Consider the following 243,945-nt stretch of genomic DNA (forward strand, 5'->3'; position numbering starts at 1 on the left):
AATATCGGTTAGCACTGAACTGGTTGATAAAGCTTACAATTTATGAAATTCAACACGTACATAATGAGCAAAAACGAGAGCAATATGACATTTCCATGCACAACAAAACAACACAATCTTGTCATACTAATTACATAGAATAAACAGAAAACAGTCTAAAAAATATAATTCTTGCTTTGTACAGATCTATCAAGAAATTGATGATTCACTCTATTTAACAAAGAAAGAGAATGTGGTTTCTGGCCACGGCCATTGCTACACGGTGCGAGATTAAAATGACCAGCAGTTACATTTCTTGTACATCGCGAATACGAGTAAAATATGAATGAGCTGAATGGGTGGTTGAATCTAACAAGCCTATAAACACACAATGAAATGCTCTGCTGACGTAAATAGGCAAATGGTAATAAGCGATATTGGTGGAATAATTGGGCCGTGTGATCGTAAATCTTGGAATGAGACATAATTATAATTGCGCGTTCTTGGAGCCCAATAATCGGATTGAATACGGTTTTACACGCCCATCCCCACGCGTCGATGCAATACCTCAAGTGACTTACAATAAAAGCAAAATACATAAGTCGCAAAACTGAGGTGTCAGAGTACTTGCGGGCTAGAATTCAGCCGTTGCAACCAGATGCCAATTTAGAGCAGACACAATTTATGTGATCTTCCCATTACAGGTGTTTATCAAACATTACCCCAAGGCATTTGTAAGAACTTGTCTGATCCAATGGGATGTTATTTATATGTATGTTTAAACGTGTACTATCTACTATTTTGAAGCGTGACTGAAAAAAAATATATTTTGTTTTCTTTATGTTAATTGCTAATTTGTTAGCCAAGAACCAGTCGGAAATTCTATTTAACTCTAGATTTTTCTTATGACTAAGTTCTGCAATATTATCCGCAGTCTCTACAAGACATGTGCCGTTTGCGTACATCAATATTTCTGCACACTCTATAATTTGTTGCAGGTGATTTGCAGGTGATACAAAGAAAAAAAGAAGCGGACCTAATACGGAGCCTTGAGGGACTCCAGTAACAATATTTTGGTTGAAGAAGTTATGTTATTGGCTATCACGACCTGAAATCGATCGTGCATAAAACTTCATAAGAAGTCAAATACTTTGCCTCGAGACCCAGAATGTTTGTTTGTCCAATGAGATCCAATATGGTCGGGAATGGGTGGGTATGTCGCACGACCGGAGCAAATGGTTTTGCACATTCGCAGCAGAGGGCACATTCTCTTAAAGAAGCACGAAATTTAATCCGTAAAGCAATTATAGCTGGAGCTTTGAACAGCCATTGGAGAGCGAGTTTTATGCAGTCTGTTTGCATGCGCATATTTTTGTAAAGCAGAAAGGAAGGAGTGGGAGCGTATATAGGTGTGTGCACCTTGAGTCTGCGTGCATGTATACTTTTATTTGCGTGTGTGCACGTGTTTCTGTCTCAGCACTTGAATATGCATGCACACGAGTTCATTTTTGTGCGTATGTACCGGCGTGGGTGCGTGTAAATGTGAATGCAGGGGAACATGTGTCGTGTCGTGTGTGTGTGTGTGTGTGCGTGTGTGTGTGTGTGTGTGTGTGTGTGTGTGTGTGTGTGTGTGTGTGTGTGTGTCTGTGTGCGAGTGTGTTTGTGTGTGTGTGTGTGTGCGCGCGCTAGCTCGCGAGCGAGAATTTCGCCGTTTACACCTACTCTTTGGGATGACTGAGATATAGATTTTATTTAAACCCATATTTGAATCTGCGAGACAAGAATGAATGAGAATTCCTTTATAGAATTATCTCCATCTGAATGCGAATCAATGCAGAAATATAAAGCGCAGTTCCCTTCCACTCTGTGAAGAAGTATGACCAGCGAAGCTGTGGATCTGGTCCCCTTAATGGCGAATTACACCTCCCACGCGGGTCGGCCCCGCATTACACTATCTTCAGGATCAGACCACGGATGTGGAGTGCTTAAATCTTGCTCCACTTCCGCCGCGGGTGGGCCCAGTGTTTAGTTTGTTTATTTAATTTTATTTAGGGATGCTGCAGGCCTTAGATGGTCCAGGCAAGAGGGTAAAGGTACATACAAAAAAGAAGATACTATAGATTGACGAAGGAGTAGGAAAAGCTCCGGAAAGAATGTAATAGAAAGTCCAAATGTATGATGAGTAAAGCACCGAAATAATGCATATAGAATGGCAAATGCAAATTGAAACACTGTTTCATAAGCACAATTTCTAAACACTAGAAATGTAATAGAGAAGAAAAGGGCTGTATAATTCAAAATTATTACAACGCGCCAATCAATCAATACAGCATTACGATACAAATTGAAACAATATTTAATAACTTCACGATTTTCGGGATTTTGTTCTACACGCGAACGCGATAGTGGGGAAAGTAGCCGTCAATATCGCCGCCCCAGAATTCGTCACGATGGCACTGTCAGCATCGGCACGGCTCCGTGAGCAGCTACCAAGCTGTTGATTTTCGTTATCTTACTTCCCTCGGCGGCAGCGCATCGTGTTGATACCAGCGACGCGTCTAATGTGCATCATCATTGCGTCATGCATCGCTTGTGCGACCAAGGAAGCTTTCAGCGGCACACGTTCACTGCTGTATTTGCACTAAAACTTTAAGCTGCTTGCCTTCGAAAAAACAGCGTGAATAAAAATCAAAAGCAGACTGGCCATAAGCAACATGCTCACGGGGTCATACCATAAAGAAATTCAACAAGAGCGGACACTCCAATAGAGCCCTGCGGCCGAATAGCTTGAAGCGCGCCAAGCCGATGGTATAACACACTGCGATTTTCGTTTTGGGCGGGCGCGCTTTGAACACCAGTTGGTACACGCCACGCCTGCTCCGCTGATCGGCGCCGCGTTTTTTTTTTTTCTCGCTTCTACTTCTGAACCAAGTGCGGCCTTGGTGTGGAATCGTTTTATTATTTTGTACAAATTATTGCAAACGATCTTTACAAGCTGCCATCGAATCTGTGCCACGTGCAATTGTATTAGGTAAACGCAAGACGTCTTCTTAAATGATGAAATGTTTATTTTGCTCTATATGAATGCTGGTTCTGCGCTTTTTGTTCTTTCAGCCAAAGCCGTGGCACCAGTTAAGCAGCAGTAGTTCTCCTACGAAGCTCCATCGGGCAGCATCAGCTGAAAAAAGTAAATTACAAGGATTTGTAATTTTGGCGTATAAACCTAACAGGAATATCGGTGTAGAGGCGAAACGTGCATAACAGGAATACAGGGAGTAGAGGCGAAACGTGCTTGAGTGGTGAATGGGTGGCATTACAAAGACATTCACTTTTGCATAGATGCCGTAGAAAATAGACTCCTCCAAACATTATCATAAAATATAATGAAAAAATGTGATTTTCAAGCGCTACCCCCTTACCTGGTATTATTTCCTGCCCTTTAAGAGCACAAATGCACGGGCGATTGTGCGTTTGCCAAACAACCTGGCCTCAGCCGATGCAATAGGACGCTACATACACAGAGGTGGCTACAACACAGGCTCTTGATCATACCATGCTAGACGATCGAAGAATGTCTTCTACTACCGTTCAATAGAAAAGCGTGGACGCAAAGCCTGTTACCATTCGTTCAGAAGACGGAATTTCCAAGTTATTGGTTTTTGAGCTCCTCAGCGTTACCTTTCCTGCGTTCTGCCCGTACAAGCAACGTGCTCCTGTGTTATAACTCTTGGCAATCGCTCGTCGCGCCTTCAACAAGCGTCAGTTCCGAAAAAGGTATATGTTGTAGCGGGGCCATAAAAAGCGGCACAAACTTGTCCCACTAATATCAAGTACACGCCAAACTGTCACCATGACCGAGCTGCTTTTCGATAAATGCGTCACAACGCAGTCGTGGCACACGTATCTCAGAACCAAAATGTTGCGAAATTATTTGCAATAATGTTGGGGATCTGGGAAAACGTCACGAAGTTGTCCCAGTAATATGTAGTAGACGCAAAACCGTCACCATGGTCCAGCTGCTTTTCGTTTACTGCGTCTGCGGCGAGCGTGTCTAAAAACCATCAAAATAAGTTACAGTTATGCTGGGGCTCATAGAAAGCGTCGCAAACATCTCCCAGTAGCAGTCATTAACTCAAATTAACTGCGGCAGGGCGGCCGACCTGTTTTTAGCTAACTGCGTCACAAGGCTCCATTTTGTGCCGTAAGCTTAAGGATGCTTGAAATGCGTCGCAGACTGTCAAATAAAAGTTACCACCTTGCTGCTTGCCAACAATGCAGTGGTGTCGTATCTATGTGCGGAATGAACTCAAGAATACGCCGCGAGCTTAACAAGCCAGGCTACAACCAAAAGAGAGGGGTCGCCGAACAGGCGAACTCCACATCCGCAGCCGGCCTCGCTCACTTGGACGGCTTGTCTGATGCATGACGTATACAATGACGCGTGAGGCATCCCCCTAGCTTGTTGCTAGGTTACACAAGAAAGATAAGTCGCAAAGTATAAGTTCATTTCAACGGAAACCTTTTTAGTGTTAGCGGGAAACAGCAAAATAAAATAAAACGTTGTAAGTTCATTTCCCATTCATTTTTTTCCGATGATCGCGTCAACCAACGTAAAGGATTAACACTAGCCGTGACGTGTTTCCTGTTGCCAGTTTTCTCCCCGAGTTTCATGTTGAATTTCTTTCTCTAGGGCCATACTATTGGTGACAGCCTCACAAAAGGCCAGGTGCATCCAGGTTGACTTTACAGCTTGGCAAGGATTGACGAAGGGGTTAGTTGGCTCATTATCAGAGAAAGAACAGTGATTCAAGTTGTAAGCGCAGAGAGTGTCTGTGGTTCCTCCTTTGTGTCCCGTTGTAAAGCACTGTTCTTTCTGCGACTTTACAGGTGTTCTTTTTCTGCGTCAGCTGCGCTTTTCAAGAGCGTTTAAGTAGACAATATTTGCTCGCACAGTTCTTACAGAAGCACGTTAATTAAAGATTTCCTCTCTTGGCTTCATAATCTTCAGAACGGGTTCCAAACTGCTCATTTTATTTAGCCACCTAAGATCATTTACTTAAGGTTTAATTAACGTAGCTTTGTTAATTATTTACACAACTTCACAACTTACTCCGCATCCACAGCTTACCAATCTGAGCACTCGAATGGTAAAATGATGTCACCTATATTAGTGTTGGTTTATAAATTTTTTGTGCACTTCAAAGCAGCTGGTTTATTCATGGCGCTGTATTCTTCTCATAAAGCAAGTTTGAAAGCTTGGAGAGGTTTTCTCGCCGCAAATCATGTTCATTAGCTTAAGCACATGAACCCAACCGTGTACTTCTGCCTTTACAATGGACGATTTAACATTATACAAGTAGCAATTCAGCGCTACGGTACGTCACACCAAGTGTGCGAGAACATTGTTCGCGCTCCCAATTAGATTTCTGAGCGTGGGCGGCATGAGGCTCGCTGTCCTGGCGTCATCAAAAATAAAAACAACTGCCTAGAGTAAAGCATTTGATACATTTTACATTGGATGCATCGAATACGCTAAAACGAAACATGACATGACAAGGACTTTATTTGAGTCCTGAGGGACTGTGATCTTGGGGAGCTAAAACCGAAGGGTCCCGAAGATCAAGTCGGTGGCGCCGCCCACGATGGGACCGGGAGATGAAGTTCCCCCCGCAATGTCGTGGGCCCTCTGGACAGCCTGGACTTGAATGTGGAGATTGCTGCTCTTGAGAGATCCCTTTTATTGTTCTTTCGTTATGGGTGGAGAGGCGTTAAGGGCTGGTCACAACCAGAGCATGTGTTCAAAAGAGCATGAGTCATGACCACATTTGGGGCACGACTGTGAGTGGGCAGGATCTATCCTGTTAAGAGACGGAGGAGTGCGATAGGAACGGGTTTGCAGAAGTCTGAGTGTGCTAGCCTGAGGTTTGTTTAAAACAAAAAGTACTGAAATATTAAGATGAGAGTTTCTCTGCGTATATCTTGGCTGTCTATTGTTAAGATATAGAGAAAATTTGTGTGATTTTGTGACAATTATTGCTGGAATACGTACACTCATGTGAAATATGAGCTCCGACACAGTACAAGGGACGGAAATGGACTCTGGACTGGAGGGCTACATTGAACGACTGAATGCTGGTTTGATAAATACCAGTAATTGGAAAGTGTTTAGCTCTTGAATTTTTGTATGTCGGCGCCGCTGTTCAGTCTGGGGGCCCTTTTTACTAGGCGCACTATGTTTCAGCTGCTATTCAAAGCAACTGTACACAACTTTTTTTTTTTTGGGGGGGGGGGGTAGAGTTTTTTGAGCGTTTAATGACTGTTCCAAAGTTACAGGTAACCTCAAGACGGGTCCGCGTGTGTGTCTAATATCCAGTATGTTGTCATGCATTGAATAGTGAAAGAGCGTTATCTTATCAGATTGTGCGCGTGACCCGAGTACTAGCGGATGTTCTCCATCATATTTGAGGACCTGAGGTTGCGCTTCAATGTACGGATATTCCAATCTGATGAATCGATGCCTTGATCCGAAGGTCGGATTCAGAGGAAGCCTAACTTTGCGCGCTGCCATCGTGGTGCTTTGAGCGTTTTCCAGTGCAAGGTCACATGATAATGAGATATATTCATGACTCGCTCTTTTGGAAGTGCTTTGGTCTTCAAATCATTATAAGGTTGCCGTATAGACATGCTAGATCTTCATTAAGTGAATACTCGTAAACGGACTAGGACTCTTGTTGCGTGTGCATTTATACATTAAACGCAATAATTTCTTTATCATACCTTACGTTTTAATTTACGAGTTTATAAGAGAGAGTAAACTTATATTACCCTTAAACTTATATTACTTAAATTCATTTTTCTGCTGTGTTGGATTGCGCACTGATGATGTTATATAAGCATTTAATTCTTACTCAATTTGTTATTTTGTACGAACATGTGCACTTCAGAACAGAATTATTCTTCCTTATTTCTTTGTAATCTGCATCTTCACGTATTTTCATTAGTTACGTCTAATGTGTTTATATTTATTCGTAATCGTAAACCTTAGGTGACATGACGTCTCGTTTATTCACTTTCGATATATTATTTGTATTTTCCAGCTGTTTCTACCTTGGTTGCAAATCGTACGTTCTGCAATTTTGTACATGTACTAACAGGAGTTCCCATGACAGTTTTTACTTTAGGACATCCTTCTGTATTACACTTGCTTTGTAATTGTAATAATGTTTAATAATAAAATTATTGTCTAATAATAATAAAGTATGGATTGCGTGGTTACTTCTTGTCTTTCCTTCTCTCTTTACGTACTTTTGCTTTAGCGTCTGTCGGTTTTGAGGTGGCAAGACATGCTTTACGCTTGCAAAATGAAGTAGAAAGACCAAACTGAAATTATCGTCTGATTGTTCACAGGCGGTTTGCATTCCACTGCCCGGAATCTTATATCACCACCTTTATTTGCTCATTTTTGGCAATGCTGAAATAAACAGCTGCATTAAGCCTTGAGCACTCCTTTTCTTCTAATGATGGCACCGGCCATTTGCTTGTAATTGGAAGTACCAGCCCTGTCTTGCGCTATCTCATTCCATGTTGTACCCATGAATTTCGTAATTTTATCACCCCATCTAATCTTCTGCCGTTCTCAATCGCGCTTCTCTTCCGTTGGCACCCATTTGATGGACCACCGGTTATCTACTCTACACATTGAATGAGAGAGAGGAGGTTAATGATACGAAATGCTGAGAGGTCGGCCTGAGGTATATTCCTCTAGCCAGCTACTCGGCATTGGGGAAAGGGGAAGAGGGAAAGAAAGAGGGAAGAAAGAGGTGCATGATGGGTGACGATGACGATAGAAGGAAGATGTAGAACATATGGCAAGCAATTTGGCATGCTCAAAGTCTGCTAACCAGGCCCGTAATTTTAAAAAAGTTCAGTAATGCCTGGATGGCCTTGAAACTCGATTGAGCATCTGGCCAAGGGCCTAAAATAACGTCCTCCGACAACGGTGCGCTGTCGAGACGCGTAAGGTCGTTGTCCAACCTTTAACGCTCTTCCACGTACTTAGGGCAGTCACAAAGCACATGACCTATAGTCACAGTCACATTGCACACCTCACAGTGTGGAGACTCGGTGCGTCGCATGAGGTGCACGTATCCGCGCGTAAACGCTACCCCCAGCCTCAGTCTGTGCAGAAGACTGGCACAGCTGTGTTGAATTTTCGGTGGTAGCCTAAAATTCATGGTAGGGTCCAGTCTCTGGAGTCGTCGGTGGCGATTATGGCTTGCCTAACTGTATTTCGGTCTCTCGATGCACGCTAGAATATTGCCACCCCCGTTTACTCTGTAATCCGCAGTGCTGTATTCCTCTGTAAAATGTTGCGCCTATCCCTCGTTGCGTGGTTCTTAACTTCTCGAGCTTCTTTGTTGAGCTCCAAGATTCTGTGCCGTGTGTTAATTTCTGTATAATGCAATGATTGTACACTCTTCAACGACAGCGCTAAGCTCCCGTTCATGACTTGATAAAGCCTGCCCTATGTGCTCGAACCCGAGTTTAATTCTTATGTAAATTTCGTTCTCGTGATCAGGGTCCCTTGTAACTACCCCAGATAAACGTATTCCTGTACAAATTTTATAAGCTGACTGGCGATTTTGGGTTTTTGTTCGCTTGCCAGGCCATTCGACATTACCTTTGTCTTCTGCATGTTAATACTCAGCCCTACTGCGTCACTTTCTCAGAGCCCTCAACCATTTCTTGCAACTCATCCCAAGTGTTGCTGAATCAGGCACGTGGAAGGAATTTCAGTGCGGCAGGAAATAAATAGGGACTAAAACAAAATGGCCAAACTAAAAAGCTGCCATCCCGCTCGTAAAACGCGTGGCGTCGACTGTTCCGCTGTATCAGACAAGGGGACGCCACCACTGAGGGGCGAGAACGCGCAAGGAGAAACGAGTGCGAAGTGGGGGAGGGTGGCGGAGATTGCTCTACTTTTAATCATTAAGCGGTTTTACTGCGTGCGGCAAAGCAACGCATCCTATATGAAAGTTAGGTGGCGCTAAAAGGCTTCTCACCAGGCCGCATAGCAAGTTTTGTTTATACGCTGAAAGTTCTTACGTGTCCTCTATAGAGCGTTCTGTCGCAAAAAAAAAAATTCAGATAGGCTCAAATATAGCCGAGATAGAAATATTTCTGTGCCGCGAACCCATGATTTCAGGGGGGTGAGCTCCACTGCATAGCCAGACACCCTCTCCACTCGTACCGTCTAGCCACCGCAAGCGAAATTCCTTCCCTGCGTTCTCCCATACCGAACCTCGAGGATCGCTTGACGCATGCGTCACGGGCCCCGCCTTCATTTCTTTTCCTCCTCGCTTTATTTTTTTCGGCGCTGCGCACGAGTTGTCTGGTTTCGCGCAGCGCAGCATTTTGCGCGCTGTGTATAAGGACACATGAATAGCGGTACAATTCAGTCCTACAGGAATACTGAGAGAGAACAAGCGGATCGCAGAGCATGATGACGCGCTGCGACGTGGTAGAAAATGGTATAGTTTCGGTACCTGCGCACGTGACTGCACGACCGTGCGAACAAGCAGACAAAGCGGAAGTACATCTCTCTTGCTTCGGTACGAAGTAAAAAAAAAACACGCTGCCATTCCATTTGTGTTTTATTATTTCTCTAAACATGAATTCGTCAATTCAAGCAACAGATCACACAAATAACAGATGGTGCCTTGAATAATACTCAAAGTCACATGTCATCACGAGTGACGTCACACTGCGGACCAGAGTACGTAGGCGCAGGTAAGCGAGTACGTCACTGTCCGGCTTTGAGCGCAGCGGCCGAAAGGACAATGGAAAACGGCGTTCGGATTGAAATTTCAGACCTCTCCGCGGAGCGTCGCAATGTAATTCTTTGCAAACACGATCGTTAGCCGCACTGTATGCTCTGCGCTTGACAGCTCAAAATGTCCAAACCTGGTGAGGGGCCTTTTAAGACAAGCGGGAAAGGAGACAGGACGCGAAGCATCACGGAGGACGAAGGCAGATGGAGGCGCACTAAGTAGACCTCCCCTGGCAGTTGCTACGGGTTGCATGCGCGTACTGGAGATGCTGAGTTCGTCTCGTGGCGAGAGCGTAGCGCGCCCAAAGGTATGAGACGTACGCGCACCTAAACTCTGCCGCGCGGCAGAGAGCGAAGTGACCTTCGTGCTGTCTATCGCTTTGAAGCAAATTGAGCGGCAATAACGCAGCATGCACAAAGGTATGAGCCGTCGAAGCGCCTAGACGCTACCCCCAATGCAGACGCTTTCAAGATAGGGTGCGTGCTGCCTCGGAATACGCAGTTTCTGCAGGAATACAACACGGCCCCCTGCCCTCACCCCGAAGCCTATCGCGCGACGGCAGACGGCGGGCATCCTCTTCGCTTTCCTCCCTCGCATGTGCAAAATTGAGCCGCTATCGACGGCTCACCGTCACACGCTTTCACTCGCACGTACAGCATACGGCGCGCGGGGACGATGTAATCGCCTCTGCAGTTTATACGGAACACCGCGGCGGCGACGACGACGGTAGAAATGCACCTGGAATGTTCATATTGTTGCTATCGCAGTTATAGAGGAATGGCACCCATACGTTTCTGCGTAACCCGCGTTCACGATATCACTAATTGTTTATGCCTATACACAGCTGAGTTTCTACATTTAGTTTTTGAAAACGTATCAGCTAGTATAAAAAGAACACAAGCTTACTGGGTTAGTTTTGGCACGATAGCCTTAAGTACCGGCCTCGCAGAAAATCCGGCATCCCACGTTTGGGGTCGAACGTCGCATCGATAAGAAAGATTTTCGAATCCCGTATACCCAGGCCTTCCATACGATGCAAGCAATTGACTGAACTAATTGAATTTCGCAAGCTAAAATACGTAGAAAAAGCATAAACTACGACTTGCACACAACCTACAGACATAATAGCTCTCGAACTGTAATTTGTCTATACGATAAAACACAATTATGTTGCGCGAATACTCAAAGAAACCCCTTCACACACACAAACCGGCCACTGCGTCCGCGATTTTGCGCGTGCGGGCATGATGGGTGTCCTTGGGGCCACGGAGTGGCGCGCTCACTTCCTTGCATTAACTTCAGCTGGCACTCGCCTCTACCGCACCGCGGCCCACGCAAGAGGCTATGGTTCCACCACAAAGCTCGCATTCGGGCACAGCGTTCGCTGCAAGCGTTTCCAGGTAAGCATTACGGTTACATACGCTCCAGTTGCCGGGTAGCGTAAGAAGCAGTCAGGGATCTTTGAATGCTATCGCGTTCCCCTCTTAAAGGCGAAGTTGAGGCGTCCTCCAAATTTTTATTGTTCTTAATCGCAAGCCACAACAAATCGCATGAATTAAGAACGTATCAAGAGGTTCTGCTGTATTTGGTGGTACCCGCCGTGGTTGCTCAGTGGCTATGGTGTTGGGCTGCTGAGCACGAGGTCGCGGGATCGAATCCTGGCCATGGCGGCCGCATTTCGATGGGGGCGAAATGCGAAAACACCCGTGTACTTAGATTTAGGTGCACGTTAAAGAACCCCAGGTGGTCAAAATTTCCGGAGTCCTCCACTACGGCGTGCCTCATAATCAGAAAGTGGTTTTGGCACGTAAAACCCCAAATATTATTATTATTATTGTATTTGGTGGTGCGTTGAAGCGCAGTTTTTTTTTTGGCGCTTACTTCATTTGGTGCCCTTTAGCCGTCCGTGAAGGTTTACTGGCGTTTTTATATTCACATTCTACGTAAAACAAGCAGTGGACGTATTACTTTTACTTTTGATGGAGAGAATACCTGAAGGTGTTTCGCGCGTTCACAACGTTGTATGTCAAAGGCTGCGCCCAATCTTCGTCAGCTATGCACGACCGCAATGGAGAAAGCGCAGGAGCCAATCTACAACGCAGGCCAAACCAAAGCGCGCTGACGCCATGACATAAGCCTGAGCATTTCACACTGCGGTCGCATTTTCAATACACGTCAAAGAGACCGAACGACAAGAACAGAGGAAAAGAAACTTTCGGAATACAAAGAGTATATTGAAACTGCCATCTGCTTTTTTCACTGAAACGAGCAGATTCGTCTCGAGAGAAGGAAAAAACGAAAGTTGGCCAGCGCCCACAGTCGTGCACGAAATATTGGGGCACCGTCGATGATGCTTGAAAGGGAAGGCCAGCCATTTGGGACCTTCGATAGTAGAAGCAGACGGCGTTCTATTGAAAGGTGAGCGCGCGGTAACGTTGTTTCAACGGGGCGCCGATGGCGAGATCGACCAGTCGAGTTCCGTGGAGTCCGGCATGAAGGCCAGGCTGTAGTCCGAGCGGCGCTCGCTGGTCGAGCTGACGCTGACGGGAACCCTGAGCGGCAGCCTGGTCCGAGGCTTCGGGCGCGGCGGCGATTCGCTCACCACCCCGGGGTCCGATGCGCGGGCGCTGGGCTCCGGGTTCGCCGCCAGGAGGCGCCGAGGCCGCGGCATTGGTCGCAGCTGGGGTGAGCTGCGGCACACGCCTTCGTCGCCGCTGGGCCTGTCAAAATATTCACCGTTGCCGCTTTAGCGGATTATTCGCTAAGACTGGCACGTTTTGGTTGGAGGACAAAATATTTCCCCACTGCATCACCTACCCCACGGTCCAGTCACGACTCTCCCCATAAACCCAATACCACTATGCTTCTGCCGTCGTGGGTAATGCTACGGGTTTTTCCCGAAGTACAAACATTGTCCTCCTGAAGATGACGAAAAAGTGGCCCTTGTGGAAATTGTCAGCTATGGATTGATCAGCGTTACAAATAATTTTTAAATGTACCTGGGAAATAGTTTTCTGCGTAATTAGTGCTTCTTTCGCCCCACAATACGCCTTAAGTGAGCAGGATGTCAGATGTCAATGTTTGCGGATGTCAGATGAAACAGTTCCTAACCAATTTTAGGCGGATGTCCGCAAGTATCTAGTGGAAGTCTATAGGCTTTCTTAAATAAATGTTATATATAGGGCACGGTCACAGTGGGTGTACATCAGCCTAGCTGAGTACAGTGTCATCACTGTGCCTACAGAGGACCCACAGACGTAGTGTTCTCACTCGTGTGACTCCGGAAGGAGAACAGCGCATCATGTACTACGTGACCAATCTTAGAAGTCATCATGTACTGTAACGTCTAAACACGGCCAATTGCGTTAATTAAACGTTTGCTACGAGGCGAGTCCCACTCATCCATCAGCGCCCACTAAGAAGTAAAACGCAGCGTTGACCTCAACTACTGACGAGACCACAAAGGCACCTCCCCCCCCCCCCCTTACCTGAAAGCCTTAACTAATGACGAAAATGGCCAACGCCAAATGCTACCGAAGAAAGGCGCCCATTTGGATTACCAGGGTGCTATCCTGCCACATATTCTATACTATCGGTGGTGGGGGAGGGGGGGATACTTCGGAGGTTGAAATGTTGCGGAGCGTTGCGATAGCATGGGCGTGGTTCGCAACCGATTCGACACTTGTGATTGGCTGCGATAGAGTCATCAGATTCCCTAGCCGAGTCGCCTAGGTAAGACGACGGTAGTGAAAGCTGAGACTTTTCGTGCAGTGGGGCCGACGCGTCCTGATGTAAACTCGGACGCTTAACGTGCTCCTGCATGTAGTGAGCTTCCGTAACTGGACCCGTGCAACTACTGTGGAATAAACTCTTTTTCATTCATTCCTACGACTGGACGTATTCGTCGATGGGCTTGGAGGATTCCTTGCCCTAACACCACCACGAGCCGCAACAAAACGCAACAAAACGTACAGTTCTCAGCCATTGAAACGCGATGCTCAGAGCGCGCGCCTCTCCTAGGTTGCCTGAATGGTAGACCATTCAGGCACCCTAGTCTCTCGGCAGTTCTTGTGCCACTGGTGGGTGATGCGGAGACCGAGCTGGTGCATTTTTGTATCACATGAAAGCGAGAGTCTTTCTGATGCATCGTGACTGACGCCCACTCCCACCACCTCCCCAGGTGATTACCCAGAGGTCATCGGTTCCGTATTGCGCTGTAGGCGGACTTATCAAAAATGTATTGCGTCTGGTTTCCTTGAAGAGTTATAATAAAGGCAGCATCGATGTTTATCAAACATGGCGTGCATCGTCACATTAATTCACCCTCGCTCTGCGATCGGCTAGCCTGGTAAACTCAGATGATGGAGCGACCACCCCAGTAAGGCGTAGGTCCCGGGTTCGAGTCCCGGAACAGGCCGATTTTTTTTCTTCAACTGCGAGGCTTCTTTTCTGAGAAATGTATGGGTTTCATTTATAGCGTCGTGCTGCAATACGGGTGGATGCCAATTTTTCCCTTACATCGTAAATGAGCCACCATATACGTAGTAAATTTCAGACGCTCTCTGGCAGATTGTTTCTGTCCTCTAGGTAAAGTTATTAGTGAGAATAGTGGACTGATCTTGCTTGATGGGTAATAAAGGCAGCAACAACGTAGACTGCTCTTTCTTATTTCGCGCCTTTTCTAATTGCACATATTTCAGTTCCCAGAATAAGCAACTCTTTCGTACTCAGCACCCGTGTTAGTTTCCTTCCCGCAGTCCTGTTCATCGCGGTGTTTGCTCAGTGTGCCTACGTGAATAGCAGCTAAGTCTCACGTGGGGGGTCCCAGGGGGCCGCAGAGGGGCAGCTGTACTCACGCGTGGCTCCCGGTGGGCGTCCCTCTCCTCCTCCTCCTGCTCGCCATCAGGTAGGCCTGCGGGTGCTGCAGCCCCACCAGGTGGCGCAGGCGCAACGGCTCACGGTCCTCGCACGACGATCCGAGCGCCGTGGTGCTGCGAGTGACGAACACCTCCGAGGCGGCGGTGGCCGGCCGCTGGGGCGCCGGTGGCTCCTGCCCGATCTGCTGGCAGATGTACAGCGTCTCGTCCAGCGTCGACGTGCGGCCGAACGAGGCCGACCGCTCGCGCAGGTAGTGGGCATTGCCGGCCATCAGCACCTGTGCGGGGCACCCACACGCCGTGGCGTGTGCCGGTCGCCGTCGGTTTGTGTTTGCTTGTTTGTTGTGTGCCCGAAGTTAACCCTAACTTGGACTTTTCCGACTGTCTATAGCGCAAGTAGTCCAGGTTTTATTACATTATAAATTGACGTTCTGCCTCAAGGCCTCGACCAAGCGTTAATTCTGCATGTGGGCAAGTGTGAAGGAAGTAACTGCATGGGGCAGCTGTTCAGAGCAGGGCAACGGTGGCCATCGTTGGCATCGTCCCTGTGTCCACTGCAGAATGAAGGCCTCACGTAGCTATTTCCAATTGGCCATGTGCTATACGCCAGTAGAGTCCCAGAAAATATTTTAATTTCGTCAAGCCGCCTAATTCACTGACGTCCTCAAATAATCGGTATTTCCCAATTCATTTGCTGTAACAGACCACCGATTATCTGTTCTATGAATTGCATGGCCTGCACAACGTCACGTCTTCCTCTTAATCTCCCCTGTAATATCGGCTACCACTGTTTGCTCTACAATCTACACCACTGTCTTCCTGTCTCTTTGCGTTACGCCTATAATTTTTCGTTCCATGACTCACTGCGAGGTTTCCTGTAGCTTCTACTTTTCTTTATTATGCGATTTCAGCCCCACAAGATAATACCATTAACGTCATTTGTACACTTTACATAACTTTATTTTCAATAGCGATAATCTACCATGCATGGCTTCAAAGTACGTACAATATACATGGTTCGCTATTCCGCAAATTCGCACAGAACGCAAAGGCTTTAACCTCCCGGGTCCCACCAATGAAATATTTGTCCAATATATTGAACAACCAAACACAACGGACCACGGCTATTGAAACATATTTTTCCTCATGGACACGGCTTATCCGGCTGCTACTAGAACCCGTGCTGATATCTATTGACTATACGGCCAAAGTCGCTTTATTTCCCGCGTTTCCAGAAGAATTGAAAATGGCGGCACTGAGCGTGAGTGCCTTTTACGGCTGCCGCCTAAGAAATAAGTGAATTTATATTGTCGCGTATACCCTGCTGTAGTATACGCGCTGAATTAGGATCCAGGTGTTTGCACTTTACGAAACGTAAGCATCCCCGCGCAATGCCGAGACGAACCTCGTCGTCCTCTTCTTCAGTCCCCTTGCTGTGCCACATCATGTAACATTACCCCCTCTTCAAAAAAAAAAAAGATGGAAAACATACATAGGCTTGACGTGAGGGCGCCGAGATGACCTAGGACAAACACATAGGCTATAGTCACAATCACTGTGGTGTGCGATATTGTCACGTGGCAGTGACCGTAAAGAACACAGTAGCAATACTGTGAAAGATGAAACTAACTTTTATTGGGCGAACCTGTGCCCACGAAAACAGGCTAAGCTCAAAGAACGGCGACAGCGGCGAACACAGTTTCGGCTTTTATAGGTCAGTCGTCGAATGTTCCGGAGTAATCGCTGGGACCCGTGTGCCTTCCACAAAGTTCTACACCTATCGCGTCGCGCATACATGCAATTTGATTACACAAGGTTCGGCGACAACAGACAGCGGATAGAAGCATCGATAACATTCTAGAAACTTCCGATACATGTAGACGCACCCTGTGCAGAGCGCTAAAATTTCTTAGACGGTAAAAGCGCTCACCCGTAAAAGATAAACGAGTTCATGTGTCAATATACTCACAATGCACTGAAGGACGAGTAACAACAAAAACTAACCTAAGCGGCTGAAAACGTCGAATATTAGGAACTATAGTACGGTTTCAACCGCGCAACGTGCACAATCTGAGACTGCGGTTGTCGACGTCGGGGAGGCAGGTTTCCGTAAGGACGGACTTCGTAAATCACATTAATTCGCTGCAACACTTTACAAGCTCCGAAGTAGTGACTCAAAGGCTTCTCGGATAGTCCTTTTTGGCGCACGGGAGTGGAGACCAAAACTTGATCACCAGGTTGGAACTCGACTTGTCGACGGCGGAGATTGTAACGGTGCGCACCGATGCTCTGTTGTTTCTTTATGTGCACTCGGGCAAGCTGACGGGCTTCTTCCGCGCGTTGCACCAAAAATTCGACATCTTGGGCGAGGTCGATGATAAATTTTCTCGCACGGCAGCATTGCTTCTAACATAGTATACGCTTCACGGCCGTAAACGATGTAAAACGGCGTGAAACGTGTTGTTTCTTGCGTAGAAGTGTTATAGGCAAACGTTACGTAAGGGAGTATCTCGTCCCACGTCTTGTGCTGTACGTCAACGTACATACAGAGACAGCATGTCAGACATCGTTTTGTTCAGTCGTTCGGTCAAGCCGTTTGTCTTCGGATGATAGGCAGTTGCCTTTCGATTGGTCGTGCAGCTGAGTTTAAAAACGTCTTCAATGAGCTGCGCTTAAAGGCTTTGCCTCGGTCTGTGATGAGACGTGCGATGGGGCGCCATGCCGTAGGACGATGCTCTGTATGAAAAACTGGGCAATCACGGAACCTGTGCTTCGAGGCAGCGCCTTTGTCTCAGCATAGCGCGTTAAATAGTCTGTGGCGACAATTACCCACCTGTTGCCAGAAGATAACAGTGGAAACGGCCCCAGAAAAACCATGCCGACCTGGTCGAAAAGTTTGCCAGATGGGTCAATCGGATTCAGCAAATCTCGCAGGCTTCACAGCTGGCGACTTTCGGCGCTGGCATTCACGGCAGGCTTGGACGTACCGCTTAACACACTCGGCAAGTTTCGGCCAGTAGTAGGATTTGCGCACTCTATCAAGTGTTCGCGTAAAACCCAAATGACCAGACGGAGGCTCATCATGCGAACGAAGCTTCGGCACGGAGGTCTGCTGGAACGACCAAAAGGTAGGTCTTGTTGTTGGCAGCGGAGTTCTTCTTATACAAGACGCCATGTCGTAAACAAAAAGACGACAATCCTCGAGCGCCATTCAGGGGTATTGATGGGTTTCGTCCTTCCAGAAGTTCGAATATAGGCCGTAGTGCGTCGTCTGCGCGCTGCCGTGTGGACAAATCAGTAACGCTTACGGCCCCAGGAAAAGCGCCATCGTCCTCAATGTCTTGGTCGGTAGTGTCGATAGGGGCGCACGAAAGTGCGTCAGCGTCTTCGTGAATGCGGCCCGACTTGTACACGAGGGTCACGTCATACTTCTGCAAACGTAGACTCCATAGTGCCAGTCGTCCAGAAGGGTCCCGCAGTTTTGCAAGCCAGCATAACGAGTGATGATCGGTTACAACATTGAATGGGTGGCCGTAGAGGTAAGGTCGAAATTTGGCCAGCGCCCATACGATGGTAAGACACTCTTTCTTCGTGGTGGTATAGTTGGATCTGCACGCGATAGTGTGCGACTTGCGTAGGCGATCACTCTTTCAATACCTTCCTGCCGTTGTGCAAGCACCGCACCAAGACCAACGTTACTGGCGTCTGTATGAACTTCCGTGTCTGCCTCCTCGTGAACGTGGGCCATAACTGGTGCTGACACCAGACGCTGTCGAAGCTTGGTGCAATCAGTCTCTTGCTCTGAGGCCCAGACGACGATACATCGTTCCTCGTGAGACTAGTCGGTGGCTCCGCCATCTTCGAAAAATTTTCGATGAAACGCCGGTACTATGCACAAAGGCTCAGGAAGCGTCGGACACCTTTCTTGTCGGTCGGTGTTGGAAGCGTGGCTACAGCGGCAGTTTTCGCGGGATAGGGGTTACCGCCTTCCGCGCTGACCACGTGTCCCAAAAACATCAGTTCCTTGTAGCCGAAATGACACTTCTGAGGCTTAAGGATGAGGTTAGCCGATCGGATGCCTTCGAGAACTTGCCGCAGTCGTTTCAAGTGGTCGTCAAATGTCGCCGAAAAAACAATCACGTCGTCGAGGTAGACGAGGCAGCTTTGCCACTTCAGACCAGCGAGAACGGTGTCCATCAATCACTGGAAAGTTGCCGATGCCGAACAGAGACCGAAAGGAAGTACTCTCAATTCGCAAAGGCCATCTGGAGTGACGAAAGCAGTTTTTCGCGGTCTCGTTCACCTACCTCAATTTGCCAGTAACCACTCTTCAGATCGAGATACGAAAAATACTTAGCTCGCCGCAACCTTTCTAAAGAGTCATCGATACGTGGTAGTAGGTACACGTCCTTCTTGGTAATATCGTTGAAGCGTCGATAATCAACACAGAAACCAAGCGTTCCGTTTTTTTTTCTTCACCACAACGACTCGGGAGGACCACGGACTGTGCGAAGGCTGAATGAAACAATTATCTAGCATCTCCATGACATGGGCTTAAATTGCCTCACGTTCTTTCGGCGAGACACGATAAGGCTGTTGTTTGATGGGACGTGCGTCGGCGGATGTCGTTATTCGGTGCTTCGTGATTGGCGTTTGGCCCACCTTAGTAGACCGAGCGAAGCACGCGCGAAATTCGTTTAAGAGTTCCTGCAGTGCGCTCTTTTGATCGTCCATAAGGTCGGAGTTTACATCGACATCTCTGAGCGAACCGCCGTCTGTGTCCACTTCAGAAGCAAAGCACTCGACGATGTCCGTTGATGGTTCAGCGTAGGCGACGGCAGTGCCACGAAAAATGTGCCGATACTCAAAGGTAAAGTTGGTAACGAGGACCGCTGTCTGGTTTTCACGAAGTTCCACAAGGCTTCGCACAACACAAATACCTTGGGTCAGCAACAAGTAAATGTTGCCTTCTGCAATGGCTTCACCGTCTTGTAGTTCGTAGGACTTGATGGAACCATAACACTCGCACGCGGCGGTATCGTGATGCTGGCGTCCTAAACGCGAAGTGCGTATCTGTTTCCAATGGCGTCGGTCTATGTTGTTGCCCTTTGTGTCGAGAAAGTGATGCAGCGCTCGCGGAGGTCAATAATGGCGTCATATTCCCGGAGAAAGTCCATCCCAAGAATTAAATTGCGGGAACACTTTCGTAGAACCAGGCAAGTAGCGAGAAAAGCAGCACCGCGAATTTCTACTATGTCCGTTCATGGGCCAAGCGGTGTGACAACGTGGTCACCTGCCGTACGAACTGATGCCCCGTTCCAGGGAAACGTAACGTTTTTCAGAACGCTCGCCAGTTGGCCACTAAGAATAGAGTAATCAGCGCTGGTATCTACAAGCGAACTCACTTTTTTGCCGTCGATCAACACACGTATGTCCAGTGAAATCGTGTTCGCGGGAACAGGTTCTGAGTCATCGTGTTTTCGTTGTTGTGCGGTCGGCACGATACGAGGTCTTCAGCGCGTCGAGCATCAGCGGCACGCCTCGGGAGGTCGCTGAAGTCAATTTTCCCGGCGTGGACTTGGTGATCGCCCTTGCGTCGTCCTCGAGGTGGTATCGCGAGCAGGAAAATATCGCCGCGCTGAGGGTGAGCGTGACTGCCGCTGCGATGGGCCCTGCCTGCGCCACTGTTCGAGGAATTCTGCGCTGTCGGGAAGCCTTTGGCCGAACCTAGGTCGAGACGAATGGATAGAAAAACCCCGCAGTCCGAGTCGTTGGCAGGGGCACTCCCGATACACATGACCAGCTTCGCCGCAGTGGTAGCACAGCGGTCGTCGATCGGGTGCTCGCCAAACCTCTGAGTTACTCGCGGGTGTTCGAAGATAGTCGAAGTACGGTAGGGGAGTTGTTGGAGAGGCTTGCGCCGATTGCAACGCGACTGGGGACGCAACGTAAGCAGGTGCGAAAGCTTGGACGGGGCTCAGTAATGTTTCTGTCTAAGTCTTGCGCCGGAATTCACTTGGCAGAGGTGGCGCTTCACTGCTGGAAAGAGATGCCTGCTGTGCCTGCTGTACTTCGTTGCATACGACGCTGGCGAGGGAGCTGACTGGAGGTGGCGAGGTACCGTGGTGCTTCTGCAGCTCGTCGCGAACTACTGAGCGAATCAGCTCGCAAAGCAAGGCGACGTCGCACTCGAAGCCTACCGGCTTATCAGAAGTGCAGGCAGCATTTACTTGTCGGTTGTACATATTCGACCGTTGCTGAAGCGTCTTCTCCGTCGCGGTGGCTTCGGTGAGGAACTCCGCAACAGTCTTGGGCGTTCCGAATAAGACTGCCAAAGAGCTGTTCCTTTACGCCTCTCATCAGGTGACGCACCTTCCTCTCTTCCGACATACTCGGATCAGCGCGCTGAAAGAGACGCGTCATGTCCTCCACGTACATCGTGATGCTCTCGTGGGGCTTTTGAAAGCGTGGATTAAGGGCTCGCTCCGCTTTTTCCCATCGATCGGGGCTGGAGTAAGTCTCCAGTAGCTTGCGCTGGAACTCAGGCCGGGATGGCAGGGCACTTTCGCGGTTCATAAACCATGTGCGAGCACATCCTGGAGGCTGAAGTAGACGTTCCTGAGTTTGGTTTTGTTGTCCCACTCGTTAAACGCAGCCACGCGCTCGAACTCCGCCAGCCAGTCTTCCACGTCTTCAAATGTGTCGCCATGAAAAGCCGTCGGCACTTAGGGGTTCAGCAGCGTTAGGTAAGCCAGTGTCACCCTTTCCGTAGAAGTCGCAGTGCTCGCAGTAATCACTTTTTCCTGGAGGTTTCCACATTCTCGGGCGAGGCTTTGGATTCGCCGGCTTGTGCGGTGAAATGGAGTGAACTCCAATTGTGGGGAGAGGTTCTTGCTGCCCACTGGGGTCTCCTGCATAAGTTAAGTGTACACAGCAAGCTCCACGAAATTGTCGCGTATACCCTGCTGTAGTATACGCCCTGAATGAGAATCCGGGCGGTTGCACTGCACGAAACGTAAGCGTCGACGCGCGATGCCGAGACGAAGCTCGTTCTTGTCTTCTTCAGTGCCCTCGCTTGCCACACCATGTGGCAATATGTTTTTCGCATGTGATGAAGGATATTTAGTCCTTGGTTTGGGTTGGTAAGGAATCAAAGAACACCGAGAAACGCGTATTTTAGCTACGAATGCGGCAGTTTTCACCAGTGCACGATGTACTCTGCAATGTCCAATTTATGGGACATTGGGTCTCAACGACAACAAAAATATGACAGTACGCACATGTAGTCTGTTGGCGCTACTTTGCAAATAACAGATATTTGGCTGCAATTACCCGAAATAACGAACTGTCTCAACACAGTTGAGACAGTGCGTGCCTCGAAAACCCAACCCCGATAGCCTAAACATTTTGTGCTTGCGATGCCAAATGGCCTTATTTTGGATTTTGAAAAAAATGAAGTCCCCTTTGTACCAAGGAAGTTCTGGGATTGCAGAGTCAGCCGTGCTCAGGCTTGCAACCAATCTCGCTCCTGGAACACACCTCTTTTTTGATAGATATTTCATGGCTGGTCCGTTACTTGATAAATTAGCAGTGAAGGACACATCTGGTACCGGACCAGTGAAGAGCGATCGAATTCCGAAAGGTGCGAACCTGTCTAGTGAAAGTGAGCTTAACGTGAAGGAACGAGGAACATCAAATATGGTGTTGAGAGATGATGGGCAAGAAATTCTTCTTAGGTGGTACGACGACAAAGCCATAACCCTTTTGTCATCTGTTCTCGGAAAGTATCCTGATGACACGTGTCGCAGGTAGTCCAGCAAGGGGAAAAACATGTGAATCATTCTAGGCCAACTAATGTACTTTAGCAGGGAAGAAATTCGGGCGTGTTGGTGGGATACTTATAAACTAGGATACATAGCGCAAGAATGACACAGGGACAAGCAGGAACACATAGTTCAAAGGTGAACACGTGTGTTGGTTATATGAGCCCAGAGCTAATAAGCCGCCCTTGATGTACAGTTCTGCACACTCAAACCTCATAAAAAGACGTATCGTGCGCTCTTTCTTGTCATGCGCTCTCTCTAAGTCATGTGCTCACTTGCTGGATGAAGGCCTTAGTAAGCAGGTGGCTCGTCTGGAAGCAGCGAACTATCCGAGACATATCATTATCTCTGTTGCTGAAGGCCTGCATCATCGAAGGAAGCTAACTTCATGCATCAGCAATGAGCAGAGAGCGGATGATGAAAGAAAGAGGAAAGAAGAAATGGACAACCGAAAGGTGGCTGTAATTCTCTACTTTCATAAGGTTTCCCACAAGCTAAAAAAGGTTGGGCAACGTTCTGGTGTAGACGTTGTTTTTACAGCAACTAACAAACTCTTGAGGTTGAGTGTGTTGAGCTGTCCCATGAGGAAACGAAAGCCTGGTTGCGCTACCACGCACAAGGATCCTTTTGTTACCTGCACTCGCAACATGGTGTATAAAATTCCACTTTCGTGTGGGAAGTACTACGTGGGCCAGACGGGCAGATGTTTAAGCGTGCGTCTGGTGGAGCATAGTAATAAAGTGGAGAGCATCGCAATAGATGAGCATCTGGCTGCCAATTGTAGAAAATGTGATGCGAAGGCACCATGCTTCCCTCTCTTAAAACAAACTCTTGTCTATCGCCACAGGAAGAAGATTACGAGGAAATTGTCGAAGCACCTGAGATAGCCAGAGCAGGTGACGATTGCGTTAGCACGCCGTCTATTCTTTTATTTGCGCTCGTCCCGTGTTCTTGCTTGTCCCTGTGTTATTCTTGCGCTATGTATCCCAGTTTGCAAGTAATGCATGTTTGTACAACAAGAATATGAGAGCTGTCAACATGACCGATCGCATGATCAGCTATTATCAAATGAAGGCCTTATGGCCAAGACCTTATAGCCAAGAAATGGACCATAAGACGCGTTTTGCACTTGACGGACATGACCTTACGTAACTCATGGTTACGCTACAGAAGTATGCGCTACCAGCAAGAGCGACCCAGGGACACATTCCAGTTTTTTTTTTTATTTTCGCGTCTCTGTTGGAGAGGCTCTGGTCACTGAAGCACTGCAAATACCCACAGACAACGACAATGATTCATACTGGCAGCCACCCAAAAATCGATCAAAAAGAATCGATAATTTGCCACGACTTTCAGAAGCTCCGAACGCTGCTCGCAGCAGGATGGAAGATTGCAGCATGAAAACCAAGTTGTTGTTTTTTTTTTTGTGCACGAAGTGTCAGCTTTTGTATTGCATGCCAAAGGAGCAACGATACATTGAGAAAGCTCACTTCTCATACTCTAAGAGATCCGTAAGCTTGGATCTTGCTTGACATTGTTGATTTGTACTTTCATATTTGTGGCAGCCGCAAACAAAAGATGATCATTTTTGTTGCAAAATTCTTTATTTCAGTCACTGGCCCCAGCTACACTATTCCATCTGTTTACGGAAAAAAAGACCCCTTAGAGGCCCAATGTCCAATATATAGGACATTGTGCCAAGTTCAAACTACGCACCACACAGCAAAACTGCGTAAGGCTTTTCACCTATGCACCACAACAACGCATTTATGAAAGCTTAAGAGAAATCCGGGAACTTAAATTCACTCTGGGCCACGGTTAACGAAGATTCACTGAACGCCTACCAAAGTGATTTTGGGCACGTTCACGTCGGCTGCGTGATTTGTGCAAGTTGACAGCGGCTAAATACTCTTACACTTTACGGTTATCTGCAGCTGGTCTAATTTTCGCGCTTGAAATATTTTTATCACACGCCGATTTTAAAGAACCCGGTAAACTTTTGATCTCACTGTTACAAAAAAACTTGGGATGCACTAACTTTCCATTTTGCTAACGCTAGTAAACCGGCACAAGTGTCACGAATGTCATTGACAAGAATCTTATTCATCTTTATTCTAAGTTTAACGATATTCCCAGAAGTTCGCTTACCATTTGCCTAAAGGGAGCATTAAAAGCATTTAACAAATGCATTAATAGGATGATAAGATTCTGCCCCGCACTAACTGAGTCTTTCTCTTGGAAAGCAAGGCACGGAATCCACGGGATAAGCTTTACCCGCATCATCTGGGAGTGTCTGTCGTTCGCTTCGCAGAACGAGCTCTCCAACTTGGCAGTGGTGGCCCGGCTGACGCTGCTGCATGCCTCGGTCTGCACCGCCGATGACCGGCGGCCCATCTGCGTGTACGGCCGGAGCACTTGTGATCAGAGCGTAAATGAGGACCGCTTGTTGAACGTAGCAAAAGAAGGTCTTCGCTAGATCGTTCCTTATTTCTGTCAATGAGGATCGAAGTATGGGTCGGTGCTCAAGTTCGAAAAAAAAAGAGATGAACCAATCTCTACCAAAGCCTCTTATAAGCTGTTCAGTGATCAGTTATATTCTACAGCGCGTTCTTACGAAGATGACTAGACCTCCTATGAAATACTTATGCGGGAAGCGCATTAAGTTGCTGCACCGCGCTCAGAAACGTACGCTGTCTGTCTGGAATTTTATAGCGATTTTATATGGCAGTTTGAGAGCACATCCTGAGTGACCATATTTTTGGAGCAGGACCGCTCCCATAACTAGCGTGTCGGCCGTGTGCTTCAATACCTGATGGAAAGCAGCTGTGCAGCATGCATCAGTCCGCGAAGCAATCGAGGGCTCCAGTACCGGGACCGCGGGAATAAGATACAACTTCACACAGCACATCGAAAACTACTGAGCCAGTGTAGTATGGTTGCCCGCTGCGAATATGGCTATTGATAAGACTAGCCGAATTAATGCAAAGCGCGAACTATAACTCTCAAGTTGCAAGGTCAAAACTAAGGAGCGAAACATTTTTCTATTTTAACATCACAACCGGCTAGCTTTACTGTTCGTCATCGCCACACTCAATTACAGCCGCTCACTCTGTGACTTGACGCTGAATCCTTCCCGGCTTTCGGCCATTCTGCTACTGCTTACCACAGCGACCCATAAAATGGCAATTAAATTAGCCTTCGGTGCAAACGAGTGTGTCTGTGATGCAGCACTGTAATAACATGCGCCATCAAACACGTCATGGGAGCCCCGCCAAGATTCAGAAGTCAAGGCGCTGAGACACGCGTATTGTTTATTTATTTATTTATTTATTTATTTGTTTGTTTGTTTGTTTGTTTGTTTGTTTGTTTGTTTGTTTGTTTGTTTGTTTGTTTGTTTGTTTGTTTGTTTGTTTGTTTGTTTGTTTGTTTGTTTGTTTTGGTGGGGCGCGAGGGGAAGGCAGTTGGAGGAGTTGGAGGGGCTTTTCATTCTCAGTACAAAGGGAAAAAATAGAAATTGTGCTCATAAATACAGAAAGCTTTCTAGTTCTTGTTCACATTGCAATGAACAAGGCACAGCGCCAGCAGCGGTGCCTGATTTCCAACCGTTTAAAAAAAACGCATAGGTATATAAGTGGGCACCTAACCTAACCTAGCCTGACCTAACATAGATGAATGCTCGGCCTGTCCGACCTGGATTTCGGTAGCAGTGCTCCTGCCGCTCGAGTGCATCGGCGACGGAGTGACGAAGTCGCTTGAATCGCTGGCCGATGATGGCCGTACCTGCACGCTCTGTAAAAATAACAAAAAATAACCCTCGTAATGCAATAGAGTGAGAAATGTTCTGGTCTAGTAGCATCTCGAATGGTTTACGTCCTGTGTCTTTGCTGTTTAGATCGCAATAATGGGGCAGTATTATGCATAAAAGAAGAACAAAATAGATCTGGCTCCTTGTCACGACAAATTGACTTCAGGAGATACACTATACTTAACTGCAACAGTTTCCTTTTGATGGAGATCCTTTATTATATAATGATGTTATCTTTTAACATATGTCCGGTTATACGCGATTTAGAACGAATGCACATATAGTGCAGAGACAACTGGACGCTCTGGTTTGGCGGCTGTGCGCTGTGTAAAACATTTACGACAGCGAATTGCAACAGCCCCCGACCACTGTCGTTCTTTCCTTTTGCTTCTTTCTTGAGCACCTTTCGCTGCGACGTAAAAAACGTGGCGCCTTCCACGTTAAATGTCGAAGAAGGTGCTCTAGTTTAGAGCAGTGCGCATTCACCTACCTAGGAAACGATATTGCAAGCGTTTGGTAGAAGCCTACTAAGACTGACAACTGAGCGAGTTGCTATACGTTTGTGGTGGAAGAAACAGCGCGAAAATTAGGACAGGACCCAAACCCTTGCGGGATAATTTTGTCTTTTTTCCATGACCTAATTATCGCACTCTATTTTTTCATCATGATTTTTAGAAAGGCTTTCATTGAAGACAATTTAGAGTAGTCCGAGGGTAGCGGATGGTTAGTATAGGGTGTCCAGGTCTTTAGTATATAGCAAAAAAACAAGTCAGAAAGATCATATCAGCACTCCTTCGAGACTGTCGCTTATTGTCGCACTCCTTAGTGTCGCTTCCTGCTGGCGTTTTGGCGAAAGGATTTCTGAAATCATTCAAATAACGCTTCCGCCTTTCGTGAAACAGTCTGCATACCTGTGGAGTCCATGCATCCCCTGAGCATGCTGTGAGCACCGTGGCCTCCGATATCGTCCGGGTGACCTGCTCCTCCGAGACCCCCGTCGCCTGCAGGCTCATGGCGCTGTCCTCGTCGACGTTTACCTGAGCCGAGAAAGAGTGGCTTACCGCCTGCAGCGGCGCGTGACTACTGGTTTGCGACGACAGAAACGCGCAGCTGGGCTTTTCGGGTGACGCCATAGCGGACAAACACGACCATTTTTCGACAATATAGGTGGCACCTGAGCAGGCGCCAAAGTCTCATCGCCATTAAAAAGTTGAAATTGCGCGCTACACAGAAGACCGAAAAAAATAGAGAAATAATGAGCTTTAACAGCAAGGTCGGCTCAGTTGCCTAAACAAGTGTGAGGCTTCCTGGTGGGGATGGTAAAGTTAAAATTATATATATATATATATATATATATATATATATATATATATATATATATATATATATATATATATATATATATATATATATATATATATATATCAAAGGCAGAAAGGAAGAACACGTGCATAATCTCGCGGTCAATCCAGCCATATGCCCACGAACTCGGATGGAGAACTGAGAGTTCGCCGATCGTTGGCCTGATTCGGTAGCGCAGTCAGGGCCTCCAATGAGACAATTCCACGCATGACCAGGACCACCCCACAATAGCTGCCTGACTGCTGAGCGGGCACCACTGTTGCACTTCACTGGCGACGGCATCGCATTCGGCTCGGTCTCTGCCTCCTCCTCGTTGTCCAGGCGTTGCCCTTGATGACCTCGCGGTACTACACCGGAGCTGGGGCTGCGTCAATGTCGGCATGCCGGCCTCGCTTCCGCCCGCGCTCAAGTAAGGGCCTGTTCACGCTCGAGCCGCCCATCGGCGCAAGCCGCACCGCGCGCTTGCGGTCACGCGAAAGATTGCATGTGTCAAACACTTGTGCACGAATTTCGGTTTACAATGTGTAAGGTATACACTGTGTGGGCAGTGTAAACGTTAATTCATGCACAAGTGCTGGATACGTGCAATTTTTCGCGCAACCGCAAGCGTGCGGTGCGGCTTGCGGCGATGGGCGGCTCGAGCGTGAACAGGCCCTAAGACAAGGCGTATGCATGGTGTCTACTAAATTACTTAATAGATATTCCCTGAATTTTCCAGGTTTTCCCTGATAATTCCAATAAAAATTCCCTGAATTTTAAAGAAGAAGGTTTGAGAGTCGAACAGAGGCACAATTCACATAGACAATTCCTCTCACAAAACACTTTATTGCAGCGCCAAAGCGAGATTATGAGCGCATTTATTCACTTTAAAGCGTCAATTTCTTCCTGGAGAAGAGACGCCTCATTCTGTGCTTCAGTGATGAGCCTTTGCTTCTTTTGTTGGAGTTCCTTGATGCGGTTGGCCGCCCTTTTCCTGTTTTGTTCAGCCTCAGATGTATCCAGCCTGTCTTGCTTCTTTTTCTTGAGCTCCTCCTTCCACCGAATACTTGCGCCACGCACCATTTCCACCATACTGTCTGTAATGTCAACATTGGCTACACCCCCTGCTGCTGAAACTCCATCATACACTATTCTCTGCGCAATGAGAGATTCTTCGTGCAGGTTCTCTATGAGGCATTCTTTATTTACAGAAAAACCTCTTTCGACAGCAGCATTGCCATGGGACATGGTGAGGATGATCTTGACAAAGATAAGCAACTCCTTATGGTTCCGTGAGCACAGCTCAAGCCACAAGGTGTCCAGCCTCTGTGCCGTCCTATCAAAGTTCTTCAGAAGCAGCTGTGCAGAGCTCAGCGAACAGACTTGCACATAGGATCGGTGCGCCCGTTCTGCTTCTAAGCCGGTCAGCCACCGGTGCTCTGTGAGTATTTCCAGCGCAATCGCTAGTCGTTTTTTGCCAACCTCCACTGACAAGGCGCAGACTTGATCCAGGCAACTCACTCCTGTTGTTAGCCTGTATTTTAGAGGCGATCTCTCCATAATCTTCTGCGAGCACACCTTCAAAAAAGAAATGCATTCCTTCTTGAATGTAAGCAGTGCAAGTTGAGATGGTTTTGCAGCTTTTCGAAGTTCGCTATTGGCAGCAAAACCAACATCAAAACAGTTGACAAAAACGATGTTCTCGGGCTTCTCCAAGTCTATCTTAAGTAACTTGAACGGCGTGTCAGCGGCGCGCAAAATTTCTTGCTTAATGATCCTTCCCAACAGTGATCGTAGCACAGCCTCCAATGCTGCGGCAAGGAAGGGGACCATTGGTTCGTCCGTTTGAAATTCGGTCAGGAATGGCTTCAATTCCTCAGCAACTGATAGCATGAAAGCCAGTTTTGCCGGCGGCATCGTGTCAGCTACTAGCGTCTCAACTGTGGTGTAGCTGGTGCACTTCGGCTTGCTCTTGTCTTTATCTGAACACTCCACGTATTTTATTAAGTGTGGCAGTACTTGAAGAGCTCTTGAAATCACCATACTGTTTTCAAGCCATCTAACCGCACAGAATTTGAGCGGAAACGATGTGCTTGCTGTGATGCGAATGTAATCAGCGCGGCACGCTGGAACACACTTGAAACGGTTATAAATACTCCGCAGAAATACTACCAAGTTCCAGCCAGTTGCTGCATGGCCTGTTTTGAAGGCACCATGAACCACATGTAGGCCACAGCTTCCAATTTCCAGGATTTGTCGACTGTCGTGACAAGTGAGTTCTTCCTTAAGGGATCTAAGAAACTTTAAGTTTACATTGGGACCATCCATTGACACTTGCAATATCTTGTGCTTTATGTCCTCTGTGGCTTTCTTGAAAGCAAGTGTCAGGTCTTCAGAACAGGTGTGGCCGAGAAAACATGAAGTCAGGTATCGAGTTTTTACAGTAGCGTCAGCCGAATCGCACTATCTGACCAGCACATCCATTTGTTCTTTCTGCGCTACTTTGTTTAGTGATTCATCGAATGCTACAGCTATGTACGGTACTTCAGCAAGAGCTGATAGCAGCTTTTTCCGGAAGAATGGCGCGATGCCATTACAGATAGTATATCCGACTTTGTCTTTTCCTAATTGCATTTTCTTGGCAATTTCACAAGACTGGAACATCAACGGGAAGAGCGCCGCCGATGATGCCACGGAACGGAGGGATGCATGAGTCATTACAGCATTCATGCACCATACGATCTCAGCTTTCGCAACGTCTTTCTTCAACAGAAAACCACGTACCGTGATCTGTGCAGGCGCTGATGTAGCAGGAGGCATCGATGAGGGGTCTGCACTCTTCGCCCGCTCGTCGACGGTCATCGCGGTTGACAGGGCTGCACTGCTTGGCTTGAAGAACGAGAATACACGTGTCTGGGAGCCACTTTCCAGCGCCTACATGGCGTTCTTATGCTTTAGACTTGCAGCGTGGCTAGACACCGCGGTTTTTCCCATGTTGCTCAAGCGAAACGTCTTGCAGCACACTGCGCATTGTGCGCTATATACATAGCTCGCGAAGTCGGATAGCATAGCATATAGCTCGCGAAGTCGGATACGTTGGCGTTGGTCCAGTCAGCATTGAACGAGCACTTCGTCGACTGTGACATCGCCGATTTCGAGTGTCTTCAAAAGTAGCCTCACCGCAAAACAAAACTATCAGAATGCCGCCGCCATGACCAAAGCACAACATACACAAGTGCACCCACGAGCACGTCACATATTACCACAAAATAGAGAGATGGCGATACTCATCCGATAATGATGATGACAGTTGCCTCTTAGATCGCTTTCTGCTGATTGGTTACTAGCGCCACTTAGTGGCAATTAAACTGCGGAGAGCTACGATGCATGGAGTCGGGGATCTACGGCTCAATCTCGGAGGCCGTGTGTAAAAGCACCGTTGTTGCACACCGCCTCAGAGATCTGCGCGGTATTCCTGCCGGTTTGGGACGCTGTGTGCAGCAACGGCGCTTCTGCACGCGGCCTCCGAGATTGAGCCGTAGATCGTATTCATCGCTTTGTCGATCTCACCGGCCACATTCCCTGATTTGACCACGTTTTTTATAATTTCCCTGACAATTCCCTGAGTTTTCCAGACATATCGAGAATCCCTGATAATTCCCGGTTTTCCCGGTTTTCCCGGTTGTTAGACACCCTGACGGTATGCAAAAGCGCTTATCCGACTCGGCTCTCCTCCGTCCACACGTCTAGGGTGCGTTGATGCGCGCGCGCGCGCAGTCGCGTCGTGTGCACCGGCGCGCGTACGAATCGACGCACCTTGCAGACGATGATTAATGATTTATTGCCATGCCCCTCAAAACGTGGCGGTGACAAATGCTCACCTAGACTGCTTGAGCTAATCAGGTATGCTACACATGCTTTCCAGTCGAGCATTTTCCCTATGCATCTCCTTGATCGTTTAATGCGCTAGCATTCTTCATTCTCTGCTCAGTGGCTATGGTATTAGGCTGCTGGGCACGAGGTCGCGGGATCGAATCCCAGCCATGGCGGCCACATTTCGATGGGGGCGAAATGCGAAAACACCCGTGTACTTAGATTTAGGTGCGCGTTAAAGAACCCCAGGTGGTCGAAATTTCCAGACTCCTCCACTACGGCGTGCCTCATAATCAGAAAGTGGTGTTGGCACGTAAAAACCCCTAATTTAACCAAGCTAATGTTGTTTGTCGTCGCTTGGAGATACTCAGATTACATACTCGGAATATTGCGCCTGAAACAAAATTACTCTTAAATAATTAATGACGTTCTGAAATATTATAATTATACGAAAAGTGTGAATAAGAAAATTGTAGAACACCGCGAAAACCGGTTGCTTAATACGTGCCACATAAAAGTGTTTTTCCAAGCATGAACGGATTTCAAGGATACATGCAAAATTGCAGCACGACTGGCCGCTCGCGGCGCTTTGCGTGTATTCGCAGGTTTCTACGCTCGGAAGAACACTTTTATGCAGCACGTATTGAGCAACATAAAGCTGAATCGGGAGTTCTTCTACCGATAGAAACGCGTCTGTAATGTCCGTATATCGGCTATCGCAATAAAATAATGAGAATAAGCGACGGTATCAGAACGTTTATAACACGCCATGATATATTATTGCACTATATAGCACTGAAAAAAGCAACAGGTAAATATTGCGCGAGAAAAGCATTTGTTCGTCTGTTTTAGTATCGAGCACCTAAAATATTGGCCAGAACAGCCGGCCCACAGAAACACCAACCTAACTTTCTTGCGGGGGGAGGGGCAGAAATGAAACCAGAAGTACCCAAGAATTACAAAGGTACAACAGTTATATCGTCACAGAATAGGCAGGCGCCCGGCTTCTAGTTTTACGACTGCGTGTTTTTCAAACATTCACACTGTGCTTGTAGAAAATTTGTTTTGCTATCACGTTGAATGCGGCAGATAAGCGTAACTTTGTATTTGTAACCAAGTGAATAAAATATATTGACAGTGTGATCATATCTTACTGTATAGAGTACAAAAATTCTCTGATATAGATACTTACAGTGGAACGGGTAAAACTTAGTATAATTCCAATCATTCCTAACCAAAAAAGATAAAATAGTTCCATTATTTTTCAGTCCATTGAACATTTTTCTACACATTGCACCCTTATGCTATATGCTTGGCAAAGGGGTCCTAGCACTACGTGCACGTCTAGGCTGGCCAGCCAATTAAGTCTGTAGACCAAGGAACTTAGTTTCATGTGATTTCAACAGGCTTTTCACAGCGACCCTGCGGCGAGTGTTCGGGGAGTGTTTGGGGCGAAAAGCAGAAGGTGCCCGCACCTCGCGAGCCCTTGAGTTGCCGCCGACAGCCAGGAATGTGGGCGGCGCATCCGGTGGGCTGCGGACCTCAGGCGAATCGTCGCTCGAAGCCGGAATGTGCAAGCTCTGCAGAAAGCGCGCACGTCTGTCAAGCGAGTGTCTTGGCACCGATCGATGACGTTTTAAAAACCGAACGCGCGAATCAGTGATAGCGAAGTTCAGTTTGGCAGCTCATATATAGCCGGCGCTGCATTAAAATAATAGCAGAATGAGCAGACACTGCGAATCGGGCTCGGTAGATTGCACTCAGGGCAACAAACACAGCTCGGCGCTGGGACGAAAGGAAAGAGGTGGGAGTCCACGACACGAACGCTGTCTCACAACTTCCCCAGAATATTTGCGCGTGCAGAACGTGCCGCACATACACGTGCATACACAGTCTACCCAGAGTGTACCCGTGCATAAGCAAAAAGATGACGTGTACCAACAACGCCATGAAAACGCAAGTAAAATATCAGAAGCGGCACGTTGTCAAGCGACACACTCTGGCTATAGCTACTTAAAAACGTTGGTATGTTTCATATCATGCACGCTGTTAATTTTGTTGTTGTTGTTTTTGTTTCTGCACACGTATACAGTGTGGGTAGATTCGAATAAAATTTCAGTTGAGAGTCGGCGCTCGCGTGGTGCACTTCTTTCTTCCGTCATTCATCACAGGGTCGACTTTTTGTTTGTTGTTCGGAAAAAAAATGCGTGCCTTGTGAAGGTTAACGCCAATCAAGTAGGTGTGAGGAGACAGATTTAGGACGGAGTCAGGTAACTCGAGCTACGAGCATCGGTGATGGTAGATTGACCGTGCTTGTGACAATCCCTTGTCCTCAGCAGCCGAACGCTATATAACGTACTGAGCCGCCGTGGCGCGTTATATTAATTTGGAATTTTTCGCGAGAGCAGTGCATACAATTGTGCGCAAAACTGCTTTTGAATACTTGACCAGGGATTATGCTTGGGAACGATGTCAAAGTTACATATTGTCGTAGGGACAAACATGAATAATTTTTCATTATTCTTTCATACTCATAGCGTTGCAGAATATAAAATATAGGAGGGCATCAGGTAGTCGGCGACCTTAATGGGCCCTCCTTACCGATACATATACACAATATAAAAATGAAAAAGAACCTGAACTTCAACCCTCATAAAGAACGGACTCGAATATTGTCGAAGCAATGAAACTGCCACTAAGACAGGATAAAAATGGTTACTACTGACAGGAATGGATAAGTAACAGAAGCGAAAATCAATGAAGCACATCTTAAGAATGCTTATACAGTAAGTTCAATATTAAACAGGCATGCACAGGCTGTATATCAAACGCGAAATATAACTAGCGAGACAAGAAAGCATTAAACCAAACTAAGAAACACACATACACTGCCAAATGTTAAGGAGGAGTATAGCTAGTTACAAGAAACTTTTCAAGTTCTTTTTTAAAGGCTGTGCAGTGACAGAAGATCTTATAAAGAATCTTATGGTATTCAAAAACTAGATAACCAATGAGAACATACCGTTCGGTTAGAGTAATTTATTCGAATCTGTGGGAATATGAAGTTTTAGACGTTAGCAAGCCTAGTAATATATTTTTTCTATATACAGACAACGCTAGAATGCATGAAAAAAAGATCTGGTGAGTTTTAACTTTAAGGCCGGTCTTACAGCGGCGCTTTATTATTACACATTGCCAATCTAGATTTTTAAAAAGGTACATTCCCCGTCGAGCTAAACCACAGTAAGATAGCCCCAATGTTTAAAAAAAGGCGTCAATATAAAATCGGTAATTATAGTCTCATTTTATTCTTGACTTATTCAGTAAAGTACTTGAAAGGCTAATTTAAATGAGGCTGTCTAGCTCTCTACATAAATTTAAAGTGCTACAGCCAAAATAGTTTGGCTTTCGGCCAGAATGCGCTACTCATTTGGCAGTCATAACTTTTACTTAAAAAATGCTAACTAGAAATCGATCACGGTAATTACGTTGGCTCTAGCTTTGATTATTTCACCAAACCATATGACAACATTAACCATATTATTCTTTTTTTTTCAGAAATAGAGCTTTAAGAGATGATGGGATGAAGAGATGATGAACTATTTTAAGGACACCTCCACAATAGTAAACAAACTGTCAGCTCACCATGAGTCTTATGTAACACAAAAAGTCACTAACATAGGTGTACCTAAAAGCTCTGTTATTGGTCCAATTTTATTTTTAATTTATATTAACTATCTTCCTAACTGCCTCGCTTCTTCCACAGATTAGTTGCTATACGTCGACGATACAACGGTTCTTACTACTAAACCATCATTACACAATTTACTTTTAATCTAAATCGGGATCTCATAGCTTTATAATTCTCATGTAGGAGCAATGGATTTCTCATCAATGCCTCAAAAAGTAAAGTCGTGGTCTTTGGCTCTACATCAAAACGTACAAATCCTCTCAATATTCACCACCATTTTTATCAATTTTAACCGAGGAAGTTGTACTCGACAGTTTCATGAAATTTAATTTACATGTCTTACTATTGCGGCAAATATAATCATATGGTATCAGAATTGTCGCATCTATGCATTGCTGGAAGTTGAAGTTGACAGTTCCATGAAAGTTTATTACTGACTAATAGGGAAAATATTATCACATACTATTAGAATTTCACTGAGAGTAGGAAAACTTTTGTATTGCACACATTAATCGCAAGATATTACGCTTTCATTCAAGGTCATCTCAGCTACTGTATAACTTCTTGGCGATTAACCAATCGCTGTCATCTTGCACCTTCACTACTGATACATAACCAAGCTATCCGCATCATCACTCGTAGTCCACGCGACTGCGAAATCACACTATGGTATCAGCAGCTGAATATATCTTTAGAGAGTCTAATAAACAATAATAAATTTAATCTAATGTATCGAATCATTACAGGTCATAACATATTTCAGTTTATTCGCAGAGAATAGTTACTAAATATTTGCGCGACAATATTTGCTTCCACACAAACCTTTCTTTTGCCAAAAGTACGAATAAATTATGGCACCCATTCTGGTCCTTTATTACGCATCAAACTGTGGATTTCAATATCCTGCGATTTAAAAGTGTTCTGTTTATCACCATTCAGACGAAGCTTTTCATGTGTGACTTCTTCAACGTTGAACAAATAATTATTGACAGTTCCTGTTCTGGTTGACAATGTTCAACGTTTTACTAAAACTTCTCGAGTGACCCGAATGCCGAATTACTAAACTGCGTGAACAATTGACGTATTTAATATTTATCCTCATATTTCTTTATCTAAACATTATACAATGTTGTTTCATGCACTACTACATTCCCTTCTATTGTATATTTCGTGTGTGAACTTGTTTGCAGTTTTAGTACTCCTCGCTTATTTTTGTTTAGTATCTGTCTGCTCCCACTTGAATTCCTTAAAACGCGTAGTATGCGAAGTCCCACTACAGTGGCTTCACGTGGGGATATCTTCCTATATTTAATTTTGCCTAATTTACTCTCACAACACAGGGACAATAAACCTCAACCTCAATAAAGGAAAATTAGCGCGAACGTTATATTCACAACCCACAGCAGGTTCCCTCCACTAGAAAGTGAAGAAAAAAACATGCACGAAGTATGGACAGTAGCATACAAAGAAAACACCTGTTAAACGCGAATGAGGAAAATAGCTAACGAAAGCCAATACCTTACGCGCACTCTAATATTAGTTCCCAGGAATAATATTTCATTGATTGTGATGATAACGAACGCGACGCGTTGCTCGGGCCATTGAACAAGAGCGACAAGGAAGATCATTTTATTGTGTCGTTACATCGTGCATGTACTAATTACAGGCATCAAATGTGGAGCCCAAACGACACAAAATATTAAATGTCACTCAATAAATAAGCGTTACACTGCCTGTGAGAGCCCGAAAAAATGCAAAAGCTTGAAACCTTCTTATTTTCATGTCCATCTCTTCAACACGCTTCTCCTTTTAAAGCATATTTGTACGCCTTAGCGTCTTGTTTCATTTTTCCGTCTTTCTTTCTACCTGCTACACGCACCGTTTATCTAGAATCAAACTTGTTTGTTAATGGCGATGCTAGAGTGTTCCTTTTGCCGCGTAATTTTATTCAACCAATTATTCCTAATTGCAGATACGTTCTGTGCAGCTTGTATTTCGTCTTGAATTGCCTGTATTTCGATATGTGCACGTTTCTACTTTCATTTAATTGATTTGCGTATTCTGCCTACTAGCAAACGTGTTTGGCTCGCATTTGTACCTCACGGGGTACAGGCTACCTCAAGCCGAATCTCGGTCTTTTAAGAGGAAGCTTTAGCTCGGCGCTGCTTTCTGAATGCATGTGAAATGAGAAATCGTTTTTCTCAGCAACCACAGCATCAAAAGAGGTGAAGTTTGTTGTTTGAAAACAAAAAGTCAAAATCTAGTGACTGTTGAGGCGCATTTTAGACTTAGGCCGTCGACACTTTTTTCTTTTAATTGTCAAAAATCGCTAATTCTCAGAAGAAACTATCAAGTTTACAACTCTGCGACTCAGCAATAAAAAACGATATCACGATTTTGAAAACTGCACATTATAGTATACCTCAAGAGCACAAAATTAACGAATATATATTAACGGTGTATCGCTCCGTAATATACTGTTCTTCCTCGAGGATGGCTTTTGTAATGTCCTTGTAAACAGTAACAAATTCACGTAAGCTGTAAATTTATACAACGAATTTGTCCGCTTTCGATGCTGTACCGAATATCAACAGAGCGCGTAACAGAGCGACGATCCAGAGGGACAAATTTGTGAACTACGGGCTTGCTTTTTTTTTACCTTACAACTTTTAAAAAATTCTTGTTAGAGCATTCAGCCCTCAATAAAAATTTCGTTTGAACAGACAGACCAATTTACCTTTTTCGCTAACATGCAACAAATTTCATTAAACTCGGCCCAGAGGTTATCTCAGAAGAGCATTTCCGCATTTTTACACGTTTTTGAATGGGCAACGTTGCAGTTGAGCCCGAGCTGAAGCTTCCTCCTAACCGGTAACCCTAGGCAGCAATGGTGGTTGATGTCGAATAAAGGTTTATTCCATATTCGATCCCCCAGGGACGGCACAGCGCCCTCACCAAATGCGTGTCCGAGCACACCGATTCGGTCGGCGTGGCGGCCACCACGACCGTGGCCGGCATGTCCCAGCCCAGCGCCACGGTGTGACGGACCGACTCCTCGTAGCCCTCCGGGCCGCACAGCGGGCTTGTACTGCTCGACGCTGCAGGGGCCAGCAATGTGCGCCTGTCTGCACGAGCGATTCGACCAAGAGGAAAGCATCACGTTTCATAATACAAAATAGTGGCATCGTACAGTCACCGGAAGTCAGCAACGGCTCTCCGATCTCCGAATAACCGAAGAAAACCCAAGAGGTAGCACGTTGCTCGCCACTGACACCAATACATTCGAGCCAATGGCTTGCCGTGAACGCGAAAGGTGATCAGAATACAGAATCATATGAGAAATGCGATGTCCACTTTTACGGTGATATGACAGAGGTAAGCCTTGCACTACTACGCCTATACTTCTGAATACCGACGATTGTCTTTTAATGCGAAACATTCGTTGGCCACCTCCTAGTGTTTTTCGCGTGGTCGGTCGTCGGTGTAGCCTACGCGCCGCATGCGGTTGTGTTGTGAGCAGCTAGTTCCTACCGATGTCATACGCTATATCCTCGGTTATACCCTAAAGGGCGCGTTTAATTCAGCGTTGCACGTTATAAGCCAGGTTGCATTATGTAGTGTGAAGCATGCTTTGAGTAACATTCAGAATAAATGGCCAGAGTAAAATTGATTTCGAATAAAGACTGATGAATATGAAAGAAACTGAATCGGCAATGAGAGTGTCCGACTGTTTGTACTTGAAAAATATTGACTCACACTGGAGGAATAGCACCAGGAGATAATCTCCTGCATGGCGGTAATGGAAAAGAAACTGGCTATGAGTAACCACCTAAGAGTGTTAAAATGATATCAGGAAAGACACTATTTATGATAACCCAAATCAAAGCACCTTTCATAGCGAGATCAGGATACCGAAGTATGTGCAGTTACATTAAAAAAGGTACACCAAGGAAGAAGAAGCATGTGCTTGCTGTGGTAAAGCTATGAAAATGATGGAAAGTGTTTTATTACAATGTGAGGATGTCTATACAGCTGTCGCTTTAGGCTCCGCTGGCCTTGAAGCCCTTTGGTTTAGGGATAAGACGGGGAAAGTAAGCATGCCCGCCGCAGAGATTAGTAAAGAGCGATTGTAGGTTTGGTGACAGAAAAGTATGGAGACCATAACAACGGAGGCGTACACAAAAGAAAGTTCCCAGTAATCGTTCAAAAAGATTGATGCGGGAAACTTTTTTGTCCTTCAAAAAAATACGATATTCGATAGGTAGAACCTCAGGTAAAAATAAGAAAAAGAGCTTAGCTCTGGAGCCCACCGTACCGTTTCAAAGGGACGGTGGCGCACCAGACTTAGATCGGTGGCTAGATAGGTTCCTCTTTTGGGGCGCTTTAGGTCTCTTCAATAAAAAGTGCACGTCCTATTATGTATTCCGACCCCGGGTTCTCTATGGCAGCCGGATGCTTTAACCATAATTTCTGTATATGACAAAATATGTAGTAGTTAGGCAGTACTGCTTAACGAAGGAGTGCGAGTGCCTGGCCTTTCTGCGCCCTGCAGCTACGTATTTCATTTGCTAATTTGTGACAGATTTTGGGAAACTAATAAAGGGGAAATGAGACATCCACCTGATGGTAGAAATTGCTACAAAGGACACCCATACGGGTTCCTCGAAAGAAAAGCCTCGCAGTAGAAAAAAATTCGTCCTGGTCCGGGACTCAAACCCAGGACCATCGGCCTTCCGGGGCAGCCGCTCTGCCATCTGAGCTAATCATGTGGCTAGCAGATGGCAGGGCGAAGTCGAACTCATCAACAACTCGAAGCAAAGGCAAGAATTTGGCGTACTAGTTCTGCGGAAAACCGACAAGGTGGAGAGAAGTAATTAACATCTTTTCTTTAATAATTACTTCTGTCCACCTTGCGGATTTCCGCAGAACTATGACGCCAAACTCTTAGAAAATATTTTGCGAGTTCAATGCAAGAAGAAATTCAATATGCCTCGGCTCAATACACTAATGTTTTACAGAGACAGCGCTTGTCACACTGGTATACATGAAACCACTCGTCAGCTTCTTTTACACAGCAACACACGCCTTAAGTACAGTGCTAAAAACATGAACTATTCACTCAAAGTGAACTCGGGGTCACCCATCACGTTTAGTCTTGTCGTTTTGACCGCGGAAGACGTGCATGTTGGTCGATGACTCGACTGACATGACGCTTCAACATATAGCCCGCCGATTATAGTTGTGTACAGCAAGGCACAAGCTACGCTGAAGCTTAGAGAGACACTTTTTTTAATAGAAAATTCCCAGTTTAGCGACAAAACACCAACTAGGCGCGCGCAGATGCTGCTGCGGCAATCTATCGTGTCACGACGAGCTGAGTGCGGGATCTTCAAGGCAGAGTAAATCGGAAAAGGAAAGAGGATATAGTGGAGAAGAGAACAGAATATTTGCATATACACAACAGAATGGCTATAAGTTAAAAAAGCTACCCGATGGCTCAGAGAAAGGAAAGATAGAGAACGTTGCAAAGGCGCGAACAAGAGAGAGCGGCGTGTTTATTTCGAAGACATCATTTTGACGGACGCATCAAAGTCATCGAGATAAAGGCGAGTCATGGCTCCTGTGTATCTTTCTCTCTGGTTTCGAGGTACGTGCTTTTTCTCGCGTTATTATAGATACTGAATCGTAAGAGCGCACACCTGCACTTGCAGATACGGCGTCACCGTCTTCGTGCACCGACGACCCCTCCTCGGCCACCGGTTCGAGCGGGGCTTCACGACGCGATGTCTGCGACAGCATCGACAGCTGGCGTGCACGCTCTGACGACCGTGGGGTCACGTCCTTGCGATGCCGCAGCACCGCTCTAGCCGGCTCGCTCACTTCTGAAACAGCGCGATCGAGAAGTTCAGCGCGGGGATTACTTAAACTTATAAAAAGACATTGCAGAGAAGCACTGCATCAGCAGACAGATATTTTTTTTTTTTCACTCAAAATTTCGTGTGCAGTTACATCGAGGGAGGACACCGAAAATAATAGAGAAACGGGGAGGCCTGCAGAAGGCCATCTCGAATCATCCATCGCAAATACGCCTGAAACACAGAAAACCTCTCCTTGCAAACTGCCTAACCAATCTGAATAAAGCTTTTTTTTTCTGTGCTTCTGACAGAAAGCTAAATTCTACTGACTGTGGCAAGCAGAGTTGCGGTTTTTAGAGGCTCACGCTTTTCACATCAATTGTCGAAAATTGGAAAGGTGAAGAAAAAAAAGAAAATTGAAACACAAATTGCCACCTACATACTCTCGTTTCATCCATTACCTTCATCGCATGGCGCATGCATAGTCTAAACAACGCCACCGTTACACCGCTAACGTCCATATCTGGTGGTCTTGCCCCCCATTCACATACGTGCCTTGAAACTTCCCCGTCCAGAATACCTCGCCCCGTTCGTACCATTTTTCTATGGAACTGTCTCACTATCTGCTCAGCCCGCCCCCCCACCCCCTGATTTTCCAGGAAAGCGTGGCATTCCTTCGCCAGGGCCATCCTGGAGCGATGAGGCGCCGAACTAGGTGTTAGTAAGCTGGCTATTTGGCCGTGAGATCGAGCTTATGGGTAATAGCACCGTCGTCGCATTAGTGTGAACGGGCGATCGGCGGCGCGCATTGAGATCTACACATCGGCGCTTCGTTGCGAGCTATTCAGGCCGTATATTGTTTGGTAATAGAACGTGTTGACTGCAGTGAAGCGATAACATATTGCCCTCTAATGTCACATTTCTGCCCGACATGCACTAACGTTCCTACCATACGTGAAAGGAGCGCGAAGCGCTTTTTATGTTCCAGTACATCCATGCTGCCGCTTGTTCACGTTCTGCTTGCGTTCTGCGTATTCTGTTCGCGTTGCTGTTAGGCAACACAACTTGCTCCTATTCTAGCATTGGTTACAAAAATGCCTGCATTGCCGTACATTGAACTTAACGTAGAGAGTTACTGTCACTCTACTCCGCCCCCACCACCACTTGCACGCGTACAAAACTACATTTTACTTCTTTTTCAATTCTCTGTCAAATACAAGGTAGTTCATATGTGTTTAGTTAAACAAGATACGCCTTGTGACTTCCTGCACGTCTTTTTTTTCTATTTCTTTTTCACGATAGCAGTAAAAACATATCATTTTAGCATGATTACCTGCAAGAGAATGATGCGATAATTTTCAATTATATTAAAAGGCAACCTTATTTTCTTGTTTTCCTTAGTTGTGAGAATAATGGCCTCTGCCTTCCATCGACATACCAACACCACGATAAATAGTGCATTATACTGGCCGCCAGCAACTCTGTTTTGCGGCATCCTGTGTCCAGCGACTGCAATGTCAGACGACCCTCTTCTAACCGTGTATTTCAGTTTCCCTGTTGTAGCAGATAAGGAAAGACCCGAAGCTGAAAATTTACTAAATATCTCTGCTTATTGGTATGTCCACATAATTGAAGGGCGTCTCAGGAACCGCTAAGGATGGTCACGTAACCACTAAGCGACAGTCATGCATGCTATACCATACGCTAAAGATTGATTGCACCCTGTGACATAACATAAGATGGGTTTTTCTTTTTCTACTGCTGAGTGATCTCATGCCACCTCGCGTTCATGTTTGATGGTACTACAAATACTGCGGAACGATCAACAAACACATCGCTACAACGAATCGCTAAAGCGCTGCATTCATATGTCACAGCGATTTGCGTGAATCAACGCCAAACGCGTTTCTTTTTTTTCTTTTTTAGAGTTTGAATCACAAGGGGGCAATAAAGTTTCAATGCATTTGATGAAAGGAGGGCGTGACGATTAGACATCGTGCGCTCCATTCGTGCGGACAGCGATGTTATTCCACTGCGAATACAAGGACGCAATACTATATCAGTCTCTACAGCGTCAGAAAATGTATATATACTAGAATTTGCCAGTGCGCTGCAACGACGGAACAAACAGACTCTAAAGGATATGCACGCCGCGAGCGCGCGCATGCGGACAAGTAGCCGCCTATCTCCACACACTGTCGATCCACACTATCGTGGTTCAACCAGCATCCGCCGGGGGGCTACTCCGCTCGATCTCGCGGCCAACACCAAGCCATAGCCTTGTAACATGTATTGCCCTGCTATCAAGACTTTCTTAACCTGGAAAACGTATGCTCGGCTGTATACTAAACGTGTAACACTGTATGAATGTATGATTATATACGGTACGGCTCTATTTATTATGTTGCGCATATGAGGGGCAAAACTTTTGCGCCCCTCCTCAAAATGAATCGTGCGTGGTACTGGCAATATGTTTAAATATTATTACGATATTATCGGTAGATACCCGAGAGACGAGCCGCCGCGAGAACGACGACGAAGTGGGCTGTGCCCTTGGCGCGAGTGAATGTCGGCCTAGTGCCCTGGTGCTCTGGCTCCAGTCCAGTGTAAACAGCCTGTAAATAGCCTCTTTCGTCTGTGTCTTTTTACACGTAATATTTTATAAAAAGATTTATCCTTTCTCTGCCACCTTAGACGGTAAGTTGCTTCTCACGGCAGCCATCGTGTTATTCTAACGGGTCACAACTTATCTGGCTCTCTATTTCACGGCCTCTCAAACTCCATCGCTTCCTCCTAATCTCTACTGCAATATCACCTATCTGTATTCGCTTCTCAATGCACAATGCCGTCTCCTTGTCTTTTCACGTCTCTTTTCGACTTTGTTTATTAGGCCATTGGTCAGTGCTGGTACATATTTGCACCGCTTCCGTGACGCTAATATTCAAACCTATCATAGCACTGTTTCTTGCCGTCACTACTGAAGACAAGCAAGAGTTACTCCCGTCTTCTCCAACGATCCCCTACTTGAAGCTCTTCCGCCTTTCCACCGAGTTCATCACAGCGCTGCCCCTCGAGTTAGAAACACGCTACGCTACCCAATAACTGATGTGCAGTGTATTCCGGGCGCAGTATGCGCTTTTCTCACGGGGCGGCGCTGCCACTCACTTTCGGGCAAGGCCCCCGCATAAGTTTCAGGTAGCTCTTATTTTGTTGTAGCGCAAGCTGAACAAGGACAACAGAAAGGCACATTTGACACACACAGCGGCTGTGACGCTACCATCATCGGCTTCAAGGTAGCCCCAATCTCCCTTTCCCACTCCCCTCCTCCGCTAACCCTCCTCCTACATGGAGCGCCGCTAGCAACCCCAAAGGTTGCTAACATTTTGGGGTAAATTGGTGGTTAACAAAGAGCGATAAAATGAAAAATGTTAGGCGTAGCGTTAACAGACTGGAAGAGAGTGTGGATCAGAGAGCAAACGGAGATAGCCGATATTCTAGTTGGCCTTAGGAGAAAAAAAAATGTAGCTGGGCAGGCCACGTATTGCGTAGGATGAATAGCCCGTGAACCATTAAAGTTACAGAATGGGTGCCAAGAGAAGGGAAGCACAGTCGAAGACGGCAGAAAACTAGGTGGGGTGATGATATTGGAAAATTTGCAGGTGCAAGTTGGAATCAGCTACCGCGAGAATTGGGTAATTGGAGATCGTTGAGAATAGACCTTCGTCCTGCACTGGACTAAAAATAGACTAATGACGATGACGATGTTGATTATAATTAAGAGGGTGCTGACGATAATAATGATGGTATTGGCGTAAAGCATGCTAAAGAAGAAACTTGACAACATTTTGGGGGCGCTGGAGATAAGCGCGGGCATGTGTTTTCTCCGAACGAGGCTTCCATACGGAAGCCGAAACGTCTTAGATGCCTTTTAACCTATCCTTTTTGGGCAGCCTTTTCGCTACTTCATTCTTTCAGCGTGGAAACGCCACGTGACCCCGCTAAGTAAATCACGCACAGGCAGTGGAGGAAGCACGAGAGTATGAAAAGGACGGCGGCTCGATGAAGGGATCATCATCATCATCAGCCTGGCTACGCCCACTGCAGGGCAAGGGCCTCTCCCATACTTCTTCAACTACCCCGGTCATGTACTAATTGTGGCTATGTTGTCCCTGCAAACTTCTAAATCTCATCCGCCCACCTAATTTTTTTACCACCCCATGCTACACTTCCCTTCTCTTGGAATCCAGTCCGTAACCCTTACTGACCATCGGTTATCTTCCCTGCTCATTACATGCCCTGCCTTTACGTTTTAGGTGCCTTTACTTTGCAGTCGACGTGGAGTGTTTAGTGGACGAAAGTTTCTAGAATATGGGGCTTAGTATCGTCTCCATACGTGGTCATCTTGACCGAGCGGGCAGAAGACGCTGAGAATGGCAAACGCACCACGCAGGTCTGCTCCAGGCGTTCGAGCTGCCGACGACGCGACAGAGTGGGGGGTCTGCGTGACCGGCGTCGGGTACGACGGCGGCACGCTGCTGGTGGCGCCATCTGTCGCAGAAGTGCTGGCCTTAACCTGCACCAAACACATCGTGCAAAAAAAACATTTTTAGCGAACAGCTTAAGAAGAGTTATGCGCGTGCGTTTTGCCGCAGTCGTCTGAGATTGGTTGTGTATATCGAAACTATGGCTCTCTGTATGCCTGTTTTGTCAAATAAAGATGATTTTAGCGCTGCCTACAGTTTAGATTCCCAAGTACTGATACCAAGATTCCCAAGATTCCCAATACTGACAAATGAACACTACAAGAATGGACGTGGACACAGCGAAAAAAAACGAATACAGGCGCTCTCTTCAAGTTAAACGTGCAAAAGCGCGCTAGGGATAGGGCGCAAGCAAAGCAACAAGTACAACAAGCTCGGCGGTACCTTCAACTAACATTTATTAAAATACCAACAGAATATATACCAAGAAAATTTTAAAAATAACGTTTTCGAGCAGCCACAACAGGCAATTGTGGTTTTGTGCGATTCGGCAGCTACCGCCCCCCCCCCCTTTTTTTTGCGTGCGTCTGCAATGTACCGGGGTATTTTACGCGATAAAGGAAAGGACGGAACACTGATAGTACAGTGACCTCCTTCAAAATGACTTTCGATCGGTCATTTCTTGTGTGCGCTTTTCCTCATTACGGCTGACCTTAAGGGCAGGATGTATCCCTAAGTACCAGCAGCTGTCGTACCTCACATTGCTAAATATCTAGTGCGCGGCTATTAAGCGACGGGACAGCGGACAGCGCTCAATTACTGATTGCTGCGATAGCGAATAACGCTTCGTAGGAATTTCTCTTACGCACTAGTGTACTTAGAAAGTGTTCTCGTAACAGTGTTTGTGTTCACCTTTACCGAAACTTGTGGCATGAGGGAGTGAATACAATTTACATTGGCAGTGTGCTGTCGTTTTGCTTCCTTCGCTTGGCGCTGGCCTGCCGTAATCTACAGGGGTGAATATGCGGACGCCTCTCTCTCTCTCTCTCTCTCTCTCTCTCTCTCTCTCTCTCTCTCTCACCTCGGCCCGTTGGCGGCGCATCTGTCGCAGCCGGAGCATGGCCTTCAGGCGCAGCCGGTCCTTCAGCTCGCGCATGAACGAGTCGTCCACGCTGGACGCCGTCCTGCTCATCCTCGACGCGTCACCCAGCAGCACTCGGCTCTCGCTGTTCGCGGTCAAATAGGGTAATGAATGAATGAATCAATCAATCACTCAATCAAACAAACAAACAAAGAAAGAAATATTTATGAAGCGTAATTATTACAAATTAAGTATGTGCAGACCGAACCCCAGAACTCCACTTGTAGTTGTGTGAGGTGTCCGTAGATTAAGCAGAAAAAAATATTACGATACTACTATGATGAGCACGCAAAGCAGGTATTTAAATAAAAGGGTAATTCAAAACAGAACCTGTTAACAAAAACGTACAATAGAAGAGAGCAAATACACAATAACAATGAACGCTCTGACACTCTGGTGAATTGACAACAAGGCACGTGAAGCAATCGGGAAAGCCTCAAGAAAAAAATATCAGGATATCACAAACGACCACACGAAGCAGGTACATAAGTAAAACGGTAAATTACGATAGAACGTATTAAAAAATGCGTGTCATGTAAAACAGCAAAGAAGCAACAGCAACTAAAGCTCTAACTTTAGCAAGTTGCAAGAGCACATGTAAAGCAATCTGCGACATAAACAATTCGAGTAGAAATTTTCTACCGCACCTAAAGCGCTCATATTTTGCCAGCTTGGCACGGGATGTGCATTGTTCAGTTTTCAATGCACAATTTTACCTAGAGCTGGGAAATTTCATGTCATGGCCTCTTTAGCTGCGTGGAAAAGCAACGACCTCGAAGAGGCATATCCTCTCTCCCTCACTAGTCTGCTGTTGGATGCTTCATGATGCTATAGAATCTTTGATAATTTCGGACGCCGTGCGGTGATGATATGTCAAGCGGTGGCACGCCCATGTTTCTTTGTAATCTGTGCAGGCCTGCTGTCTTATCTGGCGCGCAAGGCGCTGCAGCAACAATGGACTCTCTCACCTGACTGATTAGACATATTCAGTACAGAGTGCGGTTGATGTAATCCCTTGGTTGGCGGAAGAATGTGTCAGAAGCGCGCATGCCGAGAGCGATAACTGTCATATTGTATTGTATTGGGTTTTATGGCGCATAAGCAACTCAGGCTATCATGCGCCAAACACACGGTATAATTTATTTCTAAAATTGGGTATCCTCAGCGAAAGTCATTGTCCGGGCAAGGACTCTGAGGAGCCCAACAAATCAAATGGAGGCCTCAGCCTTCTTCTCAGGACTGATAAAATGGGTGAGGTGCATTATAAGATGCGTGAAAAAACTGGGTAAGAATTTTTAGAATTAGTAGTTCTGTAATATATTATATTTCGTTTAGGATCGCTGCGTCTTTCAAAAAACTAAATGCAGATGAAGCTCCTATAAATGGGTTATCTCCTAAAAGTAGACTGGGATGGAAAGGAATGCGGTAATTGTAAAATACAGTAAAATATTTTTTCCTTAGCCGTTCGAGCTGTGTGCACGAGAATAAAATGTGATTTACAGTGAGTTCATCTCCACATTCCTCACATAAGGGTTTGTCTTCTTGTGTCAGTAGAAAGATATGTGTTAGGGGTGTGTGTCCGATGCGCACGCGGCATAAAATTACTTCTATAAAACGGTCCTGATGCCTGCATCAGGAACTGTCAACTGTCAGGCAATGCGCTTTTCGTGTGCATACGCGTTCTACGTCGAACATAATCAATGCACCACTTCAGTCAACCTTAGAAAGATATAATATCAGCCTTTGAGAAAAGGATATTCAACAATGCGTCACATCCGTGTCATCGATCGGGCTATCGAGAAGTCTGCGGATTACAACCGACCTCCCTGCATGCCCTTCACAAGCTGCGAGAAGACTTTCGATTCGGTAGACGTGCTGGCTGTCTATGAGGCACTGCGTAGTCAACGAGCGGGAGAATCGTACCTGAATATCTTAGAAAAAGCCTATGCAGATTCCACTGATGCCTGAATTCTTCACAAAGTCAAGAATACCTGTTAAGAAAGGCGTCTGAAATAGAGACGCTATCTCTCAAATTATCTTAAGCGCGTGCTTACAAGTATTCAATCTGTTTTATAGCAAAGAAATGGGTTTGAGAATCACCGGAAAAAATTGTAGCAAGCAGTGGTTGACAGAACGCACTGCCCTGTTCAGCGACGCTGAAGATAGCTTTGAGAACAAACAATTGAAGATCTTAACCGGCGAAGTATCCCAGTAGGTGTGAAAATTAATATGCAAGAAAGTAAGTTTAATAGCCAGGCAAGAGATAAAAACGCACTCCCAAGTCATGACGGGCACCTTGCTATTAGCTTTAAAATTGTGTCCAAATATCGTATTCTATACCGGGTACTCAAAATTAAGCTTTCTTGTTTTCTTAAAATTAGGCAATGGGAGGCATGCGAAGACTACTTGTGCGAATAAGTTATGTGGCTAGGGGGACACATAGTAAGAGCAGAATTATCGCGGTCATCAGCAGAATTACCGATAATTGAATAACTTTTTGCTGACTGCTGTAAGTGGGTATGTTTGCATTGAAAAGTTAGAGGCAGTCGTTTTTCTACACAATATCAGATGGAAGAATTCCTTTAGCGTGTCTGTGCTGCGAGATATCCGACTCCACATTCTAATTGTCGTTTACATGATTACGCATGCAAGAGAGTGAGCATCGGCGCAAAGCTCCTCCCTGGTGTGACGCGGCTGTTGCATGCTGCGTCACACCAGGGATTGCCATTCCCCTCTCGGCTGGGGAAATCAAGATATGAAAGAACGGTGTGCCATGCAGTTGTTGCTCTTGATTTCAATAAAACTTAAAATACTTGGAAATCAGCCGTCACTTCATTTGTGTAGCCCAGGTAAGGACCATGCCCGCTCGCCTAGTGACCATTGCGCACGCGCACTGCCCTCCGGCTTCTCCGCTCGCGCCATTGTCTCGGCATGGCAGCTGCCACCATCGTTACAGGCTGCGCGGTCGCGTGTTACGACAGTGGTACCGGGTTTCTCGATTTTTTTATTTCGCCAGCCGAGAGGGGAGGGTAGACAGTCATCGTCTTCGCCAATGCCTCCGCCTCGTTGTCAGACTAAACGCCGCACGCAACAGCCGCGTCACATCAGGGGGGAGCTTTGCGCCGGGCTTCACTCTCTCGCATGCGTAATCACGCGAAATACAATAAAAATTTTGAGTCCCATATCTCGGAGCACAGACACGCTAGAAGGGTTCTTCAACTGGTACTGTAGAAACACGACTGCCTTTAACATTTCAGTACAAACATACCCACATTCTGGAGTCAACAAAAAGTTAATTATTCAATTTAATACATTGGGCAGCTTACCGCGATAATTATCATCTCACTTCCCCCCGTCTCCCCCTCGCCAGATAACTTATTCGCACAGGCGGTCTTCGCGTGCCTCCCAGTGCCTGACTTTAAGAAATCCATAAAGCTTAATTTCGAACACCCAGTATACTAGCACCGACTTGTAGAGCGAAGTTCCAGGATATGGAGACATGTTCAGACGCTAAATACCGCGCCACGAGAAATAAAACAAAATATGACAGACCTAAAAGACACGAGTACAGCGGTATGGACTAGACATCAAACATGCGAAACTGGTTTTCTAGTTGACATTAAGAGAATAAAATGTATACCTGGGCGGGCTATGTAATGCGTCTGTCATGTCGCCGCTGATCTAATACAGTTACAGAATGGGTGCCAGAGGATGAGAGATGTGATGGCGGATGATTAGGTGGCGTGGTAAGATAAGTAAGTTCGCACACATATGTTGGAGTCTGCCGAGGCAAGGCTGGGGTAGATATCGCTAGTAGAGAGACCTTCGTCCTGCAGTGGACTTAAATCAGGCTGATGATGACGAAGGTGGTGGTGACCGTGATGGTATTGCATGAGGTGAGTACAGCCGCTCACCGTACTGAGACGCTCACGCCGTCAATGGCGCTCCCTGCCAACCAGGGCGGGACGGCGAACGAAACCGGCATGCCGTCGACGCATGCGCGGGCCGCAGGCGGGCTGCTCGGGCTCGGCGGCCTCATCGCTGCCACGCTCGGTTGATCCTGTGGCGTCGAGCTTCTGCAGCGTGGTGCGACAAATTCATTCCCATCAATGCGCGGCCCCTTTTTGTTGCGTTGTCGCCAGGTGCAGAGCGCTACATGTGTAGGCACTGTGTATCAGGTAGTTAGGACGATGAACTTAGTCAATCTTGTTAAGAAAAAAAAAAACGATCAGTTGAGGTATTCTTTGGGATTGGAAGTTTAGAAGCATTATGTATGCACATGTTTGGGCCATGTGAGCAACCCGCAAAGTCTCGCGGTGTCAGTACAGGAATATGCGCAACAAATAAATATATCAATTTATTAATTATTACTTCTTATACGAGCAACAAATAAAGGTTGGGCACTTCCAAATCGGATACACTTCGTGTTTATAGCACGAATCACTTCAAAATATTCAGGCGCGAGTAAATGAGCAGTCCACTGTAGTCCCTCACGCAGTGTCAGTTCGTTGTAATGTATGGGCGCCAATGGTTAGCATCGGCGAATTCTGAAAGCTCTCCGTTGTCAGCCATTGAGTTGACTGATTGACCATTTGCAGTGGCAAATATCCCTAAACAGGTAAACATTATGAGGCGACCACATTACTCGCCTCCTTCTTTGGGCGCTATTGACTGAAGGGCTAGACTCACTCACCGACGACTACTCGCCGCCGACTGCGGTGAAGGGACCGACTGCGGCGATGGTACCGGCTGCGGCGAAGGGACCGACTGCGGCGAAGGGACCGACCGGCTACCACTCGTGGGCGCCGCGCTGGCAGGTCGTGACGACGATGAGGGCCCGACCGGTGACCAGTCACCAGCTGGAGACTGCCGGTCTTCTTCCGACATAGGCTGCGCCACGTCTGGTACAGCAGACGCCCAGGAAAAATTGGTGCGTACTCCCATTCGAGTGACGGGACGGCATTTTCAAAAGAGCATTAACAAGCGGGAGAAAGCAATATGATGCATCGCATTCAACGTTGATTATGCGAGCATTGCGTCTACACCAGTGATCATGCTTGTCGTATGCGTTTAGTAGAATTTGATTCCCTCTACGTGTTGTAATACCTTCATTTACACTTTTGATTGAAGTTGAGAGTTTACAAATTAAGATCTACAATGTTCCTTGCAGAAGTTTTTTTTGCTTAGTTCTATTACTCTCAGTTTATGTAACGAGCTGCCTCGGTACTTTAACTGGCTGACGATTCACCTGCAGTAAATTATAATAATTGCGAGCGCATATATTTCACATGGGGTGAGGCGTCGTTTATGTTGATGAATCATGCGGAGGTAGATATATTTATTCTTCATGTGGCGGTTTATTTAACAAGTTGTCTGTCATTCCCCAAAGAAAAAAACACTATCGCACACAAGTTTGCGCTGCCCTTTGGAGAGAGCAATGGACAAGGTTATCGGTAGCCCCAAAATCATCATAAATGTACCCTAGGCCGGTGGCCATCTTTATTTCTTTTTATGAGGGTGTAGTCGGGCGACACAGGAACATATATACCGGACTCTACTTGAACGCAGCGCCTCAAGGTGTCTCCAGGAGCGTTGTTGCTGCAGTCTTCGTTGACCCACCAGTCTAATATCGTTAGGAAAAGACGTGCAATAGTTCCGAAAGGAGCCCAATAACGGTGACCGGCCTTCCTGGATGACGTGTTTCCCATTTCATTTCATTTATTTACTATCAGGGTTCTATAGGTGTTGCAGAGAGGAATGGAAAATAAAAAAAAGACTAAGAAAGGACCACATAATCACAGGCAGCAGACTGATTCGTCATGACCACGTCAGACGCGTCATGACCAGTGATGCTGCCAAAGGAGGCCGGAAGGCGATTCCAGTCTTGACTTGTTTGAGGAATGAAAACTTCGAAGTACACGTTGTTCTTACACTGTGGCACTCCGACCTTCATTTCGTGATCAGTGAGAGGTGACGTGTGGCTAGGATATGAACAAAAAAAAATACATTCTCGAATCGTTATTAGCGTTATGCATAGAATAGGCGCAGGAGGAAAACAGGACGTCTAGCAGCTAGGAGCGGTAGGCCACGTTTTGTGTTTCCTGCAAGAAACACTAGCTAAGCTAGAGCAATTAGCAATCTAGCAGAACGGTTTTGGACAGATTCTAATTATTGTGTTAGCGAGCTAGTGTAAGGGTCGCATACGGCTGAAGCGTACTCGAGCTTAGAACGAACGAGTGTTTTAATTAGTAATGCTTTAATGAGACGTGAGAAATGCGGAAACACCTACGAAGAAAACCAAGATAAATATTTGCTTTGTTAGGAACGTGCTGAATATGCTCATGCCACGAGATGTTATTACTTATATACATGCCTACATATTTATATATAGCTATCGACGAACTCAACGGGAGGTGTAGACGGGGGGTCAACCATTCAGATAGTAACTAGGAGATAAGGACTGGTTCATTTTACCAGAAACCGCATTGTTTTACATATTTGTTAGTATTCATTTTCATAAGCCACGTGTCGCACCCACAGGAAATCTTAAGGTCAGATTGAAGAATGGAAATGTCAGACTCATTAGAAATTGCCTGCTATATAACTCAAGCGTCAGCAAAGAGCTCTACATTACATGTAACAGAATGAGGTAGGTCGTTAATTATGACTAAGAAAAAAGAAGAGCTCTAGGGCAGACCCACGAGGTACACCTGATGTTACATGACATGGTTTAGAGGCACTATCATTAACTGACACATATTGACTTCTATTCGGCAATAAACATTCGATCCATTCAAGCAGGCCACAGTTAAGGTTAAGTGCGCGAAGTTTCAATATAAGTAGTAGGCGTGAGACGGTATCGAACGCCTTGGCGAAGACAAGAAAAATGCAGTCAATTACTGAGGATCTATCTAAAGCGGAGGAGAAATCATTAGTGAACGCGAGCAATGCAGTCTCAGTAGGATAATGTTTGCAAAAACCACGCTGTCGAAATGTAAAAAAAAAACTGCTAGGTTAAAGAAACTGACCAAGTTGTAGTAGATTATATGCTCAAGTAGCTTGCACAGAGTAGAAGTTGAGGAAATCGGCCGATAGTGTAAACGCTTACGAACGTCGCCCGACTTGTGTACTGGAAATGCCTTCGTAGCCTTCACGTCGTTCGGCAGCGTTGAACTCTAGAAAGACTTGGCTAAAACAAAACGCTGATGAAAACGTCTTGGCGCTCTTAAGAATTTTTTTTTTATTTATGAGCTCAACGCCTGCCGACGAGGAAAGTTTAGCAGTTCTAATCAATTTGCAAATGCCATTGACGTGTCGACAGCAATCGGCTCCATTTTATGGAACAAAAAGAAAGCGCGCACGGGGAAGTAACGGATTGCGTCTGTGAAAGAGATAGCGAAAACGCATTGTCAAAAACTATTGCTCAATACTCACAGGGGACAGGAATTACTTTCAGGGCTATTTCTCCAGTTTACGTACGTTGACGACATTTAAGGACATCTTAGGATTAGTTGTAAGCAAATAAGGTGCAGCTTAAGCTTCAGAAGAAAAAAAGAAGCTAAGCTTGGCTGAGTGAACGGCCACTTCATAATCCGAAGACACAGCAGAGTAATCTCATCGATCATATGTTGTGCAATGTTGATATCAATGTGCGGGCAGGTGTTTATGACACCACAATTGCTGATAATTGTCCAACATTTTTGTTTCGGCCTCGGGATTGTTTGCATTCTTTTCGCCAGACGCAGCACAAATATCCGACAAGGCTTAACTATCCACGTGTACGCAGCACCTTACTCACTACAAATTTTGATAACCTCTACAATGACAACGTTCACACGGAATGTCAAAACGTTATTGACTGCATTACAAATGCGATAGAAGAATCGCGGTACGCTTCACAACAGAGCTATGATTACGCCATATGCCCGTGGATGAATGAGTCCATACTTGCTCTACTAAAAAGGAAAGCCTACTAAAACATAAAAAACTAACAACTACTACAAAAGCAAGTTTAAATTTTTCCAAAACAAATCAGTTATGCTAATTCGAAAATCAAAGAAGGTCGATTATACGAACTTGATTAAACGACTAAATGGCAATGGGAGGCAAATATGGAAAATAGTAAGAGATGTTGTAGGATTAAAGGATAAACAGTATGTTCCTCCTGAAAATCCGTCCCCTCAGATTGCTAATGACTTCAATTATTATTTCTCAAAAATTGCTTTCAATATATCTAAGCAGTCTGTACTTTCAGTTCCTATAACCAGGATCCAGAGAAGCGTCGACAGTGATTTTTCGTTTGGTGAAATAACTCTTGAGGAAATAAAAATATCGTAGGCAAATTATCGGCTAATAAGGCATCCGGACTTGAAGGCATTCAAGTTAAGATATTGAAAAACAATACTGATGTCTTATGTGTGCCTCTTTGTCACGTGTTTAACCATGCGATAAATAGTAATGTTTACCCAAATATGCTGAAAGTGTCAAAGGTTATCCCTGTGTACAAAACTGGTAATCCGAACCATTCGAGTAGTTATAGAGCTATTTCAATTCTTAGTGTAGTTAACACACTATTCGAAAAGCTCATTGTGCTGCAGTTACATGCATTTCTTGTAAGCAATAACGTTATCTGCCCGCAGCAGCATGGCTTTGTTGCAGGTAGATCTGCATCAACCGCAGGCAGATCTGCATCAACACTTTCGCAATCGCTTAACTCTGCTCTTAATAATAGCATTGCTGTGTCAATCTTTCTTGATATAAGAAAGGCGTTCGAGACGATCTGTCACTCCATACTGTTAGTAAAAGTGGAATCTTATGGTATCGTTGGAAACGCGCTTCAATTCATCCACAGCTACTTTAAGGTACAAAGGCAACAAGTGGTAATTAACAAAAATCATTCTGTATTCACCCTTATCGTATGCGGTGTACCACAAGGCTCGGTTATAGGCCCTATTCTGTTTTCATTATACATAAATGATTTACCCGGCGCACTTATCCTGTCAAAAGTTTTGATGTACGCTGACGACCCCGCCTTAGTTTACTCAGGGGACTCCCTCTCGTCATTACAAGACACTATATCTGGTGAACTGCTAAAAGTAGCTAAATGGTTTTCAGAAAATAGACTAGCCCTAAATACTGATAAAATGAAGTATATCATATTTCACTCTAACAGGAAAATACTAGACTACAGTGAGTTCACTTTGACTCTAGCGAACCGAACTCTGGATTGTGTTGATTCATTTAAATATTTAGGTGTTACTTTAGACAGTCACTTGCACTAAAGAGAACAAATTAGCGTTGTCTGTAGAACACTCGCTTTCAGCTGTTACACACTGGCCCTTGCCCGGCAATATTTTCCTCGTGATTCGCTTCGTTGCATATACTTTTCTTTGTTTCATACCCACATGAGCTGTGGTTGTGAAATATGGGGCCTAACATATAAAACTTACTTAACACCTATAGTGCAGTTGCAAAAACACGCCCTAACAATAATAACATTTTCCTCTGTTCATCACCCAAGTAGTGTTCTGTTTACTGGCCTTCGTATTCTTTCTTTCACGGTGTTAAGAAATTATAAGATCACTTGTTTAGTTCACAAAATACTCAACACCAACTTTCCCTTACCCCACACCATATTTAACTTCCCACGTGCAAACACCAGGCAAGCAACTAACTTTAACGCAAACCTTCCTTATTGCAGCAATGTATAGGGTGAATGATTATTAGAGTTCTTTGGCGGTATAACTTGGAACACTGTGCCTGTTGAAATAAAAGTAACCAGAAATTTTGATCTCGTATGTAAACGCTTCTTCTTGTGTAGCCTTAAAAAAAGTACTTGTTCATGTAAATAATGTTCTTACTCATTGAGCAGGTATGTATTTGGTTGACCTGTATATGTACTTTTGTGTATTGGACCAGCTACTAGCCACATAGGCTATTGGTCCAACTATTTTTGCACACATTCCTTGACTTTATTAAATAAAGCTCACTTTTTGATTGATTGATTGATTGATTGATTGATTGATTGATTGATTGATTGATTGATTGATTGATTGATTGATTGATTGATTGATTGATTGATTGATTGAAGCAGATTCCTCATAGGTTTCCCTAGAAGGTTTGAACCGTCTAAAAATACGTTTATTTTTTTTTTTCTTCTTAATTAACCACTTCACAGGTATGTTAAACCGGGGAGCATTGTTAGCTCAAGTTAGTAAGCGGGTGGGAATGTACTTTTCAATTTAGCGTTTTAACCTTGTTCTGGAAAAGAAGCCAGTTTTCTGCAATATATCTTTCTGCTGGCCACCGCCTAGACACACTCGACGAGAACTTGAGGTTAAAGTAAGGCTGATCAGAGGAACGCCCACCGGCCAGTTTCCTTTTTCACGACACCTTCTCGTCGGTTGAACTAAACGAGCACTGACTTTATATTTTCGACTATTGTTTTCCTTAAATGATGATAGTCATAAGCATCAGATCCTCGTAAGTAATTTAACAGCCTGTATACAACCAGTTTCTGTTTCGTTTCCCATGTGACTGAGGTCGAGCCGAGGTCGAGCCGAGGTCGAGCCTAGCGTTCCGCTGGGCTCGCTCGGTGACCTCGTATACTGCTACTTGTTGTGAGGGCCGATGTAGCTGGATAGCGGAGCGCATGATCGAGCGTGCATGCATCAAAACGCCACAATGTCCTGTTCTCACGTGACCATATACTGTGTCATGACGTCACAATACAGTAGAAACGAAACATAAAGGGGCCGTATAAAATTCATTATAATAAATTATCTAATTATCTAGGGCGCTGCGAAGAATTGCAAGTGTATTTTGCTGAGGTTTACAGATACTTGATTTTCCGCGTGAAAGTGACATCACACGAGGTGCTCCAAAGAGAATCTTTCTTTTTTTCTTAGCTTAAACCCACTTAGCGTGACGACATCCATCAAGCCTCTATGATGGTGCCAGCAGACGTGCCTTTGCGATAGCCGGCTGACCAGCAAATTGAATTCAGCAGGCTGCATGCGTTACAGTTACTTCTATTTTTTTTTGTTTTTCTAGATGAGATCGACCGCACTTGAGCATGTCCACGTGCGTTAACGCGCGTACGCACACGCATACAGGGACATAATAAAATATTACACAGCTGGTGTCGGCAGAAAATTTGGAAACCGCTTTCTTGCGAATATAATGGCGATGTAAGGACAGCTAGGTAATTTCCTACTATAACAGCTATTTCGGTTGCATCAGTGTGTCATCCCAGCACAGCTCATCATTGGTCAGAGTAGAAAATATATGTCCCGCTAATATAGCATATCGGGACATCGGGATGTTTATGATGTTCGTCGCCCACGCTCATCGCTGGTCGTAGCGGTTAGCCAACGAGCACGCGAGCCAAGTATGAATTCAAATTGCCGGATGTACGGTATCACGTGCTGTTATGTCTTAAGGAGCGCCGACGATAGTATTTTGTCCTCACTTTAACGGGTAACTGTCAACGCAGTAAATACTGTTCCAAAAGCCAATAGAATCAACCCGTCAACTCTGCATAGTTATTCTCTAAGGCCAGTTCCGTACAGATGTGATTGCAAATGGAAGTGAACCTCTCAAAGCCCGCATTGTGAATGTCACGAGAACCTGGCCACGTCACGCTGTTTGGAAAGCTTTATGCATCACATCGATTACTAAGTCGCAAGGTGTCACAAGTCTGACGTCTACTCTGGCTGTCAATTCAAGCCAAGGTATCACCTGCGCTGACATTTCGTTTTCGGCAGTAATTATCCAAATGGTCACTTCGCAAAATAAGAAAAATAACAGTACGAATAAATGCCTGAATGACAACATAATTTGAGTTATTTCGTCTGCGGCCGAGACGGAGAGAGAGATGAGGACGCAAAAGGACAAAAGACAAAAGGGCAGGCCGCAGATAGCACTCGCCAAGAAAAAGATTGGGGATGATGATTGTATACAAATGAAAACGATGAGGTGCGTTAAAAGAGAGGGTTACGGACTGGGTTCCAAGGGAAGGGAAGCGTAGCAGGGGGTGGCAGAAACATAGGTGGGCGGATGAGATTAAGAAGTTTGCATGGACAACATGGCCACGATTAGTACATGACCGGGGTACTTGGAGAAGTATGGGAGAGGCCTTTGCCCTGCAGTGGGCGTAACCAGGCTGATGATGATATATATATATATATATATATATATATATATATATATATATATATATATATATATATATATATATATATATGTGTGTGTGTGTGTGTGTGTGTGTGTGTGTGTGTGTGTGTGTGTGTGTGTGTGTGTGTGTGTGTGTGTTGCGCTCTCAGTATGTATATTCATCACTCTGTTTTTTTTTCTACCTACAGACAACCTTCTTCACAACAGTGCTGATAGCGCGGCTAAGTCAGATAATTTCTCGCATTTTTCGTTACGAACTTCGACATTCTACCTACAGAAATATGAAAATCTATCTGAGGATATGAATCATTTATGAAATAATCGATTTTTACTAAATAATAAAAATCTGGAAAAAACACACCGCTGCAGTTTAGTGACTTTGGCGTTGCGCTTCTGAGCTCGAGGTCCGTTCGATCGCGGCTGCGAAAGCCCCGTTTTTAATTGGAGTGAAAATGCAAAAAATGCTCCTGCATTCACATTCAAGTACAAGTTAAGGTACCCCAGGTTGCCAAAAATTAATCCGAAGTCCTCACTACGACATGACCCATAATCAGATCGTGGTTTCAGCGCGTAAAAATTCCAGAACTTAATCAGTTAGTTTAGAACTCCAGAAGAACCAATAAAAAATTGTAGATATGACAAAGGATACTCTAAATAATAGTGATTTTGCTTGATGGATTTAGTTCGAAAAGCTCTCTTGAAATACCTTAAACTATCACTATTTTTACAATTTACACCATTTTTACATACTATAAATATTTTGGATCATGTCAACACTGCCTATATATAGCCTATATTTAGTTGTCGTTCTACATTGCGTACGTTCACTAGCCCTTTAATATGCTTAAGGTGCTCGTATTTTGTCACATGTACAAAGTACAACGGCTCTGTACCATTGATAGCATTCTCGCATCTTGCGTTTCTTCGAAATGGGAAACTCTTCGCACACTTGCATAAATATCAAAGCAGGAAATCTTGCGCAGACGCCACCAGAGAAATAGTCTTGTCACATGCTGCGCCGAATCACCCACGCTGCGGCAAATGACAGCTGCACAGACACAGCTGCAGGACTTCCGTTGCAGCCGAGCGGCGCTGACGCGAGCGCGGCTGGCATGACGTCACCGCGCCACAGCACGCAAAAAAAGCACCGCGCGACCTACAAATACTGTTTTTCACAGCGAGTTAGCGACCCTTTTCCGTATCGAAGATGTCTCCAGCCTCCTACCGTGGGCCGATCACGGAGAGAGTGCAGCTTAAAAATGTGGGCCGTTATGCGCTACTCGGACTCACTGGTTGCAACGACGTTCCGGATATATCGTGTTGCGCAAATATAAACACGCATACAATTGTGCCACGACAGGGATTCGAACAGAGGACCCCCAGCATAGCCAGCATCCCGATACTCTAAGCATTCCACCACGAGTGTTTTTTTTTTCTTCATTTCCGGACATTCGACAAATACATCAACATGAACTGCTACCATCACCTGACAACATGCACTTTCTCACCACTGCGCTCTTAGCTTGCGGTTGAGTTTACAGGACCTTTATTTTGACAGGAGCATCCATTGATACCAACAGTTCATCTTTATAACTTAATTTCGTAAACAATTCGCTTCGTTTATTGAAATTTTTTGTAAAGTAAGAGTCTACTGGCGGCAGATTTGTATCGCATTTCCTTACAACCATGCGGTTTCTCCAGATGTTGTGAAAGCCGAGGAGAAAGAGTATATCACGAGGTGTACTGTCGCGCCCTGTAGCTAGATAACGAATACCATTCTAGATAACGAACAAGGTCATTCTTTTTTAAAAGGTATTGGTGTAACGTCCCAAAAGAAGACAGTACTTCAATAATCTAGATACATGTTCGATATATTCTGGTTCCTTGCCAAATTTACAGTAAGTATCCCACGCTAATTACTCCCCTTTTTCTTCTAACCATGTTTTCACAGGGAAAGTATAGGTAGGTAGCCTAAAAACGATTTTTCTTTTACTCTTCCTTGATACCATCATTCGTTTCAAACGTTTTAGCACACCTTTCGGCTGGCCTTCACCGTACAATAACCGATACAATTCTGCGAGCACAGTGTCTATTAAATCCGAGCTTATCCGCTTATGTGCCACAGTACCATAACTAAATATTCGATGGAAAAATTGCGTTTTCCAAATATAATGGTAGCAACTTCACGTAGGAATTTGCTCGCTGCAAAGCACCCACCTTACCTTATTGAGACAACAAAGTAAGGCATTGTTCAATGGCACTTGAATAACTGTTCGCAAGAAAGCATTTGCCGTGTCTCTTAAGAACAAAAATCTATAAACCAGTTTTAAGAATAAGTTCAGTAACAAGTCCCTCTGATCTAACTTGCGAAACAGGTATTTTTTTTCTGATTGTTCGTTATACATTTGACTGTCGCACAAATATAGCGGGTGCTCTATGGAATTACTTAAAATTGGACCGGCAACAGTTCACGGCTATCATCAGACAGCATAGTTTGCTCACTAAAAAGATCCTGCAAAGGCCGCACGTGCGAGTATTGAGAGGTCACATCCAGCACACTTGCCTGGTTCCGCTTTCAATTCCTGCACTTTTCAATTCCATAAATATTTGGTTTGTCGATAAGTGCCTAACGGTACGCCAAGATAAATCCCAGGTGTGAGCGACTACTGCATACCCACAGAAACACGTAGCGCTGTTTGCCATGTCCAAGCAACATACCGACACACTCATTCAGGTTTACATTACTGTACGTCATGTCACCGAGCTCTCGCATAATTTTCATAGCAGTTTCAACCCTCCCTAGCACAAGGCAATGACAGCATCAAAGTAACCTATCAAACGCAATTTACACCCTTGTAGGCTGAAACCGCGCACATCCGGACTGCCATATATTTATTTTTTTTTACGTAAAGCCTCTAGATATATCGCGAACAAAAGAGGCGACAGGGGACACCCCTGGCGAGCACATGAAACATTTCAATTATTTCAGCTAGCTCATGGTTGATGACCAGCTTACGTGTACAATTACTATATGCCATTTTATTTCCCACTGGTATAACTGATCCGACTCGAACATAAGAATTGAAAACATGAGATTGTGACATACCCTGTCTAATGTCTTTCCTAAACCAATTGGCAACATAGCGACTTTACTCAAATCTATGTCACAAGTTTGAAGTATGCTGCGAGCTATATGGATATTAGTAAACATTGACACTTTATAATCTACGTTCGTCAGCGCAATGGGCCTGTAGCCTGTGACCTTGTTAAGCTAAATTTATTAGCGTCATCGCTTTTTGGAACCAAGACTGTATACGCCCTTTTAAAAAACGGTTGCAGAGGACCTGCTTGATGCGCTTCAACAACACGATCTAATACGACAGCTATCTGCAAGCAGGATGCTTTGTAAGAACCTACTAAAGTCGTCACGTCCTGGCGATTTTCCAGGGTTAAGGTCTTCTATGGTCATTTCAGTCTCCATCATTATCATCATCGTCATCATCATCATCATCATCATCATCTGCCTGGTTACGCCCACTGCAGGGCAACGGCCTCTCCCATACTTCTCCAACTACCCCGGTCATGTACTAATTGTGGCCATGTTGTCCCTGCAAACTTCTTAATCTCATCCGCCGACCTAACTTTCTGCCGCCCTTTGTTACGCTTCCCTTCCCTTGGAATCCATTCTGTAGCTCTTAATGACCATCGGTTATCTTCCCTCCTCATTACGTGTCGTGCGCATGCCCATTTCTTTTTCTTGATTTCTTGATATCATTAACTCGCGTTTGTTCCCTCACCCAATCTCCTCTTTTCTTATCCATTAACGTTACACCTATCATTCTTCTTTCCATGGCTCGTTGCGTCGTCCTCAATTTAAGTAGAACCCTTTTCGTAAGCCTCCAGGTTTCGGCCCCGTACGTGAGTACTGGTAAGACACAGCTGTTAAAAACTTTTCTCTTGAGAGAGAATGGCAGCCTGCTGTTCATGATCTGAGAATGCCTGCCAAACGCACCCCAGCTCATTGTTATTCTTCTGATTATTTCAGTCTCATGATCCGGATCCGCAGTCACTACCTGTCCTAAGTAGATGTATTCCCTTACCACTTCGAGTGCCTCACTACCTATCGTAGTGAGGCACTGGAAGTAGTAAGGTACGGGTGCAGCGGTTGCGTAGAGGAAGAACACCCGCCTCGCGTGCAAGAGGTCCGTGGTTCGAATCCCGGTGCTGGTAATTTTCCACCTAATTAAAAAAAATCCACGTGCTGATAAAATTGCATACACAAGCCTGGAGTGTGGCCTGATCCCGGTGACCAGAACCGGTAACGCACTTCCTCACCAGAGCAGGATTGGCCACCCTGGGGCGGTACTTGGCCACAACCTTCTATATGAACACAACAATCAAACAGTCTCCAATGTAGTGATAACTGCTGGCAATATTTCGTTCTTCTGCGTCTAATCTAGGTAGAGTGGTGAGAAAATGGTTCCCCATAACCAGACTTGCTCGGTATTCTACACTTGAACAGCTCTCCGAAATATCCCTTAAAAGCATTGTTGATTTCTTCTTCGCCTCTAGATATTTTCGCTTTCTATTACATCTCAGTTATCTTGATCCTCCTCCCATACCTTTGCTTTTTTCAGCTACCAAAGCATGCTTTGTTGGCATTTCATCAGCCAAGATCTTTTCCGTTCATGCACTAACAAGTGTGACACGGGATTTTTGCGTGTGGACAGCCTCGACTTTATTCTTTGTTTCTCTTATTTCTTCCATAAATACGCCTGGCGCCACGTTTCAGCATCCACCAAATTTTGCAGAATTTTTAAAGGTTATTTTCATCTTAGCACTCTTCAAAACGTATTTTTACTGGCCACTTTACGGCGTCCATCTTTACGATTTCTTTTAAGCTCTGCCATCGCTCACCCCATCCTTCTTCCCAGCTACTCTTTGGTTTAGCAATATCTGTTCGTACTTTTTAGAAATTGATCATCCTTTAAGAGTTTCGCGTTTAATTTACGCGCTTCTCCCCTTCATTCTAGGTCTTACGGTCACATTTTTTTCTATCGTGAAGGGTACCAAACAATCGTCGTTAAATGCTATGTCCAGCATCTTGTAATCATCACACAGTATGGCAACGTCTTGCAAAATATAGGCTCTGTCTAACCTTGCATGGTTACGGCATTGAAAACGACTATAACGACGATTTTTAGCTCCATTAGTGTAATGTGCAATGTCGTCCGACAAGTCTCTTCTTATGGCCCCCCCTCAGGAACACAACGCTCTTATCAGCCCCGTATCCATCACGTGAACGAACGTCCGAGTTCCAAAAACAGTTGAAATCTCCTAACGCCATCAAACATCTGTCTGTTTCATTGACTTCGGAATTCACGGAATATTCGTAATTTCACGTTGTTATTACAAAATCGCACAGCACGAATCATCCACTCTGACAGCTTATAACTGTTTCTTCTACTATACCTAACATGACTTAATAGGCACACAACAACCGGGCGTTGTGCCAACAGTTTAACGGTCACTAAACTGTACGACTATAACACCAGTCCGACCCTTACGCTCTATTTCAGTCTCCTGAATCGCCAAGAAGTTTAAATCTTCCTCCAACATTGCGCTTCATAGCTGACTCTGCCGGCATACCGCGGTAAGGAGTCTAAGAATAATAGTTCCCACGCGTAATGGAGCTAGCCACGTATCCATTTCAAATAGCAAGGGTAAAAATTTGGAGGATGCTTACGCTTCTCCTTTATAAGTGGAACATGATAGATTTCAAAGATCCCTGACTGCTGGCCGCACTTCCCGGCGACCGCATCTTTCTTACAGAAGCGCGGAGGCGAGCGCGGTGGTGCTGTTGCAAGGAAGCCGCACCAAAAGAGGAAAAAGGGTTTGTATTTAAGTTTCCGCGGAACAGAATTATGTTTTCTGCTATATTCGATTTAAACTCCGGCGCTGTCATGTGTGTAGGCTGCGGTTAGGTCGTACGTTACGATTTTTCTGGCTATTTTACTTTTAGGAATTCAATTAGTTCAGTAACGCCTCTGCGCCGCGCGGAGGGCCTGCGTGGTTGTGGTTCGGAATTGTTTTTCGCTTAGCGATGTCCGACACCAACATACGCGGGCTTCTTAACGCTCTCGCGTTAAAAACAAAGGGAAGACATTCAATTTGCAACTTTCACAAACCGAGCATCCCTGTCGGCAGGACAGCTTGAACGGGCGCCCGCGACACCAGTTGCGTTGGTCCTTGATGATGATGATGATGATGATGATGATGATGATGGCAGGAAATTACAATTCTGCAACCTTTGAGGAAGCACGGCGAAGCGTCGTAAGGGGAGAGGGAGTGGGAAGTGAAAGGGGACAGGAAGAGAAAGGATGAGTGGCCAGCGTTGCAGCGGCCACTCACAAGCTGGCGGTCTCCAGTTGCATCTGCAAACTCCAGCAGGTTGCACAACCCAGGTAGCTGAGGACGAACATGGAATAGCAGGTCAGTCTCTGCGGCCGTTCGAAGGCCGTGGCATGTGTAGGTGGTGGCGACTATGTAGAGTTCTTACGCCAAGGTGGGCAGGCACAAGGAGGTAATCCAGAATCTCGCGGTCACCGCGCCTCTTGTAGGCGTGACGTGGCTCGGCCCTTGACGTATAGCTGGGCCGTCGTTCATGTGCAGCCAGTCCGCAAGCGCAGGTGTGTGGAACGGTCCTTCATGGAGACGCCATCCGCCGGGTGCGGCTTCGAAGCCTTCCCACTAGCCTTCAAAAATAAGCGTCATTTCCTTCTATAGATCGCTATCATCATCGTCACTACCTACTCGGGAGTCCGAGGGGACGGAGGTCAGCTGACACTCTAGCCGACGTCTCGTGTAGTGCGAGGCCAGTGCCGCTCTGGTATAACCTGGACATCGTCGTGGTGGGTAGCTTTGGCGAATGTGTCCACATCCTTGTTACCGGCTATCCCAAAGTGTGAAGGCAGCCAGATGAAAGATAATGATTACGGTGATGGCAAGAGCTGTTAGCTCGGTAAACACCAGCAGCCCTGTTAAGTCCTGCCCGCTGTGGGTAATGGCCACTGCGTCTACTGCCCTTCTCGCGTGAGCGACGCTGACTTTAGCGCCGGGGCGTGCTCCCCTTTCTTGGCCCGGGTCGGGCGAACCACGTCCAATGCGGATCGAGGCGTTGAACACTGTCCACCGGCGTGTCCTCATCTGGTGCATCACCTCGCTCCCACTTCAAAGATGTGGCTGGCTCCTCAGCGGCTGTCTCATCAGGCGTCGCATATGGTAATGCGTCACGCCCATGATCCGCGTCTTCGGGCGCAGGCTGTGTCCTTACTTCAGTCCTTTTTCAAACGAAGCTTGTATTGGCTCACAAGTGACGTTGTAGTGGTCACTAAAAAACCCCAGTTGCTCCCAGAGCAGAGCAACTGCGGGCAAGGGCGGCTTGATGAGTTGACAGCTGCGTCGGCGCCGGAGCGTCAGTCATTAGCAAGCATTCCAGCTGCAGAGGCGCGCGCTCACGCCACCCGCGCGACCAATTAAAGCTGGTTCGCTTCCGCCGGGGAGGGAAAGGGCAGGAAAGGGTCTCGCGCGTGCTGCCCCGGCTTCAATTCCGTTTCGTTCGGTCTCGGAAAACGAATGGGACTGCCACGCGCTGTGCGTTCCCCCGAGGAATAGGCAGCCTTCCACGAGCGGCGGCGAGAACTCGCCCTTGAAAGAGCTCGCCGTCGGTGCGCTGATCCAGTCGTCAGAGCCGCCTAAGCCCAGGCAATCCGACAGCAACGAGAAGAGATCCAGAGCTGAGGGAGCGGGAGGCTGAAACAATCCGGCAACGTTACATACGGGTGACTTAACCGTGACGAAGGTCAGGTGCACACAAGATAAGCTTAGCTTGCCTCCATTCTTCTGCAGGGGAAGGGTTGGTCATTTTTTGTCTCTGGCTTCTTCTTTGCTGTCGTCCTCTGCCGAAGCGGGTGGCGTTGTCGCTTTTCCCGCGTCACTTTCTACTTGTTCAGCCTGCGCTTTCAAGGGCGCTGTCGGCTTCCCCATTACTTCGTTTTCCATCAATCGAAGACCCTCGTCGGCAGGTTGCCCACTGCCAGTAACTCGTGCATATGTACGCACACAATCTTCTCCCTCATGGCCGAATTTACGCACTTAGCACACCTTGACACTCTGCAGTCTCGTCTAATGTGTCCTTCGCATCCACAGCGAAGGGCAATTGGAGCTCTCCCGGGAACAACGACGTGCTCTGAGCCACCAAAGATATTAAATAAATGCGGCAGGGAGTCCGGTGTGAAGACCTCTCAGAGCGTCATTCGCACAGTACGCGTGGTGGACTCGGCTTGCTGGAAATGTCTCATGTTCCAATCCTCTTGTGGTCTTTCAGTTCACCACAATGGTTAAAAGTCGTCTTGCATGATTCTCTCGTAACGCAGGATGAAACACAGTACAGTTTGAGAGTGATGTCTTCCCGTGCAAGGTCATCAGTGGCAACATAACGCCTTTGACTTCCAAGTAACACGCTTTAACCAGCACTTCTTTTACCTCTGGGGTTCGTAGCTTGATCAGCCACACATGCGTAATTTGGAAGGGCCCTATATCGGTCCCATCTTTCAGCACATTAAGCTCTTGCAACAGGTAACGGAAATCTTCGAGGTGGTATGGCCTCCTTGCAGCCTCACAGCGCATAATCAAGCACGCCTTCATAGTTTCTCCTGATCGTGAAGTCACGTAGTACACAAACCGCTAACCTGCTGGGGCGATAGAAGACATTGTTACAACGGCCAGACGCGACCGCTGAAACCGCTCTTCCAGAGCTCGTCATCTTGTGCCCAGACGCTTTCGTATACAGAGGCGGAGCGTACCACGGGCGCATGCCTCAGCAAAGGCAATAGAACACAAGCATTCCCCGCATACAAGCCAGCGCATTGGCGTGCTTGGCGCGTTTGATTGCAATAGCAATTATATGAACACATCATAAGATATATCGCCGTCGTCGATATTTACCCGTAAATATACTGATTCCTTTAGTTTAAAGACCTTTTCTGGAGAACATTACTCACATTTTAACGGTACGCTCTTTACGTTACGCTTTTGTTTTGTGTCAGATTTTAAACGCCAGGTGGCGAAATATCTCTATGGCTGTTCGTGTTCCAGTCGCACAGACTGGTGCACAGAAGCAGCCGTATTCTATGACCTCAGGTCAGACAGCTTTCCTTACTGGAACGAATTCCAACACAGCCGTGCAGACCCTGCCAGTTTGTGCCATCGTTTTTCCACATGTAGTGGTCGTGGTAGAACCTGTCGGTGCGGGAATTCTTCAGCGAAGCACTGCGTTCCTCCCATCGTCCAAACATTCCACTGTGTGGTAATTGTCAGAACGCCAGCCGAGAAGTACCTGTGAAACTCTAATCGCACTGAAGGATTGCGATCCCGCATACCCATCAAGAACATTCAGTGGTCCGGACACAGGAACAACGTGCTGCTGCATCTTTGGCGCTCGCTTCAGCTCAATACCGGAGGCGCCATAGAGTTTCCTACCCCATACGCGACGCTAGGGGAATAGGAGGCCGAGGCTTAGCGACAACGCCGACAAGACCCTGAAGTTCAATAGCACGACGCGGACACACGTCGTAACAGCCGTGAGCATGTCGCAGTGCACGAGCACGAAGCCGACGCAAGGCGTCAACGTCAACAACCCGCCTCTGACCTGTACATGAGAGCATTGGCTAGCCCTGTAGGTCTAGCCAATGCTGCTGGTGGTCATCGAGTTCTTTCTTTCCATGTGTGTCTGCAAACGTCACGCACGCGTGTTTACTTAGCCAGATTCCGTTTCCTGCAATGCATTATGCCACTAAATATACGACGCTCACTACCTGTTATATTCTAACTTGTTGCTATCACAATCATTATTTCATCCTTATGGCGAAATTGTGATTCTTTAAATAACGAAATCAATGAAACTGTTTAGCAGCCGGATTCGAACAGAGAGAATCTAGCAAGAAGCCTGATACTGTGACCTTTACGCCACGGACGCATTTCCCCCATAACGGCATGCCTAATAATCGCATCATAGTGCTGACATGTTAAATCCCACAAATTACTGAAGTTTAATGAACACGTCCTTATACGTCAAAATGCAGGCCGATCCCGAAGACAGTGCCGTAAAAGAATTCGAGTGCAACGTTCCTAGTACTCCCCCAAGCCGACGAATCACGCGCTATAAGTATGGTGCGCAGTAACAGCTACACGGGCGCAAAGGGAATAGAAAACAAGCATTTCTCGCATACAAGCCAGCACATTGGCGCCCCGAGTTTGTTCAGGAAGACTGTCTTTCATTGACTTCAACCGCAAGTTGAGCCGCCTTCTAACTTTTTGTACAGTTGGTGCAGCATTGTTGTAGCCTTGTTGTGCAGCATTGTTGTTGTCTTAGTCACGTGTAGCCACACATTACTGTAAATTTGAATTTGCCTATTTTAAGTATTTCGGTTCACCATAATAAAAACGCTCTTTTTTACGCAACTTGCTTGTCCGTCTTTGGATTTCGAAAGCAAAGCTTTCTGTTCCTTTTACTGGCGTGTTCGTCAGCAGCATCAAGACGATGCTTTCTCACGAGGAGGTCATTGCCACGAGTGTACCGCTTTATAGTTTTTCCCAGTGACCAGTTTCCCCAAACTGTCATCACTATGGGGTCAACGCTACTGCGCGTAAGTCGCTCTCTGTGTCCGAAAAGTCGTTAACGTTGTCACCAATTCGATAGCAATGCAGGCTTGTGCGACGCCAAAAGGGCTGCACCGCCTCGAGTCTACGAGACCACCAGCACTCGCTCTGGAATATACGGTGGCGCATGTGTTATTACGAGAATGACTTGAGCGGGAAGATGTCGATTCGACATCCGTTGACCATGGTCTCATCTGCCGTCCTCCTATAAATATTGCTTTCATTTCAGGGTTACCCTAACAAAATTTCCAGGTCGTCTCGTTTATCGGGCACCTTTTAGTATAATGATGATTTCAATTTTTAATTTCATTTTTGCTTCACTGCTGCTGCTTCGCTCTGTTACACCATCACAACACTCAGCAATCCGCATAACGAATATGTAATGCAAAAGTTTATTTGGCAACGAAAAATAAATGAATTAAGAGTTTGTTCGAAACCAACTCCAATAACTAAAAGCCCAAATCAGTCACGCTTACAGAGCCGCCAACTCGGCCGCGCTAATGCTGGACTTCTGTTTAGCGACCTCTGCATCGGTATCCTTCAAACTGCTCCCGGTGGTTGTGGCGCGAGTGTACGGATGGTGATGCCCTTACACACGGCGATGGTCACGCCGCCCTTCTGAAGCGCGTCGCCGGTGCTGGCGCATCGGGGAGACGCCGGGCTCGGGATCGCTGCTCTCTTTGGTGCGACTGGCCCCGACGAAGGGCTGCCCGTGTGGTCATTGCCGTCACTTCGGTGCTCTTCCCGTGGTGCCTGCGAGCAGATGTGAAGCTTTTGAGAAGAAGAAAAAAAACATTCCGACCGACCTGGCGCTTGGTAGGGCGCACCAGAGGGGGCCATCACGTACGGTTTAAGTCCCACAACGTGCCCGACAGCAGAAGGCGGTCGCAGAGATGGCGCTAGCTAGACAACTGGTTCAATTTCGTATAACGTCGGTAACTTACCGTACCATCCTGTAAGGACCCTCGTAACGGGATAATAGCTTTTTGGAGATACAGATACGGCGGTAAGGAAGGCATAGTTGCACGGGGGAGCCTAGGGAGTAACAAACTTCTCTTTGGCGACGGTCATACAGGGATTTTTGGGATGCCTGGGACACTGTAAGCCGTTCACGAGCAATTTGGCGAGCTGTATCGACGCGCGCCGCGGCATAGCGAACGTACGTTTAGTGGATGAGATTTGAGCAGCGGGAAGTACCCAGAGGCGGTTCGCGTCCACGGAGAAGATAAAACAGCCAGTAGCCGGTGGTGTCACACCTGGACGAGTTATAGGGGAAGTAATATAAGGCAAAGTAACGGCCCAATCAACGTGGTCGGCGGGAACATACATTGGAAACATATCGGTGAAAGTTCGGTTCAGAGGCTTTTTGAGTCCGTTCGTTTGCTGGTGATAAGTGGTTGTGAATGTGTGGTGGGTATAGCATGAACGAAGAATGTCCTCAATGATGCAGGACAAAAAGTGCCGGGCTTGGTCGGTCAGAAGCTGTTGAGAGGAACCATGATGCAAGATGAGGTCACAAAGACGAAAGTCGGCGACATTCGTAGCGCAGCTGGTGGGAGGACGCGGGAAATGGCGTATCTCGTCGCGTGGTCAGTCGCGATGGCGACCCACTTGTTGCGTGATGTCGAGGTTGGAAAGGGACAAAGAAAGCCAAGCCCAACACGAAAGAACAGTTCGGCGGGGATGTCGATAGCACGAAGCAGACAGGCCGAAAGCACCAGTGGCCGTTTCCGGCATTCGCACTGGTCGCAGCTAGCGACATACCCTTGCACGGAGCGATAGAGACGAAGCCAGAAGAAACGGTGCTTGATGCGATCATAGATGCAGGTGACACCAAGGTAACCAGCAGTGGGCTCATCTTGAAACTGGTGTAGGACAGCTGACTACAGATGGGCATGCAATAATAGAAGGCGTTAACGGCCATCGGAATGCATAGTGTGGCAGTATAAGGTGCCGTCTTGAAGGCAGAACAAGTGGAGTAAAGGGTCGGGTGTGGCCGGGCTCAGACTGTCGATTACAGAATGTAAAGCCGGATCACAGCGTTCTTGGTCCCTTATGTTAAGGAGGTCCGAGATAGACAAAACATAGGTGTCGTTGTCCTGCTCGATGACGTCAGTGGAATCTACGGGATGCCGTGACCAGCAATCAGCATCTGGATGGAGCTGACCGGACTTGCGCACTACCGAAAACGAGTATTCTTGGAGACGGAGAGCCCAACGACTAAGGCGCCCCGTAGAGTATTGGCTTGATAATCATTTACGACGATAAACATGCAACCAAATAGTTTGGGACGAAATTTAGCCACAGTCCAGACAAGAGAAAGAAAGAGCAAGACACTATCGTTCTTTGATTGAGTAATATTTCTGCGGTGGGGACAGGAGCGGCTAGCGTGCACATTAACGCAGTCGTATCGGCACTGAAGCTGAACGAGGACGGCACCAATTCCATTGCCACTGGCACATGTGCGAACTTCTGTCGTTGGAGTGAAATCAAAAAGCACTAAAACAGGAGAAGTCGTGACGCCATCGATAAGTGCCGAAAAGGTAGCAGCTTGGGGCGAGCCCCATGTAAAAGCAACGTCTTATTTGAGGAAAGCAGTAAGGGCACCCACGATGCCGGCGAAATTAGGGATAAAACAGCGGAAATAGGAGCACAGTCAAATGAAGCTTCGTACATCTTTAGCCGAACAAGGCACGGGAACATTCTTCATGGCGTGAACTTCATCAGGATCAGGCTGGACACCCGCCGCGTTGTAGAGACGGCCGAATACAGTTATTTCACAGCATCCGAAACGACATTCTGAGTTGAGCTGCAGGCTGGCATTGCTTGAATACCTCGAGAATGGCGGAATGGCACTGAAGATGGCTATCAAATGTTAATGAAAAAAAAACGATGAAATCGTTAGGTAGCAAAAGGAGGTTAACCATATGAAGTTATGAAAAAGCGAATCCATAATTGGTCGAATGTGGCCGGCACATTGCAAAAGATCGAAAGGCATGTCTATAAAATGATAGAGGCCATCTGCAGTTACAAATGCGTTTTGTAGCGTGAGCTGCGCTGGCCGAGGTTGAGCAGTTTCGCGTGGCTCCTGGAGAGCCGGGCTGCGCATGCGCGAGGAACACTGACGTCACACGGCACACAGCTGGCGCATCGGAGCCGCCGCCGCCGCGCACGCCTCGCCGGTCTGCGCAGTCCAGAGGAATGACGTCATAGCCGCGGCAGACGCACTGGCGCCGGCGCGTGCCCACCTGTGCGCCTTCGTTGCGCAGCAGCCAAATCTGACGCTGCACTGGAGCCGCTTGGAAGCGCCTCTCATTTTGTGCGCATGCGCAGAGATATCACTGGGGGTGTACATATAGTGGGGCGTTTGCCAGTGTGGTATAGCCATGGAGAAGGAGAGCGAAATTGCTGCTGAGCGGCGCAGAAGAGCGGAGAAGCTTAAGTCATCGGATCCCGAAGTTGTTGCCTGGCAATTAGCGGTTGAGCGTAGGAAGAACGAACAGAAGAAGGCTAAACGTGCTGTGGAGATATCGAAGCAAAGGGAGGAACGTCTAGCACAGCGGCGTCGCCAGGAGATTGGGCGATGTGCCTCAGCTCACGCTACGTATATCCTGGCATAGCCGAGCTAAACCGCTGCTAATTTTTTTAGCGGTCCAGTGGATCAACAGCAATGCCACTAGCCCGAGCAAAGGTCAGTAGAGTACAAATATTGGGGACAGTGGAGACAGTCGAGTGCATGGTCTATACGGGACAAGGAATAAACGTGTTTGTTCGTTATCTTGCTGAGGTGTCGATAACCCACGCAAAATCGCCGCGTGTCGTACTTTTTTTTACGAGTACGACAGGGGATTCCCATGTAATAGACGACGGCTTCATGCTGTCCTTGGCCAGCATTTTGTCGACTTCTTTTTGAATTATGCCGTTTTCCGTGGCGTAAACGCAATAAGGGTGCTGGTGAATTGGTTGTGCATCGCGGATGTGGATGTTGTGATCAACAACCGTGGTCTGGCCTAATGGGCGATTTTAGAGGTCAGATATATCGCTAAAGTGGAGCAAGACCCGACGAATGTCTTCTGGTTGCGTAAACGGGAGCTGTTCAGATATTTGTTTTTCGAAATTGGCACATGGCGACGCAATGGCCGTGAGAGAGCCTGGATCATTCGAAGGACCGTCGGCGGATAACGGCTGTTTCACATGCTGCGACTGGAACGACGAAAATCGGTGCAGTCGCACGCGTCGCAACACGGTTTTTAGAGGGCCGATTTCACATGATTGCGATTTCAACAGTGCGACTGGTGCGACGCCCAGGGTTGCGTACTGCCAGGTTTCGTGGCACACGCTGCATAATTTTGATTGTAATGAATAAAACATTTACATTGTAATATTGTGGACTTTTCTTTATTAGGAGTAAGTAATATACGTGTTTTATTATTTTAAAACGTGTTGAAGTCAAGATTTCTTTTGAAGTGCGCATCGGCGGTTTCTGAAGTTCAGTGCGACATGGCGTACATAAACAGCTGTTCGCGGGTGGTTCACCGCTGTGTGCTGTCTCATCTGCCTTCTATGACCGTTTCCTTCTGCCTGAGCTACAACAATCTACAAAATGACCTGTCGACAAGTTGATATAGCTACCCTCACCGCATATGCAGTATTGGGAATTCGGCTGCCACGAAGTCGTCGTGTCAGCCCAACAAGATCCTCGCGCTACCCGTGCTCGGCGTCATCTTCTGGAGAAATGATGTTTGCACATTGCTCGTGATTGCGCATATGTGGTACCTGCTGCTAGCCATATCCTTGCGAAAAACGCAACAACAAGCACCAACCCGAAACCCCGCGTGTGCCCCTGAACGAAGCCGTAAATGATCTGTGTGATTACTGAACGTGGAATGAAAATTGTGATGTGAAATTCAACCTTAGCGCTAGCCTGGTTCGGCCATCGCCGTGCGTGTGCTATGAATATATATATATGGGAGTCCTCTCTAAATATTTCTAAAGGCGCAAAAGCCGAGGCATAAAATGTTTTGAGCAGTTACCGTCACTTTTGTAGAAACCTGTACGTTGTAACATAGCATTCTAAAAGAGACGCTTCTGGTCCACTTTGTTGTCCTGTGTCTCGCGCTTGTAGTGTGCTCTGAACTTCTAACAAGATCATATCAATACGCGCTATCCATAATACAGGCGCACTTGCCGTAGGGTTTTTCAGCTTTCTGCTGAGCCCCGCACGCCGCTCACGGTTAGCCTGTTTTGTGGAAATAATAATTATTATATTAATAATATTATTAGATATTATAATTTCTTCACTGAAATTTATAGCAATCATCCAGATTTCTTACGCTAGTCATGCATTTAACCTGTATTAGATCAACGTTGTTACGACATGCTTATGGGAGTCACTTCAAACTAGATTGCTCAGCCAGAGAAAGTACAAATGAAAGTCTCAATGTTTATTCCAATTTGGTATTCCCAAACAGATTATATTGGTAGAATTTTATGCCTACTTGCATTAACTGCAATTCAATGTTCAGAGCAAAAAAAAACTGATTCCTTTTCTTGTTGTCAAAAGGCTGTTTTAATTTCGATAGCAAGCTATAATTATTCATTTCGAAAGTGTTAAGCAATGACTGTATCTCTAAGCTTATCAATGCGCTTTTGTTCCACGAACACAATTAAGTTTTCTTTCTCCCTTTCGCTGGCAGCCATGAAATGAAACAGTTCACGTCATAAGTATCAGGATGCATACATTCTGGAGTTTGTCCTGAGCATTTGTCTGCATCCTATAGTCTGCATGTTTGAATCAAGTTCTGGTGTTGCAATCGCAGTGATCTACGCACACATTTATATTGGGACAAGCGAATTTATTGAACTTTGTTTTCAAATCTACAATGTGGCCATGCAGTAAAGACGACATTAATAAGCAAAGCATGAGCTGCAGATTCAGTGTACATGTTGGAATCTATGCGAAGTGAAGTTTTTGCCGAGTGGTGAATTAAATGCTGTTAAAGTAACTGCGATATATAAAATTTGTCCTATTTGCAACAATCCAACATGTCATCTTTAGCAAGGTTTGCTTGTGCACCGCAGAGGTCACAACCTTAATGTCTTGTAATCTTTATGCACTACACTGTTCACAAACTATACCGAAATGCAAACCGCAGTTAATGTACATGCATACTGCCAGACATCAACACAGTGACGCTTGTTGAGGAAGGAGTGGTGCAAGGTGTATACGGATGAATGAATGACAAGTGCTTATGTACTTATTTATTTATATAACTCGCCGGCTGCAAGGTTGGAGTATTAGGTGAGGGGGGATAAAAAAGTAGTTACAAAGGGCAGAAGGGCGCAACATTAAGAAAAAACCAGCATGACAAGCAGCACCTATACAATGCACCAACTAGCCCAACGCGTTTTACTGGCACAACATTATACAATGCTTAACAAACAATAACAGGAAAAATTACTGCCCATGCACTTTGTACAGATGTTAAACCAGCGAAGCTGAAAACTGCGGCCCCAATGTTTATTACTGGGTTAATTCCGACGGTTTATTCAAGTCTTTCTATATTATTGGTTACGTCTGTGTTTCTTAATGAGGTTACGCACACGTTTGGCTTGGGCTTATCGCATTGCTTATTTGGAATGCCACACATCGCGCTTCGCTTCGCAAGATCACCATCATGAAAAGTGCAATCAGTGGTTCATTGCGTTCATCCAGCGGGCCCATCAGAGTCTTTCTGTGTTATGTTACGCATTTGTGTTTTGTATTGCGTTCATCATAGTATTTATGAACCAGTTATGCACTGTAGTTACCAAGTGACCCACCAGGGCTGCACATTTCATTTAAATAAATACAGGGACACATTCTTGAACCTATTCCGAAGTCGGAGAGAGACTGCTGCACGCACGCTCTGCTGCGAGAGAGAAACGACGTCACTATCGGTGTAGCCAATGGCCCACCACACTTTTGCTGCGAGATAATATGACATCATGATCTTGTCTTAACCCCGTCCCCCTCTGTATCCCTTCCCTGCAATAATACGTGCATAAATGTATATGTTTCAAATGCATGCGCATTTCTATGTCTACCCAACAAGAAATTTCTCCGTCCGTCATGTAAAATGAATGCAATGGCTCGCACTCCTCTAAACAATGACTCATACCACCACACTAGGGTTTTTGTGATCGGACCACGAGTGTTCCGCCTAGGCATATACAGCTTCGCTGTAAGAAGAATGAACACCGTTCTGCTAGAGACCAAGACTATCATAAGAAGGACTAACAAATGAAAGTTTATTGAACACGCCGAGTAAATGCTGGTTGGCAAGCAATTAATCGAAGTTATACGAGAAGGAGAAGCAAGAACTGATGTGTTGCAGTACAGATTCCAACAGGAAGCGCATTCATCTCTGAAAGTGTAACAGAGGCCATGCTGACATAAGATTCTCCCAGCGTTTTTACGTCTATAGCTTCTATAATTTCTCTAGGTAGCCGATCTGCACACAATGCTAGCTACTTCCACTACAATGCACACTCTCGACATCCGCGCACATTATATATATATATATATATATATATATATATATATATATATATATATATATATATATATACGTTTGCGCGTGTGTGCGATTGTGTGTGTGCGTGCATAGATTTGCATGTCAAATCAGGGCCTTGGACGGCGCTTCGTTCTTGTGAGCTGTCTATTGTTGCGCTGTAGTTAATAATGAATACACGCCAACTCATCCAGTTTTCAGTTCGTATGTCGGGCTCATGAGCCCGCTTCTGTCTTGGACTATCTGCATGGCTATGTATCCTGTAATTTAGTTTCTTGGCCATGGTGCTTGCAAGTCTCGTGTCAATCTCCCGATTTTCCTGACAATCTTGTGTGACGTGCCTCTGGTGAATCCATGCATGCATGCAGGACGTTGTAGTCTGCAAATTTGCTCTGCAAGGCCTGCTTTGATTGCTTTCAGTTCAGCTTTTCACGTTGTGTGCAATTTAATTCTTGTAGTACATGCCATACTATTGTTGCACTGTTATTGCCACATCAGTGTACTATATGGGCCTGATGTTTGTTTCTATCTTCATGATCAGCAACCTATTCTGTGTGCTTGGCAGCTGCAGATAGTCTCCTGGCCTAACTGTTTATCCCCATATTCAGGTTCTCTTGAGGTTATGTTTCTGAAGTTGTCTTTGCATCTCATATGCTAGCTGGCTAGCATCTTGGCACCAGGTTCCGAGCTCTTGATGCAACGAATTTGTGCCGCAGGCCGCAACTCTACTATGTCCATGAACTTGTTCGTTTGCTCTTTCTCGTAGAGGTGTGTTCAAGCATGATAAAGTTGAAAAGACCTGCCTATACCCGCATGCATTTGCTCGATGAATTGCCTTTTTTGTGCGCTGTCAGTAATTCATAGCGTACAACACCTTGGACACAAGTACATCATCTGCGATTTTCCATAGTATCCACTCGTCCACTCCCTATTGTTTTGAAATTATTGTTTTAGCAGGTGTATAATTTGTGTCCGGGTATGGCATAATTGCTTCACCCACGTGCTGGCTCTGCCGTCTTGGTCTTGCGCTACCTGAGGACTCGGAGATGTTCACGTGCGGGTATATTTGCCCAGCTACGCGGATCATAGCGTGCACTGTGTGGTAGTTCCTGATTCTAGCTTTTTTTTTCTGACATAGATGTAAGCTGGCTTACCAAACAGCGAAAGGCCAGACAGGCCAAGAAAGTCTGCAGTGTTGTCGAGAGCTTGTTGCATCATTCTTGATTTGTGTATAAGATAGCTTTCCGATAGATTGCAGTACGACATAAACTGTAGTACTTCTTGTAGTAGGCCTGTGTTGTTGGTGTGGGTGGGCCAAATGTACCTCTAACTATCTTCTGGAATTTTCTGTCTTTCAAAACGTTACGGTTGAACTTAAGTGCAATACTACACATTTTTAGTGGCTCATCATTCCTCCAAATATAGTAGCATGGGATACTGTATTAAGAGCCTCATCACTCCCTTCATTCTTTCATAAGTGGCATTACATAATGCCTTGCAATAAAGTTTCTGCTGCTTATGGCCGACTCATATCTGCCAACAGGGACATCTCTTGAAAAAGGTTTTCTCCGTGCTGTGTGTATGACGTAGTATGAGCATTCATGTCCTGAGATTTATGCAACTCTAGAACCTGCTTCCTGAAAGAATACTTACTATGCCTGATCATGCTAATTTGTGCAGTCCTGTTGAGCAATACATATTGATGCAATGAATGTTTACCCATTCGAAGTATCAGGAAAGGTGCTTCTTTTGCAATTGTGCCCTTCGCTTTTGATTGGTGTTAGTAATGCTCATTAGATTTTGCATATGCATGTCCCCCTTATGCAATAGTCTGGAAGTTTAAGGGTTCAATAAACGATGATAAATAAATCGAAATGCAAGAGCTTTTTATTACCTGTGACTTCCAGCAAAATGCGATTGCTATGGCTGGCGATTCAAACCCTCGCCTTCTGTTAGCAGCAGAATGCTATAGCCACACTGACAGGCCAATAAATTGAACAATTTCGTTGCCTACAGATCTTTCTCTTGCCTGTATGTAGGTAAAAGTTGCAATAAGTGCGTCATTGTGAAAAATCTGTTCGCGGATCTTTGTTGAATAAACCGCATATTGTGTACAGTTGAAAGGCAGAAATTTCTTTTAAAATCCCGGGGCGATATGTTCTTGCAAGTAGCATGGTACTACATCACTTATAAAGGTGGTAATCACAGAGGATATCGTAATATGCGTTTAGACATTAGTGATAGTGATCGCAAACTTATTAGAAACTGGATGTTTCTACACACATAGCTGTGGACGTGCAATAATGGTTCATACTTAAAATATTCAAAGATTCACAAGTAGGGATGCAACTGACTGATTTCACAGCACAGTTTCGATTTAGTTTTCTTTAACGTGTCATCTTCTACTGTTTCATCTACAGAAGAACAGTCTGTCTGTCTGCCTGCTTTTCGCATTGTTGCACGAGTTCTACATGACTGTGCAGGAAGGTGCGTTGTCACTGTGCCACTATAGTGAGCCAATAATTTGCTAACTGCAAAGTTAATTACCGTTGAAAGCAAGGGTTAATACACGTGCAATAAGTATACAAAGACCACAACGTATTCAATCTTTATTGTTTCTGTGCAGAAAAAAATTCTCCAGAGAAGAGACGCAACTTAGCGTGCGTGAAATATTGCAAAATAAATTGACGCTGTTTATTCAGTCCACGGAGTTAATACTTACTTAGCAAATTCATACGACAGCCTGCACGTTTGACATGCCAAGTTTAATAAGTGAGTTAAGATAACCTTTCAAGATGCATCGGGAAATTCACGCTTGAAAACCGACAAGAATGCAACTAAACGGTCCCGCGTTCAGCCCAACGTTGAAACTTCGGGCACTTGGCTGTCTTGTCATTTGCCCTTGCCGAGGTTGAAATGACTTAAACTGCACCGTACGCGTGATTTTTGCGTGCTACTCAACGAAAGAAAATTTTAACGACCCTAAAAGGCCATGTCGTCTCGTGGGGATCGAGCACCTCGTAGTATTGGCAACTCGCAAAGGTGTGTATACGAAGCAAACATGAAAATGCACTACATTAGCTATGTAGCGTGTCAACGAACGAATAGAAATGGCAGAATAGAAACTACAGTACAAGTTTTTTATTCTCCCTTATTCGCACAGGCTCGAAATTGCCTGGGTTGATTTGGTTAAGACATTGCCTGCTGCTCCCTTGTTCTGTCCTTTGTTCACATTGGATTTTGGTGGAGGTGCTGCGGTCTGCCTCGCCCTGGATTTACGCAACAGAACTCTGCCGTTCGTCATGCCTGACGACGCTAGCCAGACATCCCATCCGATTTCACGGACCATCATATGTGTCGCTGCCCAGCTTCAGCGGTATCCTGGCATCTTCAGCGGTAGCGATGAAAAGACGTTGAAGATTGGCTGGGATCGTATGAAAGAGCGAGCACCACCAACAAATGCGATGATTACCTAAAGCCCAACAACGCGTTATATTTATCGGGCGTCGCCCAGCTGTGGCCTAAAAACCACGAAGTTGATCTCCGCGCGTGGGCTACCTAGAAAACCATAATCGAGGAAGTTTTCTGCCATCCTGGCGTGCGCAAGCTTCGCGTTGTTCAAAAAGCTGGTCGGGTCTCAGTTCCCTCCCCCCACTCCCCGGATACGTGAAAACTCTCCGCCTGTGACTGCGGCTAAATTCTCAGCTAGAATTTTTTTCATTTAATAGCCCTTTCGTCCACGATGTACGATACGTAGTGCAAGCTATGCAGCTACAATGACTCAACAGTGGTACCCCAAGTCTAACTTTGCACAAGAACGCACAGCGCCACGCGGAAGTTCGCAAAGCCCACCTGCGGCGTGACAGGAGGGCTGGTGACAACGGACAGGCCCCGGATGTATCGCGGCTTTGGCTGTATCGGTGTCATCGGCGCTTGCGGAATGGTGGCGGTGGACGGCACAGCCACCACGTGCGGCTCGGCTGGGACCCAGCTGTCGCGGTACACCCTGTCGGCCACGGAAGAGCGCAAAACAACGCTGTTAAGCGCCAGCGTGACGTCACACAGATGCGGTGGCGCTGAAATCAGTTGGGTGTACGCAAAAGACTTGAGCGCACAGTCGTGTTGACGTAATAGAACGACTACATTGCAATACATATCGTGCCGTGCTGCCCTGTAAACTGTAATAGTTACCTAATAATTGTGTGAGCATTTATTGCGAGCTCATGGCTATTGCTAATGCAGACAAGATTCCTAGTGTAATAGCACATTACATTTTGCTTTTCTTATTTGTCTTATATAGGTCTTAAATGCCAATAATGCATTGGGCCATTTGCGCCCATATTGGCACCATGCCTACTCGCCGCATGCCTAACATTAAGTGTTATGCTGTTCGTTGTATCACTGCCTGCATTGCGGGCTCTAGTCTATATTTATACGTACATTCATGACACGCCGCTCGTAAAGGGCAAAACGGAACTAATTTCATCACATCTTCGCTTTAGTGTCTAAAGACGCCGGCAGGGCCATTGCATAAGGGGTGCGCATATACACATTTGTTATACATAAATGAGGGATCTCACCACAAGTTCAATCCTGAATACTACCCTCTCCTCCCTTCAATTCATATACAATTCCGAAACGAATTCTGTCCAGGAAGTCAAATTATAGCAACCGTCACCCGCTTACTTGTCGCCGCCACGCCCCCGACCGCAGCCACCCTGCGGGAGATACTTCGCACCGACTTGTCATAATTTGGCGGTTCTTCTAGCCAATATTCGCAGCTATTTGCCGAAGAAAGACGCTGTTGAAGCCTTCCTAAATGATAGCAGTACAGATATAGCAATATTTACTGAGTCCTGGCTGACTTCTGATATCTCGAATGATGAGTTGCTACACGGTGTGCGATCTTTCACGGTGTATAGGTGCGACAGAGTGGGGCGGAGGGGTGGCGGTGTGCTTGTTTTCGTGAGGTCGAGTGTGCCCTCTTTCTGTGTCTTACCAATCAGTAATCATGAAATTGTTGCTCTGAAATTAACACTGCCTTCCAGTACAATCATTTTAATTGCATGCTATCGTGCCCCGGACGCCGACATTTCATTTGTTAACCATTTGTATTCAATTCTACTGGACCTTCAGGCCCGCTATCCCCGCGCGAGGTGCTTACTTTGCGGCGATTTCAACTTCCCTGACATTAACTGGCTCGACTTATCGGCGCACAGTGGCCAATCGAAAGAGTTTATTAATTTAGTTCTTACCTTTAATCTTACACAAATAGTTGACACGCCAACCCGCCAAAACAATACTCTTGACCTTGTTCTTGCTTCGAACCCTGAATCCATTCAGTCATTATCATGCATTCCCGGTTTCAGCGATCATTGCTCCTTATTATTCAAACTGTCCGTACCCATCCCTACTCGTCAACCATCAGTCAAATATATACGAGACTATAAGAAGGCTGACATTCAGAATATTATCATCGAGCTGGACAAGTTTTTTCATTACTTCCGCATGTCCTCCACTTCCAGAACAGTAAATGAAAATTGGCTTCTTTTCAAACAAAAATTGTTATCACTCGTTGACCGATATGTACCCCTTGTTTGCATTCGAGGCGATGCCAGCAGACCCTGGTTTTCTAATGCCCTCAGAAAACTGTCAAATAAAAAGAAACGACTCTTCCGAGCAGCAAAACATTCGGCTAGCGCTTTGCGTTGGGAAAAGTACTTCTGTTGTCTTCGCGATTACACAAAACTTTTGCGATGCTCAAAAAGAAAATTTTATCATCTGGATCTACAGGACATTATTCGCTCCAATCCAAAAAAATTCTGGAAAATTTTAACTCCCGCCATTACGTCATCACATAACATCTCATTGGTTAGCAATAACGGTTCTGAAGTTCTACCAGACAAACGCAGTGATGTAATGAATTCTTACTTTTCCTCAGTTTTTACTAATGAACCAACCTTAAGTATCCTTCCCCTATCTAAGTTTCCGTTTTCACAGATGCCGCCCGTTATCATCACTACACATGGTATCATAAAACTTATTGAAAGGCTCAAAGTTTCCAGCGCCCCTGGACCGGATAATATATCGTCTAAGATACTGAAATGCACCAAGGACATATCAAGCCAGTTTCTGCAAATAATATTCGTTCAATCGATTGCTACCGGCTCACTTCCAGACGACTGGAAGCTGAGCAAAGTAGTACCGGTTTTTAAAGCAGGTAACCGCTCTGATCCTTCTAACTACCGACCGATTTCACTAACATGCATTGCTTGCAAACTACTGGAGCATATAATATATTCACAAGTTGCATCTCACCTTGATTCCAACAGCTTCTTTTTTCCAAACCAGCACGGCTTCAGACCCGGTTACTCTTGCGAAACCCAACTTTTCCATTTCACAACCGATCTTCACCTAAATTTAGATTCCTCATTTCAGACGGACGTTGTATATCTCGACTTCTCGAAAGCTTTCGATCGTGTACCCCATGAGCGCCTTTTAGCCAAACTTTCATGCTTGTGTCTTGATCCGCTGATATTAACATGGATCCGTTGTTTTCTATCCAGTCGTTGTCAATTCACTGTCATCGATAATGTTCATTCGCCCACAACTGAAGTTCTTTCTGGTGTCCCGCAGGGCTCGGTGCTCGGCCCACTTTTGTTTTTAATCTTCATAAATGATCTTCCTTCCAGCATTTCGTCGAGCATTCGTCTTTTCGCAGATGACTGCGTCTTGTACCGCCGCATAACCACATCCAACGATCAGTTATTGCTTCAAAATGACTTGGACAGAATTGAAGACTGGTGTTCGACATGGCTAATGAAGCTGAATGTATCAAAGTGTAAATACATGCAGGTAACACGCAAGCGCACTAACCTCAGCTACGCATATTCGTTGTACTCAACCACCCTTTCTCAAGTTGAATCTTACCGTTATCTTGGAATTCACATCACCAGCAAACTCACCTGGTCCGAGCACATCACGAAGATTGCAGCTGATGCATCGAAATCACTTGGGTTTATCAGACGGCACCTCAGCTTCTCCCCTCCCTCTATTCGCAGTCTAGCTTACAAAACTTTCGTCCGAACCAAACTAGAATTTGGCTCCCCAATTTGGAATCCACATCAGGCTTACCTAATCGATAGCCTAGAAGCCATTCAAAACCGTGCAGCCCGATATATTTCATCCGATTATGACACTCACTCCAGCGTTACCAATATAAAATTATCGCTTGACATCGAGCCTCTGACACACAGACGACAAATCGCCCGTTTGGCATTATTTCATAAACTATACTTCTGTTTTCCTTCGCTTCGGGACTCTCTTCTGCTACCACCTCTCCGAACATCACGCCGTCTTTTCAACTCCATGAGCATTCTACGTCTGCACGGCTCCACTAACGCATTTAACAAGTCATTCCTGCCTCTTGCAATTGAAGAATGGAATTCATTACCAGATCATATAGTTATAGAACGCGATCCATTTAAGTTCCGGCAATTGCTGACATCCTATTTGAAAACATGATGTGGAAATTATTGTCTTCTGTTTGCCTCTGTTGCTATTTTTATATTTGTATATGCTTAAAGGGTTCTTGTACTTTTTTTCTGTATATACCCTGCTGATCACTGATTGTGACAATGTTTGCTAGTGACCTGCGTTTGTTGTGTTCAATGTTTCCCCCCCTTATGTAATGCCCCTTCCAGGGGTCTTTAAGGACGAATAAATGATGATGATGATGTTGCTCATCGTGTGTTAGAAATATGCTCGAAGTGGCTAATCGCTCAAAGTGGTGCCGATTTAAAACAGTACTTATTTGTCTTGGAATGCGTGCACCAATATTTTGCATTTGTCTTCAAATTGTGACGTTAATATAGTTCATATTATCCTCCATAGGTGCCGCGACAGTCGGCCCTCGGGTTTTCCCCACGGAGCTCGTTTTGAAACGTGTGGCCTATGGGTGGTTTTGTCATCGCTGCGCTTGACGGAGCTCTCTGCTCGCACCAGTCTTCTAAAACGCGTGTCCATTGAACTGGGAAAAGTAATATTGAGACGTCGCACTATTCGTGCAACGCTGCCCATCTTAGGTAATGCAGTGTTCCTTATTCGGGCCTACAAATCGAACAAACGGGTTTCAGAGCACAAAGCCTTTTTATGCGGAGTGATCATGTTTTAGTTTTAAGGAATATTTAAAAGTAGCCTGTTGTAGATAACATAATTCTAGTCCTTGATCTGGATTATTCCGAGAGGCGCACATTACTTGCACAACAAATCAAAACACATTCAACTAATTAAAGAACCCACTAATTACCTGTATATTTAATTACTCTATGGACATAATGCAATTTACGAATTTCAGCCGATGAAGTTGAAAGGCCCATCCAGTTAAAATGTATTTTCAGAATGACACCAGGTTGAAAATATGTGCTATCAAACTCGCCCTAAAATGCACTGTTCGACTTACTCTTTTTTAACAAAATCCTCTTTTATGCATTGAAGCATAAAAGTAACTGGAACGCCCATGAATTTCGTCCCACACTTTGGGAAATAATATATAAACTGGTGCAATTATGGAGATTCATTTCAACTCGATACGCCCTGCAGCTACAATTAGTAAATGACCATGTGTGTCGTAAGGTAATTGATACAGAAGCTAATTAGGGAATTAGGGAATTTTTCTCATTATTTAAATATTTGTTTCAACTTCTCGTGCTATCTGCCACGGTCGATGTTTAAAAATTCCGGGAAACTTAAAAAACTGACCTCTTCGCAGGTTCGTATGCAATAATAATAATAATAATAATAATAATAATAATAATAATAATATAACAGACGTGTTCGTCTCGGCAGCGTGGGCATGGCGTCTGGAAAAGGGCCACTCACACAAGGCAGCTACAGCCCCAAAAACCGACAGAGCGAGACACACGAACGTCAACTTCTTTCTCGGTGCTGGCACAGAACTGGCGGCGAAGTGCTCAGGTCCAACACTCCCCTCGTAGAAAGGAGCCAACTTGGCAACCCAGCGAGAAGACAGCACAGGCGGGTTGTAGCACGCGTTAAGCCGTGCGACATGAACTGTTTCGCCCCCTCGGAAATGATTGTCGGGAGCTGGCTCGACCGGTTCGATGACGTAGTTCACGGGCGACGTTTGCTTTAGGACTCTGTAAGGACCGTGGTGTTTGGACAAGAGCTTGGTAGAAAGGCCGAGAGTGGTGGATGGAATCCGTAGCCAAACCAGCGCTCCGGGGGGATAGTGGGCAGTAGATGCAGAGCCGTCATGGGGAGATTTTTGATTGACAACACTGGTCTTGCGTGGTAAACGAACGCGCCAGTTGACGGCATTCTTCCGCATAAGCAGCCGCTTCAGAAACGTCAGGTTGGTATGGCAGAATTGTGTCTATGCAGTATGATGGTTCACGTCCACAGAGAAGAAAAAAAGGTGAGAAACCAGCGGTAGCTTGGGTGGCCGAGTTATAAGCGTAGGTTAGGAATGGAAGTACCCGGTCCCAGTTCATGTGTTCGGCGAACACGTACATCGCCAGCATGTCCGCAAGGGTAGGGTGGGAACGTTCAGTCATGCCGTCAGTTTGAGGATGGCAGGCTGAGGCAGTGCGATGTACAATCTGACATTCCTTTATGGGGGCTTCGATGACGTTTTAGTGAAACACGCAGCCACGGCCGTTAGTAATTGCCGCGGTGGATCATGTCGCAAAATGACGAGATGACGAAACAAGTAAGCAACGTCTTTCCTAGTGGTGGTTGGCAGCGCAGATGATTCAGCATACTGTGTGAGGTGGTCAACGGCGACAATGACCCACCGGTTGCCGTCGGAAGTGTTCGGAAGGGGCCCAAAAAGGTCGACTCCAACGCGGTCAAACGGTCGGGCAGGTCAAGGGAATGGCTGTAAGGACCGGCGGTGCCGTGAAGAGGTGTCTTGCGGCGCTGACACGTAGGGCATGACCGAACATAGTGGCGAAAGTAGCGATACATGCCGCGTGCCGCGCCAGTAGTACCACAGGTGAAGACGGGAGTACGTTTTGAATGTGCCAGCGTGGCCACATTGGGGGTCATCGTGGAAAACGCTGCAAATATCCGAGCGCAGATGACGAGGAATAACAAGGAGCCACCTGCGGCCGTCGGTTAAGTAATTGCTATAGTACAACAAGCATTCGCGAACGGCAAAGCGTGGAGCTTGACGACGAAGGGTGCGTGAGGACGAGTCAGGCGAAGATCGAGATATATGGTCAAGCAGCGAAGCGATCCAGGGGCGTTTGCGCTGTTCCGCCGGCATGACGGTGATGGTAAGGGATGACTAATCGCAGGTGTAAGTTGTTGAGCAGACAGGCTCAGTAGGCAGTGGCGAACGGGAGAGGACGTCAGCGTCTGAGTGTTTTCGTCCCTAGCAATAAATGACGCGAATATCATATTCTGGAAGGCGTAAAGTCCAGCGAGCGAGGCGTCCGGTGGGATCTTTCAACGACGATAACCAACACAGGGCATTGTGGTCGGTGACAGTGTCAAACTGACGACCGCAAAGGTAAGTACGACATTAACCGATTGCCCAAACAATGGCCAAGCATTCTTTTTCCCTTACAGATTTAATTTGAATCTGCCTTTGTTAGTGTAAGGCTAGCATATGCCACAACATACTCGTCAAAGCCACGCTTGGGTTGGACGAGTACGGCACCAAGTCCAATACACAAGCGTCCGTGTGTATTTCAGTACGTACGGTAGGATCAAAGTGACGCAGTATTGGAGGGGCGTGAGGAGTCGCGAAGCTTTGTAAATGACTCATCACACTCGGAATTCCAAGTCGAGAGGTCAGTGCTGCCGGCAAGAAGCTGCATCAAGGATACGATAACACGAATACGATACAAACCGATGAAGCTACGATACCATATACAATATACGAATACGATACAAACCGATGAAGCTACGGAGCTCCTTTAGAGTACAGGGCTTGGGGTAATAGGCAACGGCACGAAGCATCGCAGGATCCGGTAAGATGCCTTCTTTCGAGACTACGTGGCGTAAGATCTAAGTCTACCGGCACAGAAAAGACATTTTTTCAAGTTTAGCTGTAATCCCGCGGCAGTGAGACACTCGAGAACTTGTTCAAGGCGAGTGATGTGAGAGGAAAACACTGCAGAAAATACTAGTGTATCGTCGAAATTGCACAGACAGGTCTGCCATTTGAATCCTCTGAGAATAGAGTCCATCGTCCTCTCGAAAGTTGCATGCGCGTTGCAAAGGCCGAGATGCATCACATTAAATTCATATAAACAGTCAGGGGTGACAAAAGCCGTTTTTGGGCATTCGGGTTCAGCCATGGGCACTTGCCAGTAACCGGAGCGCAGATCCAACGACGAGAAATATTTGGCTCCTTGAAGGCAATCCAGGACATCGTCAGTACGCGGTAGCGGATAGACATCTTTGTGTGTAATTTAGTTTAGGCGGCGGTAATCGACACAAAACCTGATCGAACCATACTTTTTACGCACAAACTCGACCGGAGAAATGCAGGGACTGTGGGATTCTTGAATCCCGCCATATTTCAGCATATCGTCGACGTGGTCGCTGATAATGTGGCGTTCGGTCGGTGATAGCCGGTAGGGACGCTGGCGCAGTGGAGCATGGTCACCAGTGTCAATACGGTGAACAACCGCAGACGTGCGCCCCAAGGAAGGTTGATCGAGGTCAAAAGACGCACTAAAACGTTGAAGTAGTTGAACGACTTGGCTGTGCTGGGCTTGAGTGAGGACGTTATCTGTGCTGTGCAACTAGATGTCTTGGTCACGTTCGGTGGGTGCGGTGCAGCAGTGACAGCAGCAAAAGACAGTAGTGCCACATCAAAGGATACCTTGGATGGGAAAATGGCATGAAAAATGTCCAGATGGCCGAGGCATTTGCCTTGTAATAAAGTTGAAGGGCAGGGAAATGGATTGCACGCGTAAACTGCACTACAATCATAGTAAGTTCGACGACGGCCAACATAAGTGCTAGGTTTTGGCGAAGGGCACAATCTTTAGACGGCGTAAAAAAAGCACTTGAATCAGTGATATAGCCACAGTGGATGGAATAAGGCGGCTGAGAACGGAGAAATTACGACCACTTTAGGAGACGGGCACGTATACGGTCTGCGATTATCGTACTGTACGGATACAGGGCCAGTTGTGCACGAGCGCAGTCGACTACAGCATGATGTTCGGAAACGAAGTCCCAGCCTAGGATAACATCATGCGACGCACGCGAGAGGACGACAAATTCGATGACATACGGCACGTCTTCAATCAAAACACGAGCGGTGCACACGGCCAAAGGCTTCACGTGCTGCGAACTCGCCGTCCGTAATGACAGGTCAGGAACCGGTGTCGTCCTTTATTCAGTTTGCGCCACAGTATACTATATTTATCACAGAAACGGCAGCTCCTGTGTCGACAAGAGCTTTAGTCGCGACGCCATCTATAAACACTGCGATTTCATTAGGGGGCAAAGTATGAGGCATTGAATATTTCGACACCGCACAGTTCTTGCCTCGGGTACTGCGGCTGTTAATTAGTTTTGCCTCGGCGGAGAATTGGACCACCGAAGCATGGGGGAAGTGGATCGGCGACGAGGTAAAGGCGACCGACATGGGATGAAGGTGGCACGACGTGAACAAGAGCCGAAAGGTTAGCGTCAACATGGCGTTCTGGTCGTTGAAGTGTGTATTCAAAGCGGGGTGCGACGTCACGATAATACCGAAATACACGGCGTCGACAGTGGCGCGCAACATGCCCAGCGATACCGCAAGCGTTGCAGACGGGGCGGTTATCCGAAGTGCGCCATGGGTTGTGAGGAGGCCGGGAGGTGGGTATGCTGGGACGTGGCGACGAGTAGAAGCTGGTAACTTGGCTGCTTAGCGCTGGCGGCGGTCGCGCATATGAGCGAATGATGGCTTCAGCGTGAGAGGCGCTGTAACGTGCGTTGGTGCCCCAGGGGGTGGCAGTGCCTCAGCGACTTCCGTCTGAATGACACAACGGAGCAGGTTGTCCATTGTGGTAGAGGTCTAGGAAACAGATGCCACAAGGGAGAGCTGGCGGGCCACTTCCCCGCGGATGTACTGCTGAATCTGCGGCAGCAGGGCGGAGTATTGAGCTCCAGTACGTGTGGTTTCCAAGGCTGAAATTTCAGCGGATTGCATAGTGGCTCGACGCGTGGAAAGGCGCTCCTTGCGCAGCTCATCAAAACTTTGCCCCAGTTCGATTACTTGGGTGATTGTCTGAGGGTTCTTGGCTACCAGCATACGGAAGGTGTCGTCGTCGATGCCTTTCAGGCATCGACGACGGTTTCCACCATTCTCGGTTTCCACCATTGGTTTCCACCATTCTCGGTTTCCACCATTGAAGCATTCACCCGCCTACAGAGGTCGATAACATGTTCAATATAGCTCGTGAAGATCCCACCATCTTGTTGAGCTCGGACACGCAGGCGGTGCTCAGCGCGAAGCTTGCGAACGGCTGGCCGACCGAAGAACGAAGTGAGGGTTTCCTTGAAAACCGACCAGGTCGTAAAATCGGCTTCGTGATTGTTAAACCATAAGCTGGTCACCTCAGTCAGGTAAAAGATGGCGTGAGTCAGCTTGGCAGCGTCATCCCATTTGTCATGAACGCTACAGCGTTCACACTCAGCCATGGCCAGTCTTCGACATCGCGATCGTCGGTACCGCTGAATGTCGGAGGGTCACGCTGATGAACCACACCAGCAAACATGGCAGGTGCGGGGGCGAGTACGGCTTGAGAGGTAGTGGCGTCCTCAGTCATTGCAGCGGGAGATGGTAAAGTACGGCTGCGGAGCTCCAGGACGTGGAAAGGGACTATACCCAGCACCTCCACCAAATGTAACAGGCGTGTTCGTCTCAGTAACTTGGGCACGGCGTCTGGAAAAGGGCCACTAACACAAGGCAGCCACAGCCCGAAAAACCGACAGAGTGCGACACACACAAACGTCAACTTCTTTCTCTCTGCTGGCACAGAACTGGCACCGAAGTGCTCCGGTACAACAACAACAACAACAACAACAATAATATTAATAATAATAATAATAATAATAATAATATGAAGAAGAAGAAATAAATCGAATTGTAGCTGTCAGTATGTAGCGCATTGGACTCACCGGTGGTAGAGGTAGGCTATGCCCAACACCGCTGTCAGGGAGAGCATGATGACGGGCGTCACTACAGCAGCCACGCGACCGTATCCGGGAGCTGCGTGAACGTGCGAGTATACAGGGCCATTCTCACGGACTGATATCCTGACGAGGGTAGAGGCTTCCACTGGTTGGTAATTCATGGTTGAAACAACGCACAGCATGAATGATGACAAGGACTGATAGAGACGACACAGACTGCGCTGTTTTGTATATCCTGTTTTGTTTTCGTGGACTGCAGCGCTTAATAAGCACCGTGCAATATAAAAAAAAACTAAGCCTAATTGACACAAGGCACGTCTGCATCTGCCGGCAGTTAATCCTTTGCTGAGATCTGAGCTCCGTTTGCCAGAAAAAATCACAGTAAATCTGAAAGACACGAGGCCACACGGCGTTGAAACTTTCACGGCAGCTACTTGTGACATACTAGATTGTGGCAACGGTTAGCAATGGATGGCTAATCGTTTTCTCTGAAACGACGAACCACACTTAACTAAGAAAAAAAATTTATTGAACCTGACAAATTTTACAAGCGTTCACGCGAGAGGAATTCCAATCCCGCAAGATTGTTGCGATATGAGCGGCTTCGCACCCAATGACCTCATTTTTTCGATCTTTTGGAAGCGAAATCTTTCCCAAATAAGAAAAAAGTGTGCTTTTTTTGCTGGCGGGTAACGTGAACCGCAATATCATGTAAGCTTAGGATTGATTGATTGATTGATTGATTGATTGATTGATTGATTGATTGATTGATTGATTGATTGATTGATTGATTGATTGATTGAGTGAGTGAGTGAGTGAGTGAGTGAGTGAGTGAGTGAGTGAGTGAGTGAGTGAGTGAGTGAGTGAGTGAGTGGCGAAGGTCTCTGTACCAATTTCGACGGTCAGTTGTTTGCTTTACTATGCGCCTCATTTTCAGTCCGTTTTTTTTTTATTTTATTTCATTCCATCTCCATCCGAATCTGCCTGCCGTAGCCAGTAATCCAGCTCGCGACTTCGCGCTCTGCAGCACAGCGCCATAGCCACCTATACAATGTAGCGTTGCAATCGTCGTATTTTAGACCCTTAATCCTCGAATGCCGCAATCTACCAGCGTACACTAAATTTAGCCGGCACATCACCCATAGACTACCATTTATTTTCAGTATAGCTAAATGAGCTTCCTCATTTAGTTCCCCAACGACGCCGAAGAAACGCACTCCGAATTTCGTATAACGCGCGAAAGTAGGCTCAAAATTAGGGTTGAGTAATTATTTCCTTAGGTTATAATTAAGCCAGACTCGTTAAACTTTCGCCACACATTGCACTTAAAGCACCATCCTTGGTCACTAAACGTAAACTCGGTATCACATCAAGGAAATAACAGGAGCATTCGGAGAAAAAGGCCGTTTAACGCTTTCGAAGACAATTTCTTTAATATTTTTTGTTTGCGTGGCCTGTGATTACTTGGCGCTCTTAAAGCTTCGCCCACACATCACCCAAAATATATTCCTTCGAAATGTCAGCTTTGTGACGCGTTGAGTTCGTTAAAGGCATCGGGCAAACTTCCTACGGGTGGCTCTTGGAACGTTATTCGCCTGTGATCGGCTGCGTGCTCTCGTCAAACAAGTGCTTTTGTTTCAAGGTCCTTTCCGAGCGTGTGAGGGTCAACGAGCGAGACTCACGTGCCAGACAGCGTCGGTCCTCGGTGAGCACGAAGGGCAGCGGGCAGTAGCAGAGGAAGTCGACGCACTCCACGTTCGGGTTGTCCCTGTTGCACTCGGCGTTGCTCACGCACGACTCGTACAGGGACTTGGCTGCACGACCGGCCAAGTATGGCTGTGAGCCTAAGTTTCTTGTCCTATATTATTAGTACAAAACATCTTTTACACCGTTCAGAACGCTTAAAGTCAATCAAATTCTGGGGTGTACGTGCAAAAAACCACGATGTCATTATACGCGGTAGCGGGAGACGTCGGATCAATTTTGAGAACCCGGGTTTCTTTAACGTGTACCGAAGTCTAAGTACAGGAGCGTTTCTTGCATATCGCCCTGATCGAAATGCGGCTGCCGCAACTGAGATCCAACTCGCAACCTAGAGCTTAGCTGCGCAACGCCATGCCACTAAGCTACCCCGGCGGGTTGCACTTTGGCAGCTTGTCATCTACCCAAACGACAATCCTCATCTTTCATCCGAGCACTTCTTTCCTTTAGCGCCTCGCGCCCGATACTTTCCTGTCAGGAACGCTGCGTCACACTGTTCGCATGCCCTTCGGGACTACCGGGAGCGTGGCGGTAAACAAAGGGAAGAGCACGAGAGATTGATTATTGTTGTTCTTATGGGGGCAAGATCTTGGATTGTAGCGCGAAGTGAACACGGACACAGAAAGGAGCAGACAGGACGAGCACTCACTCTCAACTAAATTTTTATTAAAACGAAGACACACACACACACACACACACACACACACACACACACACACACACACACACACACACACACACACACACACACACACATATATATATATATATATATATATATATATATATATATATATATATATATATATATATATAAGCGAGAAGAAAGGCGGTTAACCGAGGGGCTCGATTTTTATTAGTCCTATCATAAGAAGCTAACAAACACTGAATCCAAGGACAACATAGGGAAATTACTTGTGCTTAATAAATGAAATAAAGTAATGATAAATAATAGAAATTAAAGCGGATGAAAAAACAACTTGCCGCAGGTGGGAACCGAACCCACAACCTTCGCATTTCGCGTGCGATGCTCTACCAATTGAGCTACCGCGGCGCCGTTTTCCCAACCACTTTCTTTGGTATTTATGTGTCCTAGTAGAACCCTGGGAGTGTTAGCCAGCGTCACCACTCATCTACTTTAATTACCTTTAACTTATAGTTTCTTTCTTTCATTTATTAAGCACAAGAATTTCCCTATGTTGTCCTTGCTGTCAGTGTTTGTTGGCTTCTTATGATATATATATATATATATATATATATATATATATATATATATATATATATATATATATATATATATATATATATATATGATTGCAAAAACCGCAGCATAAGAACGTGACAAGGTAAAAAAACATCAGTTAAACATATGAGGAGGTATGGAAGTCAAAGAAGGAAACACAAGAAAAGATTACTTCAGATTAGTACACGTGTTGTGAAGGTACTGAAATTCGCATTCTAACAGAGACAAAGATGCATGGCTAACGCAAGTGTCTCCTAATCTTTTGATGTGGAATGCTTCGATTATTTCCCGTGTGGTTTGGCATTTGTGTCTGTAAAGAATTTTTGTGTCTTCAAAGAAAGGTTTACAACCACAATTGAAACAATGTGACGCTAAATGTGATGCATTATGGTTGTTTAGTTAATGCTTGTGTTCTTTTAGTCTAATATTAATGCACCTGCCGCTCTGTCCAATGTAAGTTTTCCCGCACTTGACAAGATAAACCCCAGAAGGGTAGCAGTAGTAGAAATAAACTTTATCAAACGAGCAGGCAACGTCTTCACCCTAGGCGGGAAGCGTCCTGAGTCCAGGACGCCATGGACCCCCGGCAGGCCGCCGCGCCCTGTATACCAGAGTCGTCTGGTCCGCAGACGACTCTGGCCACGTTGGGCAACGACTCTGGCAACGTTTCTGCAACATTATTTGTACGACCGTTTGTCAGTTGTGGTAATGTTGATTCTTAGTAAAATGGATAATAAAGAACATCTCAACGGCGTGTCTTAAGTCCAACCAAGAACATCTCATGAATGGTAATGTCATATATGTGGTTTGTTTGGTATAAAATTAATGCATGCACCAGTCAAATGTTCTTCAGATACCTTCCTCCAGCACTTGAGACTGTCTTAAATGGAGCGCCAATGCATTTTAAGCATGAAATGCTTTTAGCTCCCGCTGTCAGCGACCTTCGAGTGATCTTGAGCCAAAAGCCACAGTGTTATCAGGGCACTCAAACGAGAACATCCGGGCAAGTTGCGAGAACAAAGCGAGATCCCCCACCCTTTGTTCAGGACCACATTATACATGCGCTAGTTACTTCCAGAGAAGTTACAAAACATATTGTGGCTGCTGAAGAACTTGATCAGGGTCTTCTGTGTGCTTCTCTGATGAGGTACTTGTTCCCTTGTACAATTTTCCCCGAATTGTGATCTTTTATGTGCGTCTTCATCTGTCGTCTTCGTCTTAGCGGGAATTTCTTTCCTATCACCATCTCGTCCTGATGTCAACTTCGTGAATATCTACCACCCACCTACCCTTCCCTTTCTCCCCCCCACCCGAGAGAGCTGGGAGGCTGCCCTGCTCGGCTGCTCGACCCTGGAGGATCACCGCGCCCTAGCGGCCCAAGCGCGTGGTGTAGCAGAAGCCACAGGGGTCCCGGACTAGGGACCCCTCCTAGATTTTGTGAGGGGCTGGTCCTTAAGGCCGTCCCCAAGTCTCTACTGTCATTCTTCAATAAAGTTTTCACCACCAACAACAACTATCGTTGTTTTCTAACACATTGTGTAACCTCACACTTGAACTAGAGCGTTACAACACCACAAAATTATATGCGTCGACTGATTTCATTTTTAACCACCACGAGAGCAATGACAACATCTGAACGTGCTTCCTATAGGGAGCACGTTCAATAGGGTATATAGGGAGCGCGTCCAGCTACTCTAAACACTACCGCGCGAATGCGCCCCCTGTAGAGCTGTCATCGGGGCACATCAGAATAACGGCAGATTAACACAGAAGCTTCTGGACCCGTGAATAGAATATTCAGGCGTGTCGAGGCGGTTGAGTGCACTAAACAGGCGTAGAGCGCGACAGTGTAAATGTGTACCAGTCGCAACAGAATTCTCTATTCCAACTTAAATTTAGCGCTTTACGACTATTACGAACGTCAGAGAAACACTCTGCACATACTCGACAGTTCTAACTAGCTAAGGAAGTTGCGCAATGTAGCCAGTTCTTCCGCATGGCTTCCACGGACGTATTAACAGATTGAGAACTAAAGGAACAGAAAACATCCACCGCCTGAAGAGAATGCACTCCGTATAAGGGTGGTGTGCTCAGCCAACGTGATCAATGGCTTCACGGCACGCGTTTGTGTATATTGTTCTATTCGTATGCGAATGCGAACACGTACGCTGAGATCATTCTCTTCTATCAATACCTTCCACGACGAATATTGCGGGCGGCGGAAAGAACCCAGTTTTGACGTAGCACTGCCACTTGTGCACAATGTTTGATGATGATGATAAATATGATGATAATGATGATTGTGATGATGATGACGTAAATTATCATTTGCTGGCATCCCCTTTAAAACGTGGCGGTGACAAATAGTAACCTAGCCTGACTTACCTAATCAAGTCATCTATAGATACTTCATCAGCCAAGCATTTTGCTCTAAGTTGTTCTAGTTCTAAGTCTTTTCTCTCTTTCTTCAAACCTGTATATCTACCTTGTACAGTTACTATACCTGTAACGCCTTATCAGGCCTTAAGGCCTTATGAATCTCTTCCCAGATTTTTTTTCACCAATACACTGAACGTCTCTTTCTTATCTTGAATAATGACCGGTGAATACATCCGCCCACTTTGAAGCCCAGCGCTTCTGGAACGTCAACGTTACCTATGGGCCTCGCTGGGTTAATATGTTCGCACATCACTAGGATGGGCTCAACTACCTGCGGATTTTCGCTGGAGCAGACACGTCATCGCACGCGTCTGTGATATGAACTTGATGTGTTTGAACCTTGCGGTGGAGTCTGTGCAATTGTAGTGGCGCGGTGGAAGTCGAGCAGTCCGTATCTCACGCTGTTAGAGCGGCCATGTGACCAGTTTGCCCTACCTGTCCTGGTCTTGCGATCTTGGGCAAGCCGAGCTGCCGCCTGCACCCAGGCCTGTGTTCATGGTTAAGCTGAAGAGCAGCACAGATCGTATCTGTGCTTTGCGAGGTCTCGGAGCCGGCCTCCTCGGGTGCCGGTCGAGCTGCGTGCTTTGCGGTCTGTTCCTTTGGCTGGCAGTACCACGTCCCTTCCCACTGTCGGAAATTCGCCCCGGCCTCCACCGACTGCTGGTACGGTCCTCGCATCGGCTGGGCTCGATGAGCCGTGAGTTAGTGCTATCGTCACGCCTCCCTAGGACTTACGTGCTAACGAAGCCGTGCATGACTATATAGTTTCTTCGCAGATTTTGCTTGCTTTCTTTGTCTAGTCTCATATATACGTTAGATCTCTGCCCAGTCCTGTGATGCCGTTATATAAATTATTCCTTTGTTTTATGAGCCGTCATGTATCTGAGACCTGGGACCACATCATAACCTTCACACATCATAGTGTTGCGAATATTTGCTGCTTTACGTGTTGCCGCTTCATCAGTATAGCGCGAACTATACCTTAGTCTCGGTTATGAATAATCAATGTTACTCTAATTTTGCTAGTCGATGCTTTTGCCATATCATCTTCGAAAACCATCCTTGCACATAACAACCAACATGTTTCGGTCCTCGGATGGCTGGTGGTCACGACCGCGGTACACCTACAACACGGCCTGTGAGACAACTTTGCGCGTCGTCTTGCGCCGCGGCCTCGGAGGACTTATTATTACGCAAAATTTGTACAGCGGTTGACATAATCAGAACGTCATTCCATCGTCTTTTGACCCATTGCACTGGAGTGAAATCGCCGCGCCTGAGCTCGTGGTCACGGCTTCGTTTGTTTGCCATACAAAATCCGTAAGCTCCCATTACCCGACCTTAGGCGCCATTTGCTCGCCAGAACAAATACGATAATATCGTATCCAAAAAAAAAGCTTATTCCGGCAAAGCCCACCACACGATGCATGTCGACGTAAATTCGATTAACAGTGAAGCAAGGTACCGACACTTGTTGATGCCACCACCGGAACGCGTCATGTATAGAGAGTGCACTGCAGCCAGGCTCCGCCCTCAAGCATTCCTCTGGAAACGCCGAGCCACCTAACGGCGCTGCCGCGATGTCCATGCGTGGCGCGTGTCTGAATATATATGCATACGATACTGTCTGAACATATACCACGCGTGAGTTCGATTCCCCCCAACACCGGAGAAATGTGAATAACTTTTCTGTCATTGAAAGGCGGCACACATCCAGTTGCCCGTACCCAGAGACCCCCGTTGGCGTCAAAGACGTTCATTGAAGAGCGGCACGTTCCAAGTGTCACATATTCAGTAATTCAATTTGGTCCAACTGTCGGCTTCAAACACGGTTCCATCAGCACAACCAGGCCGATGTTCTAGCCAGTGGACCGTGGTCTACCCCGTGACCCCAAGCTGGCGGGAACAAAAAGCACAGAAACAAACATTCAGCTTCGGCCATTCGTGCGAGATCGGTGTAGTCCGTGATTCATTGTGCGTTTATAGTGCACATACATTCAATTATTGAGTGGAACTTGTTGCTGAGCTAGTTGGTTGAGATCTATTAAATACATTGTTGCGCTAACAGGAAAGTAAAGACTTAGGAGGGCAAGTAAGAAACGATAGGTGGAGCGCTGAGGTTCGCGCTCACCCTATAGTTTCTTACTTGGCCTCCTAAGCCTTTATTTTCCTGTTAGCGCAACAATGTATTCAGAACGAGCATAGATACCGGAAAGTGCGTGAAGTATCCCAACAAAATGCTAATCGCACGAAAAAGGAGCAAGTAGGACGCCATCTCACCGCGTACGCACTTCCCGACGCCCGCATGGTGGACGTAGATGGGCCTCGCTTGGGAGCACAGGCACTGGGAGACGCCTCGCTGTTCGTTCCTAAACCACGACCGGCGAGAGAAGGAAAAAGAAATTTCATATAGCTATGCACGTGAAGTTTTCTTCAGCCACAACGGACACCGACGAGCAGCAATATATCGGTTTAACAGCGGGAAAGTATTCTCTCAAAACTACTTTCATCCATTTGGCCTTATAATGTGGGTAATCGTCGGGGTTCTTCGTTTTCATGGTTTAACCCTGTAAAGCCCAACGGGTAATAGATGCTACAGTGATACCTGGAAATTCTGGTTTCAACAGAAGAAATAAAGCCTGTAGCAGAGTATTTGATACGCGCTGCATCCTGTTTTCCTGTAAACGACGAGTCAAAATTGTTATTTATTTATTTATTTATTTATTTATTTATTTATTTATTTATTTATTTATTTATTTATTTATTTATTTATTTATTTATACTGCAGTATACATACCGGGAATAATTGCACAGAGAAGAATAAAGAGTTCGTGGAATGCATAAGCTCTGATATTAAGGGTTTCGGGAATGGTGCTGAGATTGTCCTATTAGGTGGCATGAATGCCCACATACAGCATTTAGATGGCTATACCGACAACAACGGGAAGTCAATGCTAGACCTTAGTGAGCAACATAACCTCGTTATCGTGAATACGGGGCCTAAGTGTGAAGGGTAGATCACGTGGGAAGCGGGAAATCGGCAATCGACCATTGATTACTGTCTGATGACAGAAGTAATTCATGATAAGTTGAGAGAAATGGTCATTGATGAAAAAGGGTATAGCAGCATACAGAGTGACCATAAACGCATCATTTTGAAAATGGTATATTTAGTTGGGAAAGAGAGCAAGGAGCGCAAAATGGCTAGTCCAAATTGGAAGGCTGAACAAAGAGCAAATATAGTCAATAGAGTCCAGGAAGAAATTGGCAAATGGCCACGTAAGAGTGGAAATATGGTGAGCTTTTAGGTGTACTAACGACAGAAATACGGAAAGAGAAACAACATGTTCGTTGGAAAGGAACAAAGAAACCGAAAAGCTGGTGGAACAGGGAGATACGAGAAGCGACCGCAGAACGACAGAAAGCATCTCGAGAGCACAGGCAGGAAAAGAAGGCGCAGTTGCCGCAGGATGAAGTAACCAGTAAATGGGAAATGTACCAGGAGAAAAAGCCTATGGTTCAAATACTGGTACAAGCAAATTTAAAAGGTGAAAGTGAACGTTGGTTGTCAGAAATACGTGAGAAAAAGAAGGCCACACATAGAATATTTTGGAACCACATAAAATTATCAGGCAGGAAGTCAACAACAATACAACATGTCCTAGACGAAGATGAAAACAGACTGGAAGGAGAAGCGGCAATGAATTGCATCTGAAAAGTAACAGCCGAATCTTTCGAAGGCAATGACGAGGTTGTATTTGAAGACAAAAAGAGCATGAAAGAGACCCAAGTGGAAAAGGAGCTGGTGCTGACAAATTTAAACAGAAAGAAAGCGGAAGAGAAAATTCCTAAGCGCACAGCCACAGGGCTAAACGAAGTTCCTGTTAGACTGATAAATGAACTAGGATCAAAAAGTAAGGAAGCTCTGGTGAAAGCAGTGGAAAAAACTTTAAAAGATAGACGAATACCAGACAGTTGGCGACAAAGTAGAATGAATTTAATTTATAAAGGTAAGGGGGAGAAAGACAGAATTCACTCGTATAGACCGTTGACCGTTGACCGTATAGACCGTTGACCATTACATCGGTAATATACAGGCTAGCAATGCAGGCAATCAAATTAAAGCTTCAAGCATGGGCAGAGAATAATGGCATATTGGGAGAGCTTCAGAATGGCTTCAGAATAGGTAGGCGTTTGGATGATAACCTGTTTGTTCTCACTCAGTGTATTGAAATATCAAAAACAGAAAACAGACCGTTGTATGTGGCCTTTTTAGACATTACAGGAGCCTACGACAACGTAGACCGCAACATTTTGTGGGATATTCTGGAAAGGCAAGGCTTAGGTAACGATTGTCTACAGCTTTTGAGAGAGATTTACCTAGAAAATACCGTTTGCGTTGGATGGGAAGGGATGAGGAGTGAGGAGAAAGTTCATATCAACAAGGGACTGAGGCAGGGGTGCCCTTTATCCCCGCTGCTATTTATGATGCACATGATGAGGATGGAGAGGGCGCCAGAGGGAAGTAATATCGGGTGTAATCTCTCATAAAAACCGGCGGGTACAGTAGTAGAGCAGCAACTCCCAGGTTTATTTTATGCGGACGACATTGTGTTGCTAGCTAACAAGCAAAGTAATTTGCAACGTCTGGCTAATATCTGTGGACAGGAAGGCAACAATATAGGTTTGATATTTAGTGTTAGAAAATAAGGTGTTATAGTATTCAATGAAAACAGTGAACAGACAGTGGAGATACAGGGCCAAGAAATACCTCGGGTAACAGAATATAAGTACCTTGGTATATGGATAAAAGAACGCAATAGATATATGGAAAAACAGGAAAAAGCCATAACAGTAAAGGGGAAGAGAAATGTAGCCATAATGAAGCACCGAGCGCCATGAGGATACAATAGGTACGAGGTCATCCGAGGTATGTGGAAAGGTGTAATGGTTCCAGGACTTACTTTTGGAAATGCGGTTGTTTGCTTTAAATCAGGGGTACAGGTCAGTGGGACGCCTCGCATTGGGCGCTCACGGGAAGACTACAAATGAATCTGTGCAGGGTGATATGGGCTGGACTAGTTTTGAAGTGAGGGAAGCTCGCAGTAAAATTGAGTATGAAGAACGGCTGAGGAATATGGAAGAAAGTAAATGGGCTGGGAGAGTGTTCAGGTATCTATACAGGAAAAACATTGATTCAAAGTGGAGGAAAAGAACTAGGAAGCTTACCAGCAAGTATGCGGCCTGTAGGATGGGCAACACAGCAACAAAGAAGGTCAAGCGCAAAGTCAGAGAGGCTGAAATAATCTCATTGGTGGCGGCAATGGAAAAGAAACCTGCCATGAGTAACTACTTAAGAGGAAAAAAACGAAATCAGGAAAGAAACCATTCATGATAACTCAAAGGGAAGCTCATTACTTTTCGAAGCGAGATCGGGATGCCTTAGAACACGCACCTATAAAGCGAGATATAAGAAGGAAGAAGAAGCATGTGCTTGCTGCGGTAAAGGTAAGGAAACGACGGAGCATGTTTTATTAGAATGTGAAGACGTCTACCCAGCGGTCGACTTAGGCACCACTGGCCTCTTTGAAGCCCTTGGGTTCAGCTGGAGCAGTGGTAAAGCAAACATGTCCGCAATAGGCATTAGTAAGAGGCGAATGGAGGATCGGTGGAAGTAGGGAAACGACAAAAGACGGAGACATACAAAAGCACAGTTCGCAATAGGGGATCAGAAAATTTGGGCGTGGTAGTTCATAGTGCTTCTTTTCCTTTTTAATTGTTTAACCTAGATAGGACATTAGGCAGTATATTAGCAAGAGCTTGGTGCGCAACCCACCGCCCAGTTCCAAAGGGGACGCTCATCAAAGGGGTCGATCGTTTGTCTTTTAATCTTTATTCAGTCTTGTGTACAATGTATATCTCTAGCCAGCATGTCACAATATGCTGGGTACCTCGGCACAGAGACATCGAGGGCAATATGCCTGCAGACAAAACCACCACATTCACAGCAACAAAAGCCAGCAGCTCCTAAGTAGCTGTCCCTACCATAAACTTGAAGCCTTTCCTACGTAAGAACCTCAGGAGCTATTGACAGCACTTAGAGGTCACTGAAACATGAGAACCAGAATTATCCAAATGGCCACCTACAACAAACATACGTCCAATTGACGTAAGTACTTGCCAACTTCTAATAAATGTCAAGACCTTGACCTTCATTCACGTATTGCTAGAATGTCGAGAAGTCGAGCCTCAAATGAAAAAAGTACTTTCCTTCAGCATGCCGACAGTATATTTCACTTCAACCAGCAATATTCTTTGGTAACGACCACTTTTAGGCAGAAAACCGGTCATTTCTGTATTAAATTATGGGGTTTTACGTGCCAAAACCACGATTTCATTATGAGGTACGCCATAGTGGGGGACTCGGGAATGATTTGTACCATCAGGCGTTCTAACCTGCACCTAAATCTAAGTAGGCCGACGTTTTCGCATTTCATCATCATCATCAGCTTGGGTACGCCCACTGCAGTACAAATGCCTTCTCCAACTACCCCGGTCATTTCGCATTTCGCCCCCATGTAAATGCGGCCGCCGTGGCCAGAAAAAACCAGCCATTTTTATCGCAACTGATGGGTTTATGTGGCATAATAAAAATAAGGGGAGCGTAGGCACACTCTTAATGGCGCTCCAAATAACTTCCACTAAGTCGAAATGTGTTTGCAAATATGCTCCACTTAGTGGCATTTATGACGAACGAGATGCAGATGTTTCATTGCGTAATCCGAGTGAGTACTCATTTTTATTTATTTTTTTTACTTCGAACATCGTTCAATAAGGCTTCGACTGAGGCTGGTTCGAACACTTCGAACACTTTTATAAAAAGCTATAAAGATTGCTCGCATCACGTCCCTACAGATGAATTGTCTACCTAGGCGGACATCAGTTCTAAGAAAAATCTAATAAATCAATTAGGTTTTTGACAAACCGCCCCTGTGAATACCTCAAGACAAAAGCCACACAAGCGCACTGCACCGCACCACTTCAAGCCAGCAGGAGCAAACTTGCAGCCCATGTGGCACCTGCTGGTGCGTAGGCGTTGAGCTAAGGACCGGCGACGCAAAGCTCGCGCGTCCCGTAAAGGCCGATCCACACGACGGACCAAATGGCTCTTTTGGACCGCGGTCCGCGCATCGCGTGATAGGACGTCACCAGTTCGTGCGTACCGCCGTTGGCCCGCGCAAGACCGCGGCCCTCGCGGTCCAACAAATCGCCGAGGCTTTTCCCGCTTACGTTTTGGCGGCGGACCGCATGCAAACCGCAGCGATTTTGGTTTAGCCAACGAATGTTGTCCGGCAACAGAGTGTCTTCAGCCAAATCCAATCCAGTTTTCGGCTCAGCAAAAGCCAGTCAAGCCAGTCGTTTCATGTCCGCCGTTCCGCGTACACGTGCGTGCAGCAGATATATTTTTTAAACACCGTGTCCTCTTGGAGTGACGAGGAGGTTTTTCCATTTTGTATACCTCGTTGAGCAGTTCCCGGCTTTGTGGGACTCGAGCCGGAATGATAACAATGATAACACTCTGGCCGAGAGTGTAGCTGGTTGATCTGCTCTGTCGTCTGCTATGGCGGTCCGCCGTGTGGATGTGCTATGCGCCGGACCGGACCGCGCCGGGCCGTAACGTCGCATCACGTGACCGAGCGGCCCGCAGACTTGGTCCGTCGTGTGGATGGCCTTAATGGGAGCCTGCCGGTGAACATTAACAAGTTCCGTTCACAACTTGACTGAGCCCGAACCTGCCGCGGTATTCCACTGGCTATGCCGTTGCCCTGCTGAGTTCGAGGCCTCGCGTTCAATCCCGTCCGCGGCGGCCGCGGGGGGCAGAATGGAACAAAAAAAAAACGCTCGTGTACCGCGCATAGGGGTGAACTTTGAAGAACCCCAGCAGGACAAAATTGATCCGGAGTTGCCCGTTGCGGCATGCCTCACAATCATATCGTGGTTGTGGCACATAAAACCCCGAAATTACATTACATTATTTTTTTTTCGTGCCTAAGCGCACCGATGTAGACGAATCACATCGTGAGGCGTGTTGCCATGTTGATGGTGCATCTTGGGTATTCGTGTCACCTCACACTATTCGAAACGCACTTCGTGTGCGCTTTTCGTCGCCTGTGACCACACAGCAGTCTATAGACGAAATCGATGTCTTCTCGAGCGTTGATGGGACAATTATAACTAAACTACTCCCATACAATTACGCAGGCGTATCACTTGATAATCTGGGTGAATACGTTATCATTTGCGAGTTAACATCGAAAATTATTGAAGGCGACGAGTAATATAATGCATAAGAGGGGTCTCAGGAGGATACAATGGGACACCATGTGACTGTCTGGTACTACATCTTAGGATACCAGGGCACATAGTCTGGCTTTGTCTGGTACCACATCTTAGAGTACAAGGGGACAGCGTCTGACTTTGTCTAGTACTACATTTCAGGATACCACAGGACATCGTCTGACTTTGTTTACTACTGCACCATAGCGTACAACGGGATATCGTCGGCCTTTGTGTAGTAGTACAACTTCGGATACAACGGGACACCTTCTAACTTTGTCTAGTACTTCATCTTAGGATGCCACGGGACATCGTCTGGCTTTGTGCAGTACCGCACCTTGTGCAAATGAGACCATCGGCGCACTGGGCGTCGTGAGTGCAGGCGCCGCCCAAGCCCAAACCGGCACTGCTGATCCGGGGCCGGTCCAGAGCAGGGCGGTACAGCTCTTCCTTCGGGGTCCGCGGCACCTCCTCAGTGAGCTCCACGAAAGGCCTGCGGGAAGAATCGCACAAAGACGGTTGCTACTGCTGCAGGCATTTCGAATGGTGGGGACCACATCGCACTTTCTGCTGGAAGACTACTCACTCGAAGACAAGCCTGTGAGCCAGAGTAAGATGCAGAAGGCCCAGCAGAAGACAGCACGTCGCCTGCAAAGACATCTTGATTTCTTCGTCGTCTTCTTCGCTTTTCTTCACGCTGGTCCCACTGGGCGCGCTCATACGCTCGATTCACCGCGTCACGGTTTGCTTATCGAGTAAAGTACTGACCACAGAAGGCCCAACGTATCATCTTTGATACGCTGAAGCAAAGCTTCAGTTGTGAATTGTTCTGGAAACGCATAATTGATAATAGATTACTACGTACTAATTAATTTGGCACAAATAATCAATGCCATTTTCTTTTAGAGCTGATGTAATCCCCATGGCCAGAACGCAAGCGGAATAGAACGTGGCATTCTCCACTCTCTACACTCTGTCTAAACATCAATATTTCCGCATTACATTCCCCGTCATATTGAGCTATATAGTATATATCACTGTAAAGAAAGAGAGAGAGAGAGCTGTGCGATAGGACGCCTGATGATGTTGATGATGACTTCTGCATATATGGTGCTAAATGGTGCTGATGGTGGTAATAGTTGAAGAGCCTTAATTGATTGGTGTTTCTTTCTTTTCAGGCAAAGCCGAAGGCATCTGCAAGCAGCCAGTCATTCCAATTATCAATCAATCCTTCCTCTAGTCAGTCCACTTCTAGTGTCTATGCTGAAGTGATCAGCGCAAGAGTGGACACGGGACACTAAAAAGGCGACAAGGACAAGCGCAAACTTCCAACTGATGTTCATTACAAAAAGGTATGTGTATATACTTTCACGCAGTTGATCATAATCAAGGGGCTTTCAGCTGTACCACCTTAACCATTGCAGCACCAATGCTTAGAAGATGTAGTCCTGCAGAATCTTCTAGATTTCTCGTATTGGGTCCTCACAAAAGCCGATGAGTCACCAGACTTTTTGATCAACATCATGTGCACAGATGGAGCCAATTTTTGTAGAAAGGCCTAGGTTAATTTGCATAATGCACACTATTGGAGGAACTCCAATCTACACCGGGTAAAGCGCAATCGACACCAGTGCCAGTGGTCACTCAATGTGTGGTTCGGAATTTACGCCGGTGCTATGGGCACCCTGCAATGAAGTTTGCCTGTACATGTCGCGCCACCTAGCAGCGGCGATGAGCGTCCGCGGCTAGGCCCTCACCGTCATTTCTTCATTGCCCGTGGTGCGCTCAGGCCCGCCTTGAAGCCTGCTTTTCCAATTTTCCGATGGATTCACCGCGGCCTCTTGGCAGCACCTTCGTGAGAAGGGTGAGCAAAAAGAGCAAGCGCAGATACTGCTGCGTTAAGGATTTTCAGAACCGCGAAGGGGATATCGGCATCAAATTAATTGTACCGCTTCACTTCAAAACCGGGGGAAGCAACCCGGCGGCTGAAGGGAATCGTCGCAGTTCGTGTCGGTCTTGCGAATTTCTGTTAAACTAACTAAGGCGTAGATGCAAAAACAAGGAAAAAATTTTGAAAAGAACCAGTGGCATCCGTAAAAATACACAATAAAGCGTCAACTGCATAAACACGCGTGAACTGATTCCCGCTGTTGTAAATCAGTTTTGATAGTTGTTTAGCTCGTCTTGCTCCAAAACAAACGCGCAGTGGTTGTTAAAGAGACACTAAAGTGAAAAATGACTACTTCAGCATCAGTAAATAACCGTTCTACAACACCAAAAACACCGCTCTTAATACGATAAGACGTTTGGTAAGCCAGAAAAAGCGCGAGGACGAAATACGGCCGGGTGGCTACGCCTACTTACGTTCCCGCACCTGGGGGCTGTGACGTCTTGGATATTGATGGCATCTTCTAGGTCCTACTAATTATATATAGCGGTACAGATTGACTACATTGTGTTCTAAAGGAACCAAATAATAAACATAGCAAGTTTCGGGAACCTTTATTCAGCCAACGAGGCCCAAATGCGAAAACATACTTTGGAATCCCTGACGTCATGCTGACGTACCGGCGCTGGGGTTTCGGCGCGAAATTCGAATACTGATACTTGGACCTTCATTTTCTCATCTAATAATCAAACTATTTTATGCGAAGCATATTACGAGAGCTCAACCCAGCTCCTCAGGCGCGGCGGTGTCGCCATGAAATCACGTGACACCGTGACGTCACGACAGAGGAGAAGTGGCTTTGGCTCAACCCTTGCAAGACGGGCTGGGTGGGAATCGAACCAGGATCTCCGGAGTGTGGGACGGAGACGCTACCACTGAGCCACGAGTACGATGCTTCAAAGCGGTACAAAAGCGCCTCTAGTGAATGCGGTGTTGCCTTAGAAACGAGCTGTTTCTAAGGCGTGCGTCTCTTGCTCAGGCGCACATTTCGTTGCCGCGCCGAACGCTGCTTTGCTCGACGCTCACCGCGTCCAATGCGGGGCGCGTAGTCGCTGCCCTGTAGCCCATTGTCTTACACCCCTTGGCGGGTCGACGGGAACGCTGTCGCGTTCCACTCTTGAAGGCGAAGAAGTAATGCATGAGTTGTTTCTTCGTCTAGCCGAACCAAATATAGCCAAGCAACAGCAGTTCACCAGGCTAAACAGTGGTTCAACAACTAAAATAAAGGCTAGTATGCTTCGCATCCTGGGCTTAACCTTACCTAAGCCACAGCTATTTTTTTTAATGACGGCCTGCAGGGTTCTCAAACAATGATTCATTAGTCTCAACTGATTTATTGCTTCGCTTTAGTGTCCCTTTAAGTGTCAAATCTAGCTTCCTAAGCGCTCCTCGTTGGAGCTTTGTACGCGCTGTGCTTCTTCCTGCGCCAATCAAGATGCGAATGCTGGAACCGCGGTGGCGACGTTTTCTCGCGCTTTGAACAACAGAACTAAAGTTGGAGTACACTGCAGCCCACGTAGAGTATTCGAAAATTAGCATTTCCCTCGCGCATGCAAACGCATATTTGTTCAGTCTTCACGTTGTTTAGTCTCAGCTGATTGCTCTCTCTGACGCTTCAGCGGTAATGCTCTCTCACATTCGAGCCCGAACAACAATACCAGAATGCTCGAGGCACCTTGTCAACGGAGAAAAAAGCACTTACCTGTCAATTCGCCAAAACCTCTACAATTGTGAGGTGCAAAGCACGCTCCAAGTAATGAAGCGACAAATGAAAGTTCAAAGACGTCCACGGCAGTATTTACTCACTAAAGTGGTATAAAATAATGATTTGTTAAATCACTTTGAATGAATTATGAATGAATGAATTTTATTCCCCTTTTAAGAGTGGGGAGGAGCTTTGACTTCGACGTCGTAAAGATGCTTGCTTTGTTGTGACTAATACTTCGCGACCTGCGGTGGTTGCTTAATGGCTATGGTGTTGGGCTGCTAAGCACGAGGTCGCGGGATTAAATCCCGGCACGGCGGCCGAATTTCGATGGGATCGAAATACTAAAACACCCGCGTAATTAGGTTTAGATCCACGTTAAAAAGAACCCTAGGTGGTCCAAATTATTCCTGAGTCTCCCACCACGGCATGCCTCCTAATCAGATCGTGGTTTTGGCACCTAAGACACCATGCTATTTAAGCACCTCGCTGTGATGTCCGTGCTGTTTACTTCTTTGACCCGATATACGTAGTTGTAGTTGTAAATTTGACGTCCTTTCTCAAGCGTCGGTGGTCCAAAATGGGCCTCGATGTTTTCGATTGCCTTAAAACCGCAATTTAGAACGTCCGTCAGGTTTCAAACGAGCGCCGCAAAAGCATGCTTCCGTAGCAGTGGCCGCCTCGGTGTTTCGCGCAACTGACACGGTGGCGCTGACGGCTGAGCCGATTTAAAGTCCCCTAAAGCCGATTGCTGTGTCGCCTGACCATTGCAGTACAGAGGCTAGAAAACCTTCTAGCCTCTGTACTGCAATGGTCAGCTAGAAAACCTTCTAGCCTCTATAATTGCAGGGAGCCCATAATCGGTCCCATCTTCTTTGATCACACACCGACTGAACAGTGTCACATGGATGAAATCCATGTCACGTTGAATCTATGACGTTACATATACGGACGTTTTCCACTTCTGTGGTATGAGCAAGATGGAGCACCAGCACATAGCAGCAGCCGAGCACGAAACTGGCTGGATGCGACATTTCATGCGCAATAGATTGGAAGGCACTGGCCTGTAAATGGCCATGGCCGGCTAGAATTTACCTCTCTCCGCTCAATTTCTTTCTTGGGGGTTATGTGAAAGATCGTGCTTACATGATCGAGATGGACGTCATGATTAGCTCAAGACAAAGATAACTGATGTCTACCATAGAATTCGAACGTTAGAAGAAAGCCACTGAAGATGTGATAAAGCGGACTCAGTACTGCATAGCTGCGGAAGGCGACCTATGCGAACACGTCCTCTATGCAGCAGCTGGTGTTCAACGGCGCTTATGAATTCATAGATAATAAGGGCACACTTAAATCTGATGTGCTTTTTTCTTTTGTGCAGGCGTCCCGATTGCCAATTAGGTTAATTTAGAAGAGGTTATTTACTTTCTTGAGCGCATTGGTTTTGCCTTTTCCGGTCTGACCCGCCGCGGTTGCTCAGTGGCTATGGTGTTGGGCTGCTGAGCACGAGGTCGCGGGATCGAATCCCGGCCACGGCGGCCGCATTTCGATGGGGGCGAAATGCGAAAACACCCGTGTGCTTAGATTTAGGTGCACGTTAAAGAACCCCAGGTGGTCAAAATTTCCGGAGTCCTCCACTACGGCGTGCCTCATAATCAGAAAGTGGTTTTGGCACGTAAAACCCCAAATATTATTATTATTATTTTCCGGTCTGTTTATTTCGCTTTTATTTTATGCCACGAAACTGTTTTTGCAGCACGTATACACTCTCATGAAAAATAACACCGTCACTTTAATTTGGCTTTAATCCGAAGCAAGTTTCTGCCGTGAAATATAGCTGCGCGCGCACTCTGTCGATACGGTGCGAGCAAAGCCGGGATTTTGAAACGTGCTCTGCCTATTGCATTGCTTTTCGCGTTTCGTGCGTGGTCAGAGCAGCACTTCGGCCGCGTTATCAAGGGGCTTTTGAATTATCACTGTGATCAGCCGGCCTTGAGAGACAGATAATAAGTGTGACTTAGAGAGGAAGGAATAGCTGCAAAGCCGCGAAACCTGCTGCTGGTGCTCATGTCGTACCATTATCAAGATGATGCCCGCCGGGTATGCGACAGGCAGTGGAGTTGCTTTCAATCAGCTTATCTGAGGGCGCTGCTTTATGATGCGGGTGGGAGCGTAGTCACTTCGTATTTTTAACATTTCGGGAGGTTTGTTTGCCAGTCGGAAAAAAATTGCACGCAAATAGTACGTCGCTGAAAGCACACAGCAGTTCGACGTCATTTGGGGGTGCCTACACATGCCTCATTGCCACTTTGATAATTAGGACAGTAATTCTCGAATTAGATAATTATTTGGAATTGTTGAATTAATTTTCAGGAACGAAATATTTGCTGGCGGCTGCTCCACAGTACTGGAAACAATATGCATCAGGTTTCCTTCGAGTAACGCAACTGCTTTAGGTGCACGATGGTTCAGACACCCTGTATAATTCACTCAGTAACTCAAATGAGGTCAAGTCGGATTCACTCTAAATCAGAATCAACAGCAGCCATGCACAGGAGCGCTTATACTTGGACTCACAGAAAAAGAAAGAAAAAAAAAGACAGGGAGAGGCTGCAGTTTCACTGGAAAGGAGAAGCAGTTTTAGTGATATTGAAGTATACAACAATTAAACGAAGGAACATTACGCCACCGGGAGACGCCAGATTCTTGGTGGTGGGAGAGGACTCGATCAGGCTGTGAAATTGAACAGTCTCCTACTATAAGGTATTGTGAATTCTCATATAAAGCCATATAAAGCCATGGAGCCTATGGATCTGCCTGTACGTAGAATGCGAATGGTCGATAGAGGGCAACGTTCATGGCAGGTCAATAGTCGAAGATATATCCTTAAAGGTTCGCACGACAGATAAGCGTTTATAGGAGGTACACGTGCTTCAGCAATCACGCCTTTTGTCGAAGTGTAGCGTGGCAGACCAAGACATGTTCTCAGAGCTTGAGCTAGTAAGCTGTCCAGTTTACGTATGCAGGAGGGGCGAATCTTTGTAATAACCGGTAAACTCTATCGTGGGTACCCTACGAAAAGCGATTCATATAGCTTGAGCAATGATCTCTGATGGACCGCACTTCATGCCTGCTCATATTTAAGGATGTGTATGAAGCTGCTTAATTTGGACTTGAGCATCAACACTTGCTTAGGCCAGGACAAGTTTCGGTCAGTCATCACTCCTAGAAATCTGTGGCTGCGCCGTTAATCGTAATCTGGTAGCCGTGCATCACCTTGCGAGTAAATGGAAGGGCCGCACACTTTGCAGGTGCCAATTGTAGATGTCGCTGCTGCAAACACTTCGTAGTGACCGACACTGTACATTGCAGTCTTGCACGAAAATGTGGCTGCGAAACACCAGGAGCCCATATGCAGGTATCATCAGCGTATAGGCTCATGGTTGCAGTCTCTGGCACTATATCAGCGAGTCTAATAAGGGTTATATTGAGCAGTGTAGGGCTGAGTACGCCTCCTTGAGGAACACCATGGCTGATTTGATGACGACTGGTCTCCCCGTCTGTCGTCGTAAATATGGTGCGGCCTGTAAGGTATTCAGTAACCAGTGAAACATCCTACCTCCAATTTCAAGCTCCTCAAGTGCGTCAAGAATAATGTCATGCAACACATTGTCATATGCACCTGTGACGTCCAAAAATAGTGCCCCTGACAAGCGTCGACGCTTCTTATCCAGTTCGATGGTTGACACCTAGTCAATCATGCTGTCTATGGAGGATCTTCCTTTGCGAAAACCCGTCATGTCTGAGTAAAGGTTGTACTTTTCGAGAAACCACTCTAACCTCGTCAGCACCATTCTCTCCATGATCTTGCCCACGCAGCTTGCCAGGGCAACAGGTCTGTTGGAATATATCGCATGAGGTGTCTTGCCAGGCTTCAGAAGCGCCAAGACTGGTTTTCTATTTCTCTGGCACAGTGCCCGAGCTCCACGGTGCATTGAAGTGGGAGAGAACAGCGCATGCGTCTTACCCCAGAGAACGTTGATCTTTGAGATAGAGCCAGTGCAGCGTTTAGTTCTTGCATTGTGAACATGATGTCAAGACGGTCGTATGTGGATGGTGGGGCTTCCACACTTCTTTTGCATCAGACGAGTGCGGTGGCAAACGTGAATATTCATACCCAGACACCTTTCCACCTTCTACCACGTCCGTGAGGCTCGGTGACCAGGAAAAATATGAACAAATCATTAAAGACCAGGAGAAAGCGCCGCATGCCTTGAATAAGCAAGATGCGAGCAAATCTTTTGTTGAGAACGCTTTGTTGAATTAAGCACACAGTTCAGACACACTAAGTCCTGAGGGCTCATTTACAATTTAACATATATTCTATTTAGTTGTTTCAAAGAAAAACTCTTAGTAGACGCCATTCTTGTTGGCAACTGTACTAGCATAGTTCACAAGCGGTAATTTGGTAAATTTGGGTTCTGCAGCTAGAATAAACGTCTACACTCCATACATGAGCTGCAACGCTGTGGAGGCTAGAGATACTTTATGCAGTGGCTGCGTTCGCACTTATTAGAAATAGCTCGGTGTTTCTCAATCCAATTTTCGTGAAAATTCTCTTTGTGCAAGCTCCGTTCTGAATTAAAAAAGAATGTACCCTTACAAGCAAACAAACGATGTACTCATACGGCTGCTAACAAGTTGCCTTAAATCAATTTGCTTTTTGTTGTTTTTTAATTGCAGCCCGTTGCGGGAGCCTCACATGCATGCTCGCACGAGAAAATGCCTCCTGGCACGCAGCGCAGCATAGACGGGAACGCGCGGAGTGATCATTTTTGGTGACCGGACTTCTTGCATAGCTTCCACAGCGCTGCACCTCATGCATGAAACGGAGATGTTACATCTTGCCCTAAAGGCTGCCATAAAGTATTAGTACCTACCAATAAAGATTTGCACTCAATGTTCGATGAATTAAATAAAAGCTAGTGCAAGATGCTACAGGCTATGTTTAACTAAAATCAACCCTCAGCGAATAGTATTTACCGTGTGCTAGCTATAGTATAAAACGACTGAACTAGGGCACGTGTGCTGCGGTTCGCATTCAACACCAAAAGTGATAGACGAATAAATTAAAACCAGGTCAAGCAAAGCCCAGTCATAAATGAGCGAGATCAGTTTGTTATTATATGCTTTGCTCGAAGTTACATGCATATACGTGAACAAGATCACGCACTAACCCGGTTCCCAGACAGGATGTCTGGGAACCGGCCTCATTCTCAATATTTTTTTACTTAACTGCCTGCTGGAAAATGCACGTCAAAAGCATCACGCAATCACAGTCGCTCGACCTTAAGCTCATGTCGACGATCGCAGCACCAGACGTTTAAAATATGTTGATTGCGATACATGGCAAAAAACAACAAAAGCAAGGCAGACCACTGCTCCACTGCAATCCCAGTAGAGGCAACGAAGATACAGGCACGTGTGGCTTTAGCTAGTGTACGTCAGTGGCACCATCCCTCTGTGGAAACGACCAATAGAGAGAAGGAAAAGCGACGACCGTTCACAACCAGCACATCGAAATTCGATTTAACCACTTTTTCTGCGCATTAGTTGGCTACCGGCTCGGATAGTAGTGGCTGCGATACCGATTTTTCTAGATGGCGCTAGCTATGCACTATATCATATTCAGTTACAAACTCGCACATATTTTAAAATCCTCGAATCAGTCCACCCTAGAGTTTTGCGATCATTTGAAAAAAGCTATCGGCCTAGATTCCAATAAATACGGTATTGTCTTAATCAGTGGTCATCATGACAAAAGGTATACACACATTTACATATGGAAGGACACTTAAGCTTTACCTTTGAGTGGAATGCAAAATCAAAGATACCCAACTGTTTTGATGCTTCCTTGCAAATGCAGCTTATGCAACTGTAATGTTTTCCTAGAAACGCTGGTGGCAGGTGCTATGCACGAAGACGAGCTTTGTTTTTTTTTTTCACGGTGTTTCAAGGAACGGAAGGCCACACCACTCCTGCTTTTAGACAGACCTCAAACTGCAGCCAGAAAATCGGTGTGTATTTGAGTTTCCCCGTAGCAGAATTACATTTTCTCATGTATTCAAATTACAATCCGACGCTATCATGTCTGTAGGTCTTGTGTAAGTCGTACTTAGCAAATTTTTCCACGCGTTCTACTTTCCAAAATTCAATTAGTAGTTAACTAATGTCTGTGTGCCACATGGAGGGAAATAAACGAGCATCTTCATAGGCATACAAAACACGCAGGAAAATAGTTCAGAAAGCGCTTTTATTTAGCGAAGCCCGGCCCTTGTTGATGGGCTCGCCACAAAATGTCTTGCTTTCTTCTTGGCTTCGGGTGAGAGACGAAGAGGCAGAGCCCAGCTGCTGCCTGGCCGATGTGTTGATGGTGTTTTTGCAAGTCAGCGCACGGTCTGGACAATGTCGTCTATTTTGAGGATGCTGCGCACGGTCTCGGCCGCCAGAGTGATGGCGCTCACAGATACCAGCAGGGGCTGCACCACATTCTCCTCCAGGATGTTGGTCACAGAGCCCTGCGTATTAGTAAATTTGTGAGCACAGCAGTCTGCAGCGCAGGTGTCAAATGCAACCTAGTTTATATGACACCAAATTCGAGGCTAGGGCGATACATTATGCAGCCAGTGCGCACACTCATCAGAAAACTTGCATCACAGATCACCGTGGAGACTCATAGGGGTCCTAAGGCGAAACGGCAAAAGTCATCACATACATGTGTGTGGCTGGCATCGCAGCTGCCCTTAACAAATACCAATGCAGCAATGAGGCGTTTGTGCAAGGTCTTCTCTTGATTACTAGAAAGATATCTGGTGCCAACGTTGCAGCAGAAAAGTACGGTAGTGATCAAAACTTTACACTACGGCCTTAAACATGTTGTAGCTTGCTTTGCACATTCTTGAACTAAGCCTCACAACTTCCAATGATTGTAAATGCTGCCATGCGACTATATTTTAGAGCCGCTTGCTGCAGGTTTAACTACATTGAAAGTTATTCACCTAACCTTGCTGCTGGTGCAAAGCACCAGATTTTTATCTCAGCTATCAATGAATTAATTCGAAAAATTCTTGCGGCAGAACACTTTCTAGAGGACACGCAAATACTTCCAGCGTATAATCGAAATTTGCTATGTCACCTAGTGAGGGGCCCTTTAAAACTAAATTTGAAGTACGTGGATCTCTATGGGCATTTCAAGGGATATTCGTTTAACTAATTATACCTATTTCATCAGAATGAGGATTGAGTGTTCCATCTCACATTTTCTCATAATGCTATTAACAAAAAAAATTTCCGTAACCCACCTTTACACGAAGTGTCAGCTCAAGCCAAGCCTGTGGTATAGCTGCAGTAGCTTTTGAGCAACACTCCGTATTTTCCCTTCAACTGGCTAAAGGCAATAAGCAGCATACTTTGCAGAAGCAGTGAAATTTTAATAAGACAATGGTCCATTACATTTCCACACTAGCCTGTGTGAAGAAATTACAAACACAGCAACCCGAAAGAACTTGTCTCGAGACATACCTTGCGCACGTTGATGCCAGCATCACGTTCTCCCTGCGCGTGCCTGTTGCGGAGCTCTGTGACGGTGGCAATTGGGTGCAGGCCGGCATTCTCGGCCAGCGTGTAGGGCACCACCTCCAGGGCCTCGGCAAAGGCCCGCACACAGTGGGCCTCCAGGCCCCGCAGGGTGCGCGCCCGCTCGCCGAGCCGCAGTGACATTTCCATCTCGGGAGCTCCTCCTCCCGCTATCAAAGCCCTGCACAAGTGGAACAGACGGCAACCACATGAGCTCCAACTATTACGCAGTTTGAAACTGGATGGTGTCTAAAACGCGGCGGCTGTAACGCATTTCCAGCTCCCAGGGGCAGGACTGCTTAAAGTCATTTTGCAGCATGTTTGGAGCAAACTAAATTTCATGTTGGAAATATTTTGAGCAGATAAAATATCATTTTGAAGCAATTAGCAGCGGGCCAATCTGAATTTTGGTGAAATGATGGAATATGGCAGCACGAACTTCGAAACCACAATGAAACACAGAATAAGCCAACACGAAGTGTGCGTTGTAGGTGTAGCGTACTAGAAAATGGAAGAGTAGGTTGAGCGGCAGCACGGAGCATGCTTTTCTGCAAAGCCAAAAATGTCACTGGTACGATGATCAAACTATATATTCCTGTGCCAACGCTAATGATTATAGCTGAAAATATTCTCAAATTACGTGGTCCAATTGATGCTGTAACACAATTTTGGGGTCACCATATGTCACCCCAGACCCACAAAGCCGCAATAAATTGGTGGTGTAACTTAACACTACCCCAACCTGTTTTCATTGCGATAGCAATTATAGGGCCTCTCCAGCGCATTTCTGCAGTCGCCGTGAAGTTCTGCAGAAAGTCCAGGATCGATAACATCACCGCGCGACGTATGTGCAAGTAAAAGCTTGCGAGGGTGAGCCGACAATGGCGGCACAAGATGGCCGCCCCTAAGGCACTGGAATGCGAGCCTGGCGTCATTGAATGTATGTTGTTTTAGTATCGACACATGTGAAAAATCAGATGCACTATCTGTTTTGAAATGGCTATTATAGCTTAAATATGATCTTATGAGACGGGAAACGTGGCAGATAAGAACAGATGTAATTCCAAGAATGTACTTATCTAGAAACCTGCTTTTTTTTTTACAATTTGGTTGGTCTAAAGACCACTGTTCCCCCCCTAATAGCAACACCCAGCTGGCTTGCTTGTACTATGTCTGCAAAGAGCCATCTGCTCAAAAGTGCTGCACACCCTCGCCACACATCAGAACCTTGACAATGCAATTCATCGAAGCCCTCAGAGGTGTCCTAAGGCATTAGTGGAATGGTTTCATCATGTGCGTGGCAAAATGGTGGCGACATGCACAAGTGAGACCAAAATTACAGTGCACTCTGCAGCAGGCAAGCTCCATTAAATTGTATCCTTCCAACGTGCTAAGCTTTTCAGGCACCCTCTGCAGTCAGTTTCTCAGACATGGCACAAGACAACTCGGACTAACATGAACTAGTTCCCCTGCGTACAGTGGATAACACGCAGTTTGGCCAACTTGGTTCTGAAACTGCTTCAATCCTTGGGCATATCTAAAGGCTGAACTGTGGGTGTCCGCTGATGACTGCATCACCAGTGAGTGACAACAATGAGTCTATTAGTTTTGGCACAACAGACTAGCAAAAAACGTACAGAGAACACACAATTAGCATTAAAGACAATGAACTGCTACCGCAGCAATAAAATAGACGAAGTACACCTAACTGTAAAAAAAAAAAAGTAAGCAAAGGTCAGCCAGTCATTGCTGGCTTACTTTTACTTTCCTGCAACTGGGTGCACACAGAGTTGTGCATTCTCTGTTCCTTTGTACTTGATCTGCCTCAGTACCAATTAGGCCATCCACTCTACACAGTTGCCCCCCCCCTGCATGAACACAATATCCTGCCTGTAGGTCAGGAGAGCACCGGAAAACTTACCTGCGCTTCACAAGGCAGCGCACCACGCAGAGGGCGTCATGAAGCGACCGCTCTGCCTCCTCGAGGACCAGCTTGTTGGACCCGCGCACCAGGATGCTGACGGTGCGACCCGGGTTGGCCACGCCCGTCACGCGCACAAACTTGGCGCTGCCCGTGGTCACCTCCTCGACGAGCTCGGCCGAGCCCAGCGCCTCTGCGGTGAAGTGGTCAAGCGAGGCGATGGGGCGGCAGCCCAGGCTGCGGCACACAAACTCGATGTCCTCCCGCTCAATGTCTTTGACAACGAGGATCTTTGTCTTTGCGAGGAAGTGCAGCGCCAGGTCGCTCAGGGCATCACGGAGGATGGACTTTTGCACCAGGAGGACATTGCAGCCGGCCTTCTTGATCTGCTTGATGATGTTGAGGATGTAGGTGCGCTCCTCCCGCAGCACCCGGTCCATGGCTGCATAGTCGCTCACTATCACCTGGTGGTCCATCTGCAATGCAAAGTTGCAAGTGGCACCAGAAGGCATGAAGCGCCATCCCTTAGACGAAAATGCGACCCCGATTCTGGTGGTCACAAACTATGGCGTTAGACTGCCGAGCAGCGCAATGGCAAAGCCATTAAGCCACCACAGAAGATGCCAACTCTCACCTATGGTTCACTCTTCTAATGCCGTATTTTGCCGACTATATATGTGTGTATATATATATATATATATATATATATACACATACACACACACACACACTAGTATGCAATCTATACAACTTTAAATGTTGAAATTTTTCCAGGTGTGGGCTATGCATGACTGCATCCTGATGTTGGAGGTACAGGTAAACAAGGCCAGACTATGTCTGCAAATTTTTTCCTGCACTCACTGACACAGCGAAATCAGTTTTGCAATGACAGTCGCTGCAGCACATGAGCAATATTTTCAGCTCATATTGGCAGCTCATGATATGCAAGTGAGTACTGATCGTGGTACAATGATACCTCGATACGACAGACTTCAATAAATCAAAGTTCTCAATACGAAGAAGAACATGTATTTAGAACCTCAGTATAACAAGTGCATTTGTATGCTATTTGAATATAATGAAATTTCGCTTTTGACACAAAGGAATGCCAAGACAAACGGAAGCTTTCGTGGACGCATATAAACGACCCAAGCTTTAACTCAGATTTAGGTGCAGGAACGTTAACGCAATGCGCATAATAACATGTCGAGATGCTGGAGCAAGTTTTTAGCTGTGGCTAGTCTAGAAAACCAATGACAAATTTTCTGGCATTTTCTACACAAAGGTATTTCAGAATTTCTTCTGCAAAAATGTACCGTATTTACTCAATTGTAACATGCACCATTTTCTGAGACCAAAAAAGAATGAAGGAAAAAGAAAACGCCCTCGACTGTAACGCACATCCACTTTCCGTGACTTAAAAGAAAGAACAGTCTTTTACAGTACAGAGCATCTCATTCCTTCATACAGAAATGCAACTTTCTCTCATTAGGAAAAAAAATGATTTACTCCCAATACACTAAAGTTGCGATGAATAGAAGTCAGTTTTGCCCGAAAGGCAAAGCATTGATCGCAATAGCAAATTAGTGTATAGCTATATGAAAAGTAAGTATTGTAGTTTTATCGAGCGTAAGAACTTTCAAACATTCCCTTACTGACTAAATTAACAAGTATGGCGCCACGCGTGCCCGAGCAAATATGAACACTTCTTGCGCAATGACCGCGGAAACTCTTTATTAGTGGTAGCAGGAGCGAGTGAATTGAGCTTTGTGCAGCCTCTCACTTTAACACGGCCTAAGCGACGAGAACGCAGTGCAGTGCACCTAGATACCTAGACTCTTGCATCGGTCGCAGATCACTTTCAAAATACGGGTGGCGTGGCCGTGCCATACACAGCAGCTACCGGAGTAGAATGGCTCTTCTGTTTGCACCAGTCCTGCACACAAGTTTCGGAAACTCCGAATGCCCATGATGTGGCCCTATTTCAGTCTGTTTCCGCACACATGATCACTTTCCTTTTAAGGGGGGACGCGGGGATCAGATCGCGAAAATCGCAAAAAAGATCGATTTTTGGCAACGACGCGTTTCGGTATCTGCAATGCCAAATCTACATTGTATCAAAATGGTTTGACTGAAAACGCACTAAAAGTGCCCGAAAAAAATTAATTTATAAGTGCGTAGGGCGAGAAAACAGCTTTAATTCGCGTAAAACGACCGCAGTTCGCGGAGCCCTAACTCGTCTTTCCCGCCACCGAACGCCGCCATCTTGGTATCGTTCGAAAGCTCGAAGTTTCGCCATTCCCTTTCTGAATTCTTCGGTCGTCGCCATTTTGTAACAAACACAAAAGAAGCGCGGGTCTGCTAGAGGCGGTCACACGGGCCCTGCGATGAAAGCGCGCCTCCGATTGGTCGTCGTACTGAAAGGCGTCTCGCCATTGGTTGCTGCTGCAGCAGCGGGCAAGCTGGCAACCACAGCGGACCGCAGTTGTCTGCTTTGAAAACCACGCCGGCGTGTTTCTTCGTTTTGACACTCGCAGAATTCGAATTTATGAAAGCTCCCAGGTCAGTGATGGATCGTCACTCGTTCGAAAAGAACTTTTAAATGAAGCATGCCTTTGGAAAACGGAAGCGCAAGCCTCCTACGGCGAGAAAAAGACGGCGGCCAGCGGGAGAAGAGGAGAACCCGACTGAACACGCGGATAACGTGCCACGTTATCATGCACCGTGTGATTCCAGCAGCTAAGCCGACAATCGCCCTGTGACATCGACACTGATAACCAAGCCACCGGAAGACGTGCCAACGGAGGCTCTCGCACCTGTGCGTACGGCCGCGTGAGTCAGCAACCGAGATCGCGTTGTTGAAGGCGACGCGGGTCGAAGGTCTCCATCGCAGGCAGAGACGGTGTGCGTTTCCGATGCATTGTGCGACAGGGACACGCAGCCTGCGAGTGAGCCCCAACCGTCGACGAGCTACGTACTGTATGGTGACTCAAGGCTCACCAGACGAATCGTCGCACGATTCAGACGCGCCTCGAGCCGCGTTTTGTCAGCGGTGACTGCAGAAGCGCAGGCATGCAGCGTTCGCGACTCCCTTCGCGCAGTGTCCGCGACTGAGCGGAAGCAGCAATGCCAAGAACAAATTTCGGCCCCTTGTGACAGTTCGATATTATGCCTGTTTCCGCGATGAACTCTTTGATCGCTAAAACTTTGTGCCCAAGATGCCAACAGCATTCTGTGGGTGTACACTGTGATACCAGGCTCGGTCTGGCAGTGAAAATGGTGGTCATGCACTACTGCAGACGGCACAAGAAAAGGATAAAGAACGCCTGAAGAAGGCATCCAAAGCCCACCAAACAATGAGGCAAAGGTGTAAGAAGATGCCTGACAGCAATGATTCAAAATATTACAGCCCTGGTGCTTTTGAATAAATTTGCAGTGCTGTTAAAACTTTGCAGCCAGTTTTCTCAATTGCATTTTTTTTGTCAATCACCTCGCTCGTGGAAAGCGTAGCACAACAATGGCTGGACCGATTTTGGCCCAGTTTGTTTTGCTGTGATCCTCAAGCTGTGCTGTACTTAAAGACAGTCTTGAAATGTTTCTTTATCTTTCAATTATTTAATTATTTCACAATTACTACATGGCTCCATGCAGTGATGCACAGTCATGTGCATGTTATGTCGAGCAAAAAATTATTAGCGCTTTAAAAAAAAAATCGAACACTGTCTTGATGTAGATTAGACATTTGTGCAAACATGCAAAGTATTCCCAGCTCCCTATCATGTTTCGTTACTGTGCCAGGCTTTCCACAAGCAAGGAACTTATAAATTCTTATAAAACAAAAACTAATTAAGATATCCTAATGAAATTTTAGATTTGTCTTTTTATTGCAATGTGCAGTGTGTGCGCCGAATTTCAGCCCTTTCTGTCCAGAAACAAGAAAGTTAATTCTGATCCCCTCCTCCCCCTTTAAGGGGGGAGGCTACACTTGAAAGACTACTTTTTTATTTGTGGACAGATCTGAATGAAATTTTCACACTTTGTGTATTTTAATGTGCAGATTCTAAAAATGTAATTAATTTTGCCATAGGATAAGTAGTTTCCGATATACTCCAAAAGCATTGTATAAGCTGGGTCCTTTGTTTGGAGGAAAATTAGCATCTGCTCAAAATACAACACAGTAATACTCAACACAGTAATTTCAACTCAATACTCAACACAGTAATTTGAGTATGAAGACTATCTAGAATGTTCAGGGAGTGTCGTAAGGTATTAATCAATGTTCTAGGCTAATCTGAGCAAGAGTTAGAGCTCATCAAAGTTGTGAGAAAAAAATGCCATCTTGACATGTCAAACATGTGACCCATTTCAAAAACTTTTTGAGAAGAGTACTGCTTTGAGAAGGGGCATATTGCATACTGCATACATTTCTCTTTCTGGCAAAAAAAAATTATTCCGATAGCTGAAATAGGACAGAAGCTATTTCACCTCCAAAATCAGAAGTCTGTCAGAATTGTTGTTTTGAGAAATCAAGGAAAAACATTCTGCAACATTTTTATTGACAACATGCCAATAAAATCTCATGGAAATGCACCAGGGGCATAATCTGGATGCATCCCATCTTTATGCCGCTTCTTAGCCAGCTTCCTTGCACTCAGAGAGGCTTCTCGCTTCTTGCTCGAGTTGGCACTTCGATGGCAGTCTTTCTCCTTAGCTCGCTGAGATGCAGTGCCAGGAATATTCATATGCAGCTGCTGTAGGATTGCAGTGGATGCAAGCAGGTTCCCAGTGTTGAAGCGTAGGACAGCTTCCGCTACAGCAGCTTGCACGGCAAAGAGAGAAGCATGCTGTTCTTTTGAGACTAAACTCCAAATCACTGAGTGAAGGCTCTCATTTGAATTCTGAGTCTTGCCTCGCTGGCATCTCTGGAGCAGAGATTTTTCGGATAGCCGCGTATATACAGGCAGCATTGCTTCTGCCACATGTTCTGGCAAGTTATAGTGGTGCCTGGGTTCAGGCTCTCCTTTTGCTTTTGCAGCATTGTGACGACACCATGAATTTTCGCCGTTTGGACACAGGCTGTGATCCAAACGTTCGTCAGTCGACGTGACATGCCTGTACGTCGCCATCACAGCCTTCTGCATGGCGTCCACATCACCGTCATTAGATTTTAGAGCCCAGCCATAATACATGCTGAGCCTGGTGATGAGCTCATTTGTCAGCCGGCCTCTCCCGCCAAGGCATTTCTTCCCCTCACCTTTCTGTTTCTGCACTAAATTACGCAGTGCCGTCCCCATGCGCTTTTGGACGTGATTGACACAGTCCTCCTTTTGGACATCAACAAATCCATAAACTTTTTCTTCTTGGATAGCAGTGAATGTGCGGCTGTCACCATCACACAAGATGGTCGTGTATCTCAATCCATGGCGTTCTAAAGATCTTCGAAACAGTGTGAGGCCAGCTTCAACTTCCATATGACCAGCTTTGCTGTCAGTATTTTTTTGGCACTGGTGTGCATCTTTCCATTTTGCATAGCCGTCAGAATCAGGCTTCGGTCCAAGTTCGCACCCTAAACAAAAGTTTGATAGCACAACATAGTCTAGTACGTACCCCGTGAAGAGCTCTACGACAGCACCGACGCCTATGTGAGAGGAGTGACCGCGAGTCATCCAAGTGCCGTCATAGCACACTGCTATGTTACCTCTATGACCAAAACATAGGTCCTCATACAGTGTGGCCACTTTCTGTGCACACTGGCTCATAGCGACCTCGGCCGCTTGCGTGGCAGCAGGTTTCAACGTTTTCTTCAAGTGGTGCTGATAAGTCCGGTGATGAATCCCACGGTGCGACAATCCCATTGCCGCAAATACATCATTCATGGCTGTCTGGCCATTTCCAGTAGACATCATCGCCCGCGTAGCCAAGAGGTTGATGTCGAATGGGTTGCACGTCTTCTTGCCATCAACTCGGGGCGAGCTCCATCCGGCCGCGACGTCTCCACAATTATTGCACACAACAGTCAGCTTCACTGCGAGGCCGTAGTCGCGATCACCCCTCACTACTTGCGCTGGTTCGTTGCACGTTTCACATCGCAGAACTTGAAGGAGCAAGTTGAGGGAGTTCAAGTTCACTATAATGTAAGGAGCGGTAGGCTGATCTGACGCTGACGCCGTCGCTGCACCGCTCGCCTCTGCGAAAGGCTCAACCTTCCGTGCTGTTGACGGTACCGACGAAAGCCCCTCAAGTGCGGCCTTTTCACGAGCACGCGCTTCGCGCACTTCTCCGACACCGATAACATCGGAGTCTACTCTCACGCGGCTGGAGTCGACATCGCGCTCGTTGTCACGGCAAGCGTCCTCGCGCACCGCGCAGTTGCCGATAGCATCGCTGGTTATCATAACGCGGCCAGAGTCCACGCTGTCAGGGGAAGCAATCCCACGAACACCGCTGTCACCGATAACATCGACGTTCACGCTTACACGGCCGGAGTCCACACAGTGCACGTTTTGGGGGGAAGCGTCCTCGGTCACGACGGCGTTATCAGGCGATGTCAGGGCCCGATTGTTCCTCACATGCTCCTGCGGCGCAGTATCAGCTCCAACACGCTTTCTGCCCCTGCCTTTCTTTCGTGTACGGCCGAAAGCATGCAGAGATCGGTACTTCTTCGCACCGCCTGGCATAGTCAACCGCACGATCACGTTAGGCACAACACACGTTCGCAAGCGAAAAGACTTTTCAAAATGGCGGCATGTATGTAAAACTAGAGGCAGCGTTGGCAACACAAGCTTCCCTAGCCAATCACAGACTGCCATTTTGGTCACGTGCGCCAACCAACCAATAGACGCACACGCTGCGCATTATTTTGTCGTTGGTTTTTTCGCTCTCGCGTGATGAGCAGGGTTGCTTACAGAAAAAAAATGAAACGCTAGAAACAGGAGCTTTCAAACAAGACCAAAATGGCGGCGGTGGAGCGCGTAGTTCGCGGGCTACGGATGCTTGAAATAGGCGAGTTTAGACTTCAATTTAAAGGTCCGCGTGCGCGGATTCGCAATTTTGATCTCTTATAACTCATAAAATAAGCGTAATATTGAAACCAAAAGTTGCAGGTCGGTGCAGAAAGGTCTCGGGAACGCGAAAATGAAGAGATTGAAAATGCGATTTTCGGGCCGATTTTCGTCTTTCAAGTGCCGCGTCCCCCCTTAAGGGGAGACGCTCCTCAGAAACCTTTCTTTTTTAATATTATTGCTAGGCAAATGAAAATTCTACCACTTATATAGCTTGATATCCTCATTACAAACCTGTTTTTAGTTTTAGGATAGCTCGATGCTTTCATGTCCTAAGTGCCATGCATAAGTGAGAAACAGTGCATGTTTGTGCAGCTACTGGACCTAGCAGTTGGCATGATATAGCAGTGCAAGATGGCGTTTCTTGTCCCCAACACTCCAGTGAGCGCTAATAACCAAGATAATGCAATTCCCTTGACAGGCAACATTTTGAGAGAATTTCATATCTGATGCTTCGTTTTTCAGTGACTGGTACCCAAGGGTATTGAACATTTCCATTCTTAAAAATGAACTGGTTGCACTAAAACCTAGATCAGTGCATTCTACATATCCTAAAGATGATGCACACCAAATTTGGTCTTGATTGGACCACAATAAGTACATCAAATGTCGTGCACAAAGCCATGTTTGGCCAAAAATATGAAGCTGAGAAAAACACGATTGAAAGTTATAAAAGTTATTTATTTATGTTGTAGCGCTGAAATCTGTATAAAAATTGCACATAATGCAGGCCAGGGTATCTAGATCCACTGCACTACTTTAGAATTCACTTGCGACATATGTTGTTCTCTCATAGAGTCTTCGTGAGCACCATGCTGACCTACTTTCTGTGCTGTTACCGTATATACTCGTGTAAGGGCCGCACTTTTTCTTCGAAAATTTTGCTAGGTGCGGCCCTTACACGAATCAGGCCGATTTAGTACAGGCAGTACAGGCCAAAGGTCTGTACTGTTTATGCAACAGTAGCAGAGTGCAAGAGTCACAAATGACATGCCAGAAATGTTTTTATTCGGATTCCATTTCGCTGTCCTCGTTCTCGGAGGAGCTCGCCTCGGCGTCCGCGTCTTCCCAGAGACGGTCATCTTCGGTGCCGTTCATGGAGTTCGAAATTCCCGTTACCTTGAAGCTTTTAGCAACTACTTCTACTGACATGGCACGCCACGCATTCAAAATCCATTCACACACCTGTTGGAGCGACGCCCGCTTCAGCCGTCCTGTAGGGGTCTTCTCGTGGACGCCTCCAGCCATCCATTCAGAGTAACATCGGCGAAATTCCACTTTGAATGGTCTGTTGACGCATACGTCGAGCGGCTGCAGCACACTCGTCAGGCCACCGGGAATGACGGCCAAGTCCGTACGAGTTGCGGCAACTCGGTTCTTGACGCGGTCGGTCAAGTGGCCCCTAAAGCTGTCCAAAACAAGGAGGGCTTTCCGTTGTAACAGCCCTCCAGGTCTGTTTGCCCAGACGGTCTTAATCCAGTCAACGACCAGTTCCTCGGACATCCAGCCCTTCTCTTGCGCACGTACGACGATTCCCTGAGGGAACTTCTCTTTTGGGAGAGTCTTCCTTTTAAATACGACGTACGGCGGAAGCCTCCTGCCGTCTGCCGTGATGCACAACATCACAGTGCACCTTTGGCGTTCTGCACCAGTCGTGCGCACAGACACACTTTTCGCACCTTTTAAATCCACTGTGGTGCTTTCCGGTGCATCGAACCACACAGGTGTCTGGTCCGCATTCCCAATTTGGGACAGGTCGTATTCATGCTCCCTCCTGAGAGCATTCACGAAGCGATGAAACTTAATGACGTGGTCTTCGTACTCGCGCGGCAGTTTTTGGCAAATCGTCGTTCGGCGCCGAATAGAAAGCTGGTTACGGTTCATAAACCGCGTAGCCCAGCCCCGACTTGCCTTGAATTGTGCCGGGGGTATTTCCATGTGGCGAGCGATGCTGAGGGCTTTGACGCGTATCATGTCAGTCGATACGGCGTAGCCGTCCCTTCGTGTGTCGACGACGTAGTTGACGAGCTCGCTTTCGAGTTGCGGGTACTTGCACTTTTTCCCGCGAAACGCCTTTCGGCTCCTGTTAGTAGCGGCGAGGGCATCTTTCTGATTCATCCAGTAACGCACGCGCTTCTCATCGACGTCGTACTTTCGTCCAGCTTCCCGCTTCCCGTGCTCCTCGGCATAGTCAATCACTTGCAGCTTAAATGCTGCAGTGAATGATCTCAGATGCCGGCCCATCGTCCGTCACGTGCGCTGGCTTCTGCAGGGTTCACTACAACCAACAAAGTGACACCGACGACACCGATCTGAAGTCGCGCTGCCAACGTATCGACACGATGCTAGGAACGATGCCAACAAAGAGGCCGCACAAGGCAAATATGGCGGCGCGCTGTCAACAGCGTGGTCGGCGCGTCGGCGGAAGTAGAATAAAAGCGGAAAAGCGTGCAGCGCCATCTGGCTGTAAATGAACTAACTACACTTTTCTGGCGGGACATTTTGAACTTTTGTTTTTTTTTTTTCGAAATATCCGCTTTCAAAGTTGGGGTGCGGCCCTTACACGAGGGCGGCCCTTACACGAGTATATACGGTACTTTCCGAGCCAACTCCAAGTTCAGCCACTGCTTTTGTAGCAGCGAGGTGCACTTTATTTGTTATGGCGGTAAACGATTTATGGTGCATCGGTTTTGGTAAACCAAGAACTGCACAAAATCGGACGAATTGATTGTGTCTCGCTCTAAATGCGCGCGCCGCAACCACTGCCTTCATATTCACGGCGAAACTCTCTCTTGGGCTGGCCGAAGGGCGCGCTCCACCGTTAGCGTCGTCTACCGGTGATGCACGCCGCGACGAATATGTTGACGAGATAACGGACGTGGTACACGCTGCATTGTTGCAGCGCAACCCCCAAAACGACGCGAGTCGTTTCCGTTTTTTGGCCAACTCGCGGATAAAAAGGTCGCGCCGTCCGCACGCCGGACATGCCGCGGCGCTCACGTTCCCGACGCCGATCTCGCAGATAAAGATGCTTGCCGTCTCCTCGCCGCTCCTATCTTGATTGTCGAAGATTATCTACTTTTTCTCCGATGCGTTGACGAATTCGTCTGCGCTGTCAACGAAACTTGAGCGGCCGGCCGGCTCTGAACCTTCGAAAGCGTCGCCGTCACCTAGGTTAGGCTTAGCTGCCGCGGACGTATCCATTGCACGCCGCTTGACTTTGCGGCGAGTCCCCTTGAACTTGTGCTTCGACCGATACTTTAGAGATCGAAAATCGCGTTTCTTCACGGGATCCATCGAAACAAGGAGCAGAAAAATGCCTGAAAGCCTGGGAACACGTCGAGAGAGCGGCGCGTCGCAGAAAGAGCAGACAACCCGCGGCCGCGTCGCGCGCTGGCAGCCAATGGCGTGGCTGGAATCGCACCACGTGAGTTAGAAATCCAGCGAAAGCGCTTGGTTTCGGCGGAGAAATGTTGTTTTTATTATTACTTCCCGGCGAGATTGTGACGCGGCAAAACCGACCTCGGAGAGAAAAAGTGTAGGCCTACTGCCTTGCACAAGCCCAATGGCTTGCGACGCCGCGATTTGACGCATCACGCGCTGGAAAATGGGCCAGATTTGCACCTTTTCTTGACACCTCGAGTGCTTTCAACGAGTTTATTTATAATTTACCGATCATTTACGGCTCTGATTTCTTTATATATGAAAGAGGAGGGATCAATCTTGTTGAAACAGTCGAAAACATAAAACTGACTTTTTTAATGAAAATCGACGATTTTCGACCCGCGTCTCCCCTTAATTGCAGCACTGCGTGTCTACGCAGTCAGTGCTTCCATGCTGACAGAGCAAATACAGAAAACGGGAAGACGGATGGTGTACTAACCTAAGCAAATGTACTACAGCACGTGGAGGAAGCTGCGGCAGCTAGACTCAAGGCGTGTACGAGGCGGCCATCTTGAAATGCCAATGGCGATACAGCAACACGGATTTAAGGCCACTCGATTACAGTCAAACCTCGATATATCGAACACGGATATATCAAATTATTGCGTATATCGAACACTTTCTATATCACGTGGAAAATTGCATGCATTTATTTTATTTCGAGCGGGGCCGGATGTAAAATGGATATATCAAACTCCGCCGCCTCAGACCAAGTGCGCTCTCTTGACAGGAGGCGAGCTTTCCCGCAACATTCTCGAAGATAGCGGTGGCGCGATGGGCGTTTCAGACTGCTGCGTACGACAGCTGCCCACATCTGTTGCACCAAGGGCGCCATTTGAACGTAGCGGCGTACGCACGCGGCGGCTTGGCCAGGTTGGCTAGTTTAACCAACATCAACAACACGTAGTACATCTCGGTGCTGCCGTTTGTGCTACGCCAGTCATTGTGTGTGTGGTGTAGGCCTGTCGTGGTTGGTGTGATGGCTGCAAACGCGAAGAAGCGTACGACCCTGACATTTGCTGCGAAATTGGAAGTCATACAGCACGTTGAAAATGGAGAAAAGAAAGCGAGCGTCGCCGCAGCTTTCAACATCCCAAGGAATACTTTGAGCACTCTGCTGAAAAATAAGAGTGACATAAAGACCAAAGCGGAACAGAACCAGCACTCAGGCGCGCGGCGGGTGCGCAAAGCTGCCTTTGAAGACGTCGAGAAGGCGCTGTACAAATGGTTTATCGACGTAAGGGGCCGGAATATTCCTTTATCGGGACCAATGCTACAGTAGAAGGCCAAGAACTTTGCGTTCGTTCTCAGCGCCGAGAAGTTCAGTGCGTTCTTTATGCGGGTTTCGTGACCCGCATTGAAGAAGCTTCCGAGGAAGCAACCGAAGATTTGACGTTGGATGGCACAGAGGAAGAATGCCAGCTTGAAGAAACCTGGAGCCAGTTCGAGCACTTTGTCGGTGTTGAGCCACACAGCATGTGCATTGAGGACTTCGTTGGCGGTGACGACAGCACCGGAACAGTGGCGGAGTTAACAGACGTGGAGATCGCTGCAGAAGTGACTGCTGAGCGGCCAAACGAAGACGCTGCCAAGGCTGATCCAGCAAGCGCTGATGTTGCCCCACTCCCGACTGCAACTGAGGCTGTAGCTGCTTTGGCCGTTGTACGTCGCTACTGCGGCGCAATAGAAGGGACTGGACTGTCTCTTGTGGACCGTTTGGACTATGTTGAGGACGCCGTGGTCAAACACGCGGTTGCCAATATGAAGCAGGCTACGCTGCTTCAGTACTTTCAGCGAACTAAATAAATACTTTGTTTGAAGCTTCATGTGAGTATCTATTACGCCACGATTGGTTCATTGATTTATTTGTGCTAGTTTTTGACGTGTTTTCTACGTGATTTTATATATCGAATTCTGGCTATATCGAACTATTTTGCGATCACCGCGCTGTTTGATATATCGAGGTTCGACTGTATAATGCGCACGCAATTTCTGGCCCCGTTTTATAAAAAAAAAAGCGTGCGTTAGATTCAAGTAAATACGATACTCTCCGCAGCCACAAACAAAGGTGAGCAAGTTTTAATTTTTTTCATGTGGAGTTGTGGGGCTTTGTAGGCCACACGGTGAACTCACATCAGTTTTCGGGGGAGAGATGCAGAACTGGATGAGGCCAATCTTGGCCTTCTCCACACGGTGAGGGCCCCCGCTGCCAGCCAACTTCTGAGTGAAGACCAGACCATCAACCAGCTCCATGTCCTCCACCGTGCCACTGTGAAACAGCAACACAAGACCAAGCAAGTTTTACAGCATGTATTGGCACGATGTTTAATGCCCACATTCGCTGGCTCTGGAGGGCTTTCTATCGTAGCTGCAAACTGGATCAAAGGCTGTGAGCATGCCATACTTGTAGCTTCCTGGCGAACATTTTCAGTTTTAGGAAAAAAAGCCACGGTATAATAAAAACATTTGCCATCCACAGTAGGAAGAAAAGAAAAAAAAAGGGGGGGGGGGCACACAAGCTGTCCTTGGCTTATTTCATTTCACTGTAATGCACTATGTCGCGGGCAGCACCACTTTCTCACCATACTACAACCACCAACAGTGCGTGCTGCTAATATTTTGTTAGGAGAGAATGGCCGGTCTTGCGGTTGCCACCGAACGCACTGCGTATCGCGCTGTCCATGACGATGCTGCAGAGCATTTGCGAATAAACACAAGTGCTGCCCCTAAAAACACGCGATGATGATAGTGTATGTCGCGCCATTTGTCGCTTAACAGCAGAGACTGCAAGCTGGCTACCGCGACGCGCAGTTCGAATTAACGAGCTTTTCAATACATGGGGCTCTACGGAGCATGGCCGGACCGTGCCAATTAGTTCGAATTATTCAATAATTCAAATTAACGAGGTGCAAATTAAGAAGCTTTTACTGTATTTTACTACCAGCGGGACACGACTGTATTTTGCACAAGAAAGCAAAGCGTTCCAGTGTGCTGGAAGCATTAACTCCAGTAACTACTACGGCATGCCACCCCTCCGCGAAGGTATACAACACCATGGACCCGGCATTAAGACTGCACGTCGGGCACACACGTCTAATTACGTAAAATTACGTCATCTATACCGCTCGGAGTGAAACAAATGCGATGTTCGAAATGCAAAACATCACTACAAACCATTATTGGCAATCGGCAACGCGTAAACGAAGCACCGCCAAACTACGATCTGATAACGGCGCAGTAACCGCTGATGCCCTGCAGTATTACGTGCCGGCAGCGGCAACAGGAATGCTCGAGCAACCGTCGTAACGCACACGGTGCTGCACTGACAACTGCACAGAAACGACAGTGACACCACCATGGCAACCAATATCGCACCAGTGCATGCCCCGCACCGTGCTGTTTATGCTGTACGCCTCCTAGCTGGAGGCGTGCCTTCAAAGTGCGCGACCTTCTCTGCGGCTTCCGTGGAGTGGTTGCACACTTTCGAAATCGCAGCTTACTAAATCCACACGCGTTGGTTCGCTCGCTCAACCAGAAAGGCGTATCATCGTTGCCAGTTGGATTGGGGTGGGGTGCGCGCTGCCATGTGCTCAGTTTGGTCACGCTTGCGTGCTTCAGTACGTCTCATGCCCTTTTTTTACTGTGACAGGGTTTGAAGCATCGTCAGCAACCGTACGGCACTTTTGAAAGAACTTTTGTAATTTGTAAGGAGTTTCAATAGGCAGGGTCAAATAACTGTAAATGCATTGAAATGTGGTTGTCATAACCGATAGATTATATCTAGGGTCGTTATAAGTGGGTTTGACTATATCACACAATGGGAAAAGCTACAATAATCTGCTCAGAGTCTCAGCTTTAGTTACTTGGGAAAAGAGATTACCCTTGCAATAAAAAAAAGGGGGGGGGGGGGGGGTTGCAACATGACAACGGTGAACCGTCTATTTGAATTCAGATTTATTCATCTTCCACTCCTGTGGCACATCAGCAAGGCTCACTGGTATGAAATATAGCAATACCGTACCTTCAGACATTGCTCGTTGTTAGAAGTCAACTCGACTCTTCATCTGCTTGCATCTAGCTTGTGAATGCATGCCTAATTTAGCACTGCTTGGTACAATCGTGTCATGGCAGACAAACATGATGAAAACTCTCCGCAGGCCAATTTCATGACAAATGCTTTCGTAGGCAAAACATCATGTGAAGCAAAGTCCACATTCCATGGCAGGGTGCGCAGTCCCAGTTTTAGTAGTTGACACAGCAGGCATAAGGCGACAGCCCTCAGCCCCATTGCCTAAACGGAGCCTACAAAAATAAAGTTCTCTCTCTCCCCCAAGGCAGGCCTGAGACGGAGAAATTGTGCCGTTGAAATTACTTTTCTTAGTAACCGATGCCTTTTCCAGGCACACACAATGTTAGAACACTTTGTATCAATTGCTGCCCAGCCAGGTATCACGGGAACAAATTTTTTCCATGTGCAGACCCTTCCATAAACCACTGGCTAAGAATAGCTCTCCCAAACCCATCTGTCCACACATCAGAATGTTTGCAAAGAAAGATCACCGTGGAGACTCAGAAGTGTCCTAAGGCGTGTGGGCAATTCATCATGTGTGTGGCAGACAGCAGCAACAGGAAAGCAAAACACAGCCAAACATCTTATCCTGCATGATTGCCAGGGCACCTCCACAGTAAGAAAGTTTAATGCAACAATAAAGAAAAAAAAATATATGAGCTGCATTCATAAGTTGGCCTTTGACAATACTAAAACAGCCCGTCTTACCACAAGAAGACCAGCTTGGTAAGGGGAGAAAAAAAATGGTGGCAATATAAAGCACAACCTTGAGGTTCCTGCAATAACATGTTGCAAGGTCTTGCAATGCGCCGGCGCGCCTGCTCGAGCATAGTTAATATCTTATCCAGTGGGACAGACTTCCCTGTTTTCTAAAGGAGGCAAAGGCTGAAGTGAAGAAATGTCAGAAAAGCTTACTGAGACACGACGACGTACCGGCCCTGGGGTTTCACCGCAAAATTCTAAAATGAGAACTCTGAATTTCATTTTCTCTTCTAATAATCGACGCATCAGTGCGAAACAAACAAGAATAAAGTTCTACAAGAACACTTCATTAATATAAGCCAATTAAGTGCGTCTTTTTTAGTGCCACTTTAAAACTTATTGCTGCCACTCGACCTCAACTGCCATTGTTGCAAAGCCAACGTCGCATGCAACATCTGAGCAAGTGTAATATGCATGGCGGCGTGTCAGGTAGACATTACTGCACTGAAACGGGGGTTGAAAGAAAATCTATTGAACTTTTCACACTGACATCATTGCGAGCAGCAACAACACTACTTTGTCCCCCCCTTCAAAAAAATTTTGCATTTCATACACTAGTGGCTATGGGTCACAAAAACGTGAACACAACTCTTCTCAGCTTAGCCCCAGTAAAACCATGCGACAACAAAGCTTAAGGGGGAGCCGTAATAATTTGATCTAATTATTAATTCACTATAACACTCACGGCCAGTGTTGTCTGCCCCGTTAATCTGACGTCAATGCAACACCCCAGTGTGGACTCTGAAAGAAGGAGTCCGCGCATGCCAATTTTTTGGGGACAAATCAATTGCTTGGATTATCTGTGTGCCGCAAGAGTATCAGCACAACACTGCAATCCTCCGACTTAGTGCAACACTAAGCTAGGCTTGGAACAATTGTTTCCTGACAAAAACAAAATGGATCTCCTTATGCTGGCACATCGTAACAATTGTTGCAAGAAATGACAATGTTTGGCACTCCGCTGGCACGTTCAAGATATGCCTGCAAGCTGAGAGATCACGAGGAATGCAAGTCCTGAGAACAAAGCCCTAACTTGGCTGGGCATATGCAGCAGCTGCAGTTTAATGCTGCAAAGCACGTACTTTCAGTTCGTTTGTTAGATCGTTTACGAGGCCAGATGGGCACGTGGCAGACATTTGCACGGAGAGGCCAAGCAGATAGGCATTGCTTTGGTGGATTGGCTGGTTGGACCTAGACTGTAGATTCCCTATGGATGCATTCTTATTGGGGATGGACATCAAACTCCACACTAAAAGCGGCTGTACCATCCCCAGAGTAGACACCATTCGGGTCCTTGGCATGTTCATCGAATCGAATGGCAGTAATAATACTACGCTCAACAAGCTGACAGCCAAGACTGAGAACATGATGAGACTCATCAACAGAGTCTCGAATAGGCGTGGAGGCTTAAAGGAAGACAACCTCCTCCGGTTGTTCCACGCCTTCCTCATGAGTCATATTGTTTATGTGGCCGCCATGCACAACTGGTATAACTCCGAGAAAAAACGATTAAACACTCTCATCAGAAAAAGTATAAAAAAAGTACTAGGCATTCCGTTACGGGCGAGCACGGACCTCCTTATGCAACTAGGAGTGCACAACACCTTGGACGAGATAATCGAGGCCCAGGAGTCAGCCCAACTGGCCCGTCTATCCTGTACCCCGGCTGGAAAGAAGATCCTGGCAGTTCTAGGGATCAACCCTATCCTCATGGAAGAGCGGAAATATGAAATATCAGACAATCAAAGGAACAACATACGAGTTGCACCGTTTCCCCGTAATGTTCATCCTCGACACAACGTAGGCAAACGCAGGGCAAGAGCCCTCGCCCTCCTCAAGCGTACCAAAGACGATCCTTACTCGGCATGTTTTGTCGACGCAGCCCAATATGGACAGTCGTCTAACTTCGCCATTGCCCTCGTTGATCACAACGGACAGATAGTGAATGCGGCTTCCCTGAAGTGCTCAACACCAACCAGAGCGGAGCAGGTCGCAGTTGCTATAGCACTCCTAGACAACAGCAGATCACAAATCTTCACTGATTCGAGATCGGCGGTCAGGGCTTTCGCTTCAGGATCCATCGCTGAGGAGGCTCACAAGATTCTCAAGAACAAGATAATCTCTCCGCACACCATCACGTGGTTTCCGGCTCACCTCGACCCCCAGCTTGACTCGTTTCCCAATCTTAATGACATTGCCCACTCCCAAGCGCGCGCACTAACCCACCGCGCGGGAGCAAGATTGAGCTCAGACTCTGGGGTTCTCGAGTTTCGGGACACTCTCACTACTTTCAGCGAAATTACTATGCACTATCACCTGGGTAGGAGGACTTATCCTCCCCCTCACTGCAAACTGGCTAGACCTCTGGCGTCCACTTTACGCATGCTTCAGACGCAGTGCTATCCGAACCTGGCCCTTTTTCACATGATCACTCCAGAGGCTTTCAGCTCTACTTGCCCCGACTGTGGGGCTGTTAGCAATCTCGAACACATGCTCTGGCGATGCCCCTCGTTACAGGGACCCAATCGCATCACAGAACAAGAGTGGAGCTCTGCCATCCGGAGCTCGGAATATGCACATCAAACTTGGGCTGTCCAGAGAGCCCACGATGCGGCGGTTAGGCTCGGCCTACCAGTCCCCACGTGGGAGCGGCCCGCAGCTCTGCCCTAGGGCAAAGCGTCTCAGGACCTTGCTATTAAAGTTCTTTGTCTGTCTGTCTGTCCTTGCGCAATTGCTCATGCCGTTTGTAAACCAATGTGCATTACCAGTGAGAGGTTAGCTTTTCTGCAATGCTTAGTAGTTTGGTGGCTGAGCCTACCTTACGGGCTAATTTCCCCTAAACATGCGCATGCAAAGCAACACGGGAGAGCATGCCTGCGCAGTTGAGACAGAAATGAATGCAGTGAAATGTACCTGCTCTTGCAATGCCGGCATTACATATCCAATTTGTTTTGAATATTAGAGCAAGTTCGGATACTTGTTCTCAAGTAGGATATTTGGGCACCCATAATGCTTTCGTAGAGATCTTTGCATTAAAGACAGGCTAAAAAGAGCTGCCCAAGGCCATCAGTGCACACATCAGAATGTTTGTAAAGGTAGATCACCGTGGAGACTCATAAGTGTCCTAAGGCATTTGAGCAATTCATCACGTGTGTGGCAGACAGCCGTAACAGGACAGAAAAACAGACAAAGGCTTTTTATTCATATAGAACCACAAGTACGAGATGCAATTATCAAGTTTCTTTAATATGTTGTAACATCACATTTATGCAAACCTTTAAAGCACAAGCCTGTTTATCTGACCCTTGTTTAATTTGGAGAATTAAGTGATTCCCACTGTCTTGTGTCATCAGCTTGTGCGCTATTTACAGTATCAACTGCTTGCACCATTTGTCATCAAGCAGTCAGCCGACGAGCACGAATAGCACTGCAGAATGATAAGGTATCGGGGCAAAAGATGTGCTAGTATCTAACCAACAGGAATTGGTGATGTATCGTTCGCACAACCGCTGTTGGGTAAAAGAGGTGCACAAGCACAGCCCATTTTCATGTTCTAATGTTAAAGGGACACTAAAGGCAAATATTAAGTCAAGCTAAAGTGACTGATTAGTGCTTGAGAATCTCTAAGACGTCAACATTAACACAAACAGAGCCTTAATATACGAGAAATTGAGGTCAATGCAGGATATGGTTAGAGACACGCCTGGGACATTCAGGTACTTGCCCGATGACGAAAGCATTCCTCAGTTAAATTGTGTGACTAGTACTCAAACACTCGCTGCAAAGGAACATCACTGTATTATATCACAAGGCGAAATATAAATGCTACTTGTCCAGTTCGATTTCATCTTTAGAAAAAAAAGAACTCATTGAAATTGACAATGAAGCGCGCAGACTAAAGGTTTCGTTTTCTCTTGACTCTGCGGCGCCCATGCTTTCGCATTTCAATACTTTCTTTTATCGCATAGTGCTGCGCTGGTATTGCTGGCACAGGAAACTCGCATAAATTGCCAGTAGCAGAGTACTCAACTTCCCTGCGACATCGCGGGATGCCCGAACAGTCAACGCCACTTGACCAATAAGCAGCTGCAGCGCCGAATCCACCGCTCTGTTATGGTGGCTACAACCACCATAGTTCTGTCTTGGCTAGGTACTGCCGTCTGTCGGCCTCCGTTTTACTCAACAATGGCAGCAAAGGGTGATGATGGCTTATGCAACGTCGCCACTCCCTCGGTTGGGTGGCGGGAGATTTGAATTTCGAAAAAGGTATTCGAACCCATCAGATGCAATTTTCCGGTGAACTAAGTCTTTTCTTGGCACGAAACAAGCGTTGCAAGGTTTCTGTAATGGTATTTAAACAATAGACATCAACTTAGTATCAGCATTTAGTGTCCCTTTAAGGGCCCCATGCATGCAGGACTCCTGTAGCCCAGTACACACAGCAAGCCCTTTACTACTAAAACACGATACTACGATACTCAAATACAGCTGAACCCATTTGTAACAATATTCAAGTGCCACTAAAATCCCATTTTTATAACTAATAATTGTTGGACGAGACCCCATTTTTTTTCCCTCCCAGAAAAAGACCCATCCATCAGAAACTGGCTCAGACTAGCTGTCCCAAGGCTATCTGTCCACACATCAGAATGTTTGCAAAGAAAGGTCACCGTGGAGACTCAGAAGTGTCCTAAGGCGTGTTGGGCAAATATTCATCACATGCGTGGCAAAGAAACCCTAACGGGACAGTAACACAATAAATCACTTTTACACATTCTGCCAGGATGGCTGACTGCTATGATGGCTAGCGTTCAATAGGAAGCTTATCACTTTCCTGCCCGAAGGAAAACCAGCAGCTTTTGGGTAGTCTAGTGAATACTTTTTTCCCTATTACAGAGGATGCTTGATACTAAAATGAATAGTATCAAATTGAAGAGGAAATAATTCTCCTTCTAATAGTATTATTCGCAAACATATTTAATAACAAAATTTCGTATAGATATCTAAACAATGATTTTGTAGAAAAAAGAAAGTTACATATAAACGTCACCGTTGCTTTGCGCAGATTTTAACTTTTTTTTATTTCCAAATTACATTTACAATGCGAAGAACCTGTGCAATATTCTAGCATATATGTTTCTTGGTAAAAAAAATTTCCCAGGAAACGTAGAAAACGCTAAGCCTACTGCAATGCCAAGATTGACTCATGGCCGTCTTGTGTGAAACTCACCTCACTGCGCGACCGCCAGTAAATTATCTTGCCTGAAGGTTGTTAACACCCTGCAGGTAAGAACTGTGACCTTTGGAACATGCAGGATATCTTTATATCGGTCTTAATATTGCAGTGTCTACCACAAGAGAGCAGAATTCTGTACACTCCCTTTTTTACAAGTAACCCAGGCATCTTTGTGCTTGATGGAACAGTCTGGCTTACGCATTCTCTCAAAGCAGCTCAACTTGCACAAACTCAAAATCTTATTTGGTGCCCTAACAAGCACTCAAACATCTGAATGTTGCCCTACCTTTTTTAGATCGTGCGAAATTTTATACAGGGAGGGAATCATTGTTACCTTATCTGTGTATCTTCCTTTTTTTCTTTCTGGAGTCTTTCGCTATGTGTTAGCCACTCATGCATGATTCAGCCTTCCTGAATTGCATCAGAGATATGAGGAGGCAGAAGCACTTTGAGGCATGCCAATATCACGGGCCACAAATGGAATTTATGAATTACTGGGATAGATGTGCGTGGGCATTGCAAATTGTCTGGCATATTCAGCATTGCATATTACAGGACCACACAAATTCTACAAAGCCATCTGTCCACACATCAGAATGTTTGCAAAGAAAGATCACCGCGGAGACTCAGATGTGTCCTAAGGCGTGTGGGCAACAATTCATCACATGTGCGACAGACGGCTGCGACAGAACAGCTAAATGCAGTCGTCCTATCCAAGCTATAGTTGCCAGCAGGCAGAAAGTTTTAAACCTATATGCTACAGAACGAGGTAAATTGCCAGCATTTCGGAGTCAATCTGGCATGTCAAATCTGCGCAACTGTGAATCACGTGAACTATCCAATGTTAGGTACAGATACAGTAGAACGTAATTGATACGACCCCGTTACTAACTATTTATGGGCACAAACGTTCATGATTGATAGCACAGAAATTCACCTACGATTACGATACTCCATGATCCGAAATTTGAGTACCTCTGCCTCAAGTGAGACAGCTGCAGTGTCCACGGGAAAAGAACAAAAAGAAAGAAATGAGACAAAAAAAAAAACTTTACACTGTGTAGGACACAAGGCGCTTCTTTTTGTCGGTAATTTTCTTAGCGTAAGCTTCTTTTGAGCACGCACGCCACTTTATATACGTTTCTGCGGTAGTGGGCGGTGGCAGAGGCTATGAAAGATACCAACAGCTAAGGCTGAGAGCCAACAGCAACTTTTTGGTGGATAGCTCATGCAGCGACTACTGATGGGTTGATTGGAGAAATGGTTAATTTTGGGGCTTTCACTAGAACGACCTTCCAATATAGAACAATTTGCTGCGGTCCCATGAAGTTGGTTATGTCGAGATTTCACAGTATCCAGCTGTGACACCAGCAGGGCGACCCAGGAAGAAGCCAAGATCCAAGCCTTGTGCAGAAGAGCCCTTATCTACCGGCCCCACAGGACACCCAGAAACAAAGACGGAACTGACCCAAGCATGCGGGTGACCTTGATGTCTCGCAGGTCCACGTTCGTGTCCTTCGCCGGGTTCACCACCCTAAGCACCGCATCCACAGCTATGGGCGCCAGCTGCGAAGCGTGCTGCGACACAACCTTGGAGTTGAGAGCCGTGGTGGCACTCTTGAGCAGCGACTCCCGGTCTGCCAGGTCCAGGGGGTGCGCCATACCCGTCAGAACCTCTACGGCCATGACTGCTGCCGACTGGTACGAGTCCGAGATGGTCGTGGGGTGGATGCCTATAAGTAGAGTGGGGTGGGGTACGATCCACTGAGTCACCATCCTCAAGCTTATTTCTCTCCATCCACTGCTGGCATCTCTTAGCAAGTTCCAATTATCCCAATTCTACCTACACCACTCCATCCCAAGCCCGCTATTGTTAGAATCTCAAGACTCATACTAATCCCCTCTGCTGCTTGAAATATTTTAAGTGATACTCCACAACGCACTGCATGCATTATGGTGACTATATATAGATAAGAACAGTGGCTGTCAATTGTTGGCCTAGAATATTTTGTGGTCGTTGAGAATGATTCTGTTTTACATGATGGCGAAGCATAGGTTGGCACAATACGCCTAGACTCACTCACCAATAGTCTTCTTGGATGCTATGTACTCACGCCCCTACTGGTGCCAACTCAGCCTGCCTGGCAGTCATTAGTGTTCAGAGTCACTTCGATTCGCAATCACCGACACTTACTAGCATACATAATTGTAACAGTGCCTATTCCCATTGATAGCACATTATGAATGGTTACCAATTCAAATTTTGGCGTTCTCCGAGCGCTTCTGGACAGCTAGCACCTTTTAATGCATAGTTTCATAGCACTCGTAGTTTCGAAAATAGCGTCGACATTGCGCGCCACAGCTCCACGGAAACGGTTAATTTCGATGAATTTTCATGCGTCTGGGCTAGTTTCTGGATGACAGTCACAGCACAGACTCCGAAAAACTACTTCAATTTGTCAGACTTTAGCACGAACAGCAAAAGTGCATAAGACCGCCTGGAATGTCCACAGGCATCCGCCGGTGAGTTTCGCTTGGTTCTCAGACCGTTTCATTGCTGCCGTGCATTTATGTAAGGATATGTGGCACATTACAAAGGTTCAGTAAAACCTCACGTAGAGTAGTTTCGTTTTAAAAGTAATAAAGTCAAATCCCCAACTCGGCGGCCATTGAACATAATGCGTTTTGCATCCGTATAAACCATACCAGCTATTGTGTATGTATGGTTAAAACGTAGTGTTTCCACTTTTCGTCGCGAAATCAAGGCAGTACGTTGGCCCAGAACACCAACGAGCCTCAGAGATCGGAACGGCCCCCAAATGCAAACGCAGAGGGCGCTTGGATGGGTGAAGCCACATTATCATTTCGGCATCGAGCCAGTGTCGGAGAGCGTTGTGGCCCGTGTTACGGCATCGTGCAAGCTGGGACATAAACCAGGTGCTCAGCATAGAAGAAAAATTTAACATTGTTCGTGCTGTCGAACATGACACGAAGAACTCTATGCTGGCATGCAAGAGCGATCTAGCATTGACTATGGTGTGTGCCATATGGAATGCAAAGGAGAATTCGCTCGTCAGTGTTGCTGCAATTGCGAAAATGCATCAGCTACGAGGTTCAACTTTTCAACATCGTTGTCTCTGTTACAGTAAAAGCTCGTTAATTCGGACTTCTAGGGACCGTAAATTATGTCCGAATTAACCGAATGTCCGAATTATCGAGCGGACAAAAAAAAATAAATGCACGACTTTCATCAACAAACCTTTATTGCCCAAAGCAATTGAGAATGCTCGTTTGCTTTCGAGCAGAAACCCGCGCGGATACTATTTTACGAAGTCCTTCCAGGTGCTTAGAAGCTCGCATGCTGTCTGGAGAGTCCCAACAAAATTCTTCCAACACAGCGAGGGCCTCCACGGCTTCCTTCACAGTGCGAGGGGGCCGAGGCTGCTTCTCTCGCGGCTCCTCTTCCTCCTCAGAATCTTCTCCGTGCAGCACGTCCCTGACAATTTCTTCTTCGGCAAGCGAGCCGACTGTAACAACGCCGTCATCAATGCCGACGCAATCAGCGAGTGTCACCGCATCCGGCAGAACTCCTCCAAAATCCTCGCAGTCGTCTCCATTGTCATCTAGCGACACTTCGGCCACTGCATCATCGCCAGGCTCACGCACAACGAAGCCACTGTGTCAAACAGTTGGCGACGACATGCGCGGGCATGTTGTGCCAAACGTAGGCAAGGATGTTGACTGCGCTCAAAAGATTCACGTCGTACTGCTTGCCGACTTCATGGCACAGGAGCATCCGTTCCAGCACGCGCCTGCGGTATTTCGTCTTGACATACTGAATTATGCCTTGGTCCATCGGTTGGAGGGCCGATGTTGTGTTCGGCGGCAAGAAAACAACTTCTATGTTGTCCATTCTGGCGACACTGTTATGTGCACTACAATTGTCCAGCACCATTAACACTTTGCGGTTCTTTGCGGAAAACTGTCGGTCTAACTTCTGCATCCAGCCACGAAAAATTTCCGATGTCATCCAGGCCTTTTTATTCGCTCGGTATTCCACCGGAAGAGCAGGCATGTTCTTAAAGCACCGTGGCTTTTGTGCCTTTCCAATGACGACAAGCGGCAAGCGCTCTGTTCCTGTCATGTTGGCGGCTAAAAGAATGGTGACGCGTTCCTTGGATCTTTTGCCACCGATGCACGGATCTCCTTTCATGGTCACAGTTTTGTCTGGCAAAGCCTTAAAGAAAAGTGCTGTTTCATCAGCATTAAATATGTCATTTGGATCGTAGGCGGCGATGTGCTTGAGCAGCTGAGCGTTCTTCCAGTTGTTGGCAACGTCTTCGTTGACAGCGCCTCTTTCGCCGCACACAGTCTCAAAAACGAGGCCATGTCGCTCTCTGAAGCGCGCGCACCACCCTTCCGATGCCTTGAATGCATCGATATGCATCATCAGTGCAAACCTCTCGGCTTGCGCCATGATTAGGGGTCCACTCAATGGCAGATTCGCATTACGCGAGTCGACCACCCACCGAAGCAAAGCCTCTTCCAACTCTGGATGAGCTGCTGTTCGTAGACGCTTTCGTGATGCTCGAAACTTCTCGCTTTCGAACGCCTGAAGAATCTGTTCTTCATTTTTCACATACGTGCTCAAGGTACTTCTTTTCACATCGTACTTCTTCATGGCTTCTTGCCGAGAGAGTCCGTCCTTCAGGGCCCGCAAAATTTCCACCTTGGTAGCCAAGTCCTTCGCCTCGTATTTCGGCCGCTTCGCCGGCGTTGCCATCGGCGGAGAATGCAGTGACACGGGCGCACAACAAAAAAGTAGCAATAAAGTTCAATAACTGAGCTGAGCTAAATCCAGCGGTCCTCGGCAAAATAGCGTGCAAGGATGTAGCGCACCAACAGCAACAAAGCGACAAAATGGCCGCGCGACACATGCAAAAACAAAAAAAGCACCCATCCAGCCACAAGTCGAGCCAATTGGATTGGATTGGCCAAGTTTCAGCCACTTGATGTCAATGACGATGCTGCGTTTGGGCAGCGAGGCGTTGGTTTGGGTATCACTTTTGTGCCGCGTTTGCCGTATTTTCGTTTTTGAGCCCCGGTGGCTGCCCGAAATCGTCCGAATTATCCGAGGTGGGCTCGAATCTGTCGGAATTAATGAGAGTTTCGTCCCATAGACTCCTATATAGAATTGTAGGGACCAGGCGCGAAGGCCGAATTATCGAATTTTCCGAATTAACGAAAGTCGAATTAACGAGCTTTCACTGTACTGCCGAAGTGTGCAAAGTGGCCATGTAGTGAGCAGAGTTTTGTGCACGAAGACGGCCAGGTGTGGACTTAGGATCACGCTCCAGAGCGCCACATGGCAGTTTACTAAGGCTAATGTTTTCCTATGTATCTAAAGAAATTTTGTACATAGAGAGCTTATACAGTAAAACAAACCTCGTTAATTCGGCTCCCGTTAATTCGGAAATTCATACGTCAGACCGTCTGGTGCCGTCAAACATGTACATAACCTTATGGCAAGAAATGGTCCCATCAAACATGTACATAGTATGGCCTTATAGCACAAAACTCCCGTTAATTCGGACATATTTGGTCGTACTTCGGTTAATTCGGACAGTTCGCGAAGCTCATAGGCACGTGCGGCATATAGGATCAGGAGCTGGATCAGGATCAGGGGTGTTCAAATCACACCGCCAGCAATGGCGTCTCCGATTAGCGTGCGCCTATCTCAAAGGCCATGCTAGCATGTGCTGGGAGTGCTGAAAGGCTGCAAATACTTCAAGGCCACCATTGTTTATTTTATTGCTACATAACAGACAAACCTACGTTTAAAAAAACATGGTGGCAATGATGTACTTCTGACTTTGCAGTCGCTTTTGGTGCTTGGCACTACCTCTGCATCGCTATGGTTATCGGCACAGTAGTTATCGGTCTATGCTAGCAACCCTAATTTATACATACATGTTTTTTTCTTTGTATTGCTGTCCGCCATTTCCGATGTTGCCTTTCGCTTCTGCAGTTTCTTTTTCGTTGTTGTTTTTATCGTGTCTATTGGTTTGCGTCAGGTGCGTGTGCGAGGACGGCAGAATTTCTTTTGTGCGTTATATTTTGTTTTCGCTTTTCTTTTTTCCATTTATACTTTGTTTTTTCTTGACATCGTGCGCATACCCGTTGCTTTGTTGCCGCGCCACCGTGTGCTCTCGTGCCCCACCGTAGTGGGCGAAGTATGAGGCGAAGGATTTGGCAGCGAAAGTAGAAATATTGAAAGACGTGAAGGCAGGAGTGCCTGGACAGGTCATAATAAATAAATTCAACGTGAAGAGAAGCACGCTCAGCACGTACGTGAAAAATGAAGTGGAGATTCTTGAGGCGTATAACAGTGACAAGTTCGCTGACAACAGGAAGAGACTGCGAACGGCAGCGCACCTAAAACTTGAAGCGTTGTGAAGATGGATTGCCGATTCGCGCTACACACAGCTGCCTTTGAGTGGCCCCCTTATCTGTGCGCAGGCCAAAAAGTACACGCTGAAGCTCAGCACCGAAGACTTCAAGGCATCGGAAGGCTGGATAGACTGATTCAAGAAAAGACATGGCCTGGTCTTCCGAAGCGTGTGCGGCGAGAAAGGGGCTGTGAATGAAGGCGTTCTCAAAGATTGGAGGGCCGGATTACCCGCACGCCTAGCCGATTATGATGCCTGCGACATTTTTAACGCAGGTGAGACGGCCCTCTCCTACAAAGCCCTGCCAGATAAAACCATCACATTTAACAGGGACCCTTGCGTTAACGCAAGGGCGAACGAAGTAAGCAAGTAAACGAAGCAAGGACAGAATAACAGTTTTGCTGGCTGCCAACATGACTGGCACGGAGCGGCTACCGCTATTGATAATCGGCAAAGCAGAAAAGCCGAGATGCTTCAAAAGCATAAAGAAACTTCCCGTAGACTATCGCTCGAATCGAAAGGCGTGGATGACTTCACAATATTTCAGGCCTGGCTGCGCGAACTTGACCGCCGCTTTTGTGCAAAATAGTAAAATAACTGTAGTGAGCACAATAATGTGTTGGGGCTGACAAACATGCAGCTACTTTTTTTTTGCCGTCTAACACAATGGCTTCCCTCCAGCCTCTGGATCAGGGAATTACCGTAAAAACCGGAATATAGGTCGAACTTTTTTTCAAAAAACCATCGCGAAAAGTCGACCCTCGACTTATATACCGGACATTGGCGGAAAAACTACGGAAGTCTTGCAACAATGGGCGGATGAAGTAAACAGCCGCCATCGCCATCAGCAGCAGCGCGGCGTCTATGGCGGCATGGCGACGTTGTGGCACCGGAATTTCGCGTTTCCATTGTCGCAATGTTATATTAATTGAAGGCTGCATTTTCATTTTGTTTCAAAATGAGCGGAAGCCGACATCAATTCACCGTCGCCTTCAAGAAAAAGGCGATTGAGTACGCGGAAGCCCACGGCAACCTGGCGGCACAGCGCGAACTTGAAGTATCCGAAAAGAGCATTCGGTAGTGGCGGAGGCGAAAGCAACGTATTACAACTTGCAGCAACCAAAAGAAAACGTCATTTCGTGCCGGATCGCAGCGGACTGCAGAACTGGAAGGCAAGGTTGCGGAGTCCGTCTGCGAGTTGCGTGTAAGATCGCTGCCTGTGACTGCCGAATGCATCCGTTTGAAAGCGGTAGAGATCGCACGCGACTATGGACTGGGCAGCGAGAAGCACTCGTCATCCAACTCTGATCAAAGGCGTTGCTCTGATTCGGAGTAGCGCTTGCGCATTTCGTGCCCTTCTGTGTACTGTACACCCGACGAATTTCTAACAGTATCACGCGACCATCGACCCGCGTGTTTATCAGCACCTTATCATCACGGCACGGAGCGGCGAAATAGCGAAAGTAAGGGCGTGTGTACACATGCGCGTATCTCGTTTGTTTCGCTGCTCAGCGCCGTTAATAAGGTGTTGACAAGCACGCGTGTCGATGGTCGCGCGATACCGCTAAAAACTTGCCCAGGTGCACTTGCGATCAGCATTTAAATAAATACTGTCACCATTGTGCAACCCCCTGAGTCGCATTTGTTTCAAGGTAAGGGTGTCATATCTTTCGGTACTTTTGCCATTGAATTTTTTTTTTTCATTTTGAGAATTCGTTAGTTGGGGGATCGACCTATAGTCCGGTTTTTACGGTATACAGTATGTGAAAGGCCGATACAGAAGACAAGTGCTTCAGCGCATGTTGCTCTGTATGGAAGCAAACTGTGACGTAACTTTGCTCAGTGCAGTGCACATGGTGGCGCATGTGTGGAGCAACACTCTGCCCACAGTACAGTCGCCGACCGATTTTCCGGACTCCGAAAATTCGGACATGCCCGATTATTCGGTCAGCTTCGCGGCACCGCCATTCTCCCCATAGACCATAATGTATAACAACTGCCGAAAGTTCGGACACCTTGCACCCTCTCGTCTGATTTTTCGGACACTCGTTGAGCCAACTCGGTCGAGAGCACCATGCACCGACTCTGACCGGTGTATGGTTCGACTTGCTGAACGCCATTTTTGTTTTGAACGGAGCTTCCTTGCTGCCCCACGAAGTGGCGCTACTGGAAATCCCCGCTCATCATCATCGTTTCTGCCTGGTTCGATACGCTTGTTCGATAGAGTGGCTCTGCAGCAGTTCCGGTTTCAGCTTAGTAAGCCATGTCAAGACAATCCAGCAGCTGATTTGTTTATTTGCGCACGACGCTGCGAGCATGCCGCGTTTTTTCGCTTGTGTGACTGGTGTCGGCACGGTGGTGTTTGCTTTGTGTGCTGTGCCGAGGTTTCGGTGATCTAACGCGGCATACGGAAACATATCGTCAAGTGTCTAATGGCGCCGACAGTGCCCGCGCAGACTGCGCTGCGGAATGCCGGCAAGCGGGTGCCGGGAGGCCTAAAAGATTTGTCGCCTTCCGATGTGCTCCCTACAGACGCGGAAAATGTTCTGCCGAGACTTGCGCAGTGGTTGCATTGCGATTCCGGACACCGTCTCATTGACAGTTTCACAGGTGCTGACACTGCTGTACTGACATGCGCAAAACTCGACGACGGCGAGATCATTCGTCAGGTTTCTGCTGCACCGCCGGACGATGACCGAGTCGGAAGTTGACGCACCATGTGCTACGCTGCCGTCGCATGCGTAGCGTGTACAAGCAGTGACTGTGCTTTCAGCCGCCTATAGTGACCGTACGACCCTCTCCGAGATTCAGGCTTATCTGATTGTGCGTAAACGGAACAGCGTGCAACGGCGCATTCGCGATTTCGTCAAGCCTACTGCCGAGCCCGAATAAGTGCGTGGAAATAAAGGATTTCATTTTTTTTTCATAATCTGCTTTTTCGGACACCTGTTTATTCGGACATTTCCGCAGTCCCCGTGAGGTCCGAATAAACGGTCGGCGACTGTAATTGCGAACTGTTTCCGACACAGCGGCTTTGTCCGTGACGGTGATTCTTTGGAAGCCGGGCATGCGGATGTTAACCAAAACCATGAGGAAGATGACAGTCATTTTGACAGACTTCTGCCTTCGGACGTCCCGCTGGACGAATGCATCCACATCGATAGTGACGTTGCAGTTGCCGGTCGCCTCAACGGTGAAATAATGGATGTACTAGGCGACAAAGAGTCCGACTCTGATGGCGAAAATGCGGCCGTCATGGATGCGTGTGAAAGTGCCGCGCCGCACTGCTAGAGAGGCCGATGAGGCCCTTAAAGTTTTGCAGGACAACTGTGTCGTTTCACCCGACAGTCTGCTTGGACTGCACCTCCTACAAGAATGGCGAAAAATTTTGCTTGCCGTGCAAATTTATCGTGTACAACAAGCGACAATAACCAGTTATTTCATGAAGTGAAGTTTTAGGCATTTTTTTAGTTATTGTCAAAACCACGTTAATTCAACATTCGGTTAAGGGGGGACGCGGGTCTTGAAACGGCAAAAAATCACAAAAAAGTCGATTTTCGGAAAAGTGCATTTTCGCTACGTTTATACATTCAAGAATCCCTCCGCGAAATCTAGAAGCTAAATTTAACCGGAAAATAATAAAAAATCGCGCTTAAAGGGGCCAGGGTGAACGCGAAATCAGCAAAATTTGGTCAAAAATGTTCAAACTTCGCGCCGTCACCATTTGCGAACGCTGTGGCCGATGGCCGCCATCTTGCGCTTGTTTTGAAGCTGTTTTCTTTGTGCGCATTTTGCACCAGTTCAAAATGGCGTCGGTGAAGGGAAACCGACGCTATCGCGTCATTTCTGGAGGATGCGTCCGTGCCGCCGATTGGCCAAAGCGCGCACACCCCCGCGCGCCTCGCTCCCATTGGTCCGGTGCTCGTCGGCGCGCGCTCGACCGCTCTCGCGTCTCGCTACGTTTGTTTATCTCTGGTTTCATCGCGCCGCTGTCTACGTTTGTTCAGCCGCTTGCTTCGCGACGTTTGATAAGATGCTCATTTCGCTGCCCGGATGGCTGGAAAAGATTGTCGTCTCAACGCTACTACGCGTCAAGCGGCTGTGCAATGCGCGACGGAAGGCGGCTAGGCCTGTCATACTCGCGGAGTTGCCGGTTGCTGGTCTGCCGGGACATTCTACCGGATCGAGTTCCGAGCTGCAAACTGGCGCGTATAGCGTCAACACTTCGTCCGCCCACGCCACGCGTGTTGGCACAGATCGTGCAGGCACCGTTTCCTTCACGACTGAAGAAAGTAGCGAGCGCGCAGCGAGCGCCGGAAAACGTCCAGAGCGCCGGACCTTCGAAGTGCTAACTCCAGCAAGAAGCGAGAAGCCTCTTTGAGCGCAAGGAAGCTGGCCAAAAAGCGGCAAAAAGATAGGATGTATCCAGATTATGCCCCTGGTGAATTTCCTTGAGATGATATTGGTATTTTCTCAATAAAAATGTTGCAGAATGTTTTTCCTTGATTTCTCAAAACAACAATTCCGACAGACTCCCAGTTTTGGAGGTAAAATAGCTTCTGTCCTATTTCAGCTATCAACATAATTTTTTTTTTGCCAGAAAGATAAATGTATGCAGTAAGCAATATGCACCTTTTCAAAGCAGCACTCTTCTCAAAAAGTTTTTGAAGTGGGTCACATGCTTGACATGTCAAGATGGCATTTTTTTCTCACAACTTTGATGAGCTCTAACTCTTGCTCAGATTAGCCTAGAACATTGAGTAATACCTTATGGCACTCCCTGAACATCCTAGATAGTCTTTATACTCAAATTACTGTGTTAGGGTTTTCTGTTTAGAAGCTAATTTTCCTCCAAACAAAGGACTCAGCTTATACAATGCATTTAGAGTATATCAGAAACTACTTATCTTATGGCAAAATTAATTATATTTTTAGAATCTGCATATTAAAATGCACAATGTGTCAAAATTTCGTTGAGATCTGTCCACAAATAAAAAAGTTGTAATTCAAGTGTAGCCTCCCCCCTTAAAAGGTCCTGCAGAGCTTCTAATTAGTTCTTGCGGCTCCAGGCACACTCAATGTGTCGGGATTTTCGACTGGCAACAGCCGACAGCACAGTTCCACCGCTGAAAGCGTCTATGCAGTCGGCACTCGCTGCGGAAGATAGGAAGTTCGATGCTCGTACAAGTAACACATCGCGCTTCCGCGCCCCAACATATGCACTGTCTTGGGCTTCGTTGCCGGCATCGCGGGCAGCAAAGAACTAGAGAGAGAGAAAAAAAAAAGAAGAAGCTGTGAAAATAATCTAAAAGATAGCGCAAGGCGATGAGCAGCTCGCAAGCAGGGAGGCGTCTGCTGAGGTAGACGGAGCAAGGGGCAACGACGACGCGAGTGCGGCGGGCATGGCATCGAAGGGAGCAGCAGCCAGTGGCAGGCGCACTTTAGCCCGCGGGATTTGAACACGCTGCTCCGCATCGCATCGCGGGAGAACACCAGCAGTGCCTCAACCACGCTGACGATGCCATTTTGCAAGGCAGCAAAACAGAGAAAGAATTCACGGTCAAAACGACACCAAGGTGGCGCAGGCAGGCAGCATGAGTCGGGAATGGGGCGCGCGAAGTTTGACTTCATTACGGGATTTGCACATGTTTTGTGGGCCGTAGTGGCCTCAAAAGTAGGGTTTTTTCCTTGGTACTTTGCGGCTGAATTAGGTGCTGAGAATTACTGAACAGGTAGATTATAAGACATACAACCCAAAAATACTGTTTTTCAAAAACAGACATTTTTGCGATTTTTCTGTTTTTGAGGGCCGCATCCCCCATTAACATGTGGGGAAAATATTAAAAAAGAAAAGTGATGTAGAAGCTGAGAAAATCGCACTTTCTTGTGCACTGTCGACAAAAAAAGGGCAGAAATTTGGCCATCGGCACGAGACTTTCCTTGACGTATCGCTGCCATTTGGAACAGTCGTAAAGAGGAGAGATGCGATCTTCAAATAGGCACAGTGTTGTAGTTCACCGTGCAACAAATAAAGCAAAAGAAGCCAGTGAGAAACGAAAAAGATTGTGTTACAATTCGTTACTGCTGCCACAAGGATGCAACAATGTGCTCCTATTGGCCGACGCTGATTTGAATTTACTGGCATGCATTTGGCACGCATTTTGACAGCAACTGTACGACTAATCCATGTTAGGTTTCATTATTGCATCCAAAGCGCAACATTAGAGAATTTACAATTCAAAATGGCGGAATGGTCGCACATTGTACCATTTGACCGGGAAAGGGGGGGGGAGAGCAGAACCCTGCAGCTGGCATGCTTCTTGCACTAAAGGGCTTATGCAAGCACTCTTCACACAAGTGACGCGAGTTCGGTGCACGCATGCTCTTGCATAAGCATTCCTCGAGTGTCACTCAACCTTTCCAAATGACACAGCCTGCAAGTGACATTAAATGTGAGGCTAAAGATCTTACAGTGGTTATTAGCTGCCAGCTTATGCAGCGCCTGCAAGGAGCCCCCTGCTCGTAAGTGCTTCTCGTCCTTGCCACACATCAGAACCATTGCAGTGCAGATCATTGAGCCCTCAGATGTGTCCTAAGGCTTAAATGAAAGGATTCATCACGTGCATGGCAAAATAGCAGAGAGATGCACTGGCGAGACTTACAAACTACAGCACACCATTACAGACAAGCTATGTTAAGCTGCTTTTGCAATGCGATTAGCTGTTCACGGACACCTCAAAGTTTTCATAAGGCATGGCGCACGCAAGCAAGGACACAAATGGTAACATGAAGCACTTCCCCGGCACATATAGTGGCTAGGACACAAGTTCTGCCACCAAATCAGATCCAAACTGCTTCAACGTTCCTCTGTCATGGTGCTTGATAATGTGGCAAATGTTTGTGAGCACTGCAATTTGTAGTTAACTTACAGGTGATGCACCAGTTGACAAACACCCAGAATTTTTTGCCAGTACGCACGTTCACATTCTGAAACATGGGGCCGCTGGAGAGCCCAGCAACTGGCCCAGCTGAGAACATCTGATCTTAATCCCAGCACGTAGTACAGAGAACTTCGTTTGCTCTGTAGTACTGCTCACAGCTGTGCACACACAACCCAAGATTCAATACCACATATTACAAGGGGTTGGTTTGCACTCACTGTAAACCAAGGGGCAAATGATATGCAGCCCAGGCTATTAGTCAAGAACAGCATGTGAGGTGATTGTGAAATGCTACACTTCGGCCAGCCAACTTCTAAGACAACCACCGCGAAGACAACATTGGGAGTGTAAAGGAATAAGCTTTGCACAACAAGCAGCAGTGTATGCCGATACTTCCACACACGAAAGAAACTTATCTGTCATGATTCAAGTTATGTGAACACGTGAACAATTGGCTGGCGATTCAACATGACATGGCCCATGAAAAAAAAAAAGGGCAAGCTAAACTGAACTGACCTTTGAGAAGCAGCTTGGCTGCAGCGTCCAGCAGACTGCCTGCGATGACCACGACCGTGGTGGTGCCATCGCCAGCCTCCACATCCTGCGCTTTGGAGAGCTCCACCAGCTGCGTGCACAGGTATGACACAAAAGCGAAGGTCACCAGTGTGGGGGCTAACAGGTAAAGGCACTTTTGCACTTGCACAAGTCCTATGCAACCACAAACATAGTAGAAAAACCAAATTTTGCTCATTCATTGCCACGGGAACTGCACCACCGATTCTGGCCTCACCAGCACCATCCCATTGCACATAAACTTCCAGAGGTTCCAATGTGGTGTGAAGTTCAGCACTGGAAATGGCTTCAGCTCTGTTAAGCACTGGCATTTTTATCTCTGGGCAACATAAAGCTGCAGGTGCAGTACAGTCCACTGTTAAAGAAAACACCGAAATGTACTTTGCAAAATGCTTATAGCTGTTTTGAGGTGGACGTCTTGGTAATAGTACTTTTTGACTATTACAGTGGAGTCGGTTGGTGCAGCACAGGGATAATTGGAGATCGGAGGGAGTGGCCTTCATTCTGCAGTGGACTTAAAATAGGTTGATGATGAGGCCTAACTAAAACGGAACTTCAAGCACTTATTTTCTATAAGATAGTTACCTTCAAGTTATGTTCTTGAAGAGACCCTGCAACTATACTGACCGCTGCATACAAATGACCTAAGTGCTCAGTAGGGAAGGTCCTTGTGATAATCGTTTCACTGAACCTGTAACAGTAGAGCGTACTGTACTGTACAGTTGGTGTCAACAGTTTACAGACTACAAGATCTGGGAACACGCTCAACATATTTCTGCAGCCTGGTACTATTTGGCTTTCAACCTGCAGTGGTTTATGCAACAGGGTGTCGTACGGCTTTAGTGCCTCAGTCACAAACTGCTTGGAAATTCAACACTGTCTCGGATACCAAGGGCATAAACTTTTCACACAAGCTGTACACTTGCACAAAGATGGCCAGGAGCCAAAGATCACCACCGCACACACTCGACCAGCAAGGGCCTCCATTGCATTAATGCAGACCATAGATGCAGCACACACGAAAAAACAAAAGGACAGCGCAGCCATACCATCTTGGCAGCTGGGTGGAGCACCTGCATCTGCTTCAGGATGGTGGCACCATCATTCGTGATGGTGACGTCCCCGTTGGCTGCCTGGATCTGGAAAAAGATGCAACAAAAAGCACCACTACAGTCCCCCCGTCTAGTAAGCACTGCAGGACACATGCCCCTACCCACAGCTCTCAGGACCCATGAAGCAACATTGACAGAACATCGAACCTTGAAGGACCCCTCACCAGACCACATAGCAAATTCTGGTCATACATAGGACCTTGTTTTATGTGCCCTCCAAGGGGCGTTATACCACAATAATTTTTCAAATTAGTTCATTAATAGCAGAGGTCGAAATAATTGAAGTGGCACGAACCCATGATTTCAGGAGGCGAGCGTCACCACCTAAGTACTCTCTCCATTTGCCCCGTCGACTCTGCAAGCGAAATTCCTTCTCTGTGTTCTCTCATACGAGAGCCGCAGGATCGCATGACGAATGCGCCACGAGCGCCTTCTTTTTTTTCCTGATCAATTCCACAATAGCGAGCAATGAGGCAGGCGTGGGAGGATGAATAAGCATGATCGTGGTGCTGGAACACAGTAGAAAATGATAGTTCCATTCTCTGTGTGCGTGACACGAGAACAAGCACATGAAACGGAAGTAAATCTCTCTTGCTAATATATGGAGTAAAACACAAACACACAGATGTTCGGCTTGTATGTTTGTTATTTCTTTAAACCTTAACTCAAGTATTGAAGCAACAGATAAAACAAGTAACCGATGTTGCCTTGAATAATTCTTAAAGTCGCATGTCCCTATGAGCAATGTCAAAAGCGCCACACCCGTATAAGAGCTGCACTTCAAACTTGCCAGCCCAAAATTTCAGGGAAAAAGAAAAAGTTCCAACAGAGAAGCAAACACATTCGATGCCCCGATGCCGCACATGCGCAATGGCGAATTTTCGCATGCTGCATGCCTCTGCACGCAGCTACCAGATGGCGAGAGCTGTGCAATGACCTCTGATGCAATGGTACATCCGGCATCTGCAAAAGTTGCCAGCTGTGCCAGCACCATCCTGACCAAAAGGTTCGATCCCGTGTAGGGGCCGCACTTAGTCAAAATTGTGAAAAAAAAAAAGACAAAGTGCGGCTCTTAGACGAGTCTATACAGTAATGGAAAGTATAGAAGTACTAAGCTCGTGAAGCATTTGCTAATTCTGAGTATATTTCAGGCAGTCGCAAACGAGACTCGTAGGACTTCTAAAGGGCCTGAGGACTTGCTGACACAATGTCGCTGTCTTTGATGCACCAGTTACTCAGATTGACATAAATTCGTGCAAATCATTTTTTGCTCTCTCCACAATTTTAATTTTTTGCAAGGACATAGCATAGACCTGTGTTCTTGCTGCCACAGAGAAATCTCTAACATGGCCAATAGATGATCCATGATACACTAAAGATGCTAACAGTCTACTGTTCTCACACACATACAAAACAATGCAAATTAATGACTTCCACCATTGTTAGCTCTAAATCTGTTGAAAATAAGACCAGTACTAACCATTTTGTCCATGCCCCGTGGTCCCAAACTTGTGCGTATAGCATCAGCAACAGCTGGAAATGTAGAGCAGTGTTTGCCATAATTAGGGGAAATGCCCCAAATTATGCTCAGAGGTTTTATCATCTCATGGCCCCACAGTACCCGTTAGAGAATGAAACATTACTGCCAACTAAAACCAGCAACAAGTATTGCTTGCCAAGAACGTTGCACTTCACGGCTCGTAACTTGATGGATAGCATGCTGAGCAAGACCTACATTAAACTGCCTTCTCAACACTTCACTCAATTCTAGCCCACTCTACCAACTACCACAGCACTGCAAATGTTATTGCTATAGTAATTACACACACTCCAGCCACACACACCAGAGAGAGTTCCAATCTGTTGCACAGGACAAGCTATGCTGGAGCACTGGTACGCAAACACAGGATTATAATTAAAGAAAGGAGGGCCTTTTGCACCATGGGCAATGCCTCATCAGATGCTAACCACACCGTGCAGTATCCTTTACAGAAGTGACGGCATGACTAAGGTAGCGAACTCTCGAGTAGGTGAAAGGATGAGAAGGGGGGAGGGGCAGGAGCCACCAGTCTATACTTGCAACTAATTTGATTTTTTTTTAAACGTCTACTGTGTTGCGACTTGCAACAAGAAACATGTGGCGCAGTTACATGGCTAACATATAGCTACCAATACAGATACAGATGCTGTGAATGGCTACGGCCTACACACAACTACAGCCATCACAAAAAACAAAACTGCCTTTTTGACAATGCAACAGAACCAAAAAAAAAGGCGAACAAGCTGTCAGGCACTATAGAAAGGAGTATCTGGTCTATTGCCATCCAGCAGGAAAAAAATTAGCAAAGTTAGGACATTTGGCCATACCAACTTGGTAAGGTTGGGGAACGGGACATTTACTTCAAATTGCAATGTTTGGCAAAACTAGGCACATCGAAATGCTCGATGCAACCGGCCTGTCAAAATGCAAGGGACTGCTGAACAGGCCCAGTCCACTTTAGTGCTCTAGCAGAAAGGCTCCCGTGTTAAAACATGGCCTTCTGATGGTGATTACGAGTGAATTGCCCTTTGAATTGGGGTGTTGGCAAGCGCCACCAGACTCCAGCATACTATTTAGGGGAACACTAACAAGAAATGCTAAATTAGGACTGATAAAACATCCCGTCAGGACTCCATTTTAATTAATTTAATGGTAGGAAGTTGACTACCAGAAGACAATATGAAAGCCAAGGAACTTGAATTTCTTTTGTTAAATTTCACATTAAGATCCCAGTGCCAGTATGTCTGCGATGTCGCAGACATTAAGCTTCTTTTTTTTTTTTGTTGAAACTTGCCAAGTTCGTTGTTGGGCTCTTCTGCAATATGAGACACCAGTTATTTTATTGATAAAAAATTATACTGGGCAAAGCAGAAGCCTCCAAATCTATGCAGCCATCAAAGGAGGCGTCACAAGTAGTGTTTTGTTTTTTAAGGCCCCTTAAACTTCGTAAAGTAGTGACAACCTCCTCCTCATTTCTCCTCTCACGCTCCCTCCTCGACCGTGACGCCACCTACACCGATCGACCGTAGCAACGGTGCCAACATGCGCTCCTCGCCACTTCTCGAGCGAAAATGGCACTGAAGCAGGGTCCACGCGATGCCATTAGGCCAATAGCAACGCGGCGTCGGCCTTGGCCAGCGCGTGCGAGGCAGCACTCTTCAAAGCGTAGCACTACTTTACGAAGTTTAAGGGGCTTTATTGTTTATCTTTTTCTGGCCTACCAAGCCTTTTCGCGCTGAAGTACAGGCTCTCTTAGACGTGATAAGGGCTTAGTTCATCAATACAGCTCACCTCGTTAAAGCAAATACTTAATAGCCTTCTTTGGCTCTTTCGCCTGTTTTCGTGGTAGACTTCCACCGCTAATGCAAAGTGCATGTGCTCCCATGCAACCGAAATACAGGGTGTGTCCATCACCAAATGCCAAGTATTGCAGCTCTTGCAGGCACAAGTTCTGTCCACCTATAATACTGCTGCAAATGTGCTCACTAAAGATCCTGTTCTCTACGGAATCACGCAACAAATTTAAGCTTAGATATCCTCACTTAAATATGTGTTGCCAAGCACATCACTCCTTTTATAAAACAAGTACCTTTCTAAAATCATTCAGCAATTCGTTTACATTGACAACTGTCGATGGTTTCTGCACATTTCTTCCCCCCTCACCAGTATCTTTTTAAGTTCATATGCAACTATATGCATCTGTAATGTCTCCATATTTGTTATTGCCCACATTTTCACAACATATACACTTGATTATGCCATCCTGTGAGCTACATTATTTTTTATTCTTCACTCAGTCTCTTTTTCTTCTCTGCTTGTTCATCACAAATCTTCCACAAGCCTCTGACACTTTAAACATGCGAGATTCGTGGAGATCAACATTTGTGCTTCGAGTTGTCCACTCATTGGCCCTCACGCTGCAATCTGCTAGCCTCCTGGTTAGCCCAGACAGAGTGCCCAGCCTTGAAACGAGTTGATCCCTGATTAAAATCCCACACCAGGACAAATGTTTTTCAACTGCAAAGCTTTTTTTTCCGGGGGAGGGAAGGTGTGGGCTTCCTCTGCAGCTTTGCGCTTCAGTCAAGCTGACGAGAATTTTTCCTTTTGTGAACATGCCTTCACCTGACCTTGCAGGCTGCCGCAGAATTGATTTGCCACATGCAGACTGACATTTTTATCCCCTTCTGTCATACATGTACCCCGAAATATCAACACGATGTGCGTCATTGTCTCCGCACAATTTCTTGCATGCCACGCACAGGCTCATCTTCTTGAGTATGCCTCCTCTTATAATTACGCACACTTAGTAAGCCTGCCCTAGCCTCAGAAAAAAGTGCAGCGCCCCTAGAGTTATCGCACACTCCATTCCTGATCTCTCTCTTCCCAACTTAGCTCTACAATATCTCGTATTTCATCTCACTAGATCAAGTGCAGCATCGCCTAGCAAGTGCCACCATGCACGTCAGAACACTTGCAGCTCAAGTCATCGCCGAAACTCAGATGTGTCCTAAGGCGTTGGGCAAAGTGTCATCACACGGGCGTGGTGGCTGCCAAGCTGTGCACCTGAAGAATGCACCTTTCGAGCCTGTGCTCCTAAATTTGACATTTGCATACTAAGTGCTAAGCCAACAAACAGCACTGAAAACTATTTTGTCGGGGAGAGGCGTTGCTCCACCTCACGTTGTTCAGTAGCTGTAGCTTGCTATGACAACGGCCGAAAATGTTGAGAAAACAAAACCTGCTTAGGTTGGCCCGTGCGGAGCTTTACACATGCGCTCAGTACACGTATCATCGGTGATCTCAGTACACCTGGTTTTTGTCATTCATTCGATATAGGACATGTTTAGTTATCGAGATTACATTAGCCACTGCTGCCAACTTTATTCTTTAAAAAACCTCCGCTTCCACTGAGTTACTAGAATGGGCACCTTTGTATCTAGTAGCCCGGTGACAGGACACTTGATTGCAATAGAAAGTGCCTGTGTGACCTCAGTGAATATTGGTGCACCACAAAGGCGACTCGCTATGGGAGCTCGCTCACTAGAAACCAAAACAGTTCACGGGTAAATGAATACACAGTGCACTAAACTCCTTCTGCGACGCGCAGTTCACGGATAACTGGCAGAATAACATGAAAACCGAAGACCTGCTCCTTTTTTTTTTCTTTTTGCCTTATATGGGCAACGCCGGAGAGCCTGTCCAGTTCGATGCCAATGCAAAGCGAAGGACCAAAGCAAAACTAAATCGTAAAAGTTCCAAAGTTTGTTTTATTTCGCTTCACCACCAAGGGTGCTCGCCTGGGCTTCCCGGAGCACTAGTTCGCCTTGCAGAGACTCGAAACTGCACCCCGAGTTCGCATGTGTCAGCGATGAGGCACCGAGTGTAGGCCTAAGGCACGTGTGCCCACACAAATACCTTTGGCAGCGGTGATGTTGCTGTGGCGTACTTGCGACGGCTTATCCTTGTCCTTATAGCTCGCCCTGTCACCAGTACCGCCCATTGAGGATGCAATCGGCGTCGGCGCTTTCATCGTGCTTTAATTAAATTAAATCGTATCAATGGAAACTACTAAAACTGGTCACCGGTCACACGCCCGCAACTTACACAAAGCTTCGGCAAACTAGCCCGCAGTATAACCACCCGGCAGAACAAATAATGCGTTTAATTATAACAAAATAATTATTACACATAAATGTATAAAAGTATTATATTATTGTAAGCACTACCGTTATGCAGTACGTATTTCATAATGTATTTATAATGCAATAAATGCGCCACAGGTGCGTACGTACGTGTACACGTGACCGTCATCTGCCGAAAGCCCGCCTGAATTGTTTTTTGCGCGAAAAGTCGGTGGGTACCCGAACGGCCGTTTAACAAGTGTTGAAGTTCGATGCGGGTTAAAATTTGTTGCTTAAAAGTTTCACTCTGAGTCGTAACTGTCAGGAGGGACGACGATGGGTCCCAGCATGCTAAATCTGCTTCGGGGGAACGAGCACTTTCGTATGTCTGGTAAGTTGAAGCCGCGCTTGTTATCAAAACGCTTGGGCGCGATCCGACATGTCTGGCCATTTAATAGCAGCCGTTTACGGCACCTTACGTAACCGTCGGATGCGTAAAGCGAAAACTTCAAATCAAAGCTTACGCTCTTCTAATGGGGTTGTGTTAAATTTGTTAAGGCCTCGACGTCGCTGTGTTTATGCGATTTCTTTGTTTTTTATTTGGCGCGAACTGCCTATATTTGCATCACCATCGCCGCTCCAAACTAAACAATCGCCTCGCGTCTTCTGCAACATTTGCAACATTTGATTCGTTACGGAGCCTTAGCTGTAGTGTATGCAATGCGCAGAGCCAACGAATAATGTTGCTTGTTTGAGTCTGTGTTGTTTTCTATCGTGTTCAACCTTAATTGCAGTGAACGACGGGCGGGCGGCCGCGCTGACCTATTCCGTCCTCAAGAATCTCCACAGCCGGGATGCAAGCGAATACGTCATGCGAAACGACGTAAGTGACTTTTATTCATTTTTGGGACGTATTCTCAAGCTCTTCCCTCCTGTTCCTTATTTTACAATTGCCGACAGTGCCTTTTAGGTAAATGCGCGCCCAAACTGTAGGCCTTGATCGATGTTCGCGCTCCACGCCTTTTCTCGGCGTCATTGTAAGAGGCTCGGGCACCTTGCAAAATTTGTTGAATTAGGTACTTTTGTGCTAAGCATATCGAACACTCAAGCAGACGCAACTGTAGCTGTTTTACGCAGTTTGGTTATGTTCGTAATTTCGCGCCCGATCTACCAGAGCACTTGTATGCCCGCAATTTTATTTGCGTCGTCTGTGCGATGGTGTCACTCCGAACTTGCGTTACCGCCGCCCATTACCTTATGAGCTTCCGCAGATTACATTTCTTTTTTTGCGAGAAGAATATTGTTTGCCGTGTTTAAGACTGCGAACAGTCAGGTTGTATAGGCTTGGCAATTAGCTCCTTTGCATTATGGAGAAAAGCAAACTTTACATAAAGCCTCTGTTATGGAATATGCTTTGTGTGTACTGTCGAAGTGCTTGTGTGAGACCTTGCGCCGGTTCTTCGCAGGGTGAAGAAGTTTCTCCGCTTGCGTGCACCTACTTTTCAGGTATGACCCTCACTTTGTGCTTGTTGTTTGTTTCTCTAATGATGGACTGCTGAATTCCAGAACGGAAGAGCAATTAAGAAGTGTTCGGTGACACAGAGGCCTGGAAATTACTTTGTAAAGAGAGGTACACATCAGGAATTAAGCGAAACATGCAAGCAGTGGATAAAGTGGACTTCGGTGTGCTAGTCGTGGCGGCACATACTACATTGCATGCACAAGCAATATTTGTTGCAGTCCTGCGAAATGCTTTCCACCACTGCCTCATCAACGGCTCGGGCGAAGCAGTGCTTCTTCCAACAGCGGACGCTAAGGAAGCTTTTTACATGAATAAAGCATGTTAAATGACTGCGTGCTGTGGAAGCCTACCACACTTTCGAAATTTCTGAACCCTTGTGGTGCCACCATGGTGTTCCTGGCAATGGTGGGACAGGGCGACCGTCGTCTGCCGATTTGAAATGTCCTATCTATGTCAACTGTAAAAAAATTGTAATGTAACTGTAGATCAGTGTAGAATGCTAGAGTATTATTTCAAAAGTTTATTGCTATTCATTTGGAAAAAAAGAGTCAAGTGGTTGTTTAGAAAATGAAGACCAAATTGCCCACTTTTGAATTTCTGCACTCGAACAGTTGCAAGGAAACATAAAAGGCATAGCTGTTGGTACAGCAATATACTTGCATGTGACTCAGTGGCAGTGAAAGCTAGAAAGGCAAGGTATCCGCAAGTAAGGGTGCACCCGGAAAATGTCCCACGTTTTCCTCGGTGTTAGTTTAAAGCAAAACGTTTTAGAACAGCTATGTACGACAAGGTACAGGTGACTCCCATGAATTCGGCCTCGGATCATTTGACTTATAAGTTATTGCTTAAGGGGGGGGTACTGACATGATATTTTCGACTGTTCATTTGTTGGGTTATATGAAAGTCCTAGGCCTCTAAACCCTAGAAGAAATGGTGACAAGCCTCATAGCACCATTAATAATTCGATAGCTTCATTTTTTTGCTTTCAGCTTTTTTTTTTTTTTAACAGCTAGTTTCGGTCTTGTTTTTAGGAGGATACTGTGTCGTGATGACACAACACGGTACCCCCCTCAGACGCGCAGCACCCCAAACGCGCAGCAGTTACTGTAAGCTTGAAAACCTAAATTCAGCAGGCGATGCCCCCACTTCCCTTGGCGTGCTGTTCTATATCAATTTGTTTTTATTTTAGCTACCGTCGCTTTTTCTGTCCATGAGTCAGTCTGTAGCCGATTGTCTTGTGGCATGTCACACTGAGCCAGTGCTTAAACATGTCCGCACTATTTGCCTCGTGCTGGTTGAGTGGCGCCATGAAAGCAAGAAAAAAGAAAACTACTTCAAGTAATAAAACGATTCGTATTTGTTCATTTTGCTGGAGTTTGTAATTCAACCTTTCAGATATTTCGACCAAGTCTTGTGATCCTGCAAGGGTAGAATGAACAGGAATCCACTGTTATACTGAGTGGCAAGTTTGACTCGCTTTGCTGTCTTTCTCTTATACTTTTTGGGAAATGCGGAAGAATACTCACTAAATTTAGTGACTTTCTCAGTAAGTCGCCAACACTGCCCCGCGAATGGAGTGTTCTGCGTGCCTCTTGTACTCTTGATTGAACTCATGTTGCCTGTTACTTCTTAACTAGAAGAAGGGGAATTAATAGTGCCCAGCTTTTGGGGGGTGGGGTTCGAATACCCTTCGAAGTGCAGAGGACACACCCATGTGAAGCCAACAATTGATGAAGTCAGGGAAAGCTGATATGAACGAATTATTTGCAGTTTTTAATTGAAGCAAATCCTCCACCTGAAACAGCGATTGCTGGTGTTAGCAGAAGACGGGAAAGTGAAAGAAAAAAATACTCGAGAGCATGTGACAAGCTAATAGGAAATGAAAGTGGATGAAAAAACAATGTTTGGGGGGGGGGGGGAACTGAAAACGTAATCTCCGCATTACGCGTGTGTTGCACAAGCAATTGTGCCATGGCGGAATCCGTTCTCTCATCTGCATTCTTGGCCATTTTATGTGTGTGGGCAAGATCTTAACTCTGGGGGTGTTAACCAGCGCCGATCGTGGCCATTGCGGCACATCTCGCATCTCTCCTGTGCCGTAGCTTCCGTTTAGCGTTAACTGCTTTTATTTTCCGCGGCACTATTGCTGCCGTCCTGATGCTTGTCTGGTTCGTACCTCCTGCAGAGCCAGACCTCCGCGACCTCCTGGCAGTGGCCGACGAGGATGGCACAGTGCACATGTTGCGGACCCGTCAGCCTGGCAACCGCCTTGCCTTGGAGACCTGTGAGTGCCGTCTGTTTCACAGTGGCGGAAGAGCTGTGCCAAATCCGAAGTGCCCTTCGAAGTGCAGAGGACACCGCGAACATGCACAATCGCTACTAATTGTAACGATTGAGCTTGTCGAAGTTGCCAAATTGAAACGTGCCAAGCGTCTCAATGCACTGGCATGTCCGCAATAAATTCATAAAGGCGTGCATGCGATATGTGCATTCGTGGCTTAATGGATTCAATATCCGGCTTCTGTGCTAACGGCCCTGTGTGCAAATCCTGCCGTTGGACAATTTTAATAATGTTTATTTAATTACTTATTACACAGTACGTTGTCGAAAATGACGTTTACAAAGTCGCAAAGCTGCTTGAAGCCAGAAGGACGAAGTTTAGGCAAATCCATGTACTTCCCATAATTCCCATGCTGGTACGATCGCTCCCATTGCAGCTCCCGTAGACACTAGCGCCACAGTTCCCTTGAGTAATTATTGTATGAAACTCTATGGGTGGCACGAATACCAACTTTTTATTTTGTTGTGAAATGCCTGGGTTCCTTGTTTGCGATTGTCGTATAGGCAGTATTGGTTTTATGATTTTATTTGCATGCAGCTATTAGGGCAGGATAGATTTTTTAAAAAAGGCAAATACAGTTGCCAACCGATTTTCAGAGCCACATGTTACAGACTTGCTTGATTATTCTGACCGCAAACCCTTGGCAACACCACTCGCTCCACTGAACCCATGTATAACGGCAACACATTCTAGCTATGAGTATAGAAGAGTGTGCCTGTTTATGGCGTTCTTGCAAAACTAGAACTGTGAATTATTCTAACAAATGGTCTGCACCTTAAGTACTAAGGCAATGTTTAGTCGCTGAGTGTTTTTCAAACCTTAAGGTTGGCAGCTCTGGGAGTGCGATCAACAGCTACTGGTCAACAGAGCGGTATATTGGAATGACTGTTTCGAGTTTAGTCCTGCTTCATCCAGAAATTGGACCACGGCCCGCACTGCTAGTGTAGTGACATCTCGGGAGAGGCCAAGGACCCAAAACAAGGTCTTCCAAGAATGTGTCCTGCATGCATATGAATGTGTCGCTTGGGTGCAACTGTGGGTGGTCAGAATCAATCCGGGTTTCTCGACATCGTGATCTCTCGCATCCCAGGCGTTGCTTTGGGAGGTTAAAGAGACTTAAGTGAGACACTAGAGAGTTTTAGTATAGCGTAAAGCAGCAAACGCAAAGAGTTAGCGTTAGCGTTAGCGTTGCGTGCACCACACTGCGCATGCGCTATACGTAAACGCTGCTGGAGCTCTTACGTACGTACGCTATTTTCAGGATTTAGCGTTGAACGCTAACGCACGCAAGGGGAGCCTTACGTACGGCAAGATGGCGGCGCCAGTCGAAGTGAGAGCAGCCCGCTTCGGATCTATCGAGCCGTCTGCCTGCACTGCTTGGCTCTATCCTTCCCCACTAATGCTCGTGTTCGCCTTAGATTTGTGTGATGATGCTTCGGCAGCGGTGCACAGGTGACAAATGGGCGTTGTTTACGATATACGTTCTCGATTAGCAGCGCAGTAGGCTTAACGAGAGGGTTTGCTCCTAGAGTTAGTAGAACAACTCTATGGGTTTGCTAAATGTGTTTGCTGTATCCGCCTCGAGATGGCGCCGAAGTGTATTTCGCTCGTTCGCTTGGTGTAAAGCCGCATGTGGAACCGATGCATGTCATGTTTTCCGCGGCAAAACACAGTATTGTGGTCGCTGCTGTGGTCACAATGCGTGTGCGTTTTACCAACGACAACGATATGAACCTCGTGAAGGAGGTTTTCGCCTTGAACCCATTCGGATGGACGTCAAGGCAGGCGTCCGTTGCAAAAAATTGGAAAGAAGTGGGAAATCCGCTTTCTGGAAGAGAAATTGCCGGCGAAACGTCCCCTCCGGTATAGCTTCGACGTTGAGTGGATCTTGAGGACACGTAGAACCTGCGCGGTCGCTCTCATTCCCGAAGCATGAAGGTGTCTATGTCATCCCAACTTATAAAGGACACGTAATATGGGTCCCACAGAACACTCGATCGCAGCATGCCAAGATTAATCGGTATGTTTCGCGACTCTCGACAAAACAACGCTCAAACCAAACACCTACATGCGTAATTAACGCAGCGACTGTGGCTTTCGATAAGCTTGACTTAGGGACACACTTGCGGTTTCGGCATTGGATAAGCTCGACATTTCGTGTGGATTTGGCTTTCCAGTACTTTGTGTCTTTACATCTAGATGGCGCTGTATTTGTTTGCGTTAACGTTAACGCTTTTCTCCATTCCGCTATTCTAAAACACTACCTTGTGCCGCGCAGTGCAGTCTTTCTTTGCGTTCACGGCGGCCGCATTTCGATGGGGGCGAAATGCGAAAACACCCGTGTGCTTAGATTTAGGTGCACGTTAAAGAACTCCAGGTGGTCAAAATTTCCGGAGTCCTCCACTACGGCGTGCCTCATAATCAGAAAGTGGTTTTGGCACGTAAAACCCCAAATATTATTATTATTATTTCTTTGCGTTAGCGTTGCGTCGCACGCTAACGCTAACGCAAGGATTTTACGCTATACTAAAACTCTCTACTGGTTCAGTTTAGATTGGTAAAGTGCTCGTGAAGAACTCTAGATGCGTTCGTTTCGAGACAGCTTGTTTATTAGAAAAGAAAATGAGAGTGAAAGTTTCATTTTTAAATTTCGTGCCGAAACCCTGGGTCAGGTACGTCAGTTTGATGTCACGGATTTTTTCACATTTCAGGCCCTTGTGGTTTAGTAACAGTTCTTTGAAACTTTTCAAGTCTGGTCTTTGGCTCTTTTAGAATACAGTGTAATTCGTTTTTACCGACAAAAATTCTAACCAGGCCTGAGCAGACGGCATCGGAATTCACGACGTCGAGGTCAGCTGGTGTGGAAACTGCAAATTTGTGTCGCCACCCCTCATTTTTGGCTTTTCAAACGTCTCCTCGTGGTAAGAGTGGCTGTTTTGGTGTTGTGGAAAGGCAATTTACTAACACAGCTTAAACAATTTTTCTCTTTAGTGTCCACTTGAACCCTATTAGTGAATCAATCATTCTCCTTGACTGACTCATTGCCTGTACCATTCTGCTGCAGAGTATCAAGTGAAGTTTTTTGAAAGGGAGAAAGTGTCATCCACCTGATGGTACATAGCACGAAACTCGTATCGAATTCCTTGGCAGCTAGGTGCATCCCTTAAAGGGCCCCTCACCAGGTCTGGTCATTTTGAGCTGACAAGCGCGGAGCATGCAGTGTGCGCCAACGATGGTGTTCGAAAAGAATTACATCGCTACATGCTGTGGAAAGGTCTGAAATTTCAATCTGAATGCCATTTTCCGTTCTCCTCGTGGCCGCACGCTCCAAGCCGGACAGTGACATACTCACGTCCGTGTGCCTACATACTCGGGTCTGCAGTGTGACGTCGCTCGTGGTGACGCGTGACTTCGAGAATTATTCAAGGCACCATCTGGTATTTGTGTGATCTGTTGCTTCAGTTGACGAATTGAAGTTTATAGAAATAATAAAATGCACAAAACGGAAGGTCTGCATGTTTCTTGTTTTACATTGAACCAGAGCAAGAGAGATGTTCTTCCGCTTCGTCTGCTTGTTCCCACGGTCGTGCAGTCACGTGCGCAGGTATAGAAACTATGCCATTTTCTACTGTGTTGCAGCGTGCGATCATGCTCTGCGACCCGCTTGCTCTGCCTCAGTATTCGTGTAGCACTGAATTACACCGCTAGTCATGTGTGCTTGTGCACAGCTCGTGCGCAGCGCAGCAAAAGGGGGGGGGGGGGGCAGGCAAGGAGAAAAAAATTAGGGTGGGGCCCGATGCAGTGGAGCTCGCCTCCTGAAATCATGGGTTTGCCGCACTGAAATATTTCTATCTCGGCGATTAATGCGCCGACCTGAAAAAACTTTGCAGTGGAACGCTCCTTAGAGGGCATGTAACAACTTTCAGCGTGTAACCAAAATTTGCTATGGGGCCTGGTGAGGGGCCCTTTAAAATGGATTACCGTAGTTACTCTAATCTAACGCGCACATTTTTCCGATAAAACTGGTCCAAGAATTGCGCGTTAGTATCGAGTACGCCCATAACTCTGCGTTGCCATATCGCCATCGGCATTTCAAAATGGCCGCCTTGCACGCGCTTCGAGCCTAGCTGCTGTAGCTTCCTCCGTGTGCTGCAGTACGCGTGCTTAGGCAATGCTTCCTTTGGCTTAGGTTAGTGCACTGTCCGGCTTCCCGTTTTCTGCGTTTGTTCCATCAGCATAGAAGTGCCAACTGCAATGACATGCCGAGTTCATCACGATGCCACTACTAAAAGGAAAGCGATCACGTGTGCGAGGACGGGCAAAAATTGGGCCGCATCACGGGCGTTCGTAGTTCCCGAAAGCTTGCGTGTGGGACTGCTGCAAACAGGAGGGGAGCAGGGAGTGCAAACAGCGGCTGCTGCTACGTACGGTGCGGCCCCTATCTTGAAAGCGATCTGCAACAGAGACAAGAGTCTACGCATCTACGCGCACCGCGCTGTGGTCTCGTCACCTATTTCGCGTCGAAGCGAGAGGCCGCTCAAAGGTCAATTCCCTCTCTCCTGCTACCGCTCTTCCTCACTCCAACATTTTTTTAAAGAGTTGCCGCAGTCATTGAGTGCTTGTTTGCTCGTGCGTGTGTGACACGATGCTTGTTAATTTAGTTAGTAAGCGAATGTTTAAACGTTTACGTGGCCGATAAAACTGCTATCCTTACTTTTCCTATAGCTGTCTACTAATTTGCTATCGTAATTGATGTTTCGTCTTTCGGGTGAAACTGCAACTTTCTTTATTTGTCGCAACTTTAGTGCATTGGGAGTAAATCTTCAGTTTTTTCCAAATGAGAGAAAGTTGTATTTCTGTATGAAAGAATAAGGTGCGCACTACTGTAAAGTAATTTTTGGTTTTTAAGTCACGGCAAACGGGTGCACATTACAAGCGAGGGCGATTTTTCTTTCTTTTTTTGGTCACGTAAAACGGGTGCGCTTTACAAATAAGGGCACGTTAGAATCTAGTAAATACGGTAGTTCTTCCGTTTCGCAAAACTTTTTTCACCTTGCTGGCTTGTGCACGACTGATATGCAGGAGGACAAAGATCAATTTTTCTTCAGCTTCAGAGCTTTCTTTCTGAAAAAGCTCATAATGGTTGCCTTTGTAGCTTTGTGCTACAGTTCAATTTCTTTTCTTCATTACCCTTTTTCCATCTTTCCAATTTATGCAGAACTTCATTTGCCATAAAAAAAAAAGGGCGAAAGGTTTGGCCTCTTACTCTGGGGTTGGCCACATTCTGGTAGGACTGAGACACTGCTATGCTGAGTTCATTAAACCACTCAATAATTGTAATCCTCTTTTTCGTTCTTGTAGCGTTTCAGGCAGATGAGAACGCAATCTTTGACCTGTGCACGAGGCCTGGGCGGCGGCATCTTGCAACAGCAGGTGGAGACCTGTCCATTACTCTCTGGGACCTTGACCACCAGACGGAAGTGTCGAGGTTCAAAGCACACACGGGCAGCGTCAAATGTGTGTGCTTTCTTCCGGGGCAGTCTGGTGAGCTACACTGTGACTTAACAATTTCTTTATGCCCGCCAACTTTTACAATTTCGCCGTTGCTTACGATTGTCGCATTGATGCCAATAATTTTACAGTCCTCTATTCGCGCTATTTAGGGCAACACTAGTCGCAACAGCATGCAAATATAGCCATTCAGCGATTTTCCAGAGCCTGACTTTTCAGTCTTGCTTGCTTATTTGGGCCTGCTAGCAGCACCGGCCAGTGAAACTTGGGGTGCCATTCATGAATATTTAACAAATGAATGTTGGGAATAGTGCTCAGGGTGGCTACCAACCGGGAAAACTGGGAATTCTCAGGGAATTTGAAGTCTGGAAATACTCAGGAAGTCTGTGCTTATATCAGGGAAAATTGGGTGTAATCTTTTTTAAAGAGAATGAAAGTCACAATATTGCTGGCTCGAGTAACAGAGTGGAATCGTGACGCTGTGTCATCGGCTGGAGGAGTTGCCAGTGTACAGTCAACGACCGGCTTTCCGGACGCCCGATAATTCGTACAGCTCGCAGTACCATCACCTACAACATAGAGTCGGTGTATAAGAACATCTGTAATTCCTGATGCAAGAACCCTTCGCTGTCCGATTTTCTGGACTTTCTGCCGTGAGCGCAAGTCCCAGATCGCATTAATCAAAGCCACCGCCGCCACCATTTTCATTATCTCGCCGCCTCGAACTGGCGCTCTTGCATCAGTGCTTGCATCGGATAGCGATGACGCGGTAGGGCAGGCTGCCCAATGAGGTGATCGTTGCGAAAGTGCTTGCATCGGATAGTGACAGCAGCGATGACGCAGTAGGGCACGGGAGGGGGTAATGGGGAGGGGCGCTTGCCTCCCCGCCTACATAGTTTTCTCACAACAGCTCGGCCATCCCCCTATTTTGATTTTTTTCATGCAACCCAGTTATAACAATGAAATTTTCGTGGCACCTGAATATTGTTATAGGTAGGTTTGACTGTATTGCAATGGCTAGAGGAAGTGTAAACCGAAAATAGTGCTGTGCCAGTGCTTTTTATTCTGATTAGACATCTTGGTTGCATTCATCAGACATCTTTCTGTTCATACTGGGACCGGAGATGGCGTGTGTGCACATGTATAAGGAACATGTACAGTGTCCCTTTCCACTCTTGATAGGCTTCACCACTGCACGGCAGATATGCTGCACCGCTTAGCACGCCTGTATTGCAGCGAAGCTCAGCATGTTGAATCACTCATTGCTTGCCTAAACGTATATAATTACATTTTCTCTCTCTCTCTTTCTGGGTCTTTTTTTTTTTTAGCGAATGGCACAGTATTTAAAACCACTGTTGGGAAATTCGAATATTCGCATGGCTGTACAACTAATGCATAATTTGATGTAACTATACCTCCACAAGTCGTAGTTGTAATATATGAAGTTCTCTGATATGCAGTGTTAAAGATCAAAAGCAGCTGCACTGTGCAACAGCGAGACTTCTATGGCCGCAACTACTTGCGTAGCTTTGGCGACATTGCCTGCTAAGTATGAAATGAAGTATGAGCCATTTGTTTTAAGTCGTCCAGGAGCTGCCCAACGACATTGCTTCCTGGTAATTTTAAATGATGTAGTACCGCAGTGCTACGTGATGTTCCAAATGATTGCCAAGTGGCTAATCTGTTTGTCCTTGCCTGTCTACCTGCAGATGTGTTTGCATCGGGATCCCGAGATGGTTCCGTGATGGTCTGGGACACTCGCTGCTCCGAACCTCGTGAGTCTCTCCCATGCAGAAATGGTTTGCGGCATTGCAGAGTTTGATGGGCCAGTTGTACTTACTGCAGTTTAGTTGGCTGTGTGTGCCTGCTGTTATGTATTAACTGCTCGTTTTTCTGTATTCCGTTCCTGGTCATTGGTTTCTGATGTAGCGCTCGCTTTTTAATGGCACCTTCAGACGGTCGTCTTCGACTGCTCTCAGGTACTTCTGAAAGTCCATCTTGTTCGTATGGTCGACAGGGGGCATCTAGCTATATTCACATACAGTCACCAACCAATAATTAGGACTCGACGGGTACCACCAAAACATCCGTATAAATGGGAGTCCAAAATACTGGTTTCGGCCAAAAATAAGTGACTTTATTCTACAAGTGGAAAGGTGCGCCGTATTCTCGTATCTTCGCTTTCAGAGACAGCTTCATTTTTGCATGACTACAGCCAATGAGCGATTTTTCGGACATGTCCGCTAGCTCGGACGCCTTCTTGGCACCACCTCGAGGGCCACAAAATGACCCAATAGAGTTAGGCTTATCTTCTACCGGTTCATACTTTCCCAGAAAACACTATCTTTCGGCACCATTGTTCAGTGCATTGCCGAACTGTGATTGTGTGATACATTTTCTGGCTGCTAGATCCCACGTAAACAAGAGAGTGTGCGAAATCTGCGCAATCGAGAACTAGCCACCCACTGCGGCAGCTTCACTGCAATACTCGCCCACCCATCTCGCATGTAAATGCCGTCATACTGTGTTTCATATTCCAGTACCAGCAAATCGCGTCCCAGATTCACAGCTATCGCACGCTATAGCGTAAGCATCTTCACCTATCTGTTCCACAGCGCATGGTGTCGATGGAAGTTTACTGCACACTTCTAATTGTCGATAACCCAAACACACCCTGGCTCCCTGCTGCAGACTGCGATGGTATGAAATGTTTTCTAGCCGCTAAATTCCATGCAAACAGAGAAAGCGCGAGGCGCGCGCTATCAGTAGCCGCCCAGCCTCGTAAGCTTCTTCGCAATCATCATCATCATCAGCCTGGTTACGCCCACTGCAGGGCAAAGGCCTCTCCCATACTTCTCCAACTACCCCGGTCATGTACTAATTGTGGCCATGTTGTCCCTGCAAACTTCTTAATCTCATCCGCCCACCTAACTTCTGCCGCCCCCTGCTACGCTTCCGTTCCCTTGGAATCCAGTTCGTAACCCTTAATGTCCATCGGTTATCTTCCCTCCTCATTACATGTCCAGCCCATGCCCATTTCTTTTTCTTGACTTCAACTAAGATGTCATTTACCCGCGTTTGTTCTCTCACCTAATCTGCTCTGGTTCTGCTTAGCTGGTGCGGAGTGATCTGGATTACCGTCTTGCTACTAAACTGACTGTGGTTTACGAGATCTGCGGCGATGTGTTGGGATGTAGCTCACGGGGAATCGAGGGCCCGAGAACATGTTATCCTTTTGACGTGAGCGTACTCGCAGTGCATGCTATGTCGTTGACCGGCAACGGCCAAGCGGCCATGAATTATACCTAGTGCCTACTGATGGCCTTTGGTGCCATTTTTTTTCAAACTTTCTTTCAATATATCAGTTGTGAAATGCTTTTTGTTGCTTTCTCAAAACCAGTTTTGATGGTGATGCCGTATTGGAGGTGCATTATCTCTGCTTCGACTTGTGCTAGCACTGTAATTATTTTTTGTTCTGGAAAGGCAAAGCTATGTAGAGTGCAAATATATGAAGTAACGTTCTTGTATTTATTAGAAAAGATTTAAGAAATGTTTTTTTTTTATGCAGTTCGATGGATTTCTGTCACTGAAGTTTGAAATGTTCTCATTTGATATAAAATTCAGTTACACCACACTTGCTTATTTCCACTCTTTGTTCCACATCATTTTCGTATGTCGATATTTATTATGCCATGTATAGTTTGGTAGATAGCTCACCTCTAGCAAATTATGGAATAACACTGAATTTCTTCAATTTCTGGAAAGTTATTTACTCTGCAAGAAAACTGGATGTATGTTTAAAACTAGCACAATTAAATACATGTACATAAACTCGGCAAGTTTAATCAAAATCAACAAAGAATTCTTAAAAAAGTTTTCATCCTTGCTTAATTTGGATCATACATTTTCTCGGTAAGCATTTGTTTTCTTGCATTTTTTTTTTTCTGAGAACATGAAAAAGGTTTTACTGTACATAATGTTCCATGAACAAAAAGTTGTGGAAAGTTGTATACCTTGTTATATAGAGAATTTCATTGTATTGAAGTTCATTGTATCAAAGTGTAACTGGGCCACTATCACTTTCGCAAGATTTTACGAGACTCTGCATCAGACTCGTTGAAGTATGCACCTGTGAGTCTTGGCACAGAACCGGAAAATGCTGGCGAATGTACTTGCCGACACATTCGGTGCCATGTCATACAAAATGTTGCGAGAATTATACTATCCTTGAAGCTGATCGTAGTCTAGTGCAGAATGATTTCACAGCATCCTTCAAGAAAACATTCTCTTTGTTGTGCTACTAAGCATGAGGGCGCAAGATCGAATCCATGCCGCGGCAGCCGCATTTCGATAGGTGTGAAATGCAAGAACGCCTTTGTACCGTGCACTGGGTGTACATTTAGGAAACCCAGGTGGGCGGAATTAATCCAGTCCCTCACTAGTGCGTGCCTCATAATAAAAGTGTGTTTTTGGCATGTAGAACTCCAGAAAAAAATTTTAATTAATAAATTTTTTAACACATGCTCTTCCACCGTATCATGATAACAGTGTTGCTGCGTCTGACAGCTCTGGCGGTAGGCTGTTGCGAACAGTTCCGTATCCGATTGAAACATGCATGCAAACTTTTTTAAACTATTTTTTTTCTTTCTTTTTTTTTTAAGAAGTGTTGCATGCTAGATTCCTGTAAATCTAGTACTTTAAGAATCTTTCGAATTCGTTTGCTATTAGATAAGACATCGAAAAATTAACGGTTGAATTGCCATGCTGCTAGAAGGCCAGCTTTATTTCCAAGATAAGCACTGTCTCCCTTTGCCTTGACTATAGTGTCTGCAAGTGACGTTCATTCCTGTACTACTCTCATACTGGATCGAAGAGCACACGTTATTCTCCATTGTTAATTATTCTTTTTTTTTTTCTGTGGAGCCATTTTGATACCTTGCAGACGTGATTGTCAGAGAGGGATCCGTGCATCGCGCTTGTCTGTTTGCAATGCCCGAACCTGGTGAGCGGCCCTTCGATGTTAATACTACAAACGCCTGCACTACAGCTTCCCTCGTAGTGTTGTTTATTCGGGATGTTGAACCCAGTCAGTAATGTTGAACAATCTATCGGCGCTTATTGCATTTCTTTTTCTGCTGATTTCGTTGTAAGGAGGGCTAACGGTATGCATTGCATGTTCCTTACAGAGGTGACCATCCCCAGGGTACACTGCACGGCTGCCGGACCCTTGCCCAGCAAGAGTAGAAACGTCATTGGCCGGAAGGTGGTGAGTGCTCGACAACTTGGCGTACAATGCGTATGAGCAGGACGGCATCGGGCCATTCATTTATTAGCGCTGATGAGGATAAATATTGTGGACTTCCCAGTGGCATCTCTTGCTTTAACTTAACCGCCAAGTGTCGCCAGCCTTTCACGTGCGCCGCCGTTCCCCGCTGCATCGTTCACACCAGTTTCGTTTCAATGGCTTGTGCTTCGGGCTATCCCGCATCCTTATTTTTGTTTTCACTGCTGTTGCACACTTGCGCCTGTACGCATCAGTAGCAGACTGCAGACAATGTCCCTCCCACTTGGAACCAGACGCTGGGATGACGTATGTTCCACTAGATGCCAGAAACTGATGGCATGAGTGAGAGAGGGGTGTGGAAAAGGAGGGCGGAACTTAACCTGGTTAGTCGAGAGACAGGGAGATAGTGTGAAGAACTGTCCAGCACTTGGTATTAGTAGCTTGAACTGTGTGTGTGGTAAGTTCATGCACAATACCTGCTGTGGTGTATCAGTGGCAGCCATAGTGTTTGGCTGCAGAGCAAGGGGCAGCGGGTTTCTAATCCCTGCTGCCGTGGCCACATTCTGATAGGTGTGGAATGCAAAAATGCTTGTGTTCTTAGAGGGAGCTGATGGACATGATGGCTATCCATCTGTTCTTAGATGGATATGCAGCTGGGCAGGCCATTTAACACATAGGGCCGATAACTGGTGGACCGTTAGAGTTACAGAATAGGTGCCAAGGCAATGGAAGCGCAGTCAAGGGTGGCAGGAAATGAGCTGGGTGGACGAAATTGGGAAATTTCCGGGTGCAACTTGGAATTGGCTAGCATAAGAGAGGGGTAATTGGAGATCGCTAGGACAGGCCTTCGTCCTGCAGTGGACATAAATACAGGCTGCTGCTGATGATTAAGGGACTCGAGGGCCCAAAATTAATCTAGAGCCTCACTATGGTGTCCGTGTGCGCTGCTTTGTGATGTTGAAAACCCCGCAATTTAATTTTGATATCAATTCACGTGCTAGCATTGGGGTTCTGCGGCACTCTGGTGACGGCTGACAGGATTCTTCCGAGCCAGAAAGTTTGGGAACCCTTTGCAATTTGCTCACTGCGTGTCTGCCTCCTGTTTCTGGTTGTTGCAGCTTAGAACACCCTGCAGCGTGACTGCCTGTGCGTTCCGCGACGAGCACTACTTGGTTACGTGCGCAGCGAACAATAGGTAGGTGTACCTTGAGTAATTCTTATGTGACTAGCCTTTTCTAAAACTGACATTGCAGGAATGACTGCGGATATGTGCCATTTGACGAGCCTTACTTGTTGAACGAGCAAACGAGATGCATGGCTTTATAACGTTGCCCACTGTCTATAAAACCTCCCCGCAGCCACTCGCATCCTCTGGTGCGAGAGTCAGTTTTCAGCTTTAGTGCTGCTCTGTAGAGGTGTCAAAACTGATTGGTCGTTTCTCACCAGCACCCTCACCAGTTTGTCTGGGTGTAGTGAACAAGCGTTGCACTTGCTCTCGACTTCCTTGCAGGGAAGTGAAGGTGTGGGACTTGCGGAAGAACTACCAGCTCTTCAAGAACGACCCCCGGCCAGTCAGAGCCTTTCCCTATGCAGGGCGGAGCAAGGCCATTCACGGCAAGTGCTCCTTCAGTGCTGTTACTGTCAGCTTGCACTTGTAGGTTGATTTCCTTAAGGACAGTCGTACAGAGGGCAGCAATACAGTAGACCCCACGAGAGGCTAGCATGAAGGTCCTTACAGTCCTTTACGGAAGTGTAGCTTGAAAGTTGATGCACTGAACAAATGGGAAAGACATCAGGGTTTCAGAAAGTTCCACACTTATCCATAGTCTTAAGGAGCACTCAGAATGTTGCACTGGTTCTATGCAGGTCCCACACACTGTGGGAATCGATGTAAGTGAAGCTTTCTGTGCTGTTCGCTTTGACGATAATTGGCAGTGGGCGAATGTTTAATTTCTTCAATGCTTTGTTCAACACAAGAGTGGTGAGTTGATGTGAAACATTACCTTGCGTGCACCACTGCTGTTTGTTTGCATAGTACACAAAGGAGGAGGTGTTTGCTTGAGACGTTGTTGTGTGCCATGTTTCATAACGTCGGAGAGGGTTGAGCATTGTCATTGCGTCATATTGGCACATTGCATCGTGGCAAAAGCATTAAACTTTAATTGGATTATGGGACTGTATGTGCCAAAACCACAATTAGATTGTGAGGCAGGCCACAGTGGCACACTCCGGATTAATTTTGGCACCGTGGTGTTCCTAAATCAAAGCGCGTGAGCGTTTTTTATTGCCCCCGTCGAAATGCGGCTGCGTTGGCCGGGATCAAATCCGCAACCTCGAACAATGCCATAGCCACAAAGCTACCGCGGCGGGCACAGTAGTGTCGATTTGACGTGCGACCACTTCCATTGTGTCGCCTAGACCCTGCGGTGTGCTTTACTGCGAGCGAAGAGTGGCAAGGCTGTTATTCAATCGTTTCGCGACTGCGTTGGTTCTACCTTTTCTCTGCCTCCTCTCTTACATTCCCTCTAGCTTCCCTCTTGATTTGCACTTCGTTAGAAAGGTAAGCGCCTGCAGGGGGTCACGGATAATGACAGCTGTCGAGAGGCTAATGTGGCAACGACCTGGGAGCTCCAGAGGGCATTGTGCACATTCGACGCGGTGCGGTCCCAACGAGTTCCTCGCGTCTTTTCTTTTCTGCCACGCTGCTTCCGTGTATATACGCGTTCTGAACCAGCCCCTGATTTGGCATGCCAGACAGCAGCAGTGAGAAAGTCGAAGAAAAAGGCAGAGAAAGCTTCGCTTTAAGAAGATCCATGGTGTGTCGTAGATGTCGTATCTAAGTTGAACTTATATGCCAGAGTGAATATAAAATGTTTCATGCTACAAGTAAAAAAAAAACGCATTTCTTTTTTTTTTTACATGTTAGAAAACGCATACACTGTCCACGGCAGCCGCATTTCGATGGGGACGAAATGCGAAAACACCCGTGTACTTCCTTAAGGTGCACGTTAAAGAACCCCGAGTGGTCGAAATTTCTGGAATCCCCCACTGCGGCATGCCTCATAATCAGATAGTGGTTTTGGCATGCAAACCCTGTAATTTAATTTAAAACACAAACAAAACGAAAAGACTGTTTCTATCGGCACTATACCATGTGTCAACTTTAGTTTCATAGCTTTGGCTTGATTGCCACAAAGCTTGCCTATGAATAGTATGCAACAGTTCACATTACTCGTGATTGAAGACAGCCTAGGACTGTAGCAATCTACCCAGCTACATCGCCTTGATAACTGATCGCTGCTTTGGTAGAACTGCTGTCGAATTATACCTTTCTTCATGAACGGTTTGTATCACCACATCGCCACCTCCGTTCATGTAATACGTACACTACCAGTGCCCTTGAATTTATTATAAATAAATAAACACGGGGTACTTCAAAGAAAAATCAATCAACTATTTGGTATTCAGCTTTAACACAAAGCTGCAGTACTTGTTTGCTTCCAATTGAGCATTTTTTTCAGCCGGTGCGAGAGAATGCATTGCAGCACTCTTGGTTTGAAAACCGTGTTTGACTCGTCGTCTGCACATTTCCAGGCTACACCAGCATGGTGCTGGACCAGTCCAGAAGGCGCGCCTTTCTCAACTGCACAGACCACAACATCTACGAGTTTGACCTGCTGGCCAGCAACACGTCTGAACCCTGTATGTTGCGCGCTGTCTTCGTTTTGCTGACCGAACCTCATCCTGCGAGTCGGCGAGCCATGTGCGAGAAACTAGCATTTGTCCGCTTGTCGAACTTATTTTTGCAGCCCCGTTTTCTAAGCGGTGTCGACCTCCCTGTCACTGAGTCAATTTTTGAGGCTGTGTAGCGCATAAGAACTATGCTCATGCGAATATCAACTTTTTTTAGTTTAAAGCAAATACAGTGCGCTGCGCTTACCGTCCACTGCGTACCGTCCAGTGCGTACCGTCCACTGCGAAGCTCCGTGACGAGGTACAGGGAACGTCCACCTCCACCAGATATGTTACGTAAAAAGACGCAGATGAAAAGCCATATACAAGTATATTTACAACGTAATATGCCGCACTTGGCCAAGAGGCAACAGCCCGCGCTAGCCTCCAATCGTCGTCGTCTTCTTACTGCTCGCCTCTTCGTAGTACTATAATTATTATTATTATTATTACGTACTATAAGTACGTAATACTATTCCGTAGCAATATCTTCCTAGGGTGGGGTGTAAGTAGGCGTTTGCAAGGGGAGATGACATATGTCCAACACATCCACGATGTTCTAAGCTCTGCAGAGACAGACACTGCCATAAAGGGGTTGCTATATGGGGTCACCATAGGGGTCAGATGCGTGCATGCTGGCTGGTCATGTTTGAGTCATTTGGCAACTGGCAATTTTAGGATCGAAATAACGAAACTCTGAACATGCCTGCCTGGAATTTCGGTTTGGATTGAATCAACTGTACTTGAATTAAAGATAGTCTACTGTATATGCACAAGCCTAGTGAAAGCAAAGGTCCAGATGTGTTATTGGTACGAACATGTGTACAGTGTGATTTATTGTTAAAGGGACACTATAGAGATAAACTATTTCAGCGGTATTAGTAAATTAGCCTTGTGCAAATATTCTGTAGAATAAAGTGCTATTCAGTATCCATTTTCGCCAGAGCTTTGGTATTTGAAGTTTTCTAAGTGTTCGAAACAAACTAATGTATGTTTAAAACCGAGTAATCTGCGGTTCTGGTTTCAGTGAGCAAGTCGCATCGCTAGCTCATAGCCAAGATAAGCCAAAGGCTGATTCATTTATAGTCGCCAACTTATTTCTCTGACATGGCCAATTCTTCAAACATAAATCCATAAACGGTGCTCGGAAGTTATAGACAGCGTAAGGTGTCTGGCTTAAATTTTCTGACATGATCGTCGAGCACGGTGTTGTTAAAAAATACGGCAGTCGTGAAGAGCGTGCCATTCAAGTTGTTTCCTGTGCTCGCTTTCACCGGGAATATGGTTTCTCAGCTTCACAGGCACCGATACCTGGCCAAGCAGCACTGATTAGGCCTAAACGCCAAGGCCGTATGTGACGCCATATTTAGGTTGCAAGGTCAAGCAGTGCAGGGCGGTTGCTGGTTGCAGACACATCGCTCTGCTTGTTTGGTGGTAAATAATTTTCAGATATGCGATGCCTTTGTAAAAAAGGGTGTCCACATATTGCGACATGAACGCACGAGGCTTAACATTGAGTCACATGATGAATGCCTGCATCTTACACATGTACCTACCGTAAAAATCGGACTATAGGTCGGACCGGAATATAGGTCGATCCCCCAACTAACGAATTCTCAAAATGAAAAAAAAATCTTTTTCAATGGCAAAAGTACCGAAAGACATGACACCCTTACCTTGAAACAAATGCGACTCAGGGGGTTGCACAATGGTGACAGTATTTATTTAAATGCTGCTCGCAAGTGCACCTGTGCCAAGTTTTTAGCGGTATCACGCAACCATCGACACGCGTGCTTGTAAACACCATATTAATGGCGCTGAGCAGCGAAACAAACGAGATACGCGCATGTGTACACATGCCCTTACTTTCGCTATTTTGCCACTCTGTGCCGTGATGATAAGGTGCTGACAAACACGCGGGTCGATGGTCGCGCGATACTGTTAAAAATTCGTCGGGTGTACAGTACACAGAAGGGCACAAAGTGCGCAAGCGCTACTCCGAATCAGAGCAACGCCTTTGATCAGAGTCGGATGACGAGTGCTTCTCGCTGCCCAGTCCATAGGCGCGTGCGATCTCTACCGCTTTCAAACGGATGCATTCGGCAGTTACAGGCAGCGATCTTACACGCAGCTCGCGGACGGACTCCGCATCCTTGCCTTTCAGTTCTGCAGTCCGCTGCGATCCGGCACGAAATGACATTTTCATTTGGTTGCTGCAAGTTGCAATACGTTGCTTTTGCCGCCGCCACTACCGAATGCTCTTTTCGGATACTTCAAGTTCACGCTGTGCCGCCAGGTTGCCGTGGGCTTCCGCGTACTCAATCGCCTTTTTCTTGAAGGCAACGGTGAACTGACGTTGGCTTCCGCTCCCGCTCAATTTGAAACAAAATGAAAGTGCAGCCTTTAATTAATATACGACAATGGAAACGCAAAATGCTGGTGCCACAGCGTCGTCACGCCGCCATAGACGCCGCGCTGCTGCTGATGGCCATGGCGAAGGCGGCTGTTTACTTTATCCGCCCATTGTTGCAAGACTTCCGTAGTTTTTCCGCCAATGTCCGGTATATAAGTCGAGAGTCGACTTTTCGCGATGGTCTTTTGAAAAAAAGTTCGACCTATATTCCGGTTTTTACGGTATTTTGTGGTTGCTGATGCTAGCAGGGACAAATGTCTCCCTCTAGCCTTTGTAATGTGGCCTACTATTGATAAAATGGAGTACAGTAATTGAGTGTTTGCCGGGCTTTTTTTGCCATCTACACAGTGAGGACCTACTGTGGACACAGCATAAAGAGCTTCTTTGTCAAGCTGGCCCTGAGCTGCGATGGCCGTTACCTGGCCAGTGGCTCTTCGGACTCGGCAGCGTACATTTGGCAGGTGAGTTTTTAAGGGGGGATGTGGCTTTCGCATCACGAGAAATGGTAAAAAAAAATTTTATTTTTTGAAAATTGAATTTTTAGTTTTTCTAAGTCTTTTTCTGTAAAAATTTAATCCCTGAAAAACCACGTAAAAGTGCTCTAAAAATGTCATCAGCCAGGGTGGTGAAAATTACGCGGAAATCACGAAAGAGCAGTGTTTTTTGAAGACACGATATCTGTGGAACGGTGTAACCGAGCGCTGCCATCTTGGTCTCATTGGAAAGCGCATTTCTCCGTCTTCAAATTTGACGCTTCAGCTATCTCCTCCGTAGAGAAACAACCGCAGAAAAAACAAACGATTGAAGGTCATGCTGGGGTCTGCGATTGGCCATGCCCTCCACGTGACTCCAGCGCGGATCGCCATTGGTGCGGCTCTCGCATTGTCTGCTCGGCTCTTTGCACATCGCAAGCTCTGAACAGTCTCCACTCTCCGTAATCTCGAAGAGTGTCAAAACTGACACTACGCAGGCATTACAGTAGCGGGCTTATCCCTCCGTTTGTGGGCGTGCCGGCGCTAAGCATTCAGAGCGTCGGCAACGCAGACTTTGCGACCAAGCTTCGCGCGCAGAATCATCAAATGCGCGGTTAAGCCTTTCGTCACTTGCTGTTTCGGAATTCGCAACCAAGCACATCACGCACGCAATTATTGGACCCGTGGCTAAGCATTTCGCTCACAGGCATCTCTGACTCGGCGATCAAGCACATCGCGTGAATAGTACGCAATGACTGGCAGATACACAATGTACTGCTACGGCTTAAGCGGGTACTAAAGGGTAACCGAGTAGGGGGTTTGTCTTAACTACATTTAATGAGAAACTACGGCTTGAGCGGGTACGGTTTGACAAGGTTCTACTGTATATACGTATGTATGGACAAATATATCTGCCATGGGAACTACAATAAACGCCGCTCAGAGGAAGAGACAAAGAAAGCTTTGCTTTGTGATCCTTTAACACTTATTGTTTAGTATCTATATTTTCACTAGTGATTATTCTCAACAATGCGAATTACACAATAATCATTGTGGCACCCATACCATGTTCAGGTGGGCACTCCAGGGTTTCCCAAGCTGCGGCTTCCCGGCCATGAAGGTGAAGTGGCCGTACTTGCCTGGGACGCCTCTCACCCAGCCAGGGTGAGTAGCCTCTCCCTCGCCCCCTCCCCCTCCCAGTGTGCCCAGCTCCATTCCTGGTGCGATAATTTTTGAAGGCGGTGTCACCGCCTGTCCTTTGTCCAACGTGGTTAGACAGGCCTGATTGGTATTGAAGGACAGAACATGTTAAAAAGAAGAGGTGGACAAAAATGTGCACATGCCTGCTAGTTTTCTGTAAAGTAATTTGGGCTGCTTCTTTCACTTCTTTAATTACACTCTTGGACTTGCAATAGGCCAGCCTTAAAGGCATGGTAAGCCAGGTAGTGCACAAAGGCGATATTGCTAGCAGCACTACTTGAAGATCCTTGCCCAAGCTTTGCTTGGCATCGTAGGTTTTTCTAGCATTTATACGGTGTTAGGTAATTTTTTTGACCAGCAATAACAATTAAAAAAGCCTGTTACTGTATTTTAGCGCTTGTAACCTGTGCCAGAAATTTGAAAAATTGAATAGTAAATTTAGGGTGCTAGTTGCTTGCAAATTTCGCTTGTAGGTGTGGCTTCACAGCAGCGCCTGCCGCGCTGCCATTTGGTTTGAACATCATCCGAGTCTATTACTAGCACTACAACTTCATCGTGACTCTCTGCTATTGTCGTTGACCTTGCTTGTTTTGTGTATGTGCGTTCTGTTTACAGCTGGCGACTTGCGGAGATGACTTTCGGGTGCTGCTCTGGGATGCAGCAGGCACGGAGGACACGACAGTGGACTGTACACGTGCCGAGGCGTTCACACTTACAGGTATGTTGCAGTTGTTGCATCCCGTGGCTTGCGCGCGTAGGCAGGCTCTTGCTCCACTGTCTTTCGAAACTGTCCTGTTGTTGACTGTAACTGCCACTTAGGAGACCATTGGTCAGCCTACTCACTCACGAGTACACAGATGCATGCTCATTCCACATTCATTTCACAGGCATCTGATAGAACACTTCTGTGTGCAGTGGTAACCCGGTTATACGTCCCCCAGTTTCGCGACGACCCGGGTCTTACGACGGATTAGTGCAGTCCCGGCTAAGTTCCCATAAAAGCAGTACATTAAGTACCTTGGTTATCAGACACGATGTTGCGCCTAAGCCACATTATAAGATGACCCACGTGAAGTGCGGGACCAAGCGGCAAACGAAAGTGCCGTGGGCCACTTTCCTCGTACCATATCTTCTCCTTCGGTAGGGGCCCCCTTCGCGTGCTGAGCGCTTGACCCCGCTCAAACGGTTCGCTCTTGCCTCGTCTCAGTGTTTGTTTCTCTTCCCTCCGCAGCAGCCGCCTATGCCGAAATAATGTCTACGCTCATTACAACGGACCATATTTCAACCTTAGTTCGCTCTACCCATTGTATTAATGCAACAAAGTTCGCTTCTAACGGACCGTGCTACAACGGACTATCGGCTACAGTGGACGAAATTAGTGGCAATCTTTGTCAAAATTGGGTGCATAAAACGGACTTGCGCCGGGTCGACACGGGCTAGCAACCGACTTGCGAGGGTCAGCCGACGATCACGGCTCAGTATATTGTGCGCGAGGCACGGGGGTGACAAGGGAAAGAGACGGGGTTCTACTCCGGTGGCTTCTGTTAGCGACACGGCCGGGCAGGCGCCACATCTTGAAAGTGGCTTGCGAAGTGCACAGAGTGCGCCCAGTGCCAGTAGCTTCATATGTGCTGTGCTTTCGACGCTTAGTTCGCTTTGAAGCGAGAGACCACACAAAAGTCAATTCGCTCACTGCCGCTGCCACACCTATCTTGCTTAATTTGCTATCACAATCAATGCTTCGCCTTTCAGGCAATATTGTGACTTACTTGTTTTTTACTTTGGACATTTGTCACTCACTCTTTGCAATAAAGTTAAACATCGCAACGAAAGTTTTGGAAGTGAGGTGTCTTGGATATTATGGACTTCGGATAACAAGGACTGTTTTTGCCGGATTATCAGGGTCCGTTGTAACGAGAGTCAGCTGTAGCATCTTTTCTTTTCCACAATCACTTCCTCTCTCACTTCTCGCTGGCGTCACCTCTTGTCGGGCTGGAGAAGCGTTCCTCTCCTTCCAGGTTCCTACTACCACAGCGGCAGATCACCAACAAGGTTGTGCATAGAAGTTTTTGCACAGGTTCTTTGTCGTGATCGTGCCGAACAGCAGTTAGCTGAGAAGTTTTGGGTTGTGTCGAGCAACGCCGACGCATGATGTCCCAAAAGCGAGCAGTTCTGTTACTCGGCACTGAGCTGAATGTCATCAAAGAGGCGGAAAAGCAGCATGGAGCTCCATGCTTGAGGCTGATGCAGAATTTGTCACCGACTATTTCAGGAGTTAGAACCTCGCCACGACCTTCACCGAGAACATTAAGGCCGATGACAATGTTGCTATCTGCGGCGAGGCAAGGTGTCGCTGGACGATGCCGTCGAGGCGGCATTGCCTCCTGCCCACACCGCTGTGACTTCTAACAAGAGCGACAACGCCAAAGCTGCTTCACCTGTGCCTACCACATTTGCTGATGTGCTGCAACACATAGACGGCATCTGTAGCTTCATTTGTTCACGCGACGCTGCAGAGGACTCCCTATTGGGCGTTGCCCAACTCGAGCGAAAACTCTTGCTTCTCGGATCGAATAAGGTTCAAAAGAAACTTGCCAATTTTTTCTTGAAGTGTGGAGAACCTTCGAGCACACAGTGTGCCATGGTTCATCCCGGCTGGCGGGAATAGCAGCAGTAGATCGCAGTACAAGGTGGTTTGTTTTAATAAAGCATGACGGGCACCTGTACGGCAGTGTTCTTTTCGCTGTTAGTCTATTCATGCTTAAAGAAGGGAATTGCGCTAAAAAAGATTCCCTTCTTTAAGTATGTACGACCGACTCGCCCAACAACGTGCTCTCCTGAGTCTATTCATGATTTTGGTTTCCAAGCCCTGCAGAGTATTACCGTATTTATCCGCGTAATGGACGCACTTTTTTTCCCAATATACTGAAGCAAATTTGGGGGGTGCATTCATTGTGCGGGGTGAATTTCGTGGCGTCATTTTCGAAACCGCAAAAATTGAAAAGTAAGGCAGTAATGATTTCAAACATGCATCATATAACTTCTCTTTGCAGTAAAAATATGTGTACCATTTTCGAACCGAAAGTTAACTCTGCATTAGAGCCGCCAGACCTGCCGTTCAGGTCGCTGGTCGCTTCTTTCACATTGTAGTTCCACCATAGAATAAACAACCAACGGGTCAGCCGCAAGAAGTCGGGGCAGCGAAACTGAATGTGCGCTCCGAACAGCGATCCCCAATCGCGCCCGAGCTCATCCTCACATGCCACTTCCAGCCGTCTGTCATTATCGCAAGCATCACATTGAAGCGCGCACCCGTTTCGACAAGCATGCTGTATGGGTCTCTTTCCTCAAACGGCCTGCTCGTTGGCACGTCAAAGTTCATTGGTGTCTGATAAGTGTTTACGTTTTGTGAGCAGATAAACTCTGCGTCCCGCAACAGGCGTATGACTGGACTTAAGGCCGATCATACACATCGAAACCCAAGGCTGGCAGAAAAGCGAGCCACAGACTCGCAAATTTGACACTATGCCAACTGTGTCGACCGAATGCCAACCACCCCTTCTTCCTCCCCCGCGCCATGCCTGGCTGCGCATCCCGCGAGCTCCCTCCTATTATGTCAGCATAAAAAAAGTAAACTGCGTACATTGCAGAGAGCCAGTTGCGTTTTTTCCGCTCTCGCATCAATGAGGTGCCCTTGTGCCAGCACTGGCAGAAAGGATGCGTTAAGCATTAAGTGTGCTTGCTTTAAATACATGTGCAAGAGTCGAAAGATTGTAAACTCTCCGAAAAACGACAGCACGGCTGTTCGATCGTGGGACTGCACAGTAGCAAAGTTGAGGGTGCATTCATTACGCCGACTTTTTCGAGACTAATCTGAGGGTGCGTTCATTATGCGAATGCGTTCATTACACCAGTAAATAGGGTAGTTTGTAGTTTACATTGAAGTTCCTCGTAAATCTGTCACACTAACAGGGTTTTTTGTAGGCATAAGTTTTGTTGTTTGGATATTACAGTAATTTTTTGTGGTGGAGCACCATATAACAGGTGAGCACCAGTGACCACACTGGAATGTACAATGAGTCGTGTTAAAATAGTTGGCACATTTGACCCGTAGATCAGAATTCGACAATCGTGCTTGCTGCAGCTGTTATGCCCCGACCGTTGCTTGTCTTTCTTGGCACTAGTTCACTCACTAAAGAAAAAGATTCGTGACTTGCAGTTTTAGCACTGATTGCTTCTTTACCGTAACTACAATGTGACAGTGCTTCCCAGCCTTAACAATTTTGGTGGTTGGCCTGGATTCGAGTGAATACGTTGGGTTTCTTGTTGCTGCCGTCCTATCTGTTTGTGCATTTGGGCCCTCCAAATCCCTGCCCGTCTGTCAACCGCAACTGACTTACCCTTTTGCAGTACACAGCTGACCTCGAGTTTCTCGACCTCTCGATGCCATCGGCTTTCGGTGGCTGCTTGCTGCTTTTTCGCCAATGCTCTGTTGGCCCATGCAGCCTTTTTTTTTTTTATCTGTGCAACCTTTGACGCTTGTTGCAACCTCTTGCATGCCCCTGCACGCCCCTGACAAGGTCGCCGTTACCGACGGTTTCTGCACACCTTTGATCCATGACTGCAGCGTGGCACCCAGCGATGCTCTTGCGCAATGCCATGTCTGCTGCTTGCAAAGCCGTGAAGGAATGGATGTAGCGGTATGCACCACTTTGCGATCTTCTGTCTAGACAGCAACTTGCATGTTTTGAGTATTACGTGCTCTACGCTTTCATTTCACGGCACTTCTCATTTTTTTGCAGAGTCACTTGTCACATTTCTCAGTAGCGTCTCCTTTTCATCTGTGGTGTTCTGATCCACAAAATGTTGCTTTGATTTTCCATTCTCTCCTTTGAGCATTTATTTGCGTGTGCGCTGATTTAGGTGTGTGACTCTCAATAGTAACAAACATGTGGGCAAATATGTAGCGCAGTGTCTCCTGAATTGCCAACACTGTAGGTGGCAGGTACTCTCACTTATACATTGAGTGTCCTACTAAGAAATGCCACAGATTTCTTGTGTACCACCTGTGTCAGTTTTATACAGTAACGTGATCAAGCGTGCCCTAGGGGGTGGGTGAGAGGGCCAGGCGAGTGCAGGTCTTCTCATGCTCTGCCGTGGCTGGGTGTGCCAAGTTGGATGGCCGCGCTGTTTGCGCTGTGTTTTCCCGCGCCAGTGCCTTATCGCGCAGCGTTCCTATGGCGCACAATCTCTGTTGGTACAAGGTTCAACCAGGTTGACGGGGCCAATCCAAACAGCTAACGAAATGCAGACAGATGGAACAACAAAAGCAGCGCGTATGGAATGCATGAATGCACGTATGAAGATAGGGCCGATTGGCCACCGAAAAGGCACGCAGATTGTAGCGCACACATGGGTTCAGCGTTCACGTGCACAGATTTGAGCATTTTGGAGCTTCCTGCCAGCACGTGGGCTTAAGCACACAGACATGAGCTTAAGGGGGGACACGGGTCTTTGGCACTGAAAAATCGCGAAAAAATCGAATTTTGGAAAATGCTATATTTGGAATCTACGTTCATTATTCTACTAATCTGCAAAGTTTCATATCTGCAACATATCTATTTCAACGGCAATATCATTTTTTTGCATTAAAGGTAGCTTAATTTGAGTAGATGTAGAACCGAAAACGGTGCAATTTCAACGATGCGCAGCTTCCGCGCCATCGCTCCGCTCGCGGCCATGTTAGTATCATTTGAAAGAGCAGTTTTTCGTCTTCAATTTTCGCGCGCTAGCGCTTCTCTCCAGTCACCGGTAACAGTAGAGAAACGCCGCGAAAAAATGATGAAATACCAGTCGCTATTGGCTGCTCAGGGCACGTGATGAAAAGCGGCTACGCGATTGGCTGAGAGCATCGTCTGCAGCTCGTCTCGATCGCTTACACGGACGCCATTTTGTCCTGCTGTCGGACGCGAAAATTACCGCGATGTCAACGAGAAAGTTTGTGTGCCGACATAAGTACGGCAAGAAAAGAAGGTCGTCACTGATTCAGAACATCAGAAGGGTGGCTGAAAGATCGAGAGGCACCGAGGGCGAACTGCAAATCGAAGATGAGCGACTGCAGGCATCGAGCGACGGAGCCGCCGAGCTGCGTACACCAGGATTAGGCTTAGCGGTCCCGTCAACGAGTGACCCTGACGTCGGCCGCGTTCGTCGCGATACAGTGCTCCGGACGCCTTCAGATATTGATGAAGGTAAAAAAAGAGCAGATGCCAAAGTTCGAGAGCTTGCATCGACTGCAGCAACGCAAAGAAAATCGGACTTGTTGGCCGCGAGCGATTCCGGTGGCTGCCCGGCTGACGAGACCAGTTTCACCGTGGTGTGTTTAGAATTGGTGAACACGCTTCTTGAACACCTACAGTGCAAGATATGTAGCGGAAACGCGAAAATATGCCAAGAGGAGCGAGAATACGGCCTTGCCGTGAAACTGTCACTTGTTTGCCCCAACTGCGGTGATAAAGCTACGGTTTGGAGCTCGCCGCGCGTGAACGGTGATAAAAAAGTGAATCCGTTTACAATAAACATTCTGGCTGCGCGTGCCATGCAAGCTACTGGCAACAGACAAACGGCCCTCAACGATATTTTCGCCATCATGAACATTTCTCACCGCGGACTGCACACGAAAACGTGGCAAGCCTACCAAAAGACAAAGTTGACGCCCGCCGCGGCTCGTGCAGCCGAGCGACAAGAAAAGGAGAGCGCAGAAGCCGTACGGAAATTGTACAGCGAGCTTAGGCTGGACAATCCCGGTAACATCGCCGTGTCCTACGACGGGTCTTGGATGACCCGCGGGCATTCGTCCCACATCGGAGTCGGCGCGGTTATTGAACTTTTTTCGGGGCTCGTCTTGGACCACGTCGTACTAAGCAACTTTTGTGCTGGTTGCGAACGCGGACCACAAGCTCATGACCCTCTCTATGAAGAATGGAAGGCCACTCACGTATGCCAAAAAAATACGGACAAGAAATCTGGCGAAATGGAGGTTGAGGCTGGCCTTATTCTATTCAAGAGGTCTTGGGAGAAGCACCAGCTCAGATATACTACTGTTTTGTCAGATGGGGACAGCAGGACGTTCCTTGCCCTAAAGGAGGCTGAAGTGTATGGGTATATAGATATCCAAAAAGAGGAATGTGTCAACCATGTACAGAAGCGCATGGGGACAGCCCTCCGCAATCTGCTGGCAAAACACAAGGGCTCGAAACCACTAGGTGGAAAAGGGAGGTTGACTGGTGACCTTGTGAACAAACTCAGCTCGTACTATGGCTGGGCAATCAAGTCGCACAGTGATGACATTGAGGCTATGCAAAAGGCTGTGATGGCGACATATCACCACGTAACATCAAATGATAGTCTCGCCAATCACAGCCTTTGTCCCACTGGTCCCAATTCGTGGTGCCGGCAAAATGCTGCAAAAGCTAAAGAAGAGCCAGCACCAAAACATCGTTATAGCCTTCCTGATCATGTGGCCAAAGCTCTACTGCCTATCTACGAGCGGCTGTCTGATAAGAAGCTTCTTGAGCGGTGTGTGCGTGGCAAAACTCAGAATAGTAATGAGAGCCTGCACTCACTAATATGGGCACTCGCCCCAAAAGGGAAGCATGCATCTTTATTCGCCATTGAAGCAGCTGTGGCGGAAGCTGTAATGAACTTTAATGCAGGCCGTGAAAGAACCTCAGCTGGAATTTTGCATGAGCTTAGCATGAATCCTGGCCAGCGAAGCACTAAACGCATGAAAGAAAAGGATCGGCAGCGATCAGTCTCATCCGCACACAAACGTGCATCTGCAGACACTGTGCAACAAACACTAAAGAAGCGCCATAAAGGTGGCAGTGATCAAAGTGATTATGCCCCGGGAGCATATTAGTGCTTTAAGAGTGCAAATGTGTTTACATTTCTCCATTTTTTCTAAATAAAGCTTTCTTGTTTGTTTTTTTCACTTTACTCAAAATGCAAATTTTGGCCTCTCAGTGCATCCGTAAATGCGGTATCTCAGCTGCAATTGCAGATATCGTAATAATTCTTTTTGAAGTGCATAGCTGAATGAATGGAGCACACATTGATGCAAACCATTTTTAAGATTTCCTTTTGAAAAATATATTATATGGTGCATTTTCTCAGTGGGTAATTATCTGTTATGAGACACTCGTATTCAATGGGCTTTAAATATGGGACATAAATTCACAAACTAAAATCTGCTTGCATTATTGTGTCCCTTATGGTTTACTGAGTCCACAGACACGTATATAGAAAATTTTTAACGAGTGATTATTTTTTAATTACTTTCACGCATAATGCCAAATGATTTTTAATTATCTGACGAACTAAGCAAGCTAGAAGGAATGTAATTGCATTTTTGGAATCTGCAAAAGAAACTGAACAAGTTTGCCAAGTTTCACCAAGTTTCATAAAGAAATAAGCGAGTTGTATTTTGATGCAGCATCCCCCCTTAAGCACATGGCCGAATTGACACACGTATGCATAGTAGTTGCCAACTGGTCGCGTGCAGACCCAAACGTCACTTCAACAGCCATCAGTGCAGCCCCGTAGGTGTGGTCTTTCAACGGGTCACTAATGAGCCACACCCAAGGAACTTGTTGGTGACAAGCTTTCCACATTGGCCGAATATTGCATTGGCCTGCGGCGAATTTTCATCACGACCACCCTGTCCAGTCTGTTTGGCTTCAACGCAAATCTATACCGGTCACACAACACCCAGAAAGTTGACAAAGCAATGAAAATGAGTGTATAGGATGATTGTTCATAGCCACCATCTTTGCTAAGCAGCGCATGGTGGCCCCTCGTCTCAACACCATTCGTAAGCACTCACATCTGTTCTCGTTGCGTCATTCAAAACGGCACAACACTAGCTTTGCATTTACACAGCGAGCTCGAAAATGTTGTGTTACTAGTGTGCTGACCACCCAACTGCAGATGCCATTTACATGGACGGCAGATGTACCTAGATGGAGGGAAGAGGGAGGGCATCGTGCAATCGCTCTTGCCGTGGGCCTCTTGGTATGAGAACCTACAACAGGCAGCAAATGATGCCAAACTCAACAGTGAAAAGGCGCTTTACTGTCTGTGCCGGTCTTGGTCAACAAGTGCTACGCCAATGGCCGTGTGGAGCGGTGTAGTCACCCGATGCGCGGTCTGCGCTTTCATTTGTCTCACCGATTGGCCTCTAGGAACTCGCGATAACCCACAGAAACTACCTGCTGTAAAGATGGAAAACCCTTCTGTATTCTGGAAGAAAAGTGGAAAGCAACACTTGCTAAGCACTACAAGATTGGCATTAAGAAAATTGCATTGGAGAATGGCCGCCACAGTAGCATAATTGGTAAAAGCATCACGTGCGTGATCTGGATTCGGTTCTTACCGGCAGCAGGTTACCCTTTTTGTCCACTTTTATTGCACTCAAATCCCACAGGATGATCAGCACTTTGGGGCAGCAGGCGCTGCATTTCAGTGAAGCAGTGCCATTTTATATTCGGTAGGGAAAGCGGGACGAGTTGTTTGCTCTGCCCCTGTGTTCCCTACGAAAGTTTTGAAATGCTGCTAGGTATCGCCAGGGTCCTTGAATGCTTTTCGTCTGGCCGCGAAACTTCCTGTGCATCGCTAGGGAAGAGCTTCATGTAGCGTCTGCATTGGACACACCGCAGCGCTGGCACAAGCAGAAGGCAAACTGGAGCAGATGACGAACAGGTGCCACAGGCGTTCTGTGGTATGCCTGCTATTGCGCAAGGGTCGGTGGCCTGTATCTGCGTGAATGAATGAATGAATGAATGAATGAATGAATGAATGAGTGTGAATACTGTCGACACAATGGGCACATCACTGCCCTGTTTCTGTACAGTGTTCAGAAACTTAAACGCAAACAGTTTCAAAGCAACTACAGTGCCTCGTTCCGTTTCCAACTGCGTTTGCAACAGCGACTTTATTCACAATTCAAATTGTACGGTTTGACTACTCTATCGTTAGGAACCGACTACAGAGCAAGTTCACGTTGTGCTTTTATGTAATTGCGTGTAAAAAATCTTCCATTTCAGACTAGCAAAGCTAACAAACGGATTAACTAACTGAACAAACAGGTACTAATTACTAAACTAATTATCAAACCAATAGCTAACTAACCTAACTTACTAATCTGCATTAACTAGCAAAACTAAATAACAAGTAACGTAAGAAACTACAATAACAAAGCTAACTAAATAAATAAACTAACAAATCTAATTGACTAATCGACCAAACCTAACCCACTGATTAACTAAGGTATCTAACTGAAATAGAATAACCTAGCTAACTATAATAACTAAGCAAATATAGTTAATGTATTAAGTAATCAACTAATAAGTAACACTGAACTAGCTGACCAAATATAACTGACTTATCTATATAACTAGACAAAGTGCAAATAAGAACAGCCAAACGAAACAGTTTGTGCAAGGAAGGCTACTACTAGGCGGGAGCAGGGTGACGTCAATCATGAGATGGCGCTGTGTATAATTTAAGCACAAACATCGCACATAAAATTATTTTGCCAAAAGTTCCTGTCGCATGTTCACTCTACAAGCATGCTGAAATAAATGTGGGAGAGGTGCCTTCCCTCATGAAAGATTTGCAGGACTGCACAGCCCAGCCATCTGGCGTGGCAGATTGTTTACTTTCTATTAATGCCAGCGCCTCTGGGGCCACCTTCTGTCCCTGCATGAAATTTTCGGGGAAGTTTCATGCCCACATGAAATGTATCGAACGACCCTGGTATCGCCCTTGCTTACTGCCATGTGAGAGTTGGAATTTTTTTCGCCGCTTACGAAACAACAGAGAACCTTGTAGTGCATATTTTAGGTAACATTTGCTGCGTCGTCACGTTTTCAACAGCAGTGCTCGTCAAGAGATGCAAATTTGCAATTGGCGGTTAGTGCATACTATTACTGTTCAGCTCATTGTTAAAGTGCATTGCTACAAGCTACCAACAAACAGCTGATACATTGTGAGTCACACGTTTAATTTCAGCAGCCTCTTGTGATTTTGTATGTGCACTGTTAGCAATTATTTCCAATCAACTTGCAATCTTTGAATCATGGCATACATTCACATTGCTTACTATGCAAGGCAAAAACAATACCTCTGCATCCCCCCCCCCCCCCCAAATCGCTTCTCTTCTGTGCTCGCTTCAAACTCATTCACAATCCGGAAGGTCGTGCGAACAAGTTGGTTCCGAATGGTTGCTGTTGTTGAAAAGAGGCTGTTTTGTGTCAGTCGCTCGCTTCTCAATGGTCAAGTCGTGCAATTCAAACGGCTAAGCTGCTGTACCAATCAGTGGCGCAGCAGCAGGATGTCTGTGTGCCCTGACACTTGCTTTACGTCGCAGCGGCGGTTCGAGCAGACGTGAACGGCGCCATTTACGGGATATCTTGGTGCGACGATAGCCAAGTCACGTTAGATAATGTGAACATCTGGCTCTATGAGTGGCACTTTGCTTGCCAGCTGCAGTTCGCTGCGCAACCTTTGTCATTCGCCGGTCAGAATGCACCTTTGGTTTTCAATTCAGGCTCGGCATTCGGCTCTGTTGTCCTGTCTACTTCTGTTCTTCCTGTCTTAGGGCAATTTACCATTCCATTTGAGCTTGATAATTTTTTTTAGGAAGTAACTGTTTGCGCACTCCTAGATTAATACAGCTTGAAGCTCTACGAGCCAAACCTGTCTTGCAGAGAGCGCAGAGCCACCGGTCATCGCATCACCCAGTTCGTCCCGGCTTGTACCTCCACACCCTTCCACGTGCAGTCTTCGGACACCGACAAGGAGGAAGGCGTCGATGGCTGACTGGCTCACACCGCCCACCAAGCGCAGGCTAACTGGTGCTGCCAGCATGACACCGGGAGCTTGGGTAAGTACTGTTCAAGAAAGTTCAGTGGCCGTTGGCTCAAAACATTTTATTTGGGTGTAAACTTACTGGCCATCTGCAGAGGTGAAAGCAACAGGTGTGCATATACTGAAATATAGTTGAATAGTGAATTTCTGAATAATTTGGTTGCGAATCAGTGATCTACTATTTGGTTTTTCAAGTACAGTAGACTTCTGTTAATTGGATTTTACGGTTTATACGATCCCGACTGAAGGTCCCGGCCAGCACCTGTACATCTCTATTGGCCTAAACTCGTTGTTTCAACCTTAAAATTTACCTTTGCGAAGTGATTCAAACTTAACTGGTCAACACACATGCACCTGATCCCTATGGTAACCCCTTTAGCGACGTCTGTCTTGTCATAGCTCGGGGCACAGAGAACATGTCTAACACACGCCATCAGCTGCCCGAAAACATTGCATGTTCGGCCTGCCAGGGGCAGATTTTCAAGCAACAATAGTAGCTCGCGATGAAATACAGTGGACTTCCGTTAATTCGACCCTGAGAAGACCGATGAAATTGATTCAGTTATTCGGCTGGTCGAATTAAACAAGTTAATCATTTTCAGCGCAAAGAAATGCACAACACGAAAGAAGGCACGCAGGATACAGCCTTCTTTCATATTGTGCGTTTCTTTGCGCTGAAAACTAATAATATGCAATACCAACTAGCCCACCAGTCTGTTTTGTTGAATTAAACACAATGGAAAAAAAAATGCCGAGACACACCGCTAATTCATTTGGCTGTATTTGCCCAAGTCTAACAATGCCCCCGAATCAAGCGCACACCCACTTTCAATATATCCAAAGCAGAAAACTATATTACTGTTGAATCTTCAAACAAAGAAGTCTAACATGCTACCGATATTTTAGAATGGCACCCAGATTCCTAAAGTCAGCTTTGCCGCACTTTTCTGTACATCAGCTACGCTGCAATACAGCCGTGTTGTGTGGTAAAGCGTGTGGACGCCGCGAGGGTGGTTTTGGTTTCGTATACGATTGCACCGCGCGGGCAATCTTTGATCAAATTTTTTTTTTATAAAATGAAAGGGTGACGTTAGAATCTGGTAAATACCACAGCCTGACATTGTGAGGTACCGCTATTGCTTGAAAATCTTTCTGGGTGGGCCGAAAATATGCATTTCCGACTGGAGATGACGTCTGTTCAAAGCGTTCACTCTCCCCTCAGCTCTAGTAAAGAGGCTGTTATTGCTGTCACAATAGGGGTCAGGTGCGGGATTGCTGAATGGTCAAGCTTAAATTATCTGGTGAATGCCAATCTTAGGATGGAAGTAACAAATGTTTAGGCCCATAGAAATGTGTGGGTGCCAGCCGAAACCTTCGGTCAAGATCGAAATAATTGAAAAATCTAATTAACGAAAGTCTCCTGTATCACAGCATTTGCTCAATTCTAACATGTCCTTTTTTTTTTTTTCGGTGCATGGTCTCTGTCAGCACAAAATTCATCGATCCAGGTCAACAGAACCATCGAACCATGACTTTAATAAGTCTTCAGTTGAAGGCTGCGCTTGCGTTTTCCCTACCTTTTCTTGTTTCCCTCTTTTCGTGCTGTGAGCTACGTGTTATTCCCATGTTGGTGCCGTCATTGCACCTGATACATCTTGACAAACCATACCATGTTATTAGAGCAAATGATACACACTTAATCTGTCTTGCAGGGTTCTTTTTAATTTCTGCTCTGCAAATAGATAACCGTGATCACCAACTCTTACGCACATAATTTTTTACAGGGGCAAGGTCCACGCGTGGAGTGCGATGCAGTGTCGTCGGATGTTGACTCGCTGCCACGCCAGTCTCCTCCTTCCGCCGATGCCGTGCTCTCCCCAAGAAAGAAGGTCGACAACACCTTTAACCTACCTCAGCGGCGCTTGCTTCCCCACCTCAACGCCCTCGAAAATGGCACAGAGAAAGAAGCCAGCGTGCCAGACTCGACAGCGTGCGACCTGGAAAACTGGCCACTGCAGGCGCTAGAAACGCCGCCACGGCCCGCAGCGCCCTCTGAGACGAAGTTGTCCGCCCCGAGTGCGTCGCGCAGCCGCAAGCAGCACAAGGTCATGACGAGGCTCTTCAAGAGACAGACGCTCTCCGCTGTTCACAAGGTATGTGTTGAGATAGTGGTACAGGAAGGTTAAACTGCGGTCAAATATTCAGTGTTTTTTTATTATTTTTTTTTCTGATGAGTTATCTGTTGCTGACTAAGCGCACCACTATTTGGCCTTGTCTCCCTTACAGCAGAAATGTTGTTGTGGGTAGTTCGTCCTTGGAAAGTCATACTTGCACAGGTACGGTCAGCTCGGGATAATGCAAGCTTGCCTACTCATTTGAAATTCCAGTTAACTCACGCAAACCCCAAAGTTCTTGACGGTGCATTACATTTCATGTAGATTTTTAAATGGTTCATGTTCTACAAGATCTTTGGTTATTTCAAACTTTTTTGCACCCTGTTCAGGTGCTACATCGCTGATTGAGGCAAGCATAAGGTTTGTATAGTTAGAGCTCATGTGTGTTTTATATTTACACTGTTGTGTGCGTATGCATCAGTGGGCTCCAGTACAAGCAGGTGTCGGCAAACCAAACAGGCTATGCATTTGTAGCTATGATATCTAACAGGTGTGAGCACGTAAACCCTGGCAGTATTCATTCAGCTACCTGCGTAAATTGTTTTCCGCCTAATACCTTCGTTGTATTTGATAGTATTCATTATAAGCATATGCGTTGAGAAAAGGATGAAAGGTGGTTCGGCCTCTAGTTGATGTTTATCAAAGACAATGTCTTCCTGAGAATAGGATGGAGTATCGCACCCCCCCCCCCCCTCCTTGTGTGAGGGAAGTTGGAGGAGCATCAGACTGCTTAAATTGTCTTGTACTGCACTGCTTTCATGATCGACCCACATTTTTGACAGCACCTTCTTCAGGATTGCCCATGATAAAAGCTACAAACCCACATTCCTGATGTGAAAAAGTGGAGGTAATTTGTTTGGGAAGACATTGTCTTAAAAAGAAATGCCATTGGGTGTATGCAAAAGAAACACTATAGTTTGGTGCCTTCAATGGTCCAGCAAAAGCCTTCCTGTCAATCTTCATTTGGCAGTCGGTGGCATGCCATGCTGATACGCAACTGTTCGGTCTGTATTATCGCATCTAACATATGCTTGCAACCTTTGGGACTCATATTCACACAAACTCACACAAACCCCAAAGTTCTTGACGGTGCATTACATTTCATGTACAATTTTTAAATGGTTCATGTTCTACGAGATCTTTGGTTATTTGAAACGTTTTTGCACCCTGTTCAGGTGCTACATCGCTGATTGAGGCAAGCATAAGGTTTGTATAGTTAGAGCTCATGTGTGTTTTATATTTACGCTGTTGTGTGCGTATGCATCAGTGGGCTCCAGTACAAGCAGGTGTCGGCAAATCAAACAGGCTATGCATTTGTAGCTATGATATCTAACAGGTGTGAGCACGTAAACCCTGGCAGTATTCATTCAGCTACCTGCGTAAATTGTTTTCCGCCTAATACGTTCGTTGTATTTGATAGTATTCATTATAAGCATATGCGTTGAGAAAAGGTTGAAAGGTGGTTCGGCCTCCAGTTGATGTTTATCAAAGACAATGTCTTCCTGAGAATAGGATGGAGTATCGCACCCCCCCCCCCCTCCTTGTGTGAGGGAAGTTGGAGGAGCATCAGACTGCTTAAATTGTCTTGTACTGCACTGCTTTCATGATCGACCCACATTTTTGACAGCACCGTCTTCAGGATTGCCCATGATAAAAGCTACAAACCCACATTCCTGATGTGAAAAAGTGGAGGTAATTTGTTTGGGAAGACATTGTCTTAAAAAGAAATGCCATTGGGTGTATGCAAAAGAAACACTATAGTTTGGTGCCTTCAATGGTCCAGCAAAAGCCTTCCTGTCAATCTTCATTTGGCAGTCGGTGGCATGCCATGCTGATACGCAACTGTTCGGTCTGTATTATCGCATCTAACATATGCTTGCAACCTTTGGGACTCATATTCTCCCTAAAAGACAGTCATCCATCTTTTTGTACCTTTCAATTTTTTTTCTAACGCTGCGTGCCCAGTATTTCCAGGTCATGAGCAGCATACGCATCTAGGAAAGAAGCGAGTGCAGAGTTTTCAAGAAAGGAAACGCAAGCAAGACACTGACAATGATCGTTTGGGAACAAGATACATCCCAAAGGGTGTAAAATTTTTTCAAGCGTGAATGCAACATTGGTGCGCTGGCTTGCCAGTAATAGGCTAATTAAGCGAAATCATTGGCCAAGACGTGCAAATGTTCAGAATGTGCTGTTTCAAGTTGATTGTAGCGATTCTGATAAAGCTGCAAAAGAAGAGGGAGAGAATCCAAGTCCGAGGAAGGAGCAGCAGGCGACAGAATGGCGACTAATTGAGATTAAGCTTGTGTTTGGTACTTTATATTGATCTTGCTTAGTATTTGATATTTTTGCTTCCATAATGCATGCTTTAAACTGTGATTGTTGAAAATATCATGTGCAAGTCAATCGTGCAAACTTTTATGCATGACTCGTTGAAGCTTCCAGCATAATCACTAGTGCCCATGTGCTTTCCAGAACACAATTCGCATTGTGCATACAATCGGATTACACTAGGTACCGTGACAACAGACAACAGGTAGACCCATCGATAACATTCGACTAAGTTCTGATACATGCAGGCGCACCCTGCGCTAAGTGATCACGTTTAACATCTGTTAGCCAGTGAAAACCGGTCATTGGAGAAAGACAAGTACACGTGTCATTGCCCCACTCTTAAAATGCGTCATCCCGATGCTGCACACACAAAAGCAAAAGCAGTAAAGCACCTGTAGTAACTAAAAGAAACAACAGTCACAAAGTCTGTTGGCGGGAGTAAAAGGTTCAAGGTGCACCACATGGACGACTTCAGGTAATGCGCGGTGCCACTATCGCACTGTAATGCTGTTTGGCACATCTGCATAGTCCAGTGCGCAGATATGTTGGAGGATCTTGTAGCGTCCGAAATAGTGTCGCAAAATTTTCTCACTGTGTCCTCACCAGGTATCGGGGTCCAAACCCAAACACAGTTGCAGGGATAGTATTCCACGTAGCGTCGCTGAAGATTATGGTGTCAGCTGTCCGTCCTTTGCTAGCTCATGATGCGCAGGTGAGCAAGTTGTCATGCTTCCTCGACGCTCTGTAGATTGGAGGTGACGTCAAGATTCTCTTCATTGATGACGTGTGGCAGCATGGCGTCAAGAGCTGTTGTCGGGTTCCTACCATAAGCCAGCTTAAACGTCGTGGTCTGCGTTGTTTCTTGCACCACCATGTTGTAAGCAAAGGTTACGAATGGCAGGATGGCATTCCACATATTGTGCTTGACGTCGACGTACATTGCAAGCATGTCGGCAAGGGTATTGTTCAACTGCTACCGTTTGTCTGCAGATGGTAGGCACTTGTCCTCCTGTGGCTTGTCTGGCTGTATTGCAGAATGGTTTGGGTGATCTCTGCTGTAAAGGCCGTTCCCCTGTCGGTGATGAGGACTGCTGGGGCACCATGTCGTAATAGGATGTTCCCAACAAAGAATTTCGCCACTTCGGCCGCACTACCTTTAGGCAGAGCTTTCGTTTTGGTGTAGTGGGTAAGGTAGCGGGTTAGGTAGTTGATAGACAAGACACTCCACTTAGTCCCGGATGTTGATGTCAGAAATGGCCCCAATGAGTCCATCCCGATCTGTTGTAATGGTCCTCAAGGAAGCTTAATTGGTTGTAGCAGTCCCGCTGGCCTTATTGCTGGTGTCTTGCATCATTGACAGTCCCGGCATGTCTTGACATAATGGGCGACATCGGCACTCAGGCGCAGCCAATAGTACTTCTCTTGTATTCTTGCGAGCGTACGGGAAAATCCTGAGGTGCCCGGCTGTCTGATCGTCATGCAGGGTGTGCAGGACTTCTGGCCAGAGTGCTGTGGGCACAAAGAGAAGGTTGTCTGCAGAGAAGAGTTGTTCTTTATGGGGACGTGGTTCTGTAGTGAAAGTGAAGACAAACCACGCTTAAGTACCTTCGGGACAAAGTTGTTCTTACTTTCGAAGTACTCAGCAAGGCTTCATAGCTCCGGGTCTGCTCACTGCTGCTCGCCAAAGTTGTCGGCGCTTATTGTCCCCAGGAAGGTGTCCTCGTCTTAGTCGTCTTGTGGTAGCGGGTCGATGGGGACGCAAGACAGGCAGCGGGCATCAGGGTCTTTCTGTCTGGACTTGTAGACCATGGTGACATCAAATTCTTGCAATCTAAGGTTCCACTGTGTTATGTGCCCTGAAGGGTCCTTTAAATTTGCCAGCCAACACAATGTGCGATGGCCGCTGACGATTTTGAAGGGCTTACTATATGGGTAAGGTGAAAACAGTGCGGTGGCTGAAATGATGGCATGTCATTCTTTTTCCGTCATAGCATAATTGGCTTCCACTATCAATAGCGAGCTGCTAGCGTAAGCTGTGACCCTTTCAAGCCTGTCTTTCCTTTGGACTAGCACGGCACAAAGGCCAACACTGCTTGTGTCGGTACGGATTTCTGTGTCAGCATTTTTGTCGAAGTGGGCAAGTACTGGTGGTGACTGCAAGCGTCATTTAAGCTCTTGGAGTGCTCTGGCTTGCGGCGTTTGCCACTTGAATTTGATGGTTGATTTTGTGAGATGGGCCAATGCCTCGCCGATGCGAGAAAAGTCCTTAGCAAAGGACCTATATTAGGCATAGAAGCCAAGGAATCTGCTTTCTTGTGGACGGACTGCAGAAATTTCGCTATCACAGCTGTTTTCTGTGGGTCAGAACAAACTCCGAACTTGTTGGTGATGTGGCCCAGGAACATGAGCTCTTCGTATGCGAAGTTTTCTACTTCAGGGTGAGCCCATACAACGAGGTTCTACTGTACACTGCAACCAATATTGCCTCAGATCTAGCATCTTCAGTTTCATTATGGCAGTAGAATATCTACAGAAATAAAATGTGGCCATCTATAGTTTATATTTATGTATGTCATTGTGTACAATGATTTGTTATATTCATGTTGCTGTATCAATTGTTAAACAGTACAAAAGTGTGTGTATGTTTCCAGATGTGAAAACAAGTATTAAGCTTGTGCAATCTTCCGTTCTTGTTAATGTGCAGGGAAAGAGTAAGGCAAAAAGGGTGCTGCTGAACACACAACAGCAAATAACATCTTTCTTCAAGCGTTGACGACGGAGCTACGTCTTGCTCACATCATCGCTGCTCATGCCGGTTTTCCCTGCTGGCTAGCCACTCACTGCCGGTGTTGCAGACAGGTCAACAGAAGAAGCAACCTCCTCACTACTGGAGTGGACTGACGAGTGTATGCTCGACAAGCCTCCCTGAAATTTTAATGTCGGGCCAAACAGAGTGCCAACTTTACCTAGTGAACAAAATGAGAAGTGTAGTACTTTGTTGCATTGTTTTTACCCCTTGTGTTTTTATGACGAACTTTTATGTGACATGTATATGGCAGCACCAGCCAACGACAACAAATTCTTTGAGCTAAAGACTTTGTTTTTGACGATATGAAAAAGAAAAGCAAAGAGGCTTCGTGTCTTAGTGTTTTTATTGTGGTTTTAAGATTTTATGGCGCGGTATATAACGTGGGTGCTCTAGTATGGCATTTAAAATATTGTTTTCTTGACCTTCCTTTTCTAATAGTGCTATAGGTACAGTCACTGTGTATTCTTGTATAAGGGTCGCTTTTCTTTTTTTTTTTTAATATGCTGGCTCGGATGTGCCACATATATGGTTGCACGATGAAAAATCTGCTGAGCTTTTCACACATGTGAACAGTGTGTTTGAGTTGATAGCACCTGCGTACCTATTGGGTGGCATCGATGTTTAGGGGCGTCGCCCTTGCACATGGGTACGTAGACTCTGGCATTAGGTGTTCATTGCGTAATGTTCGTAACTGTATTATGTTGGACTGGATCGAAGAGCTCGTTCACAGGGTCATGACACGTGTTTTGACATATCAAGGTTTGTCTTAAAATGCTTAAAAGTTCTAAAATGGATGCCACTGTATTTTTTTGCCTTAAACTTTGTTAAAACCACAGCAAGTTACAGCAAGTGACTTTATAATGTACTAACTGCCTAAGTACTGGTAATTTGTAGTTTTTCAGCAATAGTTCTCACATCTCCCATTTATTTCCACGGCACCTGCGTTATGTGGAGTTCGATTTATCAGTTATGGATGTAACCTTTGTCCTATGTAAACAAATATTTTGCCATCTTGCAGCTTCAGTGTTCTGAAATTCATTATAATCAAATCTGACTGTATGTGTATGTTTGCTGGCGTTGGATGGCAAAGTGGACTGATAAGATTTCCCTCGTTTGGGAGGGTTTGACTGATGGTCTTTCACCTTATTGGTCTGCACTACTGTAAAAGAAATGTCATACAAGTGAAGTTGTGTCAACACTGTCCTACAAAATAGTGTCTTATTCACCTATCAGTTTTAAACATTGCATTCTTTTCTGTGCTCATGTCATTCATTTTGTGGCTGCACTAGTAAACAAGTTTTGCTCGTGCAATAACATTTGTTCCACTGATGTTTTCATTACTGCATGTGACAATAAACATAAAGAATCTGCTTTTGTCTGCATCCATGTCTGTGCCAGAAAATGGGCCCTGTGAACTTCCATGCCATTGGAAACATGTCTTGCTTTGTGTTCATTTGTGTTCACTGCTCATTGCAAAATTTGTCACCTACTGTAGCCCACATCTGTTGCCCCTGCATCATCTGGTTCACATGCTTTCGAGAAGCCCTTCCCCCAGAGTGAAACACCCGCAAAACCAGATAAAGTGCTGTATATCTCCCACTTTCATACCTATTCGGTGCAACATAGAGGAGCAGCACAGCCTATCTTAAACGCCATGCTATAATGTAAGGATGCAGCGATGGCGTAAAGGAAGAGCATCCGCCTTGCATGCAAGAGGACAGTTGTTCAAATCCCGGTGCCGCGCAATTTTCCACTGGGCTAAAAAAATTAAATCCGCGTGTTGCTAAAACTGCATTAACAGGCCTAGAGTGCGGCCTGATCACGGTGACCAGAACTGGTAAAGTACTCCCTCACCAGAGCAGGATTGGCCACCCTGGTGCCGTACTTGGCCACAACCTCCTATACGAACACAACCATGAAACCCCGACCCTCAGTCCCCAGCAGCTGCGAAGGAACTGACCACGGCAGCGATCAGACATGTGACGCAGCAGAGGGTGCTAAGAATCTCTGGATCCGGACAGGCCGCCATTCGAATCTGACCCTGGCAACGTTATAACGCTAGAATGTTATCTAGAGATCCGAGTCTGGCAGTGCTATTAGAGAAATTCGCAGGCATTAAATGGGATATAATAGGGCTCGGTGAGGTTAGGATAAATGAAGCTTATACAGTGCTAAAAAGGGGGCACGTCCTGTGCTACCGGGGCTTAGCGGAGAGATCAGAACTACGAGTCAGATTCCTGCTTAATAAGGATATAGCTGCTAACAGGAATTATATAGCACTAACGAGAGGGTGGCAGGTCTTCTGAAACTCAACAAGAGGTACAAATTGAGGGTCGTACTATACGCCTCCATCCAGTCAATAAGACCAGCTAGTCGAAAGCTTCTGTGAAGACGTGGAATCGGAAATGGGTGAAGTCAAAACAAAATGCACTATACTGATGGGCGACTTCCATGCTAGGGTAGGCAAGAAGCAGGCTGGAGACGAGTCAGTGGGGGAATATGGCATAGGTTATGGCATAGAAAAACTGGCCACCCTGTATACGCAATGCCTCGTGACCTCGAGCGTACTGGAATCTTGGAACAACGCCAACGTAATCTTAATCCATAAGAAAGGGGACGCTAAAGACTTCAAAAATTATAAACCAATCAGATTACTGTCCCTTGCCTACAAAGTATTTACTAAGCTAATCGCAAATAGAATCAGGAACGCCTTAGACTTCTGTCAACCAAAGGACGAGGCAGGATTTCGTAAAGGCTACTCAGCAATAGACCATATGAACACTATCAATCAGGTGATAGAGAAATGTGCAGAATATAACCAACCCTTGTATATTGCTTTCATTGATTACGAGAAGGCGTTTGATTCAGTCGAAGCCTCGGCAGTCAAGCAGGCATTACAGAATCGGGGTGTAGACGAGCCATATGTAAAAATGCTGAAAGGTATCTATAGTGGCTCCACAGCCACCGTAGTCCTCCACAAAGAAAGCAAAAAAATCCCAATAAAGAAAGGCGTCAGACAGGGAGATACGATCTCTCCAATGCTATTCACAGCATGTTTACAGGAGGTATTCAGAGACCTGGAGTGGGAAGAATGGGGGATAAAAGTTTATGGAGAATACCTTAGCAACCTGCGATTCGCTGATGATATTGCCTTGCTTAGTAACTCAGGGGACCAATTGCAATGCATGCTCACTGATTTGAACAGGCAAAGCAGAAAGGTGGGTCTAAAAATTAACCTGGAGAAAACTAAAGTAATGTTTAACAGTCTCGGAAGGGAACAGTAGTATACAACATATGTAGCGAGGCACTGGAAGTGGAAAGGGAATACATCTACTTAGGGCAGGTAGTGACTGCGTATTACGACCATGAGACTGAAATAATCAGAACAAAAATGGGCTGGAGTGCATTTGGCGGGCATCCTCAGTTCATGAACAGCAGGTTGCATTATTCCTCTAGAGAAAAATGTATAACAGCTGTGTCTTACCAGTAGTCACCTACGGGGCAGAAACCTGGAGGCTTACAAAAAGGGTTCTACTTATATTGAGGACGACGCAACGAGCTATGGAAAGAAGAATGATGGGTGTAACGTTAAGGGATAAGAAGAGAGCAGACTGGGTGAGGGAAAAAACGCGAGTTAATGACATCTTAGTTGAAATCAAGAAAAAGAAATGGCCAAGGCATGTAACGAGGAGGGAAGATAACCGATGATCATTAAGGGTTATGGACTGGATTCCAAGAGAAGGGAAGCGTAGCAGGGGGCGGGAGAAAGTTAGGTGGGTGGATGAGATAAAGAAGTTTGCAGGGACAACTTGGCCACAATTATCACATGGCCGGGAGAGACGTTTGCCCTGCAATGGGCGTAGCCAGGCTGATGATGATGATGATGCTCAAGCACAAGACTATAAACGGCGATTTTGTGTAGCTGTTGAGGGGGGCGGAGGGGGTGATATATAGAGACAACTGAGTACAAATCGTATGGGAAGGTCGGAAATGCAATGAAGTTGTACACGTTGACTGAGGACTGAAGCAATAGTGTCCTCTGCCTCCATTGTTGTTGGCACTCACGGAGGAAGGAAACTCAGGAGAGGCCCTGACGTCACTCTTTGTGAAGCGAAAGTGAAGCCGGAAGTTGGCGTTGCTCATGGCGTTGCTCCGCCTATCAGGCCAGCTCTACTCTCTTGTTTACAATTCTCGCGAAACCACGCCGCGCTGCGCGCAACCGTGCTGCTCGGACCCGCGCGCTCCGCAGCAATACTAAACAATCGTTAGCACGTTAGCATGATTCCGCCAAAGAGGGCAAAATTTCCCGCGGATATTCCTTCGTCCGTTGCCATTGCCGTGGCGCGGTACAATTGCGTACAGCGTTGCATGAGCGTTCATTTCACAAACTTTAGTTCCCCCTGTCCCACCTGGCCACAGCAACATCCGGTAGAGCACGGTCCAGATAACGCAGCGCAACAAAACACGGAGACCAACGCAAACCTGCCCGCACGGCGCTTTTGCCACAGTACGAAACCTACGGAGCAACAGGTGTGAGCGCACAGAACCAAAACAAAGACGCCATTGTGGCCCGAAAGACGTGGCTGCTACGGCAAAAAAATAAAAAAATCGACAAAAAAGAGGAGAATTTACTACGTCCTTTTCTTCACACTTTTCTCCTAGTACGTGGCGGGGTAGGGCCTCTCCTCAGTTTCCTTCCTCTATGTTGGCACTCTATCTTCTGTCGGCGCATGGATCGATGGATGGATGTTATGAGCGTCCCCTTTGGAACGGGGCGTTGGGTTGCGGCACCAAGCCCTTGCTATGATACTGCTTAATGTCCTACCTAGGTTAACCAATAAAAAATAGAAAAAAACGCTATGAACTCCCAAAACCAAATTTTCTGATCCCCTATTGCGAACTGTGCTTTTGTACGTCTCCGTTTTTTGTGGTTTCCCTATTTTTCTTCCTCCAATCGCCTCTTACTAATCCCTATTGGGGACATGTTTACTTTTCCACTGCTCGCTGAGCCCAAGGGCTTCAAGGAGGCCAGTGGTGCCTAAATCGACCGCTGGGTAGACGTCTTCGCCTTCTAATAAAACATGCTCCATAGTTTTCCTAGCTTTACCGCAGAAAGCATATTTCGCTTTATAGGTGCGTGTTCTAAGGCATCCCGATCTCGCTTCGAAAAGTAATGAGCTTCCCTTTGAGTTATCATAAATGGTTTCTTTCCTGATTTCGTTTTTTCCTCTTAAGTAGTTGCTTATGGCAGGTTTCTTTTCCATTGCCGCCACCCATAAGAATATTTCAGCCTCTCTGACTTTCCGCTTGACGTTCTTTGTTGCTGCGTTGCTCACCCTACAGGCCGCGTACTTGCTGGTAAGCTTCCTAGTTCTTTTCCTCCACTGTGAATCAATGTTTTCCTGTACAGATACCTCAGCACTCTCCCAACCCATTTACTTTCTTCCATATTCCTCAGTAGTTCTTCATACTCACTTTTACTGCGAGCTTCCCTCCCTTCAAAACTAGTCGAGCCCATATCACCCTGCACAGCTTCACTTGCAGTCTTCATTTGTAGCCAGCGCGCAGGGAAAGCGCGCTGGCTGCCCCCTGCTGGGTGACGCAGCAAAACGTCACCTCGAGAGGCGCAGCTTTGCGCTCGCTGCAGCCTCCCAGTTTCGGTTTCGCGCGCTCTGATAGCCGAAATTCGCCGTGCCACAATTCCGAGAGTAATGGCCTTTCTCCAGATCCAGAAGTCGATATGGCTTGTACGGAGAGCTCGCTTCAATTTCCCAATTATGATTATCCCACTGAAACGAAATGGTCAAAAGTTAATTAATGGATGTTTGTTAATTATTGACTGATTACCGCGCTTCACCAGTCACCCTGTGGTCGCCTCCACTGATGACATATGACTCCGAAAGAACCGTCCTTTCATTTCAAAACGGCTATTTTATACTTAAAGTCGAACGTTGCAGAAACATTTTGAATAATACTTGGCAGCTGCAGCTCATTGCAGAGTACTAAGGATGGAAACGTTTTGCCTCTAAATGCATGCTGTACACCTATATACGTAATCATTTTCTTCTTATCCGAACTTGAAAGTACAATTAAACTACTTCCGTTACTTGGGGCTTTAAGGATGTGGGAATTGATCGAAATATATGCCAAGTGGAACTAGTAGAAGTATACAAAATGTCCAAACGCGTACACCATCGCTTAATTGGCACACTTGCACCCAGTTTATACGCGTTCGAAGTGGAAAACAATGTGAGCACAAATCAAGCGCATGCTTGATTTTAAAAACAAATTAATGTGTAGCTTAAGGCTCTGATTCTGTAAAAAAATGAAACTTGCTTGAGTTTCCATTCAGGGAATGGCAATTTATTTACACCTAATTTACATCGCCGCCATCCTCAAAGAACATATTACTGCTATGCATCACAACCGTGTCGTTCTCCGTGCGTTGCACTGCATTTCACATTCCGCGTGACACCGCTCGGCACACATCGTTAATACAATGGTGACCCATGCCTAGAATAACCACTCCACCAGTTCGTCCTGCGACATGCCCAAAAAGCCAGCACATGCAGAACACGCGACGAGGTAAATTCTTCTGAATGAGCTTTCGTAACGAAAGTGGCGCGTCGCCGTCGCCAACTAGAGTTTGTCGCCACCTTTGAGAAAAATTGTCCGGTGATGACAACGACGCTGACACTATAACCAACGCCGCGAAAGTGGTTCCGGTTTCGTATCCGTTTGCAACTCCGAGGCAATTTTCATAACTCTGTTTATTTTTAATTAAGTGCTCTTTGAATTGCGTAAATACGGTAATCATTCACTGTGGAGTGTCGTTCTCGCTTGATACTCTGCCAAGAACAGGCCGAAAATTGGAGCTTTGGTCGGGAGATAACGTGTCTTCGACGCATTCAGTGTTGCCCCAATTGCGCTGCCAAGACCAGTCACCTGCGTACAGTGTACTAGAATACTTTTAGTCCACTGTAACCTGCGTGTGTGCTGACCAATTGTGTACGAATAAGCCAATTTCTAGTTCTGGCCCACGAAAATGGCCAGGTGCCAGTCGGGACCTTCAGTTGGTATCTATAATTGATGGAAAAATAGAATTAAAGAAAGTTGAATTGACGGGACTCTAGTTTAGTTATATTGAATCATATAACTACGTTCGAATTCTTAGTCCATTTAAATTTTATTTGATCGAACCTTAACGAGTCGCCACACCACAGCGGATGTATCTTGTTTTATTTTTTTGCATACCACACATAGCCGAGTAGATTAGTCTCAAAGACACCATTCTCAAATCTAGAAAGCATAAGGTGACTGTATTCGAGAATGGGTAAATCGGTCACTGTCGAAATTGGAGCAGGCAGGAGGACGAGGCGGAGAGGTCGACCTTCAGAGTTCGACCGCATCGTCAGTCAAGCTTGCAGACGGCCAGCGCCTCGCTGCGCTCGTCAACGAGGTCCCTGCCAGAGACGGCGAGCTTCTCCCGGGCAAAGTCCGACATGGACAGTCCGTCCACGATGCGCCAGCGCCGCTGGGCATCGATCTGCACCGGGTAGCTGAACACCACGTCCGCCGGCGACCCGTACGAACCGTCGCTCATCACCGCCATGGACACCCACTCGCCCTGCGAAAGCGTGCGCGTCAGACTACGCGAATATCCCTCGCGGATGCAATTATCTGTACATAGTGCTCACGAAATTTTACGAGCCTTGTTTCCTCCTTTCATGTTGCCGCGTCCCCGACGGTGTCGCAACATTTGTTTGGTACTACCGCCTTGGTGTTATGCGATGTATCAGCATTAATCACCATGTCACCATGTGCTAAAAAAATTATGGGGTTTTACGTGCCAAAACCACTTTCTGATTATGAGGCACGCCGTAGTGGAGGACTCCGGAAATTTCGACCACCTGGGGTTCTTTAACGTGCACCTTGATTTAAGTACACGAGTGTTTTCGCATCTCGCCGCCATCGAAATGCAGCCGCCGAGGCCGGGATTCGATCCCGCGAACACGTGCTCAGCAGCCCAACACCATAGCCACTGAGCAACCACGGCGGGTAACTATGTGTTGTCATCACCATATGTCAATTTGTTGAAATATGTTTTCTCATAGTAGTAATGAATACCATGTTCTGCAGTAGCTCATAGTTTTTGTATGCGTTATTATTTGTAGTTTGTCACGATGACTTTACTTCGCACTTTATGATTTGTTGGAGCTGATAGTGACGCCTACGTTTGCACATTTACTCAACCAATGCAAACATGGCACGATGTCCCCATGACAGTTTTTAAACTCTGGGGCCTCCTCCTGTAGAGAGGAATTGTACACCGCTTTTATTATGAAATAGACTAACCGTTCCCCTTCAAAACTGCAGGAAAATTTCATAATGAAATTTAACCCTTTGTGGGACACTGGGGCAGATGCGTCGCCGTTTGTGATGTACGTGAAAATGATTTTCAGCGCCAAAAGGGCACTCAAGATAATTTGTTTGGTGCCTTTTATATACAGACTTCAATACTTAATGCGAGAATAGTTTCGGGAGTGTACAAACGCCCGTGTACTGTAACCACAGGTGGTCAAAATTAATCTGGAGTGCCTCTCTCCAGCGTGTCTCATAATCAAAGAGTGGTTTTAGTACACAAAACCCCAGAATTTAATTTAGTTTTATTTTTGTGAGTGAGTATACTAAGTGGTGACAAGTGTGCCAGAGCTACAAAAATTGTTTTTACAGTTTGCCACATTTGTTCTCGAGAAGATGGTTGTCGAGATGTACGATACTTTATTCCCCTTTCCTGCACTTAGATGTGCACTGTCGATCCGTAAGAAGTGCACATATTTTGCATCTTGAGGCGATAGATAGTGCGCAAAGCTCTCCCCTGGTGAATGCACGTGCAAAAAGACGCTGATGCCGTTGGTGTTCGGCGCATGTGCAAGAAATGCTCACAAACTTTGTGTATGGCCTCCGCTGTGCCAATTAGTTTTTCGTGCTTTGGTGCGTTTTACGAGGGAAGTTGTTAGACATAATTTTTCGTTGCAAGCCTCGAAGCTCAGTGGAACAAATGAGTCCCACATTTCGAAACAGCCGTGTAGTGTCAGTGGGACATGCACGCTGCATATTTTACAAATAAACGGCTTATCGTATAGAAGGGAAATTAGTTGCAAACTAGTTGTAAGCCCTTCATTTCCTCATACCACACAAAAAGATTCAGAAGTTTAGTCTCACCAAGTAGTCAAAAATAATTTTGCATTGAAGCGTTAGATGGCCAGTGGGCCTCATACTTCCCACTCTTTTAAACGATAGTTTAGTGTCAGTGGGGCAAATACATCCCACTTTTTTTTTTTTATAAACGGCTTGGTGCAGAGAAGTAAAATTGGTTGTAAACTGTTTCTAAGCAACTCGTTTACTCATACCACGCATAACATTTCAAGAATATTGAGAAAAATAGATGCCGTTCTACGAACGGTTAAGTGCCGTGGCACCATGGTCTTTTACTTATTTATTTGGCGAGTTTTACTTTAATGTGAAAAAAAAATTTGTCCGTGGCACATCCAGATCATATCGCAATATCTGTGAACCGCTTAGGAGAAAAATAGGAAAGCCGCTGGACATCCAACTTAGGATATACTACCGTAGACGTCAGAAATTTCGATATTGTATCTGTACATTTCTCGGCCCACACGTGAATAGTAGTCCTCCGAAAGTGTTGTTATTTCAGTTTTAATAATGTCATTGAATTACGCCTTCTCATATGGCAAAACCACAAGCAAATGCTATCTATCTGCAGCTCATGTTTACATTTTACTTCGCATATTTTCCGGCACATTTTACTCTGGAAACAGCAATTACTTCAATACGCAAACGGCGCCTGTTGGAAGTCCTCGATGAATGTGATGCTTACGCAGGACCTTCAGTACGCGCGTGCATGCATATGCACATGTGTGCACGCGATGTATCTGATCTCGCTGTGTGGGCATTCTGCCCACTGCATCTGTCACGCAGCGGGTGCTGCGAACGAAATACTCATTATAGCAAACGTCGCATCAAAGGTCCTGACACGTACAATGTATGCAGCATGTCTCCATGGTGTTCCTTGCGCACATGCAATGAGTGTCCGCAAGGCAAGGAAAATGCGGCCAAACCATCACGTCCGCAGGATGATTACAACACATCGCTGTGATATCCATGCACGTCCTGGCAGTGAATGTCCATAGGATATCCACTGGACGCGATTGAAGTCATTGGGTTGCAAGTCCTCGTGGCAGCGCGATGTCAATGTCACCACACCACTGTGAGATTATGGCACAAAGAACTGTGAAACTAGCGCACTTGCATGGGTTTGCATTATATCTAGGTAACACCCAAAGGCTATGCTAGCTGAGACAAGCGAGCACGTGTACGAATAAGAACACCTGTCAAGGCTGCTAAGCAGTTGGAACGTACACCCGTGAGCAAAAGTATACGGACCAGGGATGGCGCGATAAAGCCGCTTTTTTTCCTCAGCCTGTGAACGCAACTTGAAATTGGAGACTGCAGTCCAAACTTGGCATTGCGAACTTTTCAGTGCGCTCGTTGATTCCAGTTTATGTTTGGTAATTACGAAGAAATTCAGTTTCTTCGGCGACCCTGCGGTCCGTATACTTTTGCTCACGGGTGTACATCTGTAGCGCAATGCTTAAGTCAACAAATACTAATACGAACCGCGTTTCTCCCAGTTCTATTGGTAGCTAATGAATTTGGTGTTGCCTCGCAGGTTTGCACAAATACTTTCATTTGTTCCGGGTATTTAAGGTTATATGTATACAGTAATTTTGTGTGCAGAGGACACCGATCGAAGTGGCCGAAGGCAGAGACAGACGCGGCGGAAGGAGCGAACTAAGCGGGAGCATTACGAAACGAAATTAAGGCCAAGTCAGCCCATGACGTAATGATGTCGCATTATTTTTGTGTGATCCGACGTGACGCTTAGTGCATGCTACTCTGGAAAGAAGACGCGTGCGACTGTACAACGTACCACATGTGGCTGGCTGCCTCACGCGCAAGTTGCAGCGACGGCCATAAATGCATGTGTTGCAATAAACGCTACCGAAGTTGCATAAACGTATCGAGAGAAAATGTGCGCAGAGCGGTTGGCTAACCACCCAAACAGGTGCCGTAAATAAGCCCTTTTTATGACGTCAGAGCATACGGATATGACGGTAGTTGAACATTGTTTCGGTTCTGAAACTTAAACCTGACAAAGCTAACCTCAGGGGTGCCGTGCCACCAGTCATGCACGTGGTCAGCCGCCGCCTTAGCTGCCGACATGGCGCTGGTGAGCTTGCGTGCCTCATAAACTTCTGTTCCACGCTCCTGCACCATCTGCAATGAGCAAGACGAGGACGCAGTATATAAATGAGTTCAAGCCCGTAAAACTCTTTGCAATAGGTCCCATATGTTTCATGATAATTGAAAATGGCATATGCAAAAGTTCGGCTCATACAAATGGCAAGATTATATTGTCACGTGGTAGTGACGGCGAAGAAAGAAGCAGTACGGTGGAATACAAAACTAGCTTTTATTGGGCGAACCTGTGCCCACAAAACAGGCTACACTTATAGCACAACGAAAGCGGCGAACACAGTCGGCGATCGTCGAAAAATCTGATCAGCGGGTCAAGCGCGTCGGCTTTTATACAGCAATCATCGAATGTTCCAGATTAAACGTTGGGACCCGCATGCCTTCTAAAATGTTCTACACCATTCGTGTCAAGCGATGAAATCAGATAACACAACCTTCGGCGACAACAGACAGCGGATAGAAGCATCGATAACTTTCCAGATACTTCGGATACATGCAGGCGCATCCCACGCTGTGCGATAACATTTGTTAGGCGACAAAACTTGTCGCCCGATAAAGACAAGTACGCGTGTCAATACCCCCCTCTTAAATAGCATCGACCCGATGCTGCAAACAAACGAAAGTAATAAGTAAGCACTCATAGCAAAGAAGAAAAGAAAAACAAAATAAGGGAAGTTCGTTAGCGTCCGTAAAATGGTTTAAGACGCACCACGTGGACCACTTCAGGTCGTGCGCGACGTCGCTGTGAATGCGAAATGCCGTCTGGCACGACCTCATAGTCCAGAGCGCCAATACGTCGGATGACCTTGTAGGGTCCGAAATAGCGTCGGAGTAGTTTCTCACTGAGTCCTCGTCGGCGTATCGGTGTCCAAACCCAAACACGGTCGCCGGGCTGGTACTCAACAAAGCGTCGTCGGAGGTTGTAGTGTCGGCTGTCGGTCCTCTGTTGGTTCTTGATCCGTAGGCGGGCGAGCTGTCGGGCTTCTTCGGCGCGCTGGAGATAGCTAGCGACGTCAACATTCTCTTCGTCAGTGACGTGGGGCAGCATGGCGTCGAGCGTCGTCGTCGGGTTCCTGCCGTAAACCAGCTTAAACGGCGTGATCTGTGTTGTTTCTTGCACCGCCGTGTTGTAAGCGAATGTTACGTACGGCAGGACGGCATCCCAGGTCTTGTGTTCGACGTCGACGTACATCGCTAGCATGTCGGCGAGGGTCTTATTTAACCGCTCCGTAAGACCATTCGTCTGCGGGTGGTAAGCCGTTGTCTTCCTGTGCCTTGTCTGTCTGTATTTCAGGATGGCTTGGGTGAGCTCCGCTGTAAAGGCCGTTCCTCGGTCGGTGATGAGGACTTCTGGGGCGCCATGTCGCAGCAGGATGTTTTCGACAAAGAATTTCGCCACTTCGGCTGCGCTACCTTTCGGCAGTGCTTTTGTTTCAGCGAAGCGGGTGAGGTAGTCCGTCGCCACGACGATCCACTTATTTCCGGTTATTGACGTCGGAAAGGGTCCCAGCAAGTCCATCCCGATCTGCTGGAATGGTCGGCAAGGAGGCTCGATTGGCTGTAGTAATCCGGCTGGCCTTGTCGGCGGTGTCTTGCGTCGCTGACAGTCTCGGCATGTTCTGACATAACGGGCGATGTCGGCGTTCAGGCGCGGCCAATAATACTTTTCTTGTATCCTCGATAGTGTCCGAGAAAATCCGAGGTGTCCAGCGGTCGGATCGTCATGTAGGGCATGCAATACTTCTGGACGAAGTCCTGACGGGACAACAAGAAGGTAATTGGCGCGGACTGGCGAGAAGTTCTTCTTCACTAGTAGACTGTCTTGAAGCGTGAAGGAAGATAATCCGCGCTGAAATGCCCTGGGGACAACGTCGGTGTGCCCTTCCAAATAATCGACGAGGCCTTTAAGTTCCGGGTCCACTCGTTGTTGTTCGGCGAAGTCTTCCGCGCTTATTATTCCAAGGAAGGCGTCGTCATCCTCGTCATCTTGCGGCGGCGGGTCAATGGGGGCGCGGGACAGGCAATCGGCGTCTGAGTGTTTTCGTCCGGACTTGTATGTTACGGTGATGTCGTATTCTTGTAGTCTGAGGCTCCACCGTGCCAGCCGTCCTGAGGGATCCTTTAAATTCGCTAGCCAACACAAGGCGTGATGGTCGCTGACGACTTTGAATGGCCTGCCATATAGGTAAGGGCGAAATTTCGCTGTAGCCCAAACGATGGCGAGGCATTCCTTTTCGGTTGTAGAATAATTGCCTTCCGCTTTTGACAACGACCGGCTAGCGTAAGCTATCACGTGTTCATGTCCATCTTTTCTCTGGACCAGGACGGCGCCGAGGCCTAGGCTACTGGCGTCAGTGTGGATTTCGGTATCGGCGTGATCGTCGAAGTGCGCAAGTACGGGCGGCGACTGCATGCGTCGTTTGAGTTCTTGAAATGCCTCGGCCTGCGGCGTTTCCCACTTGAACTCGACGTCGCATTTAGTTAGCTGCGTCAGCGGCTCAGCGATGCGTGAAAAGTTCTTGACAAATCGCCTGTAGTAGGCACACATGCCAAGAAATCTACGCACTGCCTTCTTGTCGATGGGCTGTGGGAACTTTGCTATGGCAGCTGTCTTCTGCGGGTCGGGGCGGACTCCAGATTTGCTGATGACGTGGCCTAAAAATAGAAGCTCCTCGTAAGCGAAGCGGCACTTTTCCGGCTTCAGAGTAAGTCCTGATGACCTGATGGCCTCTAGTACTGTTGTCAGCCGCCTAAGGTGAACGTTGAAATTTCCGGCGAAGACGACGACGTCATCCAAGTATACGAGACAGGTCTGCCACTTAAATCCTGCTAAAACCGTGTCCATCACGCGCTGGAACGTTGCAGGCGCCGAGCACAGTCCGAATGGCATAACCTTGAACTCGTAGAGGCCGTCTGGGGTGATGAAGGCGGTCTTTTCGCGATCTCTTTCGTCGACTTCTATTTGCCAATAGCCAGACTTTAGGTCCATGGACGAGAAGTATTTAGCGTTGCAGAGCCGATCCAATGCGTCGTCTATCCGTGGGAGGGGGTATACGTCCTTCTTCGTGATCTTGTTCAGACGACGATAATCGACGCAGAAACGTAGGGTTCCGTCCTTTTTCTTTACCAGAACAACAGGGGATGCCCACGGGCTTTTCGACGGCTGGATGATGTCGTCGCGCAGCGTTTCGTCGACTTGTTCTCTTATAGCTTCACGTTCTCGCGCCGAAACTCGGTAAGGGCTCTGACGGAGTGGGCGAGCGCATTCCTCGGTGATTATGCGATGCTTGGCGACTGGTGTTTGTCGAATCCTCGATGACGTCGAAAAGCAGCCTTTGTATCGTCGGAGCAGACTTCTGAGCTGCTGTTGCTTAATCATAGGGAGATTTGGAATAATGTCGTAGTCTGGTTCGGGAACCATGGTCGTCGGGGTAGATGCGGCGGAATCCGAGAGGACAAACGCATTACTTGTTTCCAGAATTTCCTCGATGTACGCGATCGTCGTGCCCTTGTTGATGTGCTTGAACTCCTGGCTGAAGTTTGTCAGCAACACTTCAGCTTTCCCTCCATGCAGTCGAGCGATCCCTCTTGCGACGCAAATTTCATGGTCTAGCAGTAGACGTTGGTCGCCTTCAATGACGCCTTCTACGTCAGCGGGTGTTTCGGTGCTGACCGAAATAACGATGCTGCAGCGAGGCGGGACGCTCACTTGATCTTCGAGCACACTCAAGGCGTGGTGACTACGAGGGCTCTCCGGCGGCATTGCTTTATCTTCCGACAGCGTTACTGACTTCGACTTGAGGTTGATGATTGCGCCGTGTTGGTCCAGGAAGTCCATACCGAGAATGACGTCTCGTGAACACTGTTGCAGGATAACGAAGGTGGCAGGGTAAGTCCGGTCATGAATGGTTATTCTTGCCGTGCAGATCCCAGTCGGCGTGATGAGGTGTCCTCCAGCGGTGCGAATCTGAGGGCCTTCCCATGCGGTCTTAACTTTCTTCAACTGGGCGGCGATGTGTCCACTCATTACGGAGTAATCGGCCCCTGTGTCGACTAAGGCAGTGACTGCGTGGCCGTCGAGAAGCACGTCGAGGTCGGTTGTTCTTTGTCTGGCATTGCAGTTAGGTCTTGGCGTTGGATCACGGCTGCGTCGTGTTGAACTGAGGTTGGAACGTCGCGTCGTCAAGTCGTCTTTCGTCGGTGTAGTTTTGGCTTCCAGACTTCGTCGGGACGGCGGCGTGTCGTTATGTCGTCGAGATGGTCTCTTCGTCGTCTTCGTCGGCGGCGGAGGATCTTCGTCAGTTCGACGAACAGCAACCGCACCTCCATCGGTTGCTGCTTTTAGTTTTCCGGGTATGGGCTCGCAGAGCGGCCCCGGGCTGGGCCAGTGTATGGACGGTGCTGCGGCGACAGGTAGCGGCCTGGTGACGGCGAACGGGACGGTCGTCGAGAGTTCCACTGAGTGGCGGCTAGGTAATCGGCAATGTCACGTGGGCGCTCCCCAAGCTGTGGACGCGGCGCGTTGACGGCGAACCCTCTCAGTCCCATGTCGCGGTATGGGCATCGGCGGTACACATGGCCGGCTTCTCCGCAGTGATAGCAGAGCGGGCGGTGGTCGGGGGCTCGCCAAATGTCCGTCTTCCTCGTATAGGTGCGCTGGGCGACGGGTGGGCGCGCTGGCGGCGGCGGCGGTGGACGACGGAATTGCGGTGTTGCAGGACCTTGGCGCGGTCGCGCAGGGGGGCCTTGACGGCGGGCTACGGCGGCGGCGTAGGTCATTGCTTCCGGCTGCGGTGGTTCTGGTTGCACCTCAGGAACTCCAAGGGATCGGTGCACCTCTTCCTTCACGATGTCGGCGATAGAGGCCACTTGAGGCTGCGACGAAGGCAGGACCTTGCGCAGTTCTTCGCGCACAATGGCCCTGATGGTCTCTTGAAGGTCGTCCGAACCTAGTCCTTGGATGGCATACTGCGGCGTGTGCCCCTGGCGGTTATATTGCCGGGTGCGCATCTCCAGAGTTTTCTCGATCGTCGATGCCTCTGCAGAAAACTCAGCCACAGTCTTCGGTGGGTTACGAATAAGTCCGGCGAAAAGGTCTTGCTTGACGCCGCGCATCAGGAAGCGAACTTTTTTCTCCTCCGACATTTCCGGGTCGGCGTGCCGGAAAAGACGGGCCATCTCCTCCGTGAAGATTGCGATCGTCTCGTTTGGCAGCTGCACTCTGGTTTCTAGTAGAGCTTGGGCTCGCTCTTTTCGCACGACGCTTGTAAACGTGTGCAAGAAGCCGCTTCGGAAAAGGTCCCACGTCGTTAAGGTGGCTTCCCGATTCTCGAACCACGTCCTGGCGGCGTCTTCCAATGCGAAATAGACATGCCGCAGCTTGTCGTCGCTGTCCCAACTGTTAAACTTAGCGACCCTCTCATACGTTTCGAGCCAGGTTTCCGGGTCCTCGAATGTTGATCCGCGGAACGTTGGAGGCTCCCTGGGCTGCTGCAGCACGATGGGGGACGCTGGGGCTGCCATTGGGGTTTCCTTGGCCACAATCTTCTTGGTCTTCTCAGGTAGAAGTCCGTGCTCCGGGGGCAGCTGTTGAAGACGGCGGCTTGCTCGATGTTCCGGGACGGCGCTGGTGTTGTCTTTGCGGTCCGGGCTTGTATTACGGCTTGTCGGGGGCGTCCGGTACATGGACGTAAAGCACCTCCACCAGACGTCACGTGGTAGTGACGGCGAAGAAAGAAGCAGTACGGTGGAATACAAAACTAGCTTTTATTGGGCGAACCTGTGCCCACAAAACAGGCTACACTTATAGCACAACGAAAGCGGCGAACACAGTCGGCGATCGTCGAAAAATCTGATCAGCGGGTCAAGCGCGTCGGCTTTTATACAGCAATCATCGAATGTTCCAGATTAAACGTTGGGACCCGCATGCCTTCTAAAATGTTCTACACCATTCGTGTCAAGCGATGAAATCAGATAACACAACGTTCGGCGACAACAGACAGCGGATAGAAGCATCGATAACTTTCCAGAAACTTAGGATACATGCAGGCGCATCCCACGCTGTGCGATAACATTTGTTAGGCGACAAAACTTGTCGCCCGATAAAGACAAGTACACGTGTCAATATAGCATTTTTAAATAATTTTAACCCACTCACTTCAAGAAAAGCAAGAGACTTTCGGCCTTTTGAATTTTTTTCGCTTTACACGGCAGGTAACTCTAGGTAAGAAGACGTAATTAGAGAACTTTAATTATCTTATTAGGTGGGAATAGTAAAAACAAATTTATGATAAGTAGTGAATTATGTATTTCAGTTTTTTTCCCACGTAATGTCCGCCTATTCGAGTATACCAGCTCATGGGCTGGAATTATGTCATCTTCCACAGGCAATTAAAAAAATTTGAAAGTGTTCGCTGAAACGCCCTCTATATCATATCAATAATAACATTAATATATGTCATAGTATATGCCTCCTTATCGTTTAAGAGCGAGAACTGGCACATATAAAGATATAATATATTGAGCGCCTATCGGCCTTGATTGAATGAAATGTTTTTTTTAACTAGCAGTGTTTACGTGAATACGAGAATGGCCCATTGCATCGCATTTCCCGCACGTCACATACATGTAAACAGCTGTGATGCGCTACCAAGTGAATAGAAGAAGCGCTGACGTTGCCCTGCATTGGAAAAGTTGAGAGGGTGCTCAATAAGGAAGGGTGGCTGATTCGATTACTTGGTATCCCACAAATTTTCATTATGCAGAATAGAAGTGAGGCGTGCAGACAGGACGCAAGAGTAGAGAAGTGGACAACACGAACCCCGGCGTTCGTGTTGTCCACTTCTCTGCTCTTGTGTCCTGTCTGCACGCCTCACTTCTATTTTGCGTAATGAATCCTTACCAACCAGCTCATCTTTCTGTCGTTCTAAGCCACAAACTTTGTTGCAAGAGCGTATACTGGAGACCAATAAAACAGGGCAACGAGACATGGAAGAGACACATATATGCATAAGATGGACGCAAACATGCTTCCAATGCACATGATAATGTACGTCAAGGTCTCGTAAGATAAGGAAAAGCATCGCACCTCCTGTGAAGCATGCCTGTGTGCACTTCCTTTAGAGTACAGCTCTTATGCGCCCGTTCCTGCGCTGAGCGTCGGCGGCTGAGCGAACGAGCACGGCGAAGAATGAGAGTGAACGCGGAGCGCAGGGGGAGGGGGCATGAAAGACGGTGATAGCGGAGAGCGCGAGGAGGAAAGAGGAGGAGGATGGTGTAGCGGAACCATGAGGCGGAAAGCGGAGGAGGAGGGTATGGTGAAATCGCGAGAACAAAAGCGTTGTGCCGCGCAAGACGGGCTCTGCGGCGACGACCGCTACGAGATGGCGCCAGAGTAGCGCGCGTCGTCTGTTCAACGATGATGCCATCGATAAGGCATGCGGCGAGCGCCTCCTCCGATACCATATATGGAAACAAAGCGCTGCATGAGCGGAAGTCTGTGGCGCGATCTTCGACGCGTTACCAAATCGAACGCAGGTGGTCCGTTCTTTACATCACGAAATAGGCGGTCCTCATTGTTCGCGAGAACGACAGGAAGCAAAGAGACAATGCTGTGGAAAGACCACTTCTGTGGAAAGACCACTGGCTCGCTGGCATCCAATGATAGGGTCAAGCTCATCGCACAAGCTACGCACTGTTCGTTTGGACAGACGAAAATACTGACAGAACTCTTCTTCCGTCAACTCTTCAAATGCATCATCAACCTCGGGTCGCCGTCTGCGCGACTGCAGCAGCCGCACGAAAAGGCACGGCAGAGAAAGCAAACGCCATTTTCTCCAACTGTTGGGAGTGCCGAATTGCATTGAACCGGATACGAAAGATGCTAACTGTGCCAACCGCTTACGTTTTAACCCAATCCAAGCCGTCTGGTAGCCGTTGTAATCCGTTCTATCGAATCGGACGGACTCGGCATCCGTTCCGTTGCATTCGTCCGATAGCAGACCACACGGAATGATTGACGGCAGCAAGACGTCACGGCTCACGTCACAATTGACGTCATGGCGTTCGTCAGGGTTCAAATTGACCAATCGTGTGCGGCTCGGTGGAACGGACCGCCTCCGTTCTGTTTTTGAACGCGTACAAGATCACACCACTGGCTGCGGCGGCTGCTGTGAATCGCGCCCAAGCGACACCCACGCGCTGCCTCTCGCGATTTCCACCTTAGGAGGCAGTCGCACCACACCTCGCTCCGTTTGTAATGTGCCGCACGAGACAGATTGTCTGCGCCAGTGAATATAGCGCGAAATGAGAACGCGTATATAGCTGTGCTCAAATTTCGCATTAGGGAGTATCGCAATCGTCGTTTAATTTTTGTGTACTCTTTGTGAAAAGTGCAGAGAACCACGTGAAGAAAGGATCACCCAACCTTTCTTTATTCGTTGTTTTTGTTAATGTGGTTTCTTTTTTATTTATTTCTTTATGAGGCGTGTCAACGACAATTTGTATTGTAGAGATGAGTTCGTCACATGATTTGCGAGCAGCGCTGTTTGCCATTACGCGTTCCTGTGAGTGATTTCACTTGTTTAAACAGAACGTTTGTGTTCAAGGGGAGATCATTGCTCGTGTTAATCGTTTTTAAGTTACCAGAAAGATCCTGAACTCTGGGCACTCATACAAGAAAACCCCATATTTACCTCCGGTTTCCCTCTTTAATATTTCACCCGATTTTTACCCCTTAAACTTGAAGAGATATAAACCCCAAGACGATGGATCATAATGTGTATCCAGCCGTCAAAGCGGACACGGCCGATATACATCTCCCGGGCATCAAAAGCGGGAACGGTTCGCCGGAAAGCTATTATTGTAAATTATTTTATGGTGCCCTGAGGCTTGGCAGCATTATTTCTAGGATATAGATGTCCACACATTCCCTTGATCTCTTGCTAGGCAAGAGAACAAGAATTCGTGATCGCCAGTCAGCCTCTGGAGTCCGTGCAGGAGTATGGTTATTTAGGTCGATTTTGCACCCCGATATTCAGAAGGAAATTTACAGAATTAAAATGTGTCGCAGTGCATACGGCAGACATTACCAAATCCTGAGTGGGTGGGTAACACTGTCGTTGAAAAGAAAAATGTACAGTCATTGCATGCTACCGGTGCTAACATATGGGGAAGAAACTTGGAGATCTACAGAGAAGCTCGAGAGCAAGTTAAAGCGACACTAAAGAGAAAAATGATTTCTTCTGCATCATTAAATTACCTTGCTACGACACCAAAAACACCACTTTTACCACGATAAGACCCTTGGTAAGCCAGAAAAAGCGCAAAAACGAAAGAAGTGTGGCGACGCCTCCTTGAAGCTTCCACACCTGGTCGCTGTGACGTCATGGATTTTGATAGCATATTCTAGGCCCTACTTAAGTATGTAGCGGTACAGATTGACTACATTGTTTTCTAAAGGAACCAAATATTAAACATGGCAAGTTTCGCGAACCTATACTCAGCCAACGCGACCCAAATTCGAAAACATACTTTGGAATCCCTGACGCCACAGCGACGTACTGGCGTGGGGGTTTCGGCGCGAAATTTAGATACTGATATTTCGACCTTCATTTTCTCATTTAATAATCAAACTATTATTTTGAAATAACTGCCTGCAGAGATCTCAAACATTGCTTTATTAGTCTAAACTGATTTATTGTTTCGCTTTAGTGTGCCTTTAAGGACCCCGCAAAGAGCGATGGAACAAAAAGTGTTAAGCGTAACTTTAAGAGACGGGAAGAGAGCGGTGTGGATCAGAGAGCAAACGGCGATAGCCGATATTCTAGTTGATATCATGAGAAAAAAATGGAGCTGGGCAGGCCGTCTGATGCGTAGGCCCACTAACCGCTGGACCATTAGAGTTACAGAATGGTTTCCACGGAAGGGAAAGCGTGCCGTCGAGGACGGCAGAAAATTAGGTGGGTGATGAAATTAGGAAATTTGCAGGCGCGCAGGTTGGAATCAGCTAGCGCAAGACAGAAGCGATTTGATACCGCTGTTAGAGGCGTTTGTCCTGCAGTGGACATAAAAATAGGCTGATGATGGTGATAATGATGACATTCATTTACCAATGAAAATAGAAAAGTAAAACTCAAAGGAATAAGCAGTTGAAAATCTGGTGCGAGTACTCGTCTGTTGAAAAAGAGAGCGACGTACGGTGAGGAATTCGCCCCGGAAATAGGCTTCGTCTTTTATGGCATCGGTGACCTTGACGCGCTGACCGTTTAAGGTGACCGACGCGTGGCTAGCGTCCGGGAACTGGGTGGAGGAGTGGTTGCCCCAGATGATCACGTTGCGCACGTCCCCAGCCGTCACGTTCAGCTTCTGCGCAATCTGCGGTAGCGTCGAAGAGGCAGGGTTGCATTACTCGGAAGATGCCCTCGCAGGGTTTAGGCACTGAAAACAGGCAAGCGCGACGCGTAGATCTCGTCTACGAACTGTCTAACCGCGGCACAGCTAGAAAAGAGCTCGAGTGTCAAACGATAGCCCACGCGTCCTTCCTGCCGATGTCCGCTTCCTGCAAGCAAAACGCCACCGGAAATGCCTTGTGCAGCACAAAGGAGAAGAGAGAAAACATTAGACAGGGCTCGTGATGTAAATAAACGTGACGCGGTTCTTCGGCTCCGGTATGGCAGAAGGCAGAGAAGAAACGCCGCTCGGGGACGCTAATGCAGACAAAGGGAGAGATTGTCTGTGTTGGCAGTGAAGCTCGTCTTTTGGTAGCATGGTGACGCGACATTTGAATATATATTTTTAATCTACTCTAAAAACAGAGGAATTAGGCAAAATTCTTGCGCTAACGCGCTTCATAGACAGCGCTTTAGAATTTTAGACACTGCAAGTGTATAACCAAATTCCTGACGTGAAGAGAACCGCAAAGGCAGCGATAAGACCTAACATATGGGGGTAAAGGTCTTGTATGCATTTCATAATGGCGGATGTGCTTTAGTAAGCTTCGATTTAGTAAGCAGCGCTTCTGTGTAGCGCGGTGAAGCCTAGTTAATGTATTGCGGTGAAGGGAAGTGAGAATTTTCGCATGTACTAAGTGTAAACAACGTGCAATTATTTAAAGTACATTGGCAGCACCTCCAGGACACCAAGGGGACAACAGGAACGCCGAACCTCGAACCCGGAGTGGTACGAGGGCATGGGCAGCATGAACCCACGGACCGCCCTGGCTCCAGTTTTGGGTGCCCCCGCTGCCCTTTGGGTGTCCTGGCGATTCTGCGCCGCCCACTTCACTGTAATTTCATGTGCTCTACTGGGGCATCCGTTTCGCGGTATTGTTTTTAAAGCGAAAGCTTTACTGGCCGCGAACTTGCGATTTTGCCGTGGCGGTGCTCCGAGGAGGCACATGACGTCACAACGCGCGCCTCGCCGCAAATATTTCTCTCTCTCTCGCTCCTTAGTCAGAACTGCGCATGCGCCTCTAGTAGCCCCGAGCCACAGGTGTTCCGCCGCTGCGCAGCGCCGCGCCCTTCTGCCGCAGCCGTTTGGTATGCCGTCACACCGCATTCCTGGTCGTTGCGCTCGCCTCCACTCGCTTCGCCAGCTGCGTCGCATGTTTGATAACGTGTGGGATGATGGAAAAGGAGAGCTCGCGTGCGCCGCAACCACAGTTGAGGTGGCAGTATGGGCGGCGACAATTCTGATAAGCAGGAGGAGGCCTAGAGTCGACATCGGAACGAGATGAAGAGGAAACGAATCGCCCAGGAAACAGACGAACAGCGCACCGAACGACTGGCTAAACGCCGCAACATAGCTAGACAACCAGACTAACCTGGAGTTGCAATCAAGTTTAACCAAGGCTATAACTATGCTATGCCTTAGCTTTTGCTACGTATATCCTGGCGTAGCCGAGCTAAGCCACTACCATTTTATTTTCGAATGCTAAAGGATCTCACCGCAATGAAGACATGCATTGCACGTGTAACGTATACTCTAATAAGATATGTAATAGATACGTATTGGACATGTATCGAACATATGTGGTAAGCACACCCGCCATTATGGAACGCACATCAGGCACTTGCCCGTGCAAGAACATGTCGATGCGATTTCGTAAAGCAGCAATAAAATGGCAGCACTAAACACAAGAGCAAATGCGACACTGCATGCCTGCATCTTGGCCCTGTTGTGGTCGAGGCGCGTCAAGGCCGAGAAGTTCTCCTTGGGGATAGAGGGCGCGTACTTGGAGCAGACCAGAGCAATCGTGTTGGCCGGGTTGCACACCACAAGTACCTGCGGGTCACATGCGGAGAGGAAAAAAAATTCGTTAACCAGATTCACCGCCGTCACGCGCATAGAAGTAATTCGCATAAATTGATTAACGAAAAATCAAGGACGAATTAGAAGGTACGTAGCGCGTACGAATAATTCTGAACGTGGCTCTTAAAAGACGCGCCCAGTGATACAGCGAACAAGACACAAAATTGCTACCGCGGTAAAAACAACGGCAGGATCCAGTGGTGGGAAACCAACGCCTCGTTAAAGAGTGGGACTAGACAGGACAAATGTTACTTTGCCCTCTCGCTCATTGTTGGGCGTTTCTCTGCTTGTACGCTTTGAAAGCAACGAGCCAAATGACCAGTGCGGCTCTTACTGCTTTATAGGACATCTGGAAGCGAAATCCTTGTTTTTAACATTTCTGCTTTAATGAGGGGATGGAAGCGGTAATAAATAATGATAGCATCGTTATTTATGATAAATTTTAACATCCTCCCAAAAACGCCCGCGCCGAGTACCAGAAGAAACGAAAACCACACCGCGGCGGTCGAAGTTCACCGGACAGGTCATATCGCGGGCTCCAAAAGCAGTGACGTTGAGGAGCGCGTTTGTCGTCGGCGTCAGAATCGTGGTCGTCGCCATTGTTAGGTGAGGCCAACGATATCGCGCGAGTCGAAATCGCTGAGCCGGGTTCAGTTCGGCTCTTGCAGAGCAGGGAGTCGGGAATTGATAGCACTGCCAGGAGCGACGAAGTTGAAAACGTGTGCACTGGCAGCCGCAAAATGGAGATGGCGAATTCGGCCGCGTTTCCTCGGTGTCCAATTATTCCGACCGCCATTGAAAGCGAAGTTGTCCAACTGTTGTCGGTTGCCCGCGTGGGGAAACGAATGACCTGTGGCTGCCGCGTTGCCATAATCTCTTTGGTGTACGCTGCAGAGACTGCTGCACCCCGCATCACTTCCCAGTAACGTCGGCGCGTTCAGACTATATACGGCTACACACGGTGCAATCTTCTGTGTAATCCTTCGCACGACGCGCGTCCGACTTGCGGCATGCAACAGTTCGGAAGCGGGTCACGTGGGACGGTTGTCTGCGAGCGAGCGAGAGGCTCTGGCCAGATGCGGCGTCTCTGCACGCACGTACGCTCTGAAAAATTGGCGTCGTCGTCACGAACCACAAAGCAGACGTTCTTGCACGACGCTCCTTACACGGACACTGTCAATAAAAGCACGTCACCGCGAGAGACAAACAGCGCCGTTACGTGTACGGCTTCGATGACAGGAGCCGTCGGCGCTGTCGACTAGGTCCGTTACAGGCACGGGTAATGGTACAAGGTAGATATATCTTAAGAGACAAAAAGAACTGATAAACTGAAAAGCATGCGTAGCCTACCCGATAAGCTCAAGTAGGCCTGGTACATAAATATTTGTCACCACCCGAATCCAAAGGGGATGCCAATAAATGGCCACCACCACCAACTCATTAAAGCATAAAAGCTAGAAGAAAATTGCTGTCAGTAATATGTAAGGTGAGGCGCCTGCTAAGGTCACCTTGTGGCAGTTCTGGGAGGCAGGCCCGGGAAAGGCAGAATCGCTCGCCGCCTCTCACTGGAGGGACAGCTTTGCTTTGCAGTGGTGAATACTTGCCGTGAATTATGTAGCAATAAATATTTACTGTGGGAGCGATATGACAACCGTTGTCCGTTCTGAAGTCTGGGGCACGCAGACTTTGCAGCTTTCCGGGGCAATGTAGTAAAAATCAAGAAAAATTTTCGTTCACTGCCCCCACCCCCCTCCGGCCATGTTTTTTTTTGTGTGACGGCCGCAGCTGAAAGCGACCGGCTACGAAGTTGCGATGATTTATGCAATCATCTATTTATATGTATCTGCGCGAGTAAACCGCCGTACGTTTTGTGCACCGACATATTGAGTGCGATGCAAGAATACTGAATTAGGTATCTGGAAAAGCTCGCATTCATATACGCACAAAATTCAAGAAAGCACGTTGAATAAAGAAAGACAAGAAAATAAAAAACAAGGCAGCACGAGTGTCTCACCTATTTTATTTTCTCTTTGTGGCGTGTCTCTTGAATGTTGCACTGCGATTATGAATGCAAACTCCAGAGCAACCACTTAACCCGCCTTGATATCTAAAGAAGCTTTTTCTGACGACGACGTATTTTGCCTGGTGCTACACTGGATTGACCCAGTCTGTTTACACACCATTGCATTTTAGCATTTGCTGCGCGATACACGTACATGCCACAAATAGTACTGTGGACATTTCACACCTACTTTTTCCAGGCAGGAGCCACTAGGCCTCTGTGCATGGAGCCGCGTCATAGTGAGAGGCGTTTGAAATTGCTCGTGTACTGGAATTGTAAACGTTCAGCAGACAGGCGTTGTTGAACTACTTCTATTGAGCTAGCATTTGGGGGGGGGGGGAGGGGGAGGGCGACAGTATTTAATGAGGGAAGTTAGTGTTAACTTCGGTGCACAGGACAACGACAAAAGAGTAACTCTTATTAATGTCTGTACTTCAATGGCGACAGTTTGTCTATTCGCAAACACGAGATAAAGCAATTAACCGTGAACTAGTATCCGTGCGGCTAAATCACAGGAGGTTGGTTGTTTGTTCTCTTTACTACATTGCACGGCTGGAAAGTACTCCGAGCGAATTCCCTCAGAACCTGTCTCACGATGACTGCCGATTAGAATTCAAGTAATGTAGCGACACACCGCACTGTCGTCAAATTCTTCCCTTCAGTATAGACAACTTCTTCAGTTTTATGTTGCCGCGACATCTACTTTACTGCTTCGTAGCTAAACCCTCTTCGCTCGATGCACACTCTTGTCGCCTTCTGCTAACCTCACTTCTTTCTCCCCAGTCGGCTGCTTTTGGTGCCAACTTTCGTTGCCAAATTGTCTATTCGGACACCCGTGGCACACACCGAGCGAACCCAAGTTGGTGTCGAAGAGGTTCGCTGAGAAGTGGCACATATATATGCTTAGTGGCCCGTACATAATGACGCAAGTTCACGTCAAAGGAAAATAGTTTGGTACCGGCACATACACCGGAAACCGCGTGAAGTATCCCCTGGTGGCGTTTCCTGGACATTACCTTATTGAATACGTGCAGTGTGCGTTTATTGATAAAAAAATGAATTCTGGCCGCCTTGTGCGCGGTTTATTCGCAATATGGAAACCAAATTATCTCAATGCGTCCGAGCTCTCTCAAGTTTACATAACTCGCGTCAAGTTCTAACTCGCCGTGGTGGCTTAGCGACTGTGGCGTTGCACTGCGAGGTCGCAGGATGAAATCCCGGCCGCGGCGGCCGCATTTCGGTGAGGGCGAAGTGCAAAAACGCCCGTGTACCGTACGTCATATGTACGTTAAAGAAGCCTAGGGGGTCTAAATCATTTGGGAGTGCCCCCACCGCGGCGTGCCTCATAATCACATCGTGGTGTCGAAAAAGAAAAGAAACAATTTCTTTCACCCAGTTTTATCACCGGAATAAATTTATTTAGTACATGCTGACATTAATGCCTCTATATCGGTGGCAGAGGTTTTTGCGGCAGCGCAAACTTTCAAGAAAAATACGGCACCTGGACCGGACAAAATAACAAACGCCATGATTCGCAATCTTAGCCTCAATGCTTTAACAGGGCTAACAGATCTTTTTAACAAACCTGTATGGACTGAAGGAGGTCAAATCCCACAGGCATGGAAGCATGCAGAGATAATTCTAATACCGAAACCAGGGAAACCTAGGGACATAAAAAACCTCCGACCCATATCCCTTACCTCATGTCTGGGTAAACTCTTTGAGAAGGTTATACAGATGAGACTCACTAGGTACATAGAAAACAGCAACCTTTTCCCGGAAACTATGTTCGGCTTTAGACAGCATATGTCGGTACAGGACGTGTTTCTCCTACTGAAAGAAGAAGTATTAAACACAGAGAGAGGAAATGCAGACAGATTCATAGTGGCATTAGATATCAAAAAAGCTTTCGATACCATCTCGCACGAAAGCATTTTAACGGAACTATCGAACATGAACTGCGGACAGCGCACTTATGAATACATAAAATCCTTTCTAGACAACCGCACCGCCACGATAGGGCTAGGATCCACCCGCTCAGATGTTCTACAGACCCCCAAAAGAGGAACGCCGCAAGGTTCAATTCTTTCACCGCTACTCTTCAATATAGGGATGAAAGGACTAGCGGTGAAACTACAAGGGATCCCAAACTTAGGACATGCTATTTACGCGGACGATGTAACTCTCTGGACCGCAAAGGGATCTTTAGGGGAACGTCAGGAAACCCTCCAGAAGGCAATTAGCATTGTTGAGGATCATGTAACAAAAGCTGGCATGAATTGCGCCCCGGAGAAGTCCGAACTAATCCGAGTAAGAGCGCCTTATACACGAAAGGACGATAGACTTCCGATAAAGCTTGCTCTGGGAGGTCAAACAATACAGGAGGTATCTAAAGCTCGAATACTCGGACTATGGATACAGGAAAATGGAGCAGTAGGGCACACGATCGCAAATCTCCGGAAAACGGTTAACAGCGTGTCTAGGATGATAAATAGAGTAGCAAGAAACAGAAAAGGCTTCAAGGAGGAAGAGACGATAAGGCTCGTACAGGCATTTATCATAAGCCGTGTAACCTTTGGCCTTCCTTTCCAAAAAGTATCAAACTCAGAGGTAACTAAAATAAACGCCCTTATACGCTCAGCTTATAAGGCGGCGCTTGGTCTACCGCTTTGCACTAGCACGACCCTTTTTAATGCAATGGGTATTAGCAACACATTTGAAGAACTCGTGGCTGCAACACTGATTGCACAACGAGAAAGGCTCAATTCCACGAAGCAAGGTCGCACACTTCTTTGTCGATTAGGGTATCCACTCAGACCGGCACATTGTAACGACCAAACAGAACTCCTCCCACCGAACATACGAGCCTAGATCTCTGTGTCCCCAATCCCTAAAAACATGAGCGAGAAATACCACAGACAACGGCGCCTTGCACGGGCCAGGGCACTCGAACGCAGGTTCGGTAGAAATCCGGAGGTTTATTACACGGACGCGTGCAAACAGGATAGCAAAACTTTCACTGTGGTAGCCACAAACTCACAAACTACTATTTCCGCAACAGTCAGAACAGGGTCGGTGGCCACAGCAGAGGCTACTGCGGTGGCTCTGGCTATACGTGACGCTGAAAATAGAGCACGTTCTGCGGTAATACTAACCGACTCGCAGTCGGCATGTCGCCTTTTCATGGCAGGCACCCTGCCCAAACTCACCATCAAAATCCTAGGAAGAAATCTCACGGAACACCACGCTATTACGTGGTGTCCGGCGCACGCCGGAGTGACGGGTAACGAGAGGGCGGACCGCCTCGCTCGAGAATATAGCATCCGAGCGACGGAACGCACTCTCGTAGAATCCCCGATCACAGCAAAAGATATCTTAGAGGCACAGAGACGAGGAAGGCAACAATATAGCTTTCCAGACACATCCTTGGACTCAGCGCAAATGCGGGACTGGCGCCGACTACAAACCCGTACATACCCACACCTACTCCTACTACACCACATACACCCCACCCGGTATCCCAACACTTGCCCTTGGTGCGGAGGGCGGCCATCTCTTGACCATATCACATGGTCGTGCCAGAGTCGGCCACAAGAAATCCAATCACCCCTTATGGGGCAAAACTCCAACAGTAGGCAGTGGGAGGTGTGGCTAGCCAGCACGGTGCGGGAGGACCAATTGGCCCTTCTCGACCAAGCCCGGCGTGCCGCGATCGCCAGTGGGGCCCTGGACTGAGGGACCCACCCACTGGACCTGAATGTGATTTTTTTTCTTTTTTTAAATAAAAGTTTTATACTACTACTACCCTCACGACTCAGGTGATGGTGGTCATAAACTGCACACGCGCATAAAAAGCACATGCTATACCAGAAAGGCTGCCCACCTTAACGGACTTCTTGGCGTACTGGTCGAGGGCGCGCCCTTGGCTTTTGTACATCTTGGTGTTGGCGACCAGCAGATGCCTGCGCACCATGCTATCCTTGATGGGCACCGAAGCGACCAGGAAGGCTGCGTCGATGCCGGAGAACGCCGTCTTCTCGTCGTCCGTGGCAACCACGTCTGCATCGGGAAAAGTGAGATGGGGTTGAAAGGTGTGTGATACAAATAAAAAAAAAGTGTACCGATCCCACCCACTGCGGGAATCGATGTAGGCGAAGCTTTCTGTGCCGTTCTTTGATTGATGATAATAAGCGGTGACGTTCACGGTGAAGGTTTAATTGCCTCAGCGTTTAGTCCGACACGAGAGTGGTGAGTTGACGTTAAAGGGACACTAAAGAGAAAAATTATTTCTTCTGCATCAGTAAATTACCTTTCTACAACACCGAAAACACCACTCTTACCACGATAAGACGCTTGGTAAGCCAAAAAACAAAAAAAGCGCAAGAACGAAAGACGGGTGGCGACGTCTCTTTGAAGTTCCCGCACCTGGTCGCTATGACGTCATGGACTTTGGTTACGTCTTCTAGGCCCTACTCAATTATATAGCTGCAAAAATTGAGCACATTGTGTTCTGAAGGAACCAAATATTAAACATGGGAAGTTTCAGGAACCTTTACTCATCCAACGCGGGCCAAATGCGAAAACATACTTTCGAATCCCTGACGTCACACTGACGTACCGGAGGCTAGGACTCGGCGCGAAATTCAAATACTGATACTTCGACCTTCATTTTCTCATCTAATAAGCAAACTATTATTTTAGTATGACTGCCTCCAGGGTTCTCGGACAATGATTTATTAGTCTAAACTGATTTATTGCTTCGCTTCAGTGTTCCTTTAAACGTTACCTTGCGTGCACCGATGTTGTCTGTCTGCATATGCACACAGAACACACAGGTAGAGGTGTTTGCTTGAAGCGTTGTTGTGCGCCATGTTTCATAACTTCTAAGAGGGTTGGGCATTGTCATTGCCTCACATGGCACATTGCATCATGGCGGGAGTATTAACCTTTAATTAAATTATGGGGCTGTACGTGCCGAAACCAGATTCGAATTATGAGGCATGCCGTTGTGGTGGACTCCGGGGTTAATTGTGAAACCGTGGTGTTCTTTAACGTGTCCCCAAATCTAAGTGCACGAGCGTTTTTTATTTCACCCTCGCCGAAATGCGGCTTCCGCGGTCGGGACCAAGCCTGCGATCTCGAGCAATGTCTTTGCCTCAAAGCTACCGCGCGGGCCCAGAAGTGTTGATCTGACGTGCGACCACTTCCGTCGTTTCGCCTAGACCCTGCGGTGCTCTTTAAATTATGCAGCTCATGTTCTGCACGCCCTGCGTAAGTTGTCCACTTGGCATATTTGCATAGTGTTTGTTGTTCAAAAATGGCAGAGACGTACCATACTCCACCTTAAACTTAAGTTTACCCAGTTGCGCGCACGCAGCCGCTGTCATGTCTATAGTAGTAGAGTTTCCTTGCTTTCTCACGTCGCCTTTTACGTCGAAATTCGCCCTTATTACTTGCTCTTCGTCGCGATAACAAAACATAATGGGTAAAATCACCTTTCGCTTAGTCTCAACTCTCTTTGAGGGCAATGTGTTAGCAATGTTTGCCTTCATTATTGAGACCAGCCGTCTGTGCTGACGTATGACGCCACCGGTGCCGTGAAAGTGCCTTCATTTCTATATACCAGATGACGCCACATCAGGAACAATCGCGGGAAAGAATACAGTCCTTGTGACAGCTTACTTATGGAGGGTTATTAATGACATAGGCAAGAAAATGAAGAGCTAGCTCACTGTCTTCATGAAGAGATCAAATAGTTCAGGATTAAGACAGAAATATTTCTAGGCCGTTTGAACGGGCACATAGAAGGCATGGATGGACACACGGACTGTAACGAAAAACTATATTTTGACCCGAGTGAGCTGCACAATCTGGCAATATTGATTCGGGAACGGAAGTGTGGAGGTAAAGGCAGGACTCCGGAAACAAGCAGTCAACTGTCGGTTACGCTCTGATGTCAGAAGAAATATGCAGCCAGTTGGCTAATAAGCGAATAGATGACGAAGTAACGAGAAGCAGGAATTGCAAGGAACATATGAGTTTGTACTCTGGATATCAAAAAAGGGAATAAAGGGGAGATGCACTGAGAGACTGAAATTAAACTTCAATGACAAGCAACAGCAGGGAATGTGAACACGCACGCGCATGCGCACATGCGAAAAGACTGGCACTGCAGTGAACTTGAGTAGATGAGTAATATTAACAAATATTTGTTGGAAAGGATAAAGAAAACCACATAGCTGGTCGAATTAGGGAATCAGGGACGCAAGCGAATAGCGGCGCAAAGTATCCACATAACAGAGACATGCGGGAAAGATAGAGCAGTCCCAGGGGGACATAGACACAAAATGGCAGTTACATCTATATAGAAGATGACAACTCCAGAATCTGGTTCAGGAGGAGACCGAAGGCAAAAATTATTGCTGGCTTTCAGGAGTACCTGAGAAAACCAAAATGACTCCTAGAATATTATGGAAAAACGTGAAATATAGCTGCAGAAAAAAAAAGAGTGAGATTGCAGAGCGTTGCATACAAAATGAGGAGGGGAGAATAAGTTGGGGGGAGAAGACGCAATGAATTAAATACGCTACTGGAAACAAAGCTGAGAAATTCAATACCAGCGAAGATGCAGACGAGGTCAGACAGGGAAGGGAAGCTGATACAGAAAAAGAACTGCTTCTGAACAATCTCGGCTGGGTAAAGGTGAAAGAAAAATTACAAAGCTGTACAGCAGCCGGACGGGACGGAATACTGACCAGGCTAATCGACAAACTTGGGCCAGAAAGCAAAGGTGCACTACAAAAATCATTCGAAAAAAAGATCATAGATGAAAACGGAATCCCAGATAGCTGGCCACATGGTAGGATGAACCTAATCCATGAGATGGAACAAATACAATATTATAGTGACTGATGACGATATCGTGAGAAGTATACAGGCTAACGATGGAATTAAACCATAAAAATTTCAAGTTTGAAGCGTGGTCAGAACAAAGTGCGATATGGGAAAGCTACAAAATAGCTTTAGAATGCGCATAGATAATAACCTATTTGCTATCACAGTCTATAGAAATAGCTAGAGCAGAAAACCAAACTTTATACATAGCGTACGTTGCTCGATATCAGTGATTTGTGCGACAACGTAAACAAAGGACATACGCAGGATATTCTTACACTTGGATGTCTGGGTGAAGACAACATAGCATTACGAAATGCACTAGAACAATAAGGTACAGATAGCATGGGGAGGGCTAAGTAGTGACAAGGAGATGGCATCCACAAACGCTTGAGCTGGGGGTTCCGCCAAATGAACGCGTACTTAATCCCCCGTAACGATCTTGCATATGCGGGGCGGGCACGCTACGTGGTCGAGACAAGGGCTCAAATTGCGGATGCTGCGGTCTAGTGCGCGCGCGCCCACCGTGACGGAAACGTATAGCGCACTGCGTGGCTTGCATGCGAGTGCATCTTCACTCGCTCGAAAGGAACACGACTCACCCTTGAGCAGAGGGAAGGCGCAGTCGAAGAGCTCCATGACGACGCCGTCGAGGGCCTTCATCCCCTTGGGGACGTCCAGCAGGTGCAAGATCACGGGCTGCAAGTACCGCGCCTCTCAATAAACATTCAAAACAAATTTAAATTCTCGTGTTTCACGTACCGCAATCTGATTAGGAGGCACGCCGTAGCGGGGAATGGCGGACTAATTGTGACCACCTATAGAGTTCTTGGACGTGCACCTAAATCTATTGTGCACGGGCGTTTTTTGCATTTCGCCACCGTCTAAACGCGGCGGCGATTGAATGCGCGACCTCGAGCTGAACAGTTCCGCGCCATAGGCATACTGGGCCACCGCGGTCGCTCAATCAATATTAAAAAAAAACAGATTTGTTAGTTTAACGACATTACAAATAAACACGCGCATCGTGTACAGAATACTCCGACCTTCGTCTGTGGCGAACTTGAATGTGCTACGTAACGCGGGAAAGGTACAAGTAAAACAAAAGGAAGAAATTAAAAACAAATCTTGCCGTCTCTCGAGGCCATTCCGGTCCCTCTTTCGCACGTTGTGATGCCAGTACGGTAAAAGCTGTCGATTGGTCGGTCGATGAGGGACGATGGCGCCAACGTAACGAGAGCCGGCTGTGCGTTCTGAGAATCCAGGAATACTCGCCCACTGCGCGCCACGGATTCTTCTGTGAAGTTTCCATTCAGTCGGCGTCGCGCGGAGGGTGATTTATTATGGTGGGTTGACGCAGCCTGATGCTCATGCTCCACTGCATGGCGTTGGTGGGAGCACGCGGCGAGGAGGGGAAAGCACCCGTGGGGAAGGTACGCTGAAGGCGAGCGAGAAGCCGTGCATGGAGGCCGCGTAGTCGCTCCCCAAACGCCTGTAACTTTGCTATTAGGGCATAATTTCGGAAAATTCTACCCGATGTGTGTTCATTGGAGACTGGTGCCACTATAGACCAAACTTTCGAGTTCAGATGCTGCTTAGGGGCCCTCTAAAGCGGACTGACAAATGCGGTGCTGAAGTGTTCCGAGCAACAAGGAGGTAGTCTTGCACGAGATCACTAGTTGTGGCAGAACTTTTGAAATCACCGGTGCAAACTCTGCAACGCATGCTTTTTTCAGATCACGGAAGGGCTTTCGGAATCTGCAGTCCAACAGCGATTGTGTATTGAAAGAGAGTTTCGAACGCTTGTCTTTCTAAAATAGATTTTGCGAAGCCAGCGTAGGAGTCACGCAGTTTGACAGGAGTGGGGGAACTGTTCCCACAAACTTAAACTAGGACGGCATTTTCAGTCGCATATTTTCACCGCCCCTAGATTGCATAATTTCGTCACTTTGATTGCTCCTTCCACTTCGTGTTACGAAAGATGAAGCAGTTTCATGTGGTCAGGAAAAGGTGCTTTCTCTTCGCGATTGTAAATTTTTGAGAGTGTCGATTCGGTGTTTATGTGTCTCATGTTGCTGGTGTGTCGCGTATACATAAATATGTATTTCGGCCACTTGGTCTAAACTAGATTCAAAATACTAAACTGGTGTCTAAGTGTTACGACACTTTGTGCCAAGGAGCGCGATAAATTTGTCACGAATCGCAGCGGAGAATCTGAAAAAGAAAAACGCTTGGTTGCAAGTTTTTCTTTTCAAGCTTTTTTGTTACTTTTTCATACCACTTTAACGATCTCCTTCACACAAAACGGTTCAAAATATGTTGGCTCAGTAGAATTTTTTTTCTATTTTGTACTGTTGAAGTAGAGATGTTAGAGAGGTGATATTTTCAAACTGAAAATCTGACTCAGTAAAAAAAAAAAATACTCCGGCAGCAACAGATGGGTCAGCAATGCCCAGCAATGCTCAAATATATTATACTGTAAATGCAATACCTCCAGCGCCACTACGTATGCAAGGGTGGAAGGTTTAGAAGGTTCGAATTCAGCTACTATGCTTAATGAACATTCTGACCAATACCTGTGAGTTCGGGCACTTATGGAAGTAGGGACAATCAATCGCATGCATCTGTGCACCACAGAACAAAGAGAGAGTGCATTGTACTAGGCAGGTCGCACAAAAGACTTGTTTATCGGATCGAGTCGAGAGGTGCACATCCAAAATAACGGTAACTCAGTAGCTAGTATTCGTCTGGGTGCGGCAGTATTTATCCTGCCTGTGTCGCTGTCGCCATGATATCGATCCAGGCACGATCGCCGTATTACTACTCTTTTATTTGAAATAAACATACAAAAAGGAATGCACACTTATGCTGACCTCCACTGAAAACCAGAAGTCATAAAAAACAAAGGAGGAGCGAGTAACAGCTACCCGTTATATAGGTTGAATTACTTAGACCTACAAAGGTTCAATTGCTTCATATAATTCCTTACTAATCACTCTTCTTACCCGACAAAAATGTACCGGGCGTCAGAGAGTCTTTCAGTCAGTACACAGGATTAGCGGCATATTCTGGCTAGGCAGCGATCGCAGCAGGTGACGTGAAGTGACCAGTCACTGTTGCCTATTGACTGTGCCGAAATGAATTCTAGCTGCGAACTCGAGCCCGAATATTTGAACATATTCTATGGTCACGCTAGAATAGACACATGGTGATAGTCTCGTATATTCGGCCATAAGTGAATGTCGATAAAGGTCTAAGCGAAAATTTGACAAACCTATTCACTTGAGCAAAATACAAAAATGCGCCTTTGTCGCACAGAACGCATAATGTTCTTCGCCCCACCCCCCACCTCCTCACCACCACCACAAGTGTAAAGCGTTTTACAATGCAACTCGCCTGGTCAGGGCCAAACACGTGTCCCTTGGCTATGATAGGTGCCAGCGAATAGGCGAGCTGTCCTGCAGCGCCAGTCACGAGCACCCGGACGGGATCCTTGGACTGCGAAGAGCAATTACAGTGCAAGTCAAGTCTTCAATTCACCATGCTTGACTGACTGTCTGTCTCACTCCATGCCACGTTCGTGTCCGGCGTTTCTTGGCTCCCGGTAACTGCTAGCCAAACAACAGATTCTTCTGCTGGCTACACTGTCCACGAGTTATAGCTTCTTCTAGCTAGCCTACAGCTACAGCTAGCCTCTTTAGCTAGCTATGGCTTGTAGCTTCACTGAAAGAGCCCTACGTTTCCTCTGTACTTCGTGCAACTGACACAACGGAAACTCCAGTGTCCAGTATTCGCGGCACTGCTAGTAACATAAGCAGGTGTATAATAATGGCATTATTTCCCAGAAACTGCCCCCAATGTGGCACACATATCGTACCGCCAGGTTTACAGTGCAGCGTGTGCAATGCAGAGAGCTATAATTGTGACTTCACTTTTGCTTTTTTCATCATTCTTCTGGCGGCTCGACCACTGCCGCACACGTTTCTTTCTTTCCTCCTACCACAAGTTCTACGATACTTGTGTGACTTTAAGTAACAAGCTACATGCTATAAATGCGCATGTTTAGACAGTATTCATTGCTTTACGATGTTCCCTGCTTTGAACAATTTGTCTGGCAAGCATGTGTGACTGTGTGCCGACCAGGATTTGTAGTGACATGCCATCATTAAAAAAAATGTCGCAAACTTCTTCACGGGCCTTTCCGTCAGACGTAGCTGCCGGACACGCTACATTTCGATATTGTCTTGATCGTGTTTGAAATTCGATGAAGAGTAGCTCGAATTAGGTGCAATTATTATTATCTTTACAAAAGTGGTTGCATTAAAATGTCACTACCTCCAAAATTGCCATTTAACCTGCCCTCCTGGCACCAAGAAAAAAGTGAATGATTCTTTGTTAACCAGGGGCATTTTATACCGTAAAGCTGTGTCATTATGATTTTATTCCAATCTCCTGATGTCTAACTTACGTCGAAAGCATGGGTGGTGACCAATACCGTTGCTTGAACAGCCCAATCAAACGCTCTTCTCGTTTACAGGAGCTCACTTTTGGTTGGTCTGACAGCGAATAACGTTGCCCACCGTGACAGGTTTTCCTGATATAAGTGGCTGACAGGAGGCAAGGAGCACGAAGAAGTGGACAGGGCTTCGGTGGGGCCTATAGCTAGTGCAAAGTATAAGTTACCGGGACAGGAGAGCAGTGCCAGCGTCTACGATTGGTCTTCTCCTCCTGGCTCAGCATGCGGTGGCTCGTCGACGATCGCTGTGGCATGCAATGCAATGCAGTGCAATGCAATGCAGCAATGCCGCCAAAACTGATCGGCAGTGAAGAAGAGCTGGTTGAACGATTTCGTTTACTTGTCGAAGGTGCTCGACAAGGTCATACTGCCACGCAAACGTTTTACTGTAAGGAAAGAAATCCATTCTCGCCGGCAGATCGGAGCAGTGAGCGCCAGAGCGTTCGGCGGGCAGCAACCTTGTATTCTTTTGGGGAAGGGCGCAATCGCCGGTTATAAAAAGATAAGTTCAGTTTTGTTCGGCATAATAATGAATAGCTAGTGCGTACACATCACTTTGACGTGGTTAGTTTTTGCGATTTTGTGCCGTAGCGTGGCAGACAGGCGAAATAGGCGCGACTCAAGAAATTTTCACTATTAGTGGGCGGCTAATGACTGCAAATGCGTAGAATCGGAAAGAAATGTTTGTGTTTTGTTCGGTCTCGTCGTGAACGATCTGTATGTACACATCTTTTTGTGATAGATTTTTTTTCACGGTTTTCGTGACGCGGCGTGACAGAAAGAATAAATGGGCGTGGCCCGAAATGTTTTGATCAGTCGCCGAGGGCTAATGAAAAAAAAAGAATATAAACAGTTTGCAGTGGCGTTACCTTAGAGCACCCAAATTTCCTGAAGCTTACGTTTTCAGCGGCAAAGTATGTAACCATCACCTGGAACTCTTGCAATAACGCCACTTTCGCTGCACGTATAGCTTTCTTATAAGAAATCTATACGGTCTAAATGTAGCCTCTATATATATATATATATATATATATATATATATATATATATATATATATATATATATGGGGGGGGGGGTTAGTTCTCGAGTCCAATCCGACGATCTGCAAATACAGTGGCCGTCATGATACTGGCAGAAATAACTGGTGCGGTTATATTTAGCGAGCCAGTAATCAACATTGTCAGTGTGCTGCTCAGAAAGGAATCGCGGATAACGCTGGGCAGTGTAGCTTACTGTTAGCGTCGATGGAGGCGGCACTGTGAGGGCTGCCGCACTGCTGGAGCTCGAGTTGTTTCGCAGACACATGGCTGGGCGTGTACGGGGCAGGCGGTGACTCGAATGCGGCTCCAGGAGCACACGGAACGCGAGGGACAACGGAGTGGACGGACATCTCCGCCACTTGCTGTGAATGTGACAGACTAAAGCCTTCATTTGGAAGACAAGCGAATGAACGTGATCGAAGAAGACAAGAGGTGATGATGATCGCTGCGAATATACGAAAGCGATGAAGTGAGTGCCTTGTCACTAACTGTACCCCATGGCGCTGTAAAAAAGAAAAAAAAATCTAAATAATGCACTGAACCTAGATGGCGGAGTAAGGTTCGAGAGAGCATCTTTTACTCTAAGCCACCGTGCTTTAAACGCCGCATTTTTTTACACACGCTCAGACACATTTTAAAGACATTTTTTTTCCACGCACCATCGATCAGTGGTATATACGCGTACAACTCAATCATTGTAAGAATCCCTGAACGATCTAACATGGCCCAGAAAACGTATAAGTAGCGATGTTATCTGCGAAGGCGATTCACAAAGTCCTTGCCCCTATTTTTTTTAGCCATGAGAAAGGGAGAGAGAGAGATAATTTTTAATGGCAGAAATGTGGAGAGGTCGGCCTCAGTGAAGTGCCTCTCGGCTGCTACTCCACGCTGGGAAAAGTGCTTGGGGGAATAACAGAGAAAGGACGTGAAGAGCAAGGAAGGCGGTCATATGGTGAATATGATGATGATGAGAGCTCCACAGCAAACTGCTTCTGTGGAACGCGTACATGCACACTTCACGGCACAGCACAATAATCTTCGCGGGCAGAGGTAGAGATGCAAGTGAGAAAGGGCAGGTAGGTCGGTTAACTCTGGTTAGCCTCCGGTTTGCTACCCTAAACTAGGGGACGAGATAGGGGAAGATGGAAAGAGGTAGAAGCTACTGCAGCAAGATTTCGCCTGTAAATGCGAAGTCAACATGTCCGTTCCCGGAGGTGGACCTTTCTTGGACCGGCCCAGCCTTATCTGCCGGTAACGCCGCGGCACGGCGCTGTTGTTAGTTGTTGAAAGATGGCGGTTGTGCTTCACACGTCCATGGCGCACGAGCAACGAAGTGCGATTCGTTTTCTATGTAGCAAGGGACGAACGCCCATCGAAATCCTCAAGGAAATGCAGCCCACGCAAGGGGAAAGGTGTCCCGCTTTGAAAAGTGTCAGGTGGTGGTGTTGTGAACTCGCAAAAGGCCGCGAAGACTTGCATGGTGATGGTGGTGGTAAACTTTATTGAAAGGGGGAAGAGGGAAGGGGGAGGTGGCTGAGGGATCGGGTTAAAGTAAGGCCCCTGGGCCTGCTTGGCCTTATCCGCCCTGTCCACCAGTTGAAGCTGTCGGTCGGCGTCCCCGGAACTGAGCCAGACTGTCCAATCAGTCTCGCTGCTGAAGGGGGGATGAGAAAACGGGAGCGAGGTGCATTCCCACGTTATATGTATGAGTGTTTCTCTTTGTGAACAGAACCTACATAGGTCACTTTTCTTGCCTCCTGTGATTTCGTTAATGTACTTTGGGTGTGGGTATGTGTTTGTCTGGAGTCGCCTGAACGCGACCGCCTGCGTTTTATCGAGTTGCTTGGCAGGTGGTGGCAGCGCGCGACGCCTCAAGCGATGCCTATGGGCTGTTTCGTGATAAGTCTCGCAGGGTTCCTCGTGTCTTTCCTCCTCGTTCATGCCGTCCGCATCCGCGGACGAGGCTTGGCGCGCGATATCTCGAGCCAAACTGAGCCGACCCGTTGCCGGGCACAGCCGCGTGAGCTGTCCCGGGGGAATACCACGGAGGAGGTGCTTCGTGGAACTTAAGGTCGGCGGGCTTACCATCCCGGAGCGCCCCGGTATCAAGATATCGGGGCTAGACTTTCAAGACTTGCATGACAATGAGCGTTCGGGGAGGCTGCGTGCATCGCTGACTGATAATTTCTCATCAAATTTAGTGCTGCGATGGGACAAATGTCTGAAACGGTGAGGGGACAATCTGGAAAAATAGTGTAAGGGACGTAGAATAATACGCATATCTATAATTACCTTTATGAACCTCATTTTGGCTAATGAAAAGAGAGGCGAATACGTTCTGATTCTCCCTCGCATAAGACTTTGTTCTTAGCTGTGTTGGACCCGCCGTGGTTGCTTAGTGGCTATGGTGTTGCGTTGCTAAGCACGAGGTGGTTGCATTTCGATGGAGGCGAAATATAAGAATGCCCGTGTCCCTTGCAGTGGGGGCACGTTAAAGATCCCCAGCTGTTCTAAATTAATCCGGAATCCCCCAGTACGCCTGCCTCATTATAAGATCATGGTTCTGGCCCGTAATGCTCCATAACGTAAGTGTAACATGGTTGGTTTCATTGTCTAGTTTTTTTTATTGTATAATAATCTCGTAACACTTTACGGTTTCAGGTACTTTCGCATCGCTGGGATTCAATGTGTTTTATATTTATTGTTTTTGCACTTGCCCACTCCTGATCCAGCAAAGCACCCCTTTTTGTGGGTGTTTTGCCAATCACTTCGTGCTCATTTTCACTCGGTCGTTCATCGCAACTTATACAGTGATCATCCTCTTTGTACGTGTGGCAGTGGCAGCCCCCCGTTCCTGCCGCATCCATTGCTTTCTCCAAAGAGCGTGCGCTGAACACATGCTAGCGCCGTGGTGCAAGACACTAAAGCTTAGTATGACTCGATCAGGTGTTGGGCCGACTCTCTGTGGCTTGAATTTTATCGTGTTACGCTCCTCTGCTATTTCATTTCCTACCTCAATGATTTAGGTGCAGTGTGCGTGGCGGAACGCGGGGCAAAACGTCACACGACTCACGAATTAGACTTGTCTCAGTACTCCCTACGAAACACAGATGAAACGCGAGATGTGCTCTCCAGATGCAACTGCTGAAGGGATCTGAATGTACTTATCGCACTTAAAATGGAAATAGAAGTTGTAACTACTACTGCGAGCAGCTCTTTCTTCAATATTTTCAGAGCGGCTATTAGGAATTCACAAAATGTTTTGAAAAACAAGAAACAAAAACAAAAATGCAATAACGTTAGCACTTAACTCTACAAAAAAAAGAATAAACAAAAATGACATTGTATTTCTGTAATATACTATGTGCTGTGAGCATGTGGCACTTGGAAAAACGTTCATTAAATGTATGCTCCCAGCTCATTAGTGCCTGTGCTGTTCCCTAGATATAACAAAAAGGTAAGCAATGCTTGTAACCGGAAGCTATGCTCGCAACAGGTCAGATTCGTTGATGTGTTTTATGTCGTGTGGCATACGCCGCAAGGCATAATCGCGGATATCAACTGGAGTGCACATTCACTGATCGAGCAAATGGTAGCACATGCGCCGAACGGAACGACAGACAAAAACACAAGCGCTATTTTCGTTATTTTCACGTCAATTATTCTCGGGTGCACTGTAAGAATGCTTTTTTCCTGTCTTTCTTCGGTATATATCTTCGACCGCAGCTGTGTACTGTGGCAGACACTGTAATGCACAGTGTATTCTACCACAGCACTGTACACTACGTCGACTTACAAAAAGGTAATTAAATTCCTGCCTTCTACGTGCCATAAACGCAATCTTGTTATCAGGCACGCTGTAGATGGGAAACTCGGGATTAATTTTGATGACCTGAGGTTCTCTTTAACGCTTACCTAAACTTAAGTACAAGAGCGTTTTTTTTTCATTTCACCCCCATTGAAATGCAGCCGCCGCGGCCGGAATCGAACCCGAGACCTCGAGCTCAGCCGCGCAGCGCCATAGCTACAAAGCTACAGCGCCGGTTCACCAGATATAATCAGAATTACCATCGGGTTTAGCGTCCTTGGGCAGCTTTGCGGGCTGAGAGCTATAGGAATGCAGCGGCACAAGGTTCCACGTGGTCAACGTCATAGCATTGGCCACACGGAATCGCTGAAGTGCACCGACATCTATGTGAAAAGAAGCTTCGCACTCTACCCTCACACAAACGGGACAGGTCAGAGGAATGTGCTACCTCTCCCTCGAATAGGGCTATAACCGCTGAACTACTGCGACGGGTAAGCATCGTGGACTCAGTTTGAGGTATATCATAACGTGAGAATAAACTATCATCGGAAGCCTCGCTCTCCGGCTTAGCCGCACGATATTACAAGGTTACCAGGACGACTTGAAGCTTGTTGCTTTCTGTAGCCTCACCAGGTGGCTGAAAAGG

General features: G+C 46.7%; 4 protein-coding genes and 1 non-coding gene across 7 annotated transcripts; 1 reads left to right on the plus strand and 4 right to left on the minus strand.

Annotated features, from left to right (window-relative positions):
• Positions 1 to 12,022: 12,022 nt before the first annotated feature.
• LOC135899710 (streptococcal hemagglutinin-like) lies at positions 12,023 to 105,793 on the minus strand. 2 transcript variants are annotated; one of them, XM_065429033.1, is made up of 19 exons: positions 105,675 to 105,793; positions 105,426 to 105,581; positions 99,032 to 99,120; positions 92,991 to 93,122; positions 91,294 to 91,384; positions 80,995 to 81,148; positions 70,183 to 70,342; positions 51,390 to 51,597; positions 50,611 to 50,772; positions 46,637 to 46,781; positions 45,518 to 45,647; positions 40,919 to 41,098; positions 38,175 to 38,344; positions 33,004 to 33,108; positions 27,226 to 27,351; positions 26,200 to 26,298; positions 24,784 to 24,903; positions 14,666 to 14,964; positions 12,023 to 12,529 (listed from the first exon to the last, which is right to left on the minus strand). In XM_065429033.1, the coding sequence occupies exons 1-19, from the start codon at positions 105,746 to 105,748 to the stop codon at positions 12,250 to 12,252; spliced, it is 2,880 nt and encodes a 959-aa protein (XP_065285105.1). In that variant the 5' UTR covers positions 105,749 to 105,793; the 3' UTR covers positions 12,023 to 12,249. The 2 variants fall into 2 exon arrangements, with proteins under 2 accessions (XP_065285105.1, XP_065285104.1); XM_065429032.1 differs by having other exon boundaries at positions 40,919 to 41,101.
• TRNAS-CGA (transfer RNA serine (anticodon CGA)) lies at positions 94,051 to 94,123 on the minus strand. Its single transcript has one exon. It is a non-coding gene; the product is annotated as a tRNA-Ser (tRNA).
• Positions 105,794 to 115,038: 9,245 nt separating the features above from the next.
• Positions 115,039 to 159,617, minus strand: CCT4 (chaperonin containing TCP1 subunit 4). The gene is made up of 9 exons (XM_065428982.1): positions 159,403 to 159,617; positions 155,428 to 155,480; positions 153,885 to 153,974; positions 152,779 to 152,887; positions 140,341 to 140,605; positions 130,939 to 131,074; positions 118,301 to 118,776; positions 116,326 to 116,560; positions 115,039 to 115,322 (listed from the first exon to the last, which is right to left on the minus strand). Exons 1-9 carry the CDS (start codon positions 159,515 to 159,517, stop codon positions 115,191 to 115,193), a joined length of 1,611 nt encoding a protein of 536 aa, XP_065285054.1. The 5' UTR covers positions 159,518 to 159,617; the 3' UTR covers positions 115,039 to 115,190.
• A 165-nt stretch (positions 159,618 to 159,782) lies between these two features.
• On the plus strand, positions 159,783 to 202,700 carry l(2)dtl (WD40 domain-containing protein denticleless). 2 transcript variants are annotated; one of them, XM_065428981.1, is made up of 16 exons: positions 159,783 to 159,999; positions 160,403 to 160,491; positions 161,075 to 161,114; positions 163,316 to 163,414; positions 168,833 to 169,015; positions 170,692 to 170,757; positions 174,169 to 174,248; positions 175,385 to 175,461; positions 175,777 to 175,880; positions 177,861 to 177,968; positions 180,760 to 180,872; positions 181,959 to 182,048; positions 182,700 to 182,802; positions 193,853 to 194,028; positions 195,797 to 196,165; positions 201,225 to 202,700. In XM_065428981.1, the coding sequence occupies exons 1-16, from the start codon at positions 159,945 to 159,947 to the stop codon at positions 201,291 to 201,293; spliced, it is 1,821 nt and encodes a 606-aa protein (XP_065285053.1). In that variant the 5' UTR covers positions 159,783 to 159,944; the 3' UTR covers positions 201,294 to 202,700. The 2 variants fall into 2 exon arrangements, 1 of the variants encoding a protein (XP_065285053.1); XR_010563682.2 differs by lacking the exons at positions 195,797 to 196,165; positions 201,225 to 202,700 and adding an exon at positions 186,665 to 186,784 and having other exon boundaries at positions 193,853 to 193,993.
• Positions 202,701 to 207,665: 4,965 nt separating this feature from the next.
• LOC135899667 (malate dehydrogenase, cytoplasmic-like) lies at positions 207,666 to 239,994 on the minus strand. Its single transcript, XM_065428984.1, has 8 exons — positions 239,685 to 239,994; positions 237,331 to 237,432; positions 234,537 to 234,633; positions 230,924 to 231,099; positions 224,829 to 224,951; positions 222,867 to 223,043; positions 212,577 to 212,690; positions 207,666 to 208,956 (listed from the first exon to the last, which is right to left on the minus strand). The coding sequence occupies exons 1-8, from the start codon at positions 239,880 to 239,882 to the stop codon at positions 208,741 to 208,743; spliced, it is 1,203 nt and encodes a 400-aa protein (XP_065285056.1). The 5' UTR covers positions 239,883 to 239,994; the 3' UTR covers positions 207,666 to 208,740.
• Positions 239,995 to 243,945: the final 3,951 nt, after the last annotated feature.

The sequence above is a fragment of the Dermacentor albipictus genome, chromosome 7 (assembly GCF_038994185.2).
Source record: "Dermacentor albipictus isolate Rhodes 1998 colony chromosome 7, USDA_Dalb.pri_finalv2, whole genome shotgun sequence".
Taxonomy (NCBI): Eukaryota; Metazoa; Arthropoda; class Arachnida; order Ixodida; family Ixodidae; genus Dermacentor; species Dermacentor albipictus.

Excerpts from the sequence above, each read along its gene's own strand:
- LOC135899710 (XM_065429032.1), bottom strand. The coding sequence starts at position 105,748 with ATGTCTTTGCAGGCGACGTGCTGTCTTCTGCTGGGCCTTCTGCATCTT. Across the intron at positions 81,149-91,293 it reads ATAGCCTACCTCTACCACCG|GGTGTACCGCGACAGCTGGG; the intron begins GTGAGTCCAATG and ends CGTGGCCGACAG. Across the intron at positions 14,965-24,783 it reads GACACTCCCAGATGATGCGG|GTGCTGATGGCCGGCAATGC; the intron begins GTAAAGCTTATC and ends TGCCCCGCACAG.
- LOC135899667 (XM_065428984.1), bottom strand. The coding sequence starts at position 239,882 with ATGAAGGCTTTAGTCTGTCACATTCACAGCAAGTGGCGGAGATGTCCG. Across the intron at positions 237,433-239,684 it reads CGCCTCCATCGACGCTAACA|TCCAAGGATCCCGTCCGGGT; the intron begins GTAAGCTACACT and ends TGCTCTTCGCAG. Across the intron at positions 231,100-234,536 it reads CGCCTTCCCTCTGCTCAAGG|ACGTGGTTGCCACGGACGAC; the intron begins GTGAGTCGTGTT and ends TTCCCGATGCAG.
- CCT4 (XM_065428982.1), bottom strand. The coding sequence starts at position 159,517 with ATGAAAGCGCCGACGCCGATTGCATCCTCAATGGGCGGTACTGGTGAC. Across the intron at positions 152,888-153,884 it reads TCCACCCAGCTGCCAAGATG|CTGGTGGAGCTCTCCAAAGC; the intron begins GTATGGCTGCGC and ends CTGTGCACGCAG. Across the intron at positions 131,075-140,340 it reads AAGGTCACCCGCATGCTTGG|TGGCACGGTGGAGGACATGG; the intron begins GTCAGTTCCGTC and ends GCTGTTTCACAG.